Genomic DNA, 274,329 nt, shown 5'->3' with positions numbered 1-274,329 from the left:
ACACTTGTGAAATACAATTGTTTGAAGAGTTATATATTGCCCAGCCAGTGATGTGAATTGCACACATGAATATATTGCATATATATATCCACTTTCAGTATTATGCCACTATCACAGACTATAGACTCCAAACACGATATAACCGCTTTGTATAGTGAAAAAAATACTCGGAAAACTTATTTCCTCTACATTAGTGTGGTAAGAAAGTCAAATATTGAGCAAAAGAAAATTTATCATGCAGCCATTTAAATCACAAAAAGCAAAGTTGGTGTGGGGATTACTTTAAAGGGCAATAGAGTCTCTCTCCCCCTGCTGTTTAGCCAAAACTGCAGTCCTTTTATTTTTGAGGCAATGGAAAAGCCTGGAATACGTGGGAGCAGTCGTCCCAACCGTCACTTTGAGGCCCATGAGGTTAGCCCTCGAAAAATTAGCTTGAGGCTCATGAGGTGAGCCCTCTAAAAATTGTATAAAGGCCTATGAACTTTGGCCCATGAGGTGAGCCCTTAAAAAAATTGTATAGAGGCGTATGAACTTTGGCCCATGAGGTGAGCCCTAAAAAAAATTGTATAGAGGCCTATGAAGTGAGCCCCCCAAAAAATTGTATAGAGGCATATGAAATTAGGCCTACGAGGTGAGCCCTTAAAAAAAAATGTGAGCATGGCCCTTCAGGTGAGCCTGAAAGTAATTGTTAAAGTATGGAAAACAAATATGTAAAAACGGTGATCTAAAGCGCTGTGGCTGGTGTGGGGTTAATGCATTTTGTGTAACAATGTATTTATGTATCCTGCAGGGGAGGGTGGAATAATGTAGGGACTAGTAGAACCAAATGAGTACTCTATGAATGTATATATAAAAAAAGTCTTGTTTTTATCACAGTAGTAACAAATATGCTGATGTTGCACGTGGAGAATATACTAATATTGTGCGTAGTTATGCACGTAGTCATGCACAAATATACTGGTGGTTTAAATATTGCAATCCTATATTGCTATTGCATGTGGTGGATATGCTGATATTGCACGTGGTTGTTTATGCACAAATATATTGGTGATTTTAAAATTGCGGTAGTGTCCTACCTTTTATTCACCTTGCTTCACTTCTATCCTGTTCTTTAGTCCATTTTGTAAGATGTAGACAGAAGGAAAAAGTTCTGATTATTGGGGTTGGGAGCGAGCCCCGGCCGGTGGCTCTGCTGTTACCAAACGCCCGACGCGGTGGAGTAGGTTCAAAAGAGTCCAACTATGAGTGACGTCACTGTATTGGATACGGAAGCCGATGTGTGGCAAAAAGACATCTAACACGTTTCAGCGAACTTGCGGTCGCCCTCGTCAGAGATGATACCGGCTCCTGTGTTTCCTCCTTATATGGACTACTCCACCACTACTCCACGAATAGCGTACTATTTGATCGAATAGCTGTTCGATCGAATAGTATTTGCTCATCTCTAATGCTGATGGCATGGATGTTTCCTTCAGGTTGCACTGCATCTGGCCGGTGGATGGTGGGATTGCCCAAGAAGGTCCAATGGAAACCAGACACCGGAAGACGGGGAGAGCGCGGTGCAACAAGAACTTATGCTGAGATTCTTGAAGTGCTTTAAGCACATTCCTTTAAAGTATCTTAAGCTCTTAATCCTGGTGACACTGAATGAGTTACCTGTGAGAGGCATTTGCTGCTGTAGAAAGTGCATCACTAGCCTTGAAGTCTCTGCCCTAAGGTGGAGAAGATACCTCCCTTAGTTCACTTAGGTTTTGCCCTTTAAAAAAGTACAGATCCTTACACACGTTTCTCCACTCCTCTTTAGGGTCACACTTTAAAGGTCAGCTGGGAGCTAAAAGTCTCTAGGCCTAGCTAGAAGCCTACATACCAATCCTAGAATAATGCTAAGGGGCACTTGCACAACTTATTTCTTAAGGCACAAATTAATACTCAGCCAGGAATTTTTGGTTGCTAGAAAAGCATACTCAAGGCTCGTCTTCTTAGGTACAGGACTAGGGTTGGGTGCAGGAAGGTCTCTCTGCAAAAAACTCTTAATTCTCCTCAAGAGAGGGTGCAGCTTAGGGTCCATTTACACAGAAAGATTATCTGACAGATTATCTGCCAAATATTTGAAGCCAAAGACAGGAATGCATTTAAAAAGAGGAAAAATCTCAGGCTTTCCTTTATGACCTGACCTCTGTTTATAATCTGTTTCTGGCTTTGGCTTCAAATCTTTGGCCGATAATCTGTCAGATAATCTTTCTGTGTAAAAGGACCCTTACACATGAGAGCAAACACCTCCACACTCCAATAGGTATCTCTTTTCTCTCACCTCTTGGTAGATGTTCGTGTCTCACACACTCCTCATACTAAACTAACTTCCTGTAACAGTGCAAAACCTCTGTGCAAAACTCAACATCAGTAATGATGTGGAAAAATCAGTAGGTGGCACTTCTGCCTAAGCAGTGGGGTATTTGTGTGTGTGTTTGTAGCATTCTCTACCTGCCAGGTACACAGAGAAATAAAGTGCAAAACATTATGTGATACATTCTTCTGCACAAAATATAGAATGAACAGGGATCATCCTGAGCCTAGCTTTATAACAGTACTTTGGGAAACTGCATAGTTAGCGGTGTAAACTGTGTTTAAGGTTCTGGGTGACAAATCTTTCTCTAAGCTGTCTCTCTCTCTCTCTCTCTCTTTCTCTCTTGCTGTCTGCCTGTGTACCCATGCACTCCCTCTTCCTTATTCCCTCTCTATAGCGTTTTACACTTGAGAAAGAAGTCAGCACGACTTCGAAACGCGTTGTGTTTTAATAAATAGTTTTTTATCTTCATCATTTATTTTTGGCCTATCTTGGACCAGCGCCCGATTTTACCCAGTGGTTGGAGTGGAGGATATATGTTTCATGCAATACCGGTTTGGTTTCTGGGAGTGGCTGCGGTCCACACACATGTGAGCATTGAGAGTTGTGCCTTGCATTTGCACAACCACACCAGGTGAGAGTCTTCCCTTTACTCCCCTGCACTTACCTAAGTCTTGCAGACCCCACATCTAGTCTGCCCTTTTAGTATTTTCTTTCTTATTATCTTAGCATAGATATATGTCTATCCCAGGCGTGTTTAAATTCTGTTATTGTAGATTTACCAACCACCTCTGCTGGAAGTTTGTTCCAGTATTCTACTACTTTTTCAGTAAAATAATATTTTATCACGTTGCTTCTGATCTTTCCCCCAACTGACCTTTCACTGTGTCCTCTTGTTCTTGAGCTCAGTTTTTTTTTACTAAAAACACTTCCCTCCTGAACCTTATTTAGTCCTTTAACATACCTAAAGGTTTCAATCATTTGCCCCTTTTCCCTTCTTTCCTCCAGACTATAAAGATTGAGATCCTTAAGTCTTTCCTGATATGGTTTATGCCTTACACCCTCCACCATTTTTGTAGCCCGTCTTTGGACCCGTTCTATTTTATCAATGTCCTTTTTAAGATGAGGTCTCCAGAACTGGACACAGTATTCCAGATGTGGCCTCACCAGAGCTCTATACAGCGGGATCACAATCTCCTTCTTCCTACTGGTTATACCTCTAGCTATACACCCCAGCATATGATTTGCTTTCCCCTCCACCTGGTTGCACTAGTGACTCATTTTAAGGCTGTCAGAAATCACTACCATTAAATCCTTCTCTTCTGAAGTCTTTTTCAACACAGTACTGCCGATGTGATACTCGGATAGAGGATCCCTCCTCCCCAAGTGCATTATTTTACATTTAGAAACATTGAACTTCAATTTCCACAGTTTGGACTACTTATCTAGCAAAGCTAAATCATTTTCCATATTACTGACACCTCCAGGAATATCAACCCTATTGCACACTTTTGTGTCGTTAGCATTTTCTATATAACAAACAAGCAGTAACTCTCCCATAACACACTGATCCTCCGTTAAAGCTCTGGTTGGCACCCTGGTCTGCCTTCAACAGCGTCAGAGGTCACGGATCATACTACTGGCTTCATGGTTCCCATTACTGAGCGGTGGTGTCAGGAGTATGGCCTGAGACCACTCAGGCCTCTGGCTGCAGTGGTCACGTGACATCTGCTCCACAACTGAGAACATAGAAATAAGCTGCAAAACTACAGCCAAACTGAGGACTGGAGTGGTGCTGTTTCTGAAAGAAAGTGGCCATGTTTTTCTAAGTTTGGATATACTCTTTAAGCAGTTCCAAGTTCAGGAGCCACCAGTAATTAGCTGTAATTTGCTGTCACCTGCAATCAATCCAGTTAATACTGCTGCGTGTGATGCTGCGTTTACATAGAGCGATAATTCAACCAATTGAACGATTACCGATTTCGAAGTAACAATGTGTTGTTTTTTTTTTTTATAACGTTCAGCGTTTAGACGTAACGGTTGGAAAAATCCTTATTGCAATCGTTTTAAGATTGCTTAAGCCTATCTCACACATAGGGTGAATCGGTGAAAGACTGTTTACACAAAACGATCTGCGAATTTTCAGTAAACGACCAACAATGATTTGAAAACCTGTTGAAAGATCACGATGAACGATTTATTGTTCGTCGCTTGATCGTTCGCTGTGTTTACACAAGCAGATTTTCGCTCAAATGCGATCGTTATCATCAAAATTTGAACGATATCGTTCTGTGTAAACGCAGCATAAGACCATCCTAAAGAAATGCTCCATGACTAATAATTCTTACTTTATGAATGTGTGAGATGGTGAAACAACCAAAGACATGTAACTATGTATGATATATGGTTTTAACCCTTAGAGCAGTGCTTCTCAGTTCCAGTCCTCAGGCTTCACCAACAGGTCATGTTTTGAGGATTTCCTTAGTATTTCACAGGTGATATAATTATACTCAGTGCATCAGGTATTATCACAGGTGTTCTTTGTATGGGATATCCTCAAAACATGACCTGTTGGTGAGGCCTGAGGACTGGAATTGAGAAGCACTGCCTTAGAGGACCCTGCCAATTTCAATTTTTGCGTTTTAGTTTTTTCCTCCTTGTGCTTAAAAGGCCATAGCACTTGCATTTTTTTCACCTAGAAACCCACATGAGCCCTTATTTTTTGCGCCACTAATTGTACTTTGCAATGAGGGGCTGAATTTTTTCCATAAAGTACAGGGGGCTTTTTATTAAAACACTTTTTTTTTTTCAGGAACAGTCAGAGACATAGGTGGGCATTCTTAGGGGATCACGTATATAGGTTTAAAGGGGGAGGGGCTTGCTCCTCGTGTCTGGACCTGGAAGCGCTCGCCCGCCCTAATTCCTGTGTTGGCTGGTGGGTGGTTGGCTAAACGTTTGCGCCACTTGTCGTGGCAGCTGTCGAAGGGGTGATCGTGGATGGCACTGTGTTAGGAGATGTTAGAGGTTTTTAGAAAAAGGTGGCAACCCCCTCTCCTTTACATATCAAGGAGGTCAGGGCATGGTTGGTGATGTTTACAGCTTAAGCGGTGTGCTGTTAGGTTCCTTAAGAACTGGGGGAAGCAGTATGGGGCATATTTGCCAACCCCAAGTCGGCGCAGTGAGACTGGGGACCTAGCTTTATACTGCTACTGGGCCATCCACGACCTCTCTGATTATGTGCACTCTGTTTCTATGCCGGTTATGTTTGTGGGGAGTTATTTACAAATAAGTAATGTTATATTTTTTATATGTTATTTATTGTTTAATAAAAGGCTGCTGTGGCCATTATTTTCCAACGTTAAGCAGGTGTCGTTTCCTTATTTTGATAAGTAGGGAGAGGGAGATTGTAACAGGTAATACCCCCGAGGTATGCCATACCCCTAATCAAGCATAATCCAGTTGTGAAACGATCGCAAGAGGGCAACAACTTTGGCAAGAGGGGCCCACTCATTCAGTAACTGTCTAAAAGAGACCCGGGTCAGTAAGCGTGCTCGCCAAACTTTCTGGGATAGATATTGGCCCTGTACATAGTTTAGTCAGGGCTATTGTCTGTGACACGCCACATTATATTGTAAAAGGAACATCACAGCATATTCAGCCATTTATCTTGTTATACTGTTACTTGTGGCTTAAGAAACAGTGTAAATAGTTTATAAAGATTATGAGCTGCTGTGCTACTCCACAAACGTCCATAAGACGCACCCCCACATATTGGTTTCTTTTTATTCAGAGCTCACTAGTAGGTAAAGTTACTGTGTGTGTATTTATATAACATATTTCCAAGGGCATGCTGTGTAGCACACGGGGCTGATTTTATGTAATTTTGGAATATTCAAATTGCTAGTACCTTTGGTACCTTTGTATGTTTCAGTAAAGTGCAGTTTTGTTTAAACTGGTGTTGGAGTCGCTTTCCTCATTCGTGACTTTGCTGTATCCTGGGGAGCCCACCGCAGTACACGGCTTACAGATGCAATCCCTGAACAGCCTTTCAACGCATATTGATGTGTGAGCTTGCAACATTGCAATCCATTGACAATTTGGAAAGAAGTTTGCTACTCATTGAGCAAGCAATTGTTGGGGTAGATGTAGTGAGGATAGCAGTATGGAGGGGAAAGGGTGTCAGTGAGACCAATACAGATCTGGCACACAGAAGTTTACTAAGTTGGCAGATGGGGGGGGGGGTGTTCAGGAGTGGCATTGCTGTGGCAAGACACTGCTCCTAACAGCCAGGAAGGTTTGTGCTCCAGTAAGGAGGGGAAAAGGAGTACAGGGCAGTTCAGTACATAGCCGATCAGGTTTACAGACTACTGAAAGGTGGAGGGTGCTCAAAAATGATTTTGGTGGCTTAAGGCCCTTTTATACTAGCTGATTATCATTAACCAGCATTCCTAGTTTTATGAGGGCCTTAAAGGGGTACTCCAGCGAAATGCTTTTTCCTAGTAATTGAAACACATTACAAATTTATATAACTTTGTAATATGCTTCAATCACCTATCTGCCCTCCTTCCCTATCTTTTCCTCCCTCCACCCCCCACCAGGAAGTAAAGTAAACTCATTCTTACCTATTGACTGTTGACCCCAGGCTGCTCTGTGGAAGCCATTTTGGGACAATGATATCATCTGCATAGGCACAGCTTCCTGGTTTGGGCTTTTCCATAATGCACTTTGTCTCCTGTGATGTTTACCTGACTCTGTAAAACTGTATCATCTGACAAAGGGAGTCTGACTTAACAGGGCTTATATCAGCCTCCCTCTTGATGATGTCATTGTCACAAAATGGCTGCTACAGAGCAGCCTGAGGTTAACAGTCATTAGGTAAGAATGAGTTTACTTCACTTCCTGGTGAGGGGTTGAGGGGGGAAGAGATAGGGAAGGGGGCAGATAGGCAATTGAAGCATATTACAAAGTAATATAAGTAATATAATATATTACAAAGTAATATAAGTTATATAACTTTGTAATGTGTTTCAATTACTGGGAAAAAGTTTTTCGCTAGAGTACCCCTTTAAATCATTAAAATAATTTTTACCACTTTCCACCTACCTCAAACTTTGCCATAAAGTTCATCCTATAATCTAACTCTATTAAAAGAAGAAATAAGTTGCTGCCATTACGAAGTATGTTTAGTGAAGAAATAATTTTATGTTTTAAAAGTTCTAAATTTTGAGGCACAAAAAACAAAGGCATAAAAGTAGGAAAAGTTTTATTGAAATTACTTTAAGATCTGTAAAATTGTAACTTACAAATATTTAACATATTATTACGCAATAATAATAATAATAATAATGATGACATTTCGGTTTTAAATACCAATTTTTGCCTAGGGTTCCAGTGCTTGTAACAGCAATCAAGAATAACAAAGAAAGTTGCCAGTAACTTTTTATGCCAGTAGTAGTTTACAGTATTTGTTGCCCACAGAAATTCTACTTATTTCTTGTAGAGAGAAAAAATTGCATAATAAAGTCCTTGTGCCTTCAGTAGTTTTGCTTGTGTCGCCTACTTTTGTTTCGGTAGTCTGCAAAATGGATAATTCAAACAAAAATATGAAAGTATTTAGGGCATAGATATTTATTATTAACAGTATAAACAGGTGAGACATAATGATTAGGCCAAATACAAAGTGGTTAGTCAACCAGTTCCACTATTTAAGTGGTTAAATAAAATTATTTCCATCATTTAACTTTTCTGTCATTGTACAAATGCAACTAGAAGTTCTTGATCCACAGTGCAGAATATATAATAGGGCCCATGCACAATTTCTAATATTGGTGTCTTAGTATGTGGCAGAGGGGCCTTTGGGCCTCTTCAGGCTTCAAAGTTTGGGTATGACTGCAACCTGTGAACCTCCTATAGCTTTACCACTATCTTCCACACTATCCAGCATTGTGACCCATTGATTAGCATGATTGCCTTTAAGGATTTAAATTCTCCTAAAGGAAACATCTACATGAAGTTAGTATGTTCTATATTTAAATGGTTCTAGTGTCTATATTAAGACATTAGGTTGGGATAGGGACCATTGTCAATGTTGGCAATCTCTGTATGATGCTAAAGATTATCTTGGTGTTATAAAAGCAATGGAAAATAAATACATAGTTCTAAGTTTATGATTTAGCAGTTGTATAGCAAATGTAGATATTGGTATTCAACATTGTGGATCTGGTTTAGATAGAGAATGGCTTTTAGATTCTATGTTCTCTACCTGTGGTATGTGTGCATCATAAGCTACTTTTCATGGTATCTTCATTGTCCTTGTGCAGGTCTATTAATAGGTAGAAGAGGCATATTCTTGGGGTGTGCTTTGATTTGTTTAAGCCCTTTTAGATGGATTGACTTGTTTTTCTATAGCTTAATTATTCTGCATGGCAGGGCTGAATGAATGATCATTAGATTTTGCATGTTGCCCTTTAATTTCATCATTGTCAACTACATGATGATATTAAGTCCTAGAAAAACATATGATCAGTTGACAAACAAGTGTTGAATGCTGGGCCTAGTACACACAGCAATATCAGATTACGACAATGATAATTATAATGGGTCTGTTAAGGATCCCTAAAACTGTAAGTAGCGAGTTAGGGTATGTTCCCATTCCATAACACGCCAGCCTGCGGCTTCCGCTTGAAATTCGGCCCATCCCATAGACTCTATGATATTTGCTGGGGAATTCTTTTCTGCCCAAAGAAATTCCGCTGTCTGCCCGAATATCAGAAGTTTCTGTGCGTATTCCGTTGTGGGAACATACTCACTAATAACAGTTTTAGAGATCCTTAAAAGACCCAATATAATTATCATTGTCATAGGCTGATATCCGTGTAATAGGCCCAGTAATCAATACTTGTTTGTCTGCTGATCACATTGTTTTTCCAGGACTTAATATCATCATGCAGTGGAAAATGATTGAATTAAAGGGCAACATGCACAATCCGCTTAAAGTCTCAACTGATATTCCGTAGTGTGCTCATTACGGAAGTGTACCTGTCACATATACAGTGGTACCTTGGTTCTCGAACTTAATTGGTTCCGGAAGGCAGTTTGAGAACCAAGCAGTTTGAGAACCGAGCAGTGTCTTCCCATAGGAAATAATGTAAATGTGATTAATTGGTTCCAGCAGCCACCAATAATTATCTACAATGCTCATTTATTACACTGATAAGTCCTCAGTATAATCACTACAGTAAAGTACAGAACAGCACTATACTGTACAGGACATTAAACATAAGAAATGTTCATCAGAACCAGCAATTATAGTACAGTAGACACCAACTCCTCACCCATCCTTTACTGTATAGCGTCCCCCCTATCCAAGCACTATAATGTATGGGAGATGGTGGTGCACTGACTGTACTACTACTGCACTGTATATGCACTCCAGCAGTTTTATACAGCACTGTACTGTATGTGAAGCCTCACCGCTGCTTAACTCGCCAGGTAAAACCCACCATCCACGCTCGCAAAAACGTTAGAAAAACGTTCAAAAACCGAGCAAAGTTTGAATTCCAAACACTACTTTTGGGTAAATTTTCGTTTGAATACCAAGCAGTTCGAGTTCCAAAGCGTTCGAAAACCAAGGTATTAGTGTATATATATAAAAAAAAAAATCAGCCAATCAGCATTCATCTTCACAGGGCCAGTCCGTGCAGAGCAGAAGTAAAACTGACAGCACTTCCTGCATTTGGTCTCTTTTTATCTTTAGTAAAGACCAAATGGCCTTAGTGATGGAGGCTTTACTGCAGTTTTACAGCGAGAGAGACACTTAGTGGCCGAACATATATTGATACAGAAAACAGGCAAAAAAATAAATGAAGTAAATTGCAAAGATGCAGTATATCACCTCCCCTGCTGATTTACCGGTATTTAGTGGTAATGACAGCAGCCATTTAAACTATGTACTTACAGTTTTATATTAGGTAACAGGTTTTTAAACCACTTTGCTTCTGGATCCACACATATCATATGTTTTTTCTTTGTAGTTATGCTATAAACCAAAATAAAAAGATATACACAGTTATGTCAGATACTCTCTCAGGGCTACACATGAATACATTATAACTTTATGAGCAGGACAATTAAACCTGCCACAGATTTTTAATGGCTTCCACAAGCCTCGAGTTAGTCTCCTGTCTTGGCGCTAAATATATTGTGTACAACTGGTACACTGTTGTACACAAGCTGCTGTATGGCCAGAAACATAGTGTTTTAGGCTGCGTTCACACTACGTATATTTCAGTCAGTATATGTATATTTCAGTCAGTATATTTCAGTCAGTATTGCAACCAAAACCAGGAGTGGATTAAAAACACAGAAAGGATCTGTTCACACAATGTTGAAATTGAGTGGATGGACGCCATTTAATGGCAAATATTTGCTGTTATTTTAAAACAACGGCTGTTATATTGAAATAATGGCCGTTATTTACTGTTATATGGCGGCCATCCACTCAATTTCAACATTGTGTGAACAGATCCTTTCTGTGTTTTTAATCTACTCCTGGTTTTGGTTGCAATACTGACTGAAATATACGTAGTGTGAACGCAGCCTATACCAGATAAGCAGCTGGTGTCAGAAAGTTATACAGATTTGTAAATTACTTCTACTTAAAAAATTTCAAGCCGGTACTTATCAGCTGCTGTATGTCCTGCAGGAAGTCAGCCGTGTTTGGCTACCACTTCTGTCTGTCAGTAACTGTCCAGAGCAGTAGAGGTGTTTATGGGGTTTCCTACTGTTTTGGAAAGTTCCTGACACAGACAGAGGTGGCAGCAGAAAGCACTGTGTCACACTCAAAGCAATACACCTCTTTCTGTAGCACATACAGCAGCTGATAAGTACTGGAAATTTTTAAATAGTAATTTACATAGCTGTATATCATTGTGAAACCAGTTGATTATTTTTTTTTCCCTTTGGAGTACTGCTTTTAATATTCTAATATACTCTATACCACCACACTAACTAAGGTGTAGATCAATGACCCCCAAGGCTGGGTTCATATCTTGTGGCCACAAGTTTTATCACAAATCTCTGCAGTTTTGAGGAATTTGTGGTCACATTGGAGGGGGGGGGGGACTTATGATTCCTGCACAGGGACGCAGACTGCAAAAAGTTGTAGCTTGCAACTTTTTCCAGTGCACACCCCGTATGCCTGAGGCACTCCTGCAAATAGGCGTAAATCATAGTAGAAATCTAGCATGGAGCATAGGGACAGGGTAAAGATCCGTCTAGATAAATCCCCCCTATTGTGTGAACACAGAATTTTGACATTTGCTTGTTATACACACATGAAGAAACTGAGTTTGAGGGATTTTGAGTTTTAGGCATTAATAAAAAGCTGAATAATACAAAATGTAAACTTTTATTAGTTTTTACTTATACTATAGATAATATACAAGTGTAAATACTTACATAGCCTCCAACTTTGGACATTTATCTCCTGGAGGCATTAGTACAATCTTCGTAATGGCAGATTTTGGAATAGGTTCCAGTCTTGTTCTATAGCAAAGACATTTCCTAACTGGCGGAGGCTTTTCGATTGCACCTGAAATCATATGTGAAGTTTTTAAATGTATAAATATGTTAACTTGTAAATGTGGCATCAAATACTAACAAACAAATATGAGTATTTACACCTGGAATGCAGGTTCATTACCCATAACAATTTAAGGCTAGGTTCATACATAGTATTTCCGTCAGTCTTTTGCTCATTCTTTTTTCAATGAAAACCAGGAGTGGGTTGAAAACACAGAAGCTGTGCAAAACTTTCCATTATAAATTGTCTCTGTCCATTTCACTCCTGATTTTGGCTGCAAATACTGACCAAAAGACTGACATAAATACTGATCAAAATACTATGTGTGAACACATAGTATTGAATATAGTAAAAAATAGAAGTGTTGCAGGGTAGTAGGAAGCACTTGGGGAAGGGTTGTGCATTGTTCTTGTAATTAAGAGGTTTTGGAAGTATTACTTATATATTTGTAAACAAGCATGAATTTGGTGACTAAGGCTGCATTCACACGTTCAGTGTTTTTCCTGGTCCGTGATTGTGGTCCGCTATCTACCTCCGTGATCCATGCAAAACAGTCCGTTTTGTCATCTGTGTCCCTTTTTTACACGGATCTGTTTTAAAGCATTTTAAATTACATTGATTACATCACATCCGTGTTTTTCACAGATGAACACGGATGTCATATTTGTGTACATCCGTGAAAGACACGGATCGCAATGATTTCTATGTACAATCAGATTCGTGCTTCCGTTCCGAGTTATGACATGTTCTATTTTTAAACGGAACGGATTGGAGATCCGCGAAAACATTGAACAAGTGAATAGCCCAATACAAAGCAATGGGCTATACATTTGTCCCTGTGCACGGATCTATGCACACGAACAACTTCACGGAACGCGTGAATGCAGCCTATGGACATTAAAACAAACATTTAAACTTTTTGAGTGCTATCAGGTGATGATGCTCAGCATCCAACTGTAATGTCTATTTTTCTGCCACTAAGGGTCCATTTACACAGAAAGATTTTCTCACAGATTATATGGCAAAGATTTGAAGCCAAAGCCAGGAACAGTCTATAAACAGTGATCAGGTCATAAAGGAAAGCCTGAGATTTCTCCTCTTATTAAATCCATTCCTGGCTTTGGCTTCAAATCTTTAGCAGATAATCTGTCATATAATCTTTCTGCGTAAATGGACCCTAAGCATACAGACCCTTCAGAAGTACAATAGAGCTGCGATTAATGAGATGGCTCTGCTCAATTGTCCTAGTTTATATAACAAAGTTTCAGAAACAGGAAATATTAGCTAACTGTACCCAGTGGCTGGTGTAAAAAAGTAAATATTTTAAAATGAGGATAGTAGCATCAAAAAGAAAAAAAAAGTTTATTATATCAATATATAACATAAAACTGCTGTCTGAAATTTGTCTAAAATGTGTTTGTTTTATTACCTTGCTTTAAAAGTATAAGTTAAAAGTTCCCAGATTCTTATAGGAAATGTAATGATCTACTCACCGGCTACATCTTGAATCCAGAACTGCAGGGCCACCAGGAAAATCACAGCCAAAAACTGCCCTCTCATTTTTAAATCTGCTGCAACTAAAGCAACTGATCACACTTGATGGCAGCTCTTTTGTTATGTGACCTTGCTCCACAGAACCTGCAGTCCCTTCTATTTATTCCTCAAAATGAGGAAGTTTGTGTGCAAATTTTGCATTGACTATACTTTCCAAAATATGTCAAACCAAAATCCAAACCACCACATTTTTTATCAATGGGAAAAAAGAAAGCCCCAACTGCCAGTAATTTTTTTTTTCTTCATAAATTCTTTATCAACAAAAATTTTCGGACAGAGAGGAACCAAGAAGAGGGGTTAGGCACACCCCAAACAAACTCACAGGAGTAGTGTATACATTTGGTACAATACGGTAGAACCAAATAAATGGTCAAAGATAAGGCATCAATGGACAACAAACATCACATGTGCGGCTGTCGCCATGGCTTAAGTAAAGAACTTAAAGTGTCGTGGAGAAATCCCTCCACTGGTCCCCGCCATCTTTTCCACCAAACTACACAGAACAAGGGAATAATCGCAACTGGGAGTGTTTACACACTCCAAAAACAGAAAAGAGGTGGATGAGAGACAAGAAAGAGACAAGTGCCAAGGGCACGAGAGAGGAGGGGAGAATAAAGACATCAGAAGCAGGGGGAAAGGAGAGGAAAGAGTCTTCCATTTTCATGAGCTCATTTATTTTGGTGACCCACAGGGAAATTAGGGGTGGGACCGTATGTTTCCAGTAGAAAGGTATACAAGCCTGTGTTGCCAGAAAGCAAAGCAAGAAGGCCTGTACTTTGAGATCTCGCTGTGACGAAGGAGGAAAAAAGCGGAATGAGCTCAACATTGAGTCCTATGAACCATCAGGTGACCTCCATCACCTTATCCCAGAAGGCGAGAGAACTAGGCATGACCAAAAGATATGGAAAAAGGAGCCTTCTGCCGCCCCACACCTCCAACAAGTTGGGTCCACCTTGGGCCAGATCGCATGCAGTCTAACATCTGATTTCACCGAGACAATATCTTGTAACCTGCCTCTTAAAATCATGAGATCACCAAGCTTTGGTGGGTAAGGGAGAGAATTTTGGTCCTCTGAGCAGGAGTCAAGGTGAGTTGGAGGTCTTCCCAGTTCAGGCAGAGACAGAATAGAGGAGAGACAAGGTGTGGCGTAGCTGTATATTGCCGTCGCACAGTACCTCAAGGTACATTTAAGATGTGGGGAATTGCGACACAGGGGCGAGTGTGCATAGAAAGTGTGTGAGCTGGGCCACCCTTCATGTGCCTGACGATTGTGGGTCAGTAAGAACTTTCAGTTCTGCTGACAAGGGCCAGGTAGAATTGGAGATACAATGTGATGCCCTGTATTTTTTTGTGTTGGACGTCCATTTGAATCTAAAGGAAGAGCAGAGGGTGGACACCATCCCCAGGGGCAGCAAGATATTAAAGAGGTACTTCAGTATGAGAAAATTGTATTTAAATAAAACTGTCACCCCAAGATATATAACTTTCTAATATAATGTTATTACCAATAGTCCTCACTTCAGTGGCTTTTCACCACTGACAGAAAATGGAAGGACTACAAAACATGTATTGACCCCCGGCTTCTCTCCCCCATGTCCCCCACCTGCACCCCCAGAATGCCAGCACGTTTGCGTATGGTTCTCAGGAAGGGCTCCATTGTTTTATTATTTAACTTAATTTCTTTGAGGTTTTTTTTTTCTTCTATTAATTTGTACTATTTCGTCAAGTGATTCAGTGGTAACCCAGGGTAGCCAGATGGTGGTTTGCTGGGCAGTATGATGTCCCACCGAGGCACTTGTCACAGTGGCCAGGAGTGGTATGTGCCCACCTGTGAGTATACCAACACACACTTTTTGAATAGGACAGTTCTATAGTGCAGGTGTAGGTAGTAAGCAGAGTATCGGGTAACTTAACCCCTAGACCAGTGATTTTCAACCTTTTTTGAGCTGCGGCACACTTTTTATACTTAAAAAATACCGGGGCACACCACCAACCAAAATGGCACAAAATGACACTAAAACAGTACATATTATACATATAGTTAATAATATAGATTCTAAATGTATTTATACTCAGTGTGATAGCTGGGCCTGTTTTCTTCTCCCCCCTGTGCTTCTCTCCTGTGCTTCTCTCCACCATACTTCTCCCCCATGCTTCTCACCTGTGCTTCTCTCCCCCATGCTTCTCTCCTGTGCTTCTCTCCACCATACTTCTCCCCCATGCTTCTCTGCTGTGCTTCTCTCCACCATACTTCTCCCCCTGCTTCTCTCCTGTCCTTCTCTCCCCCATGCTTCTCTCCTCTGCTTCTCTCCTGTGCTTCTCTCCACCATACTTCTCCCCCCTGCTTCTCTCCTGTGCTACTCTCCCTCATGCTTCCCTCCTGTGCTTCTCTCCCCATGCTTCTTTCCTGTGCTTTTCTCCCCCATGCTTCTCTCCTGTGATTCTCTCCTGTGCTTCTCTCCACCATACTTCTCCCCCCTGCTTCTCTTCTGTGCTTCTCTCCCCCATGCTTCTCTCCTGTGCTTCTCTCCCCCATGCTTCTCTCCACCATACTTCTCCCCCTGCTTCTCTCCTGTCCTTCTCTCCCCCATGCTTCTCTCCTGTGCTTCTCTCCACCATACTTCTCCCCCCTGCTTCTCTCCTGTGCTACTCTCCCTCATGCTTCCCTCCTGTGCTTCTCTCCCCATGCTTCTTTCCTGTGCTTTTCTCCCCCATGCTTCTCTCTTGTGCTTCTCTCCTGTGCTTCTCTCCCCCATGCTTCTCTCCTGTGCTTCTCTCCACCATACTTCTCCCCCCTGCTTCTCTTCTGTGCTTCTCTCCCCCATGCTTCTCTCCTGTGCTTCTCTCCTGTGCTTCTCTCCACCATACTTCTCCCCCCTGCTTCTCTCCTGTGCTTCTCTCCCCCATGCTTCTCTCCTGTGCTTCTCTCCCCCATGCTTCTCTCCTGTGCTTCTCTCCACCATACTTCTCTCCTGTGCTTCTCTCCACCATACTTCTCTCCACCAAACTTCTTCCCCCCTGCTTCTCTCCACTGTTTCTCTCCCCCATCCCCAGGTTTCTCTCCCCTCCTTCCTACTCACTTCCTCTGAGATGGTCGTCGCTGCTGTCCGCCTCACCTACTGGCCACCCGTAGGGCCCGCACGTGCTCCTCCAATCAGCGGAGACCGGGAGCGTGGTGTGCTGCGGTGGGCCGTAGTGCACACGTTGATTGGATGCGTGCATCACGGCCCTCCGCAGCGCACCACGCAACCGCCCATATTATAATCCGCCACTGATCGCTGTGCATTGCCGGGGAACAAAACACAGGGGCACCATAGTTTGGGGAACTTTCCCTGCGGCACACCCGACCATGCGGCACACTGGTTGAAAATCACTGCCCTAGACGACCTAGGACGTACCGGTACGTCCTGGAAGTCTGTGCCCAGACGACCCTGGACGTACCGGTACGTCCAGAGCAGAGTGCGCTTAATAGCAGGTGGGGGCCGGCTGCAATCAGCAGCCGACACCTCACTGTTAATGATACGCTGCATCGATCGCGCGGCCAGGGTGTTTAAGTGATACCCCTGTCATTTACCGATTGGGACCCCCGCAGTGTGACTGCCGGGGTCCTAATCGTTAAAACGGACCACCGGAGGTCTCTCACCTGCCTCCGCGCGGTCCGATAGGCAGGCTCAATGAGCAGAGCGCCGATAACACTGACCAATGCTATGCCTATGGCATAGCAATGATCAGTGATGAAAATGAAAGTATTGTATGTACAAGTCCCCCAAAGGGACTTAAAATGTAGAAAAAAAAAAAAAGTTAAGATCACTAACACACTGCCCCAAAACCCCTCCTCCAATAAAAGTTTAAATCACCCCCTTTCCCATTATATAAATAAAACATATAAAAATAAAAAATAAACATATAATATACCGTAGCGTGCGTAATTGTCCGATCTAATGAAATATAACAAGCGTCCTTGCGAACGGTGAACGGCGTAGACAAAAAGAGGGAAAGAAGTGCGCGGATTACCGAGTTTATGTTACATTATATATAGAAATTTTTTTTATAAAAAGTGATCAAAACGGCCGATCTTAACAAATATGGTATTACTAAAAACTAGAGATCATGGCGGAAAAAATAACACCCCATACAGCCCCATAGGTGAAAAAATAAAACCATTATAAGCGTCACAATAGGCCCATTTTATTAATAATTAATTGCCAAAAAAAAGGATTTCATAAAAATAAAAAAAAATAACATTAGAGAATCTGTGTAAACCTGCATATGGTTGTGTTCGGACTGACCTATAGAGTAATAGTATCATGTCGCTTTTAACATATAGTGCATTACGTAGACACAGGAACCCACCAAACGTTACCATATTGCATTCTTTTACGATTTCACCAATTTATATCTTCATAAATAATATATTTGGGATTCCGTCATATATGTTATGGTAAAATAAAAGACGCCATTACAAAGTACAACTATTCCTGTAAAAACTGAAAGTGCTAGAGCTCTTAGAAGGGGAGGAGGGAAAAACAAAAGCGCAAAGATCAAAATTTGCGCGGTCCACTGGGTCATTTTGGGCCTGGTCCTCAAAGGGTTAAAGTGTCACTGTCGTTGAAATTTTTATTGCAGAATAAAATCACATTATTTTTTATATATATATAATGTAACATAAAATCGGTAATCCGCGAACTTTGTTCCCTCTTTTCGTCTACGCCGTTCACCATTCGCAATGACACTTGTTATATTTTAATAGATCGGACAATTACGCACGCTACGGTATATTATATGTTTATTTATTTATTTTTTTATGTTTTATTTATATAATGGGGAAGGGGTTTTGGGGTAGTGTGTTAGTGATTTAAATTTTTTTAATACATTTTAAGTCCCTTTGGGGGACTTGTACATTGATTACTTTGATTGTATACACCGATCATTGCTATGCCATAGGCATAGCATTGATCAGTGTTATCAGTGTTATCTGCCTGTACGGGCTCAGTGACCAGAGCGCCGATCGGACCGCACAGAGGCAGGTGAGAGACCTCCGGTGGTCCGTTTTAACGATCAGGACCCCCGCAATCACACTGTGGGGTTCCCGATCGGTAAGTGACAGGAGCGCGCTTCATAGCTCAGGACAAACCGGTACGTCCTTGGTCGTCTGGGGGTTAAACAGGAACAACTGTTTACTGTGAAAATCCTGGAGTCTTTTCTCCAATACAGTCCATTACAGTGCAATTGTCTGTTTTACGTTTTTCTCAGTAATAATATTAGACAAATATATTAAGCTTCTCGCTGGTTGAAATAAGATAGACATAGATACACACTTCACAAGAATCTCTCGAGCTGGGTACAAGGGTTAGTCTCTGCTTGGCACAGGTATACCATATAATAGACTTGGAGGCAGGGCTGGACTGGGATTAAAAAAGCAGCCCTGGCAGTCAAACCCCACCAGCTCACATACAATACCCCTGCACACCCCAATCCCAGTAAGGGCCCTCTTACACTGCCCGATATGGGGCCGTGCAGCAACGCAGGGGACCACTGATTTCTTAGAATGGCGCTCATTGGCAGGGCCCTCAGAAGGTACACTGTAGGTACACTGCATTGTTTGTGCAGGCATTGAAATATATTGCTATTGGCCACGGTGAGATGTCTGGCCGATAGCAATATATTTTACTGCCGCACAAAAGATATGATCAGGCGAGGTTTTTGTTTTAAAGGGAACCAACAAGCACAATTGGGCTGATATAGTTCCCTGGAGCACTGTATACAGCTCCTGAGCAGCACGCGGCACGTATCAGCTGTGGCTGCAGCAGAAGCTTTATACCGGAGAAAAAGAGGTTTTATTAGCAGGTCACATGGCAGGCAGAGGTAGGGAGGTAGTAATCTGGGCGGATCACCGTCCATGTCTAGTCGCCACCCTCTGCCTGCCAGCATGCTCAGAGAGGATGATTGACAGAGAGAGAATCCAGTAATGGGATGTATGCAGCAGGGTTTGTTGGATCCAGTATCAGCAGGACTGACAGATCCTCCAAAAGAACCCCTTAGGTTTAGATAGCGCAGATGCATAAGTCAGTCTATGTAAAATCCGCTATACACTTAGTGCGGTTACTCGAATTCGAGTCCACAGGTAATAGCAAGATCAATTTTTATTAGGCAACGCGTTTTGGCTCGTTTAACAATGGACTAGCCTTTCTCAAGCCACTTGGCGTATGGCTTGAGAAAGGCTTGTCCATTGTTAAATGAGCCAAATTACTTGCTGCAGCCTAAAGCAATAGAATGCCGAGCCGGGATCAGCGCCATTATGGAGCAGACCCCAGCCAGGTAAAATTGTGGGGATCACTCCTCCGCGACCATGATCACCCCCACTAGACCACTGGGGAACGAAAAAGTTTGACAGCTGCATTTAAAAAGCTAATTAGCGGGCACGGCAATCGGACCATGCCCGCTAATAGCTGCGGTCCCGGGCTGCAAATAGCAAAGCGGAGTTGCCGCGCGGCCCCCCTCTGAACTACCTAACGACGCCAGGGCGTACATTTATGCCCTTGGTTGTTAAGGAGTTAAGCAGTTACATTTGTTTTAATCACAGAGGGGAAAATGAGAGGGGGCACAATGTTGGGTAGGTGGATTTAATGTTATGGTTAATTTGTGTAGCTTTTTACTTGATGACATATGTTTATCTAATCAAAACTGATGAGAAGCAAGAAATTTTTTTTTTTTGTATTTTATTGACTGTGCCTTTTTTAAACCCTTGCATTTTTTTTCTAATATTGCATCACTTTCAGTAAACAATACTGTACACAATACACCATTACTATTGTGCTATTTATGCTATATTTCATCATTTCGTTTTTCTTTTGTTAGTTTTTTTTGTGATGATTACACATAAAATAACATTCTGATGAAAAGGAAACTTTCTTGTGTCAAAAGTTTCAATTTATGCTTACTGCAATAGACAGCTGAGTGTTGTTAGTTTTATTTGTGAAGAACTGCTTTTAGTTCCTCTACTGTGCTAAAAAAAAAAAAAACGCCCTGCATTGCATGATGGAGTACTAGCTTTCTTTTTATGTTGTTAAACTGTTTTATTCCTCCTTTGTGTAGAAATGTGTTTCTACTTTAGGTTTAAAAAAATGAATAAATAAAAAAATAAATTAAATAATAAATGAAAAAAAAAAAAAAAATGAGTAATGCATGCGGAATTCTGTAAAATTGAGTAAAAAATGAGTAATACAGGCGGAATTCTGCGGCGGAGCTCTGTGTGACAGACGTGGAATCCCGCCTGCGTCAGTATCACACAGTGTCTTTATGGGATGGCTCGCACACCTCTGCTTTAGTCGCTCTCCGCTCAAAGAATTGACTTATTAATAAGTCAACTCTTTGAGCAGGGGCGTAACTAGAAATAGCTGGGCCCCATAGCAAACTTTCCAATGGGGCCCCCCACACACCCCCGGTCAGTCCTCTATAACGGTGCCTGGAGCTCTGACTCTGCCCCCCCCCCTCCCCAAGTGTACATGCAAGTACGGCAGAGCAAAGGGCACCTGCACACGTACACCTATGTCTAGGGCCGTATTTATCGCTCCGGCACTAAACCTGAAGATGTTCCCTTTTCACTCACCAATTATCATCATGATTTACTACATTATAAACAATCACATTGATAATTGATTAGTCTTTGACTATGTTCCCAAATTTGCGTCACCATATGCAACTCCAACCAAACCCCCATCAAGTACCCAACAGCCGTATGTCCATTAATCCTGGTAACAGCACAGGACTTCTGGGGAAGAAATGGATGCATGGTTTTTGCCACATGCATTGTCTGAATCTTTTTTTTCTACATGATCTGCATATTGTCTGTAGCCATCCCATCACAGGACTGGTAGGTAACAGCTTCAAACAATACACATTTAACACTGCCATACCAGGTCTGATACCACCATACTGTGACTGGATAACTCCGCTATAACAGACCTGAACAATTTTACCATACTGTGACTGGATGAATCTGCCATACCAGACCTGATACTGCTATATTGTGACTGAATAACACCGCCATACCAGACCTGATACTGCCATACTGTGACTAGATAATACCATCATACCAGACCTGATACCACCATACTGTGACTGGATAGCACCGCCATACCAGACCTTACCAATACCGCCATACTATGACTGGATAACACTGTCATACCAGACCTGATACCGCCATATTGTGACTGGCTACAACTGCCATACCAGACCTTACCGATACCGCCATACTGTGACTGGATAATACTGTCATACCAGACCTGATATTGCCATACTGTGACTTGATAACACCGCCATACCAGACCTGATACTGCCATACTGTGACTAGATAATACCATCATACCAGACCTGACACCGCCATATTGTGACTGGATAACACCGCCATACCAGACCTCACCAATACCGCCATACTGTGACTGGATAACACTGTCATACCAGACCTGATACTGCCATACTGTCACTTGATAACACCGCCATACCAGACCTGATACCGCCATACTGTGACTAGATAATACCATCATACCAGACCTGATACCACCATATTGTGACTGGATAACACCGCTATACCAGACCTTACCAATACCGCCATACTGTGACTGGATAACACCGCCATACCAGACCTTACCAATACCGCCATACTGTGACTGGATAACACTGCCATAGTACCATTTTGGGGTAGATGAAAATTTTAAGTCTCTTCTTATTTTATTTGATTTGGATTTGGATTTGATATGGCCATTAAAAAATATATATAATAATTCTGGTCCTGAGTACGATGATCACCACACAGGATCCATACGGATCTATTTCCATACATTGGAGGTTTCCACATGTGGTGATCCCAAAAATGATTATTTATCTTTTACGATTTTTATCCCCTCCCCCCTCCCTATTTACAAAAAATAAGTAAAATGGGACTATTCATATACATGAAAGACTATTATTATGCATAGGGATGAGCTTTTCAGTTCTGCAGGAGCTGCAGTCAAAGGGTAGCTTTGTACATAGACTGTGTGGGACTACAACTCCCAGTGTGGTCTCTCTATGCAGTCTGTGCCTCAGTTGAGTTTTTGGGGGGTGGGGGGCACAGACAGCAGGCCACATTGGGAGTTGTAGTCCTTCACTGTCACAACTCCTGTAGAAGTAAAACCCCACACTTATGCTGCTGACAATAGTTGTGTGTAAGGAGCCACCATGATCCCCCTGCCCTCCCCCCTTATCAGTGACAGAATATACTTACACAAGGAGTTGTCACTGTCTGAGGTCCGGCAGGAAAGGGTCAGAGGTCATCCATCCGTCACAGGAAGTCACAGAATCCTCCGTGCAGGCAGATAGCAGAAGCTGCTGAAGAAGAAGAGGAGTCTCTCCCCCAATCAGCACTGCCGCACAGTGACCGGGGGAGAGAAGGAGGGGGAGCACGGATCGTTATCTCCTCCTCTCTATGCTCTGTACAGGTGACAGTGATGCCGGGCCCTGTGTGAGTGGCTGTGGGCCGGCTTCTATGCGCAAACTATTCTCCCCTGTTTAGCTGGTTTCAGGACAAACGTCCTTAACGGCTAACCAGAGGACATCACCCAGGCTGACCTGCCGGCCGGGCCCCTTGATGAGGCGGGCACCATAGCAACGGCTACTGCTGCTATGGCGGTAGTTCCGCCACTGTCTTTGAGTAGAGATCAGCGGGAGCGGAGATGCACGAGCCATCCTATAGAAACACTGTGTGACACTGAGGCAGGTGGGATTCCACGTCTGTCACACAGAGCTCCGCAGTGGAATTCCGCCTGTATTACTCAGTGTGACCATAAAATTAGGCAGACATAATGGTGGAGCTTTGTGTGACAGGCATGGAATCCCGCCTGTCACACAGTGTCTCTAGGGGATGACTCGCGTGACTCCTCTTCAGTCGCTTTCCGCTCAAAGAATTGACGTCTATGACTTGAATGTATGTAAAGCACCACCACCCTTAACCCACCACTGAAAGGTGAATACTTTACCTGTCCGCTCTCCGGCCTGCTTCTGTGGCTCTCGGCTCCCTGACATCCCGCTCAGCCAATCAGTGGCTGCGGCGGGACAGCGCACTGATTGGCTGAGCAGGACGTCAGGGAGCCATCTGTGAAAATCAGTGACAGTCCCGAACACTTGCACTGATAGATGGAGGAGTTTTCCTTACCTCCATCCTGTCGGATCAGCAATCTTCATGTAGGCTTTATGAGAAGATCACCAATAGGTGGGGGGGCTGCTTTTAACAATTTTCATGTCGGTAGTGTAGTGGGTCTGTATCTTGCCATATCGGTGAGCTGTTGCATTTTTGTGTTTGCAATTTTAGCCATAGCAACATGCTCCAGCCTAGTATGAATGGTGTTCTAGGCGAGCTGACCAAATTTGTCTTTTTTTTTTCTGTGTTCCAGACAGGGGGGGGGGGGGGGGGGGGATGGGTGGATGAGAGGAGTTGCTGCCTCAACTTGGTCGTGCACTCCACCCTTCCAACCCAGGTGTCAGTATAAGATGGATCTTGCATGCCCAGAGCATAGGCTTATTATATGCCATGGAGAGGTCAGAGTACAGTGTAGGGTCCACCCCGGCATGGGGCCACCTTATCGTTAGTGGGGTGGTTTACACTGTTTGCAAATGGTAACCAAGAGCCTCATTATTTTTGTGGGAATTTTTTTTAGTAGTTTTGGGGGGGCTGCTTTTAACTATTTCCATGTCTGTATTAGGTCTGTATCTTGCCATTGCGGTGAGCTTTTGCATTTTTGTGTTTTTGTGTGTTTGAAATTTCAGCCATAGCAACGTGCTCCTGCATAGTGTGAATGGTGTTCTAGGAGAGCTGACCAAATTTGTCTTTTTTATCTGTTTGGTTGCTGCAATCATTATTGATGAACAGCATCAGAGTACTCCTCAATGTGGTTCAATACTGGGTTCAATACTAAGTGCTGGCTACACATAGAAACTGGTATTTACCAGTTATGATGCAGACTTGGCTCCTGGGCCTGCGTCATACTGTCCCACCCGACCTATGCTGTACATACATCAGCTTCTAATGACTTGTTGCGGGGAGCCGATCCAACCCACTTTGTCACCAATGACACAAATTTACTCTGTGTAAAAAAATTGCTTTCAGTTATGACAGGGGCATTAAAAAAGTTAATTACCTGCAGAAAGCCTCGGGGTATGGAGTGGACAGAACGCACATACATACTGGTAAATCATAATGACCTAAGGGGCTAAAAACCAAACTGCTGTTAGCTTGACTTAACAGTCTGTATGTCACAAAAACCCAAATTGCTCTTTTTGAGATTCCAGTTGCAGATTCCTAGTTTGATTAAGGGCTGTGGAGTCGGTAAGCCGCAGCTCCGACTCCGACCCCTGAATTTTATCATAACTGACTCCGACTCCATTATAGATGGCCAGTCAGATATGAGGGGGGTTATTTATCACACTGGCTCAGAAGCTTCTCCCTAAAGTCCTACATGATCCTGGGGCGACTTCTGAGTGAATAAGGAATAGTGATGAGTGAGTAATAAAATGCTTGGGTGCTCGTTACTGGAGATCAATATCTCCCGATACTCGAGTGCTTGTTTCGAGTAATGAATCCCATTGAAGTCAATGGGAAATGCGAGCATTTTTGCAGGGGACCCAAGTTTGGTAGAGGGAAGGTCGTGTGAAAACCTGTCAACCTCAGAAAATGATGGAAACACAACGGAAATGGACAGGACACAGCAGGGGCAGCATGTATGGCTGCCTAATTGCACCATTCTGCCAAATTCTGGACAACAGCCTGGTTAAAACAGAGGTAGGCATATGAACTACCCAAAAGAACAGAATGGCAGAGAGAACACAGGGAATCATAAAACAGAGGTAGCATATGATGAACCACCCAAAAACTTAGCCTGACACAGCATGGCGGTGAGGACACAGAGAACCATTCAAAACAGAGGTAGCATATTAACCACCCCAAAATTTGGCCTGACACAGCATGGCAGTAAGAACACAGGGAACCATTCAAACACAGGTAGCATATGAACCACCCAAAAACTTAGCCTGACACAGCATGGTAGTGAGGACACAGGGAACCATTAACCCCTTAAGGACAGAGCCAACTTGCATTTTTGCACTTGTTTTTTTCCTCCTTGTGCTTAAAAGGCCATAGCACTTGCATTTTTTCACCTAGAGACGCACATGAGCCCTTATTTTTTGTGCCACTAATTGTACTTTGCAATGACAGACTGAATTTTTTCATAAAGGACACTGCAAAACAAAAAAAATTCAATGTTTGGTGAAATTGAAAAACAGACAAACCACATTTTGTTTATTTGGGGGGTATGTGTTTTTGCACCGTTCGCCCTGGGGGAAAACTGACTTGTTATATATGTTCCTCAATTCGTTACGATTAAAATGATATGTAACTTGTATAACTTTTATATTATGAGATGGCTTGTAAAAAATTTAAACCATTGTTAACAAATATATGTTCCTTAAAATCGCTCCATTTCCAGGCTTAGGCTATGTTCACACTACGTATTTCAGGCAGTATTTGGTCCTTATGTCAGGTCCTCATAGCAACCAAAACCAGTAGTGGATTGAAAACACAGAAAGGCTCTGTTAACATAATGTTGTAATTGAGTGGATGGCCGTCATTTAATGGCAAAAATTTGCTGTTATTTTAAAACAACGGCTGTTATATTGAAATAATGGCAGTTATTTACCGTTTTATGGTGGCCATCCACTCGGTTTCAACATTGTTTGAACAGAGCCTTTCTGTGTTTTCAATCCACTCCTGGTTTTGGTTGCTATGAGGACCTGACATGAGGACCAAATACTGCCTGAAATATACGTAGTGTGAACCCAGCCTTATAGCGCATTTATCCTTTGATCTATGGGGCTGTGTGAGGTGTCAATTTTTGTGCCATGATGTGTTCTTTCTGTCGGTACATTGACTGTGCATATGCGACTTTTTGATCGCTTTTTATTACATATTTTCTGGATTTGATGCAACCAAAAAATGCGCAAATTTGCATTTTGGGATTTTTTTGCGCTTAGGCCGTTTACCGTGCGAGATCAGGAATGTGATAAATTAATAGTTTGGGCGAAGTGGCGATACCAAATATGTTTGTTTATTTATTTATTTTTATTTATAACATGGGAAAAGGGGGGTGATTCAAACTTTTATTAGGGGAGGTTTTTTTTTTACTAATATTAACACTTTTTTTTTTCTTTTACACTTATACTAGAAGCCCTCCTGGGGGACTTCTAGTATGAGTACACTGATCTCTCTTTGAGATCTATGCTGAATAGTAATACAGCATAGATCAATTAGATAGGCACTCGATTGCTTTCGGCTCCTGGCAGCAAACACGGAGATCACTCCTCCAGGACAACAAAGGCTAGAAGAACATCCAAGGAAGGATAGAAGCTACTGGTGAAAGGCCTGGTCAATCCTGCCTTCAAAAGGGCTTAAACATCCAAGGAAAGTAGAAGGTTCTGTTGAAAGGCCTGGTCAATCCTGCCTTCAAAAAGGCTACAACAACATCCAAGGAAGGATAGAAGCTACTGTTGAAAGGCTTGGTCAATCCTGCCTTCAAAACGGCTTAAACATCCAAGGAAGGTAGAAGGTACTGTTGAAAGGCCTGGTCAATCCTGCCTTCAAAAAGGCTAATACAACATCAAAGGAAGGATAAAAGCTACTGGTGAAAGGCCTGGTCAATCCTGCCTTTAAAATGGCTAAAACATCCAAGGAAGGTAGAAGGTGCTGTTCAGCAGTTTGAGCACCGCCTGTTGGCGCTTACCCACGGCACTGCTTCTGCGCCTAAAACAGACGGACTATGGCTAGATTTAGCCTCACACCCTCATGCAGTTGTGCATTAGAGTCATATCTTTAAGGTAGGGACGAAGAATAACAATACAGTATTCTTAAAAAGCCCTGGAATTTTATTAAAAAGACCTGGTCAATCCTGCCTTCAAAACGGCTACAACATCCAAAAAAGGTAGAAGGTACTGGTGAAAGGACGGCAGAGGACACCCGTAAGATGACTTCCACAGATAATATGGTTCGAAATGGACAAGACAAGGATGCTTAATTGAATTTGACTTTGAATTTGACTGTAGCAGTTAAGGTAACATTCCCTACATAATGTGACTGCCCACTTCTCCCCCCACCGCTGTTTCGGCTTTGAATTTGACTGTAGCAGTTGGGGTAACATTCCCTGCATCATGTGACTCACTACTTCTCCCCTCACCGCTGTTTTGAGTTTGAATTTGACTGTAGCAGTTGGAGTAACTTTCCCTGGTTGACTTGCGGAAATGCGCACAGATGCGGTGCACCTTGGTGAGCAAATCAGCCAAATTAGGGTAGGTTTTAAGGAACCGCACCAACGCTAGGTTGAAGACGTGGGTCAGGCATGGTACATTTGTGAGGCTACCGAGTTGCAGAGCCGCCACCAGGTTCCATCTGTTGTCACACGCAACCAAGCTCACTGCTAATTACACAGGGTAATATAATACAGTCTTCTTAAGAGGCCCCGGAATTTTATTAAAAAGACCTGGTCATGGTCAATCCTGCCTTCAAAAAAGCTACAACATCCAAGGAAGGTAGAAGGTACTGGTGAAAGGATGGCAGAGGACACCCGTATGGTACATGTGTGACGCTGCCGAGTTGCAGAGCCGCCACCAGGTTCTGCCCGTTGTCACACGCAACCAAGCTCACTGCTAATTACACAGGGTAATTAGCAGCGAGCTTGGATATGGCTGCAATAAGAAATAAAGAAATAATAAAATTTATAAATGTCAACCTGTCAGCGATGTCAGTTGACAGGCGGGTGCGCTTATTAGTGACTAATAATGACACCAGCTGCATTGAAGACCTGCTCTGACAATACGCTAGGGGCAGGGCAGCCCAGCACCTCCAAGTCAAACTCAAGATCGAATCAGCGGTGAGGAGAAGTGGTGAGTGACATCCAAGCTCCCTGCTAATTGCCCTGTGAAAGATGGTGGCATATACTATAAAGCTGCAGTAACAAATAGATTGTATACGACAACCTCCAGAAACTAGTTTGACCTGTATATTTTCTTATTTCTTCATTTATGACTGCAGTCACATCAAAGCTCACTGCTAATTGCCCTGTGAAAGATGGTGGTATATACTATATAATAGTAATAAGAATATAATAGTACTGAGGACTTCTTAGGGGTCTGTATGCAACACCTGCTGTCCCCTTTCTGCCAGCAGCCGATCACCACAGTGTGCTGCTAAAATCTTGGTAGCTGCACTACATGTCCCAGCCAGTAGTCTGGAGTCTGACTTTGAGCATAGTGGAGATGAAGGGGTGGGTGTAGGGCGAGAGGCGCTCGTGCTTGGGGCCTGGGCATGTTACACAAGGGAAGGAGCACTAACTAAGGCTGCATTCCCACGTCAGGATCACGGACGTGGAATGCATGTAGCTGAGTGCCCCCGCGCCCGGACAGTATCTGTAATTAGATGCTGTGAGCGGGGGAGACTGTATTCATAAGCGCCGCGCTGTAATTAATCAGCCGCGCTGCGCTGTTACTACAGCGCGGCGCTTATGAATACAGTCTCCCCCGCTCCCAGCATCTAATTACAGATGCTGTCCGGGCGCGGGGGGACTCCGGTACATGCATTCCACGTCCGTGATCCGTCAGGATCACGGAACGTGGGAATGCAGCCTAAGTGAGCGGCCTTGGTTCCACTGAGTGGGGTGTTTAGCACTCATATGCCTACACGTGCTGCTATTGGTTAGCCTGGTAGTGGTGGCTCCCCTGCTGATCCTGACGTGGCACAGGTCGCACACTACAGTCTGTCGGTCATCCGCAGTTTCTTTAAATAACCTCCAGACTTGCGAACATCTAGGCCTGCCCACGGGAGTTTGACTCCGTGAAACAGTTGCTGATCTACTTGCTGCTTCTCCCTCTGCCCACCCTTCTTCCTCTTCCAACCTTTCCTGTGGCTGAACTTGATTCCCACTCGGAAGCACTGTCACTAGGCTTATCCACCCAGCTAGGGTCAGTCACCTCGTCCTCATACACCACCAGCCCTTCCTCCAATTCTGAATCCCTCCTTTCCCTGGAGGGGCCAGGCTGTGGGGAAGGAGGCTGAGCTTCTGGAGCAAGGGTTCCACTCCCTTGGCTAGCGTGGGTGGACTGCGTGGAAGACTGGGTGGTGGATAAGTTACTGGACACATTATCTTCTATCCACGTCAGCACCTGTTCATGCTGCTGCGGTTTCAATAGTGGTGTACCCTGAGACCCCATAAGTTGCGAGAAGAAGCTAGGGATTGAATGTCTGCGGTGTGCCACTGCTCCCTCCTCAACGGGTGCTGCTGTGTCACCCTGCCCAGAATCACTGCCTCTGCCCACTGCATCGCTTGGAACCCCACGTCTTCGACCCTTACCCCTGGGCTTCACCATTTTATGAACACTGCACAGTCAAGACTGAGATAGCTGCACTACAGATCACAGCAAGCCAAGATATAAATATATTACTCAGACTATTTTTGGAGGTAGTCGTATAGAGTCTGTGTGTAAGTGCTGCTATATGGTGTAAAGCAGCACTTACACAGGGCAATTAGCAGTGAGCTTGGATATGCCCACAGTAAGAAATACAGAAATAAGAAAATTTACTGGTGGTCAGGTCCCACTAGTTTTTGGGAGGCTGTGGGATACAATCTGTTGGTGGCTGCACCTATACACTCTGTGACAACCCTCTTTACACTGTGCAAGTAGTAGTGAACTTAGATATGGCTTGAGTAAGAAAGACAGAAATCTGGAAATTTACAGTGGTCCCAATAGTTTTTGGGGGCTGTGGGATACAATCTGTTGGTGGCTGCACCTATACACTTTGTGACACCCTCTTTACACTGTGCAAGCAGTAGTGAACTTAGATATGGCTTAAGTAAGAAAGACAGAAATCTGGAAATATACTAGTGGTCCCACTAGTTTTTTGGGGGCTGTGGGCAGGCCTGTATTTAGAGTTCATGCTGCCCTAGGCACTTTGCACGCAGAGGCGCCCCCCCCCATGTTGCTGTACATGCATGGTATATACCCTGGCACTTGGGTGCCACTCTGCTTGATGCCCGCTGTTCTCATCAAACAGACGTGATGGAGGAAGGAAGGAGGCCGGGGACGTCTTAGTTTGGGGACTGGTTCTGTCCAGTGTTGGACTGGGGTACCTGGGGCTCACCAATATACAACCAGTGAGACACAACATGCTGACCCGCTTCTTTCCTGAATTCATCTGTATCTGTGACAAATCTCAGAACACCCTCCATTTATACAGCTCTCAGGGTATGCTGGGAATTGTAGTCTCTGAGAGGACAACCCTGTAATAAATCACTGTGTGCAGAGTCTCCTGGTGGCTGCAATCTGTGGGTGACAACCATCAGCCCTGAAGGTCCAGCAATACATCTGTCTACAGCCGCAGTTATCATAGGATTGTACTACTTTACTACAACTCCCAGCATATCCTGAGGGCTGCAGACTGTCAGTACATGCTGGGAGTTGTAGTGCCTGCAGCTGTTGTAGTTGGATCCTAGGTGCATCATACACTGGATGCTTTGTGGCACATAAGAATACATAGATCTGGGGGGGCTCAGTGCAGGGAAGTGACCCCAGAACAGCACTAATAGGGGATAGAATAAAAACATCTCCCCCTATATCTTATTTGTGATGTTCTGGGGTCACTTCCCTGCACTGAGCCCCCACAGATCTATGTATTCTGATATGCCACAAAGCATCCAGTGTATGATGCACCTAGGACCCAACTACAGCAGCTGCAAGCACTACAACTCCCAGCATATCCTGAGGGCTGCAGACTGTTCTGGGAGTTGTAGTGCCTGCAGCTGTTGTAGTTGGGTCCTGGAGGCGTTGTGGGAAATCAGAATACATAGATCTGTGGGGGCTCAGTGCAGGGATGTGACCCCAGAACAGCACTAATAGGGATAGGGGGAGATGTTTTTGTTCTATCCCCTATTAGTGATGTTCTGGGGTCACTTCCACACACTGAGCCCCCAGAGATCTCTGTATTCTGATCTCCCACAAAGCCTCCAGTGTATAATGCACCTAGGACCCAACTACAACAGCTGCAGGCACTACAACTCCCAGCATTTACTGACAGTCTACAGCCCTCAGGATATGCTGGGAGTTGTAGTGCCTGCAGCTCTTGTAGTTGGGTCCTAGTTTAAAAGTTTGGGTTAGTGTACTGTAGTGACCGCAGGGCTGTGTCAGTACACTACCGCAAACAATACACTGACCCATTGAGACCCCAATGGTACACAGGCTCTGCACACTATAGAAGTGATTACAGTTCAGTTACTAATGACTCACAGGTGACGTCTTCTCGAATTGCTGTCGCTAACTTTTTGCTTTCTTCTCCATCTGGCGCAGCATCATGAAGACTTCTCTGACCATAACTCGTCTGCAGGTGGGCAGCTGGGGGTGACTGGGGAAGGGAGGCAGCTGGGGAAGGGAGGCAGCTGGGGGGAGACTGAGGAAGTGAGGCAGCTGGGGGTGACTGGGGAAGGGAGGCAGCTGGGGGTGACTGGGGAAAGGAGGCAACTGGGGGTGACTGGGGAAAGGAGGCAGCTGGGGGTGACTGGGGAAGGGAGGCAGCTGGGGAAGGGAGGCAGCTGGGGGGAGACTGGGGAAGGGAGGCAGCTGGGGGTGACTGGGGAAAGGAGGCAGCTGGGGGTGACTGGGGAAAGGAGGCAGCTGGGGGTGACTGGGGAAGGGAGGCAGCTGGGGAAGGGAGGCAGCTGGGGGGAGACGGGGGAAGGGAGGCAGCTGGGGGTAACTGGGGAAGGGAGGCAGCTGGGGGTGACTGGGGAAGGGAGGCAGCTGGGGGGGGACTGAGGAAGGGAGGCAGCTGGGGGGAGACTGGGGAAAGGAGGCAGCTGGGGGTGACTGGGGAAGGGAGGCAGCTGGGGAAGGGAGGCAGCTGGGGGGAGACTGGGGAAGGGAGGCAGCTGGGGGTGACTGGGGAAGGGAGGCAGCTGGGGGTGACTGGGGAAGGGAGGCAGCTGGGGGGGGGACTGAGGAAGGGAGGCAGCTGGGGGGGGGACTGAGGAAGGGAGGCAGCTGGGGGGGGGGACTGAGGAAGGGAGGCAGCTGGGGGGGGACTGAGGAAGGGAGGCAGCTGGGGGGGGGACTGAGGAAGGGAGGCAGCTGGGGGGGGGACTGAGGAAGGGAGGCAGCTGGGGGGGGGACTGAGGTTGCTGTCGCTAACTTTTTGCTTTCTTCTCCATTTGGCGCAGCATCATGAAGACTTCTCTGACCATAACTCGTCTGCAGGTGGGCAGCTGGGGGTGACTGGGGAAGGGAGGCAGCTGGGGAAGGGAGGCAGCTGGGGGGAGACTGAGGAAGTGAGGCAGCTGGGGGTGACTGGGGAAGGGAGGCAGCTGGGGGTGACTGGGGAAAGGAGGCAACTGGGGGTGACTGGGGAAAGGAGGCAGCTGGGGGTGACTGGGGAAGGGAGGCAGCTGGGGAAGGGAGGCAGCTGGGGGGAGACTGGGGAAGGGAGGCAGCTGGGGGTGACTGGGGAAAGGAGGCAGCTGGGGGTGACTGGGGAAAGGAGGCAGCTGGGGGTGACTGGGGAAGGGAGGCAGCTGGGGAAGGGAGGCAGCTGGGGGGAGACTGGGGAAGGGAGGCAGCTGGGGGTAACTGGGGAAGGGAGGCAGCTGGGGGTGACTGGGGAAGGGAGGCAGCTGGGGGGGACTGAGGAAGGGAGGCAGCTGGGGGGAGACTGGGGAAAGGAGGCAGCTGGGGGTGACTGGGGAAGGGAGGCAGCTGGGGAAGGGAGGCAGCTGGGGGGAGACTGGGGAAGGGAGGCAGCTGGGGGTGACTGGGGAAGGGAGGCAGCTGGGGGTGACTGGGGAAGGGAGGCAGCTGGGGGGGGGACTGAGGAAGGGAGGCAGCTGGGGGGGGGACTGAGGAAGGGAGGCAGCTGGGGGGGGGGGGACTGAGGAAGGGAGGCAGCTGGGGGGGGGACTGAGGAAGGGAGGCAGCTGGGGGGGGGACTGAGGAAGGGAGGCAGCTGGGGGGGGGACTGAGGAAGGGAGGCAGCTGGGGGGGGGACTGAGGAAGGGAGGCAGCTGGGGGGGGGGACTGAGGAAGGGAGGCAGCTGGGGGTGACTGGGGAAGGGAGGCAGCTGGGGGTGACAGGGGGAGCAGCTGGGGGAGCCAGGGAGAGCAGCTGGGGGAAAGGGAGAGCAGCTGGGGGGCAGGGGAGCAGCAGGGAGGGGCAGCTAGAGTGGCAGGGGAGAAGCTGGGGTTCAGGGGGAGAGGTTGGGGTTCAGGGGGGAGCGGTAGGGAGGCAGTGGAGAAGCTGGGATTCAGGGGGAGAGGCTGGGGGCAGGGGGAGAGGCTGGGGGTCAGAGGGAGAAGCTAGGGGTCAGGGGGAGGGGCTGGGAGGCAGGGGAGCAGCTGAGAATGCAGGGGGGAGAGGCTGGGGGCAGGGGAGAGGCTGGGGGGAAGGGGAAGAGGCTGGGGGGAAGGGGAAGAGGCTGGGGGGGCAGGGGAAGAGGCTGGGGGGGGCACGGGAGAGGCTGGGGGGCAGGGGAGAGGCTGGGGGGGGCAGGGGAGAGGCTGGGAATGCAGGGGGAGAGGCTGGGGTCAGGGGAGACGCTGGGGGGCAGGGGAGAGGCTGAGGGTTAGGTGGAGAGGTTGGGGGGGCAGGGGAGACGTTGGAGTCAGGGGAGTTGCTGGGGGGCTGGGGAGAGGCTGGGGGGCAGTGGGAGAGTCTGGGGGGCAGGGGGAGAGGCTGAGGGTTAGGTGGAGAGGCTGTGGGGCAGGGGAGAGGCTGGGGGGGCAGGGGAGAGGCTGGAGGTTAGGGGGAGAGGCTGGGGGTTAGGGGGAGAGGCTGGGGGGGGCAGGGGAGAGGCTGGGGGGGGCAGGGGAGAGGCTGGGGGGCAGGGGAGAGGCTGGGGGTTAGGGGGAGAGGCTGCGGGGGCAAGGGAGAGGCTGGGGGGGCAGGGGAGAGGCTGGGGGGTCAGGGCTGAGGTCAGGGGAGACGCTGGGGGGCAGGGGAGAGGCTGAGGGTTAGAGGGAGAGGCTGAGAATGCAGGGAGGAGAGGCTGGGGGGCAGGGGGAGAGGCTGAGGGTTAGGTGGAGAGGCTGAGGGATCAGGGGAGACGCTGGGGAGCAGGGGAGAGTCTGGGGGCAGGGGGAGAGTCTGGGGGGTCAGAGGAGAGGCTGAGAATGCAGGGGGGAGAGGCTGGGGGGGCAGGGGAGAGGCTGAGGTCAGGGGAGAGGCTGGGGGGCAGGGGAGAGGCTGAGGGTTAGGGGGAGAGGCTGAGAATGCAGGGAGGAGAGGCTGGGGGGCAGGGGGAGAGGCTGAGGGTTAGGTGGAGAGGCTGAGGGATCAGGGGAGACGCTGGGGGGCAGGGGAGAGGCTGGGGGGGGCAGGGGGAGAGGCTAGGGGGGCAGGGGGAGAGTCTGGGGGACAGGGGAGAGTCTGGGGTCAGGGGAGATGCTGGGGGGCAGGGGAGAGGCTGAGGGCTAGGTGGAGAGGCTGTGGGGCAGGGGAGAGGCTGAGGGTTAGGGGGAGAGGCTTAGGGTTAGGGGAGAGGCTGGGGGGCAGGGGAGAGGCTGGGGGTTAGGGGGAGAGGCTGGGGGGGTCAGGGGAGAGGCTGGGGAGAGGCTGGGGGGGCAGGGGAGAGGCTGGGGGGGGCAGGGGAGAGGCTGGGGAGAGGCTGGGGGGGGCAGGGGAGAGGCTGAGGGTTAGGGGAGAGGCTGGGGGGTTAGGGGGAGAGGCTGGGGGTTAGGGGGAGAGGCTGAGAATGCAGGGGGGAGAGGCTGGGGACCGGGGGAGAGGCTGGGGGGCAGGGGGAGAGGCTGAGGGTTAGGTGGAGAGGCTGAGGGGTCAGGGGAGACGCTGGGGGACAGGGGAGAGGCTGAGGGTTAGGTCGAGAGGCTGAGGGATCAGGGGAGAGGCTGGGGGGGGGGGCAGGGGAGAGGCTGGGGGGGCAGGGGAGAGGCTGGGGGGGGCAGGGGAGAGTCGGGGGGGCAGGGGGAGAGGCTGGGGGGGTAGGGGAGAGGCTGGGGGGGGCAGGGGAGAGGCTGGGGGGGGCAGAAGAGGGTTAGGTGGAGAGGCTGTGGGGCAGGGGAGAGGCTGGGGGGGCAGGGGAGAGGCTGGAGGTTAGGGGGAGAGGCTGGGGGTTAGGGGGAGAGGCTGGGGGGGGCAGGGGAGAGGCTGGGGGGGGCAGGGGAGAGGCTGGGGGGCAGGGGAGAGGCTGGGGGTTAGGGGGAGAGGCTGCGGGGGCAAGGGAGAGGCTGGGGGGGCAGGGGAGAGGCTGGGGGGTCAGGGCTGAGGTCAGGGGAGACGCTGGGGGGCAGGGGAGAGGCTGAGGGTTAGAGGGAGAGGCTGAGAATGCAGGGAGGAGAGGCTGGGGGGCAGGGGGAGAGGCTGAGGGTTAGGCGGAGAGGCTGAGGGATCAGGGGAGACGCTGGGGAGCAGGGGAGAGTCTGGGGGCAGGGGGAGAGTCTGGGGGGTCAGAGGAGAGGCTGAGAATGCAGGGGGGAGAGGCTGGGGGGGCAGGGGAGAGGCTGAGGTCAGGGGAGACGCTGGGGGGCAGGGGAGAGGCTGAGGGTTAGGGGGAGAGGCTGAGAATGCAGGGAGGAGAGGCTGGGGGGCAGGGGGAGAGGCTGAGGGTTAGGTGGAGAGGCTGAGGGATCAGGGGAGACGCTGGGGGGCAGGGGAGAGGCTGGGGGGGGCAGGGGGAGAGGCTAGGGGGGCAGGGGGAGAGTCTGGGGGACAGGGGAGAGTCTGGGGTCAGGGGAGATGCTGGGGGGCAGGGGAGAGGCTGAGGGCTAGGTGGAGAGGCTGTGGGGCAGGGGAGAGGCTGAGGGTTAGGGGGAGAGGCTTAGGGTTAGGGGAGAGGCTGGGGGGCAGGGGAGAGGCTGGGGGTTAGGGGGAGAGGCTGGGGGGGTCAGGGGAGAGGCTGGGGAGAGGCTGGGGGGGCAGGGGAGAGGCTGGGGGGGCAGGGGAGAGGCTGGGGAGACGCTGGGGGGCAGGGGAGAGGCTGAGGGTTAGGGGAGAGGCTGGGGGGTTAGGGGGAGAGGCTGGGGGTTAGGGGGAGAGGCTGAGAATGCAGGGGGGAGAGGCTGGGGACCGGGGGAGAGGCTGGGGGGCAGGGGGAGAGGCTGAGGGTTAGGTGGAGAGGCTGAGGGGTCAGGGGAGACGCTGGGGGACAGGGGAGAGGCTGAGGGTTAGGTCGAGAGGCTGAGGGATCAGGGGAGAGGCTGGGGGGGGGGGGGCAGGGGAGAGGCTGGGGGGGCAGGGGAGAGGCTGGGGGGGCAGGGGAGAGGCTGGGGGGGGCAGGGGAGAGTCGGGGGGGCAGGGGGAGAGGCTGGGGGGGTAGGGGAGAGGCTGGGGGGGCAGGGGAGAGGCTGGGGGGGGGCAGAAGAGAGGCTGGGGGGGCAGGGGAGAGGCTGGGGGGCAGGGGGAGAGGCTGGGGGTAGGGGGAGAGGCTGGGGGGGCAGGGGAGAGGCCCTGGCTGTGGGATACAATCTGGTGGTGGCTGAACCAATACACTCTGTGACACCCCCTACAATGACCAGTGAAGTTCTATGCAGGCAGTGACGCCGCAATGATGACGCGACCTGAGTCGTCTGCCTCAGGCGGCGCCACCAGCTGTCATCATGGGGGCGGCATATGGCGGATTATAATATGGGCGGTTTGGGCGGCCGCCCGGGGCCCGAGGCTCTGGGGGGCCCATGCCCCGCCGCCCACATTATAATCTACAACTGATTAGCTGCATTCCCGGAATGCATGTACCGGAGTTCCCCCGCGCCCGGGCAGTATCTGTAATTAGATGCTGGGAGCGGGGGAGACTGTATTCATAAGCGCCGCGCTGTACTGAATCAGCCGCACGGTGCTGTTACTACAGCGCAGCGCTTATGAATACAGTCTCCCCCGCTCCCAGCATCTAATTACAGATGCTGTCCGGGGGCTGGGGTCTCCGGTACCGGCATTCCACGTCCGTGATCCGTCAGGATCACGGAACGTGGGAATGCAGTCTTAGTCCCCCAGGTGATGCGCGGCTGCTGGAGGTGTCCCATCCTGTCCCTGGCAGCGCGCGCATCAGAGAGCTCCCCGTGCGCCGGAAGTCACAACCACAGGCGCACAGGGAGTTCTCTGATGCTGCTGGGGACAGGACGGGACACCTCCGGCAGCCGCGCATCAGCCGGGGACCAGACCAGAGAGGCTCGAAGGGGAACGGATGGCAGGTGAGTTGTGTGCTGTTTTTTGTTTTTATTTTATCTGCTGTGCAGGGGGGGGGGGACTATTTATAAGGGAGGGGGGAGAGAGGAGAGGGAAGAGGGGGACCATCTATAAGGGAGGGGGGAAAGAGGGGGACCATCTATAAGGGGGGGGGAAAGAGGGGGAAAATCTATAAGGGGGGAAGAGGGGGACCATCTATAGGGGGGGAGAGGGGGACCATCTATAAGGGAGGGGGGAAGAGGGGGACCATCTATAGGGGGGGAGAGGGGGACCATCTATAAGGGAGGGGGGAAGAGGGGGACCATCTTTAAATGAGTGGAAGAGGGGGACCATCTATAAGGGAGGGGGGAGAGGGGGACCATCTATAAGGGAGGGGGGAGAGGGGGACCATCTATAAGGGAGGGGGGAGAGGGGACCATCTATAAGGGAGGGGGGAGAGAGGGACCATCTATAAGGGAGGGGGGAGAGGGGAACCATCTATAAGGGAGGGGGAAAGGGGGACCATCTATAAGGGAGGGGGGAAAGGGGGACCATCTATAAGGGAGGGGGGAGAGGGGGACCATCTATAAGGGGGGGAAGAGGGGGACCATCTATAAGGGGGGAAGAGGGGGACCATCTCCTAAAAGATCAGCACCCTCCTCTCCTGACATCCTCTGTGCTGCTGGGACCTCTCCTATAGGATTAGCACCCTTCTCTCCTGACCTCCTCTGTGCTGCTGTGACCTCCCCTATAAGATCAGCACCCTCCTCTCCTGACCTCCTCTGTGCTGCTGTGACCTCCCCTATAAGATCAGCCCCCTCCTCTCCTGACATCCTGCAGCAAGGGACCAAACATTACGTTTACTGGGGACAGCATTTGGGGGGGACCAGTATTGGATTATAATGTGGGCGGATTGACGGGGGGGGGGGGGGGGCGCGTCATCCTATAGTTCGCCTCCGGCAGCAGAGAGGCTAGAATCACCCCTGTATGCAGGTGTACTATAAATCACAGCAATACAATGAACGTCAGCAGCACCACCAGCCACAAAATCATAAAAGTGTACTGAGCACTTCTTAGGGGTCTGTATGCAATACCTAATGTCCCCTTTCTGCCCACAGCCGATCACCACAGTGTGCTGCTGAAATCGTGGTAGCTGCACTGCAAGTCCCAGCCAGCAGTCTGTAGTAACGATTTAAAGCCCTTACAAGGGCTGTTTGGTTGTTTTGCTAGTATTCCCTGCCTACTGGAACGCTAATTCCCTTCCTAACGCTCTCCCTGACCAGCAGCAGCTCTGTCCCTAATCTCTTCCAGCACACGTCTGAAGCGAGCACTACCGGCCGCGATTTTTATATGGCAGGGTCATCTGATCTGGCCAACCAATCGCTTCTATCGACATGTATGGGTCCCACATGATCGCAGGATGTACCAAAGAGTCTCCTGCATTTTTATTGGCTGAGAAATAGCGCCTAAACTTACAGGAAACGGATTATGAGATTTTCTTGAGTATCGCGAAATGCTCGTCCAGGTAACGAGTACCATCGAGTACCCTAATACTCGAACGAGTACCAAGCTCGGACGAGCATGTTCGCTTATCACTAATAAGGAAGGATATAAAGCAGATTCTCCTGTGTGTGCAGTGGATACATACAGTCTCCCGCCTCCATGTCCTGAACAACTACTACAAGACTAGATGGAGCAGGTGGCCTTTCCTGCTGGCAGTTTTCTATGTTTCTAACTAAATATTCACCATACGCAAATATACACTGCTAACAATGCCAGATCCCTGTGATATAGAGGGTTCACACATAGTGATATAGAGAGGTCAGCCATACTGATATAGAGGGGGTCACACATAGTGATATCGAGGTGTGAGCCATGGTGATATAGAAGGGTTAGCCATAGTGATATAGAGGAGTCACACATAATGATATAGAGGGGTCAGCCATAGTGATATAGAGGGGTGGGGTAAATAGGACTTCTTTATTATGAACCATCCACCCCCTGGATTTTTCACTGTTGCCCAGAATACCCCTTTAATTTCTGCCTCTCTCTTACACACAAACACACAGCGTGCACACACATAGCATACACACACAGCCTGCTGCAGCCATAGCACACACACACAGCTGCAGCCATAGCATACGCATACACACACACACAAACACAGCCTGCTGCAGCCATAGCATATAGACACAAACACACAGTTTGCTGCAGCCATAGCGCGCGCGCACACACACACACACACAGCCTGCTGCAGCCATAGCATATACACACAAACACACAGTCTGCTGCAGCCATAGCGCACACACACAGCCTGCTGCAGCCATAGCATACACAAACAGCCTGCTTCAGCCATAGCATACACACACACACACACACCCTGTTGCAGCCATAGAATACACAAACAGCCTGCTTCAGCCATAGCATACACACACACACACCCACCCTGCTTCAGCTATAGCACACACACAGCCTGCTGCAGCCATATTATACACACACACACAGGCTGCTGCAGCCATAGCATACACACACATGCAGCGTGCTGCAGCCATAGCATACACACACACGCAGCCTGCTGCAGCCATAGCACACACACTCATATACACACAGCCTGCTGCAGCCATAGCAAACACACACACACACACACACACAAACACACAGCCTGCTGCAGCCATGGCACACATGCACACAGCCTGCTGCAGCCATGGCGCACACACACTCATACACACAGCCTGCTTCAGCCATAGCATACACACACACAGCTTGCTGCAGCCATAGCATACTCACACAGCCTGCTGCACCCATAGCACACACCCTGCTGCAGCCATAGCACGCACACACACACACACGCGCACACACCCTACTGCAGTCATGGCAAACACACAGCCTGCTGCAGCCATAGCACACACACACAGCCTGCTTCAGCAATAGCAAACACACGCATACTCACAACCTGCTGCAGCTATTGCACACACACAGCCTGCTGCAGCCATAGCACACCCACACAGCCTGCTGCAGCCATAGCACACCCACACAGCCTGCTGCAACCATAGCGCACACACGCATACTCACAACCTGCTGCAGCTATTGCACACACACAGCCTGCTGCAGCCATAGCACACCCACACAGCCTGCTGCAGCCATAGCATACACACACACACACACACACACACCCTGCTGCAGCCATAGAACACTGAAGAGAAACACACAATCTTCTCCCAGAGAGAAAACACCACACTGAGGACAGAGGTAACTGTTACACTACTTATGTCTCCTCCTCCTCTATATTACACAGGAAATCTTCATATTACACTGCTGCTCATATCCAGTCATCCAGCATTTAGGAAGAGACCAGCACAGATCTCCCACCACACAATGGACTCTTCCAGCTAAGAAACTCAATTATACATTTTTTAAAGATTTTTTTTTAAAAGCTGGAGTCCGTACATTTTTACCGACTCTGACTCCAGCCAAAACTAGCTCTGATTCCGACTCCACAGCCCTGGTTTGATCCATTGGTTGTTAAAGGAAATGTGTCATCAGAAAAGACATTGTTTAAATCAAGTTTTTATGTTAAACATATTTTTGGAAGAATGTTTTATGTTTTTAAAAATCTGTCATCGTACTGTTTAATTTATAGATTTCCTGTTCTGCACAGGTCACTTTCCAGCCTTTCTTGTCTTGTTTCTTGTCTTCTGCATGATCACAGACACTGAGGGGGTTAATGCCACTATTAGGAGAGGTGCTGAGGGGGTTAGTGCCACTATTAGCAGAGGTGCTGAGGGGATTTGTGCTATTAGGAGAGGTGCTGAGGGGGTTAGTACTACTGTTAGGAGAGGTTCTGAGGGGGTTAGTGCCACTATTAGCAGAGGTGCTGAGGGGGTTAGTGTCACTATTAGCAGAGGTGCTGAGGGGGTTAGAGCTGCTATTAGGAGAGGTGCTGAGGGGCGTTAGTGCTACTATTAGAAGAGGTGCTGAGGGGCTTAGTGCTGCTATTAGCAGAGGTGCTGAGGGGGTTAGAGTTGCTATTAGGAGAGGTGCTGGGGGGGGTGAGTGCTACTATTAGGAGAGGCGCTGAGGGGGTCAGTGTAGGCAGGGCCGCTTCTGCCATGAGGCAGAATGAGGAATTTTTTGCGAACGACGAACAACGATTTGATAACATGTTGAAAGATCAAAATGAACGATTTCTCGTTCGTCGTTTGATCGCTTGCTGCGTTTACATGTACGATTATCGTTCGAATTTGATCGTTATCGCGCAAATTCGCACTATAATCGTTACGTGTAAACGCAGCACTAGATGCTACTATTAGAAGAGGTGCTGAGTATTAGAGATGCTGAGGGAGTCAGTGCTGTTATAAGAGAGGTACTAAGGGGGTCAGTGCTGCTATTATGAGAGATGCTGAGGGAGTCAGTGCTGCTAGTAGGAGAGGTACTAAGGGGGTCAGTGCTGCTATTAGAAGAGGTACTAAGGGGGTCAGTGCTGCTATTAGAAGAGGTACTAAGGGGGTCAGTGCTGCTATTAGAAGAGGTACTAAGGGGGTCAGTGCTGCTATTAGAAGAGGTACTAAGGGGGTTAGTGCTGATATTAGGAGAAGTACTAAGGGGGTCAGTGCTACTATTAGAAGTACTGAGGGGGTCAGTGCTGCTATTAGAAGAGGTACTAAGGGGGTTAGTGCTGATATTAGGAGAAGTACTAAGGGGGTCAGTGCTACTATTAGGAGAAGTACTAAGGGGGTCAGTGCTGCTATTAGGAGAGGTGCTGAGGGGGTCCACGATTCCATTGCTAGGGGGGTTGTGCAAGTCATTGGAGAAGAAGAAGGAAGGTGAAAATTGATAGGTAGAGCAGTAGAAATGGGGACAAGTTGATGCATTGTGGTGTTGGTTTGTAGCTGCTAGGGAATATTACAGTAGGCACACTGTGTGATTGTATTTGGTTGGAGCTGTTTGGAGTTAAAATGGGTGTTGCATTTGGTGGCGTTTGGCATTGCATGGTGTCTGTTAATGGGGCCCTGCATTAGGTAAATTAAAATCCCAATATACTTTACTATTTACTTTACTATATATTTACTTTTTATGATCATTTTACTTGGGATTCCACAATCTTATGAATACTTGTGACACTGAGGTTCTCTTGTCTTGCAAAAGGCTCTTTTGTTGGTGATGAGTATGTAGTGTCCCAGAGCAAATGTGCCACTACTGTCTAAGCACACCTGTCGTCACGTACTATGAGTATTTCTGTGCTTCTATTTCTAAGGTCTGCACTGCCTGCCACTAGGTATCTCACTGTTCTTGTGTACTGAGCACTGCTGAAGGGAGTGTAATGGGTTAACACTGCACTTGTGTCCTGATATGTTGGCCACTTTGTTGTCCAATCCTTGAGCTGGATACCTCACATACTTCCACCTATCACACTCCAAGATGTAGTCCTTTCCAGAAAGTTCTCAACCAATGAAGATTAGTCTTGTCCTCATATAAAGCCCCCTGAAGGTTCCTAGATGGGAGTTCAGATCCAGTTTTAGTCAGAGAAAGTGTACACAAAAAAGCCTGTTCCTGTTGAGGCTTACTCCAGGGCATGGCATGGAGGCCAAGTCCCCTCTTAGGGACTCTATGTTGCAGCTGATTCTTCTAAAGTATATTTACTATTCTATTATTCAGTGCTAATGTCAGGACAAGGATATATGGACAGGACAAGACAGTGGGCCCTAGGTCTGAACCCACCAACTGTCCCTACCTACTTGCCTCAATCGGCCCTAGGTGGCCGCGGGCAACCACAAAGAGGTTCCCTATACTGAGTATGTGAAACATAAAATGAGACAGACAGACAAACACAATATTGGATAGTAAAAAAGCCAAGTCAGAACCAAACGAGCAACGCAGTACAAAGTCAGCAAACAATCGGATAGTCAAAGGTCAGGCAGGAGGTCCGATAACAAGTCAGGCAAACAGAGGGAGTTAGGAAGGGAATCGCAGGAATAGACACAGGGGAGCTGGGACCAGGTTATTAATCTAATAGCCAGCGATTAGTGAATGACCGCAGGCTCTTTAAATATAGGACCAGGAGCCCGGACCAGAACGTGATTGGTCCGGACTTCTGAGTCCTGATGACCGCACATGTAGAGGCTGCAAGCTGGGTGGCAGGAACATCTGCCACTCAGCCTGTGCCTAACTCTGCTTAGCTGAGCACTATTCCGCTCAGCTGAGCGGCCGCACGTCACTGGAGCCCGTGGCACCGCTGGTAACTAGGGACGCCATCGGGTCTGAGTGACGTCACACGGCCCAGGCCGGAAAGACATCGCTGGAGCGCGGTCAGGTAAGTTCCTGACAGCTAAAGCTCTGGCTGTTCAGGTATGATGGGAGTTATAGTTTTGCAACAGCTGGAGAGGCGCGGTTTCCATACCACTGCCCTAAAGGCATAAACCTTCGCCTATGTCTGGGGTGGCTATCCTTCCTTTCAAGTCAGGACGTTCCAGCGACTAAGGGTTTGTCTGTGTTGTGTGCTATCACGGGTGGTACTATTGGTTACACCCTTCAGAAAAGTCTGTACTTATTGTGTAAAAGTGGTGATGAAGTAGTGATAAAGTTTTGCCACTAGATGTCGCTGTATTAGATATGTGTATTCAGATGCTGCACAGCTGAAGTGTGTAAAGATCCGCAGCAGATTTGACTAAATGAATGAACACAGCATCAAATCTGCTCATCGGATCTGCGGATTTAATGCTGTGTTTATTCAATTAGTCACATCTGCTGCAGATCCGCAGCAGAAAAACCGCTGCAATACGGTACGTGTGAAGCTACCCTTAGGGTGCATTTACACGTACAGGATCCACAGCAGATCTGCAGCAGGTCCGCAGCAGATTTGATGGTGCAGATTTGATGCTGTGTTCAGTTTGTAACGCCTGGAGTAGTGGATCCACTGGACCGGCACCAGCGATGGCACAAACCTCACCAGGGAGCGGAGTCTAAGGGGCCGCTGGTTTTCACCAGAGCCCGCCGCAAAGCGGGATGGACTTGCTGCGGCAGACGACCCCCAGGTCGCTACCCCTGGCTTGGTTGCTGGTGACGGCAGGCGAGGCGTGACAGGAGCAGGTACTGACAGTGGCGTGTAAGCGTACCGCAGGTGACAGGCTGAACACAGGAACAGCAGAGAGACGGGAAGCAGGAACCAGGGACTAGGAGTAGGGACTGGGTAGCGGACAGGAGTCAGGAACAAGGACTAGGGACCAGGTAGCGGACAGGAATCAGGAACAACAGGGAGCTGGGCCAAACGCTATGGGAAGCATGTAGAGGCTCAACACAGGGGACAGGGCATGCTGGGATTTATAGGGAGTGATTGGGTGCAACTACCAATTAGGGGCGGACTGGCCCTTTAAATCTGAGACAGCCGGCGCGCGCGCGCCCTAGGAGGCGGGGACGCGCGCGCCGGCCGGCACAGACGGAAGGAGGAGCGGGACGAGATGAGGCGCCCCCCGGGGCCGAACAGACCGCAGCGCCGGGTCCCTGCACCAGGACCCCGGCAGCTGCCTGAGCTGGATGGCGGTTGCGGCGGCGTCCCGGAGCACGCCATGACACAGTTATTCAGATCAAATCTTCTGCGGATCTGCAGCAGAAAATCCACTACACTACGGTGTGTGTGAAGCTACCCTTAGGGTAGATTCACAAACACTGTATCGCAGCGGATTTTATGCTGCGGATCCGCAGATTTTATCTAAATAACTGAACACAGCATCAAATCTGCACTATTAAATTGCTGCAGATCTGCTGCGGATCCTGTAGGTGTGAATGCACCCTAAAGCAACTTTTTTTGTAATTTTTATACATAGTAAAACATAAAAAAAATCCTTCCCCCACACACACAAAAAAAATTACAGGTTTCTTTTTTTTCTTTTCGCAAATATTTTTTTTTCTGTTTTTGCTGTATACTCTTTGGTAAAAAGTTGTCATTACAAAGTATAGTTGGTACAGGATAAAACAACCCCATATATTGCCCTGCAGATGGAAAAATGAATGACTAGTACTAAAGGGGTTAAAACAAATGCTTCAATTAGTTTAATATTAGAGATGAGCGAACCTGGAGCATGCTCGAGTCCATCCGAACCCGAACTTTCGGCATTTGATTAGCGGTGGCTGCTGAAGTTGGATAAAGCCCTAAGGCTATGTGGAAAACATGGATAAAGTCATTGGCTGTATCCATGTTTTCCAGACAACCTTAGAGCTTTATCCAAGTTCAGCAGCCCCCGCTAATCAAATGCCGATTGTTCGGGTTCGGATCGACTCAAACCCGAACCCGATTTGCTCATCTCTATTTAATAACCATGTTTGTCTGCATGTTGCAGGGACCCAACCTGAAAGTGCTTTTTTCAGGTTCCAATAACTGTAGATTAGTGTTGAGCACAGTTCTGTGAACCCAAACGCTTGGCATTTGATTCCTTGCGGTTGAAGAAGTTGGATGTCGCCATAGGGAGTCCAGGAAAACATGGATACAGCCAACTTCTGCAGCCGCAGAGAATCAGATGCTGAGCATTTGGATTCAGGGAAAGTGGCCAAACCTGAACAGTTTGACAGGTCGAACTCAACACTATTGTACATTACTAGTTAGATTTTTTTTTACGTTAATCTGTTCCTGTTATGATAACTTGCACTAATTGTTAAGCATTCCTATGAAGGATGATGAATGACAGTAAACTATGCCATCACAAGTCTTTACTTCCTCAATTTATTTTTATTCAATGTGAAAGCTATTGTGTAGAACTGTGCCAAAAAATACTTCTTCAAAAAAATCCCTACATAAGGCCCCCTTCACACGTCCGGAAAATCTGCTCGGATTTCCTATCAGGAAATCCGGACGGATTTCCGGACCCATAGACTTGCATTAGACACGGACACCCTTCCGGATTTTTTAGATCCTGTCCTATTTTCATCCGGAAACCCGGTCCGCATGCTCCCATAGACCTCTGGATGGCCTGGCAGAGTGCCCCTCACTACCCCTTCGCTCCCCATACCCTCATCCGCCACCCCCCACCCCTCTAACCTCACTGGCGGCCTCCTGCTTCTCACCCGCCCCCCGGGGCCTGATGATGAAAACTAACACCCCCCCCCCCCCCGCTGATGCGCTGATGGGCCGGGACACTTGTTCCCGTACCTGGAGATGCCGCCCGAGCAGCCGTCCCACGCAACCCCGCACCTGCAAGCCCTCCCCCCCCGGCGACCGCAGCAGGTTGCCTCCACTCCCCAGGACTCACCACCGCCTGTCCCTGCTCCCGCCGCTCCTGCTCCTCCAGCGCTGATCATCGGCCGCCGAGACTCTGGGACCGGTGAGATTACACCCCCCCCCCGGAGTAAAACTCCCATCATGTCCTGCTAAAAGGTCATGATGGGAGTTATAGTTCTGCAGCCTGTGGCCATCCAGGTTGCAGGACTACTGCTTCCATCATGCCCTGCTGACAGGTCTTGATGGGGGCTGTAGTTGTGGCCATCCAGCTTGCAGAACTACAACTCTCATTATGAAGTGTCAGCAGGGCATGGTGGGAGTTGTATTTCTGCAACCTGGATGGTCTCAGATGGCAAAACTACTAAAAATGACACCTCATACAGCCCCATAGACCAAAGGATAAAAGCGCTATAAGCCTGGGAATGGAGCGATTTTAAGGAACATATATTTGTTAACAATGGTTAGAATTTTTTCAGATACAATAAAAGTTATACATGTTATATATCATTGTAATCGTAACGACTTGAGGAACATGTATAACAAGTCAGTTTTACCTCAGGGCGAATGGTGTAAAAACAAATACCCACCAAATAAAAAAAATGTTTTGTTTTTTTTCAATTTCACCACACATTGAATTTTTTCCTAGTTTCGCAGTGTACTTTATGAAAAAATTCAGCCTGTCATTGCAAAGTACAATTAGTGACGCAAAAAATAAGAGCTCATGTGGGTCTCTAGGTGGAAAAATGCAAGTGCTACGGCCTTTTAAACACAAGGAGGAAGAAACAAAATCGCAAAAACGAAAATTGGCTCTGTCCTTAAGAGATTAAGGCCATAAAGTGGACACTAAGGAACGAGTCCAGTGAGGAAGTCACCATAGGCACCAGGGAGGAGTTGAGAAATGTCCCTAGGACTTTTCGCGGTATCTTCAGTGGGTCATGGAATCTTCTTCCGTGCGTGGGCTATTCGTCCTTTTCCGTTTCGAAGGCTCAGGTAGTCGGGTGTCTGGTTGTCTCAGAGTCTTTATGTAGTCCTGCGCTGTTGCGGGTGAAGGGAAAGTAAGTGTGGAGCCATCTTCTTTGAAGATTTTCAAGGATGCTGGGAATTATAGAAAAAATTTTACTTGGAGTTGCACTAATGGCTTTGTCCATGTAACTTAAATATTTAACGATGACTTGGGTTGTGAGTCCCGGGCATGCTGCTGCTGCTCTTTCTGCTAGGATGCCAGGATGTTCAGGAGGCTGCATTTCTGTCATCAGCTCTGGCCCCTCACCTCCTCACCAGCTCTGGCCCCTCACCTCCTCACCAGCTCTGGCCCCTCACCTCCTCACCAGCTCTGGCCCCTCACCTCCTCACCAGCTCTGGCCCCTCACCTCCTCACCAGCTCTGGCCCCTCACCTCCTCACTAGCTCTGCCCCCTCACCTCCTCACCAGCAGTCCCCTCTGATAGAAGTTGTGACAGATCAGTGCACAGTCACCTGTATAGCTGCTGCTGAACAATCGTGAGGTAGAGGTCAGAGGTAAGCCCCCCTCCCTCCTCTTCTGTCCTGGGGTCTCAGGAGGAGAAAGCTCCAGGGATACAGCCAGGTATGGTGGGTAATGGGAGGTCTGACATGTGACTGGAGGTGCAGGGTGACTGTACTGTATGTGTGACTGAATCTGCAGTGTGTGTATATAGATATAGTGTGTGGGGGTGCAGAGTGTGAATGAACAGTAATATGTACACCTTTAAGCCCCTTAGGCTTTCTGTGTATCACCCCAATGACGGGGTACAGGTGGTCTGGCTATGGTCTCCTCTATCTGATGGATGATCCAGCTGAATGGAACAAGGGCTGCTCTCAGTTGACCAGAGAACTGCAGACAGGATGGTACCAACAGGGGCCCATGGTGGTTATAGCAAAGAGAAAATAAACAACAATACGAGGCGCTCCCAGGAAGTCAGTTCTTCCCACCCAGGAGTCAGCCCTCCCCGGGGGTGAGCTCTGCCCTAGAAATGATTTATATAGAACGCACAGAAAATGCGTTTCTGGAGACGAGCTCCCATTCTCAGTGGTCAGGCACTATAGGTTCCTGAAACGCATCTTTTCTCTACATTCTAAGTAAATCACATTCATTTATGCAGTGTGTGCTGTATGTATTGTAGGATGTACATATAGTGTATGTTGTAGATATATTATATGTATTACAGAGTTTATGTATTTTTGCCTTACCCTGGGTGCTGACAACCCACACAAGTGACACTGGCAATAGAACAGCAGTGTAATCATCACCTCTTCCAGAAAGTCAGTCCCACTCCTAGAAGTCTCTGCCTTCAGCCTCTGGGGAGCATGACACCAGGGCAGTTTCTAGGGCCGGGCCACTGCACGGGGCGCCCACAGCTAGGGGGCGCCCTGCGGCGCCCGACAGTACCCGGCCCTCACCCCCTGCATCCTTAGGGCTTGCCCTGAGATCTGGAATCTAAGTTCCAGATCCCCTGGCCAGAGCGACCTTTATCTGTGTGTATGTCTTTAAGATATATGCAGTGTCCCAGAACAGCCCTTCTTATGCTCATACTTTTATTATAACCAGTTCTGTTCTGGAAAGCTATGGTCCACTGCAAACTGCGTGTATTGTGTCACCCCTGCAGTATTCAGGTCTGCTATTCCATTCATTTATTGCATGTATATTCAGGTATCAGTGTCTAATGGTATTATGTCGCCTCCCAGTGTTCAAGTATGGTACTTCTCATGTATATTTCTCTGTATATGCCTAATGGTGTGATGATGCAATGGCTGGATGTCACGTGACTGTGCCCTGCTTCCATGGTAACTCCAATGGTCATCGAGCTTTTGGCTGGGGTTACCATGTGACTTCCTGTGCTAGCTCAGTCTATTCCCTACCATCAAGGGAATAGGTGGTGTGTCTGTCCTCTCTCCCTGCTAAGAGAGAGGCCTGCATGTGCTCTGCTGCTCCAGTCCACTGGCTGTGTTCCTATCTTAAGTCTCAAGATTCTCATCTGGGTGTCGATTCTTCAGTCATTCTTCAGTTCCTCTCATCATCATCTTCTTAAATCATCAACAGCAAGTATTTCTTTCAAGTCTCATTCCACCCAGCATCTCAACTTCAGTATCACTACTACTCCCATCATTCAGCACGCTACTCTCACAGCCTATTGCAGCATCACCCATTACTCTGCTTTATTCAAGATTGCCTTATTCCCGGTTGCATCCGGAGAGACTGTTGCTACTAGTTACCACCGTTACAATAAATATACAACTACCGTTGTTTCTGAACCTTGGCATTGGTGTGATAATTGGTGCCCTGACTAAGGACAACAAAGAATCGCTTGCCCAGTATTCCCGCAGGGTCCAGAGCCCGGTTTCCAGCTGTATCACCCTCGTGCCTTCACTGTGACAACCCTATACCCTACAGCTGCCCCAATTCCTGCCTGTTAGCACCATCTACACTGCGGAGTGGCCCCTAGGGGCCAGGGCATAGCAAATAAACCCCCTGCAGGGTGCGCAGCTGCACCCCCAAATATGTTACCCAAGAAATAAACCCCCTGCAGGGTTCATGGATAAGATGCTGGCCATTTACAATGCCTTTGTCATACAGCACTGTCCTATCTCAGTTGTCGTGGCAACAAAGGTTGTTTACAACTAGCCTGCCAGGGAAACATTGATAATGTAATCAAGGCTGTGATGACATAAACAGCTGCATACATAGGCAAGAGGTTTAGTTGCAGCCAGGCAGGAAACCAGGTAGGTAGCATAGGTAGTTATGTAGATTTGTAATTTACTTCAATTAAAAAATCTCAAGTTTTCCCATACTTATCAGCTGCTGTATGTCCTACAGGAAATGTTGTTTTCTTTTCAGTCTGACACAGTGCTCTCTGCTGACATCTCTGGCCGAGACAGGAACTTTGTCTCGGTTTTCTATGAATCCCTATAGAAAACCTCTCCAACTCTGGACAGTTCCTGTCTCAGCCAGAGATGTCAGCAGAGAGCACTGTGTCAGACTGAAAAGAAAACAACATTTCCTGTAGGACATACAGCAGCTGATAAGTATGGGAAAACTTGAGATTTTTTAATTGAAGTAAATTACAAATCTAAATAACTTTCTGATCCCAGTTGATTTGAAAGAAAACGTTTTTTTGCTGGACAACCCCTTTAACCTCTTTCTTGCTGGTATGGATGCAGTCTGACATCAGTCTGGCCCCCAAGGTGTTAAGTGGGGACCCTTACTTAACCCCCTGGGGGCCAGATTCACATAGGTTCACATAGTAGGAACAAAATGCGTCTGCTGTTAGCTGAGGAGACTTGGGGGATAAAAGAGCAAGCTCTCTGTAGCCGTGGGGCCCGAGCTAGGGTCTTGCTAGGCTTGTTACCAAACTCCGAGACCAACGTGATAAGGAGGCCTTGGCAGTGGTGAAGGTGAGGTCTTGTAGACACGGCCAAAGTCCTTTTATGTTGTTTGTCAAGGTCCACGATTTGCGAGACAGAATCTTGGCAGAACGCTCTTTCTTAAGACGTGCTGCAAGCTTAATAAAAGTGCGCATTATGTAACATTTATGGGCTTCCCATTCAACCGTGGGTGAGGAGTCGGGGGTGACATTAGTAGCGAAATAACTGGTCAAGTCCCAGCGGATTTCAGCAAGGACCACAAGGTCTCTCAACAAGGAGTCATTGAGGCGACGGCGCCATGACCGGGGTTGGGGAGAAGCGAAGGTAAGAGAAATGGAAATAAGCGCATGGTCTGAAAAGGAGATGGCGTCAATGGAGGCAGTGGTCACTTTATCCAAGTGTATGTGTGAGAAATGAATAGGTAGTCAATACGGGAATATGGGTTGTGCGGGTGGGAAAAGTAGGTGTAATCCTTGTCGTGAGGGTGGAGAAGCCTCCAGACTACTATTAGCTGATAGGAATGCATGGTGTGCTTAGCTCGTCGCAGGGAGGAAAAAGAAAGGGAAGAGTGACGCGTATAGGAGTCAAGTAGGGGATCCAGGGCCATGTTGAGATCGCCACCAAGAACAACCACCCCCTCAAGAAAAGCCCCAACTTCGGCCAGGCAACGTTCTTGGAAGGTCAGTTGCCATTGTTGGGAAGATAAACCGTACCGAAGGTACAAAGCGTACCAGCCATCTTACCTTTCACAAAGAGAAACCGACCCTCTGAGTCCAAAATCTGATCCATAAACTCACAAGGGGCGGAGCGAGCAATCAGAATGGATACCCCCTTGATTTTAAAGTCTGAGGAGCAACTGTGGAACACATCTGGGAAGTTAAGATCTGACAAACGCTGCACTTGATCTTTTCATAAATGGGTTTCTTGGATAAAGGCCACCGAAGCGCTTTTAGCCCAGAGAAGACGCAAAAGGGAGGACCGTTAGGGTACTATTTCACGGGCCAAGGAGGGCCCGATTAACGATGTAAATGAGCGCCGATCTGCTAGATCGCCGCTCGTTTACTGGGCCTATTCCACGGCCCGATGATCGTTGAGCGAGGGCTGCAGGGACATAGTTACCCATGTCCTTGCAGCCATTGCAGCATACATTACCTGTCAGATCTTCTGCTCCACTCCGTCTTCCTCCCCGACTCCCGGCCTGTGATTGGCTGAGCGCTCTGTCAGCTGACAGTTCATTATGAAGCTAGAGCGCGTGAGACCCGGGGAAGAAGACGGAGCGGAGCAGAAGAACTGACAGGTAATGTATGCTGCTGCTGCTGCTTCTCAAATCGTCGGTCGTCCGCCGTGCACCGCTATTAAACCTTAGCAATGCGCGGTGGGGGAACAATGATTTTAGGCCTGGCCCTAAATGAACGATCAGCCAATGACAGGATCATCGGCTGATCGTTCTCTCTATTTCACCAAGCGATAATCGGCCGAATCGGCCCGATTAGTCCGATTATCGTTACTGTGGAATAGGGCCCTTACTCTGGTATGTTCAGGCCTTGTACATTCAGCGAAACACAAAGGATAGAAGACATGGCTCAGCGAGAAATGACCAAGGGGAGAGGGGAAAAGAACAAAAACAAAAGAAAAAAAAACAAGGGAGGGAAGAGGAGGTGAAAAGGGAAGAAGAAAAAGCGGGGAAAAGCAAGACAGGGAGAGAGAAGAAAGAAGAAAGTTGGGTATCAAAGACCCAGACACTAGGATAAGCAGGGGCCGCGAGGGCAACCTGCCCAGAGCCTGTGAGGAAGAAACAACACGGGGGAGCGTGGAAGAGCAGACCTGGGGTCATGGCTCGAGCATTTAACTCCTTAGAGGAACCTATACAGGGGGAGGATGTAGAGCAGTGGCGGAATATAATATGGGCGGTTTGGGCGTCCGCCCGAGGCTCCGGGGGGGCCCACGCCATGCCGCCCACATTATAGTCCACCACTGTTAACTGTCCCCCGGCTGATGCGCGGCTGCGGGGGGGTGTCCTGTCCTATCCCCGGCAGCGCGCACATCAGAGAGCTTGTGCGCCTGTGGCTGTGACTTCTGGCGCACGGGGAGCTCTCTGATGCGCGCGCTGCCGGGGATAGGACGGGACACCCCCGGCAGCCGCGCATCAGCCGGAGGCTGCAGAAGGAGAGAGGCTCGACGGGGGAACGGACGGCAGGTGAGTTGTGTTTTTTTTTTTTGTGTTATCTGCTGGGGGGGGGACCATCTATAAGGGGGGGGGGAAGAGGGGGGACCAGCTATAAGGGGGGGAAAGGGGGACCAGCTATAAGGGGGGGAAGGGGGACCATCTATAAGGGGGGGAGAGAGGGGGGACCAGCTTTAAGGGGGGGGAGGGGGACTAGCTATAAGGGGCTGGGAGAGGGGGGACCAGCTATAAGGGGGGGAAAGGGGGGGACCATCTATAAGGGGGGGGAGGGGGACCAGCTATAAGGGGGGGGGGAAGGGGGACCATCTATAAGGGGGGGAAGGGAGACCATCTATAAGGGGGGGGAAGGGGGACCATCTATAAGGGGGGAAGAGGGGGACCATCTATAAGGGAGGGGGACCATCTCCTATAGGATTAGCACCCTCCTCTCCTGACATCCTCTGTGCTGCTGTGACCTCCCCTATAAGTTCAGCACCCTCCTCTCCTGACATCCTCTGTGCTGCTGTTACCTCCCCTATAAGATCAGCCCCCTCCTCTCCTGACATCCTCTGTGCTGCTGGGACGCTGTGACCTCCCCTATAAGATCAGCACCCTCCTTTTCTGACATCCTCTGTGCTGCTGTGACCTCCCCTATAAGATCAGCCCCCTCCTCTCCTGACATCCTCTATGCTGCTGGGACCCTGCGACCTCTCCTATAAGATCAGCACCCTCCTCTCCTGACATCCTCTGTGCTGCTGTGACCTCCCCTATAAGATCAGCACCCTCCTCTCCTGACATCCTCTGTGCTGCTGTGACCTCCCCTATAAGATCAGCACCCTCCTCTCCTGACATCCTCTGTGCAGCAAGGCACCAAACATTATGTTTATTGGGGCCATCAGGGAGGGGAGGCAGGCAGTGTTTATTGGGGACAGCATTGGGGGGGGGGCAGTAGTGGATTATAATGTGGGCGGATTGACCGGGGGGGGGGCCAGACTGGGTCAGTAGTGGATTATAATAGGGGCGTTTCGGGCGGCAGCCCGGGACCCTGAGCTCCTGGGGGGCCCATGACCACCCAAAAAGACTTATACTTTCAGTGGTGTACTGTCTCCTGGCTACACTTCCGCCATGATTTGCAAAAAAAATCGCTGTTTTTTAATGGCAATTTTGCACAAATCAGGGCATCATGACATTATCTATACTGTACTATAAACGCCAGGCTAGTGCTTCCATAGTTACAGTGGGGTGGGGGGGCCCAGGCTTGGTGAACAGCCCGGGGCCTATGGTAAAGTTAAACCGCCCCTGGGCTGGGTGGACAGCCCGGGGCCCAGGGTACATTTAATCCGCCACTGATGTAGAGCGCGCAGAAAAGCGACCCAAGGGCCTCAGCCATCTGGGCAATCTGCTCTAGGTAAACAGAACAGCCACCACAGGTAGCTGGGGACCTATCGAGTAGCAGTTAGGGAAAGTTCAAGGAAAATGGAAAGTAACCAGCAACAAAGACGAAAGGGAAGGGAGAGGGACTGGTCTAGAGAGCAACCTAGTGAGGGGTCGGGGGGAGACAGTAAAGGAGTAGGGGGAGGTGACAGGGAGACGGAAAGGGGGGCAGAGAGAACCTCGCCAACAGTAAGCAATGTCTTTCTTTAGACAAATAGAGTCTAATGTGAAGATGCAATACACATGACATATGTAAAAATATAGCTATAACCGTAGAACTGTACATATCAGAGCAATTGAACCACAGTGTAACAGTAAATATAGTGCAACAGCGCCCTCTAGTGGACGTTCAGCAGCACAACAGGACTCCTATACACCACAGTGCAGACATGGGAGTTAGGCAGGGAGAGATAGCTTAAGTGAGAGTGAGGAAGAGGAGTAAGATGGGGGAAGAGAGACAAGAGGGGAAAAGAGGTTAGAGGAGAGAGAAAGAAGCCATAGGGGGTCAGAAGAAAAAGGGCAAAGGAAACAGAACTACGTATGGCACAGTAGATATCTCACCCTTCTCATAGTTACATACATAGTTACATAGTTAATACGGTTGAAAAAAGACACATGTCCATCAAGTTCAACCAAGGAGGGGATGGATACAGGGAAGGGGGAGGGGTGATAGATTCTATACATATGCATTTATATTATTTTGCTCTGAGAACTTGTCTAGCCCTGTTTTGAAGCCCTCTACTGTTTTTGCTGTGACCAGATCCTGTGGTAGACTGTTCCACAGATTCACAGCTTGTCGCCTCCGGAGATTGAACCTTTTTTTCTACAGGCGGAGGCAATGCCCCCTAGTCCTTTGAGGGGGTTTTACCTGGAACATCTTTTCCCCATATTTCTTGTAGGGGCCATTTATATATTTAAATAAATTAATCATATCTCCCCTTAAACGTCTCTTCTCCAGACTAAACAAATGTAATTCTTTTAATCTTTTCTCATAACTAAGATGCTCTATTCCCCTTATTAGTTTAGTTGCCCGTCTTTGTACCCTCTCCAGCTCTAGAACATCCTTTTTATGAATCGGGTTCCAAAACTGGACGGCATACTCCAGATGAGGCCGCACCAAAGCTTTATAAAGTGGTACTATTATATCCCTGTCCCGAGAGTCCATGTCTGTTTTAATGCATGACAATATCCTGCTGGCTATAGAAGCAGCTGACTGACATTGTGTGCTGTTCTGTAGTCTATTATCTACAAGTACACCCAGATCCTTCTCCATCAGCGACTCTCCCAGTGTAACTCCCCCAGGACATATGATGCATGTGGGTTATTAGTACCCAGGTGCATAACTTTACATTTATCCACATTGAACCTCATTTGCCAAGTGAACGCCCAAACACTCAGTGTGTCTAAGTCATCCTGTATATGCAAAAGAGGAGCCCGTGGAGCCTCATTGAAGAGTCTCAAAACACAGGACTAGCCAGATATCCCTCCGGGAAGGACCCAGCCAAGGGGCAGCCAAGTCATCCTGTAACATCTGCACATCTTCCATAGACTGTACTGTACTACAAAGCTTGGTGTCATCTGCAAAGACTCAGCTCAAACCAGCTAAGGTTGTGGGGTATCATCTCGTGCCACCAACCCAGGGAGAAAAGGGGGTTGCAGTAGGGCACTCAGGTACCAATACAACAAACAAGGAGGGGGGAGGTAAAACATACGGACGGGTGGTATGGGTGAGGGTTGCAACATAAAGGGGGAAAGAAGGGAAAGGAGCTAGGGTCAGGTGGGAGGGAATGGGCACTACCAAGAAGGGTAATGAATAGGATAATCAGGTGCCTCAGGCACCGCATACTAGCTGGAGGGGTGGGCAAAGTAATAGGGGCACTCAGACATCCATAGGAAGCGGCTCACATCTCCTGAAGTCCTGAGGTGAGAGGGGGAGCCGCGATTATAGCACCAACTGTCCCCCGATGCAGAGTGTAGAAAAGGGGGGGTTCACGTCAGTCTCCGGGACAATCCTTAGCATCCCTTCACAGGACCACAGGAGAGCACTGAGAAAGAGGAGCCGGGTGGGAGTCAGCACGGTGGGGAGAGCGGGATCGTCGCTGCTCGCTGAGGGACGATCGGCATGCAGGAGCAGGTCTAGCAGCAGGCACGGGCAGGACTGGATCGGTCCAATCTGGAATCGGCAAGCTGGAGAGGTCCAGTAGCTTGAAGGCTTCCAGTAGGTCCCCCGGTGTGCAGACTATGCAGTTGGTCCCTCCGCATCGCACGATGAGATGAAAGGGATATCCCCAGCGGTAGGAGGCCCCTATGTCTCGGATCGCGTCCAGGAGGGGACGCAGGAGGCGGGTAATTTCGCCATGGTAGTCCAGGGCGCGTTGCAGCTTAGACTCCTTCTGCTAGTAATGGTGGATACGGCACAGGACGTCCTGAGGGCGATTATCAACCTGGGAGCGGGGTCTGGCCACTCTGTGCGTCCTGTCCATCTCTATATGCATGTCCTCCGGGTCCCCCAAGTATTGGTTACAGATGCATCTCACTGTTTCCACAAGGCGGTCAGCTCCTATGTCCTCAGGGAGACTGCGTATTTTAACGTTGTTGTGATGGCCTCTGTTTTCAAGGTCATTCATATGAAATATCAGGTCCCTTAGGACCGAGCTTCCACGCAGGGGCAACAGCCGTGACAATTTTGTCCAGATCAGATTGCCGAGATTCCAATGAGGAGATTATGGCAGCTACTGCTGTTTTCAGTTCCAACATGTCTTTAACATGACGCTCCTCTATGCCCGACAACTGTGCTGTTTGCTCGGCACATGTGGGGAGAGCCTGTAGTAGGCTTTTTATTTCAGACAGCCGGGCGGCCGGGGCCAGGGCAGTGGGCAAGTCCCCGCCAGAAGACATAGGAGAGGGTGAATCGGGTGTCCCTTAAGACCTGAGGAGCTCCGGGAGCAGCTGGCTGAGGTCGGGGAAATTGAGACTTCTGAGCAGCTTTCCTGGTGGTGGGAGCCGTGGCCATCTTGGTGCTTCTCGAGGCAGCAGTCAGGGAAGGCGTCGGGGAGCGGGCAAAACAGGCAAGAGAGGCCCGAGAGGTCACCAGCGGGGATGTAGGAATCTTCTAAGCCCTATTGGGCATACCTATACAGGGCTGTAGATATCTAAATCCCATTAATGAAGAGCAGCGCCCGAAGCTGAGAGAGAACACTTGCTCAAGCCACGCCCCCTCTCCACTAGTCTCACACTAACTCCTCCTCAGACTAGGCAGTTCCTCAGACTACAGACTAACTGAAACTGAAACTTACTTTTTTACTTACATCCCTTGGGAGCTTGAGAAGCCTTGTGATAGGTCACAACATAATCAAACACCTAACATATTATTAATCACCTAACCCATGATATAGCTTTGGCTTTCAGCTGGACTTGAATAGTGTACTAAGAAGTAGTGACACCAAGTGGCGGGAGTTGCATACTACAATTATCTATCGCAGTGCATACACACATACAGGATACCGACCTATACCTGATACAAACAGAACAGTGGACCCCACTCTGCTACACTACACACACATCATCACTGGCGTAGCTACCATGGGGGCAGGGTACGCCGTCGCTATGGGGCCTGGGGGTTCAGGGGGCCCGGGCCCCCGCGTTAAAACATGCCCCCGCCCCCTGTATTGCCGCTCACTATGCATATGCATAGTGAGCGGCCCTGAGCCATCCCCCCGCCCGCCCCTTCTATCGCCGCTCAGCTGAGCCGATCAGAAGCCCGGGAAAGTGCAATGAGCAGCACTTTCCTGGGCTCCTGATCGGCTAAGCGGCGATGGAGGGGGCGGGCTGGGCAGGCGGAGGGGATTGCTGTCCTACTCACCTGTCCGCCGGCCCCAGCAGCTCCTCTCCTGACACTCCGGTCTCCCGTCATCCTCCGGCACAGGCAGCGGGGTACACAGACGCTGCCTGTGTCCCGGAAGTGTTTTGCAGCGGCAGATGAGGATGACGGGAGACCGGAGTGTCGGGAGAGGAGCTGCTGGGGCCGGCAGACAGGTGAGTAGCCTGTTTGTTGTTTTTCTGGTCGCAGGGGGGCTACTATGGGGCACTATATGGGGCATTGGCTACTGTCTGGGGGCATTGGCTACTATGGGGGCACTGTCTTCTATGGGGGCACTGTATGGGGGCATTGGCTACTATGGGGGGTACTGTCTTCTATGGGGGCACTGTATGGGGGCATTGGCTACTATATGGCGGCATTGGCTACTGTATGGGGGCATTGGCTACTATATGGGGGGCACTATATGGGGGCATTGGCTACTATGTGGGGGTATTGGCTACTATATGGGGGCATTGGCTACTATATGGGGGGCACTATATGGGGGCATTGCCTACTATATGGGGGGCACTATATGGGGGCATTGGCTACTATGTGGGGGTATTGGCTACTATATGGGGGCATTGGCTACTATGTGGGGGCATTGGCTACTATGTAGGGGCACTATGTGGGGGCATTGGCTACTATATGGGGAGCACTATATTATGGGGGCATTGGCTACTATGTGGGGCACTATATGGGGGGATTGGCACCAATTACACTGCTGCTATCTCCAAACTGTGACAATGAGCAAAATATTTTTTTTCTATTTTCCCCCCTAAAATCAGGGGTGCGTCTTATCAAAACGCGCGTCCTATAAAGCGAAAAATATGGGGGGGGGGCCTTAAAAATTTTTGCTATGGGGCCCCGTGAATCCTAGCTACGCCCCTGCACATCATCCTTCTGTGTGTCACCTGGGGTGCCCCCTCCAAACAATAAATATACCCTTAAGTGACAGGAAGATGCAGAGAGAAGCAGCAGGGCCCCTCTCCTCTCTCTCCTAAAGCATCCCCCCACCTGTGACAATTGTTAGAACACAAACAGAAATGTTTGCCTGACCCACCCCTTCCATCAGTCTGCTCTGCTGTTCTGCGTTCGCCATTTCACCCCTATTCAACAGAGGGGTGAGCGGTGATGACTGATTTTTTTTTTTCTTTTACAAAAATGCTAATTTTGGTAGCAGTCTCTCATTGTATTATTTTAGGACAATATCTGATGTTTTTTCAATGTATTAATAGGTTGAAAAAATAACAATAAATAAATATATATAAAGGTTATTTAGGTTGAGGCGAATCATTGTAGTGTCACTTCAGGTACAAATACAAGATAATTTACTTTTTCCATGATAAGATTACTGGAATTTATCATGTGGATGAAACTCTTCACCTAATGTAAAGAGGCTCAGTTCAAAGTTATAGAAACATACTAAGCCATCATTATAGCAGATCAGTAAGATTAAGAGTATCAAAAAGTTATTACTACTGTGTATCCTGTAGTGCTTTAGAACAGTGTTTCTCACTGCAGGGGAAAGTGGGAAGAGCTTTGGGTGCAATCATTTAGCAATGTCCCAACACCAATCACCGCCGCTGTTCTCACCTTCCTTCACCCAGCAGCAGCTCAGATTGCAATGCCCAGACTGACAATCTGGCAGTGGGCTGCCCAAATTTCCAGTCCAAGGGGGCCACCCAGGCTGCAGAACTAAATTATGTTTTATTAAAATCTAAATGGCAGCACCGCAGCCGCCCACCTTTGGGCTGCTAATCAGCTACAGCTAGGTTGGCTACAGCCAGACGTTTGTTGTCACACTTACACATGGGTACACATGGGTAGCTCACACTGACTGAATGACAGTCTGGTGGCGGCCCTCAGCAGCTGATTAGCAGTGTGGTGGCGGGATTTACTTTTAAATGATGATTGTCACTGACGTGATCTATAACAGCAAGTTCTGGCAGCGGCCGCGGACCCTTCTGCTGAGGGTCACTGTGTGGCTAATGGGTCCCTGGCTCCTGCCAGACCTTGCTGTTATAGATCATGTCAGTTCAGCTCTGCTATGGGCAGCTGCGTCGTTAGGGGGTCCCTGGCCACTGCCAGAACTTACGGTTATAGATCATCTCATTTAAAAGTAACTTCCGCCTCCACACTGCTAATCAGTTGCTGGGAGCCGCCGCCGCCGGACTGGGGGGGGGGGGCGTGTGTCAACATGTCATTTAGTCAGTGTGAGCTACCCATTTGTATGTGTGGTGGTGGTCTATGTATGGTGCTGAAGAGAGGCACAGAGTAGGGAGCGATCAGCTTTCTTCTTCTAGACTTCTTCTGGAGCTTTCACTTCTAGACCACAGGCTGCATTTGGCTTGCAATCTAGAAGTTTTCTAGAACAGTTAGTGATGGCTGTCTGACACAGGCTGCTCCATGATATAAGCGTGCAGCCTCTGTAGAGGGATATGTGTGGTATCCCACTGTTAAGTGCCCTAGACACCTGTCGTAAAGTTCTCACTCCAGATTCTGTGGTGATGAAGGTAGTATTCTGTAGTTTCACCACTAGGTGTCAGTATTATTTCTAAGTCTTGTTATTTCATGCAAAGCTTAATGAAATGGGTTACTGTTGTTTTTGTACCGTGCTGGCCTATAGGAGATGCTCTTCCTTTTTCTACCTATCCTTGCTCTCCACACACACACACACACACACACACACACACACACCACCCAGTTAGTTAGTTAGCTCCATGGGGCAAGTCAGTGTAGTTGTCAGTTGAGTCTAAGATACGTGAATGCAGATGCAGTTAGAGACAACCAGTTCTTTCAGTATTCCTACCATATCAACTATGCAGTGCTAAACACTACACAGGGAGAAGAGTCTAGGAACATCCTAGCCCACGCCGAGAACCAGTCTAAAAGGTGCAGGGCAGTATCCTGAGACAAAAGAGGAACTAGCCTGGATATGACAAAGCTACCAGAAAGTCTATGTATCCTATCTTGCAGTGCAGGTAACTGGGACCCCCCCCCCCCCCCTGTATCACCCTAGAAGGACAAGTCACTTGACATTGTAGGGCACAAGGTGGTCAGACCAAAGTCTATACATGGGTACAAGTAACTGATCCCAGCAAGCCACTGAAAGTAGTAAGTATATTTCCAGTATATGTAGTGTGTGTTAATGTGTATGAATGTAATGTGTATAATGCATGAATGTAGTATTCCTTACACGTCATGTGTATAGTGTGTACTTGATGTTCTGGATTTCTATAATGTGTTTTCATGGATATGTGTGTGAGTGTGTGAGTGTGTGTGTGTGTGTGTATATATATATATATATATATATATATATGTGTGTATATATATGTATGTGTGTGTGTGTGTGTGTGTGTGTGTGTGTGTGTGTATGTATGTATATATGCACAAGCCAAAAAGACAGAAATGGCTGCACATCGCACCCACGGCTAACACGAAAGCTTATTCAGCTACATTTAAAACCAACATCAGAAGTTAGTATATAATTTGGCCAAACCATATTGCCTCATGTACCACGTGCAGGTCTTCTGATACACATGAGTCCCTAACCAAAAAACATCACTGTGCCGGTCACCGACCACAATCCCCGCAAAGCGTGCGCAAACAGAGAAGGGGGGCCACGGAATACTAACTTCTGATGTTGGTTTTAAATGTAGCTAAATAAGCTTTCGTGTCAGCCATGGGTGCGATGTGCAGCCATTTCTGTCTTTTTGGCTTGTGCATATTTTATGTATTCTGTCCCTTTTTTCATTGTAGCTAGCACTCGTGCTTTGTAAGACCCATATGATCCAAATTAGCAGGAAGCACCTGTGTACATAAGGGGAGGATCTCCTAGTATTCTCCCATTCCACCTGCAGAGGAATGGAGTGAGGTAAGAGCTTGTTCACACTTGTGTTGCTTGGCGTCCACTTTTTCCACCGGTGGCGCCTGCGGGGTCCGGGGGGGCCCTTTAGGGTCTGGTCCTGTGACAATGGGGTTGCAGGGCTATTCCGTGGCCCCCCTTCTCTGCTTGCGCACGTTTTGTGGGAATTGTGGTCGCTGACCGACACAGTGATGTTTTTGGTTAGGGACTCATGTGTATCAGAAGACCTGCACGTGGTACATGAGGCAATATGGTTTGGCCAAATTATATACTAACTTCTGATGTTGATTTTAAATGTAGCTAAATAAGCTTTCGTGTCAGCCATGGGTGCGATGTGCAGCCATTTCTGTCTTTTTGGCTTGTGTATATATATATATATATATTATTTATTTATTTTTTTTCCTGATTGTCCTCCGGCAGCACACCAAGGTTTAACTGGATCTCATCCACCCAGATAGAAGAGTAAATATTCCTAGCAATAAAAGCAGAATAATTAGTAATTCAATCAGAATACAACATGGCCAATAAGGCCTAGCTAGGAACTCAGATGTATGTATTTTTTTATCTTCTTACGGATAGAAGGGCTGCCACTCTGTGGCAGCATTATATAGGTTTTTATACCTTTCCTCATTAACATATATTTCCTGTTTTTCAGATATTATCATTATGGGGGTATAGTGGATATTGTCCTTTGGTCTGGCTACTGGGTCATGGAATTGGTATTGTGACATGTTGCCTGGGAACTCCTGTGAGCTCCCTTGATCCCGTAGTTGCCATAGTGGACGCCATGTCTCTGCCGCAATCCGTCACTTAGGGGCGTTAACTCGCTGTTGTGAGTTCTTGAGACCCCCCTGGATTACATCGCCAGCCCCAACATGAGACAGGTGGAAAGCAGGGTGTGACTGTGGGGGTCCCAATCGTTAAAACGGATCGCCAGAGGTCTCTCACCTGCCTCCGTGCGGTCCGATCGGCGGTCTGCTCACTGAGCCTGCTCATGCAGTCTCAATGAGCAGATCGCCTATCACACTGATCAATGCCAGGGCAGTTTCTAGGTAATTTTGACTACAGGGCAAATCTTGATAAAAGCACCACACACACACACACACACACTATCCCACCTAACCCCCCACACACTATGCCCCCTGACCCCCCCTCCTCCACACACTACGCCAGTCGCCCCCCCAACACATACACACTATCCCACCTAACCCCCCACAAACACACTATGCCCCCTGACCCCCCCTCCTCCACACACTATCCCCCCTTCTCCACACACTATCCCCCCCTAACCCCCTCCTCCACACACTATCCCCCCTGACCCCCACACACAATCCCCTCTTCTCCACACACTATCCCCCCTGAACCCCCCTCCTCCACACACTATCCCCCCTGACCCCCCCTTCTCCACACACTATTCCCCCTAACCCCCCCTCCACACACTATCCCCCCTGACCCCACTCCTCCACACACTATCCCCTTTTACCCCCACACACAATCCCCCCTTCTCCACACACTATCCCCCCTGAGCCCCCCTTCTCCACACACTATTCCCCTGAGCCACTCTCCTCCACACACAATCCCCCCTTCTCTACACACTATCCCCTCTGACCCCCCCTCCTCCACACACTATCCCCCCTAACCCAGGGCCGTCTTACCCATTGGGCATGGTAGGCGGCTGCCCGGGGGCCCTTGCGTCCTAGGGGGCCCCTGCCCGCTGTCACAGCGGGCAGGGGTCTTCTAGGACGCAGGGGTCCCCGGGCAGCCTCCTCCCATGCCCAATGGGTAAGACGGCCCTGCGCGCCCCCCCTTCCCCTTCTCTTGCGACCACAAGCACTTTCTTGCTTGTGTTCGCAAGAGGAAATCCGGCCCCGGCTGATGCGTCGCTCCCCGGGGGATTCTCAGGGAGCGCACGCATCAGGAACCTCAGTGCGCGTCGCTGGGGCTTCCTGTACCGGAAGTCCCGGCCTGGGCGCACAGTGAGCTTCCGGATGTGTGCGCTCCCTGAGAATCCCCCGGGGAGCGACGCATCAGCCGGGGGCAGAAGAGGAGAGGAAGCAGCGACGGGGGAGCGCTGGTAGGTGAGTTGGGTGTTTGTTTTTTTTTTATCTGCTGTGCAGGGGGGAGCCATCTATAAGGGGGGAATACGGGGGAGCCATCTATAGGGGGGGATACAGGGGGGAGCCATCTATAGGGGGGGGATAAAGGGGGGAGCCATCTATAGGGGGGATACAGGGGGGAGCCATCTATAGGGGGGGATACAGGGGGGAGCCATCTATAGGGGGGAGCCATCTATAGGGGGGATACAGGGGGAAGCCATCTATACAAGGGGGGAAAAACAGGGGGAGCCATCTATAGGGGGGATACAGGGGGGAGCCATCTATACAAGAGAGGGGGGGATACAGGGGGGAGCCATCTATAGGGGGGATACAGGGGGGAGCCATCTATACGAGGGGGGGGGGATACAGGGGGGAGCCATCTATAGGGGGGATACAGGTGGGAGCCATCTATATGAGGGGGGGGGATACAGGGTGGAGCCATCTATAGGGGGGGATACAGGGGGGAGCCATCTATACGAGGGGGGATACAGGGGGGAGCCATCTATACGAGGGGGGGGATACAGGGGGGAGCCATCTATAAGGGGGGAATACAGGGGAGCCATCTATAGGGGGGATACAGGGGGGAGCCATCTATAAGGGGGGAATACGGGGGAGCCATCTATACGGGGGGGGATACAGGGGGGAGCCATCTATACGGGGGTACTACAGGGGGAGCCATCTATAAGGGGGTAATACAGGGGGAGCCATCTATAAGGGGGTAATACAGGGGGGAGCCATCTATAAGAGGGTAATACAGGGGGGAGCCATCTATAAGAGGGTAATACAGGGGGAGCCATCTATAAGGGGGTAATACAGGGGGGGAGTCATCTATAAGGGGGTAATACAGGGGGAGCCATCTATAAGGGGGTAATACAGGGGGGAGCCATCTATAAGGGGGTAATACAGGGGGAGCTATCTTTAAGGGGCCAATACAGATGTGCAGTGTGTAGAGAGATGAGGATGGTGACAGAGTGTGGAGCCTAATATGTCTGTCTGGCAGATTCTGTGGATTCGTGGCTCGGAGAAGTTCTCATAACGGCACAGGGCAAATGGAAAAGAAGATGAAAAGGGAAGAACTCTGATCTGAAGACGTCCCATGTGAGTCACTTGATGTATCTGCACTGTAATGTATATGGTGTTCAGAACCTGTGTAGAGCTGGGTACCTCTATATGACTGGATGAGGTGATAGTGATCTGTGTACAGTGGATTAGTCAGTAGCAGCGGTGGTGTTAGTCTGTATGTGGTGGTATTTGTTGCTTGTTATCTGGCATATATATAGAGAAGGTCAAAACAACATGTCTCATATATACAGAGGGGCAACAACATGACTATTATATTATATATGAACCATGTTGTTTCCCTGTATTCTGTATACATGGAAACAACATGGTTCTCATATATAATATAATATAATAGTCATGTTGTTGCCCCTCTGTATATATGAGACATGTTGTTTTGCCCTTCTCTATATATAAGCCATGTTGTTTCCCTGTATATTGTATTATACAGTATACATACAGGGAGACAACATGGTTCTCATATATAATAGTCATGTTGTTGCCCCTCTGTATATATGAGACATGTTGCACTGGTGTGACAATAAACCCTGCAGATTGCTGTTGGAAGTGCTGTCTCCATTGCGTTTTTTGGATACTTTGAAGCCAACCTGGTCTGGTTTGGTGAGGCATGCACGCACGGTTATTTTTTGTTTTTGCGCTGCTGAAAGACTGTGTTGTGAATTAAAGTTTATGTTAACAATAATTTGTATTTTTTATTGTACGTAATTGTACTGGCTAGGGGCGGGGTTGCAAAGATGGGGGGGTTTTGATGGCGGCGGCCGCGGGGGCTGGGGCCCAATTCGCACCTCTGCCCAGGGGCCCATAATGCTGTTAAGACGGCCCTGCCCTAACCCCCCTTCTCCACACACTATCCCCCCTACCCCCCCCCCCCCTCTCCACAGATGAGTGCTACAGCGGTAGTAACGTGCATCGCCCGACATATCAACTTGTTCTCCCATTCAGCGTAGAGCAGGAGCGTGGAGCCGCTGCGGCCGGCCGTGGTGCACGCAGCCAATCAACGTGTTCGGCGCGGCCGGGGGCAGTGGCCCCACGCTCCCGCTCTGCGCTGATTGGAGGAGTAAGGGCAGTAGGTGAGGCGTAGGGGCGCCGGGGCAAGTCTTGAGCGCTCATATGAGCGAGGTCGCAGCAGCTGCAGACAGGATTGACACTCATCTGACAGACCGGGGGGGCTAGCTGCCGGGTGGCCGGGTGACAGTCTGGGTGTGGGGGCGCGTGGTGCGCTATCTAACCCAGGCTGTGTGAGGTCCCGGGGAGCCACCGGCGCCCCCTAACTGTCGGCACCCCGTGCCGTCGCCCGGCCCGCCCAGTGCAAGAAACTGCCTTGATCAATGCTATGCCTAAGGCATAGCAATGATCAATGTGAATAATGAAACTAATGTATGTACAAGTCCCCCAAAGGGACTTAAAATGTGTAAAAAAAAAAAAGTTAAAATCACTAAACCACTACCCCAAAACCCCTCCCCCAATAAAAGTTTAAATCACCCCCCTTTCCCATTATATAAATAAAACATATAAAAATAAATAAACTAGATTTGCTTTTCCAGGAAAATACATAGTGCTTGAAAAGAGCGACCCTTTACCAGTGACTTCCTTTTCAGAGAAACTTTAATTCTGGGTGCCGTCTCTTTAAGAGCGACTTGGGTCCCATCCCTTTAAGAGCAACTTGGCTCCCGTCCCTTTTAAGAGCGACATGGGTCCCTTCAGGAGCGACATGGGTCGCTTTAAGAGCGACCTGGGTCCCTTCGCTCATAATGGGACCCATTTCGCTCTTAAAGGCACCCATTTCACTCTTAAAGGGACCCAGGTCGCTCTTAAAGGGACCCAGGTCGCTCTTAAAGGGACCCAGATCGCTCTTAAAGGGACCCAGGTTGCTCTTAAAGGGACCTGGGTCGCTCTTAAAAGGACATATTTCGCTCTTAAAGGGATATATTTTGCTCTTAAAGGGACATATTTTGCTCTTAAAGGGACCCAGATCGCTCTTAAAGGGACCCAGGTTGCTCTTAAAGGGACCTGGGTCGCTCTTAAAAGGACATATTTCGCTCTTAAAGGGATATATTTTGCTCTTAAAGGGACATATTTTGCTCTTAAAGGGACATATTTCGCTCTTAAAGGGACCCAGGTTGCTCTTAAAGGGACCTGGGTCGCTCTTAAAAGGACATATTTCGCTCTTAAAGGGATATATTTTGCTCTTAAAGGGACATATTTTGCTCTTAAAGGGACATATTTCGCTCTTAAAGGGACCCAGGTTGCTCTTAAAGGGACCCAGGTCGCTCTTAAAGGGACCGAGGTTCTTAAAAGGAACCCATTTCGCTCTTAAAGAGACCCAGGTCGATCTTAAAGGGACCCAGATCGCACTTAAAGGGACCCAGTTCGCTCTTAAATGGACCCAGTTCGCTCTGAAAGGGACCCAGATTGCACTTAAAGGGACCCAGTTCACTCTTAAATGGACCCAGATGGCTCTTAAAGGGACCCAGTTCGCTCTTAAATGGACCCAGATCGCTCTTAAAGGGAACCAGTTCGCTCTTAAAGGGACCCAGATTGCTCTTAAAGGGACCCAGGTCGCTCTTAAAGGGACCAATTTCGCTCTTAAAGGGACCCATTTCGCTCTTAAAGGGACCCAGGTCGCTCTTAAAGGAACATATTTCGCTCTTGAAGGGACATATTTCGCTCTTAAAAGGACCCAGGTCGCTCATAAAGGGACCCAGGTTGCTCTTAAGGGGACCCAGGTCGCTCTTAAAGGGACCCGGGTCACTTTTAAAGGGACCCAGGTCGCTCTAGCGACATGGGTCCCATACCTTTTGGAGTGACTTGGGTCCCTTTAAGAGCAACATGCGTCTCGTCCGTTTAAGAGCAACTTGGGTCCCGTCCCTTTAAGAGCGACTTGGGTCCTGTCCCTTTAAGAGCGACTTGGGTCCCGTCCCTTTAAGAGCGACTTGGGTCCCACCCCTTTAAGAGTGACTTGGGTCCCTTTAAGAGCGACTTGGGTCCCTTTAAGAACGACATGGGTCCCTTTAAGAGCGGCTCTGCTACTTATAATGGTAAAGATCATTACTCGGTTACCATGACAATCTTACTCATGTCAGTAAGACAAAATCGTTAAGGACCTTCTATATATTACATCTTCTATTGGCCAAAAGTGGGCATGTGACTGTGGATGGTGTGATACATTGCCTGACAAGACCTTAGAATTCCTATTGGCTGCTATATTTCAGCTATTTGCATATGTGCTGTGATTGGCTGTTAGCAGTTAGAGTGTGCCCATTATTTGCAATGGGCCATTATTTTCTATGGGAAATTTGGGGTCTTTAAATGTAAATTTCTTAAAAACGACAAATCCGATCGAAACGAAAAATAGATAGCACACCACACACCGCCGAGGGCTTTGAAACGCAGTTTGATCGGATTGTGTGCGCAAAGCGGTTCGGGCTGTATTACGCGCAGAAAAAAGGCTGGAAGAAGAAGAAGAAGAAGAATACGGATTACAATATAGTGCTTTTCAAGCACTATAATAAATAAACATATAATATACCAATCTATTAAAATATAACAAGAATCGTTGCGAACGGCGTAAACGAAAAGAGCGAAAAAAGTGCGCGGATTACCGATTTCATATTACATTATACATATGAAAAAAAATTATAAAAAGTTATCAAAACGTCCGATCTTCAAAAATACAGTATTAACCCTTTAAGGACTGGGGCAATTTTGATTTTTGCGATTTTGTTTTTTCCTCGTTGTGCATAAAAGGCCATAGCAGTTGCATTTTTTCACCTAGAAACCCACATAAGCCCTTATTTTTTGCGCCACTAATTGTACTTTGCAATGACAGGCTGAATTTTTGCATAAAGTACACTGCAAAAGCAGGAAAAAATTCAATGTGTGGTGAAATTGAAAAAAAAAAACCACATTTTGTGTTTTTAGTGGATATGTGTTTTTACACCGTTCGCCCAGGGGTAAAATTGACTTGTTATATATGTTCCACAAGTCGTTACGATTAAAACGATATGTAACATGTATAACTTTTCTTGTATCTGATGGCCTGTAAAAAATTAAAACCATTGTTTACAAATATACGTTCCTTAAAATCGCTCAATTCCCAGGCTTATAACGCTTTTATCCTTTGGTCTATGGGGCTGTGTCATGTGTCATTTTTTGCGCCATGACATGTTCTTTCTATCGGTACCTTGATTGCGCATATACGACTTTTCGATCGCTTTTTATTAACATTTTTCAGGATTTGATGCGACCAAAAATGCGCAATTTTGCACTTTTTTAGCGCTTACGCAGTTTAACGTGCGAGATCAGGAATGTGATTAATTAATAGATCGGGCGATTACGCACGTGGCGATAGCACACATGTTTGTTTATTTATTTATTTGTTTACTTTTATTAATAACCTGGGAAAAGGGGGGTGATTCAGACTTTTATTAGGGGAGGGGGCTTTTTATTAATAATGACACTTTTTTTTAACTTTTACACTTATACTAGAAGCCCCCCTGGGGGACTTCTAGTATAAGTGCTCTGATCTCTCATAGAGATCTCTGCAGCATAGATATGCTGCAGAGAACCATGAGATAGGCACTCGTTTACTTCCGGCTGCTGCAGCCGGAAGTAGACGAGTGCCGAGTCGGGGATGGCGCCATCTTGGAGCGGTCCCCGGACGGCTTCAGAAACGGAGATCGCTCCTTCGGGACAACGTCCCAGAGGATCGATCTCCCCACTAGACACCATGGATGACGCTGCAAACGGTAATCGGATGCAGCTGTCAACTTTGACAGCTGCATCCGATTACTGTATTAGCGGGCACGGCGATCGGACCGTGCCCGCTAATACCTGCGGTCCCGGGCTACAAGCGGCACCCGGGACCGTCGCGGTCCAGAGTGCGGCCGCCGCGCGACCCCGCTCTGAATGTCCTTACCGACCGCAGGGCGTAAATATACGCCCGCGGTCGTTAAGGGGTTAATAAAAACTAGAGGTCATGGCGAAAAAAATGACATCCCATACAGCCCCGTAGATGAAAAAATAAAACTGTTATAAGCGTCACAATAGGCCCATTTTATTAATAATTAATTGCCAAAAAGAGGATTTCATAAAAAAAAAATGATATATATATATATATATATAATATTAGAGAATCTGTGTAAACCTGCATATGGTTGTGTTCGGACTGACCTATAGAATAATGGTATCATGTCACTTTTACCATATAGTGCATTATGTATACACAGGAACCTACCAAAAGTTACCATATTGCATTCTTTTTTACAATTTCAGCTTTGCGAAAGCGCAAACATCAAAATTTGCGCGGTCCACTGGGTCTTTTTGGGCCTGGTCCTCAAAGGGTTAAAACAGTGGGGTGGCGATGCGGGCTCCAAGCACAACTTTTGCTCTCTACCCTTTAACCCAACCTCTTTATTTGTACCTGAACTGAAGGACAAACTCAGGACTTTAAATGAGGATAAAAGAATAAACTTCCCACAAGCTACCAAGAAAAGGTCATCTCGACCATTTCAAAGCAAAGGAAGGAGCTTACCTTGCAGACAACGCAATTTTCGTCCCTATAATAGACAAAATTGCTACAAGGGTAAGAATGAGCAAAACTCCTCCAAGAAGAAGCCTTTCAATGGCAAGGGCTCCGATCTTTGACGCCAGAATCTCTCCTCCAGTTGGGGCAAGACTTCTCAGTTTTGTCAATCTCTGTTCCGAAACATCAACAGATGTCTGGGTAACATCGACAGTGGCCAGAGGTTACTCTATAGAGTTTCAGAAAATGCCTCTAAATCATTTCATGGTCAACAGAAACGTAACGCCTATAATCTTGGACTTACTAAATCAGTTCATCAGCTGCTCAGCCGCGATTGGCTGAGCATAACTGTGCTCAGCCAGTCGCGGCTGAGCACAGTTATGACGCGGCAGAGGGGGGCCGGTATGAGGGACGGAAGGAGCGGGTCGGCCGGCCTCCCGAAGATGACATCTTTGACAAGATTACAGACAGGGTCGGTCGACACGGATCAGGTATGTATACTACACTACACTTCCGGGTACACGGGCGGGGGGGGGGGGGGGGGAACACGGGAAGGGGGCCATTCACATACATAACATACATTACAAAGTTGTATAACTTTGTAATGTGTGTTATTTTGAGAATAATTTCTTAGCGCCGCACTACGCCTTTAAGACAGAGAGGGCTGTCAGAGGAAGTAGTGAATACAATTCTAACATCCAGAAAACCCAGCACTATGAGAGTATACTGTAGAATCTGGTCTTTCTATTCTTCATGGTCTTCCGAGTCTTCAAGATCTACTAATGAAGTGAGTTCCCTTATCCAATTTTTGCAGAATGGATTTGAAAAGGTTCAACACATTAAAGATACATCTAACAGCCATCAATGCCCACTTAGAGGATAGTTTCACAGGTGTACCGTTGGTCTCCCGTTTCTTCAGGGCCATTGCGAAATTGAGACCTTGTTTTTGTAGTCCAGTGTCATCTTGGAATTTGTCATTAATATTAAAGATCCTATGCTTATCACCGTTTGAATCATTGGAGTTGGCAGATATCAAATTTTTATATACACAAAAGCTAGTGACCGCTAGTAATCATAGAGTGCTAAACCAATGCATATAAATATAAATCAACCACCCAAAGAAAAAGAAAGCATATGCACAAAAAGGTAGCACATCAAAAAAATCTTTATTCAAGTATAAATGTACAGGAGTAGTAAAATGAGGGAGACAAAACCCCAAATACTGCTCTACATTAAAATCACTTAAAATATCAACATAAGTCCTGCTGGCGTTCCAGCTTGGACTAATCTACCAAACTGACCCAAGACTGCATACATAATGATCATAATCACACACCTCCGCCTAAACAAAAACCTGTATACAGCAAAAAGATAGAAGGTGGAAAAAAAAAATAAATGAAGTAAACAAGAGGGGGTCACCATATGCAGTCCAACAAAGAAAGAGAGAAGGGTCAGATGGGATAGGACATCACCCAGATATCAAATTTTTGTCATGGAAGACTTTATTTTTGATAGCCATTACTTCAGCCATCACTTATTAAGAACATTACCTACGGATACTTCAAGACGCTGTCGTGCTACGTACCATGCCAGGATTTCTTCCTAAAGTGTCATCATCTTCCAATTTGAATCAGGAGATTGTCTTGCAAGTTCTTGAAGAAGATTCGGGCCTACATCTGCTGGAAGTGAAACAGGCCATTTCCATTTACTTGGACAAGACCTCTGAATGTAGAAGATCCAAAGCGCTTTTTCTTTAATTTGCGTCCGCTAACCGTGGTGCTAAAGCAAGTTAACCTACCGTGTCCTGATGGATTAAAGACTTAATCAGATTCTGCTACTCATCAGAGGGCCTTGAATGTCCACTGGCTTTAAAAGCACATTCGACAAGATCAACAGCAGCCTCATGGGCAGAACGAGCCAACATTCCATTGGAAGATATATGTAAAGCCGCAACCTGGTCTTCAGCCACTACATTCATCAAACATTACAGACTTGACACATTTGCCTCTGAGGGATCAGCCTTTGGCAATAGAGTGATACCGGAGGGCAACATCTGTCTAACCCCACCTCTTATCATTGCTTTGCATTCCCTTGGTGTGCTGTTGGAGGTTGAAAATTTCTCACCTGTAATTTTCATTTCCTGGAGTCCGGAGGCAGCACAATAATCCCGTCCATGGTGTCATTGCTACAAACTGTACGTACATCTGAGTTCCTAGCTAGGCCTTATTGGCCATGTTGTATTCTGATTGGATAACTAATTATTCTGTTTGTATTGCTAGGAATAATTACTCTTCTATCCAGGTGGATGAGATTCAGTTAACCCTTGGTGTGCTGCCTCCAGACTCCAGGAAATGAAAATTACAGGTGAGAAATTTTCAACATATATGTATGTGGGTGTGTATGTATATATGTGTGTGATATATGTGACCCAATCTGGAATTGAATATGTAGACTGGAGATGGTATAAATAATTTTTGTTAAAGGTGCATTCACATGTAACGAGTTTTCAGCAAACTCATTACGTGTGAACCTGTACCAGCCGTGTAGTCCACCCCCAAACAGCCGGTACCATTTTGTACGCTCCACCATGCCATGTCTGGTCTGGGGGTCGGACTTCTCCTGGGGCCAGTATTATGCCTACAAACAAAATTTATTCCGGCAGAGAGTCAGAATGTGGGTCCCACAGCATCTGTGCCCTAGGCCTGCATCGCCCTCTCTTCCCATCTTCATCCAGCCCAGGTGTGTGCCAAAAAAGAAGAGAGGCACTGCAGGCCTAGCTCACGGATGCTGTGGGGCCCAGCTGAACTGGCCCCAGTAGAAAGGCCGACCCCCGGACCAGACATGGCGTGATGAAGTGTACAAAACAGTACAGGTATAGGGGTGGGTAGAGGCCGGTACAGATTGACTTAATAATTAAAGGGGTTGTCCAGGATGTTGCTGCCACTCAGGCACTTCTGCCAAGAACAGCTGCAGTGTCTTTCCATATAATAATTGTCAGTAAATGTAAGTCATGATGACATTTACATTTACATATCCCCATTAGGGTACAAAAAGGTGGAAAAAGCAATTGACTCTGATTAGAGAAGTTGCCCTTTGTAGTCACTGAATGTAACTGTACTGTATTTATTACAAGATCACCACTCTATGGTGGTAATACTGGTCTGTATATAGTGTGTTTTATTCAGGGACAGTAAGGCGATATTCAATAATTGGTGGCACGGCACCAGTTTATTCCCGAGCACCAGCCAGGCATGAAGCACTGGGGGGCAGTCCCTTCCGCCGGCCCCCAGTGTGACAATCTCCCCTCCCCTCTGTGATGAGGCTTCATTGATTCTAATTGAGCCGCATCCCAAAGGGGAGGGAAGATCGTCCCACTAGGGGCTGACAGGCCCCCCTCCAGTGCTTCATGCCTGGCCGCTGCTCGGGAATAAACCGGTGCTATGTGCCGGAACCGGGCCACAGTTCAAAAAAAGGACTGTGCCACCAGCATCCTTGCGCCAGTGCTGGTCTATTAATGTAATAGACCAGCACTGGTGGTACATTCGCTTTAAAACGGAGAGAGACAAGAGACAAGAGAACCTGCTGATATGCCACAGACGCCCTTTACCTTAGGAGTTGATTGATGTTAGAACTGCTCCTCTGCGTCGCTGCATTGTTCTTAATTTCACTTAATTGCCCCTATGAAAATTTGGGGATTAAGAGCATTTGGGCACCACTCCGTCCCGCCCAGTCCGCCCCCTCCCCTCCCGTCCAGCTTGCCCAGCCAGCCTCCCCTCGTCCCGCCCAGCTTGCCCAGCTCGCCCAGCCACTCCGCCCATTATGCATATTCATATATGCATAGTAGTGGGTCTTGTAACTGCGCGTGTGAATCGGGTATCCCTATAAGCATTCTATCCCCAGCCCAGCTTGCCTGTCATCTGCCACCTCACCTTGGGGGATCTGTGCTGCCGCAGAGGGGTCTGATGAGGCCTGTAATCCCGACCGAACACGGAAGCGTCTCCTGTTGCCATGGTGATCGCAGGAGGCGCACGGGGACGCTTCCGTGTTCGGTCGTGATTACAGGCCTCATCAGCCCTCTCTGCGGCAACACAGATCCCTAGAGGTGAGGTGTCAGATGACAGGCACGCTGGGCTGGGGATAGAATGCTTATTCACACGCGCAGTTACAAGACCCACTATGCATATAGGAATATGCATATTGGGCGAGCTGGGCCGGATGGGAGGAGGCTGGCTGGGCAAGCTGGACAGGAGGGAGGGGGCGCAGGGGGCGGACTTGGCGGGACGGAGTGGTGCTCACGGACCCAGGAGACGCCCCAAATGCTCTTAATCCCCAAATTTGCATAGGGGCAACTATGGCTACTATGTGGGGCACTATATGGGGGATTGGCTTCTATGTGGGGCACTATATGGGGGATTGGCTACTATGTGGGGCACTATATGGGGGATTGGCTACTATGTGGGGCACTATATGGGGGATTGGCTACTATGTGGGGCACTATATGGGGGATTGGCTACTATGTGGGGCACTATATGGGGGGATTGGCTACTATGTGGGGCACTATATGGGGGATTGGCTACTATGTGGGGCACTATATGGGGGATTGGCTACTATGTGGGGCACTATATGGGGGATTGGCTACTATGTGGGGCACTATATGGGGGCATTGGCTACTATGTGGGGCACTATATGGGGGCATTGGCTACTATGTGGGGCACTATATGGGGGCATTAGCTACTATGTGGGGCACTATATGGGGGCATTGGCTACTATGTGGGGCATATATGGGGGATTGGCTACTATATGGGGGGATTGGATAATATGTGGGGCACTATATGGGGGATTGGCTACTATGTGGGGCACTATATGGGGGGATTGGCTACTATGTGGGGCATATATGGGGGATTGGCTACTATGTGGGGCACTATATGGGTGCATTGGCTACTATGTGGGGCATATATGGAGGATTGGCTACTATGTGGGGCACTATATGGGGATTGGCTACTATGTGGGGGATTGGATACTATGTGGGGCATATATGGGGGGATTGGCTACTATGTGGGCATATATGGGGGATTGGCTACTATGTGGGGCACTATATGGGGGCATTGGCTACTATGTGGGGCACTATATGGGGGATTGGATAATAAGTGGGGCACTATATGGGGGCATTGGCTACTATGTGGTGCACTATATGGGGGCATTGGCTACTATGTGGGGCACTATATGGGGGCATTGGCTACTATGTGGGGCACTATATGGGGGCATTGGCTACTATGTGGGGCATATATGAGGGGATTGGCTACTATGTGGGGCACTATATGGGGATTGGCTACTATGTGGGCACTATATGGGGGGATTGGCTACTATGTGGGGCACTATATGGGGGGATTGGCTACTATGTGGGGCATTATATGGGGGGATTGGCTACTATGTGGGGCACTATAATGGGGGATTGTATACTATGTGGGGCACTATAATGGGGGATTGGATACTGTATAGGGCACTATTCAGTCAGCAGCATGTGGTGACTGTAGGGGAGTGGCTATGGAGGGTTGCTATGGGGGCGTGGCTATGGAGGTTTGCTATGGGGGCGTGGCTATGGGGACCGCGGCGCACATGTCCCTCTTTGCTCTTTGCAAAAGTTGGGAGGTATGCTATTATGCTGCTGGGTGACTATAACAACTGGGGGGCACTGTTTGGCTTCTGAGCTCTTTAGTTCCATAGCATATATAGCTCAGCAACCACAGAGTGCCCACAGCTATCACAGTCACCTAGCCGCACAATAGATACAGTCCCCATGCAGTGTCCCCAGCTGAGAGGGAATCCCCAGTTGTCCATTAGAAGATCAGGCATTTTCTCTGTGCAGTGGCTGGGAATTCTCCTAGCTGGGGGCACTGTGCAGGGATTCTACCTATTATGCTGCTGGGTGACTATAACAGCTGGGGGCACTCTATGGCGGACAGGCTATATATGCAATGTAAGTATATAGTCCAGCCTCCACATGGTGTCCCCAGCGGTCAAAATCGTGTCCTGCACAAAATTTTCCTTTGATAAAGCCAGTTATTGGGATGGAATTTTATTATGGTGTGAATAGGGACTCAGAAGCAGCAGAACTATATGCCACAGGATTAGTAAGTAGTGTGGCTGTAGGAATGACAGTATAGATAGATAGATACATACATACATACATACAAGAGAGATACAGACAGACAGATAGATAGATAGATAGATAGATAGATAGATAGATAGATAGATAGATAGATAGATAGATAGATAGATAGATAGGATCTATCTATCTGTCTATAAAATGTACCCAAGGGAAATTATAAACCATTGCACTAGTAATGAGATCACTGCAGCTGTGTGTAAGGGACTATTTTTTATGCAGATTAGGTCAGTGGAAGGAAACCAAACAACAGTTAGGGCCAGTTCACACTGAGGGAACACGGCGTAATTCCGCGGCGGAGCTCTTTGTGCTCTCCGAGCTCAGTGTCCTGCTTTGAGCCAATGGGAGAGCACCCACTCGTCCGGTTCCTCTCCTCTCCGCTCAAAGAATGAACATGTTCGTTCTTTGAGCGGAGAGGAGAGGGAGCGGACGAGCGCGCGCCCTCTCCATTCACTTACAGCAGCACAATGAGCACGGCGGGATTTACGCCGCGGAATTCCGACGATCTTGCTCAGTGTGAACTAGCCCTTATCTGGCATCTATGGTAACAAGGCCCAAACTGCAATGCACTACTGGGAAAGACAGTAGCCTCCTGGTCACATGCTTCACACTGGGCCCGCCCACATACAGTGAAGATACCAGGGCAAGAAATAGGCTAAAAAGGACAAAAATAACGAGGAGTAGCTGTTATTACATGGATAGTGTTAAAATTGTGGTATGTATTACTCCAAGCATTATTTTTTTTAACCACTTCGTGGCAGAACCCCTTTAAGTTCCGGTGGAGTACATTGCTACATTGGGTTAGGACTCCCTTGACAAACTCTTTTGCTCTATGCTACTCTACTCTACTTCCAACTCTTCAAGCACCGCTACAACTAACTCTACTCTACTCTCCTTCTTCAAGCATCTCCTCAAGCACAAACGAGTTCAAGCACTCAAGTTCGTGTAAAGATTTAGTAAAACTTATATTTTTATATCACTGGGACCCCGTCATCCTTTTCTCTGCACCAGCACCTATACACTAGCCGTACACCTTGGGTCGTTTTTCCCTTTCTGTGGGTGGCGGTAACGATAGTGGGTGAATTGCCACTCAAGACTACCGTGAAAAGAGCCCAAGGGACCCATAACAATCCGTCAGGTTATTGACCATTTGGGGAACACTAGAGGCCGGCCACACTAAATCAGGTACCAACATCACACCTGTGTGCTGGATTAGCACTGGCGTCACTATACTACCATCACTGCCCGAGTAGTATACTAGAAGATAACACCAGATTCGTCTACATGGGAGGAAGTTTCTGGCTATATTCGGGGAGGTATCTGGCTACATGGGGACGTACCTTGCTATATCTGACTACATGGCTGCAAAAATGTGATGTATTTGGCTGCATGGGGGTAACATATCTGCTTACATGGGGGATGGTTTCTGGCTGCAGGGGGAAATATCCAGTTCCATGGGACATATCTGGCAGAAAGAGGCATATGCAGCTGCAGGGGACATACCTGGCATCAAGAAACATATCTGGTTCCAGGTAGGATAGCTAGCAGAAAGAGACATATCTAGCTACAGGCAGCATATCTGACTTCAGGGGACATATCTGGCTAGGGGTATATCTAGCTTAAGGAGGAATATTTAGCTAGGGGCACATCTGGCTCCATGGCACATATCTGGCTTTAAGGGAAAGGGGCATATCTAGCTACAGGCAGCATAAGGGCTGTCGGGAACATATCTGGCTTCAGGGAGCATACCTGGCTAGGGGCATATCTGGCTTGATAGGACATACCTTGCTGCCAGGTGCATATCTGGGTTCATGGTGCATTGAACTTACCTGGCTCCATTCAAATTCTAGGGGTCTGATAGCAGAATACCGCAAAAAAAAAAGTCCCTAAAAAAATCAGAATTTGAAATTTTCCTGAAAATTATGTCAACATTAAGTAGACATGTTGTAGATGTTGCATTTATAATTAGTTTATGTGGTATGACTATTTTTCTTAGAAAAAAAAAGAGAATTTTGAATATAAAGAATTGTAAATTTTTCACATTTTTACGCGATAGTAAAGTTATAACTACATAGAGTTATAACTGCATAAAGAGAGACAGGTCAGATTTGAAAAAAAGGCCCTGGGCACTAAGGCCAAAACAGGCTGCGGAGGCAAGGGGTTAATCATGGCAGTTTTTATTGGTACCATTCCTGTGGTACAACTTTTAGGCTATGTTCACACACTATAAAATAAAGATAAAATATGGTCGTAATATTGAGGTAAAAATACGGATGTATTTTAAAGTAGAAATACTGCTGTATTTTCAATATAATAATGTGCTCAATTGAAGTCAATGGGAAACTGGATGGCAGTGCACACACCATATAGAATAACAGCTGTAACTGATTACAACCGTCCAAATAATGAACATGCTCATGATTTAACATCTGCTTTGGATATATATATATATATATATATATATATATATATATATATATATATATATATATATACAGTGGTGCCTTGGATTACGAGCATAATTCGTTCCGGGACCGTGCTTGTAATCCAAATCCACTCTTAAACCAAAGCAAATTTTCCCATAAGAAATCACAGAAATGCAGACAATTGGTTCCACACTCCAAAAATAATGATTTATTATTCTGAATAACATGTAAAATTAATGAAACAAACATTCAGAAACAGCAGAATATGTGATATTATAGGTTACTGTACAGTAATGGAGAGGATAGGAAACACAAGGACTGACAGACTGTAGGGAGCATGAAGGAATGAGCAGGGCAGATAAGGGCACAGTATAGCAGCGCTCTCTGTCTGGGGAGAGAGGGGTTACAGCTATGGAGAGATTACCTACACAGTCCTGTCCCCTGATGCAAGCCCCAGCCTGATGTGGATCTGGTATGATTTGGAAGATGAGGAAGACCTTCTGGGTCAGAGTACAGTGCTATAGACCCCGCTATGCAGACCATGCCCCCCCTCCATGCGCGCTCCCACAGTACAAGGAGCTCTTAAACCAAAGCAATGCTCTTAAACCAAGTCATAATTTTGAAAAACTGTGAGCTCTTATATCAAAACGCTCTTAAACCAAGTTACTCTTAAACCAAGGTACCACTGTATATATATACATTTTTCCCTTCTTTTTTTTACACTTTGTTTTATTTTCATTCAAAATCATGACCATATGTAGCTTTTATTTTACTGTTTGACTGGACATTTTCCCTGTCTTATTGTATATTACCACTAGAGGGGGCATTATTAAACTGCAATTCCCAAGGACATTCTTAGGAACTAAAACCACAACACAATTACATACGAAATAAAGTAGCACTGATAAAGTACCTGTCATAATAAAAAAAACTTTAGATGTCATCGGGACTTGCAGAATCAATGGTGTCACAGCACCATGGTGAATTAAAATGGCAAACACTGGTTTCCTAAAAAGATGTGAAGATTTTCTGTCTCCTGATTAGGAGTGCATACATTTAGGCGAACTTCACTAGAGATGAGCGATACTCTTTAGTGTCATTCCCTATGTAGAGCCATAGGGAATGACACCACAGAACATTTCAGCGTATTTTGCTGTGGAACTTGCAGTGTGATATTCGCTGTTATATGGTATGTGTGATGGCACCCTTAAAGAGCCAGGCACAGCACGCCGGCACTGGCCCAGGCTGGCAAGCAGCACATCCAGAATTCCAGATGATCTCATAGGGTTCTGAAGGGTGTCCATGCGCCGGCAGGTTACAGGCATGTCCATGGGAGGTTACAGGCATGGTATATACCCTGGCACAGCTGGCAGGCCAGCACCCAGTACTACTGGGCTCCACTCAGTAGTACTGGGTGCTGGGTGCCACTGCTTGGCGCCCGCTGTTCTCATCAAACAGACGTGATGGAGGAAGGAAGGAGGCCGGGGACGTCTTAGTTTGGGGACCACTTCTGTCCAGTGTCGGACTGGGGTAACTGGGACCCCCCAGAGGAAATAATCCTTGGAGCCCACCAATATAGAACCAGTGAGACACGACATGCTGACGCGCTCCTTCCTTGGATTCATCTGTATCTGTGACAAATCCCTTTTTCAGTCTAACTAAAACTCTCAGAGAACCCTCCATTTATAAAGCTCTCAGGGCATGCTGGGAGTTGTAGTCTCTGAGAGGACAACCCTTTAATAAATCACTGTGTGCAGAGTCTCCTGGTGGCTGCAATCTGTGGGTGACAACCATCAGCCCTAAAGGTCCAGCAATACATCTGTCTACAGCGGCAGTTATCAGGGGATGGTACTACTGTACTACACCTCCCAGCATATCCTGAGGGCTGCAGACTGTCAGTACACGCTGGGAGTTGTAGTGCCTGCAGCTGTTGTAGTTGGGTCCTAGGTGCATCATACACTGGATGCTTTGTGGCATATAAAAATACATAGATCTGTGGGGGCTCAGTGCAGGGAAGTGACCCCAGGACATCACTAATAGGGGATAGGGGGAGAGGTTTTTGTTCTATCCCCTATTAGTGCTGTTCTGGGGTCACTTCCCTACACTGAGCCCCCACAGATCTATGTATTCTTATATGCCACAAAGCATCCAGTGTATGATGCACCTAGGACCCAACTACAACAGCTGCAGGCACTACAACTCCCAGCATTTACTGACAGTCTGAAGCCCTCAGGATATGATGGGAGTTGTAGTGCCTGCAGCTGTTGTAGTTGGGTCAGAGTTTAAAAGTTTGCGCTGGTGTACTGTAGTGACCGCGGGGCTGTGTCAGTACACTACCACAAACAATACACTAACCCCTTTAGACACTAATGGTATACAGGCTCTGCACGCTATAAAAGTGATTGCAGTGCAGTACAGTGGGGTGACAGGGGGAAGGGGAGCAGCTGGGGTGACAGGGGGAGAAGCTGAGGGGCAGGGGAGAAGCTGGGGGGCAGGGGGAGCAACGGAGAAGCTAGGGGGCACGGGGGCACAGGAGCAGCTGGGGGGCAGGGGAAGCAGCTGGGGGGCAGGGGAGAATCTGGGGGGCAGGAGGAGTAGCTGGGAGGTAAGTGAGAAGCTGGGGGGGGGGGGCAGGGGGAGCAGCTGGGAGGGCAGGGGAGAAGCCGGGGGGGCAAGGGAGAAGCCGGGAGGGCAGGGGGAGCAGCTGGGCGGTCAGGGGAGAAGCCGGGGGGCAGGGAGAGCAGCTGGGGGGGTAGGAGAGATCCAGGGGGCAGGGGAGAAACCGTGGGGCAGGGGGAGCAGTCGGGCGGCAGGGGGAGCAGCTTCGGGGCTGGGGTGAGCTTCCGGCACAGACACGCTGTGTCATACAGGCCAGAAGCTCACAGCTGCAGCCCCGCGGTGGCCGTCATTGGGAGGCCACGACGCTGCCATTAAACTTCAGTACAGGAACGTACATGTCCTGCTCCCCAGCCTTTCTCATCTCCCGGCGCCGGATGTCTCTGCAGCCTCTATACTTCTGCATGTGTACGTCTTGAAAGCGCTCACACACAGAAGGATAGAGGCTGCAGAGACATCCGGCGCCGGGAGATGAGAGAGGCTGGGAAGCAGGACATGTATGTTTCTGTACTGAAGTTTGAATGGCAGCGCTGCGCCCCCCCCCTAGTCCAGCAGCAGCTCTTAGCCTTCGATTAGCAGCGCGGCGGCAGGAGGCCGCGGCGCTGCCATTCAAACTTCAGCATGAGCATTGCAGCCCTGGCGACCCCCCAAACTGGCAATCTGGACAGCCCACTAAGCATTTGCCCGGGTTGCCAGGTTGTCAGTCCAGGCCTGGTAGTGAATGAAGGAGACGTACGAAAGACGTTGGTGTGTCAAGGAGTGTAGATAACACGTTTTGCAAGGGACGACATATAGCATGTAATTTTAAATTTTTAGTATGAGACTTGCCTTGTAAGGGTATGTGCACACTAAAGAACCCGGGCAGATCACCCGCTACTTACTGCTGCATGCATCTCCGCCTGTGCCATAGACTCCATTCTACTGGTTCATTCTTTAGGCGTACGGCGTAATCCAGGCCCGGACTGGTAATCTAGGAAGCCGGGCAAATGCCCGCTGGTTTGGCCAGTCCGTGGGCCGCCCGGGCTGCATAAAAAATAAATAAATAAATCACCGCCGCGGCCCGTTTCTCTTCCCGGTCCGCTTCTGCCGGTGACCGCAGCCCGCTCGGCCCGCCTCCTGTCACCGGATCACAGCCTCTGCCCGCTCCGGTCACTGCAGCCCGCTCGGCCCGCCCCTGACGTGCTCCGCTAATCCAATCAACGTGGAGCAGTGTGGGGCGCGTTACGTGCACCGCGGCCCCACGCTGCTCCACGTTAATTGGTTTAGCGTCACACGCCAGGGGCGGGCCGAGCAGGCTGCGGTGACTGAAGCGGGCAGAGGCTGTGATCCGGTGACAGAAGGCGGACTGAGCGGGCTGCGGTGACCGGAGCGGGCAGAGGCGGGCTTCGGTGACAGGAGGCCACAGGAGCGAGCTGCGGTAAAGGAGGTAACAGCGGGCTGCAGTGACCGGGGGGAGAAGAGAGAGGGGGCCATCTATAAAGGAGGGGGGAGAAGAGAGAGGGGGCCATCTATAACAGAGGGGGCCATCTATAAAGGAGGGGGGAGAAGAGAGAGGGGGGCATATATAACAGAGGAGGCCATCTATAAAGGAGGGGGGAGAAGAGAGAGGGGGCCATCTATAAAGGAGGGGGGAGAAGAGAGAGGAGGGCCATCTATAAAGGAGGGGGGAGAAGAGAGAGGGGGGCATCTATAAAGGAGGGGGGAGAAGAGAGAGGGGGCCATCTATAAAGGAGGAGGGAGAAGAGAGAGGGGGCCATATATAACAGAGGGGGCCATCTATAAAGGAGGGGGGAGAAGAGAGAGGGGCCATCTATAAAGGAGGGGGGAGAAAAGAGAGGGGGACCATCTATAACAGAAGGGGCCATCTATAAGGGAGGGGGAGAAGAGAGGGGGCCATCTATAAGGGAGGGGGGAGAGAGAGGGGGGCCATCTATAAGGGAGGGGGGAGAGAGAGGGGGCCATCTATAAGGGAAGGGGGAAAGAGAGGGGGGCTTCTATACAGGAGGGGGAGAGAGAGGGGGCCATCTATAAGAGAGGGGGGATAAGAGAGAGGGGGCCATCTATAAGGGGGCTACATAGAGGGATACATATACAATAAGGGGGTCACATAGAGTCAGCCTACCCACTAAATGAGGGTGTAAAGGGGCCATACAGATGTGCAGTTAGTATAGAGATGAGGATGTGTCAGAGTGAGGAGCCTAATATGTCTGTCTGGCAGATTCTGTGGATTCGTGGCTCGGAGAAGTTCTCATAACGGCCCAGGGCAGATGGAGAAGAAAATGAAAAGGGAAGAACTCTGATCAGAGAAGACGTCCCCTGTGAGTCACCTGATGTAACTGCACTGTAATGTATATGGTGTACAGAACCTGTGTGGAGCTGCGTGACATTAGTCATTATGCGGTGGTATTAGTCAGTATGCGGTGGTATTAGTCAGTATGTGGTGGTATTAGTCAGTATGCGGTTGTATTAGACAGTATGCGGTTGTATTAGTCAGTATGTGGTGGCATTAGTCAGTATGTGGTGGCATTAGTCAGTATGCGGTGGTATTAGTCAGTATGCGGTGGTATTAGTCAGTATGCGGTTGTATTAGTCAGTATGTGGTGGCATTAGTCAGTATGCGGTGGTATTAGTCAGTGTGTGGTGGTATTAGTCAGTGTGTGGTGGTATTAGTCAGTGTGTGGTGGTATTAGTCAGTATGTGTTGGTGGTGTTAAACTGAGCACAGTGACAGTTTTGCTACGAACTGCAGAATTTGTGATAAACTATTGATATTTTTGCCACAAATTTGTGGCAAAATAACGCTAATTGACGATAATTAAACTTGCATTAAATGCTGTGAGTGAACGAAACATAACATTCAATATCGTAAGGCATCAATCAGCACCGAAGAAGACAGGGGAAGAATGGAGCAGCTCCAGATGAGGGCGCGACTATAGGCGCTCTTGTTTGCATCCAGGGACATCGGCTCCTGCACCTGCTGGGGGACTTCCATCAGGCAGTATCATCTAAATGGATGAGTATCTGATTCATCATTAATGTATCCTATATTATGCTGTGACATGCTCTGAGCTCATTGTTTTTGCATGCCCCCAGCCTCTTTATCCTTATGGTGTTCTTTTTGCTACTTTTTGTCTAACTAGTAAACATTCTGTTAAGAGCCCTAATCATGGTGTATAACATAATATGCAACTAATCTTTAAGAGGAACTCCAGGTAGAGGTTAAAAAAAATGAAACTTCTGCAGAAGCATACAGCATTACTTACCTGTCTATCCCAGTTTTGAAACTACCAAAAATCCATTTGTTTAGGGGGGATCCAGCCAAGCCTCCTGTGACATCACGCCTTGCCCCTGTCTACATCATCAGCAAACACACACAATGTGAGACAGAAGCATGGAAGATTTGTCTCCTAGGGGGGGGGATAGCAGAAGGAGCAGGAGACAATGTGGATTGTCACAGAGGCCATTACATTCTTCTGTAAGATTCTAGTGTTAGGACCCTATAACACCAACAGATTATCCAACAAATTTTTTAAGTCAAAGCCAGGAATAAATTTAAAAAGAGGAGAAATCTCAGTCTTTCCTTTATGACCTGTTCTCTGTTTACAGTCCATTCCTGGTTTTGGCTCAAAAAAATCTATCAGATAATTTGTTGGTGTAATAGGGCCCTTACTATTTGGGTGAATATGTGATAGATTGTTATCTGTTAAGGGCAGTTCGTCCATGGGCCTTCAATATCACAGATCTACATATAGTACTTTGTACATATATTCTACTGATATTTTTGAGATGTAATTACTTAACAAAAATGCTGACTATTTTTGTGTGTTTCATAGCACTGGGTTCGAACTTCCATCTATCCCTTTTTGAATCCATATTCTGTTTTAGGCTATGTACACACTATGTATTAGACCAGCCAGGGGCGTAACTAGAAATGGCTGGGCGGGTGGGCCCCATAGCAAACTTTTGATTGGGCCCTCCCCCCGACTGACCACTAAACGGTCAAGTGAAGTCATAACTACATAACTGCTAGCTCTGGTCAGGAGTGCTTGCAGTTAAAGGGACATTTGCAAAACCCAGGAGACCAGCAGGGCCACCCGGTGCTGCAAATGATGACGGCTCAGGGGGCCCAGTGTATTGCAGGAGCAGGCCATGGGGCCCCCTGATGCGGCGGGCCCTATAGCAGCCGCTATGGCTGCTATAGTGGTAGTTACGCCCCTGAGACCGGCCATTCTGTGACCCGGCCGGGTCTCGGAACAGCCAGTCTCTGCCAAGATCATCCCGGCCGATACTGCAGTACCGGCAAGATGATCTTTCTGGCCATAGTGTTCTGATGCGGGTGCATCAGCATGCGCCCGCATCAGAACTTCCCATAGCACACAATGAAGCAAGTAGCCGGAGCTGCTCACTTCATTGTGTGAACTGACAGGGTTTCCTACCGCCGCAATTCACTAAATTACGGCCTCAGAAAACTGACACCAGTTCTTTGCGGAGCAACACGGGATCCCGGCCGGAGTGTATACGATGTGTATACGCTCCGGCCAGGAACTCCATAGCAAAAGTACGGCCGTTGTTGCCATCTTTTACGTAGTGTGAACATAGCTGTCAGGAACCGGACAGCAGGACAATACAAGACAGTGAGCCCTAAGCTTAGCCCCGCCCACTGTCCTCTACCTATTTGCCACAATCCACCCTAAGATGGCGGCGAGCAACTGGGCGGCGGTCCCTGCACTGGCTAGGTGGGACACAAAGACAAGACACACAGACAAAACACAATAAAGAATAGTCCACAGTCCGGGTCACAACAATCGGGCAACACAGTACAGAATCACAATCCAAAAGCAAGGTCAATAAACAAGCAATATGGTCAGGGGCAGGCAGCTAGCAGGAATAGTCAGAAACACAGGCAAAGGGGTCAGAATAAACAGAGCAAGAGAAACAGAACCAGGCAGAGACAAGCTCAATAACCGGCAAGGCACAGGCAGAAACAGAAATCTTAAATAGGACACCAGGAACCAAGTCCAGAAGATGATAGGAGGGACCAGCTGTCAATCACTGAGGCAAAGGCAGGTTAACCGTTACATGACCAGGGAAGCTTAGAAGCACAGACACGGGTGGGGCCGGGAAAACAATTAGCAGACCAGAAGAAATAAGACACAGTTCAGACAGGGCAAAAACAAGGCAAACAAAACACAGAATAAATGGAAGATTATGGCCAAAATCGCAGTCTTTGGCGCAGAGGTCGAATCTTCGCAGCAGAGGGTGGCACTGATGCCTTTTCAGGTGCGATTATGACATTACCCCCCTTTTATGAGGGGCCTCCGGACCCTCACCAGACCCAGGAGGAAAAGGACCTCTTACAATACAGGGCTCAACATCGCTAGAGATCTCATCGTCCGTCTCCCATTCATCAGAATCCGACTCCAAGAGATAGGTAACCGGTCTCCTGACAGATCTCCCATAACCACTCATATCCAGGGCCGGCGTTAGGGGGGGGCAAGCAGGGCAAATGCCCAGGGCCCCCATCTCCCAGGGGCCCCCTACCGCAGTTCCAGTAGGAGAGGAGAGCACAGACAGGGTCCTGCAGCGTCTGTGAATGATCCCTGGCTGCTGCGCTGGGCTGGTGTCTGCTCCCCCTCCCCCTCCCTCCAGCTCCTCTTACTGCACATGACTTCCTCCTCTGGTGTGGAGCTGTCGGGACGATGGAGGAGAGGGCTGCCGGGTGAGGATGACAGCCTGCTGCTGCAAGGAACATGAGGGGGATTCACCACTACACCCAGCATGCTAGAGGGGGTAAGTATACTGTATATGTAGTGTGTGTATGAATGCTATGTGTATAATGGATGAATGTAGTGTGTGTTACATGTCATGTGTGTAGTGTATGGGCTGGATGGTTTGGATCTGTATAATGTGTTTTCATGGATGTGTTAGTGTGTGTGTATGTGTGTGTGTGTGTATAAGTGTGTGTGTGTATTAGCACTGCTGACTCCAAGTATTGAGGTGAATGTACTGTATATAGGAGCTGCAGCCATTCTCCGGCCTCATCAGTCCTATGTAATTGCTGCAGGTGACCACTGAGGCCGCTGATTGGCTGCAGCTCCTATGTATATAAGGCAATACGGTGTATTTTATTGAGGAAAAAAATAAGGTGGTATTCAGTCCTTAGGTGGTGGTCACTCTATGGCGGTAATATTGGCCTGTATATAGAGTCATTATGCAGTGGTCATTCTTTGGCATTAATATTGGTCTGTATATAGTGTATATATAGTCATTACTGCCATAGATTGACTATCACATAATGACACTATATAGAGACCAATATTACCGCCATACAGTGACCACCACATAATCACTCTATATAGAGACCAATATTACCGCCATACAGTGACCACCACATAATCACTCTATACACACTATATACAGACCAATATTACCGCCATAGGATGACCACCACATAATTACTCTATACACACTATATACAGACCAATATTACCGCCATAGAGTGATCGCCACATAATATTGGTCTGGATACAGAGTCATTATGCAGTGGTCAATCTATGGCGTTAATATTGGTCTGTATATAGTGTGTATATAGAGTTATTATGTGGTGGTCAGCCTATGGCGGTAATATTGGTCTGTATATAGTGTATATATAGAGTCATTACTGCCATAGATTGACTGTCACATAATGACTCTATATATACACTATATACAGACCAATAGTACAGCCATAGACTGACAGCCACATAATATTGGTCTGTATACAGTGTATATAGAGTCATTCATTATACAGTGGTCATTCTATAGCGGTAATATTGGTCCATATATAGAGTCATGCGGTGGTCACTGTATGGCGGTAATATTGGTCTGTATATAGTGTATATATAGAGTCATTATGGGGTGGTCACTTTATGGCGGTAATATTGGTCTGTATATAGTGTATATAGAGTCATGCGGTGGTCACTCTATGGCGGTAATATTGGTCTGTATATAGTGTATATATAGAGTCATTATGGGGCGGTCACTTTATGGCGGTAATATTGGTCTGTATATAGTGTATATATAGAGTCATTATGGGGCGGTCACTTTATGGCGGTAATATTGGTCTGTATATAGAGTCATTATGCGGTGGTCACTCTATGGTGGTAATATTGGTCTGTATATAGTGTATATAGAGTCATTATGGGGCGGTCACTTTATGGTGGTAATATTGGCCTATATATAGTGTGTTTTCTTAATAAACGGTATGAAGGTAATATTTGGTCCTGATTATAGTGATTTTTTTATTTTATTTTTTTAAAGCAATTCATATAAATAGTTCTTGTGTTTACACCACTAGCGGCAGTCCTGACTTGTAGCGGCAGTCCTGACATGTAGCGGCAGTCCTGACATGTAGCGGCAGTCCTGACATGTAGCGGCAGTCCCGCCATGTAGCGGCAGTCCCGCCATGTAGCGGCAGTCCCGCCATGTAGCGGCAGTCCCAGAATGTAGGGGCAGTCCTGACATGTAGCGACAGCCCTGACATGTAGGGGCAGTCCTGACATGTAGGGGCAGTCCTGACATGTAGCGGCAGTCCCAGAATGTAGCGGCAGTCCCGGCATGTAGGGGCAGTCCCGACATGTAGCGGCAGTCCTGACATGTAGCGGCAGTCCCAGAATGTAGGGGCAGTCCTGGCATGTAGGGGCAGTCCTGGCATGTAGGGGCAGTCCTGGCATGTAGGGGCAGTCCTGGCATGTAGTGGCAGTCCCGACATGTAAAATACATCATAAAAGAGCCATGTAGTAGGCTCTCTAAGCGAGCTCCAGTCTACCAGATTGGCGCTCACTTCTGCGGAATATCAGGCAGTGTAATACGGCCTTAAAAGTGGCCGTACACTTCCAATAACTGCTGGCTGAACAATCCTTCAGCTGACAATTATCTCTCCCAATCCGTCCAGTCCTCCCCATACACAGAAATTTGGCACATCTGAGTGTTCTTGTGTTCTCTATGAGAGGGGAAAGCCATAGCCATACAGATCTGATGGCGGCTTATCTCTCTGAGAACAAAGAGGTTGGGCGTTGATTTTCCATCAAGCTCGACCCCCTATGTCCACTGATATCATCTGTCAGACTCAGGGGCGTAACTAGAAATGGCAGGGCCCCATAGCAAACTTTTGATTGGGCCCCCCCCCCCCACGACTGACCACTAAACGGTCAAGTGAAGTCATAACTACATAACTGCTAGCTCCGGTCAGGAGTGCTTGCAGTTAAAGGGACATTTGCAAAACCCAGGAGACCAGCAGGGCCACCCGGTGCTGAAAATGATGACGGCTCAGGGGGCCCAGTGTATTGCAGGAGCAGGCCATGGGGCCCCCTGATGCGGCGGGCCCCATAGCAGCCGCTATGGCTGCTATAGTGGTAGTTACGCCCCTGGTCAGACTGTCCAGAGAGCCCCATACACCTTACACTGATGGCCGAACCCACCAGGAACAACAGGTACCAGCAACAAAAGTGTAAAATGTATGGGGACCTTAAATTGTTGCTACAATATTTCAGCATATGGGGCCCCACCTTCAACTTTGCCCAGGGCCACATTTAGTCTAAAACCGGCCCTGCTCATATCGGTACCAGACACAGATCCAAATTCAGCCTTACATGAGGACACAGACCTAGTACCATCACCAGGATATACAGAGCCAATTTCCACATTACACGAATTGGCAAACATGGTGTCCTCGGCGGAACACACTGAGCCAACCTCCACATTGCATGAACTCAAAGATATAGCATCCTCAGTGGGATACACAGAACCAGCTTCTACATTACATGAAGTCACAGATATATCATTGGCAGGTTCATCAACAGGATAATGCACACAAACTCCACCCACCTGTGCGCCAAGATGACCCTCCTGGTAGTCATCTGGGCGCTGATGATCTGGCCTTGCAGGACGCTTGGTACAAAAGCTGATGAAATGTCCACTTTCTCCGCAGTAAAAACAGAGTCCATTCCTTCTTCTGAGTTCCTTACGGGCCAGAGATCTTTTAATTTTGCCCAGTTCCAGAGGTTCCTCCAGGGTGACCAGAGGACAAGTTATAGAAGGCAAAGGTTTAGAGGGAACAGAGGTAGGCACATCAATGACACAGGGGGAATCTTGGTTTGATTTATTATGTTCCCTGAGCGTGCGGTCAATAGAAATCGCTAGAGAAATTGCCTCTTCAAGGGAGCTAGGGGTGGGGTGACTGACCCAAGCATCTCTGAACGTCACATATGTGTTCAGGTCCCCAGAACACTTGTCAGGCTCCTTGAGTGTGACCACTGGGGTGGCAGGAGTGGTAGCTGGTAGCTGCTGGGCCAATAGCTGGACCTGTTTGGCCAGCTCAAAAACGAGGTTAGCAAGACCCTCAAAACTGACAGATAACTCCTGTGCTGAGTCCATTACTGGCCACAGGTAAGGAGTTAAAAAAATATTGTACGGCCGGTTATTATGTCAGGAACCGGACAGCAGGACAATACAAGACAGTGAGCCCTAAGCTTAGCCCCGCCCACTGTCCTCTACCTATTTGCCACAATCCGCCCTAAGATGGCGGCGAGCAACTGGGCGGTGGTCCCTGCACTGGCTAGGTGGGACACAAAGACAAGACAGACAGACAAAACACAATAAAGAATAGTCCACAGTCCGGGTCACAACAATCGGGCAACACAGTACAGAATCACAATCCAAAAGCAAGGTCAATAAACAGGCAATATGGTCAGGGGCAGGCAGCTAGCAGGAATAGTCAGAAACACAGGCAAAGGGGTCAGAATAAACAGAGCAAGAGAAACAGAACCAGGCAGAGACAAGCTCAATAACCGGCAAGGCACAGGCAGAAACAGAAATCTTAAATAGGACACCAGGAACCAAGTCCAGAAGATGATAGGAGGGACCAGCTGTCAATCACTGAGGCAAAGGCAGGTTAACCGTTACATGACCAGGCAAGCTTAGGAGCACAGACACGGGTGGGGCAGGGAAAACAATTAGCAGACCAGAAAAAATAAGACACAGTTCAGACAGGGCAAAAACAAGGCAAACAAAACACAGAATAAATGGAAGATTATGGCCAAAATCGCAGTCTTTGGCACAGAGGTCGAATCTTCGCAGCAGAGGGTGGCACTGATGCCTTTTCAGGTGCGATCATGACAATAGCCTTAAACTGTGATCAGATACCAGTAGCTCCCTGATGAACCTGTGGATATTGGACGGTGGAAACGCGTAGGAACATTAGGAATATTGGGAATTTTTTCTGATCATACTAATAATTGTAAATAGCTCATAGTGTTTGTTTTTGTGCGTTTTGTTTTTGGTCACCAGGTGTTTTTGATTTTCTCCTCTGAATGTTAGGAATATGACTTTGCGCTCCTCGGTCCGTGCTGGGCGGTCAAGGAAGCGCTGAGTTTGTCTGTGTTTTTTTTTTTTGCATTGTGAATTCAGTCTGAATTGTGTTGTATTTGCCAGCCACACCCGCTTTTCCTGGCAGACTCCTGGCAGTGCATTGGTTATTGATCTGCTTGATCTTCTCAGCTGAACTTGCTGCTGGGATCAGGGCTGGTCCAGTCATCTGCTGGACCCAGTCTTTGATCCTAAATAAAAAGCAGCAAGTTTCTTTCTTCCCTGTTGACTATTAGAGTTCACTCCCCTGCTCAGCTCCCTGTTTAGTTACTCTGATCTCTGTATTCCGGACCTTCTGCATCTGACCTCGACTATTCTCCTGTTTGCTTTTTTGTACTACGCCGCCTGTCTGTTGCTGACCTGGTTTGTCTGACACCTCTCATTGTGTTTGTTTGTCTGTCCGTGCTTTGTGTGTCGCACCCACTCAGTGTAGGGACCGACTCTGTGGCAAGTAGGCAGGGACAGTGGGTGGAGTCAGCTTAGGGCTCACTGTCTGTGTCTTGTCAGACTGGCTTTGCCATACTAACCATAACACTGAACTTGTAACAGGAACGGCACCGTTGTTGGGGCACCCCTGATAACGAGGTGGATCACCGACAGTATTCCAATAATCCAGCAAAAAGTGCACTTCCCCTCCCCAGCCTTTTACCACTTACCATCTTGAAGTACTCAGGAGACTTTTTTTCGTCACATATTTGTTGTTGACAAAACAATTTGCACACGGACATGAATGGAAATACCTTCTTTAACTATAACGCAATAATAAAAGGATATATGCGCATTCTGTTTGCTATTTTTTTGGAAGAAGAAAATATCGTGCATGAACAAATTTTATGTCCATCCCAAAAAAATGGATCACTGACGGATTTGATGAAAACAGTTCATAATAAATACAGACAAAAAGAGAAAGGAGCTGCTGCACATCACACCTATGGCTGACACTAATGCCTCTCGGCTACATTTAAAAACCAACGCCAGGATGTTGGTATATAATTTGATCAAACCATATTGCCTCATGTACCACATGCAGGTCTCCTGGTTCACATGAGTCCCTACACTAACTCCTCACTGTGTCAGTCAGCGAGGCCATAGAATGGCCCTGCAACCCCAATGTCACAGGAACAAACCCCCAAGAGCCCCCCCAAACCCAGCAGGCTATGCTTTGCACCCACTGACCAGCACAGTGTTGTTTGGTTAGGAACTCATGTATCAGAGACCTACACGTGGTACATGAGGCAATATGGTTTGATCAAATTATATACTAACTTCTGATGTTGATTTTTAATGTAGCTGAAGAAGCTTTCCTGTCAACCATGGGTGCGATGTGCAGCCATTTCTGTCCTTTTAGGCTTGTGCATATTTTATGTATTCTGCCCCTTTTTTTCATTGTGGATAGCACTTGTCCTTTGTAAGACCCATGTGATCCAAATTAGCAGGAAGCACCTGTGTACATATGGTAAGTACCTCCGTTGATTCTCCCACTCTACCTGCAGGAGCAATGGTGAGAGGTAACAGCTTGTTCACACGTGTGTTGCTTGGTGGTAGCTTTCTTCGCCGACAGTGCCTGCGGGGTTTGCGTGGCCCTTGGGGTTTGGTGGTGTGACATTGGGGTTGCAGGGCCATTCCGTGGTCCCCCTTGCCAGTTTGTGCACGCTTTGCGGGGTTTGCGCTCACTGACTGGCACAGTGTCGTTTGGTTAGGGACTCATGTGTATCAGAGGCCTGCACGTTGGTACATGAAGCAATATGGTTTGATCAAATTATATACTAACTTCTGATGTTGGTTTTTAATGTAGCTGAACAAGCTTTCATATCAACCATGGGTGCGATGTGCAGCCATTTCTGTCTAGTGCAGATCATAATAAATACATATTGAAATTAATGGAGAGAGGGGACGGATCCGCTAGATTCCCTTTCTCTGGGATCAGAATAGAAATTAGAAACAGAATTGTGCCGGAGAGTCAAAAGCTGGTGTGAACCTAGCCATGTGGACTGTCCTGACCTGTCTGTATTCGTACATGCCTACAATCCCCAGGAGCATCTTTTTCCTATAGTTCTGCAAGTGTGTTCCTGAAATTTTTTTATTTTTTTTTACAAATTTATGACAAAAAAAACAAACAGACAACCGAGTGTTGTTTTTAGGAGGGTTCATTCCTAATACAGCCTGTCATTGTCAGCACAGCTAGTACAGCGACAGTGCAGGTTGTCTTTTAACTAGAAGTTTATGGCCATATGTAATATATATATATATATATATATATATATATATATATATATATATATATATATATATATATACTGTGTATGTATATATATATATATATATATATATTTATTTTTTTTCAAAAACCCACAAACTGTGCTGACACAGCTGCCTTGTTTGACCCCATCCCGTGTTTTGTGTATATTCTACTTTAGAGATGAGCGAACCTCGAGCACACTAAGGTTCATACAAACCCGATCATGCAGCATTTGATTAGTGCAGAAAATGGATGCTGTTCTAGGGACTCAGTTCACACTACGGGATTTTGCAGCTGTCAAAAAGATGTCCGATATTTGCCGATGACTGCTGTCTATAATGATCATCCCTGATGATGAATTACAGTCTCTGACAAAAAAACAGAAGGTGCAACAGCAACCGACAGGTGCAGGGGCTCAGCGTATATACTCCTCCCAGCGTACACACGGTAAACACCTGCTCTGTAGATATTAAAAAGTGAGGATCTTAGCAAACTATATGATCAAACAGAGTGTACCATGTCGTTAAGGCGTCCTCGAGACATGGTCCCTACTCTAGCATTTTCACACTAGCAATGGCCTCTCCTGGGCTGAATAAGCCTACAACTGGCACCCTTGGGACATGGGTGGAATGCAAGCCAACAGAAAGTACAACTACAGTCTCTGTCAGGTCTTGTGTTCCCCATCCTCTCCATTCCTGCTTTAATGTGCCTGCACTTAAACTTAGCCATTCACACTTCTGTATAGAAAAGTTTCTGTTACTGTCCTCCTGCACAGCTCTGTGATTCTCACTTCCTGATTGGTCCATGCTTAACACACACCCCTTCTCCATTGCTGTCATGTGATCACACAGACCTCTGACAGCAGCCCTGCATCTCTATTCTAGCTTGTTGTACTACGCTACTGCATTATGGAGATCTGCACCTCCATCCTGTATCTACAAACTGCTGCTGCTTTTTCAGGTTTATGCCCTTAATCTACATTATACACCACATGCTGATTGCTGTACTGTAAAGTAACTTATAATATGACATATTCATCTGTTTCTTGTTTGTTTCATTTATTTTATATGCTATTTAGAATAAAATATCATGATTTTTGAGGTCTGGAACCAATTGTCTGCATTTCAATGATTTCTGCTTTGGTTTAAGAGTGATTTGGATTACAAGCACGGTCCTGGAACAAATTATACTTGTAATCCAAGGCACCACTGCAAATCACTTCAAGGCTATGTTCACACATAGCATTTTTGTCAGTATTTTAGTCAGTCTTTTTTCAACCAAAATCAGGAGTGGGACTGAAAGGGCAAGAATATAATGGAAAGATCTGCACAGTTTCTGTGTTTTTAAACCACTCCTGGTTTTCGTTGAAAAACAAACTGAGCAAAAGAGTGATCAAGGTTAATATCTCCTCAAAAACAAATGAATCCTTAGTACACATGGGCAGCATTGTATCCTTCTGCTCCCTTCACCTTTGCATTATGGACATTGGCTGGTGCATGTATATGCAGATCAGTCACTGTCTGCCCCTGTGGAAATACTAATCTTCTCTTTAGGAAAACTCAATCAGTTTTTTTCACCATTTTCTTTAATGCATTTCTTTCTCCCACGGCAGGTTAAACCATACCAAAAAAGGATGCTTACTCCTAGAAAACTTACTGTGCAAAAGTTAAAAAAAAGTAAAATATTCACACTTAAGGGACTATTTTGCACATTTTTATTGAGAGTAGTAGTGGTGCAATGAACGTGGCCCCCCACACCAATCCCATCCCGTTTTCCTGACTCACTTGTGCAGCCTCTTGCATTGCCATACTATCTAATAGCCAGTCTTTATACTGTTGTCTGGCATTTATACTGTTGTCTGGACCACCTAAGGAACATCCGGACAGCCCCTCCTGCTGCCCCCCATGGAACACCCATACGATGTGTGTGCGTGTAAAAGCACAGATAGAGAGCGGGGAACAAGGAGAAAGCTAGTGTTGTAAATACTTCATTAGTTATACTTTTTTACCCCTACTCGACCCTTTATACTTGGTTTTCAAATTAATCACAAAAAATACAGCCTATGACTCCCTATAGCAGCATCAAGCTTCTGCAGCTGCTGGGAATCAAATGGCGAGTGTTTAGGTTCCAATATCGTTGATGAACCCGAAAATTTGGACAGATCCACTCAACACTATTTACACCCAATCTGGAAGCGAACTGTGTGAATCAAGATCATTTGCTCCCTCTAGTGGCAGTGGTCAAAAGCTGTATATGTAGCAAATAGAGATGAGCGAACCGGGCTCGGGTTCGAGTTCATCCAAACCCGAACGATCGGCATTTGATTAGCTGGGGCTGCTGAACTTGGATAAAGCTCTAAGGTTGTCTGGAAAACATGGATACAGCCAATGATTATATCCATGTTTTCCACATAGCCTTGGGGCTTTATCCAACTTCAGCAGCCACCGCTAATCAAATGCCGAAAGTTCGGTTTCGGATGGACTCGAGCATGCTCGAGGTTCGCTCATCTCTAGTAGCAAACCATAATATGCATAGGGAGCTATGGATAGGAACACTGTTTCAAGGAACCTGAGCTCTGACCAAGTCAGATATCCTTATATCTATTTTTACAGACAACTGGATCAAATTTAATTAAAACACAGAAAAGGCCACACTTAAATAAGGACAGGTTAAATTACCAGTTCCCAGCAAGAAGCAGACAAGCCACAATGCTACACCAGTGTACATACCAACTGTATTCTATTGTATAACAATTATAGGGGTACTCTGGAGAATGTTTTTTATTTTAAATTAACTGGCATCAAAAAAGTATATAGATTTGTAACTTAATCTTAAGTCTTACAGTACTCATCAGCTGCTGTATGTCCTGCAGGAAGTGGTATATTCTTTCTAGTCTGCCACAGTACTCTCTGCTGCCATCTCTGTCCATGTCCGGAACTGTCCAGCGCAGTAGAAAATCTTCACAGAAAACCTCTACTACTCTGGACAGTTCCTTACATGGACAGAGGTGGCAGCAGAGAGCACTGTGTCAGACTGGAAAGAATACACCACTTCCTGTAGGACATACAGCAGCTCATAAGTACTGGAAGACTGAAAATTCTTAAATAGAAGTAAATTACAAATCTGTTTAACTTTCTGACACCAGTTGATTTAAAATATTTTTTTCACCGGAGTACCCCTTTAATCTGGCCACATCTAGACATGGAAACAATTTATGAAATGTTCAGTATTAAATATTCCTGATCCTCCTTCTACTTAAAGTGGACAGTCCGAGGTCCCTATAAACATATCTCAAATGCATGTTCAGCTGTAGTACAGTTGGCTTTGTTAGTCTCACCTGTCATACCTTTGGTGGCTATAAACATTCCGCTAGGATGCAGACATTGCACATTATTACCACAATCAAACAGATTTGTGAGATGTATAAATTTTAATGTGCTTTTTGTTCTGAATATTTAAAAAAAGAACTATGATATTTTGTTCAAGTCAAATACCGGTGAACTTTAGTGGATATTTTTTTTTTTCTTGACATTTAAAGAACATACCATCACAATACTACAACGTTACATGTTATGGCTTATAAGTGCATGGCAAGCAAATCCCTGAGAAGCCATTAACATAGCCATTTAATTCCCACAACTGTCTCCTGTGATATATAACAGCTTAAAGATATCTATACAGTGGAGTAAGCACATTACCCAATACCAATAACAATCTTTATAGTCCATAAAAGTTCATACTTAATTAAGGGAAAAAAAAAAAGAAAAATAAAGTTCACGTTGTGTCCAGGGACGCAGTGCATCCGCTTCTGCCCATAAACCATATGCAGCAATAAATTAATAAGTTCTTCATATTTCCTGTAAAAAAAACAAACAAACAATAAAGACAGCTATTAGGTAAGAAAGTAAAACTGCAATTCACATTTCATTGCTACTTTTCCTATAACAGTAAGGCAGTAAGACAGTGTGCAGTAGGTGGTAGTACAGTCAGCAGGTAGTACAGCGGTAGTAGTGAGCAGGTTAGTACATAATATGCTGTGCATATTAGTATATGTAGCGCACAGAAGACTGGCTGCCATATGCCTCTGTGCATATTAGCATCTGTAGTGCACAGAATACAGGCTGCCATATACCTCTGTGCATATTAGTATATGTAGAGCACAAAATACAGGCTGCCATATACCCCTGTGAATATTAGTATCTGTACAGCACAGAATACAGGCTGCCATATACCTCTGTGCATATTAGCATCTGTAGTGCACAGAATACAGGCTGCCATATACCTCTGTGCATATTAGTATATGTAGAGCACAAAATACAGGCTGCCATATACCCCTGTGAATATTAGTATCTGTACAGCACAGAATACAGGCTGCCATATACCTCTGTGCATATTAGCATCTGTAACACACAGGATACATGCTGCCATATATCTTTGTGCATATTAGTATACTGTATGTAGTGCATGGAATACAGGCTGCCATATACCTCTGTGCATATTGGCATCTGTAGTGCACAGAATACAGGCTGCCATATACCTCTGTGCAAAATTAGTATATATAGAGCACAGAAGACAGGCTGCCATATCCCTCTGTGTATATTAGCATCTGTACAGCACACAATACAGGCTGTCATATACCTCTGTGCATATTAGTATATATAGAGCACAGAATACAGGCTGCCATATACCTCTGTACTTATGTAAAGCACAGAATACAGGCTGCCATATACCTCTGTGCTTATTAGTATATGTAGAACACAGAAAACAGGCTGCCATATAAAAGTACCTGTGCAGCAGTGAATGGCAGCCATAGGCTATGTTCACACACTGACAAAATGACTTATTGTACGACCGTCATTTAATGGCAAATCGTGACTTTTATTATAAGAATAACAGCTGTTGTTTCCGAAAAAAAAATTATTTCTTGTTATATCATGACTTTAGACGGTGAGTGAATACAGCCTAAAGTCTGTAATCAGCACCTCTAGTGTAAAGGAAGGGAATTACAAAAATAGTAAAGAGTTATTTCAGCCGTGCCTGATTTTTTAATCCCCAGACCACCCCTTTACGGTCATCTCCGAGGTATCTTGTTACCTTAAAGCTTTGAAGTAAATCTAGTGCCTGTCAGATAACAAGAGTTGTGTGCGCCTTTGCTGCATTCCAAAATGTTGCCATGTCCCTTTGATATATATTCTGAGGGCTCTGATTGTCTCATTTTTACATTTTCCCTCCTTTATAACTTTGCTTTCATAGTTCACAAATACTGCAGCAGAGAAGCCGGATATTGGGAGGTCACTTGGAGCAGGGGCTGATCACTGTGGGAGTGGGGGGATACACCAGCGCAACATTCACACGTTCACTGCCATTTTTAGGGCAGATAATTTCCTTTATTCCTTCTGGTCTTGGCTGAGTCAGTAGCTCTCCTACAAAAGAAACAGAAAAAGAGATATGAGCATATATTCATTATTATCTTAATCAAACATTTTTAATTAAGATATTACAGAGATACAAGAGAGAGACAGCTACAAAGAACTTTAAATTAAGCGACTTAAAGGGGTTATCCAGCATTAGAAAAAACTGGCCACTTTCTTCCAGAGACAGCACCAATCTTGTCTCCAGTTCAGGTGTGGTTTGGCATTAAAACCTGCACCCAAACTGGAGACAAGAGAGGTGCTGTCTCTGTAAGAAAGTGGCCATGTTTTTCTAATGCTGGATAACCCCTTTAAAGCACCGTCATTAAAAAACTGACATGTCACAGGATGATCGGTCAGGGTCTGCTGAGAACCCCAGCTGTCAGGATAACAAGGAGCAGCTTGGGCACTGCTCTTCCCCATTGTTATTCATCTCCATCCATAGACTTATAATGGTGCTACTTGGACAGAGATCGCTGCAGTTCAGGGAGTGAAACGCTCTGCTGAGCACTTCTACTGGCGGGTTCTTCTGATCAGTGGAGGTCTTAGCAGTGAGACCTTAATTGATCTAATGTTGACAGTGCCTATTTAAAGAATATGAACACCTAAATGAAAAAAATATATATTTCTACAAGTTAATGGTTACCATAAAGGGGTCACCTCTAGGAAAACAGTTTCATTTACAGTTCAGGAAAGGCCGTAGATCATCACTTGCTTACCGAGCAAGTGGGTCGGCTCGCCTCCAGTGCTTCTGCCTGGGCCTGGTGGTACAGTCACATGAGATGAATCACAAATATTGGCTACTATTCATTTGGAGTTAAGGCAGAAAGCTGATTACAAATCACATATGTCCTGCCATCCAGCATAGTTGTGCTTCATCTATGAATGTTGCTTCAGCATCTTCTTATATGATACAATCACACAGGAGGGCAACTATATAGCTTTAAATATCTGATATTCGTCGATTAGAGTCATGTAACCATCAAGTGCGGTCTCCTCTGGGAGCCTATGGGACAATAAACATGCCAATGAATCTGGCCTTCCTATCCAAGGTTCTCCAGATCGCTGTAATGCAAATATGTAAACCTGACTTAAAGGAGCTCTCCAGTGAAAAATGTTTTCTTTCTTATTAACTGGTGTCAGAAAATTATACATATTTATAAATTACTTCTACTTTAAAATCTCCAGTCTTCCAGTACTTATCTGAAGTAGTGGTGGAGACGGCACTGCTGCGGTGGTGGTGCTCGTGGTAGGATGGCGTCCCAGACGTAATGTAGAAGATATTCCCGGCACTTCACCAATTCAAATATATGCTTATTTATTATGTGCAAAGCATCACACAGTACAGGAGGACGCGTTTCGGCATATTGCCTTCATCATGAGCTAAGGACGGAGGACGCGTTTCGGCATATTGCCTTCATCATGAGCTGAGGACGGAGGACGCGTTTCGGCATATTGCCTTCATCATGAGCTGAGAACGGAGGACGCGTTTCGGCATATTGCCTTCATCAGCTCATGATGAAGGCAATATGCCGAAACGCGTCCTCCTGTACTGTGTGATGCTTTGCACATAATAAATAAGCATATATTTGAATTGGTGAAGTGCCGGGACTTTCTTCTACATTCCAGTACTTATCAGCTGCTGTATGACCTGCAGGAAATGGTGAATTCTTTCATGTAAATTAAAAATCTATATAACTTTCGGACATCATTTGATTTAAAAGAAATTTTTTTTTTGCAGGAGTACCCTTTTAAGACCCACAATGCAATGTCATTAGAAAACAACAGAAGCATGCCTAATGGCCATCTTAAATTGTGAGGATTGTCCTGCCTCCGGAGAGCATGGCCATCGGAACTGCAGGCTTTGTAAGGACGTATAGGAATATAGAAATCAGCTGCAAACTAGGCAGATGTCTTTTAGTCATTTGGACACCTTCAAGTGACTAAACATTGAAAAGGTTGGGCTAAATATTAACAGTGAAGTAATAAGTTAGACACTTATTATGTGGATATTGTAGCAGTGAGAAACATTCCATTCTGAGCTGCAGGTGCTTTAAATCCAGCAGACCATAGATCTCATACAGAATGGTCACTGACCAAGCAAACTGCAGCCATAGGTGTCACTAGTTAATCTGCAGCAAATATCTTTCTCTTTGGGGTGTGCAGATTTAACGACAATCACCTTCCTCACACACTTCCATTTGTGATTATTTTGCACTATAAGGTTATGTTCGCACACTGTCTTTTTTTGGGCGTTTGTGAAAGCCCGTCATTTTGAGGACAAAGACGACCGTCTAATGGCCAAAAAAAACATTGTGTAAACTCTTGATCCAGCCAGAAAGTCACAGATTTGAGCCCTATCCTGTTATATTTCCCTCCTCTGTTCTATAGTTTGCCAAAAATACTGACAACCTGGAAAACCTAAGGATTTGGAAACCCATGAAACATAACTAGTAACGGCAGAAACTATACTCAATATTACCAGATCCTATCGGCAGGGGGCAGAGTGACTCTGCAGCAGGGCAAAGTGGTAACGATCACTGCAAGCACTAAGGGAAATTTACTAAACAGTGTATGCCATGCGGACAGGATAGCTGCTTGCAGTTGTTACATATTAAATTGAATTTCTGACATATAGGGTTAAGGGATTATCTGGAGAAAAAAATATTTACTTTTATGAATGCTTAGAATGGCAGTCAAGACCACTGTCATGCTTAAAGTGTCCCTCTACCATAGAATAAACAGCTACCATATAGGGAGAAACCTGCTTAGCATCAACCTTAAAATAAAAGTCCTTTTATACGGGTTGATTAGGTGTTTTAGGAACTGTCATTCATTCAGAACAGAGGAACAGGTTTTTTTTAATCAGTATTTTGGTCCGTATTTTTCAAACAAAGCCAGTGGATTAAAAACACAGAAAGGCTATGTTCACACACTGTTGATTTTTTTAAATAACGGACGTTATTTGCCTTTAAATGGCGGACATCCACTTAATTTAAACAGTGTGTGAACAATCCACTCCTAAGCAAAAATACTGTGTGGGAGCATAGCCTAAAGGAGAAATTCAACTAAAATGAAAAATCTGCTGCAGGCATGCAGGCAGGGGTGTGCAGAAACATAATTGAGAAACTCTACTTACTGGTCCCTGTGCTCCCCCCCCCCCCAGCTTCTAGTTTCAGGAATGGCCTGGCTGAGTGGGCCCTTGTCACCAGGTTGTAACAACATCAGAACTTGAGTCTGTGGGATCTATGACTGGTAAGTAGAGCTTCTTCATTATGTTTTCGCACCCCCCCCCCCCTGCCTGCAGCAGATTTTTTATTTTGGTTGGACTTCTCTTAAATCTCCATGTGTCTTTTTGACGGACTCTACTTAAGGAGAACTCGTATCCCTTTGACACACATCAATAGGCCTGTCACTAGCGAGCCAACGCCCTGCTCTGCACTGAAGAGGGGCAACAACCCCTGAAACAGCTGTCTGTAGATGGGCAGTCATTCCTGAGATTTTTGGCTTGGCATATTCCCAGTCAGTGTTCTAAGACTCCTAAATAGAGTGAGACACTGACTTGAGCGAACACTACTTCTCCTAAGTGGTGTGAGAGCTATTTTGTATATCCTTTCTCCCCATTCACCCAATAATCTTTTGTGTGGCCGGTGAAATCACTGGTGCCAGCCACACATATCTCTGAATAGAGATAACAATATATTTAACGGCTTCACAAACAGTCACCCGATTAATTGTGCCATGTAAAGGAACTGCAAGCAAGCAAGATAGCTGTACACAGGCTAAAGAGACCTAAAAAGACCCTACTATGCAAACATTTATCCACTGGTATCAGAGGATCAGTGAATTCAAAGTAGTGTTTAACAAACTTCATGAAAGGGTTCTGCAACTTCTCCAAAGTTAGAGGTAGAGGTTAAAAAAAATGAAACTTCTGCAGAAACATATAGCATTACTTACCTGTCTATCCCAGTTTTGAAACTACCAATAATCCATTTGTTTGGGTTTTTTTTGTTCTGTTTTGTGTTTCTGTCCTTCCTGGTTGATCAGTTCCCAGAATGCAATGCTTTCCCTCAGCTGATCATCACAGTCCCCCACCCATCACAATCAGTAAAATTAGTGCTCGACCTGCTTCAGCCCAGACAGAGATGGTGAATCACTCAGCGGATTGGGGGATCCAGCCAAGCCTCCTGTCTGCATCATCAGCCTGTCCTCAGCAAACACACACAATGTGAGACAGAATCATGAAATATTTGTCTCCTAAGGGGGGAGAGCCGAAGGAGCAGGAGACAATGTGAATTGGCACAGTGGCCGTTTTTTTTCACTTCCTGGATTTCTATCAGCTACCAGTGTGGCAGAACCGCTCAGATACAGTAATACATTGTATAGACACATCTATATAACTTTTAATGTACTTTTAATAGAAAACAAGTTTTTCTTATCCAGAGTTCCCCTTTAACTCCCCACACCCAGTGAATGTGGCGGCAAGACCAGGACTGCCTGCAAAACATGGATATGGCCTATTGCTGTATCCAGGTTTTCCAGGATTTCCTAGGGCGGCATCCAATTTCTCCAGAAACGGGAAGTTAAATGCTAAGAGTTCAGATTTGGAGAAGGTACCGAATCCGGACACTATCATCAAGTGCCAAGAGAATATTTCCCATACCATCAAGTCACCTCTACATAACTGAACGGTTCAGACCGGACAGGAAAGGTTCATTATTGCCATTATTTCAATTTACACCATTGGCACCAAAGTCTGCCAATGACGTAAAATGAATGAGCATGACGTAAAAGAAACGAAATCACAGAGGCTGTCCAAGGTCACACGTCTGATATCCATACCGAGAAGCTTCATTTAAAGGAGAAGTCCGGCCAAAATTAATTTTTGATATGTTGTTACTTATGAAAAGTTATACAAATTTCTAATGTACATTAATTATGTGAAATGCACATATAGGGCTATTTCCCTTAATTTAGTAGATCGGGAAGTGTTAGAATTCTCTCAGATCCAGTGACATCACAACGAAAGGTGTAATTCCTATGGAGTGTCCAGCAGGGGGCACTCTCTATATAGAAGTCTATGGGACTTTATTGCTTCTATGGATTTCTATGTAATGTAAAGTAGTGTAGTGTACAGTGCTTTATTGAATGAATACATCTATGGAATACTTTGGGGAGCAAGTGTCCTTGCTCCCCAAAGTATTGCATAAATGTATTCATTCAATACATTAGGATATCACAGTAAGCCCGCCGATCCGCCGCATGCCAATCCGCCGCATTCCCGCCGATCCGCAGCATATACACTGAACTGCGGCGGGAATGCGGCGGATCGGCGTGCGGTGGCAATGCGGCGGATAGGCGGGCTTACTGTGATATCCTAATGTATTGAATGAATACATTTATGCAATACTTTGGGGAGCAAGGACACTTGCTCCCCAAAGTATTCCATAGATGTATTTATTCAATAAGGCACTGTACACTACACTACATTACATTACATTACATTGAAATCCATAGAAACAATAAAGTCCCATAGACTTCTATATAGAGAGCTTCTATATAGAGAGCCCCCTGCTGGACACTCCATAGGAATTACACCTTTCGTCGTGACGTCACTGGATCTGAGAGAATTCTAACACTTCCTGATCTACTAATAATCCCATAATTAATGTACATTAGAAATTTGTATAACTTTTCATAAGTAACAACATATCAAAAATAAATTTTGGCCGGACTTCTCCTTTAATGAAGGGCAGGTATGTCCCTTCAGTGGATATGCAATAAGTAATGGCTACGTAGTGGTAATAATAATATACCCTGGAGATACTTTGGTATGAGAAATGCTTTGTATAGTAAACATGTGATTTTCCTCTTTTCAGTATGTTCTTAGTAATAATGAATAACATCTTTAAATAAGATAGGAAAACAGAACTGATCTCCAAAAGCCACATGATATCTGCTGCAAAAGCACAAGACGCCGATTACATCACTGAATTTAGCAGAAATGCCAATTGTTTCTTCATATACAAGAATCTAAAATATAACCAATAATGAACGGACCCTAAGAACTCATAGAGGATGTGTATGGGCTGTCGTCTACTTCTGCCAAACTAAACCAAACAGTCTCACTGCTGCATACTACATTGTAAATAGGAAAGGTGAACAGATGCAGCCATCACCCACTGACCAACATACCTTATAACTTCATAACTTCAATTTCAGCTAACTAAAGTACAGCCGTGTGGAAAATTCCATTAGGATCCATTGTTTAATATAATGTTACTATTAGGGGTTCACAATCTACAAGTTGAGGTTAGACAATGCAGAAGGGCAGGACATTTTTTGCATATGCCATAAGCAGGCCATGCCATTAAAAAGGAATTCCGGAATCCCCAGAGAAAACCTCTCCTAATCTGCCAGAGTTCCCCTTTAATCAATGTTTAAATTGTGTAGGGGCCATACAATTAACAATGCAGCATCTACAGACATGGGGGGAGATTTATCAAACATGGTGTAAAGAAAAACTATCTCAGTTGCCCCGAGCAACCAATCAGATTCCACTTTTCATTCCTCACAGACTCTTTTGAAAATTAAAGGTGGAATCTGATTGGTTGCTAGGGGCAACTGAGCCTGTTTCACTTTACACCATGTTTGGTGAATCTCCCCCATTGTGCCTAAATGTTATCCTCATATTCACTTTTATAATGTGCAAATGAGCATCGTGTGTGTGTGTGTGTGTGTGTGTCTACGCCTCTCAGGAAGTGGAAAAGAATACAAGCTCCCCTCTGCTCTCCTGCTTCATTAGATTAGTAAATCATTCACACTCACAGAAGGAGCAATTCTGCTGACGATGCAATTCCCACAGATGGATAACTCCACAGATAGATCGCTCTGACGTACAGCTGCAGTTTATGATCAGTATTTACGGCCATATTTTAGCTTACGTTCCTTTGCACTACATTCAGGAACAATAACAACCACAATGAAGCAAAATAAAACCAAAGCAGAGCAGCAAATGTGTTAAAGTGAAAGATACATTTTTCTGCAAGTGAACTGCAGAATCAAAACCTACAAAATACAATGAGGAACCATATATGTCACCATTTAGTCACACACAAACATATATTATATAGAGTGCTTTAAATCCCATAAAGTGAATTTGTTCTCTGCTGCCACCTCTGTCCATGTCAGGAACTGTCCAGATCAGTAGATTCTCAATAGAACACCTCTCCTGCTCTGGGCAGTTCCTCACATAGACAGAGGTGGCCACAGAGATCACTGTCAGACTGGAAAAAAATAAACCACTTCATGCAGGGCATACAGCAGCTGATAAGTACTGGAAGATTTGAGATTTTTAAATAGAAGTAAATTGCAAATCTATATAACTTTCTAACACCTAGTTAATCAAAGTTTTTTTAGCTAGAGTACCCCTTTAAAGAAAGACAAACATTTGACCTATGTCTAAGCTATCTGTACATGGTGTATCAGCGTCCATTATGAATTATTTCTTTAGATTTTTTCTTGAACATCCCTGACCATGAAGTATGTGAATTGCTGGGGACATGCTCAGTGATCAGGACAATGCTATGAGCTTCACCAGTAAATAGCTGTAACATTCCAGAGACAATCCTCTATAGCTGTAAAGGGTTTTCCCCCCTGAACGGAATTCTTTAAACATCTGATAACCGTAATAATACAGAAAGAAAAGAAGTGGATGGTTGACACGGCTTTTGGTGTTCTATCATGTTCAGCCCAGTCTGTCTAAACTCAAAGATTATCTCAATGAGATGGATACATTTCAGTCTCTAAGCTGCTAATTCTAATACAGGATCAGGGCATTACAGAAGGAAAGTTATTATGCAAGGAAAGAGCTTTGTTGGCTTCCCAGGAATTAATACTTGGGCTGCGTCCAGTTAACAATAGACAGGTGGCCAGAAAGCCTGTTCTGTTCCACCAATATAGAAACCGGACTCGATCAGCCATGGATAGCCAGAATCCAACTACTCTTCTTCATTGTTGTAACACATGTCCAAGGTATTCCCTTTATGCTGCCTTATTATACAATATTGTATATAATTGTTAAAGGAGACGTCTGGCGAAAATTTTTATTAAGGTATTGTATTATTCCCTAAAAGTTATACAAATTACCAAAATACACTTATTACGGGAAATGCTTATAAAGTGCTTTTTTCCTGCACTTACTACTGCATCAAGGCTTCACTTCCTAGATAAAATGGTGATGTCACGACCCGACTCCCAGAGCTGTGCGGGCTGTGGCTGCTGGAGAGGATGATGGCAGGGGGACACTGAGGGACACAGGGCACTGGAGGGACACTGAGCATCCCTCTGCCATCATCCTCTCCAGCAGCCACAGCCCGCATAACTGTGCTCAGCCAATCGCGGCTGAGCAGCTGATGACGCGGCACTACACTTCCGGGTCTAGCGTGGGTGGGGGAAACACGGGGAAGGGGGCCATTCACTAACATAACATACATTACAAAGTTGTATAACTTTGTAACGTGTGTTATTTAGTGAATAATTGCTTACTGCTGCACTACCCCTTTAAGCTTTAATAGTCAATTCATACCCAGAGTAAATCTGAGTAGACAATTATATCCCAAATCTCTCGCAATCTGACCTAGTGATTTCTTAATAGAAAAAATGAGACTTTTCTTCGCCCTTGCAAGTGGGTTCTAAATAAGTGGAATCAAGTGGCAAATAAGACAACACACAAAGCTCTCCTAAACACAATGGAGAATAAATCCTTTATGTACACTGCTCTTTACAGTACATGGTGCTTTAATATGAGTCAGCTTTATATCCTTCTGGCTATGATTCCTATTATTGAGAGGAACAATTCATTACACAATCTTGACAAAGCCGAGGTTGAGAGTCGGCCGAGCCTGGAATACATTCCACTGAAGATAAGAGCAGAGTGCAGACATGCAGGAAGGAATGAAAAACCTAAATGGCCTAGTTTTATCTCTAGAAGCATTTATATACAGACTGGCCCAGATTCTTCAAGCTGCCTAAAAAAATCAAACTGTCTGGTTCTTTTCACAGCAACCAATCACAACTCAGGTTCTATATCTTAAAGGGGTTGTGTCATGAACAAAACAAGGTCTAAACTGATGCACTATGTGAAATTAAACATATTTAAAATGTAAAAACATTTATGATACTGTACTTGTTGAGCGACATAGACTTACTAATCTCCATGTGTGTGCATTGTTTAGATAACCTTTTGCCCATGGTTATGACCTAGTAAGGTGGGCCTGGCATGCTTAGTTAAATTGCAATCTCCAGGAAGTACTGGCAGTTGGTCTCCACTGAGCCTAAATGCAAGGGGGGTTGTGGGAAGCACTGCAACAGCAGGGTCACAATTTTGAGAGAAGAATTATAGGGGTACTCTGATATCCAGTTCTATAATAAACCTGGTGCAGAAGCACAAAGCATTACTTATCTGTCTGCCCAAGTCCTGAAACCATCAAAAATGCATTTATTTTGCTCTGTGTTTGGTATTTGTGCTACCTGGTTGAGCAGTTGTTCAGTAATAAAATTCCCAGAATGCATTGCTTTCCCTCAGCTGTTCATCATAGTCCTCCCACTCTGGCTACTCCCCTCCCACAGCACCCTAACAGCTCCCTGCACAGAGCTGTTGCAGAACATTTTATTTTACTGCAGACTGTTGTGCGATGCCCTGGCCCCTGGGGGCCACTTCCGCAGTGCTGGTGTTATGAGCGGGCAATGACCGGGGCAGCTGCAGGGTGTATACTTGTCACGGTATAGGCCTGAGGGCAGCACAGCTGTAGGGCCGGTCTGAGGAATCTGCGGGTGATGATGGGCATGCGATTCTTCGCTGCACTTAGTCAGGGCACCAGTTAGTGGACACCAATGCCAGGGTTCAGTAACAGCGGTTTTATTATAGATGAAGTAACTAGTAGCAACAGTTCTGTCCGGATGCAACCGGGTATATAGCAGGCTTTGACAAATAAGGCAGGAGTGGTGCTGCATAGGCTGTGAGAATACGTGCCGGATGATGGGAGTAGGAGTATGAGAGAAATAGCGTTGCTGGGTGGATTAGCTTGAGAGTAATACTTGCTGTGAATCCTTGCAGCGATGAGGAGAGATATCGGAATGACACCCAGATGAGAGAGAAGAATCCGGTCACTTGAGCAGGCAGATACAGCCGAAGACTTGAATACTGCAGAGCACCTGATCCAAACTTCTAGTGGTGAAGTGGGAGCTGCAGAGAAGAAGCCCAACTCCTCTGAGGCAGGAGAGGGACGACACACATCCTCCTTGCTTGGAAGCAGGGGGAAGACTAACTTGTTAGGAGGAAGTGGGAGGTCACATGGTTGCTCCTGGCCAGAGCTAGTCAGCCATTGGAGGAACCATGGTTACAGGTCACGTGATCAACAGCCTTGCATACCACTGTACACTGTAATACACAGGAACACATGAGAATACACATGAAAATGCACAAAATACTAGGGGAAAACCAGCAGCAGTTGCAGTGCAAACACTTACCAGAACAGGCATTGACACAGCAAGAGAAATGGGCATAATAGGAGTAGTAGTCTGCATGTTCTGGGACACTGCATACCTCCCTAGCAAATTTGAGCCGACCTCGGCGAATCTAGAAGGCAGCAAACATGAATAGACTGGACAATCAAACAACAGGAATGAATGATGAGAGTGAGTGTGATGAGGCGTGTGTTTCCCACGCCCAAGGCACAGGTGAGAAGAGAGAGAATGAGAAACCCTAGTGGCAGGACTTCACCTAGGGGTGCCTAACGTACTCTGGCGACCAGGTAGCTAGTGCGTGAACCATCTGACGTGTAAGCCAGGACAACTTAACTGCTGGCGGGTGACCCTCAATATTCCAGCCAGTTAGACAGTAGGTTTTCTGTTAAATGTGTTACCCTACTGGAAAAGAGAACTGTGAAGACCTGTGTACTACCTTGGCGTGTCTGAGTAGTGTCTTGGATACCTGGAAGAGAAAAGAACAAAATAATAAAATCAAACATACATGGGGAGCTCCCTTTCATACCACTCAATCACACACACAAGCACTCCACAGGCCAAACACCCGAAAAGGTATCCAAGGTGCGATATGTATGGACAAGTGTGAAGGTTAGGTATGACTATGTGTGATAACTACTGTGTTGGGACAAGACAGAGGCGAACAAATACTGGAAACAAAAGGAAAGGAAACACAACAGACAACAAATACTGCGAGGTCTTGAGGAGAACTGGCTCACATGAATCTGAATGAAAATCTGAGAAAAATCTGCATACGAACTGGCTCAACTAAATCTTTCCAGCTATAGATATGATAATAATACACAATAATGAGACTGGATGAGAAAATACACTCCTACATAAACTAAGCTTTCTCTGAGGTATATGTAAACTGACTTCTCTTACTCAGAGGAGGAGCTATCTGACTAACACTGGAAAATATACTGTTTTACAAAAGAGGCGCTCTACTCTGAGGCTATCTATGTAACCTTGTGCTTACTCAGAGGAGGAAATACAAAGACTTTGATAACACTGGAATGCAATAGTAGAAAAAGTACAATAATGAAATAAGTGCAATAATACCCTGTGTGGAACACACAATCACAGGAAAGTGCATTAGGAAGGAATGGGTTAAGTGTCTCTGTTAGGTAGAGTCTCTTTTAGGCAATTAGAACATCGTCCATGTAAAAGGCTCTGGGACAGGCACTAGAGAACCTTTTGTTACTGTAAGTGTCCATCAGCTCATGGCTGGTTAGTACAGGGAACTTGGTCAGGAGGACCAGGCACGAACCTTGAACGTTGCAGGAACTGGAACAATACAGTTAGACAACAAAACAGTTTAAGGGCTCTGGGCTCTGTAGCGAAGTGGAGGAATTCCTCTGGTAGAGCGCTCAGACCGTCTCAGCGGAGGATCCTCTTCAACAGTGATTGGTGCAGGTACCGGTGGAAGATCACCCCCAGTGTCTGGTTGTAAAGATGAAGTTGTTGGAGGCACAATTGGAAGTGGAGGGGCCACTGGAATGTGTACAGGGACCGCTGGATAGCCTATGGCCATGAGGAACGGTTCAACTTGGAACATTTCTTCCAGAGAGAGAGGTTTAGCTGGAGCTGCTGGGGGAGCCGTAGGTGTGGATGCAGGTACCGGACACGGTACTGTAAGGCCCTGTAGGTCCTCCTTAGTGCAACGTTTTATCCTATTCCGGTGCACCGTCTGCGGGGCTAGCCCAGGCTTTTTGACTTCATACACATCAGTCTCTGGGTAAGGGATAGAGGAGATGACATAGGGCTCAGGCTCCCAAAGGCTTTCAAGTTTGTGAGAGCGATGATATTTCTTTAGCCAAACTTTATCCCCCACTTGTAGTGGTGTGGCATTCGCCCTTAGGTTGTAGGCATCCTCTTGGCGCTGCTGAGCCTCCCCCATCCTCCGGTCAACAATTTCCCGGGCATCCTGGATTCTCCTCTGATGTTCCCGAACCCAGTCCGTTTCAGGTAGGGGGTTGAAGGTGTCAGGAGCTTGGACTCCAAGAGCACGGTCCTGAGGAAGTTGGCCTTGGCGGCCGAACATCAGGTAGAACGGGGAGTAGCCAGTGGAACAATGAGTGGTATTGTTATAGATCTCCACTAGTTCATCCAACAAGTGGGGCCACTCTACTCTCTTGGTCACTGAAGCCGTTCGGAGCATGTTGATAAAGACCTGGTTAACTTTTTCACACAGACCATTCCCTTGAGGGTGATAGGCCGTGGTGCGGAGCTTCTTACATTCATGGTAGGCACACAGCTCCTGGAAAAGTTGCGACTCGAAGGCCGGACCCCGGTCCGTCAGCAGAGACTCTGGGCACCCATAGTGCTTTACATACTCCTTGTAAAAAGTAAGAGCAGTGGTCTTGGCAGTCAAGTCCCTGACAGGTACCACGACTACCCACTTGGAGTAGTGGTCAACCATGGTGAGGGCGTAGGTATACCCGCATCTTGTAGGGGCTAGCTTCACATGGTCCAGGGCGACTAGCTGATTCGGCCGGTGGGAGGTGATTGGATGCAAAGGGGCCCTGACTTCTCTTCCCCCAGCTTTGGAGATATTACAGGCAGGGCACTCAGCACACCAGTTCTCGATGTCAGCCCTCATCCCGATCCAGTAGAACCGCTGTCGGATAGTGGCCTCCGTCTTGTGTACCCCGAAATGACCGGACCGGTCATGGTAGGCATCTAGCACCATCTTAGCGTCTCGTCGGGGAATGAGGATCTGGTGGCACCTCTCCCCAGAGACCGGATCAAGAGAGTTCCGCAGGATCAGTCCCTTCTGTAAGAAGAGCCTCTTTCTTTGCCTCCAGAGTCGCCTTAGCTCGACATCAGGATAGGGCCTCTTTATCCGCATGGGGACCCGACCAGTAGAGAGGTAGTCATAGATCTCCCCCAGGACACGGGACTCTTCCTGGATGGTCTGCCACCTGGCCAAGTCTTGCGGGGCCCTAGGTGGAGGCGAAGGCGTTTCAGGCCCGGCTACATCAATAGCACTCTGGGTAGCGAACCTTTGATAGAAGGGAGGCATTTCTACGTCTTCCCAATCGCTGTCCTCTGGGGCCTCTTCGCCCTTGGATAGTCGGGACAGAAGGTCTGCATTGACGTTAGCCTTGCCACTGCGGTACTTAATTTCAAACTGGAAATTGGCCAGTCGAGAAGCCCACCGCTGCTCCAGGGCGCCCAGCCGAGCAGTGTTGAGATGCGCCAACGGGTTGTTATCCGTATAGATGGTAACAGGGGTGGCAGCCAGGTAGTCCTTGAACTTTTCAGTGACGGCCCACACTAGGGCTAGTAACTCCAACTTGAAGGAGCTATAGTTGTTATCGTTCTTTTCAGCACCCCGAAGACTCCGGCTGGCATAAGCTACGACTCTCTCTTGGCCATCTTGAACCTGGGACAGCACAGCTCCCAGGCCTTGGAAGCTGGCGTCTGTGTAAAGCCGGAAAGGAAGGTTATAGTCCGGGTAGGCCAGGATAGGAGGCGTGGTCAACAGGCGTTTCAGGGTTTGAAAAGCAACCTCCTGCCGTTCGGACCACTCGACGGGGAGTCGTCGGTTGTAGCTTTCTCGAGGGCAACCCCGGAGTAACTCATTGAGGGGCTCGGCCACTTGGGCAAAGTGGGGAATGAAGCGGCGGTAATAGCCGGCAAATCCCAGAAAGCTTCTCACCTCCTTGACGGTCTTAGGGGTATCCCAGTGTTCCACAGCCGAGATCTTCTCTGGATCGGGTCGTATCCCCTCAGCACTCACAACGTGCCCCAGATAGTTCACTTGGGGTTTGAGAAGGTGGCACTTGGAAGGCTTGATTTTCAGGCCGTGATCGATTAGGACCTGGAACACTTCAGCCAGATGATGGACGTGATCTTCGTAGGTACGTGAATAGACAATCACATCATCTAGGTAGAGCAGGACACTCTGAAAGTTGAGATGGCCGAGACACCTTTCCATCAACCGCTGGAAGGTAGCGGGGGCGTTGCACAGACCGAAGGGCATGCTGGTGAATTCGAATAGTCCCATGGGGGTGGTGAAGGCCGTCTTCTCACGGTCTTCGGGTGCCATGGGCACCTGCCAGTACCCACTGGTGAGGTCCAAGGTGGAGAAGTAGGCGGCTGACCCCAAAGCAGCAATAGACTCTTCGATCCGGGGCAAAGGATAGGCATCCTTGTGGGTGATTGTGTTTATCTTCCTATAATCCACGCAGAACCGGATGTTACCGTCTTTCTTCCTCACGAGGACGATAGGGGCAGCCCACGGACTCTGACTCTCTTGGATAACGTTAGAGTCTTTCATCTCCTTGAGCAGTTTCTTGACCTGCTGATAGCTGGCAGGAGGGATTGGCCGATGTTTCTCTTTGATAGGCAGATGGTCCCCAGTGTTGATCCGATGCTGGACCAGGTTGGTCTTCCCGAAATCGAGGGAGTGTTTGCTGAAGGCCTCGTGATACCTTTTGGCCACCTTGAGGATGCCGTGGAGGTATTCAAGTGGGGTATTGGCATCGCCAATATGGAGTTCATCCCACCAAGGGGCGAGAGCCCTGTTTGAGTCCCTTTGAGTGCCACGGATGGAACTCTGATAGGCGATGGTCTCCTCACAGATGATGTCTTCAGGATCGAGTTGGTATAACATGGCCACGGTGGTGAACTTGGGTAGGTCAGCTGAGGAGTCTCCAAGGTTCACCAGACGGACAGGGACCTGACCATTGGAGACGGTCACCAGGCTCCTAGCGGCCCTGACAAGAGGTTGCCCCTCAATTTCAATAGCATCCAGAAGGGCCACATAATCAGCATTGTTGAGGCCTGGACGGACCCTGCACCAGATGAGGAACTCACTGTTAGCTGGGATGGTGATCGGACGAGCATCTCTAGTGCGGACACGGCAGATTTCTCCTCGAGGATTGGCAAATTTCCGCTGAGCGGCGAGCACCTTTATGGTCTTCTGAACGGCTTGCCTGTACTGAGGAGACATAGCACAAGACATAGAGGCATTCAAGGCATCCAACACTTCAGTGAATACATGGCGGATAATATTCATGCCTAATACCACGGTCCCACTATCTCCCTGAGCCTCAGTAACAATGATACCCTGACGCGCTAGCTCCCGCTTCCCTATGCAGACAGTGGGTTCCCAGTAACCTAGTTGCACAATAGGACGACCATTACTAGCAATAAGTTTCAGACGGTATTTCTCAACTGGACCTAGGGTTCTCAGATCCCAATGTTCTTCAAACACATGCCTCGGGATAGTGGTAACCTGGGAACCTGTATCTACCAGAGCCTCCAGGGGGACTCCGTCCACCCAGAGAGTCACATGCGGGCATTGTGAGAGGAACCTTGAGAACCACTGTGCTTCCTGCGGGCCTGGATCTCGACCTCCTGGGTGTTGGCCCTCAGACCCAGGGGTAGCCCGTTTAACTGATAGCACTGAGAGCGGTAGTGTCCATGTCGCCTACAGTGGCGGCAATAGGGGCGCTCAGGGGATCTAAGTCTCGGTGGAGGAGGCCGATCGGGAACTGAATACTCAGGGCAGGGGTCCTGTGGTGGTGGAGGTGTTGGATAGGCCCCTTGTAGCCCCCTTAGGGCTTGGCAGAGAGAGTCAACCACTTGCGTAAGGAGAGCAGGGATCGCTGGTGAATTAGCCGGGATAGACTGTTGGGCAGCTTGTATAGCGGAAACTGGTGGAACCATAGTGGGCACTGGAGGTGGGGGTATAGGTCCCACCGGATCCGGGCAATCCGAATCTGGAGTACAGCCGGCACAGGGATTGTCAATGCCAACCACCCTCAGAGCCAGAGTCTTGAAGTCCAGGAAAGGCATTGTAGGGTTTTGGGCAGCTAGCATACGCAGTTGGCTCTGGATGAGTCTAGAGTCCACCCCCTCTATGAAGCGGTCAGTGATCATACTCTCCACAGCTGAGGGGTCTATGGTATCAACCTGTCTCAGGGCCCGGTAGGCAGATTGGAGTGCTAGTGCATAGTCTCTGAGGGTCTCACCTGGCCTTTGTCGTCGGTCATAAAATTTAAGGCGGACCTCCGTGGGTGACTGTACCTCAAATTCTTTACTCAGCCGGGTCAGGATCTGTTGTACATTAGCTTTCTCCGTAGCTGGCCATGACCGCACCTCCTCGGCAGCGGGACCCTCAAGTTGTCCTAGCAGCAACTGCACCTGCTGAGTGGGAGAGAGTGAGACAAGTTCAAGGGTGCGGGAAATTTTTTCCTTGAAATCAGCCAACGTGTGGGGTTCTCCTTTATAACTGGGAAGATTGTTGGGCCCAATGAAGAATGGGACCGCTGCGGTAGTCATAGCAACGGGAGCCGCGGGAAGCCTTCTTCGGGCCGTCGGCGAACTGTCGGACCCGTCAGAGTCACTGTGATGGCCGGTGGACATGACGAGGGGTTCTGGTGTAAGGCGCCTGGAAGAAAGTAGGAGCGAGGAGAGCTTGCGGGAACAGCAGGCACCGATAGGCAGGGCGTCCGGGACCGGAGAGGAATAGGGCGGAAGTCAGCATCAACACTTCCGGCGGTCCGGGCACAATCTCCTTCCCTCCTGCAACAGAGGCTTGGATACTGCAGGGCCGGGGCGGAGCGCGCGCGGCGCGCGAAGACAGTGCGTCACCGGCTGACTTGACCCCTTAGCAGGCCGCAGCGCGGCAATAGCAAAGCCTCTGGGGGGATTAGCAGTACAGTTCTGGGGACACTGACAGTTGGCACAACACAGTCTGTATCCTGTTCGTGACGCCAAAAATGCGATGCCCTGGCCCCTGGGGGCCACTTCCGCAGTGCTGGTGTTATGAGCGGGCAATGACCGGGGCAGCTGCAGGGTGTATACTTGTCACGGTATAGGCCTGAGGGCAGCACAGCTGTAGGGCCGGTCTGAGGAATCTGCGGGTGATGATGGGCATGCGATTCTTCGCTGCACTTAGTCAGGGCACCAGTTAGTGGACACCAATGCCAGGGTTCAGTAACAGCGGTTTTATTATAGATGAAGTAACTAGTAGCAACAGTTCTGTCCGGATGCAACCGGGTATATAGCAGGCTTTAACAAATAAGGCAGGAGTGGTGCTGCATAGGCTGTGAGAATACGTGCCGGATGATGGGAGTAGGAGTATGAGAGAAATAGCGTTGCTGGGTGGATTAGCTTGAGAGTAATACTTGCTGTGAATCCTTGCAGCGATGAGGAGAGATATCGGAATGACACCCAGATGAGAGAGAAGAATCCGGTCACTTGAGCAGGCAGATACAGCCGAAGACTTGAATACTGCAGAGCACCTGATCCAAACTTCTAGTGGTGAAGTGGGAGCTGCAGAGAAGAAGCCCAACTCCTCTGAGGCAGGAGAGGGACGACACACATCCTCCTTGCTTGGAAGCAGGGGGAAGACTAACTTGTTAGGAGGAAGTGGGAGGTCACATGGTTGCTCCTGGCCAGAGCTAGTCAGCCATTGGAGGAACCATGGTTACAGGTCACGTGATCAACAGCCTTGCATACCACTGTACACTGTAATACACAGGAACACATGAGAATACACATGAAAATGCACAAAATACTAGGGGAAAACCAGCAGCAGTTGCAGTGCAAACACTTACCAGAACAGGCATTGACACAGCAAGAGAAATGGGCATAATAGGAGTAGTAGTCTGCATGTTCTGGGACACTGCAGTTGCACAGTGAGGTTGCTGTATCAGCTGTATTCATTGCCTGTCTACTCTTTCTGTAGCATCATACACACCTCACTCTCCCTTAAAGTGTCGTTCTAACTTTCAAAATCTAAATCAACAGTAGATGTTAAATAAAGCAAGTAATACAACATTATGTTGAGATTTTATAATTAGAGTTGATTGAACCTCTGGAAATCCAAGGTTCGATCGAACTCGAACATTCACGAACCTTCCGCATTTAATTGCTGATGCCTTCCCGGTCCGTGGGGAAGGAGGAGACTGCCCGGGTACCACCTGGAATTCCAGGATTAAGCCTATTACCTAGGCGGAATCCCGGAATTCCAGATGGTACCTGGGCAGTCTCCTCCTTCCCTACGGACCGGGAAGGCATCAGCAATTAAATGCGGAAGGTTCGAGAATGTTCGAGTTCGATCGAACCTTGTATTTTCCGAGGTTCGATCAACTCTATTTATAATATGTGGAATCCTCAGATGCTTTGGTTGACCACAGGACTATAGACCTTCTGGAATATTATCAGAACACAGAGACTTCTAATCATGCAATTTGCTACCATATCTACAGTCATTTCTTTTATTTTCCAGCCACCTGGAATGGGACTCAGTACAGGAAACTTCATGTTCCATCTAGCTGAGTCCATTATTTCCTGTGACAGAAGATAAATGATTTCCCTTCATTGTGATTTTGTTCTTTTCATGGAGCATTTTTTTTCTTTTAAGTTTTTCCAAGATCATTTTTATGGATTATACTGCACTTCCACTAAGTAGACAGACCATTAATGTGAATGCTCAGCCTATTAAGGTCTTTAAACAGAAGACCCTTGAATAATCTCAGTGTACTTGTCCATACGTGCTACAGGGCCCCAAAGACACAGACATGGACTTTTATGGACTCGCAATTGCAGCACAGATCACTATTCTTCAATAAATATATCCATACGTTCATTGCAACAACTACGGATGTGTATTATATGACCTGACCCTGCACTGTAAGTGAGATTTGCTAGATCGGCCATGCTTACTGAGCCTATTACATGGCTTGAAAATCGTGCTGCAGGGCTGCATGGACATTGTTAGTGATATCCATGCAGTCCATGTTGTAATCAGCTGTCGTCTGCACATCTCCTACTACACGGAGCGATGCAAGGTCTGCAGCCAATGAGTTTAAAACAGGTTTAAAGACAGAGATCAGCTGATGATCAGATCTTTCTCTATTACACAGGGCAATATCTGACTGATTCAGCAGATAACCAAACCATGTATTAAGACCAAGCCTCCAGCAGTGAAATCCTTGACAATCAGCTAGTCAATGGGTTTGCAGGAGATGGTGGGGGAACGGTAATAAGTTCTTAAAGGGGTATTTCCATCTCAGCTAATATAGTTATACTTGTAAGGCTCATCAAGTTCAATATTTTTGCAAATACATTCACTTACCAAACTTGCTGCTCTTTCCCTCCCATTGTTGACAGCTTGTTGTCTAGGTTACCAACCACCACTCTGCTCTAAAAGCAGTGGTCAGACTGATATACTGTATATATAGTGTACATGTAAGAGGGTACAGGAATTGCGCATGGGAGGAGGACATGCAGCACCACCCCTGCCCACCCATCAGACGAGAGGGGGATACGGTGGGTGTACATCACAAAAAGGGAGCAAATCTCCCCCTTTCCGTGGCGTACTCCTGGGGCGCATTTTGATAAATTTCTCCAACAGTGTATATATACAATGTATTGTACTATATATATATATATATATATATATATATATATATATATATATAGTGTATACTATAGATATGTATGTACCAGCCAGAGCGCTACTTTTTAAAGATTATTTGTAACCTAGACAACAAGCTGTCAACAAGGGGATAAAAACAGCAGCATATCAGGAGAAAAAGGCAAGTTTGCTTAATATTTGCAAAAACATTTAACTTGATGACCCCTACAAGTATAACTATGTTAGATGAGATGGGAATACCCCTTAAGGGTGCTTTCACACCTACCGCATCCTCCACGGATTTCATGCTGCGGATTTGCAGCAAATTCCGCTGTGGATCCAGTGCCATTAATGCCTATGATAGAGTAGCTTCACACGTACCGCAGATCCACAGCAGATTTGACTACGGTACATGTAAAGCTACTCTTAAAGGACAACTCCGGCGCTGATAAAACAAAAAAAATTAAACTGAAGCTCCAGCTGGTGTTCTCATTTTTTCTTCACTTCCTGCTTTGGGTTTTCCCATGATGCACTTGTCTCCTTGGATGTCTAACTGACTCCGTAGAGATGGCTAACAGCTTGCTCAGCCACTCAGAGCTGAGCAACCTGAGTCATCTGACAAAGGGAGGCTGGCCTAACAGGGCTTAGACCAGTTTCCCTCTTGATTATGTCATTGTCACAAAATGGCTGCCACAGAACAGCCTGGGGTCAAGAGTCATTAGGTAAGAATGAGCTTACTTTACTTCCTGGTGGGGGGGTTGAGGGGGGGAAGATAGGGAAGGGGGGCAGATAGGTGAGTGAAGCATATTACAAAGTCATATAACTTTGTAATGTGTTATAATTACTGGGAAAAACTTTTCACCGGAGTTGTCCTTTAAGGAGGCACTGTCCTCATCATCAACAGAAAGAGGGAATGTTTATATGAGATCATGTAACTATTTTACTGGTAACACAGAATACCAACAATTTCATGAGGGAAGATATTTTTGTCTATATTTAGTACTGGGTATCTGAAAACATTCATTTACAATGCATTCATCAGCATGAGTTGTTGTGCGTTCCGTTTAATCTGTTGTGGAGCAGCAGTTGCCAGGAAACATTTCCTCGAGCCGGGAAGTCATCACACTGCGGCCCTGCATTCTTCAGCACATGACTGAGGCCCTACATGGACTATTCGGGAATAGAGCTGGTACAGTAACTAATGTAACACTTCTGCTTCTGTACATTCACATGTATAGGATCTGCTGCAGATATCAATGTGACTAAATGACGGATTCTGTACATGTCAATGGACCCTCATAGGTTATTTTCCACATATCATTGCGTGGGTCTGTAAATATTTTAAACCAGAGGTACACAATCTGCAGTAATGCTCTCCCAACTGCAAATTCACAACTGCAAACAGGCGTATGGAGGTGTAGCTGTAACCATCTGCGTTTCCACTGACCCATTGATTTGTATAACAACTATGGGGGAGTGAAACTGGCTCAGTTGCCCCTAGCAACCAATCAGATTCCACCTTTCATTTTCCAAAGAGTCTGTGAGGTGTAAAAGGTGGAATCTGATTGGTTGCTAGGGGCAACTGAGCCAGCTGATAAATCTCCCCCTATGTGTGTATGGGGCTATAGAAATCAATGAGCCTGCTAATCAGCAATTTCGGACGGAATATGTGGGTAGTGTTGAGTGAAATTGACAAATTGTTCAGGTTCGGCAAAGTTCTTCTAATCCAAACGCTCGGCATTTCACTACCGGCAGCTGGAGAAGTGGGATGTTGCCTTAGGACTGCCAGGAAAAGCATCCAACAGCTCACAGTTTTTTAAAATTGTAACTTGGTTTGAGAGCATTGCTTTGATTTAAGAGGTCACTGCACTAGGTGGGAGGCGGAGTAGGGGCATGATCTGCATGGCGGGGTCTACAACACTGGACTCTGACCCAGGAAGTCTCCCTCACCTTCCAAATCATAGCAAATCCACTTCAGGCTGGGGCTTACATCAGGGGACAGGACTGTGGAGGTAATCTCTTCATAGCTGTAGCCCCTATCTCCCTGGACAGAGAGTACTGCATTTATGTGCCTACATCTGCCCTGCTCATTCCTTCATGCTCCCTGCAGCCTCTGTCAGCCCTTGTGTTTTCCATCCTCTCCATTCCTGCTATAATGTGCCTGCACTCACACTCAGCTAGACACTCTGCTGCTATAATGTGCCTGCACTTACACTCAGACATTCAAACTGCTGTATATAAAGTTTCTGTCTCTGTCCTCCTGCACAGCTCTGTGATTCTCACTTCCTGATTGATCCATGCTAAACACACACCCCTTCATCATAGCTGTCATGTGACCACACAGACCTCTGACAGCAGCCCTGCTTCTCTTCTAGCCTGTTCTTCTACGCTACTGCATTATGGAGATCTGAATCTCCATTCTGTATCTACAAACTGCTGCCGTTTTTTCAACTTTATGCAGTTACTATACATTTTACTCCACATGCTGATTGCTATACTGTACAGTAACTTATAATATCACATATTCAGCTGTTTCCAATTGTTTGTTTAATATGTTCTACATGTTATTTAGAATAAAAAAATAATTGTTGTATGGGTGTGGAACCAATTGTCTGCATTTCAGTGATTTCTTATGGGAAATCATGGCATGGTCCTGGAACGAATTATGCTCATAATATATATATATGTGTGTTTGTTTTTGAAAATAAACATTTCCATTAAAATTGCCCTATGCATCAGCTTCTGCAATTTGAAAAAAAGCATAGCCAAAGCGAAACGTGCGTAGGGGTGAACGCCATCACACTGCCATGGGTGAGTCATTGCTGTTACAGTAGACTTTATTGTATGGTGGATAGGTGGCCACAATTATGTTGAATCCTAGTTAGGAGGCCATGCTTACACTCCCCATATGTGTATAAGCAACAATTGTTTTTGTGACTTTTTGTGACAATACTGGAAATTGCGTTGTTATATGGTAAATCTGGTGGTGTGCTCACGGTACATCATTTTGAACCTCTTGACACAGGATACTTTTTATTGTTGTTATTTTAAATTGACAATTAGGGTATAAACCCACACAACGTATACGCAGCAGATATGCAACAAATACGCAGCAGATTTGTTGGTACAGATTTGATGCTGTGTTCAGTTATTTAGATCAAATCTGCTGCGAGTTTGCTGCGTATCGCAGCAGTAAATACACTGCATATACGGTGTGTGGGTTTATACCCTAAGGGTATATTCACACGGGCGGGCTCGCAGCGAGATTCTCGCTGCGAGCCCGGTAGGTCCTGTCAGTTCCCATAAACTACATACTTGCTGCGGTCTAAACGACCGCAGCGAGTATGTAATTATACCGCGCTTAACCCCTTCTACTCCCGCCGGCTCCCCCGCTGTAAGCAGCATACATTACCTGTCCTTGCTGCACGGGTCCGGCGTCCTGCTCTCCCGTCCGGCCAATTAGTGTGTTGCCCAGCCGCAGCCACTGATTGGCCGGGCGGGAGAGCAGGACGCCGGACCCGTGCAGCAAGGACAGGTAATGTATGCTGCTTACAGCGGGGGAGCCGGCGGGAGTAGAAGGGGTTAAGCGCGGTATAATTACATACTCGCTGCGGTCGTTTAGACCGCAGCAAGTATGTAGTTTATGGGAACTGACAGGACCTGCCGGGCTCGCAGCGAGAATCTCGCTGCGAGCCCGCCCGTGTGAATATACCCTAAAGGAAATATTTTAGTAGTAAAAGCCTTTTGGTTGTCTCTTCTGGTATACAATGTTTATTTAAGGCTTTAATCTAATTATAGGTGATAATATAAATAGGTGAGAATTAGGATGTATGTGACTATAATTGTAGATGATTGTACACCCATTGAAACCATTGTATCTAATTAAAAAAAAAAAATTAAAGTGCGCTGAAAAATACCATAGAGCCGTTTTGTGCAAAAATCTGCACCTTTTCCATGGCATAAGGCCCGCTTCCCTGGTGGGCCGTGGTTTGCTCCTGCACCTGATTTATCATGGCCTGCAAACAGGTGTAAAGCTTGGTGTAAATGTATACCTGTTCCAGAGCAGGTGTAGCTTTCTGTGCCTGCTGTACGTCAAGCACTGGTCCCGCCAGATTCACTAGGACGCATGCGCCTTAGTAAATTCAGTAGACTGTATTTTTGCATTGGTCCTTATTGACATAACAAGAAAGACTGTTCGTGAAATAAAACCAGCGTTAAAAAAATTATGCTTTTTTTAAACTTTTATTAAAAATATATAAAGTATATAAGACACAGTCTAATATGCAAAATCTCATCATATCACCTTTAATAACGCTTTAAATGCAGAATACATCCAATGGTAAAAAGAGCAATATTCTGTTTTTACAAACATTGGCTCCGACCACACAACATCTATTTTTGGCCATTTCACGGTTGTTTGACGGCTAAAAATACATGTTGTGCGGTTGTGGACAAAAGCAGTAACATAAGAATGTTAGCAGGTCCATTACAAATAATTATTTCAGATATATGTCAATAACATGACAACATTATCTATATAGTCTGTGGCTTCCAATGGCTTTGCACATTTTTTTTACTCTCCACTGCTGCTGATGTAATAGTGAGTTGTACTGCTCAGCATTTCGGGACGTTGTCAGAAGGCATACGATGAGCAGTGTAGGTTTCCCTTGTACAGTAGGCACAAGCATGTGCCAAATTTAAAAGACATTTAATTGGCAGCGGGACCAGTTGCCTGAGCCGGGAAGCCTAATCAGCATTTTTAGCACCTCTATGTTTGCGGATCTGGAACATGGAAAGGTTAAAGGGAAGGTGAGGGGGGTCGCCAGTTCTCAGTTTATTTTTATTTCAGGGGTTTCTAATTTCCAGTGTGTGATATGTTAAGTCCCACTGGATGAAAATTTACACTGCAAGACATCTGTGCCTTTAAGGCAAGAAAAGCAAGACAGTTCTGATGAAAGTATAACATGCTGAGATGTAAAAATTCAGTGCAACGCCTCTCGGTCTTACAGATGTTATTATTCACTCAAAGGCGTAGTATGTCATGTAACCCATAGAATAAAATACTAGACTGACATTAGTAAATAGGAGATTTTGTGCTTAAATGAGCACTCTCATTAAAAAACTTTTCACATGTCATGGTCAGGGAACAACCGTCAAATACAAGCAATCTATAAATGCCTATTTGGAACCGTGGCCGTTACTTGGGTGTCGAATTAGGGCCCTCCACAAAAATGTCCGTCAAACGGCCAACAAAAAAATGTTGTGTAGTCATGGCCTTCACATGAGGATCTCACACTGCAAGTACCATTATAACCTATGGCCCATAAAAATCCGCTGCAAGAATGTAGTGACAGCCTTGTTTAACTACTTAGCTGCCATGCTGGTAGAAATAATAAACAGGCCAGGCGTACTCCCTCATCGTGCTTCTGCATGAATCTCTGTGTCCCCACTCACTGACAGCCCACTCAGCCAATCAGTGCGCTGTCCTGCTGCAGCCAGTGATTGGCTGAGCGGGCCATCAGTGAGCAGGGATCTGGAAAGCCATGGGAGAGCGCAGGCAGGTAAGCATTTGCTGTTTATTATTTTAGCCGTCTTGGCAGCTAATTAGTTAAACATTCTCGAAGTGGAATGAAAATCTGTGGCAAGAATGCAGGGCTATAATGGTACCAAGTATTGCAGCGGATTTCACTGTGAAAATCACGAAGGCACCCCTAAGACAAATTGTTATAGAGCAGGAAGAGATGAGCAGATTGATATATAACTTTTTTGTGCAAAAAGTTCCAGGATAACTTTTCATGTAAACCTCTGCTCATTCTAGTCATGTTGGCGGTCTTAGAAAGTGACAGCTATCTGTGCATAAATTGTATATATACACAGGGCTGTCAATCACTGAGTAAGACTGCCCACTTGACTACTTAGTCATATAAAACATCTGCTCTTTCTGGGCTTAGTGACAAGTTATCCTGGAACTTTTCCTCCAAAATTAAATATCAGTCTGCCCGGCGTGTTTTACTATATAACATGTTGTCTTAAAAATAAATTGCACTTTCAACGTGGCAAATTCTTTTTAAAAATTGTATACAAAAAGTGATTACCACTGAGTGAACTGTACCAGACTATAAGCTAACACAGTGCTTTCAATATGCCAGCTGAGCATGAGTTATACCAGCTAGAAAAATTTGAATCTGTCATGCAGTTTATTAGGTGCCAAGACTGGCGCAGTCATTGTAAATACACCATGGTGCTCATTCCCAGGTTTTGCACAAGTTGCATTTTGACTGTCAGACTTTGGAGTGTATCCAGGCAGTCCATTCCAGTCTCCAAGGGGTGAAATTAGGCAAATTCAGTCACAAGAACAGAATGAAAGACAATACAACCTGAAGGCTGTTCTACACAGTTTGAAAATACACCTAATCCTAACTGCAATGTAGCTGCATTCAGCAGCAATGGCATCCATTGGTCAGATGCAGAAGCCAAGTATTGTACTAAAATTAAAATACCAGGCTTAGGAAGGGGGCATGAAGGAGGGGTGTATACTAAAAGTTCACTCTCATAACTTCATAAATGGCAGTTACTTTAAGGAATTGTATACTTTCAGTTTGGTGCTAAGTATGAGGTATGAAGATAATACGGCCAAACTGTGCTCCATGCTCCCTTCGTGCCCACATTTGGTCTTTTCTCTGTTTACAAAATTGAGCCAAACACAGGAAGTCCCAGTCCTGTTCATCATACAGGTTGTATATCAACTGATGGCAATTAACTAATTATATTATTATGGTGCGTTTACACAGGCAGATTTATCTGACAGATTTTGGAAGCCAAAACCAGGAGCAGACTGTGAACAGGGAACAGGTGATAAAGGAAAGACTGAGATTTCTCCTGTTTTTAAATCCATTCCTGGCTTTGGCATCCAAAATCTGTCAGATAAATCTGTGTGTGTAAACGCACCATTAGTCTTGCTAATTATATTATCAGCCCTGCAGCTTACCAAGAGACAATGCTCTCTGTTATGTAACAGTTCAGTCAGTGTAATGTCACTGTGTGGTTACAGAGGTTTTGGTGCTGTGTGACAGGAGAGCTGACCATACAAAGCGAGCACCCCCAGGATTCTCTGCTACTGAATGTGGACATGCAGCAGCTGTACACATGGGCAGTGAAGAGAGACACCTAGTGGCCACATGTATAAAGTTAATTTAAACATAGAAAACATAATTAAAAAAAAGAGAGTTTATTGGGAAACTGCTTGTGATCACAACTCCTGTTTATTTCTTTAAAAGTAATTTTTGTGATAGTGCCTCTTTAATTACAGGGATTTGTGTTCTTGACTGGTTTGGGCATCAATGTCAATGCTGTAAAAAAAAAAAAAAAAAAAAAAGGAACCAATGCCAGAATACTGTTACCAATATTCTTTTCAGAGCTTTATACAGCATAATATAATAGGAAATACATTTTGTTCACTCATAAATGATGATGACCCCAAGAACCTTCAAGCGAACCAAAATGTAAACTGGAATTGTGCCAGGGTTGATGTGAAAAGGGTCAGGAATGAGCCCTGTGCACGCCATGCATACTTGCAGTTTAATACAAGTAAATTTAGGATCTGAATGTTCAGGGTCAACTTCTTTTATTTTGACTCAATAATGTCTTTGAGCATTGTGGGTTATTTGTTATTGGTGTGAGATTTGATTTACAAGGTTTTTTTTTACTGAAATGAGTGATGTTAACAAAAGTTTACAATCTTAAAGTGGAGGCATAGCTGGTAAAACGAAAAAATCTGGAAAAAAAAACACCAAGCCCAGCTCTGTGCAATATATAATAAGTAACTGTAAAAATGAAAAATAAATGCTTACTGAACGAAAAAGATCTGCAGATAAGTATTCCATAATAATGCTGATAAATAGATCATAAAGCCCATTAAGAAGTTATCTAGGATGGGAAAAACACAGCTACTTTCATCCAAAAACAGCACTACCCTTGTTCCCTGATAGTGTGCAGTATCACAACTTGGCTCTATTCACTTCAATGGCTGCAAAACTCACGGGGGGGGGGGAAACAGAACAAGAGTAGTGATGTTTCTGAAAGAAAGCACCTATGTTTTCTAATCCTGGATACCCCCTTTAAGATATATGAAGTGCATTGCAGCTCAAGCAAGGGTGCTAAAGGCCACGCGACCCTTCCAATAGGTCATAAGAACCTGAGATCACTGCACCACACAAGTCGTGTCACTAGCAGACTTACTTAGGTTTCATCCTGCTGCCAGTAATGCTGGGAAGAGGAGTTTTTGAACCTGGATCTAAGTATGTGTAAGGTCAGGTCTTAGCTGCACGTACTATGATGTTATCTAGAACAGATGGAGTTTTATTCATACAAGTTACTAGCAAAACAGTGGGTGCAGTCTACTGGCACACTGCAGACTATGATCTAGTTTATCTACACAAAAAGGATCATGAAGGAATCCACAACACCGTCCTACCCTCTCTTTCCAAGTTTCCAAGACCATGAATAGATATTATATACACACACTAGGGGGCAATTTTAAAAACTAGTGCTAAGTATAGGAGTTCACTATAGCAAGAAATCTGCTTTCAGGTTCCATGTAGCCTGTTGAAAAAATACTCCGGCAAAAAATGTTTTCTTTCAAATTAACTGGTTTCAAAAAGTTATATAGATTTTTAATTTACTTATATGTGAAAACCTCTGCCTTCCAGTACTCATCAGCTGCTGTATGTCCTGCAGGAGGGGGTGTATTATTTACAGTCTGACACTGTACTCTTTGCTGCCACCTCTGTCCATGACAGGAACTGTCCAGTAGCAAATCCCTCTGGACAGTTCCTGACATGGACAGAGGTGGCAGCAGAGAGCACCGTGTGAGACTGGAGAGAATACACCACCTCCTGTAGGACATACAGCAGCTGATATGTATTAGAAGACTAGAGATTTATACATAGGAGTAAATTACAAATCAGTTGATATGAAAGACAAAACTTTCAACAGAATACCTTTTGAACTATTTGTTTTAATGGGAAATCACTGCACATTTGCATTACTCTCTTCTGTCTTTTCATTTGTAAATTAGTAACTTTTTATCTTTATTATTCCTTACAATAACCCTGACACTTTCTTTAAACATGGCCTTAGTATAGGAGTCAATATAGAGTACACCAGGAGAGGGGAGTAATGGTTAATGTCTATCAGCTGGTCACTCTGATATATCACTAGGGAGGTCAATGACATATTTGCACATCTCTTAAGCAAACATACAGTAGGTTACAGGTTTCTATACAAGCGACAACTGTTCTCTGGTAGCCTTTCATGATAGGACTTGGCTGTTGGAATACACCCAGGGCACAGTTCATACTCCTGGAGGAAGAAACGTGCAGGGACTCAGGTCTGCCAAACAGGCAGCTATGCACTAAGCACACATTATAAACTATTTACAACTGTACGTATGCAGAATCACATACAATGTAATAACTAGGGTGAGATGGGATGTTTGCAAAAAAAAAAAATTCACAGAGAACTTATATTTTGTTGCAGAAATTTATGTAACCAAGGCCTTTTTACCTAACTGATCTCACTACAAGCGACAAGATTATTCCATTACTATTTTATATAGGGGATTTTTGTTTCCTGAAGCTTTGGGACTTCCTACCTATTCCTATTCCTACCTATTTTGTACGAGTGCCACAAGGGTCTCTTCTGGGTCCTGTTGTTTTTATTAAAGTATATTTTTATTTGGTTTTTGAAAGAAATCAAAGTGTCATAAACCAACAAGAACACGTACATTGCAACGTAAAACAAGAACAAGTGTTCATGAAATACAGTGCAATAATTACCCAAGAAAAGAGCACATCCTCAAGTCCTGGATCCCACAAGCTATCCCAGAAAACAAGTAAGAAATAAGGAAGACACCTCCTTAAGGGCAAAAGGATTCGTGACAGAACAAAACATAGATAGGTTATCTCCCTGGCCTATGTTGCGACTATAGCACTAGCATTCAGGTTATCTGTAAAGGTCCAAGCGCCCCTCGTAAGGATTCTGAACAATATCATTTCGTGAGAATAAATGGACTCATAATGTTTCGGATTTCCTGTGTGTGCTAATAAAAAGTATCCACTCCAAAGAACACTTTCATTTGTCCCTTTATCATATCTACATCTGGGGTGTTTAGTAACAACCAATAAGTAAATAAACATCTTAAAGCGACCAGTAAGGTAATATGAACCAGTTGAGGAATTCTAGTACACCTAGGGTCGTTTTCTGGGGGCCGCAATTGGTGAAACAAGAGTTCCTTTGGCTGAAGGTGTCACCAAGTCACCAACGAGGAACAAGTCCAGACCCCATGCCAGAGATTCGTAAGAGGCATCTGACATTTGGGACACTCCGTTATCCTAGGAAGGAAGTTAAAGCCATAAAGTGCAAAATGAGATAACTTGAAATACGTTTCCCTCCACCGTTCATTTATCACACATTTATGTATAATTGCCCATCCCTCCAAAATAACCTCTGTGATCTCATCGTCCCCTGTCATTTATGGAATAACTTTTTCGGGTCAATTTTGAAGAAGGTGTTTCTTAAAGCGCTATAAAGTATGGAGATGGATGATTTCTGGGACCCGTCGGCAATGATGCCATCTAGAGTGTGTTGCTGCGACTCTGTACCGATATCTTTAAGCCGTGACAAACAAAAAGCATGCACTTGATTAACATACATATTGTGTGAGGATGGTAGCTGGAATTTTTGGCTAATTTTCCCCGGAGTGAGCCACTTACACGATGAAGGAACCATCAGGTCCCCCACCCTCTTAAACCCTTCTCCTGCCATAACCGCAACCAGGGCGTATTCTGATCCCCTAGAAATTATGGGTGTTTATGTAATGGCATATATTTAGACAATAAATATGGGAGCCCAAAAAGTTTCCTGAGCTCTTTCCATGCCATAATTGTGTTTTTCAGGATAACTGATTGTTTAACAGCAGGTGGCAACTTGGCATAGCTAACGCCTTTTCCAGGATTAGATTTGAGAAGTGGGAGGAGTCATGTATCCAGTCCAATATATGATGGAACATGCAGACCAGGTTGTAGCCCCTGCTTTGCAGAGCATCAACTTGGATAGGGCAATTCTGGGCCTCCTACCATTCCAAATGAATTTGGAAAATGCGGAGTTCAGAGCTTTCACATCTAGATGTTTGAGTAATAAAGGCAAGGTTTGCAAGGGGTATAACAGGCGCGAGAAGCTAATCATTTTTATCAGATGGTATTTCCCCATGAGGGACAATGGTAGTGAACGCCAATGTTGTAGCTCTAAGGTTATTTTACGGATTAGAGGGGTGTAGTTTACAGAATATATGGAGGCTGCTGATTTCCCTATTTTAATGTCCAGATAGGTTATGAAAGAGGAAGCCATTAACATACCCAGAGATCTTGCCACCAGTTGTAATTGTGGAGTAGCTCTCCCCTAAGGCAATAGCTCACTTTTCGTGACATTAATTTTATAGCCTGAGAATTCACCGAACCAGGATAGACACTCAAAAATACGTGGGAGATCTGAAGTAGGATTGCTCAAGAACATTAGTAAGTCATCTGCAAACATTGCCAACTGTACCTGCTGATGATGAATTGTCACCCCCTCATAAACATTGGACTGTGAGAGATGACGGGCTAACGGTTCTATAGCCAGATCAAACAGTAGCGGGGACAGAGGACAGCCCTGGCCTATACCTTTCTCCATCCTAATAGGTGACAGTATTCCCGGCGTGTATATCCTGGCTGTGAGATCCTGGTATAGTCTAGATAAAAAGGTTCTGAAGTTACCCTGGAGATAGGAGAATGTTTGGTAGGTAAGGTTAATGACATAGGAGAAGGTTTGGTAAGTAAGGAAAGTGACATAGGAGAAGGTTTGGTAGGTAAGGATAGTGATATAGGAGAAGGTTTGGCAGGATAGGATAGTGACAGAGGAGAAGGTTTGGTAAGTAAGGATAGTGACATAGGAGAAGGTTTGGTAGGTAAGGATAGTGACATAGGAGAAGGTTTGGTAGGTAAGGTTAGTGACAAAGGAGAAGGTTTGGTAGGTAAGGATAGTGACATAGGAGAAGGTTTGGTAAGTAAGGATAGTGACATAGGAGAAGGTTTGGTAGGTAAGGATAGTGACATAGGAGAAGATTTGGTAGGTAAGGTTAGTGACAAAGGAGAAGGTTTGATAGGTAAGGATAGTGACATAGGAGAAGGTTTGGTAGGTAAGGATAGTGACATAGGAGAAGGTTTGGTAGGTAAGGATAGTGACATAGGAGAAGGTTTGGCAGGATAGGATAGTGACAGAGGAGAAGGTTTGGTAAGTAAGGATAGTGACATAGGAGAAGGTTTGGTAGGTAAGGATAGTGACATAGGAGAAGGTCTGGTAGGTAAGGGTAGTGATATAGGAGAAGGTTTGGTAGGTAAGGATAGTGACATAGGAGAAGGTTTGGTAGGTAAGGTTAGTGATATAGGAGAAGGTTTGGTAGGTAAGGTTAGTGACATAGGAGAAGGTTTGGTAGGTAAGAATAGTGACATAGGAGAAGGTTTGGTAGGTAAGGATAGTGACATAGGAGAAGGTTTGGTAGGTAAAGATAGTGATATAGGAGAAGGTTTGGTAGGTAAGGATAGTGACATAGAGGAAGGTTTGGTAGGTAAAGATAGTGACATAGGAGAAGGTTTGGTAGGTAAGGATAGTGACATAGGAGAAGGTTTAGTAGGTAAGGTTAGTGACATAGGAAAAGGTTTGGTAGGTAAGGATAGTGACATAGGAGAAGGTTTGGTAGGTAAGGATAGTAACATAGGAAAAGGTTTGGTAGGTAAGGATAGTAACATAGGAAAAGGTTTGGTAGCATAACTCTTGTCTCCAGTTCAGATGTGGTTTGCAATTAAGCTCTATTCATTTCAATGGAAATGGCTCTGGAAGAAAGTGTTCATGTTTTTGTAGCACTGGATAACCCCTTTGAAATGAGTCACCAGGGTAACCAGGCGGTAGGGAAAGCTAATGGTATGCTAGGCTGTATAGCTAGAGGTATAACATGTGGGGAGAGGAAGATTGTGAGTCCGCTGTATACAGCTCTAGTGACATCACATCTGCTGCACAAAAATAGTGGAGGGTGTGAGGCCTCAAACATATGAGGAAAGACATAAAGATTTGAATCTGTATAGTCTGGAGGAAAGAAGAGAAGGGGGGGGGGCATGATCGAAACCTTTAAATATGTAACAGGACTAAATAAGGTTCAGGAGGGAAGTGTTTTAATAAAAACACAAGAACAAGAGGACACAATCTGGAGTTAGTTGAGGGAAAGATCAGAAGCAACATGAGAAAATATTACTAAGCTAGAAAAAGTAGTAGATGCTTAGAACGAACTTCTAGCAGATGTGGTAGGTAAATCTACAATAACAGAATGTAAACCTGCCTGGGATAAACATCTATCTATACTAAGATAATAAGAAAGGAAACAATATACGGGCAGACTAGATGGACCAGGTGGTCTTTTTCTGCTGACAGTCTTCTATGTTTCCACATACTAAGGAGGACAACGCACAAGTTGAAAACAAACCCTCCCCCCCAAACTTCCAATTAACACATGTAGTGACGGATGTAACAATGACATTGTTTTACAGATTGCTTTATTTATCACACTTTATGCAGACACAATGAATTATGAAACTCCTCTGCTTTTACTATAGCAGTCTCCTTCTTCGATGACTTCATAACTGTATATTACAGTAGCCCTAGGGTGAAGTCCATGACAGCTCTGCATGTAGCACATTTCCTCAATGACGGTGCATGCCTCCAGGATTTCACCTTTTTATGCTACTCACAATAGTTACACATACACTTTTATTCTTACATTGCTGTAGCCAGGAGTTTATACACTGAATAATTAAAGGCCCCATTACACGGGCAGACAGTGAGGGGCAAACGAGCGCTGTCAGCGCTCGTTTGCTCCTCGTTTCCCGCTGGCTGCTGCCTCTATTCCACGCGGCAGCAGCGAGCTGGTGAGTGCGGGAGGGGCCACATGGAGTTGCGGGGGGCTGCCTGGGTGATCGTTGATCGTCCGGGCAGCTCATAGGATATAGCGGCGGTCTGCTGCCGACGCTCCTATTCCACGGAGCGACGGCAGCAGATCGTTGCTATATAAGTCGTTTCTCTTTCAACATGTTAAAAGACAAAAGACTTCAACGATCAGCCGACATGAACGATGTCGGATGATCGTTGCCTCCTATTCCACGGGACAATTATCGGCCGATATCGGCCAAATATGGCCGATAATCGTTCCGTGGAATAGGGCCTTTACTGTTATTAATGATGCTGAGTAGGGATGGTCCGAACCGAGTTCGGTTCAGGTTCGTACGAACCCGAACCCTCGGTAATGATTCCCACTGTCTGGGGGAGGTCCGCCTGGAAAACTGGGATACAGCCATAGCCATAGGCTGTATCCTAGTTTTCCAGGCGTTCCTCCCGCTGTATCCGCCCGCTTCACAGAGTGGGCAGACAGCGGGAATCTGCTGCCGAGCGTTCGGTTGGGACCATCCCTAATACTGAGGTCCTGAGCTATCAGCGTGATAGACATAAACATTTGGAGTGTTTTTCAACTACATTATGTACAATGTTTGAGCATTTTTGAGTTTTTCATATGTATTCGTCTTTTTTAAGAAATGGTTGTGTTTTCCTCCTATGAACTTCTACAGGGGAGGTATGGGGCACCATGTCGATGTGCATATAGTTGTTTTTTCCCCCAATTCTTCAATAGAAATCCTGGCCTCACATGAATTAGGAAGCATACACGCATTCTGTGCATGGTCTGTAATTACGAACGATGTGCAATGGAACGGACTTCAGAGTTAATAATGAATGATGATGCTGGAAGCTCCGAAGTCCATTCCGCTGCACTTCATCCATAATTACAGAACGTGTGAATGCCCCCTAATAACGCAAAAAAAAAAAAACACACCAGAAATAAAAAACGACTATACTAATTTACACTGAAATAAGATAAAACACCCAGAAAAGCTGTAGTAAATATGTGTCTGAGGGAAGCTTCAAGATGAATCTCTTAACTCTAAATAAGAGAAAAACAAATCATCCCCTGCTCTGCCAGGAACTTATATCCAAGTGTAAGGAGGCGTTAAATTACTCATGTATTTGTACTGCTGTCCTCACTGGAACAATCCGATTCTTAAAATATGGAATTTCCCTGCTCATTGACTAACAGTTTTTGGCCCTACCTACTTAAAAAAAAAGTGTATAACTTTCAGTTCCCTAATATAATGTAAGCAGCAGAAATTCAGAGCAGGGACTTAGAAAATGTGTAAAATGTGAAAATGTGTTCTGCTGCTCTATGGGACCGGAAAGCAGAAACATAACATAAGGGCCCCATTACATAATGTGACAGGGCCAGCGATCAGCTGACAAAGAACTGAACACTTGTTTTTTGGCTAATAGGGTGGTTGTGACCGCTTAAACACTGATCCAAACTGGCGCTTTGAGGATGGGCAGTGCTTTTGCTTAATTTGTACACCTGCCTTTATAGGCATAGACTTCACCTGGATATCACTGAGACTACTATATACTACATTCAGATCGATGTTATGTCTTATCACTATGTACCTACCAATTTCATTGTTCAAACAAGAAATTCTGTAAAAATTGTTAATAAAAACATTGAAACAGAGGATGGGCAGTGCTCCTAACGGGTGCCCGAGTACCAACGGTCATATTAGACTGTGAAACAAACTACTAACTGCACCACAATGGAGCAGAGGAGGAAAGTAAGAGACATACCTTCCTCCTTTGTGTCTCCTGTGCATCTAACCTGCTAATAGTTCATCTTTAAAAATCATTGTCATTGTCAGCCACATATGTACAAGGGGACATGTGGCTGACAACTGACTGTAGGAAAGGGCTGCACAAACAATCCTGCTATTGTTCGTGTTGCCCTCCACAAGACACTCAAGCCTTCTATTAGGTTCTGTACACAGATCGGGGAACTGGGGGCTGTAGTCATAAGGATTCTACACCAACAAAGTGGTTGTGATTTTGCATAAAAAGGGGTGTGGCTTAATTCCACCTGAAATGCGCCAAAATGTAAATGCAACAAAAAAAACGACTAAATTAAAGATGGTGCAGATTTTTAAACAGCCAGCAGATTGTCCCGGATTTTTTAACAGGCAGCACCATTTTTAATATCTACTCCAAACTAAGAACTGTTTCCCATATGGCTCTACTAGGCATTGCTCTCACCTCGCGAGAATCCTGCTCCAAACTGATGAGGGGCAACACCCCAAAACAGCTGTCTGTGGATGGATACCTGGCCTTGGTTTCTCCCTTGTCATTACATTGACTTATACGGCCACTTAATATGGTGGTTTTGGTGGTTTCCCTCAAGAAGCCACCCCTTATCTGGCTAGTCCTGTGTTTTGAGACTCTTAAATCCGGCTCTTCTGGCTTGTTTTTGCATATTTGTGTAGTATAAAGATGCCATGAAAAGTGACATCCAGAATGCTCTACTTTTGAGGCTGCATCACATTTTGCATGTTCTCTTTAGTGCACCATCTATACTGCACAGGTGAGTTGCAGGTGTTACAACCAGCAGTCCCTCAGCTATGGTCCCTCAAATGGTTCCGGGGCGATTGTTGCTGAAAATGTAACATCAAAATAAAAATTATTTTTCTGAAGGCAAATATTAGTTAGGCTGTGTTCCACCAGATTTTCCAGGCACAATAGCAGTAGTGTAAAGTAAGGGAAGAAAACAGTCAACACAACATTGAAATAACATGGCAATAGTAATACCACAGAGAAACGCTTGTAGAATAGACCTGACAAGGTGATACACATAGAAATCAAATTAACCCTAGTAATCACCATTATAGTAAACAGTCGTACGCTAGCATAGGACAGGTCTCAACATAGCCAAGTGGATTTACATGTCACAACTTCCCATCTTTGTGACTGTTCCCAGTGCGGAGCTCCCCGCCTCATGCCCTTCCTGTTAGGTAAGCCAAACACTGCACTAATGTCATAGTCATTGTTCACAGTTTACTGGCAGATTGACATCACCGGGAGCTGGAGTGACTCATTGCAGCTTCTCGGTTTCAATTCCTCTCATTGATTTTCATGTCTATAAGCTTATGAAAAAACTTTAGATTACAACTAAGTACTGACCCCAAAAAATCAACCTGGTATATCAGACTTTTGCTTATTTGCACTCATTAAGTTAGGTATGCAATTATTTTCAATGGAAGAAGTGTCCTCATACAAAAACCGTTCAGTGACGTGGTTAATGTATACTAATATGATGCACATTTAAAGAACATAAATATGTATTATGGACTTGCAGTAAAGTAAGAATGCATTGATCACGTTTTGATTGTATACATTTAAAGGGGTTATCCAGCGCTACAAACACATGTCCACTTTTGCACCACTCTTGTCTCCAGTTCAGATGTGGTTCATAATTAAGCTCTATTTACTTCAATGGAACTGAATTTCCATTGAAGTAAACCCCACCCAAAGACAACAATGATGTTTTTGTAGCGCTGGATAACCCCTTCAGTCAATACATTTAAATGGCAACACGAACGATACAGTGATTGTTTGTGCAGCCCAGCCCCTCGATTCATTGTGCCTTCTGAAGGCACTGCCAATGAGCTCCCGTCTCACTGATCGGCACTTGTCAGCACATGTGGATGGCTGAAGATTTGTCAATGTAAAAGGACCCTCAGTGTGAAGCCACCAATGCTCACTGCAGCAGATTTATTGTGATCACAGTACATTAGACATCTCTGGGGCTTTGTGAGGTCCAGCACAGACATCTGCTCTTTATAGGTCCTTGATCATGTGCACGATTACAAATCACAAATCTTCATTTAGGTTGTAGATATTTCCAGAATGAAATGATAAACCTTCAGAGAGCACAGCTCGACAGCTCGACTGAGCAAAGATGGAAAATAATGGAAATATTTAATGAAGAGTCTATTATGTAACTTGAGCAAAAGCTGAACATCTCAACAGCATCGTGGGTACAAATGTGTAATCTGATCAACCTGCATCTGTAAGATCCATATTATGGTCCATTACTCTATCTTGGACGGCTGTCTTCTATCACTGTAATATTGCTTTGGTATTTTAGACTGACCTAGTTTAAAAATGTAAAAGAAAAAACATATAAAATCCTGGTTTAGCCCCTTCTAGCTATAAGACATACTCCTTAATGGATAGCCTAAGGCCATTCTATTGTGACTGCCTGCTTTCTCATGCTCAGCGAGACAATGTACACAGAAACCGCCTATAGACATAGTCTGCCAAAGGAAGAGTAAGCTAGCTCATCGGCAAACTTGTACCAACAAGAAGATGTCGTTTATCCCTTGAAAGAACGGGTTTATGTATAAGCACTGTAAGCCAAAAGGCTCACCTGTAAAGTGCCCTCTATGCTTCAGGCCTAACAATAATGGACCATTACATTTTCCTTTCCACTATCTCCTGGTACAAAACCAGAGCACATGCTCTCCTTTTTCCCATCCATTTCACAGACATCGGTGCCTATTTTGTGTGTAAAAAGTACAAATATTAGTGGAAGAGAGAAACATTTCTTGGCCTTTAACCCTTTAAGGACACAGTGGATTTTGGCCTTAAGGGCAGAACCAATTTTGGAATATTTTTTGCATTTTCATTTTTTCCTCCTAGCCTTCTAAAAGTCATAGCGCTTTTATTTTTCAATCTACAGAGCTGGCTGGGGCATTATTTTTTGCACCATGATCTCTAGTTTACATATATCTCATATTTGTTAACTTTTTATTATTCTTTTCCCCTGATATACAACATAACAAAAAATCTTCAATCCTTTTTTTTTGCTTGTTACATTAAGACCGTTCACCATACGGGAAAAATATTGTTATATTTTATTAAACCGGACAATTACACACGCTACGCTACAGGTAGTGGTGTATTCTTTCCAGTCTGACACAGTGCTCTCTGCTGCCACCTCTGTCCATATCATGAACTTTCCAGTGCAGTAGAGATTTTGTATGGGGATTTGCTACAGATCTGGACAATTCCTGACATGGACAGAGGTGGCAGCAGAGAGCACTGTGTAAGACTGGATAAAATGCACCACTTCCTGCAGGACATTCAGCAGCTGGAAGACTGGAGATTTTTAAATAGAAGTAAATTACAAATCTATATAACTTTCTGATATCAGTGGATTTGAAAGAAAAACCTGTTAAAAAAAGAAAGTAACGTAAAGTTAAAATGTTACAAAAAGGATCCATCATGGCTCCTGCAAGAATGAAAATCATGATGCCAGGATCAACAGAGACTAAGGGAACACAAATTATAGTTTCAGTCTTTACCTTTTGGTAAACCTAAACCTATTACTAAAGCTATTTACAATCACTCCTACCTCCTACCTACCACCTCCATAATGACATCATATATTGAAAGGCACCGGAAAACATCTCAGATGACTGCAGACTACAGGTCTTCCCTTGTATAAAGCATCTCAGGTTGCATCTAAATCTCGGTTTGCTGTGCTGGTGGATGCAATGCATTATATATAGGCTGGCAGGGTGTTTATAATGAGATTACTAACTAGAAGTCCCAAAAAATGTGTACCTTCAGTATACAAAGATATGGGGTCATGCAAGGACACAAACAAGCCCTAATCAGTCAGATTTAACAATTAATCCAGCAGCAGGGTTGCACAAGAAATCTTTAAATTGTTTGTGCAGCCATGGAAACTGACAGCACAGATATGTATATATTTGTGCTCTCAGTTTCCAGATCACATGCTGCAGTGTATACTTACCTTCTGAGCTGCCGTGTGACCTGGAACTCTTGTTCTACTCCTAGCTGCTGTAACTACAGAGACAGCAGTGTTAAATCACACAGCAGCATTGATGGTAAGTATACACTGCATGTGTGATCTGGAAACTGACAGCACGGATATATTCATGTCCTATATGTACAGTATAGGATGTGCGTATGATAAATTTTAAGGATCAGGCATTTCCCCTGTCCTCAGCTGATCGCTGTTACTTTTACGCAGGCCAATTATTAGTCACAGGAGTATTTCTAGCAACCTTTCTGGGAGATAATCATCCTGTATAATAGGCCCCCAATTCACTGTGAAATGTGTTAATTACATTGAGAGCTGTGGTTATACGATTTACTTACAGATACACACATTCCTATTTCCAGTCTAGCAACCTTTTAATAAGAACTAGAGGGCTATGTCAGCAATGTGAATTTTCTGTACAAAGACAACGCATTTTTACTGGGAATGCCGTGGGATGAGGTATCATATGCAGAAGGGATGAGTAGTTCCGCCTGCAGCGGTTCCAAAGCTTTCACTGGATTAGGAAGCGTAGTACCGGAAAAGAAGAAGCAATAGAGTAGATTGTGCATTATACTGAGGAAGCCATGCGAAGGTCACCCACAGCACCTAAAGGACTCTCCTAATGCATTTGCTCAATCTGTGCATAACTAAACAGGAGTGCCTAATGACATCGAATGGGAGTTACATGACATCGAATGGGAGAGAAAATAGAAGAGCATCCTAATGATCAGATCTCCTCCCAGATGAAAGCACTCTACAATCTGCAGACATCTCTACTGGATTTTAAGCTCAATATTTTAATTAAGTCAAAGTCTTGTGGGATTTCCTTCTATACGGGAAGGTTCTCAGGTAGAGTCTAGCCAGTCTCACAACTATTGATTGGTGTCTTGAGATCTATCATAAAGTACAGAACTCCTAACATCCCCGCCTACAGATGCACAAAACACAACTAAGGGGGGGACATCATACCATATAATATTAATAATGGTGGCAAGACAAAGCAATTCTCATTTCTGCAAGAGATGGAAACTGTGTGTAATGAAAGGCCGGACAGACGCCAGGAGACAGGTAGAGAATAGGAGTCATTTTTAGGAGACCTTTTTGTCGATGTCAATAATTCCACATCTTCAATGATTACTTACAAGAAACATTTCAGGAGCTTTAGGGTATTATTCACACACAGCAGATCTGAAAATCAGTTCACTTGGCAGCAAACATATGCAGGCCTTCAGATGACTGGGACCAGTGTCGGACTGGAGTGCTTGGGCCCACCAGGGGAAATCATTCTTGGGGCACACCCTTCTGCCACTATACTTATCTATGGTAACATTAATAAGGGTCCAGTAACATGGTGTGATATGGGGCAGCATAGGGCTGCAAATGATTGCTAATCAGCAGGGCAGGTGATGTGCAGCCGACAGCAATGATCTTAGCCGCACAAAAGATCAAATCAGCCGACTATGGGGCATTTGCTGGCATGTCAGCAGATCTCTGGCACTTTTACATGGGCCGATCATCGGCTGAATAGACTTCCTAGGAGCACTTGTTACCAATTATTGGCCGGGTGTAATTGGGCTATAAGACAATTTTTTTTGCATGATAACACTGTATACTTAGATACAAGTCATACAGCTACTAATAACACCAGTATACAAAGAGCAAATATCCCCACACATATTACCGCTATACAGTAACTGACCAAATCCTGTATATCAAGAACGATATTACCAATAAACCAGCATACAGGAGGGAAATATTATCACCATACATATTACCGCTATACTGTTACTTACTAAATCCTGAATACTATGACAAATATTACCAGTATACAAGGGGGAAATATTACCGCCACACCACAACCATTGCTACCATATTGTTACTGACCAAATCTGGTATACTAAGACCAATGAACACCGCACCAGATTACAAGTAACAAATAATACCACCACATACTGACTAACACCACCACATACTGACTAACACCACCGCTGCTACTGAATAAAATCCTCTGAACAAAGATCAATATCCCCTCACACAGTCATATAGAGGTAGCCACAGCTCTGCACAGGCTCTATACACCATATACATTACAGTGCACATAGATTTAGCGACTCACAGGGGACGTCTTTTCTGATCAGAGATCTTCCCTTTTCATCTTCTTCTCCATCTGTCCTGGGCCATTATGAGAACTTCTCCGAGCCACGAATCCACAGAATCTGCCAGAGAAATATATTAGGCTCCTCACACTGGCACCATCCTCATCTCTATACACACTGCACATGTGTATTGGCCCCTTTACACCTTCTCTCAGTGGTTAGCCCTGACTATTTGTAGCGTGTGTGTGTGTGTGTGTGTATGTGTGTGTATAATGTGTAGACACCTTGTAGATGGCCCCTTGTTCAGTCCTCCATATAGATGGCCCTGTGTGCTTCTACTATAGTAGAGATCCCCCTCTGTGTAATCCCCTTACAGTAGATGACAACCTCTGTGCATTCCCTATATCAGGGGTAGGGAACCTCGGCTCTCCACCTGTTGCAAAACTACAACTCCCATCATTCCTGGACAGCCACAGCTAAAGCTATAGTTTTGCAACAGCTGGAGAGCCAAGGTTCCCTATTCCTGCCCTATAGTATATGGCCCCCTCTGTGTAGTCCCCTTATAGATGACCCCTCTGTGTAGTCCACTAAAGTAGATGCCCCCCTCTGTGCATGCCCTATTGTATACACACCGCACCCAGTATAGTTACCCTTATAGATGCCCCCCATTGTTGTCCCCCTCTGTGTAGTGCCCTTTATAGATGCCTCCTCAGTGTTGTCCTCCTTATAAATTGCCCCCATCCAGTGTCCCTTATAGATGGCTCCATGTGTTATCCCCCTTATAACTGGCCCGCTTGTGTTATCCATCCTTCAATATAGATAGCCCCCTTATGTTGTCCATCCCTACCCCCATATAGCCCCTTATGTTGTCTATTCCCCCATATAGCCCCCTTATGTTGTCCATGACTACCACCATATAGCCCCTTATGTTGTCTATTCCCCCATATAGCCCCCTTATGTTGTCCTTGCCCCATATAGCCCAGTTATGTTTTCCTTCCCCTGTATATAACCCCTTGTCCTCCCCCTGTATACAGCCCCCCTTATGTTGTCCTCCCCCTGTATACAGCCCCCCCTTATGTTGTCCTCCCCCTGTATATAGCCCCCCTTATGTTGTCCTTCCCTGTATACAGCCCCCCTTATGTTGTCCTCCCCCTGTATACAGCCCCCCTTATGTTGTCCTTGCCCCATATAGCCCCCTTATGTTTTCCTTCCCCTGTATATAACCCCTTGTTGTCCTCCCCCTGTATACAGCCCCCCTTATGTTGTCCTTCCCTGTATACAGCCCCCCTTATGTTGTCCTCCCCCTGTATATAGCCCCCCTTATGTTGTCCTCCCCCTGTATACAGCCCCCCTTATGTTGTCCTCCCCCTGTATACAGCCCCCCCTTATGTTGTCCTCCCCCTGTATATAGCCCCCCTTATGTTGTCCTCCCCCTGTATATAGCCCCTCTTATGTTGTCCTTCCCTGTATACAGCCCCCCTTATGTTGTCCTCCCCCTGTATACAGCCCCCCTTATGTTGTCCTTGCCCCATATAGCCCCCTTATGTTTTCCTTCCCCTGTATATAACCCCTTGTTGTCCTCCCCCTGTATACAGCCCCCCTTATGTTGTCCTTCCCTGTATACAGCCCCCCTTATGTTGTCCTCTCCCTGTATATAGCCCCCCTTATGTTGTCCTCCCCCTGTATACAGCCCCCCTTATGTTGTCCACCCCCTGTATACAGCCCCCCCTTATGTTGTCCTCCCCCTGTATATAGCCCCCCTTATGTTGTCCTCCCCCTGTATACAGCCCCCCTTATGTTGTCCTCCCCCTGTATATAGCCCCCCTTATGTTGTCCTCCCCCTGTACATAGCCCCCCTTATGTTGTCCTTCCCTGTATACAGCCCCCCTTATGTTGTCCTCCCCAGTATATAGCCCCCCTTATGTTGTCCTCTCCCTGTATACAGCCCCCCTTATGTTGTCCTCTCCCTGTATATAGCCCCCCTTATGTTGTCCTCCCCCTGTATATAGCCCCCCTTATGTTGTTCTCCCCCTGTATACAGCCCCCCCTTATGTTGTCCTCCCCCTATATATAGCCCCCCTTATGTTGTCCTCCCCCCTGTATATAGCCCCCCTTATGTTGTCTTCCCCTGTATATAGCTCCCTATGTTGTCCTCCCCCTGTATATAGCCCCCCTATGTTGTCCTCCCCCTGTATATAGCCCCCCTTATGTTGTCCTCCCCCTGTATATAGCCCCCTTATGTTGTCCTCCCCCTGTATATAGCCCCCTTATGTTGTCCTCCCCCTGTATATAACCCCTTATGTTGTCCTCCCCCTGTATATAGCCCCCCTTATGTTGTCCTCCCCCTGTATACAGCCCCCCTTATGTTGTCCTTCCCTGTATACAGCCCCCTTATGTTGTCCTCCCCCTGTATACAGCCCCTTATGTTGTCCTCCCCCTGTATATAGCCCCCTTATGTTGTCCTCCCCCTGTATATAGCCCCCTTATGTTGTCCTCCCCCCTGTATACAGCCCCCCTTATGTTGTCCTCCCCCTGTATATAGCCCCCTTATGTTGTCTTCCCCTGTATATAGCCCCCCTTATGTTGTCCTCCCCCCTGTATATAGCCCCCCTTATGTTGTCCTCCCCCTGTATATAGCCCCCCTTATGTTGTCCTCCCCCTGTATATAGCCCCTCTTATGTTGTCTTCCCCTGTATATAGCCCCCTTATGTTGTCCTCCCCCCTGTATATAGCCCCCCTTATGTTGTCCTCCCCCTGTATATAGCCCCCCTTATGTTGTCTTCCCCTGTATATAGCCCCACTTAGGTTGTCCTCCCCCTGTATACAGCCCCTTTATGTTGTCCTCCCCCTGTATATAACCCCTTATGTTGTCCTCCCCCTGTATATAGCCCCCCTTATGTTGTCCTCCCCCCTGTATATAGCCCCCCTTATGTTGTCCTCCCCCTGTATATAGCCCCCCTTATGTTGTCCTCCCCCTGTATATAGCCCCCCTTATGTTGTCTTCCCCTGTATATAGCCCCCCTTAGGTTGTCCTCCCCCTTTATATAGCCCCTCTTATGTTGTCCTCCCCCCTGTATATAGCCCCCCTTATGTTGTCCTCCCCCTGTATATAGCCCCCCTTATGTTGTCCTCCCCCTGTATATAGCCCCCCTTATGTTGTCCTCCCCCTGTATATAGCCCTCCTTATGTTGTCTTCCCCTGTATACAGCCCCCCTTATGTTGTCTTCCCCTGTATATAGCCCCCCTTATGTTGTCTTCCCCTGTATATAGCCCCCCTTATGTTGTCCTCCCCCTGTATATAGCCCCCCTATGTTGTCCTCCCCCTGTATATAGCCCCCCTTATGTTGTCCTCCCCCTGTATATAGCCCCCCTATGTTGTCCTCCCCCTGTATATAGCTCCCTATGTTGTCCTCCCCCTGTATATAGCCCCCCTATGTTGTCCTCCCCCTGTATATAGCCCCCCTATGTTGTCCTCCCCCTGTATACAGCCCCCTCTGATAAAAAAAAAAAAAAATACAAGACAACTCACCTAACCACACACTCCCCCGTCGGTTGCTGGCCTCCTCTTCTCTGACAGATGAGCAGCTCCGTTGCGAAGTCCCGGCAGCGCCATCACTGAGCTCAGTGTGCGCCGCGGTGGCTGGGACTCGCCGCGGCGCACACTGAGGTCAGTGATGGCGCTGCCGGGACTTCGCAATGGAGCTTGCGAAACTCTTGTGATCGCAAGCAAATCTCTGCTTGCGGTCACAAGAGTGATTGACAGGGCGGGAAGCCTACGGCTTCCCGTCCTGTCAATCAGAACACTGCTTACAATTAACTGGAAGCGATTGTTGCGATCGCTTCCAGTTAAAAAGGGAGGTGCGGCCCCCGACCCCTAGGAGCAGGGGGCCCCCCGATGGCCCAGTCCGAGCCTGACTGGGACAGCCGCCTGCTGCCTGTCAATATACAGTAAAACCTTGGATTACGAGTATAATACATTCCGGGAATGTGCTTGTAATCCAAATCACTGGTATATAAAATAGAGATAGAAACATAGACGATTTGTTCCACAACCCAAAAATAAAGTAGATAATGTGTTCTGTATCAATAAAGAACATTGTATCAGTAAAGAAGGGGTTAATTAACTAAAGCGCTCACCACACACTACCGAGGTGGCTCCCACCACAAACTACGTGGGTGACTGCAAACCTGCTGGTGCTGGTACTAGTGCTGGTTTCCTGGAGCAGCTATTGGTAAAGGGGTTAATTCAGGGGTCAGAGGGAAGCAGCGATTATACACTATCCAGCGCCATATGTAGGAAAGATGAGCGGCGAAATATGGATGGCAGTGGCAGATGTCCAGACGTGACACTCACTACTTGGGTTACACCCAAATACTGGAGTAGGAGGGCTTCACAGCCTCACTCACACTCAGTCCTCCGGCAGCAGGGAGAGGAGATAGGACTGACCTGCTCGCTTCCATAGGAGGATCTCCACAGTTCTAAACGAACAGGCACCAGAGGAGAGCCGGAAGGCATCTGATCACCAGCAAAGCTCATGAAGTATCAGAGGGTTAAAATGAGAGGGCTTCCTACCAAGTACAGTATCAGGATGTGACACAGGGGTGCTAGTTTTACCAAATCTCACATGTTCACAAGTTATAATTTTTTTTTAATTGTTAGCATCCAACTTCTTCAGCCTCTTGTATTCAAATGCTGAACAATCGAGCATGCTCAAGCTGCTCTCATCTCTAGTTGTGACATCAATGTGCATTATCATCTCCTGTGGATCTTTAAAATAGAGATTAGTAGGGCCATGCAAGCGCAGTTTTTGCCACAGCAGTGTGCATCTGCATAGTGTGAACAGTGGTAATGGAGTGCTGCCCATTTTTTGTTCAATATGCATTATATCATAGGCCATGTTCCCACATGCATGCATGTGAAATCTTCCACTTTCCAATGGCTGCACAATGTTGCTGATCAAACCCGGCAAAATCGCAGAACTACTGGTGAAGCGCATGGGGACATGGGTTTTAGCCAGGGCCGTCTTACCCATTGGGCATGGTAGGCGGCTGCCCGCGGGCCCTTGCGTCCTAGGGGGCCCCTGCCCTCTGTGACCTGTATTTTTCACTTTATAAGACGCACTTATAAAACTAAGTGCGTCCTATAAAGCGAAGACGGCTCCCAAGCAGTGCCGAGCACCGCAAGGAAGCCGTCCCGCCCCCTCTGTGGCCTCTCACTATGCATATGCATAGTGAGCGGCCCTGAGCGACCCCCTCCGCCCGCCCCTTTTATCGCCGCTCAGCTGAGCTGATCAGAAGCCCAGGAAAGTGCAATGAGCAGCACTTTCCTGGGCTTCTGATTGGCTCAGCTAAGCGGCGATAGAAGGGGCGGGCTTGGCGGGCGGTCCCGGAACTCACCCATCCGCCGGCCCCAGCAGCTGATGTCTCCCGGCAGCGCGCTCCCGTTATTCTCCGGGAACAGGCAGCGGGGTACAGAGACGCTGCATGTGTCCCGGATGTGTAGGCAGCCTCTATCATTCATGATGGAGGCTGCAGGACACTTCCGGCACAGGCAGTCTCTCTGTACCCTGCTGCCCACCCAGGAAGATGTCGGGAGTGCTCGCTGACAGGAGAGGAGCTGCTGGGGCCGCCGGACAGGTGAGTAACTGGTTTGTTGTTTTGGGGGGCACTGGCTACTATGGGGGGCACTGGCTACTATGGGGGGCACTGGCTACTATGGGGGGCACTGGCTACTATGGGGGACACTATATGGTGGGAATGGCTACTATGGGGGGCACTATATGGGGTGATTGGCTACTATGGGGGGCACTATATGTGGGCATTGGCTACTATGTGTGGCACTATATGCAAAGATGTGGGGGATTTGATGGCGGCGGTTGGGGGGGGGGGCCCAATTCGCACCTCTGCCCAGGGGCCCATAATGCTGTTAAGACGACCCTGGTTTTAGCCACATCCGGTGACAGCAATGTGGGAGCCTTACAGGTTTTATAAATGAAGCACTATTCCCTCCTAGCTACAATATACACTCCTGTGTCACACCTAGCCTCTTTGAACCTGCACATAAAACAGGTGTATAAGAAAAGGTTAGGCTTGTTTGCATGGAAAATTACAATTGAAGCAAAGGGTAACGTATGTCTGTGTGACACACTAATCTGCCCACTGGACATGGAACACTATTATTTCCATGTCAGCCCTGTGTCAAAGATGAAAATACATGTGCAACATATAGTCACTACACTACATTCCTTCCCCAGTGTATATAATGACACACCAGACTGAACTGCAGAAGTCTACTTTGTGATGTTTTTGGAGTAAATTTAGTAAGGCAAATGTTTCATAGCCGGTATTTATTCAAGGTAAAGAGTAAAATGCACCAGTTAGGCCCCTTAACACATCCGTGGTAGTTTTCAGAGTCAGGAAACACTGATCAGGAAGCCGTTCAGGAGGCTTTAGGTAACCATCAGTGTTTCCTAGCTGTAAAAACAGAGAAGCAAAAAAAAATAAAAAATCATACTCAGCAGCAGTGTCCTCCTCTTTGATCTTATAGCGCTGCATGTTCTGCAACGCTGGGTGAAGTAGCACTTCTTGTAGATGGAGGTATAATACTGCCTATGGCCAAAAGAGTGACTGACAGGGTCAGGAGCCAATGGCACTGCTGCTATTGACTATATGCGCTCCTGATTAGGGGCGTGTACAATTAAAGAGCCAGTGTCACTCGCCCGGGTTCTAGAGCTTGTCCGAGCTGCTATGCAGTACATTCGGACAACTGTTGTGTACACATAACAGCTTATCCTAATATGCTACCTGAAACAAGTTTTGTGCCTCTCTGGTAAAAAAAAAAGAAAAGGTATGGCGCGTCAAAGTTTTGATGAAAAAAAGAACTAGTCTAAAGTGAGAAATGGCATAAAGTTAGACAAAAGAAGCAAAAAACTTCTACAACATGAATTCCTTTGATAACATTGATACATCTAGTCAAATACTAAGGCTATGTCCACGTAGTGCAGTTTTGCCACGTTTGTCCTATGTTTTTGTCAGAATGTGCATAATCACTGTAAGGCTATGTTCACACTGCGTATGATTCCGTCCGTAGTTCGTACGCCGCCGTACATGTGCGGCTGAAACTACACAGTTATGTACACTTAGGGCCACATGTATCATCCGGCGAACGGATGATTTTCGGCGGAAAGTGCCGATTTGCGTATTTTTTTATTCGCAAATGGCCGATTTCCGAATAAAATATTTGCAAATCGGCACTTTCCGCGCCGCGCGATTTACCATCTGTTCCGCCCAAATGTACGCCGAAAACCTACTCCAGTCCTCAGCTGGCGTAGGTTTTCCGCGGTGCGCACCGGCGCGCACGGGATTTATGTAGAGGCAGTCCGCCTCTACATAAATCTCCGTAGCGCCGGAGCTGCGGGGGCATTTATAAGTCCGGCGTAAAAAACGCCGGACTTAATAAATGCCACCCTTAGTACAGTTATGCTTCCCTAGCTTGTTTCGAAGCGATCTGAGGCAGGTCATTTACTTGGAAATCTTCGCCCAGCCCCGTCAACCACACAGAACCTTTTGGATCGAAAAATCAAGTTCAATTTGGCCGAAATAAGTACTTTGTACGGGACCGCATGGAAATCCAAGGCCGTGAGTTTCAACATTTCCGTCCTCAAACAATGGTCTTGCTCATTTTTCACGGCGCCGTATACGATCCGGCCGTAAGCTCATACGTAGTGTGCATTGTGCGGGTGTATATCGTATACTTTCAAGCGAACGCATCAACCTCAAAACTACGTGCGTATATTCGCGGTTCGCACTACAGACGGAATCATACGCAGTGTGAACATAGCCTAAAACTGTATCATTTTTGCAATGATTTCAGAAAAAAAAAAAAGATTAAAAGTAAACGCACTGTGTGAACACAGCCTAAGCTGTCAAATTTAGGTCACGATTAAAAAAACATCTACCTCAACACCTAACATACAACTTTTTGTCAATTTGTCAACAATTGTCATTTAGGCTTAAAGAGACTCTGTCACCTCCAAAACACCCGTTAAAAGTTATCAGTAGATTATAAATCATTGGGTATACAATGCTGATTCTATATCTGCAAATTTTATCTTTCGATGTTCTTGTATTCTTTTGCTATAAGCCCACAAAAGAAGTAGTCTAAGCAGTCCTCTCCATTAAATTCTTCAGCTAAGCAGTCCTCTCTATAATATTCTTAAACTAAGTAGTCCTCTCCATTATATTCTTTAGCTAAGTAGTCTTCTCTATGCATCAACATGCCCAGTTTGTAGGTTAACAATGGTAAAATACAAAGTAGCCTTAGCCACAGGTCATGCAGTCACTATACACCATAAAAGCTATTGCATATGACTATATTTGTGATCCGCGTGACAGAGATCTGTAATTATGCAGTATCTCATTCCCATGGAGGCGTGCAGTGTCAAGATTTCATACAGTATATATATTTCAATTCAATTTTTTTCTTTCAAATCAACTGGTGTCAGAAAGCTATAAAGATTTGTAATTTACATTTATTTAAAAATCTGTACTCTTCCAGTACTTATCAGGTCTAGGAAAGTGTCTGTAGGTTAGACAAATTTACTTCTATTCCAAAATTTCCAGTCTTCCAGTACTTGTCAGCTGCTGTATGTCCTACAGGAAGTGGTGTATTCTTTCCAGTCTGACACAGTTCCTCTGGTGCCACCTCTGTCCATATCAGGAACTGTCAGAACATACAGCAGCTGACAAGTACTGGAAGACTGAAATTTTTTAAATAGAAGTAAATTTGTATAACTTTCGGACACCAGTTAATTTGAGTACAGCTTTAATCCTGAGTTTAAGGTAGAATACACCATGATATATGACATGTATCACAGACTGACCATAATGCGCACAGTTATATCTGCATGAGAGTAAAGCGACGTTCACAAAGGACAACAACATAGGTATTGTTTTAAAAAGTGAACCCGATTATACAAGTTTTATCAATGGTAAATGAGTAGTGTAACAGTCCTTTCTATAGAACGTATGCTCTGCTCCCTGTTACATTCATTCGGAGTGGCAGGTTCACTTTAAGCTTCCTCCTGGAAGCGTTTCCAAAGAATAAACAGCAGGAATTCCTTTGTGCTCTACTAGTGAAGCCAAAAAAGTCTATTGAGCCGAGAACTTTCAGTATCATCACAAGTACAAAGTGCTGTGCACACATACTTGTACCCTGTGGCCACAAGACAATGCCTATAACAAACAACTCTACAAGGTTAACACTGCGTGTCTCGGCTATGACAAATAGCTGCATAACGACAGGTTTGTCTATGAATTAGTCTTACAGGCTGCCATAACTAGTCACATGTACCTAAGCTTACTATCATACCCTCCTTACATTTCACATGGTCAAAGGAAAAGGCTAAGGCCTTATGTACATGTTCCGTAAGTAGGTATGGTGTGCAACGGAACGGATTATCAGAACTCCCAGCATCATGTATCATTATGCTGTGTCAGTACAGCAGCGCGAAAATTTAATGCCGCTCCACACCGCTCCTCCCCGGGTGCTGGGAAAAGCCCGGGAAGAGTCAAGTCCTGGGAAACTTTTCCCAGTTTCCCAGGACTGGATCCAGCTTTTCCCAGCACCCGAGGAGGGGCGGCATGGAGCATCATTGAGTTAGAAGACAGCCAGCTGATGAGTGAATTGCAGAGATAATTAAAGGTGAACTCCACATAAGGAAAACTCCACCTGGCCGCCGCTCTCCTCTCTCATATACCGGCTCCCGATGCTTCCTGGTGTCCGCACTGATGCATCGGGAGCTGGTATATGAAAGCGGAGAGTGGCGGCCAGGCGGGGAGTCAGCAGTGCTATAGGGGGAAGGTTCCCGGGAGGAGGAGGAGGGGGGAGCGCTCCTGTGTACTGAGCGGCTCCCCCCTGCGCCCGGCGGCAAAAGCAGTGGCATCGCAGGCAAGTGATATCCATTACCCAGCTACAGCTATACTATAAGCAGATGATGGGAGCTGTAGTTCAGTGTATATGCGGCGGATCAGTGGGAATGCGGCGGATCGGCGTGCTTACTGTGATATCCTAATGTATTGAATGAATACATTTAGGCAATACTTTGGGGAGCAGGGACACTTGCTCACCAAAGTATTCCATAGATGTATTCATTCAATAAAGCACTGTACACTACATTACATTATATTACATAGAAATCCATAGAAACATAGACTTCTATATAGAGCGCGCCCCCTGCTGGACACTCCATAGGAATTACACCTTTCGTCGTGACGTCACTGGATCTGGAGAATTCTAACACTTCCTGATCTACTAAATTAAGGGAAATAGCCCTATATGTGCATTTCCCATAATTAATGTACATTAGAAATTTGTATAACTTTTCATAAGTAACAACATATCAAAAATTAATTTTGGCCGGACTTCTCCTTTAACCAGGAAGTACAACCACACAATACAGAACAAAACCCCCCCACAACAAATGGATTTTTGGTTGTTTCAAAACTGGGATAGACAGGTAAGTAATGATATCAGCTTCTGAAGAAGGTTCATTTTTCCCCACTCCACCTGTAGTTCCCCTTTAAGCCCTTCGTTGTTATTACTGTAAATTCGCTACTTTTATTGATGTAAACAACAAAAAAATAAAAATAAAAGTAATACGTAGTAATAAAAAAAAAAGGAGACAGATGAAATAGTTATACAAGAGTGGCCACAAATAGGGATCACACATTGCCTATATATGTAAGTATATACACACAACATGACAGACCCACAGTGTGCTTTGCTGTGGTGAGCAGACCGACGCTGACTTTAATCCAACACCAAGTTATTCAAAGAATCTCTAAGGCCTAGTGCCAGAGCGAGAAAATGTTTAGTCTTGAGCTGTGCAGTAAATCATCCGTGTAAGAAAGAGGTTCTAAAGCTCTGCAGTACAGTTATGTTCTCGTATCTATGGATCTATGGCGCTCACAGTCTTCTTTACTTAGCGATAAAGAATTATGTCTATGCTCTGGTCACGTCAAAAGTTAACTTCTCAAATAAAGGTCATTAAAGCCCTTTTAAATGGATTATCCAGGATTACAAAAAGCACGGCTACTTTCTTGCAAACACAGCACCACCCTAGGTTGTGTAAAGTATTACAATTCAGTTCCATTCATTTTAATGGAAGGGTATGTGCAAACTGAGTTTCTAATTGTGACGGAAACTCCGTCACGGAATTCTCAGCTCGCGGCCGCTCGCAGACTGCAGCAGGCGCACACGTCTCCGCTCGTGTCATAGACTCCATTCTATGCACAATTTAAGAACATGTTGAAAGATCAAAATGAACGATTTCTCGCTCGTCGTTTGATCGTTTGCTGTGTTTACACAGTACGATTATCGCTCAAATGCAATCGTTTACACAGAAATGCGATGCATTTACACAGAAAGATTATCGAAAATTCGATAATCTTTCTGTGTAAATGCAGCATTATGCTGTGTTTACACGGAACGATTATCGTTCGAATTTTCACATAAACGATCGCAATTGAGCAATAATCGTACCGTGTAAACAGCAAACGATCAAACGACGAGCGAGAAATCGTTCGTTTTGATGTTTCAATATGTTTTTAAATCGTCGTTCACTGAAAATTCGCATATCGCTTTGTGTAAACAGTCTTTCACCGATTTACCCTATGCAAAAGATGGGCTTAAGCGATCTTAAAGCGATCACAATAACGATTTTTCTTACGAATTTTCAAATGATTTTTCTAACGATCTATTCATCTAAACGTTCATTGTTATAAAAACCAAATTGTTGCTTCAAAATCGTTAAACGATCGATTGGGCGAATTATCGCTCCGTATAAACATAGCATTAGACATTGAAATGTTGCATTCACTATTGGTTGCAGCATTTAAATGGTTTAAATGATTGACACTAGCAGGATCATTAGCAGCAGGTGTCTGCATGCACCAGCTGTGTATAGAGTTCATCTCCTGACGCTGCACCATACACCCCTTCCCCTGTCTATCCCAAGTGATCAGCATGTTATCCCCTATTCTACAGACGGAAATACCCCTCTAAAGCTGGGTTCACACATGGAGATTTGCTGCGTTTTTTGCTGCCGTAATTTATTTGTGCAGTTTTCGGATAAATAACAGGAAAATTGCTGTATAAATGCAAGAAAAGTTTGTAAACCCAGCCTAAAAGACTAATAAACAAAAGTAGATTTGTATTGTTACCTGTTAGTTTTTATATCATATTTTTGCTCTGTTCTCCATCCCGTTATTTGGGATGAGGCTATTACATAGTCGCTGACATAGATCACATGATTCAGAACGGCAGGACGTAGTCACCTTCTAATTATAGGCCGGAGTAACAAAGTTTTCATCAAAAATATTTTGTAAGAAAACATCTTAGTGTCGATGACCTCAAAAGAAACCGGAAAATGTCCTGGTGATGACACGCTGCAGCTGTTCCTGAAATTCACTACTAAGTACAATGGGATGAACAGACCCAGATCTATACCCAGAACTGTATATTATTGTGTATCACAAATGATGGTACAAAGAAAATCCAGGATTTCCTGCTGTATTTAACCCAATAATATTACAGCTGGTACAGAAGGTGCCGTGCTGATGAATAACATGGAGGTAATGTTACTTACACTGAGATGACAAGCTGGTACCACACATTCACAATCACCACCATTGGCTATCTGCATGCCACTCACCTCAATAGAATAAGTTGGTCATTGTAAAGGCCCCTATACACAGTACTTCATACTAATCATAGGTGACACCTGCGGCTCTCAGAAAAAGGTGTATGGGGGCATCCCCACCAACAGATGATTCTGTGCATGATAGATTTTCAGCTCCCAACCCCTTTGCTCTAGGAGAGATAAGCTACAACCAGAGTTTGATGTAGGGCTGTGCATACAAATGCATACGTCAGACACCCACCCCCACTACTTGGGGACTATCTAAATATTGGATATTTACACTCTGGTTGCCATAGCGATGTCCACAGAAAGAGAAACATTTACTCCTTGTATCTCCTATGTGATCAACACCAAAAGAAAATCTCTACTGTTAACATTGCTGCCGGCATTCATAGATAAACCATTGTATTTCTAACAGAACAGCAAAGTTATTTATTCATTTAATATTTAATCTTCCACTATTTATCTATCTATCTATCTATCTATCTATATTTATATATATTCATCTGAGGGAGGGTTTACACCACGATTTAGCCATCCGCTGCAAGTTTACATCCTGTCCAAATTGTTTGCTGACATACAAGTGCATCAAGAGCTACAGGCCTCATATACTTCAATGGCCCAAACGTAGTCAGCTGATCATTTTCCACATGTACACCTGTTTTCACCAGACTCAAAAGCGCAGAACGCCATGGGGGAGATTTATCCAACAGTAAAAGTGTAAAGTGAAACTGGCTCAGTTGCCCCTAGCAACCAATCAGATTCCACCATTCATTCCTCACAGACTCTTTGGAAATTGAAAGGTGGAATCTGATTGATTGCTAGGGGCAACTGAGCCAGTTTCACTTTACACCATGTTTGATAAATCTCCCCCCATGTGTATGTGCTGGAAATGATACGAATATAACGACCAGCTAACTGCAACAGACGATATGGATAGTGTGCTGATGTAAATGTGCAACAGATAGCCAAATCATGATGTGAACAAGGCCTAAAAAATTCTAAGAATAAGGTGTTCTTTAGAAAAAAGCAAACTGAATATTCCGAACCAAGATTCGTTCCGAACTTTGCAAAAAAAAAAAAGTTTGGTTCGGTACCAAACTGAACTTTTTGCAAAGTTCAGAACTAGTTCATAAAGAAACAAAAAACAAGAAAACAAAAGCACAGGTATGCTCACCTGTCTGTGCTTCCCTGGTGTCCTCCTTCACTGGTGCCCCCTCCAGTGATTGGCTGAGCAGGCTGTCACTCTTGTTTCAACCCTCTCAGCCAACCACTGGCTGCAGTGCTATCCCATCCCAATCAGTGATTGGCTGAGCGGGATTTTGGCAGCTGTTGGTGACACAGGAGAAAGAGGACACCAGGGGAATAAGGACAGGACAGGTAAGTATAGATGAGTGGACTTTGTGAACTGCACTAAAACAGCTAAACGTCTGCAATCATTAACCTGTTTAAGTGAAGTTCATTTAAGGTTCAGACAATCCCAGATTTAAAGTGACTGTACCACCAGGCCCAGGCTGAAGCACTGGAGGCGGGGCGAGCCACCCTTAGTGGGAGGAAACCCCAGCCCCACCATGACGTCACTCCATTAGAATCAATGGAACCCTATCATAGAGGGGCTAGGGTATCCTCCTACTAAGGGTGGGTCGGCCTGGCTCCAGTGCTTCAGACTGGGCCTGGTGGTACAGTCACTTTAACATCAAAGTTTGACAAACCTGCCATACCAAAATTTTGGAAAGATGGCTTATCTCTAGTGTTCATATACAAGCTGTAATATACACAAGTAACAAAGAAGTAAACAATATAAAGGAAGGCTTCCAAATGACAAACCAAATCTTACCTGGGAAGGTGTGTGGATTTGGTGATCCCCTCTTAAGGCACTTGGAGCACAGAACGTGTACTGTGTAGTATAGGCCTGGCCATTCTTGTAATAGTGCATTCAGTTCTTCTAGCAATGGTGTTATTGCCTGCCATGCAGTCCATATATTAGGCAGTGAGGCATGACTGGCAATAGACAAAATGTCTGACTGTAAGGCTCCTTTTGAGGGTCGAAAGCTCACCACAACTGGCACTTTCCCTCTATAGGCAAAAATCTGAAATTTCCCATCTGAACGGTGTACTATGTGACTGTTAATCTGGACACTAAAGCGGGCAAACAAGCCAGGCGGGAATATGAAAGGAAAGCTGTATTCTATTTGAAGCTGTTCAACAGTAAGAGATTGTCCCGATATGTTTGTACCATAGATCCAAGCCTCCGCGTGGGGCACCTCATTCTTTACATAGCATGGGAACTTGTACCAAGCAGTGGCCCCATTCAATGGTTTGGACTTGGGTTTATTGATACAGTAACAGAGCCCCATCTTCTCCAGAAGTTCTAGTATGAGCTGCAGGTCTTGCTGGGTTTTGATATGTGGCTTAAGAAGTAACTTAATGATGTGAGTGGGCAGTAGTCCATGAAGTAGAAATCCTTCCACGTAGTGATGTAACTGGGCGGCCCTCAAGTCGTCCACACTGTTGTCACCCAGAAGTTTCTGTAACAGGACTGAGGCGTCCCTCTGGAAAAAGACATTCAGAATGTCAATCAGCTTTGTCAGATTGTGAAAAACGTACTCCTTAAGGGTAGCATTGTCCTCAAAGTAGAGCAGCTTGCCACTCTCGTGTAAGTAAGACAGGGCGCTCTGCAGTCTGTCCTCGGTCAGGCCGGCCTGAAGGCCTAGACGGGCAGAGTCCCACCACGTCAGCCATAGCTCCTGAGGTTTAAAGTGCAATTCCTCCAGCATTTGCCAGGATTTGGGAAGAACTCGATGCAGATTTGGAAAAATCTCCCTGTGCTCTGCCACAGACAGGAGCTTTTCCCTCAAGCGCCTAATGTTTGAAAAATTGTGGCAGCTCACACAGAGGACAGGGGAGAGGATCTGAAGACGGTTATTCATTAAGTATTGGAACTGGGCTTTCTTCCGTCTCAGATTCTTGTCACTAACTCCATAAAAAACTGCATGAGGGTTTGAGGCACGCATGTCATAGTCTTGGCTAAGAGCTTCGTCCACAGTCTGGGCCAGATTCTGCAAGGTCTCGGAATCCTTCTTCTCCTGCAGGGCTATCTGGTGGTGTATATCAAGGCATTTCTCTTCAATGTCCCTCTCCTCGCATAAATCGGCGTGAGTCCCTACTATGCATACAACTGCATGTGGTACCTTGGCACTGATAAAATGGAGAAAATAGCCGACCGATGTATAAAACTGTTTGGAAACATAGGACTTTAGATTAACCGCCAGCACATACAAAGCACCGGGGGAGAGGAAGAAAGGGTTGATAATGTCATAGCTCTGGTCCCCAGCTAGGTCATACACTATAAAGGTTAGTCCTCGCTCTGCGTCGGCCGTCCAGTTGGTGACCTCGATGCCTGTATTCCCCAGCGTGTAGCTGGCTTGCTGCCCATCAGTCAGGCAATGTCTTAGTACAGTTTTGCCGGCATCCTTCAGGCCTGTGAGCACCAGCTTTAACCTGGGCTTGACTGCAGGCTGTGAATGGGCAAGTTCTTTCTGATAAGCAGCAATGTAAGGGATCCCTTTCATACACACCTCATAGGGAGGCTGAATTAAAGGGTTGTCTTTGATCTTCCAGATATTGACTTTGGACAGCTTCCCAAAGTTATCTGGGAGAATTGCTATTTGGTTACCTTGCAATACCAGCTCCTCCAGCAAGCCGAGCTCCACAATGGTGTCTGGCAGGTACCTTATCCTATTGTTATCCAGCCACAAGGTGACTAGCCTGAACAAGCTGGAAATGCCCCCGGGCAGCACAGTCAACTTGTTGCGGCTCAGGTAGAGCTCCTCCATGTCCTGGAGCCGCAGCAGCGTCCTGGGGAAGTCCTGGAAGGAGTTGGAGGACAAGTTGATCATCCTCAGTTTCTGTAAGGCCCCGAAGCCCTCAGGTAAGCAGGACAGGTTATTGTTGTCCAGCATCAGGCTCTCCAGGTGGGTCAGCTCACAGAAAGAGTCTGGCAAGGTGCAGAGGCCTGTGCTGCTCAGCCACAGGATCTTCAGAGGGGTCATGGCCCGGATGTCATCAGGCAGGGAGCCGCCGCCGCAGCTGCTGCAGAGCCTCTTGTTACCGGAGAAGTCCAGCTCCTCCAGGGCAGGTAGCTGCAGGATCTGCTGGGGGAAGCTGCCCAGCTGGTTGTGGTCCAGGTCCAGGGCTCGGAGGCGGCTCAGCCCCTGCATGGTGTCAGGTAGGTGGCTGAGCCGGTTGAAGCTGAGGTCCAGCTCCTCCAGGTGCAGCAGGGAGCCGATCTGCCGGGGCAGGCTCTGCAGCTTGTTGTGGCTCAGGCACAGCTTCTTCAGCCGGCTCAGCAGCGCCACCGCCTCGGTCAGGCAGCTCAGCCGGTTGTGGCTCATGTCCAGCTCGGTGAGGCGGCCCAGCTCGTAGACGGCGGAGGGGACGCTGAGCAGCTTGTTCCTGCGCAGGATCAGGACGTGCAGGTTGCCGGCAGCCAGCAGGCTCCGCAGGCCCTCGGGCACGTCCTCCAGGGAGTTGTTGCCCAGGTTCAGCACCTCCACGTCGCCCAGGTCCTCGGGCAGGATGAGCTTGTTGTGCTCCCCGCAGCTCAGGGTCAGCTGGCGCAGGCTGCTCCGCAGTTTCCTGGAGCGCAGAGCCGCGTCCCTCCATAGCCGGGCAGTCTTCAGGTCACAGGCATCCTTGGCTGCTGCTGCCATCATGGTGGAGACGGGGAGGGGGCGCCTGTCAGTGCTGCCGCATCATGGTGCACCAGTCACCACACACCCTGCCCGGGATGCTGGCAGGCGGCGCCGCTGCACACAGCCGCTTACATGGTGGCATGCTGCATAGGAGGATGACGGCTGCTACAATGACATCTGCGGCCAGGGAGGGGATGCGGCTATTGTCTGCGGGCACGGCTCTTCTCCCAACCGCCGAGGAGGATGAGGTGATGTCCTTGGTGAAGGCGGAGTGTGGCCGCCTCACAGGCTCCTGCTGCCGCTGCTGTAATGTCACAGCTCCGGACAGATGACTCCTAACCTGCTTCTCTCCCCTCCCTCTAAAATCACAGGGTGGGGACTGGCTGGGGAAGAGAAATATCCCACAAGCGAAACGGTACTTCCCTGCTCCGAGCGGCAGTCACACGCCATCTAGCGCCCACCGCGAGCATTGCAGCTGTCCTCAGCTTATAATACAGGTAGAAGCACAGAGACGCATTACACCTACAGGAGCCTTCAGGTCTTCAGGACATCCCTAGTTGTTAATATGGAGATAGTCCTCCCTCTGCAGTTACAGCAGCTTCCACCAGTCACTAGCACTGGACATCTGGAGCTTAAGCCCCAGATCATTTGGCTGGATGCCCCGCAGGCACTTTAGGTCTGCAGCCTATGAGCCATATGGATGAGATCACACCCTCCTGTGGAATCCATCCCTGAGGCTTATAAACTGCGCCCTGATGACCTGCTCAACTAATGGCAAACGGGCTAGGTGGGTATTAGCCTCTACTGAGCACAATAGCCACTGCCACATTGGTTTAGATGCAATATATAAAACATGTGTTATATTGGTTTACACAGCATCAGATCCGCATCTTTAAGGGATTACAGTGCAAGTTACATCCAGTGACTCACAGGGGGCATCTATTCTAGTCTTTTTCCCTCTGGTCTGGCCATCATGAAGAATTCTCCCAGCCACAAATCATCTCCTGCTATGTCAGGAACTGTTCAGAGCAGATGTTTTCTATGGGGATTTGCTACTGCTCTGGACAGTTGTGGCAGCAGAGAGCACTGTGTCAGGCTGGAAAAAATACACCACTTCCTGCAGGGCATACAGCAGTTCATACGTACTGGAAGACTGGAGATTTTTAAATAGACGTTTTTAGCATTTGTAGGCTCACCATGAAAGAATGCAATTGAGTGTTGGCATAAAAATTTAATCCAGACATTAAAGGGAAGATGTGGTTTTTTTTCTGAAATGGTGATAATTTGGTTGGAGCATGTTATTCATATATGATTAATAGATTACATGACACCAATAGCAATGCCTGGGGTTAAAGAAGCTTGACATGTTTAGTTAAATTTACTTTTTGTTTAAAAATTCAGTTGGCAATGATTTTGAGATGGAGAGACACTGCCCCGACGCACCCACTAATTGGCTGGGATGTCAGGGAGGCTGAGAAGCAAGTGGGAGTGTGGGCAGGTAATTTTATAGCCTGGCAGCTGCTGGGTTAATTGGGAAGGGGCTTTACATACTCGCAGCAGAATGAAAAATCCACTGTGTGTAAAGCCGCAGGAAATGACAGGACACAGAAACGCAGCATATTTCGCTGTGGAACTTGCAGTGTGAAATCTGCTGTGGATCCTGTACATGTAAAACAATGAGCCAGTTAGGAAGTAAGATAGTAGGATGCACAGGAATAAGAATAGTTTGCCCAGCTCGCATGGAATTCACTGGTGTTTTTATAAAGTAAAATGGGTGTATACATTGAAAGAAGGGTCTGCTATCTTTCAGTAGGAGATGGAGCCACTGTATGGACAGTATGTGTGCTGAGTAGAGATGAGCGAACCCGATCGTTCGGCATTTGATTAGCGGGGGCTGCTGAACTTGGATAAAGCCCTAAGGCTATGTGGAAATCATGGATATAGTCATTGGCTGTATCCATGTTTTCCAGACAACCTTACAGCTTTATCCAAGTTCAGCAGCCCCCGCTAATCAAATGCCGAACGATCGGGTTCGTATGGACTCGAACCCGAACCCAGTTTGCTCATCTCTAGTGCTGAGACATCTGGCTTTAGCCAACAGGGGTTCTCCAGCCTTCTTACAAAATGACATGGGGCATGAAACGAAAGGACAGTTAGACATAAGACTGACTCAACCCCTTAGTTCTCACCAGTTTCACAGGTGGAAGTGCTGCGATGACATCACCATACAATGAATACTGAATATTGCAGCCAATCACTGGCCTCGGCACATGTATCAATGTTGGTGATGCAGCCCTTATATTTTATATTTTAGCTCTTACAAGCAAGCAAAAAAAAACAATATAAATATGACATTGTCAATGAAGCAGAGTGTCACATCAGTGTGGGACTAGTGAGCCCTAAGCTGAACCCTGCCTCCTGCCCTAGGTGGGAGACCCAACTGGGTGATAGTCCCTGAACAGCTAAGATCTGGGACAGTCAGGGGAGTCTACAACAGTATATGAGGACAGCTATAGCTTGTGAGGGCATAGGATGAGGAGGCAGGGAAGGGGAGGGTGGAGTGGGTCCTGCACATAAACATCAGGGAGATGTAGATCCAGCATGTAAACAAATGGCTGAATGTAAAACACCCAGCCCTGTATAGTTAGGACTGTGTTTGTGTGTCCCTATTGCACAGGTGGAGCTGAGGAGTTTCTGTGCTATTAGAAGTTTACTTCATATGCTAATTAGGCATTTGGTGCACTAGGGGCAGGACTACTGCCCCCAGCCTGGCTCTGCTGATATTCATTAGGGTATGTGCATCGACGGCAGAATGAGCTTCTGAGTATCAGGAGACTCCACTTCAAATTTCTACCCAAATTCTGCAGTGTGCACATATTCTTAGAAGAGACGTGCCGGCGGGGGGCAGATCGGTGCACTCGGTACAGGACTACTATTAAACTCCTAATACCTCGGAAACTGTGTCAAAGATGAAGATAAGAACCTTACTTTCATCCTCTGTGTCCCATGTCCTATAGGACATGTCAGGAGGTTAGATACTTCTAACCTCCTCATAGTTTCCTGTTAATTTGTTTTTGTTTTTTTGTGAGCCACTGATATAATAATTCTTCCATAGAAAAGTACTACACATCACATCCCTTGACTGGTTACTTCTTCCTCCCTGAAGAATAAGAAATGGCCGTATTTTGTTGCCAGATTTCCATGTAAGGAATCCCTTTGAGTGGAATTTGATTGGCTTCAGGCACCAGCAGGGTTTTTTCCCTATGACACTGCACACTGGAGCATACCTCAGGTCTTCTGTAATTCCTGCCCTTTAGCTTTAATATAATTATTTAGAAACATTAAAATGTTCATTGTAAAGCAACAAACTTTCAGAGAGATTTCTAATAAAAACATTTCTGCCCAATGTTTTCTAAAAAGGAACACTCACACGTCACATTAATGAAAACATTATAAAAACAGAAAGTTCCTTTAGTTACCCTAGTCCATTTTAAATCACCCGGTGTCAGAAAGTTATATAGATTTGTAATTTACACCTATTAAAAAAAAAAAAATCTCAAAAATTCCAGTACTTATCAGCTGCTGTATGTTCTGCAGTAAGTGGTGTATTCTTTCCAGTCTGACACAGTGCTCTCTGCTGCCACTTCTGTCCATGTCAGGAACTGTCCAGAGCAGTAAAAAATCCCCATAGAAAACCTCTCTATACAAAAGGTATAAAAAATATATTTATACGACCTGTTCAGCGACAGCGCATAAATCAGTTCATTTTTCAAACCGCTGCCCATGATCAGCAACACTTATGCTGCGTTTACACGGAACGATTATCAGGCGAATTTTCGCGATAACGATCAAATTCGAACGATAATCGTACGTGTAAACGTGACGAACAATCAAAACATCGTTCATGTTGATCTTTTAACATGTTCATAAATCGTTGTTCGCAAAAAATTTGCCGATCGTTCCGTGTAAACAGTCATCGCGCGATAGTCCGGACTCATCCGCAGCCCCCTGCGCTGGCTCGATCGCCACCCCCGAGGCGAGCATACGTTACCTGCTCCGCGTAGCAGGTCTTCGACATCCCCGGCTCCCCTCTTCAGTGCACTGATTGGCTGAAGAGGAGCCGTTTGAAATTCCCGACTCCCTTCTTCAGCCAATCAATGCAAGGCAGCACTGATTGGCTGAAGAGGAGCCGTTTGAAATTCCCAGCTCCCCTCTTTAGCCAATCAGTGCTGCCTTGATGATTTCGAAATCATTAATCGTGTGATTGGGCCAATTATCGCTCCGTGTAAACTTAGCATTAGGGTCCATTTACACAGAAAGATTATGCGCCAAAGATTTGAAGCCAAAACCAGGAACAGACGAAACAGAGATCAGGTCATAAAGGAAAGCTTGAGATTTGTCCTCTTCATATCCATTCCTGGCTTTGGCTTCAAATCTTTGGCAGATAATCTGTGTAAATGGACCCTTAGCTATATGCAATCTGGGTTAATTGGTGCACTGGAGGTGGGCCGATAGCTCCTTTCCTGGGTGACACGCTTAGGCAGAGCCAGACTTGATTTAGAAGGCCATGTGTTACCCAGAGGAGGAGAGGGCAAACTAGCACTCAAAAATGTGCATTATAGCCCTCAATTGTACATACTGCAGTGTTAGTAAAAATGTGGCTGTTCAATGTTTATATTGTGAAACCCATTTTGTATCTGCTACACAACTTTTCTTTCACACAGAGGCACAGAATCTTAATGGTTAAGAATTAAGTAGACATTAAATACAAGACGAATCTAACCTGCTGATAGCTACCTGGTGGTGGGCACAGGGCACTGAGGATGAAGGTAGGTCTCTTACCATCGTTTTGCACTGTTGCTATTCATTCTACCCCCCTCCATGATCATCAATAAAGGGTGGCAATTTTTTTTTATTTTTTTTTTGGGGGGGGGGTGCGCTTCATTGGGAAACAGCCATTTGCAAATGGCTGTTTCCCAGGACTGGATCCAGCTTTTTCCAGGCACCCGTAGTATAGCAGCACAATATAGTTCAAAGGCTGACAGCTTCACTAGTACTGTAAATTCGCTCAAGATAAAGATTCCTTGCATTGATCATTGCTTTCTCATAATAAATCTGTGATCGGTATTATCAGCAATTGACTGAGGCACTGCAGCCTACACAGAGTATTGACCCCACTGGACCACCAGGTGACACTTTTAAGCCCTTCCAAGTCCATTTGCAGATTCAAAAACACTAAGGTAAATTCATGCAGACAGTGCTTGGGCCATTGTTATAAATCAGTGGCCCTCTGCTACACATAGTAACTGAGAGCTATCCAGTATAATGGGAGGTTGGCTCCCAATCTGTTATACTGGCAGTGCCATACTGATGTACAGTAACATCCCAGTGTGGCTATGGGTTAATTTGCAAGTAACAATGTGCACATTCCTGTAGTTGTGGTGTTTAACAAGCTACCTGCTAAGTATTTGGTGTTTAAACCCAAATCTTTGTTACATTTTCATAAAATATACTATGATAACACCAAAATTGTTATTGATGTTCAGGCCGATGGTCCTTTTACACGGAGCGATTATCACCCATAACCTCCAATTTCATGTACTTGAGCTTGTCGGTGTGGAAAAACCCAGGCAGCGTGATATCTGGGACTGAGTTTGTGTGGAGTGCTATTTAACAAGCATGTATGCAGCCAGGTAAGATCAGTTAGTAGACAAGGGCTCATATTGTCATTATCCAATTTAGTTTTTTTCTCCCCATGAATAAAGATGTGGGGCAGTGGAGGCCCAAGTAAAAGACCATGTTGCCCTTCCTTCAAAAATCTAATCCCCTACAGAGGCTGTAGCACATTCAGTGCTGGCCCCTTTTCAGAAAGGCTAAAATGGGCTGCAGGTATGTGCATCTTACACTTGAGTTATCCAGGTATGACTTGTGTTGCTATGAAAGTGTATACTTTGGTTGACTTAATGCTACCCCTTCACAGATTTCAGCATTGATATATTTTGAATGTCATTCTATGACTGGTTCCACTGTCTGGAAAAGTTTAGCAGCGCTACAGGAATGGAGTGTAGGTAATGCATCATACCCTCTGGGGGCAAGTCCATTTGTTAGAACAGGAGGGGGCTCTCAGCTTATCGCCTACCCTGTGGCCAGGGGATAACCTCAGATGGGAACACCCCTTTGATGACATGGATGCTTAAGCTGCTGTTACACTCAACCTGTGCATTTGATATTAGGGATGAGCAAATCTACAGAGTTAATGAAGTGAAACGCTTTACGCTCGGCTGTCTCCACTCGAGGTGCCTGGAAAAGCTGGATGCTGTTCAAAAGCAAGCTGACAGAGCATAACAAAGGGCTTCACTTCATTTATACCGTAGATTCTTATTTCTGTCACTTCCATGTACGTACTTCATCTAGATTTCCTAGTATTACAACATAGGGAGGAATGTAGACACTAAATAAAACCAGGATGACCAGTTGCAGCTCACATTTTTATAAATTGAGGCATAAGAAGTACACAGTAATTGCAAAGCTGATGTAGGTTACCAAAGTTTTAGTTACAAAGTAGTGAGATATGCAAAATTGCAGAAGTCATACACAATATCAACTCCAAAATTTCCAAAATTAAGTGCAAACATTTGGGGCATGAGGTTTACTTATTGCATCTTTTCAGGTTGCTCCTCAGGCATTTCTGGACGTTCAACAAGCTGTGGGGCAAAAGGGCCCACCAGCCATGTTAGAGGAGTGTTTGCAACTACATAGGATAAGAGCTCATTCACATGGTCATGGACTTTGGTGGCTTGTTCTCTGCTTTGTGTCAGAACTCCTGCAGAAATATCTCCAAGCGAACGAGCAGAGGAAAAAGACGAATGCAGGTCTTGAGCAGACTGCCGTAGTTGTTGCATACGGTCCTGTATGCTAGCTGGAAGGCCTTGTGCTCCAGACACCAGAGTAAAGCAAGTAGTTTGTAGTTGCTTGGTCAGTGTCCGGGTCATGGCTAACACTCGGGAATCCAATGGCTGCGATTTAAAATAAAAAAAATAAAGTCTAATTGAAGCAGGAACACATGCAGCATACATTTATACATATAATGATGAAATAGCACACAATCATGTCTTGTCATTTGTTTCATGAGACAGCATTCATACAGCAAACAGGACTATTATGAACTTTTTTTGTATATCACTACATATGGGAAGTATAGCCCAGCCCTATTCTTGGAACTGACTACAGTATAACACAGTATCAGCTCTGTACACCATTCTATCACCGATACCAGGATCTATACACTACTCTATTAAAGTACATCACTGGTACCAGCAATTAAAGTAAATCACTGGTACCAGCTGCCAGTGGCAGAGAAGAGGGGGGGGAGTGATCGCAGCAGTGCATTCTGCCAGCCCTTCTCTCTCCATCAGTCTGAGCAGCCAGGACAACCCTCCCCTGTCTCCCCACCCTCCCTTCTCTCCCTGTTGTCCTCCGCTTACTTCCAGTGAGCCAGGACACCAGAGGCCATCATAGTTCACGGCTACTATTGGGACACTGTTCACCAACGGGGATTTGCAATGTGACCAGAGGGAGCATTTTCCCTCTGTACGAGGAGAATTCTCTATCAGCAGCCCTATAGATGCTGCAGTCGTGCTGGCTGCAGAATTTATAGATAACTGTCAGCAACAGAGCACTGCTCCAGTGCTGACAGTGCCGACAGCCAGGACCAACCACAGAAGACAGACTGGTGTCCTCTGGATGACACTGGCTCAGAACCTATTACCAGGGACGGGGGGGGGGGGGGGGGGGGGGGGTCCCAGTGGCTGCTCCCCACACGGCACCACAAGTCCACTGAGTGCTGTTCCTGGACACCGGCGCCCTCTTCTCCCAGCTTAGCCACACCTCCTCCCGCTGTCCACCCTCTCGTCCTGCTCATGCGTGCCCTCCTTCAACATGCACTGCAAGACCCATAGGGCCATAAGCCCAGAAGGGCCCCCTCTATTTTGCACTACCCCCCCTATAGACCAAAGGTTATGGTGCGTTTACACAGGCATATCTGACCAAAGCCAGGAATGATTTATATAAAAAAAAAAAAAAGAAAAAAAAAAAAAAAAAGCCCAGTCTTTCCTTTATGACCCATTCAGTTTATGGTCTGTTCCTGGCTTTGGCTTCAAAAATCTGTTAGATAAATCTGCCTGTGTAAACGCACCATTAATCTACTATATTAATAAAAATCCACTTTATTGGTAGAATAAAAAAAGAATTTGATACGTAGAATCTAAAAATCACAGTACCTGCAACATATGCACTCGTAGTATTCTACCAATAAAAGTGAGTTTTATTAATATAGTAGATTAACACTTGTCTATGGGGGGGGGGGGGGGGGGGGGGGGGTAGTGCAAAATAGAGGGGGCCCTTCTGGGCTTATGGCTGTGTTTTGCAGTCTATAAATACCCTCTATTCTCCCCCCCCCCTATTAAAAGCACCTTTTTGTCTATAGGACCCTCCTTCAACATGGCCCTGTCAGTGCAGTCATGTAGCAATTTAACATGTAAGGCCTGCTTCTGATCTTTTTATGGGGGTCTTCAGCTACACAAAAAAAGTAGCCTTTAGTCGGATTAGGGGTGGTCTTTTAACCCCTTCCCCCAATATGACGTCCAGGGACGTCATGAAAAGCAGTGGTATTCTGCATCATGAAGTCCCTGGACGTCATGCTTTCCCTGCCTCCCTCCACTGTCCCTATACGAGATCTGGCAGCGGGAGGAAGCTGTGTCACACAGCCTCCTCCTGCTACCACTGCCCGGAGGGGAGCCGTGCTCCCCCCTGGGCAGTTAACCCCATAGACGCCACGGTAGTTGCGACCGCAGCTTCTATGGAGAGATCAGCTGCCTCCCCTCAGCAGATGGACTGTGGTTCCACGATAGTTGGGATCAGAAAAACAATGAATCCACCTGACACTCCAGAAGTCTAGCTGACTGTCCGAAACCAGGTGTAAGATAAAGCACTAGCACAGGTAGCAAATAAACAGTTGTAGTTCCTTAATACTGCCTCATGTGGGTGATGAGAGTTTCTATGAATCATTAATTGTAGCGAACTGCAGTAATCTGTGTAACCCTCACATTACCTGTTCTTGTTCTGTGACTACCGTTTCAGTTCCAGTCTGCTTGCAACTCCATTCCAGCCACAGCTGATGCAGTTTCTCTTGGCCACCATGAACACTCTGCTTTACAGTCTCCATCTTTACATACAAAAAAAAAAAAAAAAAAAGTTTAAACTTAAACAGTCAAAGATCAGACTATTTAATGTCTATTTAAATCATTTGAGAGACACTGATTTTGGTTTGGGGTGTTTATACCATCCTTTGTAAGTTTTGTTACAATAATAAACAAAAATGTTATATGAGAGATTCACATAAACATAAAAATGTTATGAGAGATTCACAGAGCCCTACCAGGTCAATAGTTTGGTGCAGCTGTGCTAGAGTCTCCATAGTGCTGATCTGGGCACTTCTCACCTTGCCCAAAGAATGCTGATACGCTCGATGACGAAGACGAGAAGACAAAGAACCCAAACGCACATAGTAACTTTGCTGTTCCCTTTGTTGTTGAAGCGGAGCTACTTCAAATCCTTCTACAGTTGAGGCAAGCTGAGCTACAAGAAAAAGTCCGGGAGTGAGGGAAGACAGCCATAATGGAAAATCTAGTCTGTACTTTTTGCCCCCTCCTGTCCTAAAGCATTATCCAACAGAGAAAAAGTCAAGTGCTTGGACACTTCTGCACACAGATTTTAATTCTGCATTGTATTTACAAAACTGGGCGGGGGTCAGTGTATTCGTAAACAGGCCTTTAGAATGCCAGGCTGCCATGGAAACCAGTCACATCACATAGAATTGTGTGTGCCAATTGGAGGTCTGGCAATACAAGCACCTGTCAGACAGCCCCTCCAAATATCCTGATCATTGTGACATCATAATAACCCAACATAAAATACCAATTCTTAAAAAGTGGAACCAATTACTTACATAGCTCCTCATCTGTCATGGGAAGGTAATGATCAACCCATTCCTCAGATTTTCCCAAAACTGTATCCAGACTGCCGGTCACAAGCTGTCCTACTTGTGTGTCCATCACTGTTGAAACTACTGATCGAGTCACATCCATGCTTCCCTGTACTGCGCCAGCTGCCAGACCCATTATACCAGACACTGCACTGGTGACAGTATCACGGGCGCCAGTCACAGTATTTGTCACAACACCCACTACTGCATCACGTGCTCCAGTCACCAGCTCCTTTGTGTCTGACACAACCTGCACAAAGACAGACGGTTTCTGTATTATTCTGTAGTGGTTCTTAAAACATGTCCAGAGATTAACAATAGCATCTTTTGAGCCTGCTTTACACAGAAAGATAGGCAGCAGATAGCAAAGGGAAACAAAGCGGATACTGTATGTAAATATCCATGCTGTCAGTTTTCAGATCACCAGCTGTGCATACTTACCTAAAGCACTTCTGTGTGATCCAGCATCCCACCCTTTGGCTCTCTTCAGGCTGCAACCTCCAGAATGACTAATAGCCAGAGGAGGTGGTGCCAGAATTTGGAACATAGAAAGGGTGGCAGAAATCATGAGACTGAAAGTTCTGGTGCAACAGTAAATCTGCATCAGGGAATGTGCTGCAGATGTATATGCTTCAAGCAGAGGAACTAAACTACTGGATACGATATTGTGTACAGGGCTGGCCTTAGGGTAAATGGTGCCTTGTGCGAACCTTTTTTTCGGCGCCCCCCCCCCCCCCAAACACACACACACCTTTAAAGGGGTTATCCAGCACTACAAAAACATGGCCACTTTTCCCCCTACTGTTGTCTCCAGTTCAGGTGTGGTTTGCAATTAAGCTCCATTTACTTCAATGGAACCGAGTTTCAAAACCCGGCCCAAGCTGGAGACGAGAGGGGAAAAGTGGCCATGTTTTTGTAGCGCTGGATAACCCCTTTAAAGGGAATGTACCATCAGGCCTGGGCTGAAGCACTGGAGGTGGGCTGACCTGCCCACAGTGGGAGGAAACCTCCTCCCCTCTATGATATGGCTCCATTAGTATCAATGGAGCCATATCATAGAGGGGCAGGGGTTTTCGTCCACTTCAGGTGGGTTAGCCCGCCTCCAGTGCTTCAGCCCAGGCCTGATGGTACATTCCCTTTAAGGTAACAAAGCTCCTTCAGCCTCCAAGCCCTCCAGACAACACCCATGACCCGACCGTACACACAACTACCCCCGCCAAACACACAACTACCCTACCCCCCCGGCCATACATGCAACTACCCCTCCACCCCACCAGCCAAATACACAACAACCAACCCCCCTGGCCATACACACACAGCTACCCCCCGATCCATTCACCAAACTACCACACCCAGCTCCCCAAACTCAGACACTCACACAGACACACGACAGAGCTATGTACACACACACACACACACACACAAACAGAGCTATGTATACACACACACACACAAACAAACAGCTATGTACACACACACACACGACAGAGCTATGTACACACACACACGACAGAGCTATGTACACACACACGACAGAGCTATGTACACAGACACGACAGAGCTATGTACACACTAGGGCTCCTTAGCACACTATGGCAGCCTCCTCAGTGTATACAAGGCTCCTCATCACACACTATGGCAGCCCCCCCCCCCCCCCCGTGTATACAGGGCTCCTCATCACACACTATGGCAGCCTCCTCAGTGTATACATGCCAGTGTGTGGTGTGTACAGGAGCAGCTAAGAGCAGCATTCCCGGCTTACAGCCCTTCTCCTCGCCTCAGTGCTGCTGATTGTGTTCTGTACCAGCAGCACCACAGCTCTCACCTGCCGTAGTTCGGAGGGCAGTGTCTCCTGCAGCACTTGCTGTGTGTCTGCCCTCCCCCGTGCAGCTGCTGTCTCTCCCACCTTCTGTCTGTGCCTCCTCCTCTGTCCCAGTTCTCCCTCAGCTTTCTTCACCCCTGCTGCATGAAGAGGCAGGCGGCCAGCTGGGGGGGCGCACGGCACACAGGCAGCACATCTAACTTCTATTTCTAAGTTAGATGTGCAGTGCAGTCTGCCAGAGCGCCCCCTAGCTGGCCAGGAGTGAGGCGCCCTGTGCAAGCGCACAGGTCGCACACCCCAAAGGCCGGCCCTGATTGTGTAGGCCAGGCAATAAGGCTTGGGCAGAGATGGGATTAAAGCCCACCAAAAACACCATAATTATGTGACTCTAGGCACTGTTTTTTTTTATTCATTTTAGTGGCATATTTGACCACAGTGTATCAACTCAGTCTCCATGTTTCATTTACATCTGTAAGCAGAAATTTGTGGACATGTAGATGTAATGCATCACCACATTTTTATGCAAGTTTTATATTTTTACTGCATTTTAAGGTTGCATTTACACGTTCACGTATGCTCTGAATCACAGATAATCCACGCTGCCCTGTCATTACAGTGCCAGGGAGATTCAAACTGCTTCTGCTCCTGGCATGATAGTTACATCATGCCGTGCAGGGAAACAGTCAAGGACTGGCATTCACTGTCCATGTCGTCTGACTCACGGAGCAGGGGGAAATTGAATAATTGTACTCTATATATTCACGTAACCTCAGCCACAAATAAAAGCACAATACTCAGATTTTGTTGCTAAACTTTAAACTGAAAGTCTGTTTTATAATTAATGTAGTGTTCTTGCAGCATTTACATGGAAATCAGCAAATATTTATCCAAATGGGAGAGTTTAGGCGTCAAACCACAGTTCTCACCTATCCACCCCCCCCCCCCATACACATGAACGTTAGGCATCTTCTAATGTCAGATTCTGCAGACTCCTCCCCATTAAAGGGTACCTATCACTTTGGCGGGTGGCAGAACACGCCGCAAAAATTCTACTGATGGGCTCACTGTTTGGGGCGTGCGCAGGAGACAATTCACCTGGCTCTGCTTTTGGCTGGATATACTTACAATGTAGCAAATACCAAACCAGAAGAAATCAGCCCCCTGCGCACAGCAGATAGGACAGCCAGTCAGGATTTTTGTGGTGTATCCTGCTCCAAATGATAAATACTCTTTAAGACAGGACAGTTAATATGGCTACCATTCATAAACAGCCATGTGAGAACAGTCAGGGATTATGGCAAGTGAAGCAATTAAGAGTTCAAATTTTGCTCTGCTCTGGTGAATACATTCTAAAGAGCATGCTCACACAATACATTTTACCCTCCAGGGATAACATATGTTGCGCAATATGGGACAAACGGAGGGCAGCTTTTGATTTCTGTGAAGGAAGGAGACTAGCCCCATTCAATTAGGTTAATCTGCAACCAGATCTTTAGAGTGATACAATCTGAATAATAGACACGTCACTTGTTTGTGTTGTGTGCGCAAAGGGATACATGCTCTTAACTCCGTGCTAACCACAGCAAATATTCCCACTAAACACAACATGCATTCTGCAGTGCAATGTAAACCAGCCAAACACAAAAATTTAATTAACCCTTTGTTTCAGCAAATACTTAACACAGCAACAATGTGTGAGGAATCAGTACTCACCTTCTCAGCCGGCTGCTGAAGAATGGGCAAGGTGGATTCCAGTTTGTCTAAGCCTTTGCAGGCAAGTTCATTTGCTGTAGCAACTTTGAAGAAAAAAAATAAAAAATAAAAAAAAAGTTTATATATGAAAAAAGTTATATTCATATATACATACACCCATACAGATTGGCATGGTTTGTATTTAAGTGGCTCTGAGATTTAAGTCCCATATTCCCCCAATGCAGGGGTTTGCAAAAAAGTGGCTAGTTACAAAAACAGCATTTAACACATGCTGCTGTCAAAAGTAGACAAGAGGCATTTAAACAGTTAAAATAGCCAACAACATAGTGCTCTGTGCCAGCTATTAGCCAGAAACTGCAAGGTATTGAGGAGTACTTGAGCCTGGGACATCTATACCTCCTTACAAGCTCATGTTCAATGTTCTCTGGTGTCACAAAGTTGAACAGATTTGTAGTTTACTTCTGTTAAGAAAATCTTCAGTTTTCCATTACTGCTGTATGTCCTGCAGGAAGTGGTGTATTTTTTCCAGTGTGACAGTGCTCTCTGCTGTCACCTCTGTCCATGTCAGAAACTGTCCAGAACAGTGGCAAATCCCCATAGAAAACCTCTCCTCCTCTGGACAGTTCCCGACATGGACAGAGGTGGCATCAGAGAGCACTGTGTCAGACTGCAAAAGATACACCACTTCCTGCAGGACATAAAGCAGCGAAGTATTGTAAAACTGGAGATTTTCTGTACTGTATTTTCCAGTGTATAAGACTACTTTTTAACCCAGGAACATATTCATAAGTCATGAGTTGTCTTATATGCCGGGTGTAGTCTTATATGGCAGGTGGTGAGAAACTTTGAACTGGACGGGAGAACCTGCAGTTGCTGCATCACTGGGGATGGGGTTAGCTCGGAAAAGGCTGCATCCCCACTGTATGTGGCGACTGTATGAAGGGCAGAGCAAGCTGCAGGTGCCCGGGGTATTTAACGGTCTGGCCTACCTTTGTATACTACTGATATTACTGTACCTCCTTCTCTGCCTCTCAGACCTTGCTGCAGTCTGATGTTTTTATTAATTTTTATTTGGTGTGCGTTGGAAGTTAAGGGGTCGTCTTATACTACAGAAAATAGGGCAAATTACAAATCTGTATAACTTTGACACCAGTTGATTTCGGTGGGAGTGCTGGATTGGCAGTTAAGGGGTTAAAGGGAGTCAGTTGCAGTTATTTTCTAAACAATTGTCAGGGCAAGAAGACACATGGTACGCTTCATAAATCTGTGCTTCCACAACATAAATGCTTCTCTTCTCTGGTGCCAAGTAAGGTTTTACAGCCTGTAATGCCTACTCACTCAAGGGCACACAGGGTTTACACTTTTTGCCAAATGTTTCCACCCTGAGAGGGTGGTGCTAAAGCCTATAGCACTACCCCCCTCACCCTGCATAAACTGCATCCAAGATGAAACTTGTGCTTAAAGCGACTCTGTACCTACAGTCTGCCCCCCCCCCCCCCCCCCAATCTGCTTGTACCTTCAGATAGCTGCTTTTAAACCAAGATCTGTCCTAGGCAGGTGATTGTCCTAAAAGTAACTTTTAGGGTACAAACCCACTTGACGTATTTGCTGCATGAATCAGTGTTAAATAAGCAGGCAAAACGCAGGTTGGCTTTATACAATTGTTCTGCGTTAAAATACGCAATTGCGTATTTTTGAAGCCTGAAGCATCAATTGTTAACAACCTGTGCGAAAAACGCATGTAGCTTCACGCTTCAAAAATACGCAATTGCGTATTTTAACGCAGAACAATTGTATAAAGCCAACCTGCGTTTTGCCTGCTTATTTTTAAGACTGATTCACGCAGCAAATACGTCAAGTGGGTTTGTACCCTAAAACTGGCAGCCCCGTGCCCAACAGCCGTGGTTTAGATTGTGTATGCTTTAGGCTGGAAACCTCTGTCCCTCCTCATCAATAGGAATGCTCCTGGCTTATTGTCTCCTATTTGTCAGCTGTGTGAATACGGACCATGGGCTAGATAGTTAAGGCACCTGTGCAATGTTCAGACAGGAGAAAATGTTCGTGGCATTACTAATGATGAAGAGGGTGGGGGGGGGGGGGGGGGGAGGGACGGTGGTGCAAAGTTAGGGCACAGATACTCTACAGATACGGGGCTGCAAGTTTTTTTTTTTTTTTAGGACAATAACTGCATCACCTGCCGAATGGACCCCAGGACATATCTTTGATTAAAAGCAGCTATCCGAAGGTAGCTTTAAATATACTAGCCCAACATGTCAACGCATTATATATGAGTTAGAGTATTAAAAGGGGTTATGCAGCAAAAATCTTTCAAATCACCTGGTTTAAACACGTTATACAAGATTTGTAATTTACTTCTATTTAAAAATCTCAAGTCTTCCCATACTTAGCTGCTATATGTCCTGCAGGAAATGTTCTCTTTTCAGTCTGACACCGTGCTCTCTGCTGACATCTGTCCAACACAGGAGGTGTCCAGAGCAGCAGCAAATTGCCATAGAAAACCTCTTGCTTTGGACACTTCCTATCTCGGACAGATATGTCAGCAGAGAGCACTGTCAGACTGAAGAGAACACAACATTTCCTGCAGGACATACAGCAGCTGATAAGTATGGAAAGCCTAGAGATTTTTAAGTAGAAGTAAATTACAAATCTACATAGCTTTCTGACACCAGTTGATTTGATTTTTTTTTCCGCTGGACAACACCTTTAATTCCTCATTTTTTTTTATTAAAAATTGCATCCCCTTACACTTGTTATCCGCCCCCACCTTTATCTTGTTTAGGTTAACAAATGCAAAAAAAGTTTAATATATTCCACACACTTACTCTGTGGCTCCAGTCTGCTTATAAGAGGTTTCGATCCAGTTACAGCAACTCCAGTTAAAGTCTTTGCTCCTTTCTCAGCAACATCACAGACATTGCGGATGTATGGATGACTATCCTTTGTGGAGTTGTAGACTGCACTCACCACACTGCATGCAGAGCTGACAAGAGGCAGCTGAGTAACCCGATCCACCACATTCTGCAGGGAGCAAACAAACATTTAAAGCAGTTCTCCCAAAAGAAAAAAAAGTTTAACTATAATAATCCCCATCCTAAAGCGTTAAGTGCACGCAGAAGAGTAGGCTTTGTGAAAAAAAGAAAAAAAAAAAAAAAAAAGAAACTCAGCTAGATGTCAGAACAAAGGAATTTAACCTTCAGCCCATTAAAGAGGAACTATCAGCAGGTTAGACAAATCTTACTTGCTGATAGCGTCCTGTAGCACCCGGAACGCTGAGGAGAAAGGTATGTGTCTTACCGTCCTCCTCGGTGCCAGTCCCACACTTAGTTTGCATAATCTTCAGCTGGGGAGCACTGCCCCAACCCCACAGCTTCATTCGGCCCACCCACTCAATTCATAGTCAATAGAGCAGGCAGGCCAGTTAACGCTCTGGGGCAGAGCAGTGCTGCCAGCCAAAGAATACACTGACTAACAGGGCAGGAACGGTGCAGAGAAGTAGTTAGACACAGTCCCCTGTAGCACCCAGGATGCTGAGGAGGAAGGTGTCAGCAGGTTAGATTTGTCCAACCTGCTGATGGTTCTCCTTGATGACCCAGGATGTACTTGTACCAAGACTGACAGCTGTGGCCAGTGTCCCCCATCCATGCGATTGCGGAGGGGCTATCCCTGCTTGTTGCCGCACCTCTGCGTCGTAATAACACTAATCCCAGCTTTCCAATCCATTGCTCTGGGCTCTGGCAGCCAGGAGCAATGCATCACTGATTACATATGTACAATGCATGTTGTACTTCAATACATCAAAGACTGGAAAACAGCTATTTTATTGCAAAAAGCGTCAACCCTGACATCAGGTTGCGTGTGGGTAGTGATGTCACGATACCAAAATTCTGGAGTTCGATACCGATACTAACTTTATTTCGATACTCAATACCGGTTCGATACTTAGTAAAAGTATAAAAAAAAAAAAAAAAAAAACAAAAAAAAAAAAAAAAACACAGGGGTAGAAATAGTCACTAGTCGTTATCATTAATACAATTCTGCTCTTCCAAATAGCCTGATGACTAAAACAGCTCTGCTACACCAAGCTATAAGACAGCTCTGCTGCACCACCCCACCACTAAGACAGCTCTGCTGCACCACCCCACCACTAAGACAGCTCTGCTGCACCACCCCACCACTAAGACAGCTCTGCTGCACCACCCCACCACTAAGACAGCTCTGCTGCACCACCCCACCACTAAGACAGCTCTGCTGCACCAGTTACCAAGATTGCGGAGGAAGAGAAGAGGAGGTTACACAGGATCCCACACACTACAGGCAATCTGCTCCTCTCAGCCCCGGCCACCTCCCCCACCTGCCAGCCGGCTGGATCCTCACATGTGCTGCACTTCCCCCGGATCTCACAGACCCCCGCTCTCCCTCTTCATCCTCCCCACCTCCAGCCTTCTCCGTCCTCCTCTCTCCGTGACCTCTCGCTCTCCCTCTCCAGCCACTCTCCTCTGTGCAGCTCCGGCTCCTCTCCCGGACCTCCCGCTCTCCCTCCAGCCTTCTCCTCCGTCCTCTCTCCCGGACCTCCCGTTCTCCCTCCAGCCTCCTCCTCCGTCCTCCTCTCCCGCTCTCCCTCTCCAGCCGCTCTCCTCCGTGCAGCTCTGCATAAATCATCTCTCTGATAACAGAGTCTGGCGGAGCCGGACTTTGTTATCAGAGAGACACCAGCAGCGGGGGTCTGTTACACACAGTAGCCGACCCCGCTGTATATGGAGCGGGCTCAGGAGGGGTCAGATGCCACTGTCAGTGACAGCGGCATCTATATACTTAAATAGACGGCACTAGCAATAGCCAAGTGCCGGCTATTTGAAATTGGCGCCAATGGGAGCGGAGGGAGGGCGAGCAGAGGAGGAGACTGCAGGGGCAGGGGGAGGCACATAGAGAACACGGCCGGCGCTCAGCTAGCCGCCCACCGTGTTCTCAGCTTAACTTAAAGTTTCGATACCAGGAAATCCTGGTATCGAACCGTTTTTTTGCCCGATCGATAGTAGTATCGATATTTCGGTGCATCCCTAGTGTGGGTCATTACAAATCAGCTCCATTCACTTCAATGCAACAGAGCTGCTAAACCCACAACAAAACCAAGGACAGGAGAGGTGCTGTCTCTTGAAGAATGCGGCTATATTTTTGTAATCTATGACAACCCCATTCAGCCTCACTGGACTCCTGATGAACTGCTTCTGGGTTCAGGATGTCTAGAATCATGTCCCCCAATTAACTTTGGAAATTACACTGTACTGTAGGACTGGCACGGTCACCGACATCCTGCACCAGCTAGTGTAGACTACTAGGGGACATTGTGTTAGGTCAAAGACAAGAGATCCTACCCTGTTGGTGCTCATAAGGGCTGTGGAGTCTGTAAGCCGCAGCTTCGACTCCTGAATTTTATCATCAGGACCAGCTCAGCCTCCTGCTCCTTCATAAATGGCCAGTCATATACCAGGGGAGTTATTTATCACACTGGCTCAGCAGCCTCTGTACTGTCCTACATGATCCTGGGGCGACTTCTGAGGGAATAAGGAAACAAAGCAGATTCTCCTGTGTGCAGTGGATGCAGCCAGTCTCCAGCCTCCCATGTCCCAGCTAAACTAGATGGAGCAGGTGGTCTTTTCTGCTGACAATCTTCTGCGCTTTTAACAATATTCACCATACACACAGAAACACTGCTAACAATGCCAGAAGCCTGTGATAGCGCAGGGGGGGGCACCCCCAGTCATACAGGGGGGGGGGGGGGGGGGGGGTCACAGTGATATAGTGGTCAGCCATAGGACCAGATTTATCAGCTGTCAGCGTCTGTGCTCCTGATTCATCGTAGACCCACAGGAACTACCCACTCAGCCAGTCAGTGACTACAGCTGTGCATCGCCTCACTTACTGATAAAGTGGGGCAGTGCCATCACCGTTTGGGAGCACAGGGACGGGTAGATAGGACTTCATTATGAACCAGCCACCCCCTGTCCCCCCCTGGCTTTTTTACTGTTGTCCAGAATACCCCTTATGAACCAGCCACCCCCTGTCCCCCCTGGATTTTACTGTTGTCCAGAATACCCCTTTAATTTCTGCCTCTCACACACAGCCTGCTGCAGACATAGCAGCACAGATCTCCCCCCAAACGATGGACTGTTCAAGCTGAGAAACAAACTGCTAAATAGTGAGCAACAACTCCCCCCCCCCCCCCAACTACCCTCATCTAATAGGGCCAGTACCCTATTAGAATGTTGCTTATAAAATATATTGATGAGCAAAAAAAAAACAAATTCATATCAAAACTCAATTCTAAAATTAAGAAAAATTTTTTTATAAAGCTGGGAGTCTGTACAGACACGTGGGGTGAAGTTAAAAGAAACCCACATACGACTTCCTAAGGCTAAAATAAATTCAACCATATAAAAAGCCAAGTGTCAAAATGCACTGTTATACAAATCTAGTCTAACAAATTAGTGTGGGAGTCCCTTTAAGACATTATACTACTGCCACCTGTTAGGAGACCTTGTCCCCAGAAGTCAAGCGGCAGTGACATGCTTCTGTCACACGGTTCCAAGACCCTCCTGCCAAATCTTTGTAATATGATCCCAAGTATCATAGGTGCATGGTATCTACAGCAGTTATCTAGTCAACCATGTACAAAGGACAACCGCCTACACCATGCATACATTGCTGCAGGAACAATCTCTGACTATGCCAGCAGAAAATAGGGAACAATGTTAAAGGGGTACTTCACAGAAAAACAAACTTCAAGTCAACTAGTGGCAGAAAGTTATACAGATTAGTAAAATTCTTCTACATACAAGTCATTGGTCTTCCAGTATTTAGCTGCTGTATTCTTTCTAGTTTAACAGTGCTCTGTTGCTACCTCTATCCGTGTCATGAACTGTCCAGAGCAGGAGCAAATCCCCATAGAAAAACTCTACTGCTCTGGATTGATAGTCAGTTTCTATGCTTTTTCACTCCATTCCTAGCTTTGGCTCTTAAAAAAAAACAAAAAACTTGTAGTGACTCCCCCCCCCCCCCAAAAAAAAAAAAAAAAGTTGTTTCTGCAGGAGACTTCAGTCTACATATAGAAATAAGTGAGGCAAACACATACAGTACTTGTCGTCAATTTCTGCAATGGGAAAAACCTGGTGTGTTAGCATAGATACTCCCCCATCCTTTATAGGGCATGTGCTAGAGCTGGGCAATGGTCTAAATCAATATGATGGTTACTTGAACATGTAACCTCGGTAGAGATAATTTTGACACACCCATTTTATAAGCCACACTCCTTTGAAAGACACCCATTTGGGTAAGCCAAACTGAAACATTTTTTGCTAGTTTTATGTTAATTGCATTAAAGCAGAGATGCTTCTTATAATAGACTATAGGGTCACCATTTAACGCAGAATTACAGCTCCCATCATTCCCAATGCCCGGGAACAGTATATAGTCTGGCACCCAGGGACATAGAGTCTTGATCAATAAAAAGTACACAGTTTGTTTACATTTTAATGGCTCCCCCTTCCAGGATGCCGCCAGTATGATTGATGCCCAAAGTATTATAATTAGCCCCCCCATGGCTGCACCAAGTATATTCAAAACCCCCGGGACCCATTGTATTGCAGCTAAACCCTCCCAACCCCGAATTAAACGACCCAAGTTTGTACCAAGTAAAATAAACAGTGGTCTCTCAACATGCGACATTAATAGGTTCCAGGACAACCATTGTATGTTGAGTCCAAAATTCGACAGAAAGCTGGCCTGGTTAAGAGCAGCACAGGACATGTAGTATCACACTATAAATCAGAGAAACACTACTAGACAGCCAACCAGTGCATGCACTTCTTTAATACTGGGGTTTTACCAGTAAAATGGCCAGTTTCATTGGTTCATCTAGTCATTTACATGTGCCGCAGATCCTGACTGTCTGTAGTATTGTATGTTGAGTCGGGTCTCAAGTTACGATTGTCCAGAAAGGACCATTGTATGTTAATATTATATCCTGAGGTCATTGTAAGTTGAGGGATCACTATATATTATACACATACCTGTCCTTCATTCCAACACTAGCCAGTCCTTTGCATACCCTTGCAGTTACAGTGCACTGGTCTTCTACAGACGGCACGTGCTGAAGTGATGTACAAGGACACCAATTTATGGACCTATTTTACCATTTTCAAATTGAAGTTTATATTTAATAAATGTGCTTAAAACTGCCCTACTGTAATTACTACTATAACTACGTTTTGGCCTGGAGGATAATTTTTTTGCAGTGTTATCTGTAGTTTTAGTCGATACCACGTTTGTATGTGACCTTTTGCTCACTTTGAATTTTCTGGGATGTGATTTGACCAAAAATCTGCAAATTTGGACTTTGCTTTTTTAGAACTTACAGTGCAAGATCAGGAATGATCATTTTACAGTTCAGGCAAAAACACTTAGCTATCTGGTTATGCTGGGAGTTGTAGTTATGTACAGTTTTAGCTATCAGGGTTTGCTGCTGGTTGTAGCTCTCCAGAAGCCACAGGTTGGGATAGGTTTGGGCGATTTTTTATTTAAAAAAAAAAAAAAAAAAAAAAAAAAAAAAAAAAACTGTCCAGTTTTATTTTTGATGCTAAATCCCATGTTCCTATCCCTACTTTACCCCACCGTAGCCAAGGAGAGATGCAGTGTCTGTATATACTGTGGAAATCAGTGTCTATACACAGAACCAGGGTCAGGACAAACATGGAATAGGCTGCCAAAGTGTATATAGATGAGAGATGGAGGAGACGGATAGGTACATACGACAGTTGACAGACAGGGGAAAAGCATCCTGGATGCTGCACAAAATGCTAGGGAAGAGGGAGAACACACACCAGCAGTGTAGAGGTCACAGCACAACACTGACAGGTAAGCACAGCCTGCTCATTTGTCTCCTGCTCCGGGCTGCCGCCAGGGCAGTCTTACCCATTGGGCGTGGTGGGCGGCTGCCCTTGCATCCTAGGGGGCCCCTGCCCGCTGTCACAGCGGGCAGGGGCCCCTAGGACGCAAGGGTCCCTGGGTAGCCGCCTCCCATGCCCAATGGGTAAGACGGCCCTGCGCGCCCCCCCTTCCCCTTCTCTTGCGACCGCAAGCACTTTCTTGCTTGCGGTCGCAAGAGGAAATCCGGCCCCGGCTGATGCGTCGCTCCCCGGGGGATTCTCAGGGAGCGCACGCATCAGGAACCTCAGTGCGCGTCGCTGTGGCTTCCTGTACCGGAAGTCCAGGCCTGGGCGCACACTGAGCTTCCGGATGTGTGCGCTCCCAGAGAATCCCCTGGGGAGCGACGCATCAGCCGAGGCAAAAGAGGAGAGGAAGCAGCGACGGGGGAGCGCTGGTAGGTGAGTTGGGTGTTTGTTTTTTTTTTTTATCTGCTTTGCAGGGGGGAGCCATCTATACGAGGGGGGGATACATCGGGGAGCCATCTATAAGGGGGCAATACAGGGGGGAGCCATCTATAAGGGGGGATACAGGGGGAGCCATCTATAAGGGGGGATACAGGGGGAGCCATCTATAAGGGGGGGATACAGGGGGAAGCCATCTATAAGGGGGGGATACAGGGGGAAGCCATCTATAAGGGGGGGATACAGGGGGAAGCCATCTATAAGGGGGGGATACAGGGGGAAGCCATCTATAAGGGGGGGGGGATACAGGGGGAAGCCATCTATAAGGGGCCAATACAGATGTGCAGTGTGTAGAGAGATGAGGATGGTGACAGAGTGTGGATCCTAATATGTCTGTCTGGTAGATTCTGTGGATTCGTGGCTCGGAGAAGTTCTCATAACGGCACAGGGCAAATGGAAAAGATGAAAAGGGAAGAACTCCGATCAGAGAAGACGCCCCATGTGAGTCACTTGATGTATCTGCACTGTAATGTATATGGTGTACAGAACCTGTGTAGAGCTGGGTACCTCTATATGACTGGATGAGGTGATAGTGATCTGTGTACAGTGGATTAGTCAGTAGCAGCAGTGGTGTTAGTCAGTATGCGGTGGTAATATTTTTTGCTTGTTATCTGGCATATATATAGAGAAAGGCAAAACAACATGTCTCATATAGACAGAGGAGCAACAACATGACTATTATATTATATATGAACCATGTTGTTTCCCTGTATTCTGTATACAGGAAAACAACATGGTTCTCATATATAATATAATAGTCATGTTGTTGCCCCTCTGTCTATATGAGACATGTTGCACTGGTGTGACAATAAACCCTGCAGATTGCTGTTGGAAGTGCTGTCTCCATTGCGTTTTTTGGATACTTTGAAGCCAACCTGGTCTGGTTTGGTGAGGCATGCACGCACGGTTATTTTTTGTTTTTGCGCTGCTGAAAGACTGTTGTGAATTAAAGTTTATGTTAACAATAATTTGTATTTTTTATTGTACGTAATTGTACTGGCTAGGGGCGGGTTGCAAAGATGGGGGTTTTGATGGCAGCAGCCGCGGGGGGTGGGGCCCAATTCGCACCTCTGCCCAGGGGCCCATAATGCTGTTAAGACGGCCCTGGCTGCCGCTGCAGGGTGTGGGCGCTGGGCTCCCTCTCAGCTGCCTGCACATGAAAAATATCTGAGGCCAGAGCTGGTATCGGTATTTTTAAGGTTTATCGCCGAGCCCTAGTATGTGCACACTGAGAAATAGGCAAGGAATTTGAAGCGGAGTCCGCTTGAAATTCCTCCAGTAAAATATGAGCAGAGCAATGTCCCATTGTGCTCAATAGGAGTTCTGATCTGTTGTCCACACAGAATTTTCTGCTGCACATCCGCTTTCCACCTCTAAGAATTTACATGTCAGTTCTTTGGGCAGATTCTGCTGGTAGAATCCTATAGAAGACAATGGAGCTTGAATTCCTCCAAAACTAAATAGGTGAGGAATTTCAAGCAAAAAAAAAAAACTTTCCTCTTCAATTGCTCACCTATTCAGTGCACACATACCCCAAGTACCAATTAGCACTGAGCAAAAGGCAAAGAATTCTCGCTGGTGCAGAACAGTTTTCCATTGCATTCAATGGGATTTCCCCTCTGCTGTCCACATGGCAGAATATTCCACTGGATTCTTCTAGAGGAATCCTAGAGAGATCAATAGGGGTTGAATTAGTCTCAAAATCTGCCAGTGTGAACAGGCAGTAAGGGTAGGTTCACTTGTAACTCAATCACAGCAGATTTCCCAGCAAACTCCGCTGTGATTCCAATATTGTCAGTTTGACTAGGATTACAGTCTCAAAGCGGAGTTGTCATGTGGCTGCTTGGCTGTCCATGTCCACTGATTAGCTGAGTGGGATGTTGAGATGTCAATATTTACATACACAGAGGGACAAAAAGTCATTTATCAAATCCATCTTATTCAAACTGACAATATGTGAATAACAGTAGATTTCACAGCAAACTCTGAGCATGAGATCCACCTTAATTCCATTGAATCCAGCCTGAGGCTCCGTTTCCATTATCAGCCCTGTTGGCCACACATCTGCTGATCAGTACAATGTATGACTCCTAATCACTGGGCAAGGTCCAGCAGCTGCACTATAGACTATGCCCCTGTACCCGGGGATCGCCCTCACATACCAATTCTATCACTTTCAGAGTCATGGGGGTGCCAGACAGGCAGGTGGTAACCATAGCAACACGACACTGATAGCAGTACAGCCGGCCCATAGCGGCCGCCAGACGCAGAGGTCAGGCTGCTGTGTGCACTGTGTCCTGACATATCGGGCAGGAGAGAAGCGGAGCCCCGGCACTGCACCCTCCGGCCGCCCCTCCTCACCTGTTGCTCGGTTGTCACCTCCATTACTGCGGGGGTATCCGCTTCGTTTGTGGACATGATGTCAGGAGATCCTTTCAGTAACCTGAGGAGACAGAACATGAGTGAAAGTCACACAGAACAAGGAGCCGCTCCATACATACTGAGCACACTGCCCGCACCGCCATGACAGATACATGGGACAGAACCTACTCCCCCCAGGAGAGACAATAACGGAGCCCGTGACCCGGTCACCCCGTGTGGGACAACGCACTCGCAACTTACCCGCCAGACGCGATACCTCACTGGCTTTCACTGCCGCTCGCTTCGCCGCTATTTAAGTAGTCGATGACGTCACGCTTGTCACGTGCTTATGGGGGCGGGTCATCGGAGGAACAGAGAGCGGGAGTCAGGAGTTGTGATCCCAGACAGGCTGCTATCATTATAGTGTGTTTACATAGACATATTTATCTGACAGGTTATTGAAGCCAAAGCCAGGAACAGACTGTAAACAGAGAACAGGTCATAAAGGAAAAAACTTTCTCCTATTTTCAAATCCATTCCTGGCTTTTGCTTCAAAAATTTACATAATCTGTTTGTGTTAATACACCATGAGAATCTTATTGTCGGCCACCAGCGATTATATCTATAACTATATAACTGACTGCCCTGATGGCGGACCTGTCTATAACTGACTGCCCTGATGGCGGCCTTGTCTATAACTATAATATAACTGACTGCCCTGATGGCGGCCTTGTCTATAACTATATAACTGACTGCCCTGATGGCGGTCCTGTCTATAACTGTATAGCTGACTGCCCTGATGGCGGTCCTGTCTATAACTGTATAACTGACTGCCCTGATGGCGGTCCTGTCTATAACTGTATAACTGACTGCCCTGATGGCGGTCCTGTCTATAAATTACTGCCCTGATGGCGGTCCTATCTTTAACTATATAACTGACTGCGCTGATGGTCGCCCTGTCTATAACTGTATAACTGACTGCCCTGATGGCGGCCCTGTCTATAACTGACTGCCCTGATTTTGCTCCCCTGTCTATTACTGTATAACTGACTGCCCTGATGGTGGCCCTGTCTATAACTGACTGCCCTGATGGAGGTCCTGTCTATAACTGACTGCCCTGATGGTGGCCCTGTCTATAACTGACTGCCCTGATGGCGGTCCTGTCTATAACTGACTGCTCTGATGGCGGTCCTGTCTATGACTGCCCTGATGGTGGCCCTGTCTATAACTGACTGCCCTGATTTGCGCCCCTGTCTATTACTGTATAACTGACTGCCCTGATGGTGGCCCTGTCTATAACTGACTGCCCTGATGGAGGTCCTGTCTATAACTGACTGCCCTGATGGTGGCCCTGTCTATAACTCACTGCCCTGATGGCGGTCCTGTCTATAACTGACTGACCTGATGGAGGTCCTGTCTATAACTGTATAACTGACTGCCCTGATGGTGGCCCTGTCTATAACTGACTGCTCTGATGGCGGTCCTGTCTATAACTGACTGCCCTGATGGTGGCCCTGTCTATAACTGACTGCCCTGATTCACGGCCCTGTCTATGACTGTCCTGATGGTGGCCCTGTTTGTAACTGCATAACTGACTGCCCTGATGGCGGTCCTGTCTATAACTGACTGCCCTGATGGCGGTCCTGTTTATAACTGACTGCCCTGATGGCGGTCCTGTCTATAACTGTATAGCTGACTGCCCTGATGGCGGCCCAGTCTGACTCTCCTGGTCTGCAAATGGATTTGACTACGGGCCTGTTCACATAATAAATTAAAAAGTGAAAAAAATCTGCAGGCGGGTTTTACAATGGGGAAACATGCAATGATGTCATATGGAAACACACAGAAAAGTAAGGTTAGGTTCACATCTCATTTTTTTGCCATACAGTGGTAGTATACATTAATGTATCCAGTAAAATAAGTTCCAAAATGTGTGTACTTCTCTACCATAGGCCTACTTTCTTTTGACATAGTCGCTGCCTGCTTTGTGTATATGTTACACATACCTTGCCCATCAAAAGCAATGTTTATAAGAAAAAAAAGTGTACGTATTTACAAAGTATACAAAAGCGTGTCCCAGCCCTGGGTTACTGTACACTATGCTTTATTGATTAAAGGACAAGTGCCATGAAAAACTTTTTCCCAGTAATTGAAGCACATTACAAAGTTATATAACTCTGTAATATGCTTCAATCACCTATCTGCCTCCCTTCCCTGTCTTTTCCCCCCTCCACCCCCCACCAGGAAGTGTCCTGACTCACACAGACCTGATTACTGTCGTCACCGTCACCAAGCTCTTCTCTCAGCTCCTTCTCCTGTTACACTAGCCTCCCCCCTCCCCTGCCTTGTCAGGTGACAGGCTTGCTCAGCTCCCATTGGCTGAACAACTGCAAGCCATCACTTGTCACATCTCACTTGCTTATCTTCCCTCAGACTGACTCGGGCACATAGCCAGCCCCCCCCCCCCCCTCATACCCTCTCTCCTGCTGCCCTGGACTCAGTGAAGGAGTCATGTCACTAGAGAAGATAAGCTGAGGAAGCAGAGTCACCTGACAAGGAGGGGAGGCTGCTGTAACAGGAGCTAGCCCCGCCCTCCTGCTGATGACTCATCCTCACAAGAAGGAGCTGCCTGGTGACGGTGACGACAGTAATCAGGTCTGTGTGAGTCAGGACACTTCCTGGTGGGGGGTGGAGGGGGGAAAAGACAGGGAAGGGAGGCAGATAGATGATTGAAGCATATTACAGAGTTATATAACTTTGTAATGTGCTTCAATTACTGGGAAAAAGTTTTTCATGGCACTTGTCCTTTAAGTTTATGGAATCCTTTGGGGACCAAGTGTCCTTGCTCCCCAAAGTATTACATAAACGTGGAAGGCACTGAGCAGGGAGGGAGGTGCCCCTGCATCTAACTACCTCCCCCCTCCCTCCCTGCTCGGTGCTGCTGCCACAAATACACTGTACTACTCCTCCCATCATCTGCTCATCTGCACATGACCAGCATCCCCCCAACCAGCCCCCCCCCCCGCCGCCGCACCTGCCCAGAATTCCCCCAACCAGCCCCCCTGCCGCCGCACATCCCCAGCATCGCCCCTAACCAGCCCCCCCCCCCCCCCCCACGCCACCGCACATCCCCAGCATCCCCCCCAACCAGCCCCCCCCCCGCCGCCGCTGATCCTGCGGCAGCACGTCCCCTTACAGCGGATGATGAGAGCATCAGTGAGCTTGTAGCAGAGGCAGTGGCGGCTGGTTGGCAGGAATCTGGTAATGTGGCGGGGGGGGCTGGTTGGGGGGATGCTGGGGATGTGCGGTAGCGGCGGGGGGGGGGCTGGTTGGGGGGATGCTGGGGATGTGCGGCAGCGGGCTGGTTGGGGGGATGCTGGTCATGTGGGCTGTGCAGCGGCGGCAAGATGCTAGTGATGGCCCTGGTACTACTCCCCCATCATCTGCTCATACTATACAGTGTATATGTAGCAGCAGCACCAAGGAGGGAGGGGGGAGGTAGTTAGATGCACAGGCACCTCTCTCCCTCCCTGCTTGGTGGTGTCCACGTTTATGGAAAACTTTGGGGGGCAAGGACACGTAAACGTAATCAATAAAGCATAGTGTACAGTAACAGTACATACAGCTCCATTGACACAATACAGTTCATAGACTTCTATATATAGTGCACCCCCCTGCTGGACACTCCATAGTAATTACACCTGATTTGTGACGTCACGAATTTTGAGAGAACTTCTACACTCCATGATCTACTAAATCAGGGGAAATAGCCCTATATGTGCATTTCCCATAATTAATGTACATTAGGAATTTGTATAACTTTCCATAAGTAATAACATATTAAAAAATACTTTTAGCCGGACTTCTCCTTTAAAGGGGTAATGCGGCGCTAAGAAATTATTCACAAAATAACACACATTACAAAGTTATACAACTTTGTAATGTATGTTATGTACGTGAATGGCCCCCTTCCCCGTGTTCCCCGACCCCCACCCGTGTACCCGGAAGTGTAGTGCACTATACATTAGGGATGCATGATGCACCGAAAAATCTATTCTACTATTTTCGGTTCGATACCAGGATTTCCTGGTATTCGATACTTTATGATAAGCCGTGCAGCAGACTCTATATTTTCTATTCATTTCACAACGTATGGTGGTGAATAAGTGTGACTTTTCATGGAAAACACAAAATTGTGTATGTATAGTGCACTACACTTCCGGGTACACGGGCGGGGGGCGGGAAACACGGGAAGGGGGCCATTCACATACATAACATACATTACAAAGTTGTATAACTTTGTAATGTGTGTTATTTTGTGAATAATTTCTTAGCGCCACACTACCCCTTTAACAAAGAAGATAAAAGCAAAGCTTGCCACATGTAGCATACTCTACTTGTACAGAACAACTGTAACATCATGCTGGTGAAGCTTAATATTTCCCTATTGTGTATTCAATTGGGAACCTCTGTAGGTCAGACACACAATTCCTTTCATCACGCTTTGGTTGTCAAGGAGCTGCTGGAAACCAAGGGAATGTTTAACTAGGAGGTTTCTTTGTTTGCTTGATAGACCAAAGTTTTCTTGTGGGAATATACCACTTAACTGATTACAGGCAGATACTGAAGGTTTTTTTTTTTAGACCTTAGAATTGTAATATTTTTTATCACATTTTTGAAAATGTAATAAACACAAAATGACAAAAAGTAGAAATCAAAGCGCAGACAGAGTACAAAGCACAAAATCCAAGTACAAAAAGTACAAAGCACAAAGTACAAATAGTACAATAAAGAACCTAGTACCAAGTCTTGTAAGTGCCGAATAAACTGCACATAAACACATAACAATATTGAGACAAGACAAAAGGAAAACACATGGAAGAGAAGGAGATAAAAAGGGGGAGAATGCTGGATGGCAAGTTCTGCTTATTAACCGTTAAATGTACTCAGTCCGTGTACAATGAGCATCCCATGGGGCCCAAACCACATCAAAGAGATGTAGTTTATTACTGAAAGATGCAGTGAGGTGGTCAGGGGTTCTCATCTACTTAACTCTTGAGATCAGTTCAATAAGCGAAGGAGGTGATGTTTGCGTCCAGCTACGATGCTGTAAGTATCGGAACCATTAATTTAGTAGATTTTTTCCCCCAAGTCTAGCAGCAGGGCCGGCGTCAGCACACGGCTTACTCAGGCAAGTGCCGGGGCCCACAGCCCTCTATGGGAACAGAGCAGGGGGCATTACTATGGAGGCAGAGCAGGAGACATTACTATGGGGGCAGAGCAGGGGGCATCTACTATGGAGCAGAGCAGGGGGCATTACTATGTGGGCAGAGAAGGGGACATTACTATGGGGGCAGAGCAGGGGACATTACTATGGGGGTAGAGCAGGGGACATTACTATGAGGACAGAGCAGGGGAGATTACAATGGGGGCATTACTATGGGGGGGGGGGGCACAGCACAGGATCCTACATATGGGACCCACATACCTACTTACTTTACTGCACATGACACCAAGCAGCAGAATTACTACTGTATGAAAGCCTGTGGGTGGGAAAAAGGGAAGGAAGTTGCTGGAAATGTGTGGAGCTTAAGATGTTTGCCTGACAGGTTCTGAAGAGAAGAATTGTAGCTTGAAGAAATCATCATGGTGATCTGGGCAAGATGGAGAGGAAATGGAGAGCAATCTCCTCAGATCAAAGAAGACGTCACCTCTGAGTTACTGAATTACGTTTTTCCCAGTATTTTGTCAAACTTTATTTGGTAGGTGTGCCCCGAGGTGAAAAAGGTGATTAGCAGTGTATTATATACTTATTATCCTCCTCCTGTATGAGTGTGTATATATCTCTCCATTCTGTCTACTGGGGAAACAAAAAGGAGAAGGGCGCTTCTTAGTGCAATATATCCAATGTGAACAGGAGTGAGTCATAGAGTGAAGGCTCACTCACCTTGTGTGGTTGTGCTTGAGAAGGGCCCCCTGCATTTGGGGGCAGAAACACGTTGCCGCAAATAAACATTTTTCCGTTTTCCGCCCATATGGTCTGTAAGTATAGACGCCCCTCATTACCTACAGTGTATGATTGACTTATCTAGCTGAGACTTGTGGTACCTCTACCTGCGCTCCTTGGTTTTTGTTCTGTCTGGTCCTGACAGAACACTTTGGCTTTCATTCTGTCTACTTGATCAGCAGTTTATTATATACAGTGGTACCTTGGTTTAAGAGTAAATTGGTTTAAGAGCATTTTGGTTTAAGAGCTCACAGTTTTTAAAAATTGTGACTTGGTTTAAGAGCATTGCTTTGGTTTAAGAGCTCCCTGTACTGGGCGGGAGGGCGAGTGGGGGAGGGGCATGGTCTGCATAGCGGGGTCTACAGCCCTGTACTCTGACCCAGGAAGTCTCCCTCACCTTCCAAATCATAGCAGATCCACTTCAGGCTGGGGGTTACATCAGGGGACAGGACTGTGGAGGTAATCTCTCCATAGCTGTAACCCCTCTCTCCCCAGACAGAGAGTGCTGCATGTATGTGCCCACATCTGCCCTACTCATTCCTTCATGCTCCCTGTCAGCCCTTTCGTTTCCCATTATCTCCATTACTGTACAGTAACTTATAATATCACATATTCTGCTGTTTCTGAATGTTTGTTTAATTTGTTTTACATGTTATTCAGAATAAAAAAAATCATTATTTTGGGATGTGGAACCAATTGTCTGCATTTCTATGATTTCTTATGGAAAAATTTGTTATGGTTTAAGAGTAATTTGGATTACAAGCATGGTTCCAGAACTTTTGGGGATGTAGGTTAGAGGGTAGAGTAGGTGGGGTGTCTTATTTTCGGAGGGCGTCTTATTTTCGGGGAAACACGGTAGTCACTTTACCCATAACATGTCCTGCCATTGACAGCCAGCCAGCCAGTGCCGTCTTTGTTCGCAGTGGTGTCGTGAACAAGAAGCCCAGAGTGCTACAGATTGAAATTATATCATCTTTAGTGTCAAATGTAGATTCTGTTTGGAATCTGATGGCGGTTAGGTTTGAATATGGAGAACACGTGGTGGGTGCCTCAATCCTGGCTTTGCTGTGGAGGGACACACTGTCCCAACTGATATAAGGGACACTAACAGCTCAGTGATGCGGAACTGTAATCACTTATACAATGCATACCTGTCTAAAGCAGCAGCAAATCCCCATAGAAAACCTCTACTGCTCCGGACAGTTCCTGACATGGACAGAGGTGGCAGCAGAGAGCACTGGAGAGAATAGGGTAGGCAGTTGCTATTGGGCCATGCAGGAGGTGGGCCTAAGGGAGAAGGTAAAAGCGTGTGTCCTTCTGCTTAACCCCTTATGTGCTGCAGTGTGTAAGTGACCCAATGTTTACTTACATGCTGCAACACAGGGGTTAACAAGCAGAAGACAGCGATCTCTGCTTCACTGCACTGATAACCTCTGACCTTTGTTCTCCAACTGGCAATCAAGTAGGAAAATGTTCAGAGCTCTGTGCAGAGGTCAGGGGTTATCAGTGCACCATCGGTAAAGCACAGAGCATATACTGTATATATATTTATATGCGGAGTGCTTTTATTCTGCGTAGGGGGGGGGGGGGGCCTTAAAGATTTTTTGCTATGGGGCCCTGTGATTCCTAGCTTCGCCCCTGCACCCTGTAATGTAGTTACCTCCGTTATGCAGGTACATGTCGATATCACCCTGTAATGTGGGTACATGCGGATGTCACCATTATGTAAATGTCGGCCTGTTTTGCGGGTATACGTGGATGTCACCCTGTTATGTGGGTACATGAGGCATGGGGCATGAGAAAAATCATCCAACCCACATCCATTTGTTATCTCTATATTGTGCCTCATATAACATCTTACTTTATTCTATATATTGGAGGATAGAAAGCCAGAACCAGATGCCCGGCTCCAGCTTCAGCGTTGGGCAGACTGGCTAGAGATATACCAGATGTGACCTCTAGGGTGCGCTTACACAGGACTATGCTGGTGTGAGCAGGGCGGCCCTTCATTAGCTTATCGCAACATTTGTGGTGACGTCATCAGGCATTTTCCTTTTGCTTCTGGGTTACATTCCTGACGCAGCTGGATGACTCTTCAGTGACCCGGAAGCGGAAGCTCGTCTGCACCCGTCGGCTTGGCGGCTGTGGTATCTTCTGTGTGAAGGCTTCGGCACTCTCTTTGGTTTGGTGTAATTTTTCAGCTCGCTGCCGATCTCCTACGAGCAGCCATCATGTACGACGCGGACGAAGGTGAGGGGGCTGCTAGCGGTAACGCGGCGTCTTTCAGCTTGTGTCGGACTGGGGTTTTCTGGCAGGTGGTAACATGAACCATTGTTGTCCTCTGCAGATATGCAGTATGATGAGGATGATGATGAGATCACTCCCGATCTATGGCAGGAAGCCTGCTGGATTGTTATAAGGTGAGATCCGCACATATCCTATGAAGTGAAGCTGTATAGTATAGGCTGAGGAGCTGCTCCAGGAAATACACATTACTCTTTATTTAGCAAGTGTGATCCTGTGTTCTAGTTCTATTTAAATAAAGCTTAGACATACAAAATCGGGGACATACTAAAAAGCATGAACAAAAAGAATGAAGAAAATGAAGAAAAAGAATGAACATTATTTCCTATGGGGAGACATCTTAAATATGGTTTTAATTGGTTTAATTAGTTAGACCCGGAATGAACAGCATTTTTCTGTAGTGCTGTAGTGTATATACCATAGAAACCGATGTGAAATACCCTACCTGTGCAAGGTACACCTGGAATGAATAGGATAAGTAGTGAAATTAAGGCATATTCCATCATAAAAAGAGGTGTAGTTCTTTCCCCGTGCAAGATAGACCAGGAATGAACAGCATTTATCTGTAGTGCTCAGTGTACTGAGTGTATATACTGTAGAAACCGATGTGTTTTACCCTACCTGTGCAAGGTACACCTGGAATGAATAGGATAAATAGTGAAATTAAGGCATATTCCATCAAAAAAAAGAGGTGTAGTTCTTTCCTCGTGCAAAATAGACCAGGAATGAACGGTATTTTACTGTAGTGCTCGGTAGACTGAGTGTATATACCATAGAAACCGATGTGAAATACCTTACCTGTGCAAGGTACACCTGGAATGAATAGGATAAGTAGTGAAATTAAGGCTTATTCCATCATAAAAAGAGGTGTAGTTCTTTCCCCGTGCAAGATAGACCAGGAATGAACAGCATTTATCTGTAGTGCTCAGTGTACTGAGTGTATATACTGTAGAAACCGATGTGTTTTACCCTACCTGTGCAAGGTACACCTGGAATGAATAGGATAAATAGTGAAATTAAAGTATATTCCATCAAAAAAAGGTGTAGTTCTTTCCCCGTGCAAGGTAGACCAGGAATGGACAGCATTTTTCTGTAGTGCTCGGTGGACTGAGTGTATATACCATAGAAACCAATGTGTGATACCTTACCTGTGCAAGGTACACCTGGAATGAATAGGATAAGTGGTGAAATTAAGGCATATTCCATCATAAAAAGAGGTGTAGTTCTTTCCCCGTGCAATATAGAGCCAGAATGAACAGCATATATCTGTAGTGCACAGAGCAAGGAGCGTTTGTACAATAGAAACCGATTGGTAATACCTTATCTGTCCAAGGTACACCTGGAATGAGTAGAATACATAGTCGATGCAAGGGCAGAGAGATCCATCCTTCTGGACAAATAAGAACCCTGCTCCAGCTAAAGAGGAAGACTTTCGGAAGAAGCCCTTTTGCAGGTTATCCTTGATGTACGCAGACATGGCTTCAGTTTCCGGATCAGAGGGTGGATACACTCTACCACGAGTGGGCGTAGCACTGAGTAGTAGATTTATGGGGCAATCTTATGGCCGATGAGGTGCTAACATGTCAGCCTTCTTTTCGGTGAACACATCAGCAAAGTCCTGTTACTGGTCTGGGAGACCAGGCAACGGCTTGGAAGAGTCAGAAGGTGGTGGAGGTACCCGGTTGTGAGAGGTCTGCAGACATCGTCTGAAGCAATCTGGCCCCCAACGCAAGACCTCCCTGGTCTTCCAGTCAAGGCTAGGGGCGTGCAGCTGTAGCTAAGGGAGACCCAACAGGGTGGCAGAAAAGGAACGGGACAGAATGTAGAAGGTGATCTTCTCTGTACTGGCACTTGCCAGAAGTTTGTCGAGCAGGACAACAGGGAGTAGCCACTTCTGGACCAAGGATGCTGCAACGAAGTTGCGTGCTTAGCCAGAATCCAGGAAGGCGGTGGACTGGAATCGCTGTCCAGAAGAAGCAGAGATCGTAATCGCCAAGGACAAGCGTGGAGAGGAAGCATTCACACCTAGGGAGGCCTCTCCTACCTGGCCTAGGTGTAAGAGTTTCCCGTCTGCTGCGGATGTTGAGCACTATTCAGGTGGAAGTGGTTGGGTCTGGCACAATAGAGGCACAGGTTTTGCTCCCGACAATAAGTTCTCTCTTCTGCCGTCAAACGACCTATGTCCACCTGCACGGGCTCATCAGAGGCTGGCGGGGACAAAGCAGTAGGTGGTCTTTTGAAGGCAGTTGTATACGACGAGGACATACCAACACGTTCTTGACAAAACTCCTCTTCCCTTACGGAGAAACGAACATTGATCTAAGTGGCCAAGTGGATCAGGTCATTCAAAGAGGAAGGGAGGTCCTGTCTGGAAAGCATGTCCTTTGCCCAACTGGAAAGGTGGCGACTAGGCAGCATTATCCCTGTTGAGTTTGTGAGCCAGTGTGCTGAACAGTTTCGCATACTACCTGACAAAGGAGTTGTTCTTTGTCCCCGCCAGCCTCCGATGAGCCCATGCAGGTGGACATAGGTCATTTGACGGCAGAAGAGAGAACTCGTTGTCGGGAGCAAAACCTGTGCCTCTATTGTGCTAGACCCAACCACTTCCACCTGAATTGTGCTCAACATCCTCAGTAGACGGGAAACTGTTACACCTAGGCCAGGTAGGAGAGGCCTCCCTAGGTGTGAATGCTTCCTCTCCACGCCTGTCCTTGGCGATTACGATCTCTGCTTCTTCTGGACAGCGATTCCAGTCCACCGCCTTCCTGGATTCTGGCTCAGCACACAACTTCGTTGCAGCATCCTTGGTCCAGAAGTGGCTACTCCCTGTGGTCCTGCTCGACAAACTTCTGGCAAGTCCCAGTACAGAGAAGATCACCTTCTACATTCTGTCCCGTTCCTTTTCTGCCACCCTGTTGGGTCTCCCTTAGCTACAGCTGCACGCCCCTAGCCTTGACTGGAAGACCAGGGAGGTCTTGCGTTGGGGGCCAGATTGCTTCAGACGATGTCTGCAGACCTCTCTCAACCGGGTACCTCCACCACCTTCTGACTCTTCCAAGCCATTGCCTGGTCTCCCAGACCAGTAACAGGACTTTGCTGATGTGTTCACCGAAAAAAGGCTGACATGTTAGCACCTCATCGGCCATAAGATTGCCCCATAAATCTACTCAGTGCTACGCCCACTCGTGGTAGAGTGCATCCACCCTCTGATCCGGAAACTGAAGCCATGTCTGCGTACATCAAGGATAACCTGCAAAAGGGCTTCTTTTGAAAGTCTTCCTCTTTAGCTGGAGCAGGGTTCTTATTTGTCCAGAAGGATGGATCTCTCTGCCCTTGCATCGACTATGTATCCTACTCATTCCAGGTGTACCTTGGACGGATAAGGTATTACCAATCGGTTTCTATTGTACAAACGCTCCTTGCTCTGTGCACTCCGGATATATGCTGTTCATTCCTGGTCTATCTTGCACGGAGAAAGAACTACACCTCTTTTTTTTTATGGAATATGCCTCAATTTCACTACTTATCCTATTCATTCTAGGTGTACCTTGCACAGGTAGGGTAAAACACATCAATATTTATGGTCTATATACTCAGTCCACTGAGCACTACAGAAAAATGCTGTTCATTCCTGGTCTATCTTGCACGGGGAAAGAACTACACCTCTTTTTTTGATGGAATATGCCTTAATTTCACTACTTATCCTATTCATTCCAGGTGTACCTTGCACAGGTAAGGTATTTCACATCGGTTTCTATGGTATATACACTCAGTCTACCGAGCACTACAGTAAAATACCGTTCATTCCTGGTCTATTTTGCACGAGGAAAGAACTACACCTCTTTTTTTTGATGGAATATGCCTTAATTTCACTATTTATCCTATTCATTCCAGGTGTACCTTGCACAGGTAGGGTAAAACACATCGGTTTCTACAGTATATACACTCAGTACACTGAGCACTACAGAAAAATGCCGTTCATTCCTGATCTATCTTGCACGGGGAAAGAACTACACCTCTTCCTATGATGGAATAAGCCTTAAAGCGTAACTGTCATTTCAGGATCATTTTTCTGAAAACATTAAATATCAACAGTTCAAGCGATTTTAAGAAACTCTGTAATCGGTTTTATGTACTAAAAGAGTTTCCTTCTGTACTGAAAAAGCAATCTCCCAGCCTCCCCCCTCACATCAAATGAAGCAGGATTTCTGTCTCCATTATGTGGCTATGGAGAGGGGAGGGGCTGTTAGGAGTGACTGAGCACGGAGGATTTCTGCAAAGCACAACACCCTGCAATCTTCTCTCAGTAAGTTCATAGATGAGCACTGACCTTTCTGACACCTGAATTTAGCGTCTTAGGTGCCCAGAGAGTCTACAAACAGCTGACCCTTATGTCACCTCTTCCTGCTCCCTCATCTCCCTCAGCCCCTCCCCCCTTCATAGGCTTACAATGGAGAGAGCAGAACCCGTCTTCACTGGCTTCTCTGTAATGAAGACGTGTTTGCCTGATAATGCACAGATAAGAAGTCAGGGGGGGAGGCTGGGAGATTGCTTCTAGAGTACAGAAAGAGGCTTTTTTGGCTGATGAAACCTATTACAGAGTTTCTTAAAATCGCTTATACTACAGATTTCTGCAATAATAAAAAAAATGACAGTTACGCTTTAATTTCACTATTTATCCTATTCATTCTAGGTGTACCTTGCACAGGTAAGGTATTACACATCGGTTTCTATGGTATATACACTCAGTCTACCGAGCATTACAGAAAAATGCCGTTCATTCCTGGTCTATCTTGCACAGGGAAAGAACTACACCTCTTTTTTTGATGGAATAACCTTAATTTCACTACTTATCCTATTCATTCCAGTTGTACCTTGCACAGGTAGGGTATTACACATCGGTTTCTACAGTACATACACTCAGTACACTGAGCACTACAGAAAAATACTGTTCATTCCTGGTCTTTCTAACTAATTAAACCAATTAAAACCATATTTTAGATGTCTCCCTATAGGAAATAATTTTCATTCTTTTTCTTCATTCTTTTTGTTCATGCTTTTTAGTATGTCCCACAAAATCATGCACATTGTTCTGTGTTCTTGCCTAAATCTCTGCTAGCTCCTCTGAATAGAGACAGACATGTCAGGGGGCTGTAAGGTGAATAACATCCCCTACTGCTTTTAGTGTTTTTTTTTTTTTGTTTTTTTTTTTTAGATAAAGATGTTTCCAGTCACAGACCACAAGTAAAGATCTTAAAGGGGTATCCTTCTGAGAATTAAAAAGAATGTACCATCAGGCCTGGGCTGAAGCACTGGAGGTGGGCCGACCCACCCCCAGTGGGAAGAAACCCCAGCCCCTCTATGATACTCCATTGATTCTAATGGAGCTGCGTCATAGAGAAGTGGGTCTTCCTCCCACTGGGGGTGGGTCGGCCCGCCTCCAGTGCTTCAGCCCAGGCCTGATGGTACAGTCACTTTAAAGGAGAATTGTGGGTTGGGGTGATTTTTGGCAGAATGCTGGGGAGGGTCAGAGAAGTAACATGCTCTCACCTCCCCACTCCAGCGCTGATGCTGGTAACACGCAGCTTTGGTCCCGGGCGCTTCCTGGTCATAGATAAGACCTGGGATGGCCCGATGCCTGGCTGATATGGCCTGACATGTCGCCTTCCAGGTCCTGGCGCAGAACATAACAAACAGGTTATTCTTTTCTGCACTCCCTTGGTGTCCTTCTGCGTCATCTGAATGATCCCGCCTTTGCATCTGGTGGTGACAGCCCGTTCAGCCAATCACTGGCATGGCACTGTCCCAGTCAGTGATTGGCTAAGTGGGCTGTCACTGCCAGACTAGTCTCGGAAGTGGAGACAGGATCATTCAGCCAAGGACCCAAAGAGGACACTGGAGGTGCACAGAGAAGTAAGAATAGGCTGTTATGTTCTGTTCCAGGGCAGCAGCATATTAAAAGTTAATTCTAAGTGGAATACCCCTTTAAAAATGGTAAAAAATTTATAAAATATAAAAAAAAAAAAGTCAATTTTTGCTCTATACTGATAAAGCATTAATTCCTCCCCAGGATTGCATCATGAAAATTGGTTGCATTTTTACTTGATGTTCTAAAATGATTTTGTGGGGAAAAAAATTGCCTTGTAGTGGGAATTAGGATGGGAAATAATAAACTATACTCAGGTCTCCTGTCACTCCTGGCTGGTCTGGATGCTGCAGACGGTCACTGGAGTCGTTACTTGTGTTCTCTTGCAGGTGATGACTGCTGCAGAGTATACAGGACGCTATTGGGGCACTTGCTCTGTTGCTTTGGGAATGATAGGAGGAATGACTATAGTTTTTTTTTTCCCCCTCCTCCTTGTAACTCTGCCACCTGCAATTTTTGTTTTGGGAACTTATTCAATATTTCTCCTTCATGTTTTGTTTTTTTTTAGTTCTTACTTTGATGAGAAGGGTTTGGTACGTCAACAGCTCGATTCATTTGATGAGTTTATCCAAATGTCTGTGCAGAGAATTGTGGAGGATGCCCCACCGATAGATCTACAGGCTGAAGCTCAGCACACTACAGGAGAAGTAGAAGAACCGGTAGGTTTCACTTATATAAACCTGATCACACAGGTTAAAGTCTGCTTAAGGGTGCCTTCACACGTACCGTATCGCTGCGTATTTATCGCTGCAAGTTTATCGCACATAAATCAACAGTGAAACTGATTGCTATAAATAAAGTCAATTATGTGTATTCTCGTGTTTGGTGTGATTTTTACAAGCGAGTTTTGATTTTCACAGGAGAGTTTAACACCACAAAAAACGCAGCTACTTTTGTGCGAGTTTCGTGCGATAAATACGCAGCGAATCGGTATGTGTGAAGGCACCCTAAAGTGTCCCTGTCATTTTTACAAAACTTTTGACATGTCACAGAGGCTTGTCAAAAGTTTTGATCGGTCCAGGTCTTAGTGTTTTTTTTGTTTTGTTTTTTCTCTCTCTAATGACAGGGATACCTATGGAGACATTTATCACACTGGTGTAAAATAGAATTGGCTCAGTTGTCCCTAGGAACCAATCAGATTCCACCTTTCATTCTCCAAGGAATCTGTGAAGAATTCAAAGTGGAATCTAGTTGGTTGCTAAGAGCAACTGAGACAGTTTTACTTTACAAACCTTAGATAAATCCCCCCCCCCCCCAATGTCCATGTACTATTTTGCTGCAGCATTTCTATAACTGTTTCTTATCTGTCCTGTTTGTGATCTAGTTCATTCACATCTTGATTTTTGTAACTTTTACAGCCAAGATTCCTACTAAAATTTGAACAGATCTACTTGTCTAAACCTACACACTGGGAAAGAGATGGTGCCCCTTCACCAATGAGGCCAAATGAAGCAAGACTTAGAAACCTAACGTAAGAATCTTTCTGGTTACTTACTAGAAAAGTATATAGAGAGACTGTGTATATATAAACTGTGTAATAAATATGTATAGTATATCTATATATACAGCAGCCAGACCACTGATCTGTCATTGGGGAGTTTTATTACTGATACAAAAACAGATTAAAGGGGTAGTGCGGCGGTAAAGAATTATTCACAGAATAACACACATTACAAAGTTATACAACTTTGTAATGTATGTTATGTCTGTGAATGGCCCTCTTCCCCGTGTCCCACCACCCCCACCCGTGTACCCGGAAGTGTTGTGCGCTATACATTACCTGTCACGTGCCGACCTCCATCTCCGATCTTGAGTCAGTGACGTCTTCTTCGGGCGGCCGGCGAACAGCTCCGCCTCTCCCGAATGCTGGCCGCCCTCTGCAGCATCATCCGATGCTCAGCCGCGATTGGCTGAGCATAACTGTGCTCAACCAATCGCGGCTGAGCAGCTGATGACGGGGCCGCACCAACACTTCTGGGTACACGTGCGGGGGTGGGGGGACACAGGGAAGGGGGCGATTCACAGACATAACATACATTACAAAGTTGTATAACTTTGTAATGTGTGTTATTCTGTGAATAATTTCTTAGCACCGCACTACCCCTTTAATATTGGCTTTTAGGCCAGGACTGAAGTGTGTGCTGCTGTGATAAATGTATTGTGAGTGACAAATGTCACCGTTACGAATTAGCAGATAACTGTGACAACCTCCCAACTCTGCATATTAGCTGGTGGTTATAATAATGTGACTTCACTGTATATTTCAGCTGTTTTTCATGTGTACTCATTTTCTGTTTGTTCCATATTCTTAGCTTTCCTATGGTAGTGATCTATAATTACAATGTAAGGTCTTGAATATCAGTTCAGTTTAGTCCTAGACATTTTATTCACTGCCCTTCATGTTTTTCTTATTACTTTCAGGTATTCGGCCCCACTTTATGTTGATATTACAAAAACTGTTGTAAAGGAAGGGGAAGAACAGATTCAAACTCAACATCAGAAAACATTCATTGGAAAGATCCCAATAATGTTGCGATCCACGTACTGTCTTTTGAACGGTCTTACTGATCGTGATCTTTGTGAGTTTAATGAATGCCCGCTGGATCCCGGAGGTTACTTTATTATCAATGGATCTGAGAAGGTAAGTTTTCATATGCCACTGCTGAGGTCACTATTGGGCACTCGCATTATGTGTATTATGTGGCATTTTGTTCATGGTTATGCTGTACTTTTGGATACATTTGTTTCTTGCTTACCAGTTTTATCTTCCGTAGCATTGGGAAGGCGGTTGGTTGCATTAACAGTAGTAAGGTTCTTAAATATAAATTATTTGCTACTATTAGTGTTTTTTGGGTTCATGAAAAACTTTTTCTGTAACTGCTTTCTGATTATATCTTATTTTTTTCTATATCCTATATATTTATTTTTTTTATTACGTGATTTAGGTCTTAATTGCGCAAGAAAAAATGGCAACTAACACAGTATATGTGTTTGCCAAGAAAGATTCAAAGTATGCATACACTGCAGAATGTAGGTCCTGTCTGGAAAACTCCTCAAGACCAACAAGTTCCATATGGGTCAGCATGTTAGCAAGAGGAGGCCAGGTAAGGAAAATACTCTTTATTTTGCCCAGCTATCTACTAGCTAAAATAAGATGGTTATGATAAATGACCAATACATTGTAGATCTAGGAACGAACCTGGACCCCCACCCACTGTTGGCTCCTTTCAAATCTCCATTTCAGATAAACTTATCAGCATGTAAGCTTTAAGAATAAGCGAGTAATATATAATGGCTATACAAAGATGCTACAGTTCCGCAGGAGTTACAGTAACCTAGTGGGAGGGAGAGAAGACTCCACCCAATAATTGCCTTTCTCCATGAGGTCCTGGCCTGGATGGTGTTAAAAGAAGTGACCGTTTTCTGTGTGGTTAATTTTGCCACTTGCTGAAGGAGTATGTGTCATTAAAAAAAACACACCTTAAAAGTTATTGATCGCAGTGGGTCTGACTGCTTACACCCACTGGAATCAGGAGATATAGCTGGGGAAAAGCGCAGCAGGTATGCGACCCATTCTCTGGCTGTATTTCCTGATCAGCTGATTGCGACAATGTAATTCTATGAGGAAACATTGCCGGAATTAGCAAGTGGCCAGAGATTGGATGGAAGGGCTGCTATGCACTATCCCAGCTATATGTCCTAATTACAGGGGGTATAGGCAGCAAGACCTTGCTGCGATCAATAAATTTTGACACATCTGATAACATGTCAGTTTATTTGTAATGACAGGTACTTATTTTCTATTGATATATTTTACCTAGAAGTGACTGGTGTTTTCAGTGATCAATCCAATGTGCTGGTTGTAGTGTAGTACTAGTTTTACACTTGGTCTATTACTACTTTACTAATGGAAATAACCTTTTTTGTGGCTTTATTTTATGCAGGGTGCAAAGAAGAGTGCCATTGGCCAACGTATAGTTGCAACATTGCCTTACATCAAGCAAGAGGTGCCCATCATCATTGTGTTTCGAGCTTTGGGGTTTGTGTCTGATAGAGACATTCTGGAACATATCATCTATGATTTTGAGGATCCTGAAATGATGGAAATGGTAAATTGGATCATTTTAGTTTTATAAATTGTGTTTTGGGCAGTCACCTGGCAGCTTGCACTCTTTTTACTGTCAGGACCAGATCATGCCGTGCTGTTTTATTTGTTTTTTACATTATGCTTGCATTAACTGAAAGCTACATCAGTTCTATGTGGTCCAAAAGTTTGTCATCACTCTGAATGTTGGATGTACAGTCTGCATTTCTGTCATCTCACAAGAAGTGATTATAAGTATTATGATAAATTCGAATAGACTCCTCTTTTTAATGGGGTCAATCTATTGAACAAATTTACGAGTACTTCGGAAAAAAGAAACGGACACAGTGTGTATAGGCTGGTGCTGCAGCAGGAGCTATATAACCGAAAAAAAAGCACTCTAATCCCCCGGATGTGTGACGGGCTGAGGCGGCGAAGTAGTCATCTGGGCAGCTCCCCGGGGTGCGATGACCATCCCCTCGGGGCGCGATGACCAGACAGGCGGGGAGCCTCCCAGATGACTACCTCCCCGCCGTCTGTCATGATTTTTTCCGGTTATACAGCTTCAGCTGCGGCCGGAACGTGCCGCGGGCTGCTCAGAAGCTGTATACAGCGGTTCAGGGAACCATATCAGCCTGTTTTGGCTTATTTGCGTCCAAGGAGATTAGTCCCTGGGCCCTGATTGTTTGTTGGGCTTGGTTTCATTTCTGCTTATTTTTTGATTTGTTAAGCCATGCATGCTTCTGCTTATGTACAAACTGGTTTAGCTTACTGCCTGTATGGTGGTATAGGCTGGTAGGAAAGTAACGAAGTAATTAACAAATAACTTTCTAACACCAGTTGTTAAAACTCCCCCCCCAGAGTACTCCTTTAATAAATTAATGGAAGTAAGAAGGATGCAATACAATTTCTGTATTCTAAGGGCGCAGATTTATTTCCTCTTGTGTATTAAAACTATGGCAAATGTAATGGGTCGTGTGTGGTAAATTTCCACTCATGTAAACTTTTCCCATGATGGAAGACGACCATTCAGCAATATAAGGCAAAGGCTTTACATAAGGATCAGTAAAATTACTTACAGAAGTTTGTCATCCTTTTTTTATTTTTATTTTTATTTTTTTAATACAGGTTAAGCCTTCTCTTGATGAAGCCTTTGTTATCCAAGAACAGAATGTAGCACTGAACTTCATTGGTTCTAGAGGAGCCAAACCTGGTGTCACCAAAGAAAAGAGAATTAAATACGCCAAGGAAGTTCTTCAGAAAGAAATGCTTCCTCATGTTGGTGTCAGTGATTTCTGTGAGACCAAAAAAGCTTATTTCCTGGGGTAAGTTTTGAGTGATGTTATGTGTTATTGGTATATGTAATGTTATAATTTGTTCTTGTTTGTATTTGTTGCTGGTGCAGTCTGGACTCCTGGTAACCCTGCTATTGTGCAGTGTTACTGAAGGGGTGATACTGGATAGGTATCAGCAGGCCTTTTTCCCTTCCTCATCCGATTTTTTTTTTTTTTTTTTTTTTTTTTTTTTTTTTCCCTCCTGTTCCTTTCCCTTCGACACACTCCCTCCAATCTTCCCTAGAAACTACTTCCCTAGAAACTAGTACTTCTTCCCAGCAAAGGTCTGTCACTGTCACTACTACAAACTTGTCTTTGGAGGTTTTATCCTCCATGCTGCTTTTTTTCTGGAGTGCCCTTCTGTTTTTCTTTGGCTCTTCCTGTTTTCTGCAGCTTCTTCCAGCCACTGGGGAAAGAAGTATATAAAACGTTTCAATACCCCTACAACATTACTAAGCTTTATTACCACCACATGCAGTAAAAGAAATTTCACCATTAAAAAAAAAAAAAATTACCTGAAAAACCAACCTTGTACACAAAAAGTGATGTGGCTTCATGCATGAAAACACTGTTTACCAGATTTTGTGTGTGAATTTTTTTTTTGGTCTATACAAGCCTATAATCCTGTATTTACTAGTTTCTGATGTCTTTCTTTTGTAGTCTTTTCTGTAACAACAGGTTTTTTTTTTCTGTGTGTTTTAGGTATATGGTTCATAGATTGCTTCTTGCAGCTCTTGGAAGGAGAGAGCTAGATGACAGAGATCATTATGGAAACAAAAGGCTGGATCTTGCAGGGCCGCTGCTTGCATTCCTCTTCAGGGGGTAACTATTTACTAGTTTTTAACTAAACTATATTAGTGATATTTATTACATAATTTAATACTTTTTTTTTTCTCTTTTTATATTCTTAGAATGTTTAAGAACTTGTTGAAAGAAGTAAGGATATATGCACAGAAATTCATCGATAGAGGGAAAGACTTTAACTTGGAGCTGGCGATTAAGACGCGTATAATTTCAGATGGTCTAAAATACTCTCTGGCCACTGGTAATTGGGGTGACCAAAAGAAAGCCCATCAAGCCCGAGCTGGTGTATCTCAGGTATGTCACCATTTGTCTTTCTTTGGTTGTGGTATTTAAATTCACAACTTTATGGAAAATGCAACAAATTTTTACACTTAGGCTACGTTCACATCAGCGTTTGACCCTCCGGCACCATTCCGTCTTTGTTTTGGAGTAAGCAAAATGGAAACTGGCGGATCCATTAAAATCCCCATAGATTGCCATGATATATTAGTGTGCTCCGTTTGCTCTAATTGTGCTCAAGATCCGTTTTTTTGAACGGAGAAAAAAATAGTGTTTGCAGTATTTTCCTTTCCGTTTAAAAAAAACTGATCACAAACGGAAAGTGCACTTCTGTTTTGTTTTTTTTTTTGTTTTGTTTTTTACATTGTAGTCAATGAGGACGGATCTAAACGGAAGGTATTTCCGTTCACATCCGTTTGTTTTCATCACGTGCCTCCTGCGAGGATGTTCTTCATTGTGTCCTTCCCTATGGGAATGTAGCAGCAGGTTAGACTCTAACCTGCTGTTTATTTGAAGTGATATTTATAAAGGAAACAAATTGATTTTCCTAATTGAAATAGATATAAGATATATTATTTACGATTTTTTCCATTTGGTTATTGATTTCTAATTTTCTAGGAATTCTATGTCTTTCAGCTTTTAACTTCAAATATTTGCTTTCACTATTCAGGTGTTGAATCGACTGACTTTTGCATCAACGCTTTCTCATTTGCGGAGATTGAACTCACCTATTGGTAGAGATGGTAAACTTGCCAAGCCCAGGCAGTTGCATAACACTTTATGGGGCATGGTGTGTCCTGCTGAGACTCCTGAGGTAAAAAATGTATAAAAGTTTAAAAAGAAAATGCAAAAAATGTGGGAAACTGTTTCTACTACTGTATGCACACTGTTCTTCTGAGTATAATTTCCCCCGTGGTGATGTTTCTTTTCTGCTTACATAGAACTTTGCAAAGCCAGTACATTAGTAATAGAGTCCCTGTGCTGAGTACTTCAGGCAACCCCCCAAGCACTAAATCTTGTCACTGCTCTTAAAGAGGTTGTTCACATTAGACTAACTTGTCCCCTATTCACAGGATAATTAAAGGGGTATTCCCCCCAAAATTATTTTTGCATTAATACGTTGCCCACCCGTAGCTTTACATCTTTCCAATATCAATTTATTATGGATTCTGCACAGTTTTGCTGTTATCTAGGTGCCCCCACCCCCACGGATTGCATAGAATCATCATATCTCAGTCCAAGCCGACACGCTCCCTGCTCCTGGCCCCGACACTCCGAGATGGCATCACGTGTCCTCCTTCTCTTCAATGGGCCGGGTGAACCCAGCCCACTGAAGAGAAGGATGATTGCTACAGTCTCCCTCAGCTTCGCTGTGACATCTCCCCCCCCCCACACACACACACATCCAACCATGCGCTTGCCCCTGTGCTGTGACATCTTCCCCCCACATCCAACCATGCCCCCTCCTATGAAGCCCCGGCCCGCTCCCCCTCCCACATTCAACCATGCCCGCTCATGTGTTTCCCCAGCCCCCCCCCCCCCCCCCACACACACACATCCAAAGATGCCCGCTCCTATGAAGCCCCGGCCCGCTCCCCCCTCCCACATCCAACTATGCCCGCTCCTGTGCTGCGCCATGACTCTTCTCCCTCCACACACACAGCCGGTATGACAGCACAGGAGCGGGCAGCGTCGGCTGTGTGTGTGTGCAGGGAGAAGTGTCATGGCAAAGGAGCGCTAACCCGCGGCACACACACCCGCCGGGTGCGCTCCTGTGGTCGGTGCTGCCCCTACAACCCCCCCCCCCCCCGACAACCCCTCGGGACTTGCCGGCGGTGTCACCCGCAGCAGCAAAACAACACCCCCCTTCTGGTCAGCCGCACACTCAACTCTGCATTGCCGCACACTCAACTCTGCTATGCCGCACACTCAACTCTGCTATGCCGCTCACTCACCTCTGCTATGCCGCTCACTCACCTCTGCTATGCCGCTCACTCACCTCTGCTATGCCGCTCACTCACCTCTGCTATGCCGCTCACTCAACTCTGCTATGCCGCTCACTCAGCTCTGCTACATCATTTACCCATCAAGCATAAGCATTGCATGATGGGAGATGTAGTTTTCTGGCTGGCGCCATGTTGGATATAAGCAGGCTTTTTAAAAAAAAACTTGTAACTATGGAATGGAAGCAGCTAGAAAGACGGAAGACTGCTGAAAATTCTCAGGGGGACTTGGTGAGTAAGACCAGCTAGGTTTGGGAGCATTTTAATTTTTTAGCTCTTGGGGGGAATACCCCTTTAAGAGATCGTGGGGGGGACTGACCTCCATTCGGCCCCTGGCTGGTTTGTTATGAATACAGCCGCAGGTACGGCACATGACCCTTGACCTAATTCATTCTCTATGGAGCTGTCAGAAAGAGCTGAGAATGTATCTGTATCCATGGCTGTATACATAACAAAGCCGAGGGGCGAACTTGAGATTGGTGGGGGGTACGAAGGTCGGACAACATCTTTAAGGGTTTAACCACCTGTTCCATCTGTGAAACACTGTGTGCTGGCTGCTTTTTAAATCAACTATATTGGATTATTATGCAGTAAGCTCCTAAACAGCCAGAGCGCCACCATACCTACTTACTATGCAAGTTCAGTAGGGTAGTGCTGCTCTGGCTGTTTGGAAGCTGGCTGCATTATACTTTATTATCATGAGAGTCTGATTCACAGGCACGTGTTCAATGCATCCACTGCCCAGACTGTGTTTCGTGGATGGAACATTGTCTTGTGCAGGTAGCCTTACTCTAACAAAATCATTCAGGTTTTTGAACATCTTTTGAAATGACATATATACTATAGATTTACAAATGAATGCGTAATAATTTTTTTAATGTGATGATTTTACTCCAGGGTCATGCTGTAGGTCTTGTGAAGAATTTGGCTTTGATGGCCTATATTTCTGTTGGGTCTCAGCCTTCTCCAATTTTGGAGTTTTTGGAAGAATGGAGTATGGAAAACCTTGAAGAAATATCTCCAGCAGCGATTGCAGAGTAAGTGTACTGCAGTGGGTAACACTGTGTCCTTAGATGGTTTCACCTAAAGAAGTTAATTCTTGCAGACAGACCTACAGCTCATGCCTGTGTACTTATAGTTCTGTTAATACACAGTCCATAAAGTGTATATATACATTTACATGGTCTCTGAGAACTTGCAGATATTCTTAGAATGGGTCATACATTTTTACATCTGTATTATGATCACAGGTCTTGGACTGACTGTGGGTTTAATTACCAAAACTGTCAGCTGTGAGTATGAGTCACAGGCCAGACATTGGGGGCGGGATTCACGGCCGAAATATGGAAGCAAAAAGCTTGGACTCTGCCTAGGTTGTCTAGTAGATATTTGTATTTAATTTTATTAATTTATTTATTTTCAATTTAGTGCTACAAAAATATTTGTTAATGGGTGCTGGGTTGGCATTCATAAGGATCCAGAGCAGTTGATGAACACTCTTCGAAAACTGCGGCGTCAGATGGATATCATTGTCTCTGAGGTATTTAAATATTTTCAAATATACATTATTTCCTTTATTGCTTCACAGCTGGCTCTGCAGTGCAAAGTCCAGGACTCCATATTAGTTGAGCAGAACTTCAGTAACTTGGTAAGGTGTTGTGCCGTCTGCTGAAAATTCTACTCACTCACTTTCTGGTTTAGTGCATGGAGCGAGGAAATGAACTGAATCAGCTTGGCATTGCTATTGTTCCCACAGTGCTTACACATGTCTCCAGGGAAAATGCAAGCCCTGGCTGCATGTGTGACCTCAGGGGAAGAGGGAGTAGATATATACTTGCTGCTCCCGAGAATCCTGGCCACTCGAGTGCATCACAGCCCAACCACCCATCTCAGAGCTGAGACCAGTGGTCGGAAACCTAGTCTCTACAACACTACAGCAAGAGAAAGGGGACAAACTAAAGAAGGAAGCAATTTTGCTAATACAATGTAATTGCAAAATTGCTTTCTTTTTTGCATTCCTTATGGTCTGGCAAAAGTTTAGGTGATGGGGATACCCCTTTAAGACCATTATTTGTTAAATCTCATACTAAGCCTAACAGCAAATAAATGGGTGTACTTTTTACTGTTTGACTAACGATTCTAAAGAACTTGATATTAGTAATGTTGATTAAAATTTTCTTTAAGGGGTAGAATGTACGTATTGATTCTTGACACTTTTTGGTCTTAAGGTGTCTATGATCAGAGACATAAGAGAGCGAGAAATAAGGATTTACACAGATGCTGGCAGGATTTGCAGGCCTTTGCTGATCGTGGAAAAGCAGAAGTTGCTGCTGAAAAAAAGACATATCGACCAGCTGAAAGAGAGGGAATATAATAATTATAGGTAAGAATACATTGTTCCTTTTAAAAGGACAATAATTCTCATTGGTTCTTGTGCACAAATAATTTTATGAATAACTTTCACAGCACCAATCGCATTTTACTTTCCTCCCTTGTGTAGTTGGCAGGACCTGGTAGCAAGTGGTGTTGTAGAATACATTGATACCCTTGAAGAGGAGACTGTTATGCTTGCAATGACACCAGATGACTTGCAAGAAAAAGGTGTGGCCTACTGTTCAACCTATACACACTGTGAAATTCATCCCTCTATGATCCTAGGAGTCTGTGCATCAATTATACCATTTCCTGATCATAACCAGGTACTTTGTGTGTATTATAGGACGATTCAGACCAAGAAGCCTGTCAGCAACATTACTGACAATTATGTTTTTATTTCCAAAATATGTCTTCCCCCATATGCATATGCAGTCAGCTTACTATTATAATGGTTATATATTTATTTACAGTCTCCTAGGAACACCTATCAGTCTGCTATGGGTAAACAAGCCATGGGTGTTTATATCACTAACTTCCATGTAAGGATGGATACACTGGCTCATGTGTTATATTATCCTCAAAAACCACTGGTGACTACTCGATCGATGGAGTACTTACGATTCAGAGAACTACCTGCTGGTAAGCCAGTAGATGATACTACACTAAATGATCTGATTAGTATAATTCATCCCAAATCTATTTATTGACTATTATACATTTCATACTCTAGGCATTAATTCTATTGTGGCTATTGCCTCCTATACCGGATACAACCAGGAGGATTCTGTTATCATGAACCGCTCAGCTGTGGACAGAGGCTTTTTCAGGTATGGTTTTCATAAGTCTCAGTGGGGTAAAATTATTATCGGGTTGAAAAATATGTACATTACTACTATCCATTTTGTAACCACCTAGTGCTATGTAGACTGACAGGTTTTAAAATCTGTAGGTTTAAGGCAGCAGTTTAAGATTTTGTTAGCTTTGTCTTCCCATAGGCCATACATAATCTTGTTTATATGACACAGTCAGGAAATTGCTTTAGAGGAGCGCAGAAGTAGTAGTTGTAGCTGGGTGCTGGTTCCCAAAGGCCCCTCTCCCACGTATTGACACCAGTAACAAATGGAATTTTGGCTAGTAAGGCTCATATACAGATTGAGTAGGGTCCAGGGGCTTAGTTGTACTGTCAAACCTTGTTTGAAAAAACATTGGTTTAGGGCGAGACTTTTAAAACTTTTTGTACTCTGTCCTCACCGACAAACACACATACTACCGTGTAGTGTCAAATACTGCCTTGCAGCGTGCATATTGCTCTGACCAAGTACCAATATGCAGTGCACATAATATATCCACCAGTGGCAGACACACACACACAGTTTTTTCCCCTCCCCTACTAATAGCAGTCATCCTCTCCCTCCTATTACCTGCCCATTCCCAGCCCCAAGCTCTGTTAAAAATCCTTGTAGGGGAGTGAGAAGGCCCACAAGAAGGAATGCCCACTTGTTGGAGCGGACAGGGTTTTCCTGGAAATGTATTAACCAGACTGCCCAGAAGATGCTGCTAGAAGTGACACAGATGTCTGGAGCTCTCGACTCTTTTGTACCGCAGGTCTGTTTTTTATCGCTCTTATAAAGAACAAGAGTCCAAAAAGGGATATGACCAAGAAGAAGTCTTTGAAAAACCTACTCGTGAGACCTGCCAGGGTAAGGAAAGAATAAAGTTCTATATCTTTTAGTTCTCTAGGTTTTTTTTGTTTTTTTGTTTTTTTTTTTAAAGATTTCTATTTTTATTACATTGGTTCAACATTTATATTAAAGCATTGCTGTCATTTGTAGTAACTTCTGAGACTCTCTGCAATCCCAAGATGCAGCTGGGTGGGGAGTATTTATGGCCTCATTATGGAACCTAATAGACTCTAAGGAAGCAAACAAGTCAAATTTAGTCAGTAAGGGAGCTAAAGGCCTCATTACACAGAGTGATTGGCCGATATCGGGCAATAATCGTTCTAGGTAACAAGGCAACAATCAGCTGTTTGTTGCTGTTGTTTGTCTTTCAACATTGTTACATACTATAACAATGATCTGCTACCGTCGCTCCGTGGAATAGGAGCAGCGGCAGCAGACCGCTGCTGTATGCTATGGGCTGCACGGACGATCAAGCAATCACTCAGGCAGTCGCCTCCCCCCTCCCCCCCCGGCTCTTACCCGCTCGCTGCTGCTGCGTGTAATACTGGCGGCAGAGAGCAGGGAACGGAGCCGTCCCGTGGAATAGGGCTTAAGTGCACTGCTGTGCGTCCGTTCTACAAAGAGAACCCAAGTCTACAATATCTGGCTTTTCAGCTAAATGACTTGAATTCTTGTGAATGGACAGTGTCTGTACACGTCCCCAAAAAGACAAAAGCATATGCACAAAAAGGTAGCACATCATAATGAAACTTTATTGAGACAATAACAGAATATACAGAAAAATACCATAAACTATGCAGGGGTAAAGCAATAAGGGAGACAAACCCCAAACACTACCCTACATTAAAAACACTTAAAATGTCAACATAGGACCCGCCGGCGTACCAGCAAGGTCTAACAACCACTCTGACCCCGGACCATATGGGTTTAACAAAGCTGCCTAAGCAGTATCCCTATGACATATGACATCAAGAAAAATAATTAATATGAACAAAGGGTAGATTAATGAAACGATCACCATGTGTAGTCCAAAAAAATAATAAGAAGCGGGTCAGATAGGCAACAGTCACCCCACGCGTTCCGCCGCCCAGCGGCTTCCTCAGGGATGACATCCCTGAGGAAGCCGCTGGGCGGCGGAACGCGTGGGGTGACTGTTGCCTATCTGACCCGCTTCTTATTATTTTTTTGGACTACACATGGTGATCGTTTCATTAATCTACCCTTTGTTCATATTAATTATTTTTCTTGATGTCATATGTCATAGGGATACTGCTTAGGCAGCTTTGTTAAACCCATATGGTCCGGGGTCAGAGTGGTTGTTAGACCTTGCTGGTACGCCGGCGGGTCCTATGTTGACATTTTAAGTGTTTTTAATGTAGGGTAGTGTTTGGGGTTTGTCTCCCTTATTGCTTTACCCCTGCATAGTTTATGGTATTTTTCTGTATATTCTGTTATTGTCTCAATAAAGTTTCATTATGATGTGCTACCTTTTTGTGCATATGCTTTTGTCTTTTTGGGGAGTTGTCTGTTACTTATATGCATTGGTTTAGCACTCCTTACTTTTAGCGGTGCCCACTATTCCTATATATATTAGTGTCTGTACACGAACTCACGTACAATTTGGCTGCCTCAACAGCACTTTATATACTTTACACTCACCGGCCACTTTATTAGGTACACCATGCTAGTAACGGGTGGTCTTCTGCTGCTGTAGCCCATCTGCCTCAAAGTTGGACGTACTGTGCGTTCAGAGATGCTCTTCTGCCTACCTTGGTTGTAACGGTTGGCTATTTGAGTCACTGTTGCCTTTCTATCAGCTGGAACCAGTCTGCCCATTCTCCTCTGACCTCTGGCATCAACAAGGCATTTCCGCCCACAGAACTGCCGCTCACTGGATGTTTTTTCTTTTTTGGACCATTCTCTGTAAACCCTAGAGATGGTTGTGCGTGAAAATCCAAGTAGATCAGCAGTTTCTGAAATACTCAGACCAGCCCTTCTGGCACCAACAACCATGCCACGTTCAAAGGCACTCAAATCACCTTTCTTCCCCATACTGATGCTCGGTTTGAACTGCAGGAGATTGTCTTGACCATGTCTACATGCCTAAATGCACTGAGTTGCCGCCATGTGATTGGCTGATTGGAAATTAAGTGGTAACGTGCAGTTGGACAGGTGTACCTAATAAAGTGGCCGGTGAGTGTATATATGACAGTTGTATGACAAAGTATACAATGTATTCACTGCTGTTTGTCATTATGCTTTGGCTGCCTGTAGGCATGAGACACGCCATCTATGACAAGTTGGATGATGATGGTTTGATCGCTCCTGGTGTCAGAGTTTCAGGCGATGATGTAATCATTGGGAAAACGGTGACATTGCCTGAAAATGATGATGAGCTAGATAGTACAAACCGACGTTACATAAAGAGAGATTGTAGCACTTTTCTACGTACTAGTGAAACTGGCATTGTGGATCAAGTCATGGTTACTCTCAATCAGGAAGGTTACAAGTTTTGCAAAATCAGGGTAAGTACTGTATAACAAACTTTTTTTTTTTTTTGTTTATAGAGAATGTGGTGGTAGATTTTGCTATTATCAGGTCAGAGTTTGTTCCATTTGCAGAGGTACAATGATACATTTTTATATTTGTTTGTATATAAGCCCCATTTTCCCTTTCCATTTAGGTACGCTCAGTTCGGATTCCTCAAATTGGAGACAAGTTTGCTAGTCGGCATGGGCAGAAAGGAACCTGTGGAATTCAGTACAGACAGGAGGTATGTAATAATTATGAAATAGTACTGTCAATGTATTGCTTAGATTTGTTTCTTAGATTTTGTTTTATAGCATTGCTGCCTGTGTGCCTCTGTCAGCTTTTTTTTGGTGGCAAAGTGTAGAAATTGTCATGCACATTCATGAACAGTGCCCACATCAACACGTCGTGCAATCTTGTAATGTTCTTTTCATGCCGGGCTCAAAGTTACAACAGTCAGTGCATGAATGGGATGTCACAGGATATGCTCTAATCATTGGCCGGATGGCTCGTGACTAGAGTTCAGCAAACTTGGAGTGTGCTGGAGTTTGTTTGAACCTAAGCCTTCGAAATTTCATTACTGGTGGCTGAAGTTGGATGCAGCCCTGAGTAGTCTAGGAAAACCTGGATACAGCTTATCCTTTATGACTGGGGCCTTAAGGCTGCATCAAACAACTTCAGCCAGCGGTAATCAAATGTCAGGGCAAACCTGAGTTTGCGAGAAGTTTGCTCAATTCTAGTGGTGACCAACGCCAAAATATCAGGAAGCAGAGAGGAAAAAATGTGTACTGCAAAGATGTGTATGTGACAATAATAGGTACATGATTACAGAGATATATACTTTTACAGTTATATATTTTATGCATAGTGGGGGAAAGTCAATAACATTATCCTGCTACAGTAGCCCCTTTCAGGGGTATGGGTATGATAGGCAGCAAAAGAGCGGTCAATTCTTATTGGAAGTAAGAAAAATGGGCAGATGTAAGGATCTGAGCGACATGGACAAAATTGACTAAAGTGATGCCTGGGTCAGAGCATATTGAATATAGCAGGTCTTGGGTGTTTCTGGCATACACTTGTTGATTCCTTCCAAAATTAGATTAGGGGGGGAACACCTGGTGTTCATGAGGCCCAAGGCTTACAGAATTTCATGGGAAGCAAGGATATCTGGTCTAATAATACAGAGGAAACATTGTAGTGCGAAATGGTGAAAAAGGTAATGTTGGCAATAATAGAATGATGCTAGAACGATGACACCTTGCACATTACAGAGCTTAAAGGGGTTATTCAGGATTAGAATAAACACAGCTACTTTCTTGCAAAGGCAGCACTACCCCGGTCTGTGGTTGTGTGCGGTATTACGATTGAACTCCATTCACTTTATCTGACCTGAGCTGCAAAACCAACACCCAAACTGGTCATGCTGTTTGTGGAAGAAAGCTGCCACTTTTTTTAAACCTGGATAATCCCTTAGGCCAGGTTCGGACTATGTAACTGTGCGGCTGTATTTGCGGCTGTAATTGTGCGGCGGTATTTTTGGTGGTTCATGCGTATGCTGGAAAGTATACGATATACGGCTGCACAGTGCACACTATGTATGAATCTACGGCCCTATCGTAAACGGACCTGTAAAAAATGAACAAGACCATTGTTTCCGGCTGGAAATGCGGCCGTGGATTGACAAGCGGTCCGTACGGAGTACTTCAAAAATAGCCGGCAATGATGCCGAATGCCGATGCCTCTAATAGTTAAATTAATAAAACACATTTTCTTTGTAATAAAGTCCCTTTCGTTGTTCAATAATTTAATTCTAACGAATCCATAATTTTGCAATTAAATATACTGTTAAAACAAATATATATATAAATAAATGTATATTTATTTATAGATATATTTTTTGACAGTATATTTAATTGCACAATGATGGATTCGTTAAATTCAGTTTCGTTGTTCAATAATTTAATTCTATTTCAACGAAAATGTGTTTTATTAATTAAATATTAATTAGTACAGGAAGCTCCAGTAAGCCGTTAATTCATATTGCCGGCAAAAGAGCTTTCTGTACTAATCATCACTTTACTTTACTTAAAACATCAAATGTTTCTTCTAATTATGTTATCACAATAGCATTATTAGAAGAAACATTTAGAATTATATGTGCGCTCAGCTGATTGGCTGATCGGCTCAGCGCACATATAATTAGCGGGTCCGCAGCACAGTCACTTCATTGTGCTGCGGACCAACGAAGAGGACACATCGGGGTGAGTATAGAGCTCTCCCCACCCCCTCCCCAGCACTGCACCCCTCCCAGCAAGGAAGGGGGGTCACTTAACCCCTTCCTTGCTGGGATGGGTGCAGTCTGACATCAGTCTGGCCCCCAAGGGGTTAAGGGGGATGCAATACATCCTCCCTTAACACCTTGGGGGCCAGACTCTTAAGCAGCGATCTGTAAAGATGCTGCATACTGTAAGGAGCACAACACCGCTCACAATGATGGGTGTTGTGCTCCGGTTTGTGTTTTTTGTGTGTTTCTCCCTTTTTGTTTTTCAGATATCGGTATCCTGGGGATTACGTGGACTACGTCGATGACCAGCGGTTGTTTTTTTTTTTGTTTTTTTTTATAAAATGGTCAATGAGGGGTGTGGGGGTGTTTTTATTTGAATAAAAAAAATTTTTAACGTGTGTCTTGTCTCTATTTCTTTACTTTATAGACTTAGTAGTGGAAGCCGTCTAATAGACGGAATCCATTACTAAGTTGGGGCCTAGTGTTAGCCCGTATAAAATGGCTAACACTAACCCCCTATTATTACCCCAGTACCCAATGCCACCAGGGGTACTGGGAAGAGCCGGGTGCCAGTGGTCCCGGAGTGTCAAAATTGGCGCTCCTGGACCGGGCGGCAGCAGGCTGGTAAGATTTAGGCTGGGGAGGGCCTAAACCAATGGCTCTTCCCACCCTGGTGTTACCAGGCTGCTGTCGTTTGGTTTTTAACCCGGCTGGTTATAAAAATAGGGGGGACCCTATGCGTTTTTTTTTTATTTATTTATTTAAAAAAAAAAAACGCATAGGGTCCCCCCTATTTTTATAAACAGCCGGGTTAAAAACCAAACGACAGCAGCCTGGTAACACCAGGGTGGGAAGAGCCATTGGTTTAGGCCCTCCCCAGCCTAAATCTTACCAGCCTGCTTCCGCCCGGTTCAGGAGCGCCAATTTTGACGCTCCGGGACCTCTGGCACCCGGCTCTTCCCAGTACCCCTGGTGGCATTGGGTACTGGGGTAATAATAGGGGGTTAGTGTTAGCCATTTTATACCGGCTAACACTAGGCCCCGACTTAGTAATGGATTCCGTCTATTAGACGGCTTCCACTACTAAGTCTATAAAGTAAAGAAATAAAGACCAGACACAAGTTAAAAAATTTTCTCATTCAAATAAAAACACCCCCACACCCCTCATTGACCATTTTATAAAAAAACAAAAAAACAAACAACCGCTGGTCATCGACGTAGTCCACGGAATCCGACGTAATCCCCAGGATACCGATATCTGAAAAACAAAAAGGGAGAAACACACAAAAAACACACAAACAGGAGCACAACACCCATCATTGTGAGCGGTGTTGTGCTCCTTACAGTATGCAGCATCTTTACAGATCGCTGCTTACAGTCTGGCCCCCAAGGGGTTAAGGGAGGATGTATTGCATCCCCCTTAACACCTTGGGGGCCAGACTGATGTCAGACTGCACCCATCCCAGCAAGGAAGGGGTTAAGTGACCCCCCTTCCTTGCTGGGAGGGGTGCAGTGCTGGGGAGGGGGTGGGGAGAGCTCTATACTCACCCCGATGTTGTCTCTTCGCTGGTCCGCAGCACAATGAAGTCACTGTGCTGCGGACCCGCTAATTATATGTGCGCTCAGCCGATCAGTACAGAAAGCTCTTTTGCCGGCAATATGAATTAACGGCTTACTGGAGCTTCCTGTACTAATTAATATTTAATTAATAAAACACATTTTCGTTGAAATAAAATCAGTTTCGTTGTTCAATAATTTAATTCTAACGAATCCATCATTGTGCAATTAAATATACTGTCAAAAAATAAATATATATATATAAATATACATTTATTTATATATATTTATTTTAACAGTATATTTAATTGCAAAAAGATGGATTCGTTAGAATTAAATTATTGAGCAACGAAAGGGACTTTATTACAAAGAAAATGTATTTTATTAATTCAATATATTAACCATGAGAGGCATCGGCATTACTGCAGAGGATCGCAAACCCCGGTAATAGCAATTCATGTAAACTGTTTCCCTGCTTTCCCTGATGCATCCAGAGGTGTTTGCATCACTTTCTTAAGATTTTATTTGTTATTTTTAGTTGAACCAGATTTCCAAGTAAATGACCGTATGTTTTCAGCCGCATGTCTATTTTTCCCACGGCCGTAGTTTCATCCGCACATTTCCAGCCGCGTAAAAAAATACAGCCACACACATACATAGTGTGAACATAGCCTTAAAAAGATCTGTTGCTAATGCTTTGCGTCCAGATGGTGCAGGACATATCTCGTGAAGTCTGCATATTAAAGGGTCAGAGCTGTTTTGGTGGCATGAGTGGTGGTCTGTAGAATAATAGGCAGGGGTCTGATTGTTTATATGATTATGTAACATGCATAAAGTGCTACTTATGATTTTCTTATTAACATGTTGTTTTTTTTTATTTCTTAGGACATGCCCTTTACTTGTGAAGGTATTACACCAGACATCATCATTAATCCTCATGCCATCCCTTCTCGTATGACTATTGGTCACTTGATTGAATGTCTTCAGGGGAAGGTAAAAAAACAAACTCGTGAATTTATTTATTGTTAACATACTGAACATAACATTTTTAACATAGCTTTAATTGTAGGTATCGGCAAACAAAGGGGAAATTGGTGATGCAACTCCATTTAATGATGCCGTCAATGTGCAGAAGATTTCAAATTTATTATCTGATTATGGATATCATCTCAGAGGAAATGAGGTACAGTTTAATTTGACAGCATAGCCATTTAGCCATTATCTGAGTAGTAAGAGGATAAGGCATATGGCAATGACTGTTTCAAGTTCACCTTGGCCTCCAGATAACTTAGAAGGGGGGGGGATGTCCAACTGCTGGGAGGATAATGTGCTTAAATGAGGCTACCCCTTTAAGTATTGCAGTGTATTATGCCTGATGATGTTAAGCTGAAAGATATCCCGTTAGGGCTGAATACGTACATATGCACAAGGCTGAAGAGATATTTGCAAAGAGATGAGGTGATGCATTAATTAACCCCTTAACGACTTATGATCTACTGTTACATCATGATGGCCTGGGACTTAACACATTATGATAAACCGACTCAACCATAATGCAACAAAGGACTATGAATCTGAGCTTGCTTCATAGGTGGCCAGGACCAGTTGCTGTCAGTCTCAGTCACTGATTGGCTGAACAGGGCCCTGATGGTAAACAGAGAATTCTTTCTCTATTCTGCCCTTTAGATGTTGCAATCGCATTGATCATAGCAACCTTAGGGTTAACTGCTGCAATCTAATCTCGGCTCGGGTCTTGGCAGTTGTATGTCCATGAGCGGGAGAGCATTGGAAAACTTGGACGTACAGTTACATCCTTGGTGGGGAACGGGTTAAAGCCTTTAAATGTTTTTTGGCATATAACTCACTCAGTGTGAATATTTATATTATATATTTTGCAGTAGCCAAATTCTAGCATTTAAAAGTTCACTATATTCTTATTAAAAAAACAGTCTTTTCTTATCTTCATAATAATGGTTTACTATCCTACCTATAGGTTCTATACAATGGATTTACAGGACGTAAAATCACATCACAGATCTTCATTGGACCTACTTATTATCAGAGATTGAAGCACATGGTAGATGATAAAATTCATTCTCGTGCAAGAGGACCAATTCAGATCCTAAACAGACAGCCTATGGAAGGTCGATCACGGTAAGTTATATGTTTTCAGAAACTCTTCAGGTTTTTTGTTTTTAATTTCCTATATAGTGTTGCATAGGTTGTACAGTACAATAATGTAGAGATTTTTGTTGCCTTGCAAGTGACACAGAAATTGTGCTTCTGTTCCTTAAATCCTACATCATGCTGCAGAGTCCATGCAGCATTATATGCAGCTTCAGCCTCACCGCCTCCTGCTTACAATAGCTCTTAAAAGCAATAGATAAGGAACGCAAGGCTACGTTCACACAATGTTGAAATGACAAAAAAAGCTGTACATTCGACATTGTGTGAACATAGCCTAAAGGTGCATCTCATAGGTACACTGGGCATTCTGCATATAGTGTGCACAGATGGTATAGGCAATCATTGTAGAGACTTGCCTAGTGTATCACTGCACTCCTGGTTCTTTAGATAGGGCATAAATTGTTTAAACAGCATTCTACATCTTGGAGTTTCCTAAAGAGAAACAAGGAGAAAAGAGCTTAGTGAGGCGAAGAGGAGTGCCAGAGATGCCAGAAAGGATTTGATAGGTGATGATTAGAAATGAGCAAATCTTAAGCACACTCTGGTTCTTCTGGGCCAGAGCATACGGCATTTGATTACCAATAGCTGGCGAAATTGGATGCAGTCCAGTGCAATCAAATGCTACATACTCCATACTCTGGCTTGGACAAACCTGTGCTTGAGTCAGCATTTTATGTACCATAAAACTTGCCAGAGCCCTCCTTTATAGACAAGCAATTTTGGCCATGTGTAAATGTCTGTCCTTTCCCACTAGCAGTGCTTGTATACTTTGAAATTGCTGTTGGCAAATATTACACTGATTTATTGAAACAATCCTTCAATAGTGATGGAGGTCTTCGATTTGGAGAAATGGAACGTGATTGTCAGATTGCACACGGTGCTGCCCAATTTCTTCGGGAGAGATTATTTGAAGCTTCTGATCCTTACCAAGTACATGTCTGTAATCTCTGTGGTCTGATGGCGATCGCTAATACTAGGACTCACACATATGAATGCAGAGGCTGTAGGAACAAGACACAAGTAAGTAACATTTTGCATATTTACCCTGTTCTGCCATTAGGGGCACTTCTAGACACTTGGCCTGTTTCTAAGACTTTTCCATTTCCATTTGGAAATGTTTGGCAATTTTCCAAGTCTTTACTCTACTCCAACACTTTTTTTACTTTTTTACTTTTTTTTTTTTTTTTTTTTTTTTTACAGTACGTTTTATTTTACAGTACGGTAAAAGCCCAGGTGCAAGGGGTTATCCATAATCCCTTGCAGGCGGCCAATCTGCTGCAAACCACCCCCCTGCGATGTCACACTTTCTTCTTCACTACATATATTGGAGCATACATTTACAGTAGCTAGAGAGGGAGAGACAGGGTCCTTTTAGGCAAAGAGATTTCTCGTCCGCAGGTGCCACAGTCAGCGAGATCAGCGCTCGTTTGCAATGCCTTTTACATGGCATGAGAAATTGAGCACCCAGGCTGCATGAACTATCCCTGTATTGTTTTGCAGCCCTAGAAATTGACAGCACAGATACGTATATACACATATCTGTGCTGTCAGTTTCCAGATCACAAGCAGCAGTGTATGCTTACCATCTGGCATCTGGCTTCTCCAGTCCTCCGACTGCCAACTGTATCTTCAGTCTTGCTACTCCTCCAGAATGATTGACAGCTGGAGGAAGCGAGGCCTGAAGATACAGCCAGCGGCCGGAGAACCAGATGCCGGATCACAAGCAGCATGGCTGGTAGGTATAGACTGCTTGTGATTTGGAAACTGACAGCACAGATACAGACATATCTTATATGTACAGTATAATATAAAAGTATAATATATTGTCCCTATCTCTGTAACATAGTTAAAAAGGTTGAAAAAAGGACGGCCAACCGCCACTCCACAGGGAGAAACCATGTGTAGCTGTGAAATCACTCAGGTTTTGTCACTTTGTGTCAGTACAAACAGTCCACCGTTCTCCTGTTATGTGGCCTGTCCTAAAAGTGTCTGTCAGAATACTGTGTGTCGTCATTGTACGGCAGTGATCCACCAACATCCACAACTTTTCTGGGTTAAGTTTACTAAGTTCTTTAAAACATCTGTTTTTGTCACTTCTCTGTTGAAATTAATAGGACATTAAAAAGTGCATTTTTGATGTGGCTTTTCACAGCAAAAGAGCCCTTTTATTTTTTCTAATGTTGAAAAATACTTAGTAATGTAATCTTTACTAATAATACCAGGCATAAAATTCAATGGATTATTTTTTTTTTCTTTTCCTTCTCAATAGATCTCTTTGGTACGGATGCCTTATGCTTGTAAACTTCTTTTCCAAGAATTGATGTCAATGAGCATTGCTCCAAGAATGATGACAACATAGGAATTGTGATTCTTGCCTTTCAAGTGTAAAAATATAATAAGTGCTATTTTTAATGTTCCCTTCCACTTAAGGAGTCATTAATGTGTTAAAGCATTTTGTTCTCATCATACTGTGCGAGGCTATATATATATATATATATATATATATATATATATATATATATATATATATATATATATATATATATATATATATATATATATAATATTATACAGGGCAAGATCTACTGTAAGCTTCGATTTTCTAGTTCATTTTTTAGATTGTTTCTTGAGGAAGTTTAATTACATATGATTATTACATATGACGCCGACTTCTTCTTGTATGAAACTGTGCGGTAATGTTTGTTTTTTGTTTGCAGTAAATAAATGTAATTTTTGAAAACAATGTCTGCGTATTTCTTGCTTGTGTCATTGTGTGTGTGTGTGGGGGGGGGGACTTCCCCTCCACCACCTGTCATGCATCCCCCTTCTCTGCCAACACCGATTGGAGTGCCAAGACCCTAATATTATAGTAAGGTTGCTGAAGGGGTCACCCTTTGTGCACACAACAATGTTGGACAGGTAGGTTTGAAAAGATAGATGGATGATTGAAGTATTGGCACAGCAACAAACAGTATGAACGGGATCCTATTCAACACCTGGGTTAACTTGTGTGTTCATTAAAGGGTAACTCCGGATAAGAAAAACTTGTTTTCTATTGAAAGTACATTAAAAGTTATATAGATGTGTCTATACAATGTATTACTGTATCTGTATCGGTTTTGCCACACTGGTAGCTGATAAAAATCCAGGAAGTGAAAAAAAATTGCCTCTGTGTCAATCCACATGGTCTCCTGGTCTGTTTTGCTGTCCCCCTTAGGAGACAAATATTCCGTGTCACATTGTGTGTGTCTGCTAGTCTCAGTCTGCTCGTCTCAGCAGGTGTTTCAACTTTCGCTGATTGTGCAAAAGTCTACAGCGAAATTAGGGCTGTGTTCACACATGTTGGAGTGTCACTACAGTACTGCAGTATCTGCACAAAAATGATGCAGTAACACAAATAGATAATGCTAAACAGCAGAAAGCATCAGAGCTGGCACTGCCAGTCCCACCTGCACAAAAAACAAGGCATAAACAGTATAACCCATGTGTGATAGTATCGGATAAACTCCTTAATGTGGGAATCAACTTCAAAGATGAAAGATGCTTGATCATAATATGTGTGTGGAAAGGGGAAAAAAATTATTTAAAAAGTTCTTTGCTTTATTCCAATATCAGCATTACAGGTAGAGAATACAGCGTGCTGTGCGGGTGGGACCACAATGAAATGATAAAGTACTGCAAATAATTAAGTAACACAATGAAACTGCGATGTGTGAACACAGCCTAGATGTTCTGCAATAGATTTGGGCGAGTAATAGGCAGGGTAGGGAACTGTGATGGAACAGCTGAAAGAAAGCATTGCATTCTGGAACCTGTAGTACTGAGTACATCTGCTCAACCAGGAAGTACAGAAACACAAAACAGAACAAAACCCCCCAAAACAAATGGATTTTTGGTAGTTTCAAAACTGGGATAGACAGGTAAGTATTGTTATTTGCAGCGTCTGACTGGGTCACCGGAGGATCCTCAGGTAGGCCCTGGTCCCCACGCTGATACGACGCACTGACTGTCGGACGGCAGGGCCCCCCGACAGTCACACTGTGCTGCCGCAGGCCCCCCTTGCCACACTCTTGAAACTGCAAGCAGTGTCTTGCTTGCGGTCACAAGAGGTAATCCGGCCCCCAGCTGATGCTGCGCTCCCTGGGGGGGTGTCCCGCCCGGCGCACACATCAGGAAGCTCTGTGTACGCCGAAGGCCGGAACTTCCAGTACAAGCGAGCGCGTATTAGAGATCCTCGCAGTACCGGAAGTACAGGCCCCAGAGCTTCCTGATGCATGCACCGGGCGGGTGCGGGACAGCGAGTGTCAGCCGGGGACGAAGAGAAGAAGACAGCCGGTGGGGGAGCGAGTGGTTAGGTGAGTTTTTTTAATTACTTTTTATCTGCACTGGGGGGTATCTATAGGGGCTATTGGGGGGGGGGGGGGGCATCTATAAGGGGGCTATCGGGGGGAATCTATAGGGGTTATTGAGGGGGAGATCTATAAGGGGGCTATCAGGGGGGGCATCTATAGGAAGCAATTGGGGAGATCTATAAGGGGGCTATCGGGAGCATCTATGAGGCTATTAGGGGGGGAGATCTATGGGGGGGCATCTATAAGGGAGATAACATGGGAGCCATCTTTAAGGGGGCTAACGGGGGGCATGTATAAGGGGGATAAAACGGGGACATGTATAAGGGGGCTAAAGCAGGGGGATATCTATAAAGGGGATAACACAAGGGGCCATCTATAAGGGGCATAATACAGGGGGACATCTTTAAAGAGGATCACATAGAGTCAGCCTACCCACTAAATGAGGGTGTAAAGGGGCCAATACAGATGTGCAGTTTGTATAGAGATGAGGATGGTGTCGGAGTGAGGAGCCTAATGTTTCTCTGGCAGAATCTGTGGATTCGTGGCTCTGAGAAGTTCTCATAACGGCCCAGGACAGATGGAGAAGAAGATGAAAAGGGTAGAACTCCGATCAGAGAAGACGTCCCTTGTGAGTTACCAGATGTAACTGCACTGTAATGTATATAGTGTATAGAACCTGTGTAGAGCTGGGTACCTCTATATGACTGGATGAGGTGATCTGTGTACAGTGGATGTTATTCAGTAGCATAATAGTCAGTATGTGGGGATGTTATTTGTAACTTGTTATCTGGTACTGTGTTTTAGTATACAGGATTTGGTCAGTCTCGTTCGTATCTATTGCGAACGACCGAACGATGTCTTATTCAACGCGAACGTTTTGCGAACGAGCAACGATATAAATAGGTCCAGGTCTTATAAAGCGATCAACGATTTCTTGTTTGGTCGTTAATCGTTAACTGCATTTCAACCGAACGATTATCGTTTAGATTAGAACGATTTAATACTAATCTGAACGATAATCGTCCGGTGGAATAGGGCCCTTAGGATACCTGACAATGCTATGCAAATGGTTTCATTACCTTCTTTACATGTGGAGTCATTGTGTTGCGCAAATCTCCACAGTGTGGTTTTCCTTGTATATTGTATTATTTTGCAACTGTACAAATAAATATCATAAACCTGAAGACGCCCCATCTTCACGCACCTATTGGCGATACCAGACCTGACCAATACCACCATACCCCCCACCCCCCTGGAAAAGACACCAGATTTACTGGCAAGTCTCAACGGGAGGAGGGAAAGCCAAAAAATAAAAAATAGTTTTTTCTGTCCCCCTGCTCCTCGGTGCTGCCCCCCTGCAAGGAGCTACCCTAGGCACCGGCCCACGGGTGCCTAGTGGTAAATACGGCCCTGCCCATACTGTATACATACCCCCTCTCTGCGGTAAGGCCCCCATACTATACACCTCCCTTACCCCTCTGTAGTTCTTTTCCCATACTGTATACACTACCATACTGTTCCTGCTTCAATTAGACACTTCTGCGTTTTCTATACAGTGGTGCCTTGGATTACGAACATAATTCGTTCTGGGACTGTGCTTGTAATCCAAATCCACTCTTAAACCAAAGCAACACTTCCCATAAGAAATCATAGAAATGCAGACAATTGGTTCTACACCCCAAAAATAATGATGTTTTATTCTGAATAACATGTAAAACAAAGGTTGAGAAACAGCAGAATATGTGATATTATAAGTTACTGTACAGTTTGGCAATCAGCATGTGGAGTATAATGTATAGTAACTGCATAAACCTGAAAAAACAGACGCAGTTTGTAGATACAGGATGGAGATGCAGATCCCCATAATGGCGAGGATGGGAAACACAAGGACGGACAAAGACTGCAGGGTGCATGAAGGAATGAGCAGATCAGATGTGGGCACAGTATAGCAGCACTCTCTTGTCCAGTGAGAGAGGGGTCACAGCTATGGAGAGATTACCTCCACAGTCCTGTCCCCTGATGCAAGCTCCAGCCTGAAGTGGATCTGCCGTGATTTGGAAGGTGAGGGAGACTCCCTGGGTCAGAGTACAGTACTGTAGACCTCGCTATGCAGACCGTGCCCCTCCTCTACTCGCGCTCCCACCCAGTACAAGGAGCTCTTAAACCAAAGCAATGCTCTTAAACAAAGTCAGAATTTTGAAAAACTTATTTCTTAAACCAAAACGCTCTTAGGGTACAAACCCACACACCGTATACGCAGCAAATACGCAACAAATACGCAGCAAATACGCAGCAGTTTGATGGTGAAGATTTAATGCTGAGTTCAGTTATTTAGATCTAATCTGCTGCGTTTTTGTTGCGTATTTGTTGCTTCCTGATCGTCCTCCGGCAGCACACCAAGGGTTAATAGGATCTCATCCACCCGGATAGAAGAGTAATTATTCCTAGCAATACAAACAGAATAATTAGTTATCCAATCAGAATGTACCCAGCCCTATAAGGCTTAGCTAGGACCTCAGATGTACGTATTTTTTTTTCTCTTCTCAGGATAGAAGGACTGCCACTCTGTGGCAGATTATTATCATTATAACTTTTATTTTTATCCTGTTTCTACAGGAAACTTGTGGGGTAGAAGTGGTTATGGGCTTTGGTCCGGACTATTTTCCCTCTGCCCTGCTGACACAGGGACAAGGAAAGGCTGTATAGCAGGTGGATGAAGTGACTATAGTGGTCTCTTAATCCCACGGTCGCTGTGGTTGAATCCCTGTTTTGGCTTCAGTCCACCACTCTGGGACTAATCTTGCTGTAGTAAGCTCTGGGTCCCCCCCACCACCCGAATTAGACGCTGGCTTACCCATCCGCACGGCAGCCTGCAGGGACTCTGGGAAAAATGCATTGCCTCCTCAAAGATGGCGGCCGCGGCCGGACTCAGACGTCTGACGTATGACGCCGGCGCCGGAAGTGACGTTACGTCACAGGCCGCGGACCGGAACTCGTAACCAGGAAGTGGTTAAAGCCGGCGTGCACGTCTGGGGGACTGCACTTCGCCGGGCAGCAGATCCCTCAGACGTGCAATGTAAGTAAAACCCCCTGATTACCATGTTAGGTACTTCAGGATCTATGACAATGTCTCTGGTGGTTAAGATTCTGGGCCTAAGAAGTTGTATGCATATGCTTTTTTATAGATGTCGAGCTCTCCTACTAAAAAGAAGCGTAAAGCAAGACATGCTATGTGTTCCTCATGTCAGCAGCCTTTGCCGGAATCATGTGAACAAAATATGTGTGATGATTGCTCTGAACAGAATCAAACATCCCAGACAGATACCAGACAATTTCTGTCATGGTTTAAAGACCAGTTAATGGAAACATTTACGCAGGTTAAGACATCCATTAGCCAAGGCCATCATTCTCGTTCTCATACACAGTTATCCCATGATTCCTCTGCTGAGGAAATGACTTGGTCTCATTCTGACAATGAAGAAGTTGTAGTTGACAGAGATGATGATGTGTATCTGTTTAATAGAGATAAAGCTCCCCAGCTAATTTCTGCAGTGAAGCGTACATTAGAGACAGATACAGAGGTTTCCAGTTATCCCAAAAGACAGCAATTGTTTAATTTTGCTCCAAGTACTAGTAAAACTTTTCCCTCTCACCCCATCATTAAGGACTGGTTACAAAAAGATTGGAACAAACCAGAGAGAAGATATGAACAGAGCTCTAAGTTCAGATCAATTTATAGCCTAGAACCGGATTATTATAAAGACTGGGACCAAACACCAAAGATAGATTTACCTGTGGCACGTTTAACTAAAAAATCTATTTATCCTGCAGATGATTCTTCTCTGCTTCCGGACCCCATGGAACGGAAAGCAGATACTATGCTGAAACGCACATTCTCCTCTGCAGCGGCTGGAACGAAGGTCGCGTCAGCTTCTGTTCCAGTGGCCAGAGCACTCCGAGTTTGGCTGAGTCAGCTATCAGAAGACATCAAATCAAAAGTAAGTAGAGATGATCTACTTGAAAATGTATCCCTAATGAAATTAGCTACGGATTTTTTGTGTGACAGCAGTATGGACAGTATTAAGTTCTCTTCAAGAGTTATGGCCTCGTCTAATGTGGCTAGACGTGCCATTTGGTTAAAACAATGGGGGGGTGATGCCGGATCTAAACATAATTTTTGCTCCCTTCCTTTTAACCCATCATCTCTGTTTGGCCCAGAACTAAAAGACATCCTTAAGTCCCTGAATGAAGACAAGGGAATAAATTTCCCACAAGCATATAAGAAAAAGCCTTCTAGAACTTACCAAGGTAAGGGAAGAAGTTCCCCTCGCAGACAGCGGACTTTTCGCCCCTACAACAGACAGAGCCGTTACAAAAGCAAGAAAGAACAGAACACCACTAGAAAGAAGCCCTTTAATGGCAAGGGCTCTGACCTCTGACGCCACACCTATTCCTCCGGTCGGGGCAAGACTTCTACGTTTTGCAAATCTCTGGTCTACAACATCAACAGATGCTTGGGTAACATCAACAGTGACCAGAGGATATTCCATAGAATTCCAAAAGATGCCTCCAAATCGTTTTATGGTGAACAGAAACATAAGACCTGTAATCCTGGAGCTTTTACACCAATTCATACAGAAACAGGCTCTAGAAGAAGTACCAACATCCCAGAGAGGCAGGGGGGTTTACTCCCCAATCTTTGCAGTTCCGAAGACCGGAGGAGATTGGCGTCTCGTCATCAATCTTACATATCTAAACCGTTACATATTAAAAAAACACTTCAAGATGGAGTCCATTCTGTCAGCCACAATGTCCATCCAACAAGGAGACGTACTCGCCAAGATAGATTTGCGAGATGCATATTTGCATATTCCAATTCTCCAGAGACACAGAAAATTCTTACGGATAGCAGTTCAGACTTCTCAAGGAGTAGTTCACCTGCAGTTTACGTGCCTACCATTCGGCATCAGTTCAGCCCCCAGGGTCTTCACCAAGGTGGCAGTGGTCTTGGCAGCAGCCCTGAGACAGAAGGGAATTTTTGTTACACCGTATCTGGACGACTGGCTACTCAGAGCATCCTCCAAGGATGTCCTTCTCCATCAGCTACAGACCACTCTACAGTGTCTAACGACTCACGGATTCTTAATAAACTACAAAAAATCGTCACTCATTCCGTCACAGAGGATACAGTTTCTAGGCTATGTCATAGACACCAGAAGAATGACTCTACAACTCTCAGAAGAGAGAATACTAAAGATGGTTCAAGCAGTACGATTCTTAGAGAAGAACAACAGGTGCAAAGTGAGAGTGGCAATGAAAGTTCTAGGACTTTTGACCTCATCTATAGAAGCAGTTCCATGGGCCAGAGCACACTTCAGAGTGCTGCAAAACCACATTCTTCACTTCTGGAACAAAGCTTCATTGGGACTAGATCATCGGATGCCTATCTTTCCAGCCCTCAAGGACAGCCTCCGCTGGTGGCGTACCTCTCATCACATTCGTCAGGGCAGATCTCTTCTTCATCATCTTCCTATAGTGCTCACGACGGATGCGTCCGATTGGGGCTGGGGTGCCCATGTAGGGACAAGTTGGGTCCAACACAGATGGTCCCCAGAAGAGAATCAACTATCATCCAACTTAAAGGAACTCCGGGCAGTCAGACTAGCCCTCCTCAACTTCAGTCACCTTCTCAAGGACCAGAATGTTCAAATACAATCGGACAACATATCAGCAGTATACTACATAAACAAACAAGGGGGTACAAGAAGTCCCCACCTAGAAAGAGAGTGTGCCCTCCTAATGACCTGGGCAGAGACGAGCATGGTTTCCTCTCGCATTGAGGTTATCGAGAGGCGAATACTGGAAACTTCCACAATACGACGACCTGCTACTCCAAGCAGACATGACATATCCTCGGCTCAACAACCTTCAGTTAACCGCATGGAGGATGAGGGGTCCTCCCTAAGACGGAGAGGTTTTTCAGAAGGAGTAGTTAATACAATCCTAGCTTCTAGGAAACCGAGCACCGTGAGAGTGTATTCTAGAATCTGGTCCTTATATTCCTCATGGTGTGAAAGCTCAGCAAGACCCACTGCTGAAGTAAGCTCTCTGCTCCAATTCCTACAAGATGGTTATGATAAGGGACTTAAGTTAAACACACTGAAGGTACACCTCACAGCGATAAACGCACGTCTTGAGGGAATATTCACAGGGGTACCTCTAGTCTCACGTTTTCTAAGGGCCATTGCTAAATTGAGACCATGTTTTCATAACCCAGTACCATCCTGGGACTTGTCCTTAATCTTAAAAGTATTATGTCTATCACCATTTGAACCTCTAGAATCATCAGACATCAAGTTCTTATCTTGGAAAACTCTGTTCTTGATAGCGATTACATCCGCTAGAAGGATCAGTGAACTTCAGGCCTTGTCTTGCAAAGAACCATATCTTCGTATGTTGGAAGACGCTGTCATCTTACGTACCATGCCAGGGTTCCTTCCTAAAGTGTCATCAACTTCTAACCTAAATCAGGAGATTGTTCTGCCAGTATTGAAGGAAGACTCAGATCTACATCTATTAGATGTCAAACGGGCTATTTCTATTTACTTAAATAAGACAGCAGCTTACAGAAATTCGGAAGCACTCTTTCTGCAATACGTCTCCACTAATAGGGGTACTAAAGCGAGCAAACCAACATTATCCAGATGGATCAAAGATTTGATTAAATTCTGCTATGCTGCAGAAGAACAGGAATGTCCACTTTCAATCAGAGCACATTCCACAAGGTCTACAGCAACATCCTGGGCAGAAAGAGCCAATATTCCTCTTGAAGAAATTTGCAAAGCAGCCACTTGGTCCTCGACTACTACTTTTATTAAACACTATAGACTCGACACATTTGCTGCTGAGGGATCGGCCTTTGGTAAAGGAGTGATCCAAGGTGCAACATCTGTGTGACCCACCTCTATGTCATTGCTGTGCAATCCCTTGGTGTGCTGCCGGAGGACGATCAGGAAGTTGAAAATTTTCTCACCTGTAATTTTCATTTCCTGGAGTCCGGAGGCAGCACAATAATCCCCCCCATGTCATCATTGCTACAAACTGTACGTACATCTGAGGTCCTAGCTAAGCCTTATAGGGCTGGGTACATTCTGATTGGATAACTAATTATTCTGTTTGTATTGCTAGGAATAATTACTCTTCTATCCGGGTGGATGAGATCCTATTAACCCTTGGTGTGCTGCCTCCGGACTCCAGGAAATGAAAATTACAGGTGAGAAAATTTTCAACGTTTTTGCTGCGTATTCGCTGCGTATCGCAGCAGTAAATACGCTGTGTATACGGTGTGTGGGTTTATACCCTTAATCCAAGTTACTCTTACACCAAGGTACCACTGTACTTTGTTCTTTGACAAAAGGCCATTTTTTTTTTTTGGTGCAAAATTGGGTGGTCGGCTCATAGAGGTTTCACTGCATTTCAAGCCTACTCCAAAATGAAGCGAGGTCTTACTCTTTAATGGTGATACTTTTGGGGTAGATAATTTTTTGGAGAAACACCTTGCCTTTTTAATTACATATCATAAATATTTATTTCCTTTTTGTTGGGGGGGGGGGTTCAGCCTGATAATCGTTTATTGTAATAGCTCATGTTGAAAGGCAACGATCAGCTGGCATGCACGATCTGCTGATTGTGGTCTTTCAGTATTCTGAAAGATCATGATTGTCAGTGGAGGTCTGCATCGCAACATGCAGAAGTAGCGGCCGCAGCAGACCACCGCTGACTTCAGTGGGCGCCCCCATTCGCTGTCTGTGCATGTAAAAGCACAGGCAACAAGCAGGGAATGAGGGGGAAGTGAGCACTAAACTGACAGGTTAGCTCTTGCTTCCCCTAGAACATTGTGCCGTGTAACACGGCCTTCATAATTTTCTCAGATACTCACCTGCATTATGGCGTCCAAGGCAGAGCCGCCATGCTGTCCAACAAATGGCGCAAATCTGTATACTGTACAAGATGGAAGATATATCCATAGTTGCTTCACAAGAAGCATTAATAGATGACATAAGTACTGTAGTAAAATAATACAAAAATCATTAACTTGTCTATGTAATTAACTACCCACAATAAGATGAGCAAGTTCATTTTATCGAGATATACAGTTGCTAAACACTACATATATTGCAGGTAGGTATTTGTCTATATACATACATGCTTTGCTTCACCAAGTGTGCATATAGTAACCTGTGGCAGCAGATTATGTTAAAGTCAAACATGCGGAAGCCCTTTTCTCCACTAATATCTGCCATTGGGTAGAGTCAAGAGTTCCCCATATACACTAGATTCATGGCTGGTTCAGCCAACAATGTAATCTTTATGGCTAGCTTAAAGCGGTGTTTCAAGATCAGGTAAAAAAAAAATAATTAACATGCTGCAGAAGCATATAGCATTGCTTACGTGTTAGTCTCTGTTCTGAACCCACTAAAAATCTGTATTTTGTTGACTATTTTGTAGTTGTACTTCTGCTTGTCGGCTGATCCCTGGCTCTATTACATGTAAAGATATTTGCCTGATGGCAGATAATCTCTCCATGTAACAGGGCTTCAATAGTTGATGTACCTGTGACGTCGCACACTACCCAAGAGAGGTCAGCTGGGTATTGAATTACACTGACACCCTGTCCATGTGGGCACAGGGAGAGTGGTACAGCTGCCACCGACTTCTCGTCAAGATATGATAATATTATTCATACAAAAAGTGGGTACATCGCTTAACCAAAATTTATGCTTATATTAGATAAGTCTGCATATCTCTCCTGGTTGTGTCTCCAATGGAAAGAGGAGGCGCACTCTGACCCTAGGAGCTTGCTAGGTATAGGCAACAGATTGAAATCCTTGAAGTTTGTCCAATGCACTTAGTCCCATAAAATCACATTTTCCTTTATTGATCATTCACAAGTACAAAAAAGTTCACTTTAAAAGTCGTGTGTAGCAAGGCGTTTCAACGTAACTTTACAGACTGATAATTACTTTTAGTATAACGACATTGATCTCTCATTGAGATCTATGCAGTACATATATACTACATAGATCAATGAGATCTATTGCTCTGGCCTGCTGCAACCGAGAACAATAGATTGCCTAGTCGGGATCAGCACCATTACAATGCAGAGCCCTGGCCCGACAGGAAGCAGGGATTGCTCCTCCGTGATTGCATTGCGGGGGGCGTTCCTGCCACTAGACCACCAGGTATGGGGAAAAAGGGCATTTAAATGTAGCTGTCAACTTTGACAGCTGCATCTATGCCTTATTAGTGGGCACGGTGATCAGACCGGTGATCAGACTGCTATGCCGCGGTCCCGGGCGCCAGGACGTACATTTAAGGGGCGCACTAAACAACATAATATATACACAGGGAATCATATATACAGAGGTCAGAGACAAAGTACAGGTAGTAGTAGTACAGACAGTCTTAGTATTAGTAGTCTTACAGTAGTATGCAGATCTTTGGTGTTAAAGCGAACATGTGGGAGGCGGTGCTGGCTGTAGGGTTTCAGGACCCCTTCCAACATGTGGTCATGGAACACTAGCTCCTGCCTAGCCCCTGGTATATATACGCCGAATTCGGTATCAGGGTTGTGGATGCCTGCCGTTCTATGAGAGAGGGATTTTTCACACCTAGGGACCTGGAGTGCTCTGGACGCTTGGCCCTCCTGCAGAGTATGGTTTCCAGGCAAATTGTATACCCTATATAAATGTCATATATCGAGTATATATAGATATATCACTACATACAATAAATACCTCTATATATTTTGGGGACCCATATTCCCTTCTCCTCACAGTGCGGCAGACAGCTATTTAGTACCGGAGCTGCACAATCTGCCAATTGTTTGTGCCGTGTTGGCCGCACTATTATAGAGCCGTGTTATAGGCTCTATAAACAAACACAGATTTAGGAGATCAGGGCTCATTTACAGTGCGGCTCAGGCTGTCTAAAATGGCCTTTAGATGATGAGTTGCACCCCAAGGGGCCTGTGCTGCTGTAGTCTGGAAGAGTTTTAGGCCTTCTATACTCTCCACAATTTACAGAGAATTATTTCTGCTGTTTTTCTTTTCTTTTTTTCTTTCTAATGATAACATAGTGAAGCTGTCACCCCCTCACAGCCTACTGAGTTAGTGGCACCGCTGGATACATATCAGTAAAAACATTCAGAACATACATTTTTTGTCTGTTTTTATTTTCATGTCACTTCTTTCGTCGGAATGCGGAATCCGCCTGTGCATAGAATAGTGTCTATGGCACGGACTGAGATGCGCGCCGCCTCGTGCAGGTACAAGCGATGGAATATGCTGCGGGTCATACGCGGGATTTCTGTAGTGTGCATGCACCCTTATATAGTAGCCAGTCCATGCGGCTGTCTGGACCACCCATTTTATAATCCGCTGCAACGTCAGGCGGGCCAGATTTAATACAGCAATGGAAAAGCTCAGTGGGCCAAAAATAATGGCACTGCGAGCCACATTTGGCCCGTGGGCCAGAGTTTGACATGACTGCTCTAGACTGTGAGGTCACATATGTAACTAAAGCCCTGCATTTATCATACATCTGCAGACTCCTTCCCCACATTGTACTCATTGGCCCAGACAGATAACAACTAATCACAGCTCATCTTTTGTTTCTCACTCTAAAAAATCAGGCACATTAATAAATCGGGGGCATTTTGTTGGGGATTCTGCCTCTACATGTTATCATTAGAGGATGTGCTTAAGTCTGACCTAAAAATCTAATTTTAACACTAAAAGTAGATAAAGAGAACTAAATCAAACAAATAAGTCAACAATTTTACACTTGGTCATTTCTTTATAAGGGAAATGATCTATTTCTCTTCAGGCACTACAGAAGGGATGTTCTAAACCCCAGACTCCACTTGCCTAGCATGACAGATCAAGAAATGAACAGAATTAACTGCTAGCTTTATAATAAACCCCTGTCACACAACTCACATTTGGTTTCCTTAAAGGGGTAGTGCGGCGGTAAAGAATTATTCACAGACTAACACACATTACAAAGTTATACAACTTTGTAATGTATGTTATGTCTGTGAATGGCCCCCTTCCCTGTGTCCCACCACCCCCACCCGTGTACCCGGAAGTGTGGTGCGCTATACTCACCTGTCACGTGCCAACACCCGTCTCCGATCTTCAGCGAGTGACGTCTTCTTCGGGCGGCCGGCGAACAGCTCCGACTGTCCCAAATGCCGGCCGCCCTCTGCAGCGTCATCCGATGCTCAGCCGCTATTGGCTGAGCATAACTGTGCTCAGCCAATCGCGGCTGAGCACAGTTGTGACGCGGCGGAGGGGGGGCGGACGGCTGTCCGTCCGAAGATGACGTTTGGCACAAGATGGCGGACGGCCCTCGACACGGATCATGTAATGTATAATGCACCAACACTTCCGGGTACACGGGTGGGGGTGGTGGGACACGGGGAACGGGGCGATTCACAGACATAACATACATTACAATGTTGTATAACTTTGTAATGTGTGTTATTCTGTGAATAATTTCTGAGCGCCGCACTACCCCTTTAATTTTCTACCAGCCTCTGGTTAACTCATTTTTCATAGCTGAAAAGAGTTACACTAACCCTGTGAGAAATCCTATTCTAGCCTGGGACCTACCTGTAGTACTAACAGGGCCGCCATCAGGAATTTCGGGGCCCCATACAACCAAAGTGTCTGGGCCCCCCACATTAATAAAAAAAAAATTGTGTGTTCGACCCACGCCTTGCTGGGAGGTATAATTTGGTTCAGATCAATTCTAGAGAACTGGCTCATATACCCCATTTTCCCCAGTGGCTTAAAATGTAACCTCTGTTATACAGTTATAAAATTGTAGAAACTAAATGTGAACAAGGTGCAATGTAAATGTCACCATACAGACACTTACTTGTATAGCTGCCTCTTGTGCTCTGTATGCAGTGCATTATATTCACCCCTGCAACGTACAATTTATAGCTTGTCTACAAGCCCAGCGGGGCTCATTATGATGGAGACTAGAACTTATACAAGAGTGAGGTAGGGGTTCCCCTGTATTCAGAATGCTGTTGAGTACTAGGCAATGCCCCGAGGTCGAGGGTCTGTGGGGCTGTTTGATTTGTATATGTTCACCAATATCCCCCCCCCCCCCCGGTATGCTCACCAACATAGAATATGTTGATAAGGCTAATATAATGAGGCTGTTCCATGTTAGTGAGCATATACAAATCACCCCCCCCCCCAGGCAGACTAGTTTAGCTCACCCAAGACAGTGATAGCGAATACATGGCGGTGAGAACACTTTCTAGGAGATCCTGTTTGTGCAGCAGAGGTGTCTTTATCCTGCTCTGCATAGACCCTCGAAATTCAATAATCCCAGACGGGGAATTGCCGAGCACTCAACAGCATTCTGAATACAGGGGAACCCCTACCCCACTCTTGTATAAGTTTTAGTCTCCATCATAATGAGCCCCGCTGGGCTTGTAGACAAGCTATAAATTGTACGTTGCAAGGGTGAGTATAACGCACTGCATACAGAGCACAAGAGACAGCTATACAATTAAGTGTCTATTTGAATTGCACCTTGTTCACATTTAGGTTCTACAATTTTATAACTGTATAACAGAGGTTACATTTTAAGCCACTGGGGAAAATGGGATATATGAGCCAGTTCTCTAGAATTGATCTCACACACAGACACCAGCACACATGTATACAGACACCAGCACACATGTATACAGACACCAGCACACATGTATACAGACATACAGACACCAGCACACATGTATACAGACACCAGCACATATGTATACAGACATACAGACACCAGCACACATGTATACAGACATACAGACACCAGCACACATGTATACAGACATACAGACACCAGCACACATGTATACAGACATACAGACACCAGGGCACGATGAAATTTGAACATCTGCAACCTGGAGAAATCACCTGATATCACCTGCAGTCCTATGTAACACCACATAACACAGTGGTATCTCTGAGTACAGATAATGTAGTAGATTTCACCTGCAGTCCTATGTAACAGCACAGATAACACAGTGATATCTCTGAGTATAGATCATGTAGTAGATGTCACCTGCAGTCCTATGTAACAGCACAGATAACAGTGATATCCCTCTGAGTACAGATAATGTAGATGTCACCTGCAGTCCTATGTAACAGCACAGATAACACAGTGATATCCCTTTGAGTACAGATAATGTAGATGTCACCTGCAGTCCTATGTAACAGCACAGATAACACAGTGATATCTCTGAGTACAGATAATGTAGTAGATGTCACCTGCAGTCCTATGTAACACCACAGATAACACAGTGATATCCCTCTGAGTACAGATAATGTAGATGTCACCTGCAGTCCTATGTAACACAACAGATAACACAGTGATATCTCTGAGTACAGATAATGTAGTAGCTGTCACCTCTAAATGATGTTCTACAAAATAAGAAAAGTGTCATACAGTGACTCACAGGTGACGTCTTCTTTGATCTGAGGAGTCACTTTCCCTTTTCCTCTCCATCCGGCCCAGATGCTAATTCCTTCCAGATATGTTTCATCCCCTTAGAACCTGCGAGGCAAACAATTTAGGCTCCGCACATTTCTAGCAACTTCCTTTCCTTCTCCCTCCTGTAGGCTCCCAAAGTAACTGCGCTGTGTGGGATGCCCCCTGTATGTAGGATCCCCTGCTGTGCCCCCTGTATGTAGGATTCCCTGCTGTGCCCCCATGAGCTAATAATGCCCCTAGAGGTACCCCCATGAACTAATAATGCCCCCAGAGGTACCCCCATGCACTAATAATGCCCCCAGAGATGCCCCCATGAGTTAATAATGCCCCCAGAGGTGCCCCCATGAACTAATAATGCCCTCAGAGGTGCCCCCATATACTAATAATGCCCCAGAGGTGCCCCCATGAGCTAATAATGCCCCCAGAGGTGCCCCCATATACTAATAATGCCCCCAGAGGTGCCCCCATCAACTAATAATGCCCCCATATACTAATAATGCCCCCGGAGGTGCCCCCATGAACTAATAATGGTCCCAGAGGTGCCCCCATGAACTAATAATGCCCCCAGAGGTGCCCCCATACACTAATAATGCCCCCCAGAGGTGCCCCCATACACTAATAATGCCCCCAGAGGTGCCCCCATATACTAATAATGCCCCCCAGAGGTGCCCCCATACACTAATAATGCCCCCAGAGGTGCCCCCATACACTAATAATGCCCCCATATACTAATAATGCCCCCAGAGGTGCCCCCTTGAACTAATAATGCCCCCAGAGGTGCCCCCATATACTAATAATGCCCCCAGAGGTGCCCCCATGAGCTAATAATGCCCTCAGAGGTGCCCCCATATACTAATAATGCCCCCAGAGGTGCCCCCATATACTAATAATGCCCCCAGAGGTGCCCACATATACTAATAATGCCCCCATATATTAGTAATGCCCCCAGAGGTGCCCCCATATACTAATAATGCCCCCAGAGGTGCCCCCATATACTAATAATGCCCCCAGAGGTGCCCCCATACACTAATAATGCCCCCAGAGGTGCCCCCATACACTAATAATGCCCCCAGAGGTGCCCCCATACACTAATAATGCCCCCAGAGGTGCCCCCATACACTAATAATGCCCCCAGAGGTGCCCCCATATACTAATAATGCCCCCCAGAGGTGCCCCCATACACTAATAATGCCCCCAGAGGTGCCCCCATACACTAATAATGCCCCCATATACTAATAATGCCCCCAGAGGTGCCCCCTTGAACTAATAATGCCCCCAGAGGTGCCCCCATATACTAATAATGCCCCCAGAGGTACCCCCATGCACTAATAATGCCCCCAGAGATGCCCCCATGAGTTAATAATGCCCCCAGAGGTGCCCCCATGAACTAATAATGCCCCCAGAGGTGCCCCCATATACTAATAATGCCCCCAGAGGTGCCCCCATGAGCTAATAATGCCCTCAGAGGTGCCCCCATATACTAATAATGCCCCCAGAGGTGCCCCCATATACTAATAGTGCCCCCAGAGGTGCGCCCATGAACTAATAATGCCCCCAGAGGTGCCCCCATATACTAATAATGCCCCCAGAGGTGCCCCCATATACTAATAATGCCCCCATATACTAATAATGCCCCCAGAGGTGCCCCCATATACTAATAATGCCCCCAGAGGTGCCCCCATACACTAATAATGCCCCCAGAGGTGCCCCCATACACTAATAATGCCCCCAGAGGTGCCCCCATACACTAATAATGCCCCCAGAGGTGCCCCCATACACTAATAATGCCCTCAGAGGTGCCCCCATACACTAATAATGCCCCCAGAGGTGCCCCTAAAAAAACAAACATCCTACTCACCTAATCCGCGCTGTGCAGGCAGCAGCTCTTCCTCCTCCTCTTCGGGCTCCATCTTGCGAGCTGCAGGGAAGGGACTTCCGGCAGGCGTGATGACGTGACATGATCACGCCTGCCGGAGAGGCACATGATCACTGCCCGGCCTCCCATAGGCTGCTGGTATGAAGTGCCGGCAGCCTATGGGAGAGAATACAGGAGGAGGACGCTGACAGGTCCTTCTCCTGTATTCTGATCGCTTTAATGTTCCGCCGGCTCACTGTGCGGGCGGAACATCAAAGCGATCAGTGCATCCCGAGAAGCTGCGCGGCCGCAGCTTCTCAGGATGCTCAGAGACAAGGAGCAAGGGGGGCCGTGCGGGCCCCCCTAGCGTAGCGGTCGGTGGGCCTGGCGGGCCCCCCCCATGTCTCTTAGGGTCCGGGCCCCATACGGCAGTACCACTTGTACTGCCCTATCGGCGGCCCTGAGTACTAAACCACTTTTGGGTGCCCTCACACACACTTTTTGTCTGGCATATTTCAGGCACAAAAAAACAAAACAATGAAGCCTATGGCATTTTTCTCTTGCATTTGCGTTTCTGGCATTTTTGACCTTATGTGTGAATGTGTTGTGTGTTTTTGTAGTTTTTTGGGTTGGCGTTCTGACCCGAATATGGAGTTCAGCAGTTCAGAAGCCCTTTTTCGGGTCCAAATGCTGACCCAAATGCACCATGCACTTGCTCCAGAAAGGAAGCGGTTAAGTGACCCCTCCCTTGCTGAAGTGGGCGCCAGACCCAACACACAGAGGTTACTGTGTCGCCGGGGTAAGGAGGGCAGGCAGGGGTTAAGAACAGTCTGGTCTGCAGGGGGCTAACTTACCTTGTGGACTAGACTGTGTTCTGTGGAGGGGTGGGAGGGATTTGATAGTTCGGTTCCCAGGAGGTTAACTTACTCACCTTCCCCCCCCCCCCCCCGCTTCCCCCCCGGTCTTCTCCCGTTCTTCAGCCAATCAGCGGCAGAGGTGGGATCCTGCTGCAGCCGCTGACAGGCTGAGAAGACACATGTCTCCTCTCAGCAGCTGATAGCAGACTTGAAAAGTCAGATCCCAACACACTTTAAGCTCAGTGTGCCGGGCACCTTGAATCCATCCCAGGATCAAGGGGGACACTTAACCCCATTCCTTGCTGGTATGGGTACAGTGTAAGATCAGTCTGGCCCCCAGGGGGCTGTGTGGCTGCAATCCATCCACAGTTAACCCCTTGTGTGCCAGATTGTAAGCAGCATCTGGTAAGCAACACCTGTCGAAATAATGGTGTTTTGCTCCTGACTCTTTTTTTATGTGTCTTTCCTTTTGTTTTTCAGATATGGGTATCCATCGGATTGGCCCTTCCCACCCTGGTACTATTAGGCTGCTACTGTTTAGTTTGTTAAACTAGCCGGTTATAGAACTAGGGGGAACGCTACTCACTTTTTAAAGCGACTCTGTACCCATAATCTGACCCCACAAACCACTTGTACCTTCAGATAGCTGCTTTTAATCCAAGATCTGTCCTGTGGTTCGTTCGGCAGGTGATGCAGTTATTGTCCTAAAAAAATACTTTTAAACTTGAAGCGGTGCCAAACGGGAGTATCTGTGCCCTTACTTTGCACCACCCCTCCATCCCTCCTCCCCATCCTCTTCATCATTAGGAATGTTCCAGACAGATTGCCTCCTATTCCCCACCTGTGGCAGCCCAGCACATGGGCTGGATCGTTAAGGTCCTGTGCAATGTTCAGCATGGAGAAAATGTTTTAGTGGCACTCCTAATGATGAAGAGGGTGGGGAGGAGGGACGGAGGGGTGATGCAAAGTTAGGGCACAGATACTCCCGTTTGGCACGGGGCTTCAAGTTTTAAGGTATTTTTTAGGACAATAACTGCATCACCTGCCAAACGGACCCCAGGACAAATCTTGGATTAAATGCAGCTATCCGAAGGTACAAGTGGTTTGGGGAGGGGGGGGGGGGTCAGATTGTGGGTACAGAGTCGCTATAACCCCTTAAAGACAATGGACGTAAATGTATGCCATGAAAGTCATGGTCCAGATGTCATATGGCATACATTTACGTCATCGTCTGCAGGGCTGCTTTGAAGCGAAATAACCACCAAGATTGCTGATTTTTTATTACATTTTATATTTTAAAAAAATTAATAAAAAGCAATTAATATGTCCGATCTACCCAAATATGGTACTTATAAAACTAGAGATCGTGGTGCAAAATTGATGCCCCATACAGCCCCGTAGGTGAAAAAAAAAAGCGCTATAACAGTCACAATGCGGCCATTTTAAATATACCTATTTGCAAAGAAAGATGTTTTACTGGTGATAAAACAGTAAAACATTAGAAAAGCTGTAAACATTGCATATCGCTGTATTCAGACCGACCTACAGAATAAAGATAAAATGTCAGTTTTAGGGTACAAACACACACGGCATATACGCTGCGTATTTACTGCTGCGATACGCAGCAGATTAGATCTAAATAACTGAACACAGCATCAAATCTGCTGCGTATCTGCTGTGTGTGTTTGTACCCTTACCGTAAAGTGCATACGTAAACATGGAAACTTTGCAGAGTTTAATTTTTTTCCCAATTTCACCCCATAAATAATGTTTTGGGGATTTCGTCATTCATTTTATGGTAGATTAAAAGTACATTTCAAAGAACACCTGTTTCTGAGAAAAACAAGCCCTCACATGGCCCTGTATATGGAAAAATAAAAGAGTTATGGGTCTTAGAAGGCGAGGAGGAAAAAACGAAAACGCTAATGTTGCGGTAATTTAGGCCATTTTAGGCTCCGTCTTTAAAGGGATACTCTGGCAAAAAAAAATTTCCCAGTAATTGAAACACATTACAAAGTTATATAACTTTGTAATATGCTTCAATCACCGATCTGCCCCAGTTCTCTTTCCCTTTACCCCCCCTCAACCCCCCACCAGAAAGTGAAGTAAACTCATTCTTACCTAATGCCTGTTGACCCCAGGCTTTTCTGTGGCAGACATTTTGTGACAATGACATCATCAAGCGAAAACTGGCGAAACTGGTCTAAGCCCTGTTAGGCCAGCCTCCCTTTGGCTATGTGCACACTGAGGAAAAGGCGAGGAATTCAGCTTGAAATTCAGCTTGAAATTCCTCCTGTAAAATATGTACAGAGCAAAGTCCCATTGTGTTCAATGGGTTTTCTGCTCTGTTGTTCACACTGCAGAATTTCCGAGCAGAATTTTCTGCTGTAGATCTGCTAGAGGAATCCTATAGAAGTCAATGGGGGGCTTAAATTCTGCTTGAATTCTGCTTGAAAACTTTCCTCTACGATTCCTCGAGAATTCCTCAGTGTGTACATACCCTTTGTCAGATGACTCAGGTTGCTCAGCTCTGATTGGCTGAGCAAGCTGTAAGCCATCTAACATTTCTACAGAGTCAGTAAGACATCACAGAAGACAAAGTGCATCATGGGAAAGCCCAAACCAGGAAGTGAAAAAAAAAAAATGAGGACACCAACTGGAGCTTCAGTTCAGTTTTTTTTTTTTTATCAGCGTCGGAATTGTTCTTTAAGGGGTTAAAATCTTGGAAAAATAGGATTAGTCCTTACCGGTAAGCCGGTTTCTTCGAACCTTCACGACGGCACCATAGGAGGATGGGTTGTACCCTAGGGACAGGAAAAAGCACGAGAGGTTAAAAGCCCCTCCCCTTCCTCCCAACACCAGTGCCTTTATAACAGTCAATTAGCACCACGTGAGTATCATATTTACATACAATACTAGGGAGGGATATTGGTGCCGTCGTGAAGGTTCAAAGAAACCGGCTTACCGGTAAGGACTAATCCTATTTTCTCTCCTCACCTTCATGACGGCACCATAGGAGTAATACCAACCATTAATCTTAGGGAGGGACCACAGCCTGAAGAACTTTCCTGCCGAAGGTCAGGTCTTCACTTGACTGCAGTAGTAGTCTATAATGTTTGATGAACGTGTGGGGAGACAACCAAGTCGCTGCCCTGCAGATCTGTTCCAGAGAGGCAGAGGCTCTCTCTGCCAATGAAGTGGAGACTGCTCTTGTAGAGTGTGCCCTGATATTGATTGGAGATGGAAGGTTCTGAGCTTTATAAGACTCTGCTATAGCATTCCTTATCCATCTGGCGATGGTACTTTTTTACACTTTCTTGCCCTTATTTTTGCCCTGAAACTGAATAAATAAACTTTGGTCTATTCTCCAAGGTGCTGTAGTTTCAATGTATTGGAGAACTGCTCTTCTCACATCCAACGAATGGAATTTCTTCTCCAGATCATTTTTGGGGTCTGGACAAAAAGAAGGCAGGACAATGTCCTGGGACTTGTGGAATTCCGTAACTACCTTAGGTAGGAATGAGGGGTCTGTTCTTAAGACTATACGATCCTCAGATATTGTACAGTAGGGCTTACGGATAGTGAGGGCTTGAATTTCGCTCACCCTTCTTGCGGAGCAAATAGCCACTAGGAAGACTGTTTTGTAGGAGAGAAGTCTTTTGTTAATTTCTGAGATGGGCTCAAAAATGGGTCTTGTTAAGCCCTCTAGGACCACGTTTAGATCCCATGCTGGATGAGTAATCTGTGTTCTGGGATTAATTCTGGAGGCTGCCCTGATAAACCTCTTTATCCATCTGTGGTCTGCTACATTTTTGTCGTATATGGCTGATAGGGCTGAAACCTGTACTTTTAAGGTAGCAGGCTTGAGACCCTTGGTTAGTCCAGCTTGTAAAAAATCTAATATTTGAGATATATTGGGTTCAGCAGGAAAAGGCGGAGGAATTTTGCACCAGGAAGAAAAAACTTTCCAGACCTTTAAATAGATGGAAGTTGTTACCTTTTTCCTGCTTTTCATTAGTGTTGATATTACGCTTTCTGAAAGACCTTGATGTCTTAGCATTGCCCGCTCAGGATCCATGCTGAGAGATATAGTTTCGCTGGATCCGGATGGATAATTGGGCCCTGAAAGAGAAGATCTGTTTGATATGGAAGGAGGATCGGATCCTCTAGGGCCAAGGTCTTTAGAAGTCAGCTTCTCTTTGGCCAGTACGGGACAATGAGGATGACTTTTGACCTTTGGTCTCTGACCTTCTAAAGTACTCTTGGTATCAGAGGTATCGGAGGGAATGCGTATGCTAACTTTGTTTGGCAAGTCTGAGTTAGAGCGTCTATTGCCATAGGATGGTCGGCTGGATTCAAGGAGTAAAAGTTTTTTACCTTCCTGTTCTTTTTTTGTGGCAAATAGATCGATCTCGGGGAGTCCCCAGCGATCCACTAGTTGATGGAATACTTGATCCTTTAGACACCACTCCCCCGGATGTATCTGGTGGCGGCTGAGAAAATCCGCCTCAGTGTTTTCTGTCCCTTTTAAGTGAGTTGCAGATAAGGACAGAAGATGTGACTCTGCCCAAGAGAAGATCTGTTGGGAAATCGACCACAGACGGTTGCATTTTGCACTCCCCTGATGTCTTAGGTGGGCTACTGTCGTGATATTGTCTGTATGTGAACATGTACTCCGTCTAGAATGTCCTGAGCTGCTCGAAGGGAATATTGAACTGCTCTCAGCTCCCTGAGGTTTGAGGAGTCTTTCCCCTCGTCTGGATCCCAGACACCCTGGAAGAAGTGAGTCCCTGTTTGGGCACCCCAGCCTGTCTGGCTTGCGTCTGTTTTCAGAATTGCCTTGGGATGCGGATTCCACTGTACTCCCTTCTCGAGGTTTACGCGGTTCAGCCACCAGTTCAGTGATTTTTTTACCTGAGGTGTGAGGATTATCTTTTTGTCCAGCCCTGATGTTTTTTTATTCCATACCTTTAGAATCTGGACTTGTAGGACTCGGGAATGAGCCTGGCTCCATGGAACAGCCAGTATACATCATGTCATCGATCCTAGTACCGACATGGCTTCCCTTATTGACGGAAGCGGGGTGTTCTTGAATTCCCTGATTTTCGTGAGGAATTTTACAATCTTTTCCTCCGGGAGAAAGGACATCTGGAGGTTGGAGTCTAGGAGGATTCCTAAGAACACTTTCCTGGGAGATGGGACTAAGTCTGATTTGTTCTCGTTGATGATCCAACCCAATGAAGATAGAAGACTGCGGGTTGTTTGTAGATCCTGATGGAGCTTCCTCTGAGAGTTTGCAATTATCAGGAGGTCGTCCAGGTAGGCCACTATATTTATTCCCTGTAGGTGTAGAGAAGAAACAACCTCTGACATCACGTTGGTGAATATACGTGGAGCAGATGAAATCCCGAACGGGAGAGCCCTGAACTGGTAGTGGCAAATTCTTTTGTCTATTTGTACCGCAAATCTCAGAAATTTCTGGGACTGAGGATGAATTGGGACGTAATAATACGCGTCTTGGAGGTCTATCGAGGCCATCCACGCGTTTGATGCAATCAGAGTGGTGGATTTTATAGACTCCATCTTGAATCTTGCATACTTCACGAATTGATTTAGGGGTTTCAAGTTTATAATTAGGCGAAAAGATCCGTTTGTTTTTTTTACAAGAAATAGATTCGAGTAGTGACCCGATCTTCTTTCTTTTAATGGTACTGGAGAGATGACTTCCATAAGATGTAACTTCCGTACACTCTCTACCAGCTCTTTTTGTAGGGGACTTGAAGACTGCCTGGATATGGTGAATCTTCGTGGGGGGGGATGAGTAAATTCTATTTCCCCTTGCCTCTTTTCGAATAGCTCCAACGGCCTGTTTTTGCCTTTGCCTCGGTAGCTCTCTTGAAATTTAGGATGTTTGTATTGTTGCTTCTTAACTGTGCTCTTTTCCTCGGGTAGAGCCTTCTATTTATCCGCTGTCTTCTAGATATTTTTATCGAGAGGAGCCCCAAATCCATATTCTCCTTCAAATGGTATACCGCATAGATTGGATTTTGCGGTATTGTCCCCTGTCCAATTCTTTAGCCAGAGTGCTCGTCTAGCTGCATTAGTAAGGGCGCCATCCTTAGCAGAAAATCTAATAGATTTTGCTGTGGCGTCAGCCAGGAAGGCCGCAGCATCCTTTAGCAGAGGTAGGGAATCTATTATTTTCTTTCTTGGACATTTATCGCTCAAGTGGCCCTCCAGTTGCTCTATCCAAACATAAAGAGCTCTGGCTACACAGGTGGCAGCAATGTTATTCTTTAGCGAATATGAGACTGTTTCCCAGGAGTGTCTGAGGAGACTCTCAGCCTTTCTATCCATAGGCTCCTTTAGTTGTGATGAATCTTCAAAGGGCAGAATGGACTTTTTTGTAGTTTTTGCCACCTGCGCATCAATTTTTGGGATTTCTCCCCATTTCCTTATATCTTCTTCCCCAAAGGGAAGATGTCTTTTGATTTCACTAGGAACCTGAAGTTTTTTTTCCGGTTCCACCCATTCGTCGGTTATAAGAGATTGTTATGTCTCATGAACCGGAAAAACTAATTTTTTCTTTGCTTTTAGGCCTCTAAACATTTTATCCTTGGGTGCTATTTCTTCTTGCACCTCTTCCATGCCCAAAGCGTCTCTGACTGCTGTGAGGGCAGAAGTGTGGTCTGAGGAAAAGAAATATTTCTTTAATTCCTCCCTATATTCAGATTGTACCTCCTCAATTTCCTGATCTTCTGAGATCTGTCCTGATTCACAGGAAGATGCCGAAGAATGTCTCTTACGCTTCCTAGATGTGGATGCGACTGACCCCTCAGAGACGGTTATAGAGGCTGGATAGTTAACCGTCGGTTCCACAATAGGTACCTCGTCAGCTAAATCCTGCTGGACTGGAGGGGTAGGTGGAGGGCCCTGAGGTACAGGAGGTGGTGTCGGAAGAGGAGGAGGAAGATTAGCTATAGAGGTGGCAATCTCCTCTTTCATCATCTTCCTAATGTCCTCAAGGAAGGATGCTCTGTCTTTTTTAATAACATCTCCGATACAAGAGGGACAAATATTTACTTGCAGTTAGATGGCAGCTTGTTGTTGCAAGATACGCATTTTCTAACGGGAGTCCTTGACTTCTCCTTTTTAGGAGTAGAAGTGGATTCTTTAGTCTCCTAAGGAGAACAATAAGTTTCAGTCTAGTGTTGTCACTACTAATAAGTGAAAAAACCAGAGTCCCCCAGTGATAGTAGTTTGATAATTAAAAATACAGACACCGAGTAATGTGGGAAACAATAAGATCACTACAGTGGAAAACATACAACATGCTTCCAGAGAGAGAACCCAATATAACATGCAGAGCTTGCATTGGAAGCGTGCCGACTGCAGAGTTTAGCACACGGAAGCGACTGAAGACAAGTCAGTACTCACTGTTACCGCAGTAGCAGTCTTGTCAGACATGGAGGGATCCATCGCCGAGGCAGAGACAATCCGTTCCACTCTCGCCGGCGTTTTGAATGAAGCGCGCGGTCCTCGGCGCACGACTTCCGGTACGCTCGGCGTCTGACATCACTTCTGGCGTGAGTACGGAGACCGGAAGTGCGTCACTCCGTATGGACGCCAGACTCGCGACCTACTCCTGGACGCGGTCCCGGGCCCGATGTGTCAGAAGACGTCCACTTACCCTTCCCAGCAGTGGAGTCTTGTACACGGCCTCTCTGGAAGCGGTACGTGGTTCCGGGGAACGACGGAGCCGCTTCTGTTCTGCCGCTTGCTGTCATACCACCGGGAGGAAGGAGGCCCAAAGCCCCGATCAACCCGCAGCAAGTTAGTAAGTTTAGAAAGTAGTAGTAGTAGTAGTATAGTAGTAGAGGGGATCTCTCCTCGCCTTCACGCGGATCCCCTCCCTCTCGTGCCTGCCCTAGTGGTACAGGAATAAGCACTGGTGTTGGGAGGAAGGGGAGGGGCTTTTAACCTCTCATGCTTTTGCCTGTCCCTAGGGTACAACCCATCCTCCTATGGTGCCGTCGTGAAGGTGAGGAGAGAAAACTACAATAAAAACACCAGCAGTCAGATGTTAGCTGGAAGTCAATGGAAGTTTATGATCTGCCTTACACACATGGCGTTTTTTGAGGTTGGCGTGTTTGAGGCTCTGTGGCAGCATGCTGAGGGTGTGGCATTTTTTCTCCCATAGATTTGAAGGGGAATGTTCTGGTTGTCTAAAAAACGCCATTGCTGTGTGTATAGCGTTTTTTTCTGGGGTATTTGCACCCTTTTGGGCCAGCAATTATGTCATATGATAGCAAAGAAAAAGAAAGTGAAGTTCAGCCATGTTGGTGCACACAAAAACGCCTAAACCACAAAAAAAAGATTAAATTACACAAAGTCAAAATCGCCCCCCCCCCCCCAAAAAAAAATTGCATGGAAAAAAATGCCATGCAGTGCATTTGTGTTTTTTCCGTTTTTTATTATTTGGAGGCCAGAAAATTGCCACAAAAAAATTCAAATTTGAGGGCACCCGAACAAACATTACTACAAAATATCAGATGCGCTTTTTCTCCAGTTCTTAGTCCAGAACAAGGCAAAATGACTTCTAACTTAGGGTCCTTTTACACGGTCCAACATGTTTTAAATAGAAATAAATAACAGACTTCTCTAACTTTCTGGAACCAGTTGATTTGAAAGAAAAAAATTAATTCACAGAGGCATGTAAGTGTGTGTACTTCTGCATATGATGCTCATACTCAATACCAAATAAATCAAGATGTTTTTAATACCTTAAATATTACTGCATCTAGTGCCTCTACATAAACTCCGGTTAAGTGATTATAGGATAAAGCAGTACTGTGAATCTCACTCTTTTTTTGGATCTTACTGCATGGGTCATAGGTTTGACACATGGGATGACCCACAAAAGATCCACAAAAACAGTGAGTTACACTACCTACTGAGGGCCTAACTACCAGAGGGGATGCCTACATGGTAGATACTACTTAAAGGGAACCTGTCACCCCCCGTGCCAGGGTGAAGGCCGCCCGAACCCCGCTAGAGCCCTGGATGCTTACCCCATCTTGCCAAGTCCCGCTTCTGGAGTCGGTCCCGGGACAGAGATATCCTTGTCGGAAGCCCGGCGCGCTGCAGAAGTGAGTCCGACGCCCATAGAGAATGACGGCTCCATTCATTCTCTAAGGGCATCAGACTCATCTATGTAGCGTCGGGCTTCCGACAAGGATATCTCCGTCCCGGGACCGACTTCAGAAGCGGGACTTGGCAAGATGGGGTAAGTGTCCGGGGCTCTAGCGGGGGGTTCGGGCGGCCTTCACCCTGGCACGGGGGGTGACAGGTTCCCTTTAAGTAGTATCTACCATGTAGGCATCCCCTCTAGTAGTTAGGCCCTCAGTAGGTAGTGTAACTCACTGTTTTTGTGGATCTTTTGTGGGTCCAGTAAAAGCTATTCTCAGATACACAGCAACAGTGTGAAGGGGCTGTCCCATAAACTTCTATAGAATTTCATCTACTGTGTGGACAGAGCGAAAAGAGAAAACAGATAGTGAGCACTTCTCTCTGCTCTAATGAACAGTGAGAGTGTGTGTGTGTGTGGGGGGGGGGGGGGGCTGTGAGGTAGCCTACTGCTGGATGTCCCCTGTGAGGTAGCCTATTGCTGGATGCCCCCTGTGAGGTAGCCTACTGCTGGATGCCCCCTGTGAGGTAGCCTACTGCTGGATGCCCCCTGTGAGGTAGCCTACTGCTATATGCCCCCTGTGAGGTAGCCTACTGCTGGATGCCACCTGTGAGGTAGCCTACTGCTGGATGCCCCCTGTGAGGTAGCCTACTGCTGGATGCCCCCTGTGAGGTAGCCTGCTGCTGGATGCCCCCTGTGAGGTAGTCTGCTGCTGGATGCCCCCTGTGAGGTAGCCTTCTTCTGGATGCCCCCTGTGAGGTAGCCTCCTGCTGGATGCCCCCTGTGAGGTAGGCTACTGCTGGATGCCCCCTGTGAGGTAGCCTTCTTCTGGATGCCCCCTGTGAGGTAGCCTTCTGCTGGATGCCCCCTGTGAGGTAGCCTACTGCTGAATGCCCCCTGTGAGGTAGCCTACTGCTGGATGCCCCCTGTGAGGTAGCCTACTGCTGGATTACCCCTGTGAGGTAGCCTACTGCTGGATTACCCCTGTGAGGTAGCCTACTGCTGGATTACCCCTGTGAGGTAGCCTACTGCTGGATGCCCCCTGTGAGGTAGCTTACTGCTGGATTACCCCTGTGAGGTAGCCTACTGCTGGATTACCCCTGTGAGGTAGCCTACTGCTGGATTACCCCTGTGAGGTAGCCTACTGCTGGATTACCACTGTGAGGTAGCCTCCTGCTGGATGCCCCCTGTGAGGTAGCCTCCTGCTGGATGCCCCCTGTGAGGTAGCCTCCTGCTGGATGCCCCCTGTGAGGTAGCCTTCTGCTAGATGCCCCCTGTGAGGTAGCCTTCTGCTGGATGCCCCCTGTGAGGTAGCCTACTGCTGGATGTCCCCTGTGAGGTAGCCTACTGCTGGATTCCCCCTGTGAGGTAGCCTACTGCTGGATTACCCCTGTGAGGTAGCCTACTGCTGGATTACCCCTGTGAGGTAGCCTACTGCTGGATTACCACTGTGAGGTAGCCTCCTGCTGGATGCCCCCTGTGAGGTAGCCTCCTGCTGGATGCCCCCTGTGAGGTAGCCTCCTGCTGGATGCCCCCTGTGAGGTAGCCTTCTGCTAGATGCCCCCTGTGAGGTAGCCTTCTGCTGGATGCCCCCTGTGAGGTAGCCTACTGCTGGATGTCCCCTGTGAGGTAGCCTACTGCTGGATTCCCCCTGTGAGGTAGCCTACTGCTGGATGCCTTCTGTGAGGTAGCCTTCTGCTGGATGCCCCCTGTGAGGTAGCCTACTGCTGGATGTCCCCTGTGAGGTAGCCTACTGCTGGATTCCCCCTGTGAGGTAGCCTACTGCTGGATGCCCCCTGCTGGCCGCCTCTGTGAGGTACACGGGCCGCACACACCCCCACTGCCTCCTCAGCTCGCTCTGCAGCCAGTACTCGGCCGCCCCAGGTGTAGACAGCACTGGGGACGCGCACGCAGAGAAGAGCTGGAGACGTGCGCGCCCCCTGCCGTCGTTGCACAGAAGGGAGGGGGAGTGTAAGTGCGGCGTGTGTAGGAATGTGAGTGCGGAGAGTCTCGTACTAGAAGCGTCGAGCAGTAGGCCCCGTCCGTTGTGTGCAGGACGCTGTCCTGGGTGTGAGGTGAGTGCCCGGTGCCGGGAGGAGGGGGGCGGGGAGGTGCGGGCGATGTTTGGAGACTACAGGAAACTTTAGTTGGTGTGCGCGGCTCCGGAGTCTTAGGCCAAGTTAGTGTGAGCCTCCTGTTTGCCCCCCGCGCTCGGGGCACGAGCAGCAGCCAGTGCTGAGGCTCCCGGCTGGGGCTGGTGGCGCGGTCGCTGTCCGCTGCTGGCCCTGCTGCATGTGTGCGGCCGCGCCGAGCTCGCTGGGTAAGGCGCTGTCCAGGGCTGATCTCGGCCCCGCTCCTCTATAGTCATCCCATAGCAGAGAGCTGACATTGGGTGTGACCTGGTGGGGGCAGGGTGCCTGCTGCTCTACCTTGCTGAGGGGCCGGTAACATAGTGTGCGGGGCTCCCGCCCGGGGCTGCTCTCCGCCGGTGCCCGGGGATGTCGCCGCTCGCACCCTCCTCCCCCCCGTAGGGCAGGAAAGTTAGGACTGTGCCCCTCGTGCCGCCCCCTCACTGGCTGCCCCACAAAGTGTCTGTGAGGACGGGCATAGCCGGGCCTGCTGGAGCCGCCATTGTGGGGAACACGGAGGGCTGGGAAAGTTTACTTAGTGCAGACTGAAGCGGAAACGACGAGATGGCTGCACAAGTCTCCATAGAGATCTTATAGAGGTCCAGCAAGGAAGCCATAGAGATCTCATAGAGGTCCAGCAAGGAAGCCATAGAGATCCAGCAAGGAAGCCATAGAGATTTAGCAAGGAAGCCATAAATATCTCATAGAGATCCAGCAAGGAAGCCATAGAGATCCAGCAAGGAAGCCATAGAGATTTCATAGAGATTTAGCAAGGAAGCCATAAATATCTCATAGAGGTCCAGCAAGGAAGCCATAGAGATCTCATAGAGGTCCAGCAAGGAAGCCATAGAGATCTCATAGAGGTCCAGCAAGGAAGCCATAGAGATCTCATAGAGGTCCAGCAAGGAAGCCATAGAGATCTCATAGAGGTCCAGCAAGGAAGCCATAGAGCTCTCATAGAGGTCCAGCAAGGAAGCCATAGAGATCTCATAGAGGTCCAGCAAGGAAGCCATAGAGACCTCATAGAGGTCCAGCAAGGAAGCCATAGAGATCCAGCAAGGAAGCCATAAATATCTCATAGAGGTCCAGCAAGGAAGCCATAGAGATCCAGCAAGGAAGCCATAGCGATCTCATAGAGATCCAGCAAGGAAGCCATAGAGATCCAGCAAGGGAGCCATACATATCTCATAGAGATCCAGCAAGGAAGCCATAGAGATCCAGCAAGGAAGCCATAGAGATCCAGCAAGGAAGCCATAGAGATCCAGCAAGGAAGCCATAGAGATCCAGCAAGGAAGCCATAGAGATCCAGCAAGGAAGCCATAGAGATCCAGCAAGGAAGCCATAGAGATCCAGCAAGGAAGCCATAGAGATCCAGCAAGGAAGCCATAGAGATCCAGCAAGGAAGCCATAGAGATCCAGCAAGGAAGCCATAGAGATCCAGCAAGGAAGCCATAGAGATCCAGCAAGGAAGCCATAGAGATCCAGCAAGGAAGCCATAGAGATCCAGCAAGGAAGCCATAGAGATCCAGCAAGGAAGCCATAGAGATCCAGCAAGGAAGCCATAGAGATCCAGCAAGGAAGCCATAGAGATCCAGCAAGGAAGCCATAGAGATCCAGCAAGGAAGCCATAGAGATCCAGCAAGGAAGCCATAGAGATCCAGCAAGGAAGCCATAGAGATTTCATAGAGATTTAGCAAGGAAGCCATAAATATCTCATAGAGATCCAGCAAGGAAGCCATAGAGATCTCATAGAGGTCCAGCAAGGAAGCCATAGAGACCTCATAGAGATCCAGCAAGGAAGCCATAGAGATCTCATAGAGATCCAGCAAGGAAGCCATAGAGATCTCATAGAGATTTAGCAAGGAAGCCATAGAGGTCCATCCAGGTGGCTTTATAGACATCCAACTACGTGGCCTCATAGAGATCCAGAAAGGAAGCCATAGAGATCCATCCTGGTGGCCTCAGAGATCCAGCAAGGGAGCCATAGAGATCCAGCAAGGAAGCCATAGAGATCCATCCACGTGGCTTCATAGAGATCTAACTAGGTAGCTTTATAGAGATCCAGCAAGGAAGCCATAGAGATCCATCCTGGTGGCCTCAGAGATCCACTTAAAAGCCATAGAGATCCATCCAGGTGGCTTTATAGACATCCAACTACGTGGCCTCATAGAGATCCAGCAAGGAAGCCATAGAGATCTAACCAGATGGCCTCATAGAGATCCAACTAGATTGCCTTATAGAGATCCAACAAGAAAGCCATAGAGATCCATCCAGGTGGCATCATAAATGTAGTAAAGTCCACAGCACTCCAAAAGTATGCCAAAATTGTGAGGTGATTTATTCAAAAGAACATGTGAAAAATAACAGCAAGCACAGATGGCCTCATAGAGATCCAACTGCATGGCCTCATAGAGATCCAACTGCATGGCCTCATAGAGATCCAACTGCATGGCCTCATAGAGATCCAACTGCATGGCCTCATAGAGATCCAACTGCATGGCCTCATAGAGATCCAACTGCATGGCCTCATAGAGATCCAACTGCATGGCCTCATAGAGATCCAACTGCATGGCCTCATAGAGATCCAACTGCATGGCCTCATAGAGATCCATGCTGGTGGCCTCATAGAGATCCATGCTGGTGGCCTCATAGGGAGCTAGGAGATCTTCATAGAGATTCAACCAGGTGGCTTCATAGCCATCCAGGTGGCAATCCAAGTGACTGCTCTTGCATGCTGGAGCATGTAGTTTCTAGTTAAATGGCTGCCTTGGTTTTGGACAAATACTTATGTGCTTTGTGCAATGTTTAACTAAATCCTTTGAACAGAATGAAGCCTCTTGCTCATAGGTTTATGTTTATGGCAGCTCCAGGCCAGCCATTGCCTTCAGCCATCCCTCATGTGTCATGCGGTGGCTGTGGTGCTGGACCCGTTCACACTCCTCAGTCACGTAGCTGCTGCACCATTTATGTCACATATAACAGGCTGCTTTTTTGTTTGACACAATATTGTGATTTCCTGTGTCCAGACTCTGACGCCTCTGTCCAGCACAGCAGTCAGCCTATTTTCTTGGCAAAGTTTATTGATGATCTGTCACTAGGATGGGTCATTGATATTAGCGTGGGTGGGGGTGATGGCGTTGTGCACCCTTATCACTCAGCCATGGAGATGGTGTACACAGGAAAGCAGATAATATATCTCATAGCGGTCCTCCTGGGTTACTGCCGCTCGGCTCTCCTTCATTGCAGGGAAATGTGGGGCAGACTGATTTTTTGTTCCCCTGAATCTTAGGCTTTTAGCACAAGGCAATAATTAGCGGGTTTAGTCAGTAATTGGCCTATTTAGGCTACAAACAAGAACAATAACTGTTTTCAGTTCAAATATCCATTAATCATAAACATCACCTTAATAATTTATGGTAACACATGATTAGTCATCTCTCACACATGGTTGCATGACACCCATAAAGGCAAAGTAACAACAGATTAGAAGACTGTAACCTGCTGGGGGACGTTGAGGATGAAGGGAATTTTCTTGGTCACCTCTAATAATATTGGCGGCATAGGTGCATACTAGGGAGGGTGCACGGGTCTATACGGTAGCCTGACGTAATACATAGAAAACAAACTGAAGGCGATAAAACTTTTTGAGCCATGTGAGTTTTGCATATGGTTATATGTAAACTCATGGTTGGTTGTCACTTGCTTTTACCTTTGTCTTTCTATCTCACTGACGTCAATAGGGAATGCTTAGACGTAAAGAGCAGACGTTGTCATTACCTCTTAAACTATGGTTGTTCTTGACCTCCCCATGCAGTCATTGTTCTTTCATTCAAGTAATGTGTTTGCTTTGATATGTTAATGGTTACAGACAATCACTACCCCATGAGATTGAATGGAAGGCTGGTATAGCTCCTTCCCAACTCCCCTGGTATTGTTGATAAATGAACTCTAAATTACCCATCAATCATGGAGGACACTTGATCATGGCTCCAGACCGTTCTGGAAGTTTATCTCTAGAGACGAGCGAACCGGGTTCGTGTTCAAGTCCATCCAAATTTAAACGTTCGGCATTTGATTAGCGGTGGCTGCTGTACTTGGATAAAGCTCTAAGGATGTCTGGAAAACATGTATACAGCCAATGACTATATCCATGTTTTCCACATAGCCTTAGGGCTTTATCCAACTTCAGCAGCCACCGCTAATCAAATGCCGAACGATCGGGTTCGGATGGACTCGAGGTTCGCTCATCTCTATTTATCTCCTTTTAAAAGAGAGATTTACTTTGGCAAGAATGTTTTTTTTTTTTTTTTTTGATTGTAGCAAGAATTGGTATAAGTATATTTCTACAGTGACCCACATAGAACGTTGTGTAGGCTGTAAAGGGGCAGTCTGGCCAGGACCCTTTTTTTTCCGGAATGCCTGGGAGGGGGCACGTATTTCCCTGGCCCATGTGTTGAAGGCCGTACTTTGTTGCTTTGGCCCCCAATGTGCGGCCACTTCTGGGTTTTGAGACGGCCCTACTAGGTCCTCTCAGCCTTTCAGCAACTTTAGCAGTGTCCCACCACTGAATGGCTGAGCCAGCCTGATGCGTCACGTCTAAAAACGGGTTGGAGCAGTGTAATGCAGATGGGAGCGAAGTGTCTAATTTTTTTCATTTACCTCCTCCCCTAAAAGGGGTTCTGGCTAGACAACCCCTTTAAAGCGCAGATCCAACAATTCCCTTCCAGGTTTGGAGTAGAGAGACACTGCACACGCTGGGTGGCATCAATGAATTTAGAAAGCTTAAAAGGTTACTTCAGTAAAAAAAATTTCTTTCAAATCAACTGGTGTCAAAAAGTTAATAGGTTAATAAATTACTTCTATTTAAAAATCTCCTGTCTTCCAGTACTTATCAGCTGCTTATGTCCGGCAGGATGTCATGTATTCTTTTCAGTCTGACACAGTGCTCTCTGCTGCCACCTCTGTCCATGTCGGGAACTGTCCCTATAGAAAACCTCTACTGCTCTGAACAGTTCCCAACATGGACAGAGGTGGCATCAGAGAGCACTGTCAGATTGGAAAGAATACAGCACTCTCTGTGGGACATACAGCAGCTGATAAGTACTGGAAGACTGGAGATTTTTTAATTAAAGCAAATTACAAATCTATATAACTTGCTGACACCAGTTGATTTTAATTTTTTTTTTTAAGTTCCTCTTTAATACATGCACTATTTTTGTTTTATTTATCTAACAAATCTTTCTTTTTTCCCCCACACTTTAGCATTCACCATGGCTACACAAATGGTTAGCCAGCCTGGTGGCAGCAACTTATTTTGTAACAGTGGCAACTTTGGCATGGGCGATATGTACGGCTTGCATGACCTTTCTAAAGCGGAGATGGCAGCTCCTCGGCTCATCATGTTGGCAAATGTTGCCCTGACTGGAGAGGTTCCTAACAGCTGCTGCGACTATTCCTTAGATGAGGACAGGCAAATGGCTGAATTGACCACTGTATATGAAAACAGCTTTTCTGACAGCGATGGGGAAAGAATGGAATTAGAAGAGTCAAACATGGTGAGCGAGCCCGCCATCTTTGATACTATGGAAGTGGAACCCTCTGAGGTCCCAGAGGAGAAATTGTGCGACCAACAAACCAGCACACCAGAAACTAGGTCAGAAGAGGAATCGGAAAAAAAAAGTGAGACCCCTCCTTCCAGAACTGAAGACAAAACAAAATGTGTAAAGAGCAAGCCTTTCAGGTGCCGACCGTGTCAGTATAAAGCTGAATCTGAAGAAGAGTTTGTCCATCACATTAAGGACCATAGTGCCAAGAGGTTTATTGATCATGACTCTAACAAAAATGCCCAAGAGTCAGGTCCTAGTTCACCCGAGGAAGTGGACTTTTCTAAGGGACCCATCAGATGTGACCGCTGTGGCTATAACACCAACCGCTTCGATCACTATTTGGCCCATTTAAAGCACCACAACAAAGTTTCTGACAATGAGCGGGTTTACAAGTGCACCATATGTACCTATACAACGGTTAGCGAGTACCACTGGAAGAAACATCTCCGAAATCATTTCCCAAGGATTGTTTATACGTGCTCGCAGTGCTCTTATTTCTCTGATCGAAAAAATAACTATATTCAACATATAAGAACACATACAGGTAATGTTTATAAATGTTAACCTTTTTAATGTGATGTGTGAATAAAGTCTAAGGCCCTATTCCTGTTCTGTGCACAATCTGTATATACTGACAGTGTAAGACTGATTATCTGAACTCCCGACATTGTGTATCAGTGTATATGATGGCAGTGCAAAGATTCAAACGCTTTCAGAGCTCCCATTATCATTATGATACGTGGTGCCAGAAGTTCCGATAATCCATTCTGTTGCAATGTCATAGTAACATAGTAAATAAGGTTGAAAGACAAGAGTCCGTCAGGTTCAACCTAGGAGAATCCTACTGTGTTGATCCAGGAAGGTGAAAAACCCCTATGGGGCAGAAGACAACCGCCCCACCACAGGGAGAAACTCCCCCCCCCCCCCCCCCCTGACTGCAATGGCAACCAGAACAATCCCCGGATCGACGTATCACCAGAAATCTAATGCCCATAACTTGTAATATTATATTGTTCAAGAAAAGTATCAAGGCCTCCCTTGAACTTATTTAATGAATCGGCCATGACAACCTCATGTGGCAGAGAGTTCCACAGTCTTACCGCTCGTACAGTAAAGAACCCGCGTCGATGCTGATGATGAAATCTTTCCTCTAGACGTAGAGGATGCCCCCTTGTCATTGTTACAGACCTAGGAGTAAGGGTGGTATTACACGGAACGATAATCGGCCGAATTGGCCCGATTCGGCCGATTATCGCTCCGTGTAATAAATGCAACGATCAGCCGATGACAACGATCATCGGCTGATCGTTGATATAGCTTAGAACCTATTTTCGTCGGGCGCCGACCGCGCACCGCTGCGTGTAATAGCGGTGTGTGGCCGGCGACTAACGATATACATTACCCATCCACGTTCCAGGGCTGCTCCTGCCGTCCGCTTCTCCCTGCGTCCCGCGCGCGCTCTAGCGTCACAGAGGCCTGTCAGCTGATAGGCCGCTCAGCCAATCACAGGCCGCGGCGGTCCCGGCCTGTGATTGGCTGAGCGGCCTACCAGCTGACAGGCTGCTGTGACGCTAGAGAGCGCGCGGGACCCCCGGGAGAAGCTGACGCAGGAGCAGCCCTGGAACGTGGATGGGTAATGTATGCAAGTTTAGCAAGGGCTGCAAGGACATCGGTAACGATGTCCTTGCAGCTCTTGTCAAACGATTATCGGGCCGTGTAATAGGTCCAGTAAACGAGCAACGATCTAGCAGATCGCTGCTCGTTTACAGGTATTATCGGGCCCTGCTCGGCCCGTGTAATACCACCCTAAAAAGACCACTACAAAGATCTCTGTACTGTCCATTCATATATTTGTACATTGTGATCAGATCGCCTTTAAGACGTCTTTTTTCTAGCGTAAATAACCCCAAGCGTGATAACCTGTCCTGGTACTGTAACCCACCCATTCCCTTAATGACCTTTGTTGCCCTCCTCTGCACCCGCTCCAGTTCACCTATGTCCTTCTTATATACCGGTGCCCAAAACTGTACACAGTATTCCATATGTGGTCTGACTAGTGATTTATAAAGAGGCAAAACTATGTTCTCATCTTTAACATCTATACCTCTTTTGATGCATCCCATTATTTTATTAGCCTTGGCAGCTACTGCCTGGCACTGATCACTAAAGTTGAGTTTACTGTCCACCAATACCCCCAGGTCCTTTTCGGAAGTAGTTTTACCCAGTGTTTTATTATTTAGCACATAACTGTACTTATTATTTCTATGGCCCAAGTGCATAACCTTACATTTATCCACATTAAACTTCATTTGCCATTTCTCCGCCCAAGCCTCTAGCTTCTCCAAATCCCTCTGTAATATGATATTATCCTCCTCTGTACTGATTACTTTACCCAGTTTAGTATCATCTGCAAAAATGGAGATTCTACTCTGTAGCCCCTCCACAAGATCATTAATAAAAATATTAAAAAGAAGTGGACCCAACACTGACCCCTGTGGTACCCCACTAGTAACTAAAACCCAATCTGAATATTTTCCATCAATGACCACCCTCTGTTTTCTATCACACAACCAGTTACTTACCCATTTGCATACGTTTTCCCCGAGTCCCAGCATCCTCATTTTGTAGACCAACCTTTCATGCGGCACAGTATCAAATGCCTTTGAAAAGTCCAGATACACAACATCCACAGCCTCCCCCAGGTCCAGTCTATAACTTAGCTCTTCATAGAAGCCGATCAGATTAGTCTGACAGGACCGATCCCTCATAAATCCATGCTGGTGCTGCGTCATAAGATTATTTTCATTAAGATACTCCAGTATAGCATCTCTTACAATCCCCTCAAATACTTTACCTACTATAGATGTTAGACTTACGGACCTGTAGTTTCCAGGATCACTCCTTGACCCCTTCTTGAATATTGGTACCACATTGGCTATGCGTTTCCCCACTTCTTGTTGTGTTAGGCAGGTGAGATTTATGGGAGGATTAACATTATCCCTAGTCATGTCGTCTGTTATGGGATTCTCCTCTGTGAATACAGTAGAGAAGAATGTATTTAGTAGATTGGCCTTTTCCTCTTCCCCCTCCACCATTACACCCAGATTATTTTTTGAGGGGACCAACATTTTCGGTTTTAAGTCTTTTGTTATTTATATAGGTGAAGAACATTTTGGGATTTGTTTTACTTTCTGTGGCTATCCTTCTTTCTGTTTCTATTTTTGCTTTTTATTTGCGTTTTACACATTCTATTCTTCTGTCTATAGTTGCTCAATGCTTCCCCACTACCTTCTTGTTTTAGTAGTCTGAATGCTTGTTTCTTATCATTTATTGCACCCCTTACAGCTGTAGTTAACCACATTGGATTTCTCTTATTTCTACTACGTTTATTCCCATATGGTATGTGTCGTTCACACGATTTACCCAGGATGCTCTTAAATATGTCCCATTTCTCTTGTGTACTTTTATTTCTGAAGGCATTGTCCCAGTCTATGTTCCCAAGGTCCTCTCTTAGTTTTTGGAAATTAGCCTTCCTGAAATTTAATGTTTTTGTAGCCCCTCTACTAATAATTTTATTGAAGGATAATTGAAAACTTACTATGTTATGGTCACTATTACCTAGGTGACCCCCCACCTCTATTTTTGATATTCTGTCGGGCCTATTGGTTAAGATCAGGTCCAGAAGGGCTCCCCATCTTGTTGGTTCCTCTACTAGTTGGGAAAGGTAATTATCTTTTACTATTTCCAAAAACACGCTTCCCTTCCTGGAGCTGCAGGTTTCTGCTTTCCAGTTGATATTTGGGTAGTTAAAGTCCCCCATAATAATGACTTCCCCCTGCTTCGCTGCCACATCTATTTGTCTTATAAGAAGATTTTCTGATTCTTCCACTATACTTGGAGGTTTATAACTCACTCCTATAAGAATTTTATTATTCTTCGTCCCTCCCCTTATTTTTACCCAAAGAGACTCCACATTATCATCACATATATCCTCCCGCAGAATGGGCTTAAGGCAGGATTTAACATATAGACAGACCCCTCCCCCTTTCTTATTTTTACGGTCATTTCTGAATAGACTATAACCCTGGATATTAACGGCCCAGTCATAACTCTCATCCAGCCATGTCTCGCTTATCCCCACTATGTCTGTATGGACTGTGCACAGAATGTGGGAATAAGGCCTAATGGTGTAGCGTAGAGTCATGGTATGCAAGCCACGGTCTTGTGATGTGGCACAATTGCATGCAAGTAGGAATTCCCTTTCTTTTACCATTTAAAAAAATACATCCGGTTCTGCCGCTAAGCGGTAATAGATCTGCACCACATCATAACCATGTGAATGAACCTTTAAAGGAGTTTTCCACCTTGAGAGGAGTTTTGAAGCAAAAAAAAAAAAAAGCTTAAAGGGAACCAATCAGCCCAGCCCAAGCGTGGTGACTGGATACAGGTGGGGAGCCACCCAGATGACTACTTCCCCGCCGCTGCCCGTCACGTGCCCAGGGGATAAAATTTGGGTATACAGCTACTGCTGTTCCCTTCCTGATTGGTTCCCTTTAAGGTTGGGTTCACACATAATGTATCCGCAGCCACTGATAGGCTGAGCAGGACGTCCAGATGCCGGGAGCCTGCAAAGCAAGCCAGAGCACGGACCAGTAATGTATGTTCAGGCCGCGGGGTGATAAGGGGGCTGCCTTTTACATACTCGCAGCAGGAGGACAATTCTGCTGCGAGCATTTAATCTAATTGAAAGTGACAGTGAAAAATCTGCAGCGTATTTCGCTGTGAACTTGCAGTATGAAATCCGCTGCCGATATGTTGTGTTAACCCACCCTCAGGGTATGTTCATATGTACTGGGTTCGCAGCGGATTTCATGCTGCAAGTTCCACAGCGAAATTCGCTGTAAGGGTGCTAACACACACACCGTATCGCAGTGAATTTTCTGCTGCGATACGCAGCAGATTTGATGTAAATAACTGAACACAGCATCAAATCTGCTGCGTATCTGCTGCGCATTGGTCGTGTGTGTTAGCAACCTAATAGTATGAACTGTCATTGCCTATGGCTCTACGTTCTTGCAGCGGATTTTATTCCACTGCAAAAATGAAGCTACTGCCGCTCCTGGGTCTAAGATTTCTGTATTGTTTAATGGGTCACACAGTTGGATAGCTCTGATAATTCTGCTGTGCAGTAGTTTGATCATTACACAACCAGACAGATCCTAGACCTGACATTTATTAGAAGGTTGTATAACCTTTTTCATTTTACTATAAATCTTTATTTTGCAGAAAAGGCTAAATTCCCTTAAGGCTACAAACCCACTTGGCGGGTCTGCAGCGAGTCCCCTCGCTGCAGATCCTGGCCCTATACTTTTAATGGCAGACAAACACGCAGCAGGGATGTACCTCCCTGTTGCAAGTTTGTCTGCAGCCCACCCCATTAACCCCCCGGCCGCCGGAGCTGATACTTCACCTGATCCCGGCTCCAGCGGTTCCCGATGTCTTCAGCAAGCCGGAGCGGGGACCAGGTGAAGTATATGCTCCAGCCAGCCGCCCGCAGCCCAGGCCGCCCGATCGCTCCCCCCGCAGCACCGATCGCACGCCCCCCCCAATCGCCCCCCCCCCCCCGCAGCACCGATCGCTTGCACGCCCCCCTGCAGCCCCGGCCACTCGATCGCCCCCCTGCAGCCCATCAGGGGCTGCAGGGGGGCTATCGAGCGGCCGGGGCTGCAGGGGGGCGATTGGGGGGGGCGTGCGAGCGATCGGTATTGGGGGGGGGGGGGGCGTGCTATCGGTGCTGTGGGGGGGCGATCGGGCGGCCTGGGCTGCGGGAGGTGTTAAAGGGGCTGCGGGCGGCTGGCTGGAGTATATACTTCACCTGGTCCGCGCTCCGGCTTGCTGAAGACATCGGGAACCGCCGGAGCCGGGATCAGGTGAAGTATCAGCTCCGGTGCCGGGGGGTTAATGGGGTGGGCTGCAGACAAACTCGCAGCAGGGATGTACATCCCTGCTGCATGTTTGTCTGCCATTAAAAGTATAGGGCCGGGATCTGCAGCGAGTCTCGCTGCAAATACGCAGCAAGGGGACTCGCTGCAGACCCGCCAAGTGGGTTTGTAGCCTAAAGGAGAAGTCCAATGAAAATAAAAAATCCCAGGCAGGTGGCTGCAGAAACATAATAAATAAAAGTATACTTACCCGTCCATGTGCCCATGTAGTCGCGCTCTGACAGCCACCAGAGGTCACTTTCAACCGCCCTCTTCGTATGTCACGACCATGTCTCCCACTGTTGCAACACCATTGTTCCGCTGATGTATCACCTGCTCAGCCAGTCAGTGACTGCAACAGTGTCCCGTCCCAGTCACTGACTGGCTGAGCAGGCAGTCCATCAGCTGGGTATATGACATTGCTGCTGCAGGAGTACGCTGGCTAGCAGAGATCAATAAGGCAGTCCTGCAGGGGGCACAGGGATGGGTAATTATTATGTTCACCCACCCACCCCCTGCCTGCTTATAAAGTTTTTTGTTTGTGGGTTTTCTCCTTTAATGAGAATGGGAATAGTTTGTTGTTTGCCTATAAAAGCACCAGCTTAATGTTTTTATGTTGCTTGTGACATATATGTATATTATAAAAAAAATCAGTATTTTTATATTACAAACTGAATTTTATTTCCTATTATTTTCAGGTGAACGGCCCTATCAGTGTGTTATGTGTCCTTATTCAAGTTCACAGAAAACTCATTTGACCAGACACATGCGGACTCACTCAGGTTGGTTACACATATGGTATTAGTATATTATTTTTCTTTCTCATCATTTTGCACAGCTATTGTGCAGGTTTCTGTTTCAGAGTTTGCAAGAAGGGCCAAACAGGACAGTGGTACAGGGATTCTTTTAGATTATTCTTTATTGGAAATTGTTTCATGAAGGTGGTGGTGGGGGGGGGGAATACTAATCCTAGGTCACAGGTGTCAAACTGCAGAACTCCAGCTGTTGCAAAACCACAATTCCGAATTCAATGACAGAAAAAGCATATGCACACGAGTTGTACATCCAAACAATAGTATACAAAATTAATAAGAGAAGCAGACGAAAGGAAAAACGAGACAAGCCTCCTCACAAGGCCATGACAATAAATACCCCGCTTGCGTCTAAGACTGGATGCACTAACAACTGAAAAAGTACAATGGTGGGAAATAATACACAAACACTGCTGTTCTGCTATAACTCCTTTACATTGTAGCTTATTACCGCTGAAGATGCCATGTCATTTTTATGTTTGCAAATATATTAATGTGTGATAAATATTGTGTCTTCAGACCTTCTCTTTTAACAGTAAACCTATATTTTTTTTTTCTTAACAATGCCTTCATTGGAGCAGTTGGGTATGGATATTTTTATTCCATATTTGCATGTTTGTTTCGTGATCTATATTGTTATATTTTGTTTTACCTTTTTTTACCTTTAGGCTATGGCCCATGATGCTTTATGTAGCTCAAGTAATTCTATCTATGAATGTTGAGTGTGCAGTATTCCCAGAGCAGATAGACAACTTGTTGCTGCATTGCGCTGTCTCACATATGTTCAGATACTTGAAATCATGTTGGTAAATAAAATGACACACTAGATTAAATAACACACTAGATTAAATAACCTATCATCATGCTACCTGAATTGAGTCAATGAGCGGTCTCCAGCGGCTTCTCCCTGCTCCCACAAGCAGGGTATAAGTCAAGATTGTAAGTCAAGGCTGGCAGAATGGGGAGAAACCACCAGGGACTGTCCTATTGACTTGCATTCAAAAAGTATGAAAGTGATGACAGGTTTCCTTCAAATTGGTCAACAGTGTCTCCTGATCGTCACCAATTATCCTAAAGGAATACTCCCAGGAGAAAAAAATGTAAATTGTTTTTAAATCAACTGGTGTCAGACAGTTATACAGATTTGTAAATTACTTCTATTTCAAAAAATCTCCAGACTTTCAGTTCTTATCAGCTGCTTTATTTCCTACATCAAGTGGTGTACTTTCTAGTCTGACACAGTGCTTTCTGCTATCACCTCTGTCCATGTCAGGAACTGTCCAGAGCAGTAGCAAATCCCTATAGAAAACCTCTGCTGCAGATCCAGATTTCTCTTTACCCTCCCCTATTACCCCTCTACATCTACTCCCTGCAATGATAGGATCAAGGCCCAAGGAGATTTCTCCTTTTATGGTATAACTTACGCGCACTGAGGCTAAAGGACCTGTTCAAGCATTTATTGCCACCAAACCTTACAGCCCTATTGCCATCCAGTGACCCTAGATTCCAACACATACTTAATACCTGCAACAACTACACTAGTTCATCTACACCCCCTAGGCTAAAAAATTGGCTCGAAATATTAGCACTCTTCCCAACCCCCCCCTAAACAAGTCATCTCTAAACTATACCGTCAACTTACGTCTATGAACGTTGAAGGCAAACTGCGTTGCATTATAGCTTGGGAGACAGAACTCCAAGTGGTTTTCTCAGAAGACCAAGTGAAATTTATAACAACTTACTCCTACGGCTTTACCACATGTGTTCGAGTAAAGGAGGCCTCCTACAAGCTTTTTTCAAGGTGGTATAGAACCCCAGCTTTTTTGTTTGATCATGGCTTAACACCAAATGACACATGCTGGAGGTGTGGTGGGGAAAGAGGATCATTATCCCACATTTGGTGGTCCTGCAGTGCCATATGCCCCTTTTGGGAACAAGTGTCACTATGGATCTCCAAACTTCCCAACTCTAACTCACCACTCTCCCCCGAATTTGTTTTATTATGGGCACCCACCCCATCCCTTTGCCCAAATAAAAGCTCCCTTATTACTCATCTAGCAGCTGTAGCTAAAATGCTTATTCCGCTGTATTGGAGGTCCACTGACCCCCCTCCAATATCACATTGGATTGAAAGGGTGGAGGACACTCGGATGCTGGAGCAAACTATTGGCAAAACCTATCACATGATACCTTACCTAGAAATATGGGATTCTTGGATTACTCTTTTACAACATACTCAACCCTGAGGGGATTGTTGCACTACCTGTTATATGGATGTATATATTCCTTTTATGCTGAAATATTCATTGTAGCGAGACGCAAGGCCTCAATCCCACTCTTTCCCATTCCATACCCCTTCCATTTCCCCCCTTTGTACCTCTCTCTTCCCCCTCTCCCCCCCCATATGTTCATTTGTACACTCACTTTCTTTTTTCTGTACCCCTTTATGTTTTGCTGTAAAAATTCCCCAAAAAATTTCAATAAACAAAGATTGGGGGGGGGGGGGAGAAAACCTGTGCACTGTGTCAGACTGGAAAGAATCCACCACTTCCTGCAGGACATACAGCAGCTAAGTACTGGAAGATTTCAGATTTTAAATAGTAGATTACAAATCTATATAACTTTCGAAAACCAGATGATTTAAAAAAAAAACAAAAAAAAAACAACAATTTTCTTTCCTCTGGACTACCCATTTTAAAGCTGTAATGTGTAATATTGAATGTGTTTGTGTCAGTTTTTAGCACTGTATATACTACCATAAACTTAATATAATATATTTTGTTCATCTAGGTGAAAAGCCTTTTAAATGTGAGCAGTGCAGTTACGTTGCATCCAATCAACATGAAGTGACGCGCCACGCCAGGCAAGTCCACAACGGACCAAAACCTTTAACATGCCCTCACTGTAACTACAAAACTGCCGACCGCAGCAACTTCAAGAAACACGTTGAGTTACATGTTAATCCGAGGCAGTTCTTGTGCCCGGTTTGTGATTATGCTGCCTCAAAGAAATGTAACTTGCAGTATCACATCAAGTCCAGACACTCCGGCTGCGCCGACATCACAATGGATGTGTCCAAAGTCAAACTGAGGACAAAAAAAGGGGACGCACCAGGTTCAGATGCCAGTTCAAATAAACAAGAGGAAAAAGAAAGCTCTGATTTTAAAAGTGATCTTCCAGAAAAGAAAAATGAATCAAAACCTAAAGCGGATAAGGAGAAATCTGCAAAGGTTAAACAAGCCCCCACTCCTCCTGTCGGTCAGATCACCACACGTAGCCACAAGGCACCTGCCTCTAAGACGGACGAAGATGCGAACCCTGAGAAAAGCAAATGCGCTAAAAGGAAGGCAAGTGTGCTGTCTGAAAAGCTGATGAAGGTGAATGAAGCACAAAATACAAACTTAAAGAAAAGGAGGTTGACGCAGAAAAGTAAGCGTATCCATGATGTTCCCAGAAAAGCAAACAGAGCTGGTAAGTGTGAGAAACAGAAGGCTTCCATTAAAAAAACAAACCACAAGAAACCTTCAAAGAATAAACATAAGAAGACTACTACATCACACAAAAGTGTTCATTCAAAGAGTAAATCCAGTAAGTCAAAAACAAATAAGGATCCTGAGGCAACTGAGAGACCTATAGATGGGATCAGTGATCTTAAGGATCCTAAGAGCCCTATAGACGGGATCGGTAATAACAAGGATTCTAAGAGCCCTATAGATGGAATCAGTGATGTCAAGGATTCTACTAGCCCTATAGACGGGATCTCTGATCACAAGGTTTCTAAGAGCCCTATAGATGTGATCAGTGATCCCAAGGATTCCAAAAACCCTATAGACGGGATCACTGATCACAAGGATTCTAAGAGCCCTATAGACGGAATCACTGACGTACCTGAATCTGCTCCAGAGCCTACACCTGAGGAGGAGGAGGTGGTCACAGAGCTCACAACAGGAATCAGTAGCGGTGAACTGGAAGCAGAAAGTAAAACAGAAGAAAGTGCCGGTAGTGTTGTACCTGTACCTGACCCTGCCACCAATGATCTCGGCTCATCTACTGGGGACACCCCAGAGGCTGAACAGTTGGTTTCGGAGAAGGACTGTGACATAGGTAAAGATGGTGAAGTTGAACCTGACTTTATAACCAGCCCAATTCCTGTTGAACCAGTTCTGGAGTCTGAAAGCCCACCTGATGTACAGCCCTTAGCCACTACATCTCCAGCAGAAACACCCGAATCCATCCCTGAAGTAGACCGTAGCCATGAGGTGAGTGACATGCCTTGCGGTGACTCTCCAGTCGAGCAGTCTGAGAACGGCAATGAGTCAGCGCCAAGTAACGGTAGTCTGGAGGAGAGTGAAGGATTGGGGCAGACAGACCTGAGCGACACAGAAAAACATCTCTGTACACAAAACATAAATGATTGTGACCTAAAAGAAAGTGTGCATACTCCCTGTGAGTCTACCCGTCATGAAACTGTGGACATTGAGGAGGATGAGGGAATCCATAGCCATGAAGGCAGCGATATCAGCGATAATCTTTCCGAGAGAAGCGATGACTCTGGTTTAAATGGTTTACAGTCCCCTCAAGAGACTCTAGAATCCCGGCCCCTTCTGGAAGTGCCTTCTGTCTCCACCAGCGTCTCTAGTGAAAGCTTTGTGTGCATTTTTTGCGATCGCGTTTTCAAGAAAGCAGAAGAATATACGAAGCATCTGAAGCGTCATTTGGTCAATGTTTATTACCTTGAGAAAGCGGCACAGAATCGATTATAATAGGAAAAAAACTCAGAGAAACAGACCTATTGCATAAACATATATTTAATGATTGGATTCTTCCAAAATGTTACAGCGTTCTGCAGGATAGCTTGCAGGTCATAGTATTCCTTGTGGTGAAACACATTTTACCAATTTATCTTTTCTTTTGTTTTACCATTTTTAGTTTTCTTTTAGGCAGTATTCCATATAAGCCTTTTTACACTCCTGTTCTGAGTACGGCCTGTTATCACAAACTGAGCAAATCGTTCACCTCTGCTTCAAATACAGCTGAAATGTATAATATTTTAAGCAATAGAATGACATTATTCATTGTCTAAATTTGCAAACCTAAATTGTCCAGTTATCCTTCAAAGACAGGAGAATGCTTTGCTCAGGAAAATGAAAGTTATAATGGATGTTTGCAGGGGTGGTAGAGGATGCATTCAGTGATGATGCGTTATATCCTATAAAACAGAGGCCTTCTAAGGAAAGAAGAACTAATTTTCATTATGATTTTCTCCCCCTTCCATTGGCTTGCTGATGCAGGTCTGTTGTGCAGGATTACTTCCCCTTTGGATTACTATTTAAAAGTTTACGGCAAACTGATAGAACCGATCCTAATTTCATTAACAGCCTGCCCCTTATGTGTGAACAAGCTTCTATTGAAACACACACAGAGCAGCATTGAATAAATGATCCCCACTCTTTGTGCTCCTATTCATTCTGGTTTGTAAATTGAAAAGCCTATACATAGATTGTATTGTGAGCGAGACAACCACATTGATGGATCCCTATTCCGAGGCCCAAATTTTTATGCAACTTCTGTTTTTTACTCCAAAACTTTGCAACTTTTCAAAGCAGAAAGCCACAGATGACACCTTTTTTGAAATGTACCTGAAGCATAAGCTGTCTAAGCAGCTGAAGACAAATCTATTAATTGCCACAAGTTGAGTTGGGTGAAAAAATTCTGTGCAAATAGACTCCAGTCCAGAGCGGACTTGCATAGCAAGTCTGCTGTCAGCTTTAGAAACCATGTCAGACTTTTGTGAAGATGCGGTGCCTTTTCTTTATTTTTTATCAGTCTGTTTAATAAATCAGATGCCTGATCTAGGAAAAGCCCACAGATGGACTAGACGTTAAAAAAAACAAAACACAAATTTACCCCATAATGTTTAGGGTTGCTGTATGTTATGTCTAAGATCACCTGCAGTGCTGGTGTGTTTTTAGGTTTACTGTCTTGGAAATTTCATTATGACCATGATAATTAGGTTTGCAGGGAAATCTGTTGCCATTTGCAGAATGCAAGCATCATTAACAGCCTGTATTCTGTGAATGGACAGCTGTCAAGGATTATTAATATGGCTGTCACAGAGATCTATGCAACCCCAGTCACTTTTTTTTTTTTTTTTTATAGTTGTTAACACATGGAATAAATATAGCAAACCATTTCAGACAAAGTTACCATTTAGTAGCTGTAGTGTTCTATGCTACCATTAGGTTGTGTGATGCATTGTGTATATATATTCACATCTGTTTGCATTCCAAGCTAGTCTACATGTAATGTGTTCAAATGCAAAGGCTTGCAAGTAAGGATCTGCCTCTATAAGCGGGTATCTGTGTGACTTGTGTGTAAATAAGCTTTTTCTTAGCCGGCTAGAGCTGTTATGACCTAGTAGAATGATGACATGCATTTCCTAGGTGTCTTTACTTCTTCTGTAACATGGCATTTTATGGCTGGTTGGCATAAGACTAGAGATTTAGATTGCTGTAGTGCATTGTTTATTTTGTTTTTTGTTTTGCACTTTTATACATTCATTATGTATGTATCCTATGCCATACTGCTGTCAGTGGCTGCGGACCTGTGGCTATAGACAGCACTATGGGTGGGTATCTGTACACCATCCACAATTGCACTGACCCTTTCATAGGTGAATGTTGATCCATGCTGAAACTGTGGTCTGTACTAGTGCCTGCCAGCATTTGTGGCCTGGATCATGGCCCTGACACGTGTGAATGGGTCTGTAACTGTGGACAAGTTTGGATTTGTTGGATTTAATAAAAATCGAATATGGGGTTTGTTGTGGACATATTCAAGTATTTTTGTTGAGGTTAAATCTTTCATCCTGACTGAATTTAATGTATTTGTCTTAGTTTAATTTAGGAATGTTCATTCTAATGCTTTAAGGGTATACAGTATAATGTTGCACATTACGGTTGAATTTTACCTATGCAGTTTGTACAGGTTTTCTAGTCATTGTGTGTTTAGCTTACTGAGGCCAAAGTCCTTCAAATTTTCCGTTTACTCTGTCTTGCTGTATATATTTTAAAATGTAGGGGTGCATTCTCTGGGTTCCCCACAGGGGGCACTGTAGAAGTAAATATTGGCAGAGAGATCTACGTGTGTGTGTGTGTGTGTGTGTGTGTGTGTGTTACAGTAGTAGACCAATATGTGCTCTATTAATACAAGACACAAGTAGTGTCTTGCTTTGGAATATTCATGTGTAGCACTCACACAGATAACGTATACACACATGTTCAATACTGTTAAAAGTAATAATATAGGCCAAAACCATTGCAGCTAGACAGATTCTACTGTTATCTAAGAATAACAAGACATTGTGTGTGAGCCGCATTGTGTGTGAGTCTAACAAATTGTCAGTGTATTTGTTCCAGCCAATATTCCAGGAAAATTCTTTACATCTGCTGACCCCCGATTAGTCATGCTGCCATGGTACTTTTAGGAACTGGAGAGTATATGTTTAAAACTTGCGTCAGAGTAGAAAAATGTCATTTTATGTTTTGTAAAGTCCTTACTGTCTATATACCCATCCTGCTTTTTCATTATTAGCTCATAATGGCTGGATATTAGCATTTACATAAGGAGGCAGTCATATTCCAGCTGTGTTTGTGTGTGTATGTGTGTGTTTGTTTTTTTGCTGTTTATTTTTGTTAATTCCTCCCCCCCCCTTTTTTTTTTTTTTTTTTTTCTTTTTATCAACCTCTGCTCAGACAATCATTGTGTGGCCAAACTGTAAGCCTTATCAAAGTCAGAAAAGTTTAAAGGAATAAGAAATAAAAAAAAAAAAAAATACTAGACATTTAAAGGTTAATGTAATACATAGACAAGGCAACACAGCACTCATTAGCCTAGATTCCCTTTACATATTTACTCCAGAAAATAGAGGTTTGTGCACTTTTGATCAACACTGTTTCAGGCACTTCTGCTTCAGGTATACATTTTTTTTTTTAATATGTATAGGAAAATGGCCTTCTTTAGCCTGGCCCTTGCATTTCTCAGAGTGCTTTTTAAGAGTACAGTATACTTTATGTACAATGGAGTTAAAGGGGAAGAATCTAACCCTACTGTTATGTTCCCATAGGGCAGGAGGCCGTCTTTCTGGAATTCTCAACATTATTAATTTGCTTATTAAATTTAGTGCACTTGGAGCGGTACTACAGCTTTTTGTACACTGATCTGTATACTCACCCACTTCCTCCCTCTTTATAATTATGTATCCGACGATCTGCCAGGATGAACAGCAGAGATGACTTAATTGTACAGTACCATCTGAATATTCATTCATTCAAGAGGGATGGACAGATTTGTGCATTGAGGTCTGTAATTCCACACTAAACTGCCTAATACATTAATAACTTACAGGAAACTTAAGGAGACACTGTCACAGAATCAACAGGGGTTGTGATCACAAGCAGTTTTGCAATATACTCTCTCATCACTGCGCATGTGTACAGCTGCAGTGCGTCTACATTCAGTAGCAGAGAATCCTGATGGTGCTCGCATTGTATGGTCAGCTCTCCTTCCTGTCACATAGCACTAAAACCTCTGTAACTGCACAGTGACATTATACTGACTGAATTGTTACATAACAAAGAGCATTGTCTCCTGGAAAGCTGCAGAGGTAATAATATAATTGATATACAACCTGCATGATGGACTGGGACTTCCTGTGTTTTGGTCTTTTTTTTTTTTTTTTTTTTACAGAGAGATCAAATACAAGGGAGGGAGCATGGAGCACAGTGTGGTGATATGTATAATGTTCATTTAAACATAGAAAAGTTAAAAAAATTATATTGCTAAACTGCTTGCAATCACAACCCCTGTGGATTTCCTTAAAAAAAAAAAATTGCGACGGGACACTTTAAGGCATATAACAGTGGGTTGGATTCTTCTAACCTGTCCTTAGCTTCCCTTAAAGCAGAGATGATTTTGTTTTTGTAGAGATGTAATTTCTGTCATGGATTGTGGCTGTTTCCCATTTTCTGTTGGTCCAGACTTTTAAAAGTAAAAATGTACAGTTTAGACACAACCACCTTGCTTGTGTGGGCTTTTTTTGTATACAGTGTTTTTTTTTTATGAGGGAAGAAAAATATGAATTATAGATGGCTGATTGAAATGGTTTAATAAATTCTTTAAAGTAATATTTATTGTTCAATTAGTGTATTCTAGTTGTTCAAGTATCAATTTCACTTAAATTACTAAAGGGGTATTTCGACATAGGGTGCAAAAGTAAATTTCAGCACAAACTCATGGCAGTGCTTACCTGTGTTCTCCAGCTCTGAAACCACCAACAATTTATTTATAACATAATCATTGTGCTGTTGAGCAGTGG

The 274,329-nt window shown here is 45.7% G+C and overlaps 5 protein-coding genes across 13 annotated transcripts in view; 2 read left to right on the top strand and 3 right to left on the bottom strand.

Moving 5' to 3' along the window:
• Positions 1-7,590: 7,590 nt before the first annotated feature.
• LOC138796929 (C-X-C motif chemokine 13-like) lies at positions 7,591-23,560 on the bottom strand. 3 transcript variants are annotated; one of them, XR_011363852.1, is made up of 4 exons: positions 22,747-23,106; positions 11,804-11,936; positions 10,302-10,382; positions 7,591-7,919 (listed from the first exon to the last, which is right to left on the bottom strand). XR_011363852.1 is itself a non-coding variant. In XM_069976675.1 (4 exons), exons 1-4 carry the CDS (start codon positions 23,541-23,543, stop codon positions 7,901-7,903), a joined length of 279 nt encoding a protein of 92 aa, XP_069832776.1. In that variant the 5' UTR covers positions 23,544-23,560; the 3' UTR covers positions 7,591-7,900. The 3 variants fall into 3 exon arrangements, 2 of the variants coding, with proteins under 2 accessions (XP_069832776.1, XP_069832775.1); XM_069976675.1 differs by lacking the exon at positions 22,747-23,106 and adding an exon at positions 23,498-23,560; XM_069976674.1 differs by lacking the exon at positions 22,747-23,106 and adding an exon at positions 13,421-13,540.
• A 74,740-nt stretch (positions 23,561-98,300) lies between these two features.
• Positions 98,301-160,281, bottom strand: MFHAS1 (multifunctional ROCO family signaling regulator 1). Its single transcript, XM_069978013.1, has 3 exons — positions 156,991-160,281; positions 100,264-100,592; positions 98,301-99,026 (listed from the first exon to the last, which is right to left on the bottom strand). Exons 1-2 carry the CDS (start codon positions 159,866-159,868, stop codon positions 100,462-100,464), a joined length of 3,009 nt encoding a protein of 1,002 aa, XP_069834114.1. The 5' UTR covers positions 159,869-160,281; the 3' UTR covers positions 98,301-99,026; positions 100,264-100,461.
• A 6,035-nt stretch (positions 160,282-166,316) lies between these two features.
• PLIN3 (perilipin 3) lies at positions 166,317-193,301 on the bottom strand. 6 transcript variants are annotated; one of them, XM_069978017.1, is made up of 8 exons: positions 193,230-193,301; positions 185,250-185,331; positions 176,268-176,463; positions 173,425-173,507; positions 169,854-170,139; positions 169,284-169,483; positions 168,957-169,070; positions 166,317-166,863 (listed from the first exon to the last, which is right to left on the bottom strand). In XM_069978017.1, exons 2-8 carry the CDS (start codon positions 185,304-185,306, stop codon positions 166,501-166,503), a joined length of 1,299 nt encoding a protein of 432 aa, XP_069834118.1. In that variant the 5' UTR covers positions 185,307-185,331; positions 193,230-193,301; the 3' UTR covers positions 166,317-166,500. The 6 variants fall into 6 exon arrangements, with proteins under 6 accessions (XP_069834118.1, XP_069834117.1, XP_069834119.1 ...); XM_069978016.1 differs by lacking the exon at positions 193,230-193,301 and adding an exon at positions 185,511-186,024; XM_069978018.1 differs by lacking the exon at positions 193,230-193,301 and adding an exon at positions 185,439-185,460.
• Positions 193,302-193,336: 35 nt separating this feature from the next.
• Positions 193,337-223,348, top strand: POLR2B (RNA polymerase II subunit B). The gene is made up of 25 exons (XM_069978012.1): positions 193,337-193,506; positions 193,604-193,676; positions 199,995-200,145; positions 200,845-200,957; positions 201,908-202,127; positions 202,432-202,590; positions 203,431-203,595; positions 204,699-204,895; positions 205,607-205,726; positions 205,816-206,002; positions 206,658-206,801; positions 208,888-209,027; positions 209,419-209,530; positions 210,219-210,373; positions 210,491-210,689; positions 210,837-211,005; positions 211,097-211,193; positions 211,972-212,066; positions 214,323-214,573; positions 214,732-214,821; positions 219,304-219,411; positions 219,488-219,601; positions 220,412-220,572; positions 221,430-221,625; positions 222,875-223,348. The coding sequence occupies exons 1-25, from the start codon at positions 193,488-193,490 to the stop codon at positions 222,962-222,964; spliced, it is 3,525 nt and encodes a 1,174-aa protein (XP_069834113.1). The 5' UTR covers positions 193,337-193,487; the 3' UTR covers positions 222,965-223,348.
• Positions 223,349-252,394: 29,046 nt separating this feature from the next.
• REST (RE1 silencing transcription factor) overlaps positions 252,395-274,329 on the top strand; it is a 23,379-nt gene continuing 1,444 nt past the window's right edge. The window contains exons 1-4 of one of the 2 annotated variants that reach the window (XM_069978010.1): positions 252,395-252,500; positions 257,817-258,704; positions 264,840-264,923; positions 267,744-274,329. The exon at positions 267,744-274,329 is cut by the window's right edge and continues 1,444 nt beyond it. In XM_069978010.1, coding sequence (XP_069834111.1) covers positions 257,825-258,704; positions 264,840-264,923; positions 267,744-269,716 — 2,937 coding nt within the window. In that variant the 5' untranslated portion in view covers positions 252,395-252,500; positions 257,817-257,824 and the 3' untranslated portion in view covers positions 269,717-274,329. Of the gene's footprint in view, positions 252,501-252,690; positions 252,746-257,816; positions 258,705-264,839; positions 264,924-267,743 lie in introns of those variants that run through there. The other variant, XM_069978009.1, reaches the window with a different exon arrangement.

The sequence above is a fragment of the Dendropsophus ebraccatus genome, chromosome 7 (genome assembly GCF_027789765.1).
Source record: "Dendropsophus ebraccatus isolate aDenEbr1 chromosome 7, aDenEbr1.pat, whole genome shotgun sequence".
Lineage (NCBI taxonomy): Eukaryota > Metazoa > Chordata > Amphibia > Anura > Hylidae > Dendropsophus > Dendropsophus ebraccatus.
This window is presented reverse-complemented; position numbering and strand designations above follow the sequence as displayed.

Coding starts and splice junctions, on each gene's coding strand:
- LOC138796929 (XM_069976674.1), bottom strand. CDS start 13,487: ATGAGAGGGCAGTTTTTGGCTGTGATTTTCCTGGTGGCCCTGCAGTTC. Junction 11,937..13,420: donor CTGGATTCAAGATGTAGCCG/GTGAGTAGATCA, acceptor ATATGATTTCAG/GTGCAATCGAAAAGCCTCCG. Junction 10,383..11,803: donor TGTCCAAAGTTGGAGGCTAT/GTAAGTATTTAC, acceptor TTTGGTTTATAG/CATAACTACAAAGAAAAAAC.
- MFHAS1 (XM_069978013.1), bottom strand. CDS start 159,868: ATGATGGCAGCAGCAGCCAAGGATGCCTGTGACCTGAAGACTGCCCGG. Junction 100,593..156,990: donor AAATCCACACACCTTCCCAG/GTAAGATTTGGT, acceptor TTTCTTTTGTAG/GAGAGCTACTGACTCAGCCA.
- PLIN3 (XM_069978014.1), bottom strand. Junction 173,508..176,267: donor AAGCAGACTGGAGCCACAGA/GTAAGTGTGTGG, acceptor TTTTCTTCAAAG/TTGCTACAGCAAATGAACTT. Junction 166,864..168,956: donor TAGTCACAGAACAAGAACAG/GTAATGTGAGGG, acceptor TTTAAATCGCAG/CCATTGGATTCCCGAGTGTT.
- POLR2B (XM_069978012.1), top strand. Junction 193,677..199,994: donor GCCTGCTGGATTGTTATAAG/GTGAGATCCGCA, acceptor GTTTTTTTTTAG/TTCTTACTTTGATGAGAAGG. Junction 211,006..211,096: donor ATTCAGAGAACTACCTGCTG/GTAAGCCAGTAG, acceptor TTCATACTCTAG/GCATTAATTCTATTGTGGCT.